Source organism: Lissotriton helveticus, chromosome 2_1, assembly GCF_964261635.1.
Source record: "Lissotriton helveticus chromosome 2_1, aLisHel1.1, whole genome shotgun sequence".
In the NCBI taxonomy this organism is placed as follows: domain Eukaryota; kingdom Metazoa; phylum Chordata; class Amphibia; order Caudata; family Salamandridae; genus Lissotriton; species Lissotriton helveticus.
This window is the reverse complement of record NC_136059.1, coordinates 587,383,813-587,672,170: the sequence shown is the minus strand read 5'-3', so window position 1 is coordinate 587,672,170 and position 288,358 is coordinate 587,383,813. Positions and strand designations below refer to the sequence as shown.

The 288,358-nt window shown below is 45.5% G+C and overlaps 1 protein-coding gene across 1 annotated transcript; it reads left to right on the top strand.

Annotated features, from left to right (window-relative positions):
* The first annotated feature begins 76,464 nt into the window (after positions 1 to 76,464).
* On the top strand, positions 76,465 to 287,136 carry TMEM171 (transmembrane protein 171). Its single transcript, XM_078675271.1, has 5 exons — positions 76,465 to 76,601; positions 106,983 to 107,057; positions 200,018 to 200,708; positions 245,138 to 245,273; positions 286,236 to 287,136. Exons 3-5 carry the CDS (start codon positions 200,069 to 200,071, stop codon positions 286,453 to 286,455), a joined length of 996 nt encoding a protein of 331 aa, XP_078531397.1. The 5' UTR covers positions 76,465 to 76,601; positions 106,983 to 107,057; positions 200,018 to 200,068; the 3' UTR covers positions 286,456 to 287,136.
* The last annotated feature ends 1,222 nt before the right edge of the window (positions 287,137 to 288,358 follow it).

Below are 288,358 nucleotides of genomic sequence, written 5' to 3'. Positions count from 1 at the left end.
TGTGGACTGTCTGTTGAAAAAGACACCAGTGGGGCGTCCAAGGCGTTGCGCAGGCTTAATTTTCAGGCTTCTTTTCAGACTCTGGCCATCTTCTTTTTGTTCCATCTGTAATTTCTTGGCTCTTCACGCGTGGTTCTTTTTAACCTCGTCACCATTTTTGTATCTGAAGAAGTACTGTCATGGATAGGTAGACCAGGAGCCAGAGATGTATATAAGTAGATTTATTAGTTCATGTAAGATGGTACAGGTTGCCCCACCGGGAGCAGCATCCTGCTGCTCAGCCCCACTCAATCTAACTGGTCACTCATTCAAAGCATGCACACACACCGCACATTCTATGACATCACATTCATGCAGGCTGAGCAGCCAGGACTAGGAAGCAAAGGATATAACACAAACCACTTGTCCAGGTAACAAATGACATCACACATCTCAATGAAATTCTCAATTTTCACCTCCAGCCACTGGGAGTAAATATCAATGCAACTCATGATATATTGATCCACAATAGATATCCGTGTGGGACCCACAATGTCCAATGCTATTTTCTCATAGGGGGCAGAAGGCAACTTGCATAAACTCATGGGTTGAGTTCTACATTCCAAAATCTTATATTTACTTAAACGCTCACCACAACCCCATATCATTCTCTCAACCATCAAATCCATACCCAGCTATCAATAGTTCCCAGGGAATCTTCTTTGATCTTGGAAGTGCCTAAGTTACTTTCATGTGCACTAATCATTATCCTCTCTCTCAAACATATTGGAGGCACTAACCTTACACCTCAACAAGAACCCATCCTTCCAAAATGTTCATCTCTCACATTCCAAAATGCCCTTAAAGATTAACCATACTTGTTTTTAGGACTCCACTGAGCATGTAACAAGTGCACCAGCTTTTGTAAAGTTTTATAATTTTATATTGTTCTCAACCATTATTCTACTTGAATGATACCACTTGTCATCTCACAAACTTTCCATTCTTCTCCATCAAATTCTTCATCCAAAATATCACCCCATCCTTCCTATCACTACCACCACAAAGCGTTACAAAACAATCGAATTCTTCACACCTGGAACATACATTCAAACTCCTGAAGAGCTACCACCCATTTACAAATTCTACTAGTAACAACATCAATGCCCTTGCTTGTAAAAAAAAGTCCTTCAAGGGCTTGTGATCAGTCTTGAGCTCAAAAGAACTTCCCCACAAAAATTATACCAACTTCCTTACAGCCCAATATATTGCCAAAGCGTCTTTCTCAATGACAGAGTAATTTAAATCCGTACCTTTCAAAGCCCTCGAATTAAACAATATAGATCTCTCTCGATCATCACTACTTGTAAAAGCACAGCACCAGGGACATTGGAGATAGCATCTCTCATTAAAATCGTCTTCTGATCAGGTTCAAAACTACTTACACATGGAGCTCCGTTAATCAAGATTTCAAATGCTTATATTCCTCTATGCATCCTTTATCCAAAAGTCCTTTTCTTTTCTTATCAATTCTCTCATGTTTTTACTCTTGTCTGCAAAATTTAAAATGTATTTGGTTTATTATTCTGCCATTCCAAGAAATTACATAAGATCTTCCTTATTAGAGGCACTAGGTATGTAGTTAATCGTATCCACCAGAGCTTTCTTTGGTTGAATTCCTTGGACAGAGATACAGTGGCCTAAATACTCAATACTGAAGACATTAAATTTCACTTCTCCAGTCTAAATGTGAGTCCATTAGACTTAATTCTTCATAGAAGCTCACACAATCTAATGTCATGCTCCACAACCATATTCCCATACATTGTCCTGATAGATTTAAACCCCCTGAACACCTTTCAATATACTATCCATTGCCGTCTAAAACACAGATGAAGCAGAAATTAATCCAAAAGGCATCCTCCCATACTTAAAAGTACCAAATGGAATAACATAAAATGTCAGTTCTTGGGGCAAGGGATGAAGTTTACCCTGATGGTACGCTGAGGTTAGATCAAGAGAGGAAAAATACTTTGCCTCACCTGGAGAAAATAACATCTCAGTTATATTTGGCAATAGGTAATGATCCACAACCACACATTTTTTAACTCTCGGGGGTCTACACACAGTTTTGCCTCTCCTGCTTGCCACAACCACAGGATTACCAATTTGTGAAAAGGATTGTATTATGGGCAGTAGATTGAGTCATGAGCAATTCATACAAGTACATGAAGGACAAGTAAGCATGAGGACTTGTCGTTTTGTGTAGGATTATAATAGGGACATGTAATTTGGAATTATTCTGAAAACATTTACTACGGGACACCATTTTTTTTCTTCATGCTTATAGTCTAAATCACACAGGGGTTGCTAGAAGAGGTAAAAATTGCCTTCCACAGTATTACTTCGAATGTGGGGCATACGTTCAGTTAATGGACTTCTCAAAGAGTTTTAAGAGCAATCCTGGAATTCTCTGACACTCACAGATTTGTAGACGTACGTGCATGTATGAACATTTGTAAAAATCGCTTGTGTAAATGTCTGCGCATAATGAAAGTTTGTAAACCTATATTCTCACATGCATAAATTCAAGGAATCACTTTATGTGCCATTTTCTTTGTTGTTTCTTTACCAGGAGAAACTACGTCCTGTGCCTCCCATTTTACACACTAAAAACGCAATTACTCCTGCCCCTAAAGAGTGTAAATTTCCAAATCTTTTGGATGACAAAGTACCTGCAAAAGGTCTGTGAAGTGTCCAGAGGAATTGAGGAGATTTGCAAACATGTACGATTCCACCGTACTGGTAGAATTTGTGCATTAATTTAATAGAGCAAAAACCGACATTGTTTCTCTACAAACGGGTCCACTACAGGACTCCATGAGAATATACACAAGCTGGCAAATATCACCTGGGAGTGGCGATATTGGTTAGACGAGTGGAAGATCCTGCGAAAATGATCTACCAATGAATTCGCCACTCCTGTATCAGACAAGCACTGAAATGTCGACTTTGCCATTGAGCAGACCTGGACACTCTACGATTTGATGATTGGGCTGACCTCCATTTAGATCAATTGCACTGTGAAGAGAGCTTCCCAAGGTGGCGTAAGACTTCTGTTGTCAGAATCACTGGAGCAAGATAAAACTAACGAATACCTCTGCAACAGTGTTGTAGTTCTAGTTACCATTTTGATTCTGGTGTGGGGTATTGTAGGATGGGTCTCGCTATAGGACTCAAGAAAGGTTTGAATCAAGGGACTGCAAACATTGCCTTTGCATGTTAAACATACAAACTCATCTGTAGATTTCAATATGGCATTGGCTGGGTTTCCCTCCCCTTCTTCCCTTCCCCCCCTCCCCTACCCCACTCCCGCCCCAAACCCCTCCCCTTTTGTCTTATTTTTATAGAATGAATATTTATTCTATTTACACAGTTTTTTATAGGACGGAGTTCATTCCATAGATATCAAAATGCTTTAAAAGCATTACAGAATATATACATGGTATCCACAGGTAAATAGAGGGACTCTGACTCTTTTAATAGTATATATGTGGGCCAAAGGACACATGCGGCATCATACCAAGAAAGAAACACATCAATGTACAGTGTCAGATTGGGTAATGATAACCACAAGTATGTTGGAGGAAGATTTAAAAGATGATTTTAATAGATGTGTTAGCTTGTATTTGAAAACTTTGAATGTTTTGGTTAGTTTAATTCCTGTGGACAGATCATTCAAGACCTTATGTGTAACGCTGGAGAATGTGCAATAGATCTGTGAAAGGGAAAACTGTGAACAACATAGAAATGATTTAACTAATGAGGGCAGCATGCATGGATGTGCCGGGCTAGAAAGAACTTACACATATGGAGAGGTAGGATGGAAGGGGAACAACCTTTACAACGCAACTTTTACAATGAAGTGCCTTTACGACGCAACCATTACAAAGCAACTTTTACAACGACTTGCGCTGGGGGGCGCTCTAGGATAGGGAATAGTTTCCAACACCTTCCCTACTATCCACGGGGACTGGAGTTGGAATAGTAAATTATACTATTCACTATCCAGCGCCCCCCAACGCAAGTCGTTGTAACGACTTGCGTTGTAAAACTTGCGTTGTAAAGGCATGCGTTGTAATAGCATGCGTTGTAACGTCATACATCCAGGATGGAAACCTCAGAAGTAGTAGAGATCCTGGTTCAGGAAAGACAATAGGAAAAGGCAAGAGAGAGAGACGTGCAATGGTGTACAAAGCAGTGGATTAACAGGACAAAATCAGTCCAGGAGTAAGAGCCAGGAGGTGGAGAAGATCAAGGAGTGGGGGCAGACCCAATGACAGCACAGTTAGGAGGTGGTGAAGATCCCGGGGCAGAAGAAGAGGCAAGCACGGTGAGGCCAGGAAATGAAGACCTATTCAAGAAGGCAATGTAGCAGCTTACCATCTAGATGACAGACAGGACAGGCAGGACCTGAAAGAAGGGGGAACTGATGAGGACAGTACAAAAGACAGAGTAGCCCTAACCACCACCAACAGATCCAGCTACTTTTGGGATGAGGTTGCTGAATCACTGCTCACCACTGTCTGGAGAGAGGATCCTGACCTCAGGCAAGCCTTTGGGAGACTGGTGACTTTAACTAAGGGCCTCATTTACAAGAAAGTGCCCCAGCACGGCACCGCAAGCCCTTTGGTTGCGCCACGCTGCGGCACTTTCAAAGCACCGAGATGCGTCATATCTGCAAGGATATAACGGATCCCTTTGCTCTCCCCTGCTCTGGTGCACAATTAGCTGGCATGCGCTGATGCAGGCACCCTTGCAACATGGTGCAAGCACGGGGATGATTGTTTATGTGCAGGAAGGTGTTCCTTCCTGCACATAAACAATCTGAGATGTTGTTTTTCAACTTCTATGTGTGCTGCATTAGCACACATCGAACTTGTAAAACGTAATTTTTTTAAATGATTGATCTGAAAGAAACAGTTTGTTATAGATTCCTTATCTTAGAATTACCCACAGGCGTCAGACTGGATCCGGACAATTTCTTTGTCAATAGTACCCCTGTGTGTCGAAGTGTGGCGTCGGTCAGCGCCGCATTCGTCATTGGCGTCGTGGTCGCCGGGATGATGTCGCGCGCTGACGTCAGTTCTTTCTTTTTCCGTGCCAGCCAGCGCAGATCCGGAGAGAGCGGTATCTTCAGTGACTTTTTGACTGACTTTTTCTCGACTTTTGTTGACACCTTTTTTGCTGATCCATCGACTTCTGGTGCACGAGGGATGACCGGTTTCAAGGCTTGCGGTTCCTGTAGCTGACTGATGTCGGTGACGGATCCGCACCGCATGTGCCTGTTTTCCCTGGAGCACAACTCTGATCCCAAGTCGTGCTCCAACTGCCGGACCATGAATCCGAAGTCTTTGCGGGAGCAGTCCCGAAAGCTTCTCGAAGGCCCAGCAGTCGGCTCCGCGCCGTTCGAGGATCTGGTCGCATGGGAGGTCGAGGGACTGGTCGTGGAGCCACCACCACCAGTGTTCTTCCAACTCTTCGCACTCCTCAGGTAAGTCGAAGCACAAGAAAAAGTTGAAGAATCATCGTCGCTCTTCAACTTCTCCCCGTCGGTCAGCCGACGCGACAAGGGATGCGGGTGGTGCCCCTCCCGCGGTAACGCATACGGAGCCCGAAGGGTCTACTCTTAGTTTCCCTCCCTTCCCGGGACCCAGAGCTATCCCTGCCCAGCTCCGCCAATTTTAGGAAGCGATGCATGCCATCTTTTGGAAGCCCGACTCTCCCAGTGTGCCTTCGGGCCCCGCGTACTCGGCTGGGGGCACTTGGACTTGGACGCCGGCTCCGGGACCGGTACCACATCTGCCGACCTCCACCTCAATGTAGACATGGAGCCGGACCAGCGTCGACCGACGCTGGATCAGACACCGATGGGTACTTTTGTGCCCTTGTTCTACCCAGGTCTTTTAGAACAGATTGGCAGACAGAGGAGGGTGAGGAGGACTGGGAGGGGTCTGGAGACCCTTTAACTGACCAGTTGGGCTACAAACCAGACGGGAGAGAGGAACAGGCAAAAGCCAATGGTTTGGATACCTCACCAGACCTTGGCATGTTGTCTCCTCCTAGCGTGGCTAGTGAGGAGGGAGCATCTTATGCTGTGGTGTTGCGTAGGACAGCCAAGGCTCTCCACCTCAAGCTACCTACGGTGGCAGTCAGGACTAACCTCCTGACAGAGGTGCTTCAACTGGCAGCAAGCTCTTTAGAGCCACTGCTACTCACTAGGCAGGACAATTTCCACATTGGAAGCCCTTTGACGTTACACCTGGTTGAGGTCGACTAGTTTTTCAGGGGATGTCCAATCCACTCTTATGGACATGCCCTTTGATGGCTGTGCCTATTCGGCAGAATACGAGTTGGAGCGCTTTAAGGACTCTAAGGCTACAGCCAGGTCCTTAAGCCCTCTACCATCTGCCCTGCGCAGTTTGCTTTTTGCTCTTTCGTGGCTACAGAAGGGGTGCCCCACCACGTCCCGCACAGAGCCACAGGTCACCCCAAGCTGTTCAGCCCCTGCACGGCCGGGGACGTAGGAACCACCGCTGTGGTTCTGGGGGCCAGCGGGAGGGCCAGTCCACCACAGCCCCCTCTGCAGCAGTCTCCAAACCCTCCTAGTCTGACCTTTCAGGGCCACCAAACGCCAGTGGGGGGGTCAGGATTCGCCATCACCTCCCCCACTGGTGCACCATCACTTCGGACAGGTGGGTTTTGCAAATAGTCCGAAGGGGCTACTCCCTCCCCTTCAAGACTACCCCTCCATTCATGCCACCTTAGTACCATCCCATGTCGGAGGATCATCTGGCCATTTTCCAACATGAAGTTTCAGCACTCTTGGCCAAGGAAGCCATCGAGCACGTTCTTGTCCCAGAAGTAGGTTGTAGTTGTATTCCCTCTACTTTCTGGTGCCCACGAAGGACAAAGGCATGCGTCCTATCTTGGATCTCAGGAACGTCAACTGCTTCCTCTTGAAGGAGAAGTTCAAAATGTTGACGCTGGCTCAGGTCCTGCCAGCCCTCGACCCTGGAGACTGGATGGTAGTGTTGCACTTGCAGGATGCTTATTTTCACATCCCTGTCCTGCCGGCCCACCGGCGTTATCTGTGGTTCACGGTAGGCCACAAGCACTTTCAGTTTACCATGCTCCCCATTGGCCGTACCAGCGCCCCTCAGGTGTTCACAAAAATGATGGCGGTGGTCGCAGCTAATCTGCACAAATCAGGGTTTCCAGTCTTCCCCTATCTCGATGACTGGCTGTTGAAGGCGGGATCGCCCCGGCTGTGTCTCCTACCTCCAGACTACGGCCGACCTCCTGCATTCGCTGGGGTTCTCCATCAAAGTGCCAAAGTCACACCTGACTCCCTCTCAGAAGCTCCTCTTCATCGGAGCTGTTCTGGCACAATGCAGTTTCGGTTCTAGCCAACTGAACAGCGAGTCCGGTATATTCGGGCTATGATTCCTATCTTTCAGCCTCTATCCCGGGTTTCGGTCAGGATGACCCTCAGGCTACTGGGGTTGATGGGCTCCTGCATCCTGCTGGTGGACCATGTCATGTGGCATATGCGGGCTCTGCAGTGGGACCTGAAGTTCCAGTGGGCACTACATCAGGGGAACCTGTCCGATTGCGTCCAGATCTCGGAGGGCACTGCACACCAATTGCAGTAGCGGCTAAAGAAGCAGTATTGGGTCGATGGCAGATCCCTCTCCCTTCCCCAACCAGAGTTCACAGTGGTGACCGATGCATCACTTCTGGGATGGGTCAGCCACGTGGGGGAGGTAGAGATCAGAGGCCTCTGGTCTCCGGCGGAGTCCGGGCTCCACGTCAACTTTCTGGAGCTTCAGGCGATTTGTCTTGCACTCAAAGCATTCCTCACTTCTGTCCAGGGAATAGTAGTGCAGGTGTTCACGGACAACACCATCTCCATGTGGTAGTGCAACAAACAAGGTGGGATAGGGTCATGGACCCTATGTCAAGAGGCGCTCCGCCTCTGGACATGGCTGGAACATCAGGGCATATCCTTGGCGGTTCAACACCTAGCAAGTTCCCTGAATGACCGGGCGGACAAACTCAACCACAGGTGCATGATGGCTCACGAATGGCGTCTTCACTTGGAGGTGGTGCAAGGTCTCTTTCAACAGTGGGGAGAGCCTTGTTTTAAATCTGTTCGCCACCAAAGAGAACGCACAATGTCAGCAATTCTGCACATTGGAATGTCCAAGGTTGCACTCGCTAGGCGACGCTTTTCGTCGCGAGTGGAATTGCGGTCTTCTATACGCCTTTCTGCCTATACCACTGGGCCCAAGTCATTCTTGTGGCTCAGGATTGGGCACGAAGAGTCTGTTATCCTGAGCTGCTACACATGGCCATCGATCCACTGATCAGACTGCCTCTTCGGAAGGCTCTTCTGTCACAGCATCAGGGGACGGTCCTCCACCCGAACCTGTCCAGCATCCACCTCCTTGCATGGCGATTGAGTGGCGGCAGTTGAAATCGTTTGACCTGCCTCCCAAAGTCTGCGATGTTATCTTGGCAGCCAGGCATCCTTCCACTAAGACGGTATATGCCTGTATATGGAACAAATTTGTGGCATGGTGCGCAGTAAAGACTGTGGACCCGCTTTATGTCCCTCTTTCTGATGTTCTGATGTTCCTTCTTTCTTTGGCCCAGCAGGGCTCTGCTTTGGGCACTCTTAAGGGCTTCCTCTCTGTCATTTCAGCCTTTCTTAGGCTTCTTGATCAGACTTCTCTTTTCAAGTCCCCTGTTGTAAATAGCTTTCTTAATGGAATTACTCATCTTTTTCCTCCTGTTCCATTCGTAATGCCTCAGTGGGACTTGAACGTGGTTCCTACTTACCTTATGTGTGCTCCCTTTGAGCAGCTTCATAACTGTCCTATCAGACGTCCTACCCTAAAGACTGCTTTTCTGGTTGCCATCACCTCTGCTCACAAGGTGAGTCAGCTACAAGCTCATTCTTCAAAGCCTCCTTTTCTGGCTGTTCATCCGGACAAGGTTGTCCTGAGAACCCGACCTTCCTATCTTCCCAAGGTGGTTACTTCTTTTCATGTTAGTCAAACTATCACTTTGCCCACCTTTTTTCCGCCTCCGCCTCCGCATCCTTCCAAGGAGAAAGAGAGACTCCACCGTCTGGACCCAAAAAGTGTGCTTTCATTTTATTTGGATCGCACCAAGCAATTCCGGGTGGATGACCAGCTCTTTGTTGGCTACGTGGGTGTCAATAAAGGTTGGGCTGTGCACAAACGGACCATCTCTAGGTGGGTCATTTGTGCATTAAGGCGTGCTATTCTTAGGCATAGAAGGAGCCTCCAGTGGGGCTGCAAACACATTCCATCAGGGGGACGGCAGCTACTACTGCTTTGGGATGAGGTGTCCCCCTTAATGACATCTCTCAGGCAGCTACATGGGCATCTCTGCACACGTTCACTAAACACTACTGCCTGGACAGTCAAGTCCGGAGAGACTGCTTTTTTGGCTGTTCTGTTCTCCAGGACTTTCTGGTGTGACTTGGTTCATAGACCCACCTCCATGTTGGTATTGCTGGGTAAGCAATCTATAACTAACTGTTTCTTTCAGATGAACAAGTTACTTACCTTCAGTAACGATATATCTGTAAGAAACATAGGTTAGTTATAGATTCCTTACCGCCCCACCCATCCTCCGCGTTCTTCAAACTGACCTCTAGGGTTAAGGATTTCCTTTCAGGGCCCTAGTTTTGTGCACCACTGGTCAGTGTCTTGCATGGCTCTGCGGTTCTGGCGTGGAAAGTTGTGTACAGAACTGACGTAAGCGCGCAAGAGCGGCGTCTAAGTAGCTGCCGTGATGTCATCTCGGCGACCACGACCAACGCGGAGCCGACTGATGCTACCTTTCGACTCGCAGGGGTACTGCTGAGAAAAAAATTCTCCGGATCCAGTCTGACACCTGGGGGTAATTCTAAGGTAAGGAATCTATAACTACCTGTGTTTCTTACAGATATATCGTTACCGAAGGTAAGTAACTTGTTCTTTTTGTGCAGGAAGGGACACCTTCCTGCACACAAACAATCATAAGTGGTGATTTCCTCAGCACACATAGAAAGAGGAAAAAATATGAGGCAAAATGAATACATTTCTCCTCGTTGCGCTTGGGGAGGCGTAGCATTCAGACACATTTCCAGGTTTACGATTTCTCGTAAATCTGGAAATGTGTCCGGTTCCATAAGTGTTGCGTGGGAGCACCCACAGCAACACCCATGGAACGCCCCTTTCACACAAAGTGCTGCGTGTAAAGGGGCCATATTTACAAGGACAGAAAAAGCCACCACGCAGGCTGGCTTTTTGTGTCCTTGTGAATAAGGGGCAGCAGAATGCACCGCCGATGCATCTAAAAAAGTAACACACTGGTGGCGCAAAGCGCTTGTAAATAAGCCCCTAAGAATCTTATAATCATTAATCACTAAGAATACCCCCTAACTCTATGGCACAGTGAAGGATACCTTGGATGTGGCTTTGATGTGTAAAAGAAAACAATTTAGCTGTCACAAAAAATGGAAAGAATGTGGAAGAAGGAAAAATAAAAACTTCAGACCTCTGCCTATGCATGCCTGGGAATGAAGGCGGCACCAAAAGAGGGTGATGGTCCTGTGATTTGTGATTATAGGATATAATATAGTTATCAGACAGTATGGCCAGATGTATGAAATTTCAATGGTCACAATCCCTCTGAATCACTAAATCAGACAATTTGCAATCAGTAAATGGGTTTAAAAATGGATTACGAATCACAATTTAGAAGTAGTGTATTCTGGGTGTCTCTTCAAAACTGCGATTTGTACACTGATGTATCAAACGTTTATGATCTTAATTACAGTTGCAAACTATTGAAAAGTTACTGTCTCCCAAGTTGGGATGGTGTAAGAAATTGATTATTAGTTGAAGGGATGAAAACCCATTAAAAAAAATAATAATCACATCCCTTGTCAGGATGAACCACCACTAAATAAAACTGTGCTTAATCCTGTGGTACCTTGGCACAAAGCAGTCAGGTTTAACTTAGAGGCAATGTGTAAAGTATTTATGCAGCACACAAACAGTAATAAAGTAAAAACACAATACAAAAAAAAATCCAAACCAATTAATGAAAATAGAGTAACTTTGAATAAATAAATCAACACCAATAAGACAAAAGTCCAATAAGTAGACTTAGAGAAATTCATTTTTAAAACTTGAATTAAAAATAGCGCCAAAAAGAACAAAGTGCTACCACTGTTATCTGGTCATGCTAACCATGTCAAAGACCAAAATTAAGGCTGATTGTGATGGAGAGTCGTTGGGATACACGGGATGGTTTCGTCCTGGTGGATCGTTTACCTTTCGACCTAAAAACGTTTTTGGAGAAAAAGTGGTTGTTGAGGAGTCATCAGCAGGGCAACTTGAAAGCTGGATCGAAAGCAGGGCTTGACAACAATGCTGTGCTGCAGCATGGGGTACCAGTACAGTCGTGGATGAATGCATAAAAGCTCAGAGCTGGCGAAGTCTGTGCTCAGGAAAGCCTCAAGGTCAATCGGCATCCGTCTCGTTGAAGCCTTCTATGCTCGGACTGAGAAACTTTTCTGGAACAAGCCAAGGAAAGCCTTACTGAGAGCAAGGGCAAACGCTGAGCACACTTTCTGCGCTGAGAGCTCGTAAGTAAGTAATCCAAAAGTAATCCAAAAGTAACGTTGGTTGAAAATATACTTTTATTCGTATATTGCACCTTCCTTAGATCAATTAGAGGATAGTTGCATTATCTGTCATATTTCTTCAGATGATAGTAATTAATCCGGGTGAAGTATACACTCTTAACAAAGTGTTAACGAAATTCTAATACTCCGTGACTTCAAAAGCGTGAAATATCCCCTATGCATTTCGTGCAACCGCACTTCATCAGGGGGAGTCTGTAAATGGAAATATAAAGAAAACATAGTGTATCGCTGATAGCATGGGGTCGGAAGCTATTTAGTAAAAAACTGAGTGTGCCGACGGCAAGATAAAGCCGCCACAAGACGCATGCTGGGTGGATAAATACGTGATATAAGTGGATGAAAAAATAATATAGGAAAATGAAGGTGCCAGAAGTTGTATAAAAATGTGTTGTGAAAAAATTAAAAAATACTAAACCACCGCTAATCCGGTAGAGAAAACCGAGAGATTACGAACCAAGTTGCTCACAAGTGATTAGAAAGGTAAAATGAAGATTGAAACAAATGACATGAAACGGAACATTTTAAGGTGAAACATTGTGAGTAAGCTAACGATATAGACAAGAAGTCCCGTGTGCAAGTGTGATTAAAGGTCCAAGCCTAACTTCCGTAATTAAATGTGCCAAAAAGACCTTACCCGTTGTGTCGGTTTTAATCACTCAAGTAATCAGATAGCTGTGTGTCCATTAGCGGGCGAACCCGGAAGACGCGAGAAGTCTAGCGCATGCGTGTTAGATAAAGGTGGCGTGAACAGTAAAAAAGGACCAACGCTACCGGAGTGTGTAGAGAATAGACCCAAAAATAGGACTGAATGTGATTTGCGTGAGTCAAGGAAACATATATAAGATGTATGACGGCGTATCAACGTTGTAAATGAAATGCAATAAACCTGAATAACAATAAAAACATAACCAATACAGAATGGAAATAATCCAAATCGGAAAGTAAATGGACGTCATCCTACAGGATAATATATACAGTAAAAAGGATCAACTTAAGAAATGAAACAATAAAAAAATAAAAAAGAAATAGAAAGCCAAGGAAGGAAGAAAAAGAAGAAAGAAAGGGAAGAAAGAAAATAAGGCAAGAAAGAATAGGGAAAGAAACAAAAGGGAAAGAACGCCAACAGATAGCTGACAGCTTTAAGAGAGATCATAATCATGTAATGTCACAACATGGGACTGATATTACAGATGACAACTAAATTCCAGTCTTTCATTGAGCCCTTCGGGCTGTAGAGCATTCAAACGATGTATACAATATAGTTCCCTCTGGAGCAAGTACTTGTTATTGTCCCTATGTGGCAGTTTTTCAATCGTTTCAAGAATCTGGTATCGGATTTGACTGGGATTGTGAGCATTTTGGATGGAATGTGCAGCTATACAAGATTTCAGATTTTTTGTCCGGATGTTACTGCGGTGTTCTGTTAATCTTGTTTTAATTTTACGTCAAGTTTTACCCACATATGTTATGTTATGTTATGTTACGTTAAATAAATTTCTTAAGCGCGGCTAACACCATTATGTTTCTTGGCGCTGTATGGGAGTCCACAAGGACACTTGAGAAGGTACACAACAAAACTGGTATCACATGTAGCATTGACTTGGAGTTGTATGGGAGTGCCTTGAGAAGGATGAAGTACAGTGTTTCCTTTTATTATGCTGTTACAGTGACTGCAATTATGGCATGGCAAGGTGCCCTTAAAATTGGTAGTGCTTGGCGTCGAAGTTTTTTTTACCAATGCTTGAATGGTTTTGGTATGCTGGTAAGCGAATGTTGGATAATTGTCAAATATATTGTTGAAATCCATTTCAAGTTGTAAGAGGGGCCAGTGTTTACGAATCGTCTCTTTGATTTTAGGACTGTGCGTTGAGTATTTAGACACAAAGACTAGACGAGAATCCTGATCTTTGGGTTGATCTTTGGGTTTCAGTAATTAATTCCTGGTTTTTTTGGCTACCCGAATTCCTGCCATTTGAGTTATATGTCTAGAGTAACTATGCTGGTGAAATTTGTCAATGATTTTCATGCTGTTTTCTTGGAAGAGTTCTTCCGTAGATGCAATCCTTTTTGCTCGTAAAAGTTGTGAGTACGGTAAGTGGCATTTAAGACTGGGTTGGTGAAAACTGTTGAAGTGCAAATAGTTGTTGCGGTCAGTAGCCTTAGTGAAAATGGATGTAACCAAGTGATTGTTGATTAAGTTGATTTTGACATCCAGAAATGAAATTTCGGATTTGCTGTGAGAATGGGTGAATTGAATTCGATCATTTACTTGGTTGAGTTTGTCAATTGCTGAAAGTAATTGAATTTCACTGCCTTTCCATATTACGAAGATGTCGTCGATGTAACGATAATATGCACACAAGAATGGCTGCCAATTGTGATTTTCCAAAATGTGTTGTTTCTCATAGTGATACATGAAAAGATTACCGTATGCCGGGGCGGCACAGTTTCCCATTGCCACACCGGACAGTTGTAGATAGTGATAAGTGTGCTCAGCGTTTGCCCTTGCTCTCAGTAAGGCTTTCCTTGGCTTAGACATTCAGCACCTCATGGACTAGGAGGTGAACGCTCAGCACCTATAAGAATTCTACTTTCTCTACAATTTTCTTTTTTCTTTGGATTTACCGAATAACCACGTGAATGCAGCGGCCATTTCAACCATTTCTAAACTTTTCTGGAAGTCAGATCTCCGTTAGTGGGGAAAATCTGGAGCCTTAGACTGATCAGCGATTTTATATTGATGGCTATAGCTTTGAAGGCCGTTCCGGTCTCCATCGATTCTCTAGGCAGATTGTTGGCAAAAAGTTTTGATGTCCTACTTCTTGCAGTTTGGAGGACAGAACATGTACTCTCTAACGGATAGCACTCGTTACAACGCATGCCATTACAAGGCAAGTCGTTACAACGACTTGCTGTAGGGGGGAGCTGTAGTTTGGAATAGTATACTTTACTATTCCAACTCCAGTGTGTGCAACAGTAGGGAAGGAGTTGGGTTGAAAATCCAACAAATTCAACACCTTCTGCCCCCTAGAGCAAGATGTAACGACTTGCTTTGTAAACGTTGCTTACCCTCTCTAACACCAGTCAAGGGTTCAAGACTTGGGTGGCACCACTTGGGGAATAGGACTCACTCCAACAGAGGCCAGAAGCAGGGTCCAGGGCTGACCCAATTGGTACTGGTCAGCTTGGCAACTGCAGGGAGAGAGGCCTCTAAAGCTTGTTGTGTCCCTGTAGCTCAAACAGGAAGACAGCCTACTGACTATTGGAGTCACTTCTGGGGTCCTGAGTTCAAGGCAAGCAGGTCCTTCTTCTATTCTTCACTGATCCATGAGTGTTCTGATAAGAGGTCCGAGGGTCCAGTGTTATGCCCAGTGCCAGTCTGTGAGTGGAGGACAAGCCTTTGTCCAACCCCCTAAACTAGTTCTGGTGAATTCCTCTACCCCACTGACAAGAGAGACAGAGGGGAGCTTCGTTTGCCAGTGGCAAGGTAGGCATTCTTTGAAGCTCAGGAAGGAGCGGGGCACAGATCCCAAGCCATCCTTTCAAGGTGGAAGCCCACTCCTCTCTCCCAGGGCCCTTTGTCTACTGTCTAGGAGCAATACACAACTCACCGCAGGGGAGCCATCAGGGATCATGTGATAGCTGGGCATTGGCAGGAAAGCCTTTTGATGTTAGGCAGGAACATGACAATTTTATCCATGCAAGCCACACCCTCCTGGACTCCCTCCGGTTTTTCGTTTTCAGAAATGTCTGGGTTTGGTAGGTTTTCCTAGCTGGCCGCCGAGCCCGGGACCAAAAATGCAGGTGACTCCCTTGCAAAACCAGATTGTTTTGTGATAGATAATTTTGATGTGCCCACAATAGGTTTTGGGCCCTTCCCTGTCACAGACATTTGGCCTACCCACACAAGTGAGGTACCATTTTTATTGGGAGACCTGGGGGAACGCTGGGTGGTAGGAAATTTGTGTCAGCCCAGTGATCCCACATCTTTCCCACACAGTAATGTGAGGAAAATGTGTTTTTTTTTGCTAAATTTGAGGTTTGCAGGGGATGCTGGGTAAGAAAACATTGGGGAATCCATGCAAGCCACACACCCCTCTGTACTTGTCAACCCCTAGTAAAGTGGTACTACATGTTCCAAGGGCCTGTAAATGAAATGTTAATAGTGGGCCTGCATCACTGAGGGCCCCACCTACTTAAGTAGCACTTTAAACATATCTCAGGGTTGTCATTGCAGCCTGTGTGTTCAGTTTTTAAACTGCCGTTTCGACCTGGCAAAATAAACCTTTTGTCAGCTCCACACCTTACTTTTCAATACATATAAGTCACCCTAAGGGGAGTCCTTGACAGCCACAAGGGCAGGGTGCAGTGTATTTAAAGTTGGACATGTACTTTTGAGGTTTACATGTCCTAGTGGTGAAAAACTCTTACATTCGTATATCACCCCTGCAAGGTATACCTCTACCATAGGACAACATTGGAGTAAACCTATTACATTTTGTAAGTGTCATTTCCATATAGGGAACAGGTAACCAATTCATCTGTGGTGTCCCTGGAATGGTATTGAAAATTCCTAACTTATAGTGAAGTCAGATTTGAAATTACAAAGTTGAAAAGGCCACTTTTAGAAAGTTCAAACAACGAACAAGGGCTTTGACTCACCAACAGTAAGGCAGAGTCTAATAATATCATAAACAAACAAAATGCCAATACTGAGTCTGATTTTCAAAGACAAACCAGTAATATTCCCTGCTAATAAACACTTAATTATTAGCCAAGAATTGAAATTATTCCATCGTTATTTATTTCTTATTGCGTCAAATTTTTGAAAAAACACAACCAACAAACAAAACTTAATGTATATATATGTATCAACAACAATTCCGGGGAAAAAGAAGTTCAGGGGGGTAGGACAGATACTCTGTGCAATAGACAATTAGAACAAACTCACTCAAACATCAGACATACTTACATTACTCACTACTCACAATGTGCCACACATATACCACACTAGACAATAAGGGAACAGAAATTGGGGCAAGCAAAAAGAGGGGTAGGGGGTAGATTCAATCAATGAGCTATTTACAGTAGACATAAAAGAAACACTGTTTTAAGGTACTTAATACAAAACAGTATCTAGATTCAGAATATATACAATTTTAAACAACAAGCCAGACAGATAAGGTCGACGTGTTTCGAATCGGACCCTTTGTCCGATTCTCATCAGAACCAGACAGAAGATCTGCAAAAGCAAAACAATTGTCCTTTAGTATTAATGGAACTATTAAGGCAGTGAGGACAAACAACGACCCAACAACACGTGCAGCGCTCCCTACCTGAGTGGTGCAAAGCTTTAAGGTGTCGATGCTCAAGGCTAGGGGGAGTATCTGTGAATGCAATTAGACCCAACGTTAGTAAGCAGGATTTGGCGTTTATGTCATCTTGGAACCACACCCAGTCGCCGTGGGCGGTCCACCCAGGGTCCGTCCTAAGCGATTGTGTTGTTGCTTGTTTTCTTTCAGCCACATTGACTCTATCCCCACGGCGACTGGGTGTGGTTCCCAAAAACAACTAAAACCAAGGAGACACGTTCTCACGCAAACCGTGTACAGGTACATGGTCTTATTGTTTCCTTTTTGATAAATGTTCCAAGATGACATAAACGCCAAATCCTGCTTACTAACGTTGGGTCTAATTGCATTCACAGATACTCCCCCTAGCCTTGAGCATCGACACCTTAAAGCTTTGCACCACTCAGGTAGGGAGCGCTGCACGTGTTGTTGGGTCGTTGTTTGTCCTCACTGCCTTAATAGTTCCATTAATACTAAAGGACAATTGTTTTGCTTTTGCAGATCTTCTGTCTGGTCCTGATGAGAATCGGACAAAGGGTCCGATTCGAAACGCGTCGACCTTATCTGTCTGGCTTGTTGTTTAAAATTGTATATATTCTGAATCTAGATACTGTTTTGTATTAAGTACCTTAAAACAGTGTTTTTTTATGTCGACTGTAAATAGCTCATTGATTGAATCTACCCCCTACCCCTCTTTTTGCTTGTCCCAATTTCTGTTCCCTTATTGTCTAGTGTGGTATATGTGTGGCACATTGTGAGTAGTGAGTAATGTAAGTATGTCTGATGTTTGTGTGAGTTTGTTCTAATTGTCTATTGCACAGAGTATCTGTCCTACCCCCCTGAACTTCTTTTTCCCCGGAATTGTTGTTGATACATATATATACATTAAGTTTTGTTTGTTGGTTGTGTTTTTTCAAAAATTTGACGCAATAAGAAATAAATAACGATGGAATAATTTCAATTCTTGGCTAATAATTAAGTGTTTATTAGCAGGGAATATTACTGGTTTGTCTTTGAAAATCAGACTCAGTATTGGCATTTTGTTTGTTTATGATACTTTTAGAAAGTTGGCATTTTCTTGCTTTAGCCATTTGGTGCCTACAACCTGTCAATGGGTCACATGACTGGGTGTGGTTGACAGTTGGGCTTTGTGTATTCCTCCAGCCACATACAATGGAGAGCTGAAGTGTGACTGGATGGGCCATCACTGGGTCATCACTGGCAGTATGGGAGGGAGAAACTGGGCCAAGGCCCACTTGCACTTGAATAGGCTGTTTACTGTCTCCACAGGAAGGGCTGCCTACCCTCTGTAGTTAGTCTGGAGCCAGGGCCAGAAAGTCAGGGCACCTGTGCACTTCAAAGGCATGCCTCTAGAAGCTTCTCCCACTTCAAAGGCACAACTGGGTATAAATAATGGACCTCAGACAATAAATCTTGAGTGCTTTTCTGGACCTGTAGATACTCTGCCAGGAAGAAGGACTGCTGTGCTGCTAAAAGGACTGCCACTTTACTGGACTGCTGCTCTGAAGGAAATGCTGCCCTGCTATGCTGACCTGCTGACCTCTTGCCTGAATGAGGAAGACTGAACCTGCATTTCTTGTACTCAGAGTGACTCCAAGAGCTAGCTGGCTGGCTTCCAGATGTGAAGCCTCGGGGACATAACAGGCTTCCAACAACCTTACACCTGCACCTGGGCTCTGCCATCTTTGAGTCTATCCTGCCCCTAGTGCCACCACAATCCTGGACCTTTGGAAGAGGGCTTAAGGTGCACAGCCAGCATCTGTGGATACAGTGGAACAGATGCTTCTCTTCTGCTGAACGTTGCAACCCTGAGCAGAACCAAAGCATCTTGTCTGCTGAGTGGACTTGACCCATCGCAAAAACCTGCATCACTGCCAAACCCACAATACCTTCGGAACTTATATTGTGTGATGCATCCTCAGCGAGGGACCTTGCATTACTTATCAATGACATCTTTGATGAAGACGACGGTTTCTGCATCACAGCCTGGGAGCTTTGACGCATCGCCCCGACTGTGCGCCACATTCTCTATGCTGGACCTCGCATCACATGCCCTGTTGATGGGATCCTCAATGATGATGCAGGCCCTTGCATCATAGCCTCCTCTCTGAACTGGCGCATCGCTCTGGCTGCGTGACACATCTTTGACGCAGATCGTCGCAACGCTCCTCAAACTAGGATATAAGGTACTGTGTTCAGCTTGCCTAACTGGATCCCTGTAGCCAGCCCTTGCTCCAACACTGTCAGCCTGAACGTGTGACTTTATCCCGATCCAATGTAAGCAGATATCCACAGTTGGCGATTTGTGATTTTGGTCGCTATTGTTACAAAAATCTTTAAAATTGCATATCTCTGGGTCTACTGATTGGATTTTGTAGTTTTGGTCTTGTTTTATTTATTGAAGAATGTTCTATTGTTTCTAACTTGGTGTGGGATCTTGTGTGGTGTTTTCACGTTATTACTATTTTAAGAGTTGCACAAATTCTTTACACATTGCCTGCAAGTTGAGCTTGACTCCGGTGTGCCAAGCTACCAGAGGGTTGAGCACAGGTTAATTTTGGCAGGAAGGGGTGGGAGCACACTGCTTCACCTCCCATCACAGTTCGCCCCTTAGCATTCTGGTCAATGCAGTTCATGGTACATGCTCACTTCAAATTTCACTGGAGTATTCCACCAAAGTTGGTGCAGGTTAGTGCTGTAAATCTGTACACACGTGTTTCTAGATAACATCCGACATCAGTACAGATAAAAATTAATTTAATTTAGGGTTGTAGGAGGGGGGTGGGTGTACACTGCCTCACACTCCAGCACTCAGTTTGCCCCAATGCATCATAATAAATCCAGTGTGTGATAACACTTTCTTTGGTGTCAGGCTTTAGTTGTTCACCCTTGTTGGTGCAGCCAGTGCTGTGTATCTCTAGACAGGTGTTTCTGGATAGTTGTCCTTCAGTAGAGAGCAACACATTCTTTTTGTGGTACAGAGACCTGAGAAGACTTTGGGGAACATTTCCAGCACCCCCAAAAAGAATGTGTTGCTCTATACTGAAGAAGGACAATTATCCTGAAACATGTGTCTAGAGATATACAGCACTGGCTGCACCAACAAGGGTGAAAAACTAAAGCTTGACACCGAAGAAAGTGTTATCATGCACTGCATTTATTATGATGCATCGGGGCAAACCGAGTGCTGAAGTGTGAGGCAGTGTGCGCCAACCCCCCTCCTACAGGTTAATTTAGGGTTGACTTGTGCCTCCTTCTGACAAGGATTTCGGTTAGTGCTTGACCAGGACACACACCTTAGTCAACCAACGACCCAATTATGCACAGGTACCAACTGTCAACATGGTTACCAATGGTTGCAGGCTGTTATTCCATGCACCCGGAATCTTGAGCACAAGGTGCAGATATATATGCACTTTATAATTTGGAATTGTACTCTTGAATAATAGTGAACCAGAGATACTTATCCTGAACTTGATCTATAACTCTGTATATGATACAGTTGAGTTGATAGCAAGTAATACTATCCCTGTATAAGCTCTCTTTTTTGAAGAACTAAACTCGTTGGCTATAATGTATGTTCATTGATCAGTAATTGAATAAGCGAATAAAGTGCAGGTTAATGCGATCCACTGCAAAAGAGGTATTTCTGAACAAAATATTTGATTACTATATTTTTAAAATCATCTGTTGGTGCCTTCAAGTGGTGTACCTTTTGGAATTTCAGGGCTGTGGACAACGAGCCTTTGGAGATGGGCACAAACCGGATCAATAAGGAAACACTTTGGATAGTGCAGTTAGGAAGGCAATAGGTTTTCTGATCATAGTTTGGCACTTGGTTATTTCAAGTTAGGTTATCTCCTAGAAGTAGACAATCAATAGTGGAAAACAGCGTTTTGTGGCATATTCAATTAAAGCTTCACACAAAGAAGGGTATGGGGAATGAAATAATAAATCAATAGTTTTACTGCGAGGTATTTCCAGACATTCTAAGCATTAGAATTGAACTTCACAAGCCCCCCTCGGTGCAGCAATGGAGGAGGGGCTGCTCACACTAAAAATGCAAAATTACCATAACACTGGACAGCCCTCTGCTGCACCTATAGGGGCTTGGAAACTGTTGTGAAAGTGTGCAGGGGGAGGGAAGACAGAAAGGAAAGGCAAGGGGACTGATAACCGTGTTTATATGCAAAAAGTGTGGAGTGAAAAAGAATAAGAAACAAAACACGAGAGGGGGAGAAAGACCGAGGAAGCGATAGCGGAAGAAAGAGAGACTGAGAGAGCGCACAAGTGAAAGAGATAAAGAGAGAAGGAGGAAGGAGAATGAGGAAAGTGAAAAGAGAGGAAAAGGGGAGGCAGAAAGAAGCAAAGGAGAGAGTGAAAACGATAAAGAGAAACAGAAGCAAAGAAAGGAGGGGAAAGAGAGCGCAAGAGACAGAAATAAGATAGATAAGGAGATGGAGTGAAAATATAAGAAAGTGAGAGCGAGCACACCAATTATTTTGCTGATACAGTCAGATCGTTCTTCCTTTTTAGAGTCAAGCATGACCTCTGGCTTGTGTCTTCCTGCGGATTCTCTGGCTTACCCTCTGCTACTTGAAAACTAAGCATAGCATGCAGAATCAGTATTTAACACGCTGAATTGTGCATGGTTAGCCTTTTTTTCTGGGCTTCTTCGAATACATTTCACACTGGTTTGATGAATTCGATCTCTTTACAAATGCTTATTTGTACAGGGACTGTAATTTAGTACTGAACTTGACATCAGGGTCCAGGGCCCTGAATATGAGTGCCCTGGAGCCGGGAAGGTGCTATTTAGTGCATCGAATAAAACGTGACGGTCCCGGGTTCAGAATTTATGGGGTGTGATGGATTGTAAATGTTAACTGACAGTTGCCTCTATCAATTCTCCCTATTAAAAGATAATTACGACAAAAACATTCTTGATAAAGACATGTTAACTGGTTAAGTCGAAAAAATAAGTGAGATTTCATTCTGCATCGTAAAAGCATGCAGAGTGTTCTAAAATCATGATACGGAAATGTAAACAAACAGAGAAACAATGATATCTGCACATGAACGTATTTACGTGCTGTGAGTAAATAAAATACAGCCAACATAGAGAGTTTTGTGATAATATTCGAATGTGCATTGAACATGAGTTAAATACCTGCAGAATGAGATTCTAGAAATGCTTAAAATGCTTATTTAGAAAGAATTGATGTAGTGCAAAACTGAACTTACTGTAACATTTGTGGTAACACGTGTAAAAATAATTTGCTATTAAAATGATAATGTGCAAATAATGTCTAAGAAGAGGTTTTTGATAGTACCTAATATTGACATGTAGTCTCTTCTCTTAAGAGAATAATAATTGAATTCATTGAGAAAAGTCAAAATGTATTTGTGAATGTGTGATTTATAATAATATTAAACGGCAGTGATTTCGCTAATTTTCATGTAGGCCTCAGATGCTTTTTCTGTCCTGTGCGAATGTAAAATCATACGAAGCAGTCACTTTAGACCGTGTGAGAACTTTTCGTGAAGTTGCTTTTCCCAATTGGTTAACAATGGACTCACTTCTTGCTAAGAAACATATTTGATAGAAATGTAACAATGTTATTTCAAACCCAGGAAAGGCTCTTGGGAATGGATGGACTGTGAGCAAAGTAGAGTTCAGCCTACTTCCGTGGAAGTGATGGAAGAGAAATACAATTGAACTTAATGAAACTAATTAAATTTGCAAAAGGAATAACCTCATTCTTCTGGATTTTTCTGTGATTCACCAATCACACCATTAAACGGCCCACTGTGAGTGACCAATGAGAAACCGATGGACTGATGAAATTGATATGTTAAGGGGTGTAAACCAAGAACTATTTGAGGTATAAATACCCCCATCGGAGGAGTCGTCGGGCTGGCTATAATTTTTATTTTCCCTGCCTGGCATGCTGTTGGACTGACCTTTGACTCTCTTATGCCATTTCCTTGAACTGAACTATTCTTAACTGTGATCCTGCAACCTGTACTTTGCCGGCTGGTAAAGTTGAGCAGGAAATAACTTTTCGGTTTAAGGTTTACCAGACTTCTTCTGTAGTACGCAATGCTGCAGTTCAGACTTGGCCAGATCCGTATTGAAGACTGACAAAATCTCCCAGCCTTGCCTTGGTTTGTATGATTGATAAATGATACTCGAATTTCATTTTACTCTCTCTCTACAGATAAACTTCAACCTGTCTATTATTTTCTGTGCTGTATTGTGAGGCTACTTGTAATAATGATCTTGTCATTATATCTGATTTGAAATGAAATTTCATGATCTGTCCATTTAAAAGGAGGCTTTATATAAATGTATTTCATGAGTTATTTTGACTTCTTTTGTCACATTCTTTTAGTCATTTTTTGTCTCAAGGTGTTTGTATAGTTGTCTGAGAAAAGCCATGAAATAGGTTTGAGTTGATAATTTTTTATTCCAGGTCCTCATAAAGTAATTGTTTCACGTTCTCCAAGTATTCTAGTCCCTGTTAGCTCAACAAAAAATCCATTGGAGGGTCATGATTTATGGTAATCAGGTTGATGATCAGGGTATCCGATGTTTCAATGGGAATTCATTAAAATGGGCCTAATGAAGTATACATTTGTTTCTGGTAAAGAGAACATTTTGTAAGCTTTCCGCTGCATTATGTGGAATAAATTGTTGCTATTAGAAGTTTTTGGGGACTAAATTTAGATGTTTCCTCTACCAAAGTCCTCATGTCACTGTAAATACTAATGCAAAAAGAACAATGGATGGACAGACTACAGAACAATGACAAACATTCACCCCAGTACAGAGATCTGGGCCTAAATCCATTTTTTTGCTCCCCATGCCATTCCAGTTTGGACCCAGCCATATGCAAATCAGTCTTGACCCTGCGCCCAATGCCCAAACTGCCAGGCCAGGTCCTCCCTGGACTGTAAACAAGCATCCTAGGACCGGTTCCGGGGTTTCACCCCTCATCAGCCAGAATAGCTTGACTCCAGTGGCATGGAGAGCACGGGACCCACGCCTGGCATATCCGTCCCACCCGGGGTGACAAATGCAAAAAGAACAATTGATGGACAGAATGCAGAACAGTGTCATACATTCACCCCATTACAGAGATCGGGCCTAAATTCATCGTTTTTTTGCTCCCCATGCCATTCCAGTTTGGACCCAGCCATATTCAAATCAGTCTTGACCCTGCACCCAATGGGAACAGTCCAGCCCGAACTGCCAGGCCAGGTCCTCCCTGGACTGGAAACAAGCATCCTAGGACCGGTTTCGGGGTTTCACCCCTCATCAGCCAGGGTAGCTTGACTCCAGTGGCATGGAGAGCATGGAACTCATGTCTGGGCATACCAGTCCCACTCGGGGTGACAAATGCAAAAAGAACAATTGATGGACAGAATGCAGAACAGTGTCATACATTCACCCCAGTACAGATATCTGGGCCTTAATCCATTGTGAAACCCGGAAACCGGTCCTAGGATGCTTGTTACCGGTCCAGGGAGGACCTGGCTTGGTAGTTCGGGCTGGACTGTTCCCATGAGGCACAGGGTCAAGACTGATTTGCATATGGCCAGTCTAAACTGGAGTGGCATGGTGAGCAAAAGAATGATGGATTTAACCCAGATCTCTTGACTGGGGTGAATGTTTAGATTTGTTCTGCATTCCGTCCATCAATTGTGTGTCTTTTGCTGTAAATACTAAAGCCTTGTACCACGTAGGGTCCTGATTACAGATGTTAGATCCTGGCATAAAAACCTGTTTGCGTAGAGGTTGCAATTGCAAGTGGTACAGTATAATTGTACCTGGTAATTGCCAGGTGTGGTGAAGACTGCACCCTTCCATACCGGCAAGAATTTAACAAGTTGAAAAAACTGGTATTTACAGATCCATATGGAGTTTTGAGATAAGTGAGCACCAAAATCTACATGTTATTCCCCAAAACCTCAGAATATGCGATAATTATCACATCCAATAAATTCTGAATACCTTGATGTTAATTTTTTTTTCATTTCTGATAAATATTGCATCTGACAGGGCATGTTCTAAATCAGGCTCTTAAATTCAGGCAGAGGTGTTCTGCGGAATTTTTGTTTTGCATATACCACATTTTATTGATTTTTATTAAGAAAGCAAAGCAAACCAAAAACGAGACAGTGCAAATAAGCCACAACAGGTGTATGCTGACAATCACATGCGCAGTTAGCATATTATGTCTTGAAACCCATAATAGTCCCACCATTTTCCCCAGATATTTGTGTGTTTATGAGGGCACCCCCATATAGCATATATTAGCACCTCCAGTTTCATGCACCAGTCCATAGCTGCACTCCACGCCATCACTGTGGCTGGGTCATTGAATTCCACAGTTGAGCCATGTCCTTTTTGGCAACCAATATCCTTAGACCCACAAGTAGGCTATTACTTCTGTTTCCCCCAAGATCCTGCATCAAACCAAGGTGAGCAATGTAGGGAAATAAGTCAATAGGCCAATTGAGTATTCTGGACAATTCTTGAAAGATGACGGACCAATATCTCCCAAACGCCTAGCAAGACCAGATCACAAGCGCCAGGATACCCGTGGGGTGACAGTATGCGCTATATACGTTTAAAATCAATCAATCAATCAATCACATGGCAGAAGTTGGCTGCCTCCGCATTACACCTTGAGCATGTGAACGATTGCCATTGGCCCAACAGTGCTTAATTTGAGCCTGTGGTTTCCGGTGCTCGGCACCAGCACTTAATTTTCAACACCGGAGCTTTTGATAGTCTGCCACAAGGTGGCTCGGTCTGGCTAATTTAGAGATGACCACAAGAGGTAATTATTAATTCAATATACATTAAAAATATTATGTGACACCTAAGCCATTCTTTTAGCTTTGAGGGCCTGAAATAGTCCGAACGGTCACACTTGTAGGAGTGTGATGGTCAGTAGTTATGTTATTACTGTCATTAGCAACATGGCAGGGGCAATGTGTCGTGCAAGCTGTAGTGACCCCCTGACAATAGCCCTGAAACGTATTTTTTTATGAAATATCTATACACTGTGCCCCCCCTCCAAAGCTTCAACGGTGTCAAATATGTTGTATGTAAGAAATTCAACTGGATCAGGCGGAACCTAGCTGATATCACCAATTCTCTAGGTGCTATGGGTGCTTCCCTCCATTCACTATCCTCCAACGAACCAACCCATGACTCCCATTGGGCCCTCAGAAGGGTGAGTAAGTCAGGTTAGTTATTGACACTGGAGCAGTAAATACAAGAAATACCACCGTGTCCCAGGGAACCCATGAGCCATTTGGCTTCCAGGAGTCTGAACTCATTGGGCTTCCCCGATTGACTCTCGGTGGGTAGCCAGGGCATGACGTGAATGCAGGAACCTGTAAGAAAGGGACAGGTGTAGGTTGAAGTCTGCCTGCTGGTCCTGAAAGGACTGCATATATGCTCCCTGCCAAACACCTCCTAATCTGGAAATGCCTGTGAGGTCCCATGAGCCAAACCCAGCCACGTTAGCTATTTAGTTCGAACAATGGCCCCTCCAAAGGAGGGATCTGCAGCATAATCTAGCCAGCCCGCCCACCCAGTCCAGCAGAATGCCAATCTAAACGCCATGAACACTTCTCTAGTGAGGTCATGGAGGGCATGAGGTATGGCAGTTCCATGAAGCCTATTGACTAGAGTGTCCCAGCCCAAAGACAATCGTTCAACCTTGTTGGCCGGGTAATCCCCATTTCCATGAAGCTAGTCATTAAGGACCACCAGCTAAGAGGCCCACTAGTATAGATGCAAGTCTACTGCTGCTAACCCCTATCAAAGATAGACTGTGTACATTTCCCAAATGCGATGCGTGGAACCCAACTGGCCCAGAGAAAGGAGTGCACTCTGGAGTGTATCCCGTAAACCAGTGTTTCAGAAGGGGATGTGGAAAGTTTTGCAGGATATATAAAAAGTGTTTTTTTTTTTTTGTTTTTTTTAAGTCCTCATACGCCCCCAAAAAAAGATAATTTCAGTATTGATTATACCGAGAATCTTTATGGGTGCTCTTTTTGCAGACACCCAATATATATATCCCACGATACCGCCGTGTAAAGCATCAGCTCAGTTTTCCAATTTTCCAGACCCTTAAACTGATCTTAGGGTGATCCATTCTGCAAAAAGGCATAATCCTTGGACAAAGTTGATCAGAGCCCATCGAGCCAATTAATGCAAGGAATCCAGAAGTGCTTCCTACTCTTCCAGACCACTTTATCCAAACTAAGAGTATGCCTGATTGCCTTAATCCAATCTACATGTGACGGTGCGTTAGTGCTCACCCATAATTTACATATTTCCCTGTGAGCAAGAATAATTAAATAAAGAAATAACTTATTGACATCTTGAGGTACTTCTTCATAATTAGGGGGATTCCAAAAAAAATTAATTGTATACTAACCTGTATATCATACCCAAAGAGGGCTTTCATACCTTCTTGTACTTCGAACCAAAAATCTCTAAGCGCTGGACAGGTCATAAACATATGGATGTCATCTGCTTTTTCCAGATTGCATTTTGGACAGCATGGAGTAGGCCCCTTTGAAAATGTGGCCAGCCTAGCCGGCGACCAGTATACTCTATGGAGAGAAAACAGGTGATTCCGCTTTAAATTGGCTGGAGATACCGTAAGATGTAGTAAATCAAAGGATACTTGCCATAGATTCTGCAAATCTGCATCCGGAACTTGGTCCCTCCAAAATTGTTCTGGAAGTCCAAATTCTCCATCTTCTCCCTCCATAATTGCCCAATAAAGCACTGATGTTTTGAGTCTTGCATTCTTCAATAGTAGTTCCTCCAGAGCAACCTTGACGCCTTTATCCTCTGTCACAGCCTGGGCCCAGCTTTTGATTTGTAGGTACTTAAATTTAGATACGTTTTTATTCGTGAGAAGAGAAATATCCTCCCAGCACAAAAGGTTCCCTTCCGGCAATAACTGGCCCCAGAGTCTAATATTTGCGCTCTGAAGTGCAGTAGATAGTAAGTCTTTAGTCCATTCTGGAGAGCCTGGCGAATCCCAAATTGGAGCCATAGCAGAGTAATATGGAATATTCAACGACTTCCTGACTCTGGCCCACACAAATGCCAAGTCTCTGAGGACCTTTAATCGCACTTTTTTTTAAAAACGCATGTCGCCAAACTTAAACATAAATGCATGAGACCCTCCCTGAATCTCGGATAACATAATTTGAAACATATAATCGGTTTCTGTCCCCCCTAGGGTATCAAATAGCCTTATTCCTGCTTTCAATAGTAGGGTCCAAGCATATACTCTCAAATCTGGTGCACATAACCCACCCTTGCCTTTCTTTCTGCGAAGTTTTTTCCATGAAATTCTTATGCCTTTTGAGGCCCAAATAAATGAATTCCATTTCGCTTGAATCTTGATTAGCCTGGTTTCATTAAAAGCAAGAGGAATGTTCTGAAATATGAATATTAATTTGGGTAACAGCATCATTTTTACAATATTAATTCTTCCAATTAAGGTCAAGGGCAGAAATGACCAGCTTTTTAAAGATTCGGCCATTTCCTTCTCGATTTTAGCAAGATTTTTATCCGCAAGTAGGTTTATATCCTGCGTAACTTGGATTCCCAGATATCTTAATTGGTGTTTCAAAATTGGAATAGGAGTTGTCTGGGTTATATTCCAACACATACATTCTGATTTAGATTGGTTAATTAGATATCCAGAGACTTGGCCGAACTGCTCTGCAGCTTTATATATAAGAGGAATTGATTTAATAGGATCCGAGGTATACAACATCAAATCATCCGCATATAGAGAGATTTTTTTCACCCAGTTTTTATATTTAAATGGTGGAATATTTTGATCTTGTCTAATCTTTTCTGCGAATGATTCGATGTATAAATCAAAGAGCAAGGGTGAAAGCGGACACCCTTGTCTTGTCCCTCTTTGAATTTTTATAGGAGGGGATAGGCTTCCATTTATTAATAGTCTAGCCGTCGGAGCTTGGTAGAAAGCTGCTATTACCCTACTAAAGTTCCTACCCAAATTAACTTTTCTAATATTTTAACCAAAAATTCCCAATTGACGCGGTCAAAAGCCTTCGCGGCATCCAAAGTGATAACTGCTAATGGAATTTTATATAGAGAGGCAAGATCGATTGCTCCCACCAAGGCCTGTGTAAGATCTTGTATGGTACGCCCTCTGAAAAAACCCTTTGGGTCTAGATGTAATAAGTGAGCTGCTACCCCATTTAATCTCTCCGCTAAAATTTTTGCCATAAACTTATAATCTGAATTAAGGAGAGAGATTGGCCTGTATGAGTCACATTGAGATGCCCTCTTCGTTGGTTTTAAGATAAGAACCACTATAGCATCATTCCATGAAACAGGAATATTGCCTCCTTCTTCGTATATAGAAGTAAATAACAGCTGCAGAACTGGTATAACTACCGGAGCTAAAACTTTATATACCTCAGAAGGTAGCCCATCCGGGCCCGGGGCCTTACTTCTCTTAGCGGAGTCTATCCCCAGAGCTATTTCAGTCGAGCTGATATTTCTATTGAGATTATCCGAGGCCTGGTCGTCCAAGACTTGAACCTGATATTGGTTAAGCCACGACTGAATTAATTCCTGACGTGGGACTAAGCCCTCTTTATAGACTTCATCAAAGTGATGAAAAAAAACCTTTTCAATGTCTTCTCTATTCTCTGAGATCACATCCGTATTGGTTATCTGTACATTTTTAATTGTGCTCTTCTTAACTTCCTTTCTTGTTTTCCACGCTAAGAGCTTTCCACTGGCCTCTCCATATTCAAAGTGTGCCAATGAGCTGGCCTGCCATCTTTTCCTCAGCCTTACATCTAACACCTGCTCCAACTGTAATTTACAATTTATTAGATCTGTTTTACTGTTTTCTCCATTTGCTAGACTAGGGTCAAATACAGCTCGTTCAAGGACCTTAATTCTTGCTTCAATCTGTGAGATTTGCGCCTTATATGCTTTATGTTTTGCGACCTGAAATGCTAATAACCGGCCTCTTAGAAAAGCTTTATATGTATCCCAGACAACCGGAAGTGCAGCTGTGCCCAAATTTATTTTGAAGAACTCATTTGATTCCTCAAGCAATGTTTCTATTACTTCTTCCTCCAACAGGATACTCCTGTCAATAGTCCATCTCTTAACTAGCTGTGGACCTAACAATTTTAGGGTTAAAGTTACCGCTGAATGATCAGACATGTGAGCACCACAATGTTTAATCTTCCCCACTTGCTGACCTAAATATTCGGCAATTAAGAAGAAATCTAATCTCGATTTATGTCGTAATTTCTTGTTGTGGAATGTAAATTCATTTTTGGTAGGATTCTTTTGTCGCCAAATATCCTTCCAGCCAAACTGGTTGATCGCAGTAAGTAATACTGCTCTGGTTTTAGGGTTGTGAGAGAGCCTTGCAGAAGGTAACTTATCCATCTGTGAGTCAAGTACTAAATTAAAATCCCCCGCAAAAATCACCGGGTCCTCAAAGTCCAAAAGCTCAACTAAAAGTTCTTTAAGGGGAAGAGTGTCATCCAAATTTGGGCCGTAGTATCCTACAATCGTACATTTATAAGAATAATACTTTATTTTTGCTATAACCCATCTCCCCTTTTTGTCAGATTTTGACTGTAACACTGAAATCTCAGAATTAGATTTAATTAATATAGCCACTCCCTTAGTAGAAGTTTGTTGTGAGGTAGTTATCACTTGGTGGATCCATTTTTTCTTACTACAAATGTCTCTTAACTCTTGTTCAGTAGAGTGAGTCTCTTGTAAAATAAAAATGTTCTCAGGTGTATCCCTTAAATACTGAAATATTCTCTCTCTTCTATGCTTAACTCGTAAACCATTTACATTCCACGACAAGATCTTAAGATAAGATATGGGGGCTGCCCTAGTTTGCGCTATTTTTCCTTCCAGTGGTGAAAACAACTAAATTTGGAGTATGGCGATTTGGAAAAAAATTTTTTTTTCCCAATGCTCCCCACCCAGTGTCCCTACCTCCCCCCGCCCCTGTATATATAAAAAGTGTTGTAAGACGATAATCTGGAAAGGAGCTACCCTCCTGAATATATAATGTGGCAGGTGGTTCCGGGAAATAGCGTTTACAACGCTGAAACACAACACAGTAACCTTACAACGCGGTCGTTACAACGCGTGCTATTACATCGCAAGTTGTAATAACGACTAGCTGTAGGGGGCGTGCAACACCAGGAAATGTGTTGGATTTTAAATCTAACACCTTCCCTGCTGTTGCACAAACTGGAGTAGGAATAGGAATTAATACTATTCCTAAGTTCAGCGTGCCCCCTATCAAGTCCCAATCAAGGGAATGAAAAGCTTTTTCTAAATCAACATGTAAAAAGGAGTTTGGCCCCGTGAGCCACTATCAATACACTATGGATGCAGCCTCATGTACTGCGTTGCAGCATGGAGCCACATTAGTGTAAGTGAATCAGCTTATGAATGGCATTGAGGAGTCTATTGGCCCCGACCTTCATGTATATTTTGAGGTCACTATTGATGACGGAGATCGGGTGGTAGGATTCATAGTCCTTGGGAAGGGGGGGAATCCGACTTTGTGGAAAACTACTATAGTCCCTACGTTCAGCCCGTCAGAGTAGCAACCTTTTGCTATGGCTTCATTATATAGGCCCAGTAGCAGGGGAAGGAGGGATTAGCAGAGTTTCTGGTAGTATTCAACCTGGAATCTGTCAGGGCCTGGTGTTTTGTCAGGCTTTATGTGGGAGAGAGCCACAGTTATATGATCAAGGGTAATCAATTGTTCTAGTTCAGCTCTGTTAGCCACTGGTAGGGTAAACAGCTGTAAATCCTCTATTAATGGGGTGGCCTATCTCTTGGAGTCCTCACACGTTTCTTGTCTCAGGAGCAGGGGTATTTGCTTGGGTGTCTGCAACTCTCCCATGGGCCAGATGCATGAAGGAGTTTGCTTGATTTATCCCCCCCACCCCCGTAGACACTGCTTTGGGATGCGATCCAGCAACACCGCATTTTGTTGAGGCAGAGTTTCCTCAGTGATGCTCTGTCAATTCCTGCATGGAGGGATTACGTTTTGTCCTATCCTGTTCGCTCTTCCGAGCAAGCAAAGCGGACTTCCAAATCCCCCACCTGGTATTGTTTTGGTCTGGCTCTGAGGTGTGAGTGAGCAATTCCGAGCATATAGGCTTTGCCTCTGCCCACAGGGTCCCGGGTGCCTCCTAAGAGCCCTCATTCAGGGCGAGGTTCCTGTGGGAGGTGATCTGGTCTCTAATCTCAGTATTTGTCACATACCATGCATTAGGATGCTTTTGGAGGGGTGAGTTTTGTCACTCCGGATTAACACCTGGGAGTGGTCAGAAGTCCCCAAGGCGAGGATGCATGCACCTGTAGTGAAGTAAACATCACCATATTAAAGTCCCCTCCCCTCACTGTAATGCCCCATGGAAGTTCTAGTAGTTGGGCCTTTACGACATTGGGGGTGGTCCCAAGCATATGGGAGGAACGTGCACACACACACACACACCAGTTTATAAGCTTGACCGGAAATCGTGCCTTCCATTACCATGTACCTCCCTTGTGGATCGGACATGCTAAGGGAGACCACTATAGGCACACATGAAGGGATAAGGACGGCCTCACCTCTGGACCCATTAGAGTATCAAGCATGGAACACATTTTCGTGTGCTTATCGGGCCAGAAACGGGCACCGGGTGCCCAAAAGGTGTGTCTCCTGTAATAGTAGCAAAACCAAAGGGGATGGTGGACGGAGTGTTGAACATTGCAAGCACTCACCCCCAGTCAACTGATCTGGGTTTAATCCATCATCATTCTTTAGCTTACTCCGCTACCCCAGTTCAGACATGGCCATATGCAAATCAGTCTGACCCTGTGACTCATGGGAACAGTCCAGCCCGAACTGCCAAGCCATGTCTTCCCTGGACCGGAAACAAGCATCTGGGACTGGTTTCGGGTTCATAACCCTCATCAGCCAAGCTATCTTGAATCCGGTGGCAGAGTGAGCAAGGGACCCATGTCTGGGCATACCCTGCCAACTCAGGGCGAACAAAGCGATACCAAAGGGGATGATGGACAGAGCGTTTGAGCAAATCAAACACCCACCCCCAGTCAACTGATCTGGGTTTAATCCATCATCATTCTTTAGCTCTCTCCACCACCCCAGTTCAGACATGGGCATATGCAAATCAGTCTGACCCTGGGCCTCATGGGAACAGTCCAGCCCGAATTGCCGAGCCATGTCTTCCCTGGACCGGAAACAAGCATCCTGGGACCGGTTTCAGGTTCATAACCCTCATCAGCCGGGCTATCTTGAATCCAGTGGTAGAGTGAGCAAGGGACCCACGTCTGGGCATACCCTGCCAACTCAGGGCGAACAAAGCGATACCAAACGGGACGATGGACAGAGTGTTTGAGCAAATCAAACACTCACCCCCAATCAACTGATCTGGGTTTAATCCATCATCATTCTTTAGCTCACTCTGCCACCCTAGTTCAGGTATGGCCATATGCTAATCAGTTTGACCTTGTGCCTCATGGGAACAGTCCAGCCCGAACTGCCAAGCCATGTCTTCCCTGAGGAGTTTGGAGTACGTGTGCCATTATAGCGATTGTTTTTTTTTTTTGTGTTCCTTGATGATACGCGCCTGGTCCAGCGTCAATCCTTCGCGGATGCGAAGTGCAGTCTACGCGAGCTGAACTTGCAATACATGTTGCTCTATCCAGCCAGGATGCAGGTGATCTACAACTCCAAATCCTTTTTCTTCGATACTCCTGAGGCTGTTTTTGCATGCACTGATGAACGCCCACAACTAAGACCTAACTTTCCGCCTGTAGTGGACTCGGACTCTTCTCGCAGCTCAAGCACTCAATGCCCGAGGCGCAATAAATCCTAAAAAAGATGTGGTTCTGGGTCCAGCAGAAGGTCGGCAAGTTCGGAGCGGCCACCTTAATGATCAAGAAGTCGTGTGTACATCTTAATTGCAAGTTGACTTGGGGTTGGTCTATATAGTAACTCTTTCCTATTGGCCCCTCTGGGAGATTATCTGGAAGAGGGATTTTCTTCTCCTAACTGCAAGTTAACTTTGGGGCTGGGCTATATAGTTACTTTTTATTCTTATTCTCTGCTGGGCAGGCGTGGGACATGACCATGGGGTTGCAGGGCCACAGACTCAATGCCCCCCCTTGTTGGGTATGTTTATGGGTGTGAAGGGATTCATTGGGGTGGGCGCGGGGGCCCCCCAGTTGGGGCCTCCTGGGTCACACGCCACGGCAGATACTCCTATTTTTGGACAGTGTCAGGTGGGGGGGTTTTCAGAAAATTGGGTTTTATTGCGTTTGTAGTAATATGTTTTGTTTCATGGACAGGTCATGCTCTCCGTCCTCCTTTCGATGTGATTGTTATCCTAAGGGGTGTCAGTGTCAGGTGAGGCTACTTCAGTTGGGGATCTGATCGTGATATCTTGGATCGTCAGGGGCCTTCTCAACAAGGTGAAACGGGGTGCAATCTTACGTCAAGCCAAAAGGTATGGGGCCGATATCCTATTATTACAAGAAACTCATTTATTATGCACCTAGACGCCCTGTCTAGTCCTATTTGGCTTTTATCATGTGTATCACACCGGCTTTGTTCGGGGATCCAGAGGGGTGGCTATCCTCATCCATCGTAGTGTCCCCATTCAATACATTACACACCAGGCAGATTTGGGGGGCAGATTCCTTTTTGTCACATGCACATTATCAGGGGATCGGGTCACCATAGGCAGTAAACGCGCCCCCTCCACTAGGGACTACATTTATTGATAAACTAGTCGCAACATGGGGTGCGGTAGATACGAATTTTACATTGTTGGGGGGTGACTGGAATGTCACCATGGGTCCACTGGATCGTCAGCACAGCCTGGTCAGTGCACCCCTACAAGGCCAAAGTTGCGTACCCTGGTCAGTACCTTGGGGTGAGCTAACGTATGGCGCGAATATCATCCCTCCGAACTTAATTGTACCTATCTCTCCACGGTACATGGCTCACAATCGCGGCTAGACTATTTCTTTGCTCCGCAGATACACTTGCACAGATTCTCTCATATAACTCATATTCCCCGGGGGCTTTCTGATCACTTGCCGATTTGATTACATTTTCATACTCTCTCCCGTAAACCCCCCTTTCGGTGGCAGATGTCGCCATGGCACCTCCAAGACCCGGCCTACCAGGATATGCTGCACACCGCAATTCATACATATTTGGAGGAGAACGGCCCCACAGCTCCCTCTCAGACTACCCTATGGGAAGCCCTAAAACCGACGGTTCACGGCGTTGAGATCAGTTCCTGCATGAATGAAAAGCGGACGCGGCGGGAGCAGCTAGAGGCTGTAGAGGCGCGTCAGGTGTCACTGGCTCTGCAACTCAATACTGACCCTAGTCCAGTTATTCGCCGAAATCTGCTACAGGCGCAGCAGGAACTTCGGCGGCACCTCATGGATGAGGCGAAAGAGATATGGGAGGCTTACCAACATCTATCAATGGGGCGATAAGTCCAGTGACATGCTCCATAGACTATGCAGAGGGTATACGTCTTCAGCAGTGGTCCCCGCCATTTGTGGTACCGATTGGTCCCTCCACGCTACGGAATTCGCCAGACACTTTACTGCCCTCTATACAAAACATGAACAAATTTCACCGGAGCTGATCGCCAAATTTTTGGTGGATATCCCTCCCCGTCGGCTCTCCGATCGCCTCCGGGAACAACTGGACGCTCCCATTACTCACTGGGGGCCTCAATGCCCTCCATCCCGGCCGCGCTCCCAGGCCCAACGGGTTCCCCATGGAATTCCTCAGGTCCAATATACACACGCTGGGGCCCCATCTATTGGCAACAATCCAAGAAGCGGTGGAGTCTACCATCTTGCCTAGGGACTGGCGACATGCGGAAATAGTACTATTTCATAAGCCGGGCCGGCCTCCGGATTACCTTTCTCAAATCGCCCAATCTCCCTCATAAACTTTGAACCTAAATTGTTGGGGAAGGTGTTGGCCGATCGCCTGCGCAGCTGCATCAGTGAATTGATCCACCCAGATCAATCAGGCTTTATGCCACACAGGGCTACTTGACATAATATCAGATGGGTAGTAAAATGCCATGGCGGCGGCCAAGATGCTGGGTTGGCCAGCTGCCTTGCTTCCCGCCAACATAGATAAGGCGTTTGACTCCCTGAGTTGGGTGTATCTCTTTCAGCTACTTGAGGCAATAAACTTCGGGCCTCTTTTCTTGTCCTACGTGCGATTGTTATATACGGAGCTGACGGCATCGGTCCGAGTTGCGGGACACCATTCACAGCTAATTGTTATCCAGCGGGGCACCCGACAGGGCTGCCCCCTGTCCCCGCTGTTATTTGCCCTTGCGATAGAGCCCCTGGCGGCATGGGTTTGGAGTGATCTAGTCATTTGGGGGTTCGACTGGTCCCAGTCGGGTTCGGACCATATGGCTTTGTATGCAGACAATGTCCTCTTTTTCATGACCGATCCCTGGAATTCTGGTCCTCGTATACTCGAGATCCTTAGGGTTTTCGGGGGTACCTCAGGCCTCCATGCCAACCCCTACAAATCTATTTTATTTCCGGTGTGTGGACATCAAGGACGCAACACCTGGGCATCGCAGCTTTGCCGGGCAACGGAGGGCTTCAAGTATCTTGGCATATATTTTTCCCCTTGTCAAACAGTCTCCTGGGCTCGCAATATCTCCCCTTTAATGGCTAGTCTTCATAATGAAACCACTGTGTGGTCCTCTCTCCCTCTCTACGGGCGCTCAACCATTTTTAAAATGGTATCACTGCCCCGTATTTTATATCGTCTCTAGAATTACCCATACCCCATTCCGCGTACATGTTCGCACAAGTAGCAGCAATACAAAATGAATTCATGTGGAACGGTCAGAGTGGCGCTCCGCACATGTACACAATCCACATATTACGTCGGGATCGCTGCAGCGGATGTTTATGCCCATTATGTAGCGTCCCATGGGATGGTAGTAAATGAATGGTGGTACAGCTCCCCCACGGATCCAGCATATTCGGTGAAACATGCTGCTATGGATCAGGTCCTGCTCCTTCATTTATTATGCAGAATGGTTCGCCTGGATCACCTACCACTGGCCGACAGAGTGGTGATACAGCTCTGGCGGGCCAAGACCCGACAGATGGGCCGGAGGGGGACGCTTACTCAAATGACCCCTTTATGGCAGGGCACATATCTTAGCTCTGTATCAGCATTAACCGGGTTCAAAGGGTGGGATCGTGTCGGGATTTCGACTCTTGGTGATGTAATGCGCGGCACCACCATGAAATCTTTTCAGAAATTACAGACTGATTTCGATCTACATAAAACACAATTCTATAAGCTCCTTCAGCTCCGACACGCACTTCGACCCCAGATACATACATTAGAATCCCTCCCTGAGTTTCAATCATTGGAGGGGCGGCTGCTTACAGGGGATCTAGGGTCTCACAAGATCAAACAGGTCTATCAGACACTGACAACCCATTCACTAACCACACTGGACAAGACAAGGCTTGCTTGGCAGACAGACATACCTGAACTCCCTGACTATGATTGGACCGAAGCCTTTGCCAGCCCTAGGGGCGCAGTGGTGTCCATGTGCTTTCAGCGTATCCAATTTAAATATCTACACTGTGCATATTTTACTAGGGTTCGTCTGTGGCTGATGGGGGTTTTTCAGTCCCCTGCGTGCCTGAGGTGTGCGGGGGAGTAGCTGTCCTTCTTACACACGGTGTGGAGCTGCTCAGTGTTACAGCCGTTCTGGCGCCAAATTTGCTTGTGTCTCCACGAGGTGCTGTCCTGGGACCTCCCGCTCCACCCCCGCCTTTTCTTGTTACATTCCACGGAAGATATAGGGGGTAATAGTATAAGCAACACATCTTCTTTTTAGCTCTAGCAGTGGTCAAAAGAGATTTCGCCCAAATGTGGAAGGCAACATCACCCCCGACCCTGGGTAAATGGAAAACTGAATTAGACAAATGTATGGGGGCTGAGATTGCTGTTTTCGAGGCCCGTGGATGCCCCGCTAAACACCAAAAACTATGGACTAGATGGACGGATTATCGCGGTATCGACCTTACCCCCCTGCCTGAGTCGGACCTCTGAAAATTGTCTCACTGTGTTATTCTGTATCGGTATATCCCCAATAAGAGTTTTTTTTAAATATGTGTAAGTAGTATACTAATGTGGCACACTATGATGATTGCACCGTTGGTACAAATTGGGAGACCTGAACCTGTCTGTAAGTTTATCATTTATGATACCTACATGTTTGGTAGGTGGTGTTATAGGTCAGAATTATCGTTACCAATGCAAATTAAATCTACATCGCTATGGCTACTATGGGGCTGTGACCCCTATATATTGCGAAATAACCTAATAAAACATTTGTTATAAAAAAAAAAGAAAAAGTAAAAGGAAACTTTTCAGTTTTATTTTTTAAAGGCAGGCAGTGGTCCCTGGGACCACGCCTGCTCTTAAAAAATATTTTCAGACCCATTCACAAAGGGGAAGGGGACCCCTTCCCGTTTGCAAATGGTTTACCACCTACTTGAAGTTGGTGGTAAACTGCGAATGCGGTTGCAAAACAATGGTACATACTATTTGGACTTGCTATTAGGAAGGGACGACCTTGACATGCCCCTTCCTGATGGCGAGTCACAAACGCTATTTTGCGAATCTGTGACTTGCAAAATAGCGTTGTTACATACCACCACCGTTTTTTGCGGTTGCAAAAGGGTTGAATACCCTTTTGCAACCGCAAAAACCGGTCGTACATCTACCCTCTGGTGACTTGTGTTTCGCAAAACCCAAAACTGCGTTATGTTTAATACGATCATTGTGGCCATTAACACTCCATGTCACAATTTTAAGTACCGCCATGGTGCGATGTAGTCGAGATGTGGTGGATGATTCCCATGCACCGGATTCTCTCTGGGGATCTCCAGGGCAACCCACGGGTGTTGATTAACCCTCTGCAACTACATAGAGGGATAAGAGGGGGATTTGTTGTAACTTTTCTCTGCACTGCAAACTGAACTGTGGTCAACAGGGCCAAAAACTTCCCAAAATAGTCCCTTCCAACTCCCCCAACCCCACAGTTCCACCCAAGAAGCATATGTTACCCAAATATTAACAGAACACATAAGAAAGACACATTACTGGGGAAATCCAACCAGGTCGCCCCTCCATTGACTACTCTGCAAGTAGGATAACAGGCTGCTGGAGCGATATGTCACATCAACTCATGGGGCTTTCCCCTGGGACAGTCAGTCATTTGCTCCATAGTAATCCCTTACAAAGATAAGTCATCAAGCGTCAGCGGCTCTGCATCGGCATCTGTGTTCAGGCCGCAGCTCCATCACCCATTCCATTGCTGCTATAGGAGTGTCAAAGAAGAAGGATTAAGAGCCATAAATTACCCTAAGCAGGGATGAAAAAAAGCAGCGTATATGTAATGTTTATGGTCCTCTGTTTCTGTTTGACAGCCTCAAACAATTTCCATTGCTGTTGAACTAGTCAAGTGTACTCTAGAAAGATAAGGATCCTGATGGATTGGAATCATGTCACATCGTCCTACCTGAAAGTATGATGGATGCTGTCTCTGTCCCTATAATTTTGGAATTCAGAATCAGGGGATGAGGAGGAGCACCTGGAGATGGTTTCACTGTCAGTGATCTGTGGCCCCTCTCAACAAAGAAACGTAGAGCCAGGAGCCCTTCAAGGATCCAGGACAAAATCCATTGTTCCAAGAATTTATCTGGATATGCCCCATCAGGAAACCCTATAAATCTCAGATTGTTCCGCCTGGTCCATTTCTCAGCATCTTCTGTACAATCTTCCAGTATGCAGGATGTCATCATCAGGAAGGCCACCTCTGCTTTAAGGCATCACTTCCCAGGTGTGCGTCTCCATAGGGTCTTAAGGCGGGGAATTGCATCCCAGCAGTAGGGCAAGTGGTGAAACAATTCTCTCCCTGCACTGCCGGGTCATTCAGGGCCCGTGCTCTCCTCGGGACCAGAAGAATCTCTAGGGGTGTTGTCGGGGTTCATCGCAGCAGATCTCTCCTCAGGTCCCAAGGGTTCCGACGCCAGCTGCAGTCCCCAGTACGCCGTCACTATGGGGGCCTATCTGCCACCGAAGCAGGATCTCGATGTTTCGGCTGGTGCGCTCCCACTGCCGCTGATCAGAGCAGGGCAGTAGCGGCGCTGCCAGCGACGACGGGCCACGAAAAGAGGCCGACTCACAGATGTGACACCAGTGGCTGCCACAATGTCTGCAGCTGCTCAATGTAGACTGAGTCCAAATCATCGTACCAAGCGGCCTCCAATCAGCAATGCGAGCTCCACTGGCACACCGCAATGAGTACAATGCCCCCCTATTTCTCCAAAGGACCGGCGGCTTGGCATCAGCAAGGATTATGATGGAGTCTCTACCGAGGAGCCAGGAAATCTCCAAGGGATGACCGTATCTCGATGCCCCAGGCCACACACCCCCCATCTGCTGCAATTTAAGATAGGTAGCAGAATTTATCGCACTGTTGTAATTACGGAGTGTGGTAAATAACGTACAACTTGGAACTCCTACCACCATGCAAAAAGGGGTTTACACAGGGATCAAAAAACTATAGCTCAATTATTATCATGATCACCATGCGTTAGTTGCCAAGTGAGTGTTTACTGCCCCATTCCAATTGGTGCACCTTGAATGGGTGTTTTACCATGTATGCTGTGTTTTCCATTTTTGACTTTGGGTTGCTATTGCGTATGAACGTGTGGGCACTGTTGTCTCATGCATGTGTTCACCGGACAGACAAGGGTCAACTCAATAATAAACATGTCTGTTGGGTCATGTTATTCTTCGAGGTTGCATCCGCGAGCAACCTTGTTTTAATTTGAAATATTTTTTATGGACATATATATGGCAGCGGCTTCAGTTAGTCAGTTGCTGCCTGACCACTGAAGCCAAGATAAGCAGGCTGTGGGCTCCGTTTCCACTTGGAATAAAAGAAGCAGTGCGACTAAAGAAACTTCTTGGTCTTGGAATTTCTTACCTCACCATATTGTTCACCTCCTTGGTACATTTGGCGATGAGTGGATTTGAGAAATTTTCCCAAGGATTAGAGAATTCGCAGCCAACGGCACTGACAAGTTCATTAGTAATTATCTCTCATGAGGAAACCCTTGTCAAAAAGTATGCGTTTCTCAGAAGAGTGACTAATCTCTACAGCCTATAGCAGCATGGAGCTGTGCCTGGCGGCTGTTGGGGTTAACACTGCTGGAAGTGTACTCTGAGAGGTGGAGCTATTTGCTTTGGCCGATTGCAGTGCGGAGCTGTGTCTCTATTTATTTTCTTCGTTCGGCAACCTCTTTCAGATTATATTCCTATTGGTGCGCTCAGACACTTCCGAAAGTGCAATTATGAGGGGGGGCGGAGCTTGCGAGCCACGAAGATGACCGCTTGAGTGACCAGCTCTGAACCGCCAACACACTATCCTGAAATTATCCTTAATCTGAGCCTTTCTACGAACCTGCCATAGGCCTCTGCTGGGGTCGGAAGGGCTGGAGAACTGAATGAGCCGTACTTCCACACGCGACGGAGCGATTGGACATGGCCCGCTGCGGCCTTGTGAGGAGTGCTGAGCCGCGGCCTGAAGTCAGTGTGATGCGGCAAATCGCGCCACGTACCCACCAGCCACACGCGGCGGTGGTGCGGTAGCGGAGCACCATACCTGAATGTCGTTCCAGCGGAAGTGCCTGAGCCTGGACACCATCAAGGCCCCCCCCCGTAGCGCGCAAGCACGACAGACTTTACAGCCTGATAACTGCGACGCAGTGAGTACCCTACAACACGGGGCAGTTATGTGTAAGCGGCTGGTGTGCCGGATGATTCGCCCCCTGGTGTGCGCGGTGCTCCTCCTAAGACGTGCTGTGGCGCCTGAAGACCTGGGGATATCTGCGTCTTTGAAGCCTCTGAATGCCCAGGAGAGGATCAAATGCCTAAGTGTGCCTGCGGCCCGGCTGGTGGCTGACAGCAGCCAGACTGCTGGCCCATAACGTGTGACGCCATTTTGTGAGAGGAGTGGGGATATTGAGACTGCACTGAGCCGGGTCTGAAGCAACTGACCTCGGAAGACCCCTTCATAGATGTGCCTGGGAGCAGGGCGGGCTCGCTCCCCTGTGGTTGCCCCACAATACACGGCTCGCCACACGTAGCAGTGGGAACAACACTTGCCTTTTGAAAGGACATGGTACAAAGGCACATTAAACACATGCTGGCTGTGGTCACTCATTATAACCCCGAGTAAAACCCAGAAGTGACCACTCACATAGCCTAGACTGGTTGATTGTGATGACCGGGAGAGTAACTTGGCAGCACAGACTTGGGAACCCACCGCAGACCTCGGATGTACACGAAACTGCGCAGGGAAGACGCAATTGGTTTGTGCGGATCAGCGTATTGATCGGGGGTCGTGGCCGGAGATATAAGGAGGGCCTATCACTGGGGTATTTGATGGTTCCTAATTTCCTCAATGTGCAACGGCTGCTCGGTCAGGGCACTGCGCTGATCTGAGCACGATGGGCGGAGCAGACAAAACCCAGCCCAAAATCACATTTGACCACAAGAAGATGAAGGTGCGGGAACACGCTGCTAAAGATGGGGATAATGCGCAAGATCAGACACAGGAGGAGTCAAATGGCGCATCCACACCATGTTGGCAGCTATGGAAAAAGTCATGCAGAGTAGCCCCTCAGAGTTGGGTACAAAAATTGACTCACTGTCGTACCGGATGGACAGAATGTCTGAGAGACTGGACAAGCGCACGCCGAGTGGTTAGACATGATGGAACGCAGAGTTGCTGAAGTTGAAGAAGCGCAGATCACAATGGACACATAACACAAGCAGATGGGGAGAGTTCTAAAGGTGCTACAAGATAAATCAGAAGACTTGGAAGTGCGGTCCCGACGCAATAACTTGAGGATCACAGGCCTGCCGGAGTTGACACAGACTGGTAACATGGAGAAATTTGTAGAGAAACTTCTGATCACCCTCCTTGGCAGTGATACATTTTCCCCCATGTTTGTGCCCTCATCCCACCCTGTTCCTGGTGCTCCCCCCCCATGACCAATTATTGCGAGACTGCTGAACTATCGGGGCAGAGACTCAGCACTATCAGCGGCTAGAGATAAACAATCACTACAATACGAGGGGGCCAACATCTCTATATACCCGGACTTCACGCCTCGAGTCCAAGAGGCCCGAAGACAGTTTGCACCTTTGAAACGCCAGCTAAGAGACCAGCAAATAGACTATGCCATGCTCTACCCGGCCTGACTGAGAGTGAACCATGCAAAAACAACAATTGATGGACGGAATGTTGCACAAAGGCAGAACATTCAACCCAGTCACAGATCTGGGTTTAATCCATCGTTATTTTGCGCACCAGACCACCCCAGTTCAGACATGGCCATATGCAAATCAGTCTTGACCCTGTGCAACATGGGAACAGTCCAGCCCGAACTGCCAAGCCATGTCTTTCCTGGACCCGAACCAAGCATCCTAGGACCGGTTTCTGGCTATCAGCCATCATCAGCCAGGATAGCTTGATTCCAGTGGCCTGGAGAGCACGGGACTCACGTCTGAGCATACCCGTCCCACTCGGAGTGACAAATGCAAAAACAACAATTGATGGACGGAATGTTGCACAATGGCAGAACATTCACCCCAGTCACAGATCTGGGTTTAATCCATCGTTATTTTGCTCACCATGTTTTGCTGGCCATGTCTGAACTGGGGTTCCTTAGTGAGCTAAAGAATGGTGATGGATTAAACCCAGATCAGTTGACTGGGGGTGAGTGTTTGATTTGCTCAAGCGCTCCGTCCATCATCCCCTTTTGTATCGCTTTGTTCGCCCTAAGTTGGCAGGGTATGCTCAGACGTGAGTCCCTTGCTCACTTGGCCACTGGATTCAAGATAGCCTGGCTGATGAGGATTATGAATCTGAACCCGGTCCCAGGATGCTTGTTTCCGGTCCAGGGAAGACATGGCTTGGCAGTTCGGGCTGAACTGTTCCCATGAGGCACAGGGTCAGACTGATTTGGATATGGCCATGTCTGAACTGGGGATTGCTGAGTGAGCTAAAGAATGGTGATGGATTAAACCCAGATCAGTTGACTGGGGGTGAGTGTTTGATTTGCACAAGCGCTCCGTCCATCATCCCCTTTTGTATCGCTTTGAGAGTGAACCATGACAGCCACTCCCGTATTTTCACTGAGCCTAAAGCATTGCAGAATTCCCTTAAGGAACCCTGAGTATACCCTCTCACAGGTGCTGCGCGAAGTGGTGCATTTCGGTGCACTGTCTGGTCTGCCAGTTAACTGGCCGAAGTCCATTATATTCCCACTCACACCGGCCACGGCGCGGTACAAACCACATTACCCGTTGCAGTGGTCTACGGAAGAGGTGAGATACTTAGGCATAAGAGTACACACTGACTCTGAGGTTGTATTCAGAGAAAACTATGGAGTAGCTATCAGCAAATTGGAGGATGACGTGGACTGCTGGATTAAACTACCCCTAGCCTTGCTGGGCAAATTTTCCATTATGAAAATGGTGGTACTGCCACTTTTTTTATTTCTTTTCTCGAACATCCCCATAGTTCTCCTATGCTCGTTCTTCTGCAGTCTCACAACTCTGATGGTTAAGTTAGCTTGGGTGGGCAAGCAGGCAAGAGTCAAATGGCAGATTCTTACTATACTGTACCATATGGGAGGGCCTGGCGTGCCTGACTTTGATTTATATTACAGAGCAGCGCAGAGCGCACCTGCTTACTATTGGATACAGGGCTCCCCAGACACCGCATCTCCGCATAGAAACACTTGTGGCGGCTCCACTGCCACTGCCGGCGTTAATGTTCCAAGCGGCTGACCGAAGGACGGGGATTCTGGACTCCAGTAACGTGACAACACACGAGTGGCACTACCTATTACAACTACAGGCAGGCGCTATCCTCTATTCACCATCCGCATTGCTGGATTGGTGTATCTGGCTACCCGCATGCAGGGATAAAGGGTCTCAAGAGCGCTCAATTCGCTGGGAGTACAGTCCCTCAGAGGTTTATTCGACAATGGCATTGCTAGGAATTTGTGTGATCTGCAGGCCGGAGAAGCTATTCTTACACAATTCCAATTCCACAGAACATGACACGCACTATTACATATTCTGGGAGAGGACTTGCTAGAGCCCCCAGAGCTGCCAGCCTTGACCTATGTCATAAAGGCGAAGTCGCCTTCCAGAATAATATCCACAATCTACAAATTATCCATGTCCTAAAGGGAAAACCTCTGGCAACGAGACTTGAACAGGGACGTAGACGACACAATGTGGACTTACTGCTGTGCTAGCACCCAAAGCATCTCATTAAATGGTAGATATAGACTGATCCACTTTATTAAATATCTCAATAGGGTATATTACACCCCAGAGAGATTGCATAGATACGGCCTACGAGAAGATCCAGCCTGTGAGCGATGCACTGCACTGCCAGCGGATTTCCTACATTTGGCCTGGTCTTGCCAGGGGATATCCAACTTTTGGGATTTGGTTTTTAGGGAACTAGGACGGGCAACTGAAATGACACTCCCACCAGAACCTGCCCTTGCCCTACTGGGCTACTCTAAATAGATACCTAGGGGGGTACACCGGATGGTGGACATGGGACTGTTATTAGCCAGACGCAGGGTAGCGATATGTTGGTCACGTGGATCGGTTCCCACGATAATCAGTGGTCACGAGATATGATATACTGCAGCACACAAACAGAGCATTTTAGTGAACTCATACCGCCACAGAGCAGACCTAAAAACTTTTTGGCATTGTACAAAACTTACCTCGCAACCAAGACGGAGGGCACAGTGGCAGCTACTGACGCCACGCAGGAGCCGATCTGATCTACTCCACATAAAAGGACATTTTGCGACTGCCCTCTGCCGACATACTGAGATAGGTACATTTTAGCCACCTTCTACATGCTTATGTCACACCGTGACTGTTGTTGGAGGGATGCTCTGTGTATAGGTGAGAGGGTGCGGATTGTTAACATGATGTCGCTGGAAATTACCTATCTACTATCCTACTGGTACTCTGAGGTGACCTGCTTGCTTAACGTGTGTCATTGCTATTACCACTCTGTTATATTGAGTCTCATGTCTGTTTGTAAAAAAGAAAAAAGAAAAAAAAAGAAAGTGTAATTATGAATGGATTAATTCCGGTGGCAACTGTCGACATGGCGTAAGGAGGAGGGTTACACTTCGCACTGCTTCATTTCTGTTTTCACATTCAGTTGGCGGCAGAGTTGGTAGCGGCTTCCTGTATTTATGCAGAGTTAATGTCTCTGACAGGGATGCCTGTTTTAATACTTTGCCAGCTTGTTTGCGGTGACAGGCACACCTCTTTGTATTCTTTGCCAGCCTTTCTGCGGTGATAGGCACACCCTGAAATTGTGCAGATACGTTTTGTAATTGGTTGTATTCTCCTCATGTCTTCATCTTGTAATTCTACTTTTGCGCAGACTAAATCATTTATGGAACATCTGGCAAGCCACCTATCAAATGGTCTTTATGGGTTAATTATTTTGAGAATCATGCTGGTTCCTGGTCCAGATCCTCCTGTAAGGCTTTCCAACATACCTGTGGCACATGTTCAGGTTGTAAGTCAACCAGATTCGGCATTCTCCCATTCAGATTTTCCTTACATTTTTAGAAAAGAGATTGGATGTGTAAAGAATTATGTACACACTATTAAACTTTTTTTAAATGCTGTGCGTGTAGCACACAAGGTTAGCCATGGACCTTCAAGTGTGAGTGATGAGTTGAAAACTTGTTTGGAGCAAATGTTGAGTGAAGGTATTATTGTGAAAGCTGAGGCTTCAGAGTGGGTGAGTTGTGATAGTTTGAAAAAGGATGAAAATATCAGGCTGTGTGCGGATGTGCACAGTCTGAATAATAATATTGTGGTCTGGAGTAATCCACTTCCAAAGATGCAGGATTTGTTGGCAAACATTGGGAATGTGTCCTATTTTTCTTTAATGGACTTAAAATCAGCTTACCATCAAATCCCATTTGATGAACAGTCCCAAAGTCTCAATATGTTTGTCACGCCTTTTGGTGGATTCAAATTTACTAGGCTACCTTTGTGCCTGGCGTCAGCAGGCAACGTTATTCAGAGACTAATGGATACCATTCTGGATGGGGTTGAAGGTGTTCAGGCCTTCAGGATGATGTATTGGTTTTGCAAAAACGTTGGCTGAGCATGATAACATTTGAAGTCTGTGTGTTCCAAATTCAGGGAATATGGCATTTCCGTTAGAGGAGATAAATGCAGGTTCAGTGACAGAATTTTGAGTATGTGGGTCACACCATCAGTTCGGAAGGTATTTCCCCAAAGCATTCTCTCATTAAAGCCATACAAGATGCAGATGCAGTACCTCAAAGGGATGAAGACTCGCGTTGGTCTTTTCTGCGATTGAGCGAGTATTACCTGCGTTTTATAAATGGATATACTTATATAGTACAACCCTTTAGGGACCTGTTCAAGAAGGGTGAAAAATTAATTCTGACTGATAGTGTTCAGAAAGCTTTCCAAAATGCTAAGTATCTGATTGTATCTGCACCAGCCTTGTCAGCATTTGTAGCTGGAGACAAATGTATAATTACTGTTGATGCCAGTCAGGTGGTGTTGGGAGCAGGGTGAGGCTTTGGCATGTTTATCCGTGGTGAAGTGTTTTAACATTTTTGTATGGGGTACACATTTTGAAATGTTTACTGACCATAAGCCTTTGTTAAATCTTCTTAATGGCAATGGTTCAGGAAGAACCTCAGCTTGCATTGTCAGAATTCTTTAAAAATTTCAGGAATACGATTTCCCTTTGAAATATATTCCTGGGTGAAGAAATGTAAGAGCTAATTGCCTTTCAAGGTTGCCTGTGCAAGATTGTAAACTGGATGATTTACCTCCGAGCGAGTGTTATGTTTAGGCTCTGGTGGACGACATAGTTTGTAATTCAGGACAGATTTCACATAGCAAGTGGTTGTAAGGGGTTAATGCGGATGCTGTATTGGTCAAAGTTGCATCTTTTGTCAAGAATGGTTGGCTTAAGGAGAGAAATGTAGAGGTGGTGTTATGCCCATATATACAGGTTTTCCCAGAATTATCTGTTGTCACAGGTGTGATTGTGACGGCTGATCGTTGTGTGCCACCTTCTTCGTTACATGATGTTTTGATACGTGGGGCTTATAAGGGGCATTTGGGTGTGTCCAGCACCTGCAAGGCCCTTAAACAATTCTATTGGTGGCCTGGTCTATCTATGGAGATCGCATGATTCACCACTTATTCCAGCCAGTTGCTTTTCCTGAAGAGGCGTGGGCCAAGGTCGCTTTGGATTTTGCGGGCCCGTTTGATTTGCTACTCGCCTCGCAGTGGTATATGAGGGTTCTCATTGATTATTACTCTAAATGGGTATATTTTGAGTTCACAGCGCAACCTGACATTGATTCAGTTGTGACGTTTTTGCAATAGGTGTTTTTGCTTGAAAGTGCTCCTATGGAAATTGTTACGGATAATGGCACACATTTTGGGTCAGTAAAAATGAAAATGGTTTTGGAAAGTCATTAAATAGATCACATTACCTCCTCGTCCCTCCCTCGCTTCCATTCCTTACGTAGTTGAGGCATCCCTGCCTCACTAGACACCCATACCACGTGATTTATCACACAGGGGCTATAAGTAGCCCCCTCAAACCTCCTGGTTTTCTGTTGTCTCACCTGTTGAGACGCGCGTACCACGCGCTGGCCGTTTGCGGTGCTGCGGTCTTCTCTGGATTTCTTCGTTGGATTTCTTCATTTGGTTCCTTCGCGAGTGGTCCTCTCCCATGCCTGCGGGACCTGGCGGTGCCAGCCTGGGCAGCGCTGTGCCTTCCCTCGCCGCGTCTGGGGTTGGCGGTGCTCCCTTGGCGGTGGAGCGGGCAGGTCCGGTAGACGGAGTCACCGGCCCTGTGTGGCTAGGGCTGTCTTTCGGGGTTGGAGGCCAGGAAGGGAAGCGGCGGCAGTGGGGAATTTCATCTGGCATCCTCGGCTGGCTGTTTCTGCTCCTCTTTATCGTAAGGGCCTCGTGTGAGGCCGTTTTTATCATTTCATGGGTGTTTTTCGATTGGATCTCTGTATTTTGCAAGGAGGGTTCCTCTTTTATCTGTTTTCTGATTGGTTTTCTGGGGTTCCCTCCTGGTTTTTAGTGCCAGTTGGTTGGTCCCGGACACTTGACTGCTCCCTATTTAAACTTCTTCAGCTGTGCTTCTGGTTTTTGGGTCATATTGCGAAGCGTGCTTCCAAGCGCAGTCATGTTTTGTCCTCCTCCTCCTCTGACGATGATGAGCAGATTCCGGCTCGCCGGACTATGTCCAAGGGTCCGGGGGATTCTGCTGCCCTGCTGTCTGCTTCTGAGGTCCAGGACATGATTGAGGCAGCTGTGGCTGGCGCTCTGGAGTCCAGAGTTCCTGCCAAGCGCAAGTCTTCTCGTTCTGCGGTGGGTCAGGTGGACTCTCCCTCTGAGGACTCTTCTTCTTCAGGCGCTGTCAAGCCCTCTACCTCTTCCGGACAGTTTGTGCATAGGGAGGAGGTTTCTGCGATTCTCCAGCACATTACGGAGAACTTAGGGTTTTCGCCCTTTTCTGTGCCTGAAGGGTCGGATGACGTGTCCTCAGTATGTTAAACCCCCCGTTCTCGCAATGCCCTTTCATGGGCGCATCAAGGACTTGATTTCTGGAGAATGGCTCAATCTGGAGCGCTCATCGGTGCCTCGTTTCTTGCAGAAACTGTACTCCTTGGAGGAGGGGGCGGTTTCTCTTCCTCACTCTGTCAAAGTGGATGCCATGTTGGCCACCCTGATTGGTCGTACGGCAATTAATCCTGAGGATTGTTCTCCAGCTGATGCTACTGATAAAAAGGTGGATGGGGCGCTGAAGAAGGCCATCTCTGCTGGTAACTTGTCAATTTGTGCTGGCGTTTATTCTGCTTATGCGGCTCAGTCGTTGGTGTCTGACTTTGGGAAACTGGCCACGGATGAGTCGGACTGCTTCGGCTTGCTTGTCCACATGGAACAACAGGCAGAGCTCTTGGCTGACATCTCTTCGGATGTGCTTCATTCTTCTGCCATGGCTCCTGGTTCATTGGTCCTGGCTCGGAGGAACCTGTGGATGCGTGACTGGAAGGCGGATTCTTCGGAGAAGTCCTCTCTCCTTAAGATCCCCTTTGACAGCAAAATGCTTTTTGGTGAGCAGCTGGACAGTATGATCACAAAAGCTTTTAAGGACCGTAAGCATGCTCTGCCTTACAAGGGCAAGCCGGCTGCATCTCACTTGCGCCGCTTCTGGAATCCGGCTCCTTCCTCAGCCCCTACTTTCCAGTCTTCCTGGCAGTCCTCAGCGTAGGTTCCAGCCCAAAAAGGCGGCTCCTGTGGTTGGTCCCAAGGGTCTGTCGGATGCCTTCAAGCCGAAGTCCTGAAAACGACGTTGTGGCAGCCTCGAGACCTGTGGGCGGAAGGCTGTTGTTTTTTCTGGAGGCTTAGAGTCTGGATGTGAAGGATCACTGGGCGTTGAGTGTTGTCAGGAGAGGTTATCCTATCAACTTTGTCGCTATTCCTCCCTGCTGGGGCATCATCCGTACTCCTGTCCCCAAGTCCCCGGCGAAGCGGAAGGCTCTTCTGGAGGGGGTTCGGGATCTTCGGGCGAAGAAGGCGATCATCCGAGTCCCCCTGGGGCCAGGGTTGTTATTCCATTTTATTTCTGGTCCAGAAGGTGTCAGGGGGGTTCCGGCCGGTTCTGGACCTCAAGAGGGTGAATGGTTGGGTTCGGACCGTTCACGTCAAAATGGTGACCTTGCAGTCCATCATCCATTTGGGGGTGGGGGTCCGGTACTTTATGACTTCTATCGATCTGCTGGATGCCTATCTTCATGTCCTGGTGGCTCGGGGGCATCAGAAGTTTTTACGTTTTGAGATCGGCGACTCTCACTTCCAGTTTGCGGTTTTGCCATTCGGGCTGAAGTCCGCTCCGCAAGTCTTCACCAAGCTTCTGGCTCCTTTGGTCGCATTGGTCCATGACCAGGGGATATTTCTCCATCCGTACCTAGACGATTGGTTGGTCCAAGCTTCCTTGTTCCGGTTGGCTCTCAGTCACACGGAGGAGGTCCTGGCTGTTTGGAGGGGCACGGATTTCTTATCAATGTGGGGAAGTCCTTCCTTGTTCCGTCCCAGGATCGTCTCTTCATTGGGACTCGGGTTTGGATGGATTTGGGGGTGGTCACTCTGCCCGAGGCTCGGGTGGACAAGATTCAGTCACATGTCCTGTCTTTTCTGTCCGGTCCGGTGCAGGTGGCGGGTCGTTGGCTCTAGGTGCAGGGGGACATGGCGGCCACGGTCTTTCTGGTTCCATGGGCCCGGTTTCATTTGCATGCTCTGATGGCTCATGTTCTGGTGCATTGGTCTCCCCATTGCCTTCCCTTCTCTCCTCCGATTCCGATGTCCCCTCTGATCAGGTCAGCTCTGGGTTGGTGGTTGGTTCAGGATCATCTGCTGAAGGGGGTCTCTCTCCTCCAGCTCCCGTAGTGGTCACCACGGATGCCAGCCTCTCGGGGTGGGGGGCCTGGCTGGGGGTTTATCCGACCAGGGGCTTCTGGTCCCCCTTTCAGGGCAGGAGGCCTTTGAATTGAGGGAGTTGGAGGCAGTCCGTCTGGCTCTGTTGGCCTACTCCCGGTTTCTGCGGGGTTCAGTTGTTCTAGTACGGACAGACAACGTCACTGCCAAGGCTTACGTGAACAGACAGGGGGGACCAGGTCCTCGTCTCTGGCGGCGTCGCAGTTGTTCGGTTGGGTGGAGTCTCAACTTGTGGCTCTCTCGGCTATTCACATTTGGGGGGTGTCCAATTCCCTAGCAGATGCTCTCAGCAGAGCCATCCCGTCCTCTGTGGATTTCTGCCTCCGTCAGGAGTTGTTTGTGGATCTGACGGTGCGTTGGGGTGTTCCAGTGGTGGACCTCTTTGCATGTCTGGGCGATGCCCAGGTGGCCTGGTTTGTATCCTGCAGTCGGGAGAGTTCGGCCTGGGCGGTGGATGCTCTCTCTTGCCCCTGGCCTTGCGGGCTATTGTATGCCTTTTCTCCCTTCCCCCTTCTTCTCCGCTTCCTTATACGGGTCCGTTCCTTGGGGGCTCCGGTGATACTGGTGGCTGCGGCTTGGCATCGTGCCTCCTGGTTTCCTCTCCTGGTGGAGATGAGGTAAGAGATGGAATGGTTGCTGCCTGTGTCTCCGTCCCCTTTGGTGTTCCCGGTGTTGCAGCGGGATGTTCTGGTCAGGATGCGCTTGGCGGCCTGGAGGATGAACGCTTAGATCTACTGCGTAAAGGTGTTCCAGCGGGCTTAAACTCTACTTTGCAGGTGGCTAGGCACCTGTCGACCAACAAGTCTTACCTGAGACACTGGCGTTCTTTCAGTCGGTGGTGTCGTGACAGGGGTTTGGACCCTGCTTCCTCTTCCTTGTTTGAGGTGATGCTGTTTCTCCAGGGGGGTGCTGCTTTGGGCTTGAAGGTTTCTTCCCTTCGTTTACAGTGGGTTGCGATTAAGGCGTTTCGGAGCTCTTGGGGCAATCTCTCGGATCCTGATGGGTTGGTTGGTCGTCTTTTTAAGGGTTTGGATAATGTTCTTCCTACCCCTCTGTGGCATTTTCTCACCTGGCATCTGTCTCTGGTCTTGGACGCTTTGATGTCTTCTCCCTTTGAGCCCTTGCTTTCTGTGGATCTGCGCCATTTGTCCTTCAAGACCTTCTTTTTGGTGGCCATTTCCTCTGCTCGCCGCCTGGATGAGCTGGGCGCTCTCTCTTCCAAACATCCTTTTTGTTGGTTTTTTGAGGACAGGATTGTTTTGAGACCTATCCTCTCCTTTCATTCTAAGGTGGATTCTCAGTTCCACAGGGACCAGGAGTTGGTCCTTCCTTCCTTTTTTGATTCTCCGGCGTCTGAGGTGCAGCTGCACTCTTTGCATGTTCGTCGGGCTCTCATGGTCTATTTGGAAAGGGTCGCTAATTTTGGGCCTGTGAATTGGGGTTTGCGTCCTTCTATTCCTTCCTTGAGTCGTTGGGTTCGGTCTCTGATTTCTTTGGCGTACAAGGCGGCGGGGCACCTTTCTCCTTCGGGGTTCAGGGTTGTTCCACTCGGTCCATGGCAGCATCCTGTGCGGAAGTCTAAGGGGCTTACATTTCGGTGATTTGTCGGCTGCCACCTGGGCTTCGTCGTTGACCTTTGCCTCTCATTACCGGATTGGCCAGGAGGTTGACCGTGCTGATGTTTGTTGGTGCAGGGTTCTTTCCTCTATGGTTCCTGAATAGTGTTTTTTCCCTGTTGTCTGTGTTTTTTTAATAAACCACACACTAGGAGCTATAGGGGGGATAAAATGGCCAGGCTGCCCCCCACTCTAACGCGTTACAAACCAACAATGGGCCTGATCATCCAGAGTTACACCCAAATCTGTGTTTCCAACACTTGAGGGGTCACCTAAAATTCTTATAACTCCGTCATAGACTTATCTAAGTCACTGTGTTGTGGTGTATCTTAATTAAAATAATCTACCATCATAGACCCACCCATGTACAAAAGAAAAAGTGTGGATCAGAGAGAAAGCACCTCACGGTAGCAACACCAAGGGGACCGCTGGCTGTTACTCGTCTGTGGAACAACAAAGGTTTTGGATCCTACATCTACCCAGCCCGGATCTCAACAACGAAGTAAACAGAGCAAAATGGCTGGATAGGAAGGGTTTATGTAATGAATTCCAGTCACGCAGTCAATATGTACTACGTAACCAAGGTCTTCTGTACCAAAACAAATTTATTTAATTTTTGATCTGGTTTTTCAGATTTTTTCAAAACACATGGGCAAACCAAAGACTGTCACGACAGTGAATACATAAATACAATATTTACATTTATACACACATACCAATATACATTATTTACAAAGTGAAATAAACACCATTGAATAAAGGCAGTTATCAGTGACACACCAAAAAAGCAATAACGTGATTTAGTATTCAGACATTAGTTGCATTTATATACAGTGAGAAATTTCATACAAAAAGCAAGGGTACAACCAGTCCATAGGGATGTAAAACCAAGAGACAGGCGGGGACAGATGGAGTAGTACGCCTGCCTGCCTGACAAAACTGTGGTTCAATATTTATATTGGGTTGCACAGCTAGGGAACCAGGTGGTATAAAGTTTCTCTTCCTAGGTGCACCCTTTTGAATGACCACAGGGTGGAAATGTCGACGCGTTTCGAACCGGATTAGTGACGGTTCTCTTCAGGACGGGGACTGGGAACAGTGAGTCTGTAACAATATACAGAATGGGTGTCAGGGTTAGATACCATAGTATTTATAAAAAACCTTTTAGCTATGACTCCACACCATGAAATAGAATTTTACCTGCACGAGGCAAAGAATGTGCCGTGGTGTCGGTAAATAGCCGGGGAAGAGGTTATTTCTGTGAAAACATACAAAATTGGAACTAAGCACTCTTGTCAGTGGTGGAAAGTGCGAGATCTTTGCTGATACATATTACCTAGTGCCATCAAGGATAGGGACTCATACCTGTGATTTAGACGGTTATAGTTCCTTAGGGTTTATTGGCCGCCGCGCGGTACAAACACGAGAGTCGTGCCGCTTACATGTTGGCTATGTTGCGTTGTACGAGCTGGAAATGACACACAAAAATTGGTGCGCGAAATTAGACAACTACTCCTGTGTCCAACAACATATGTAAATTGCGGAGCCGGGTAGCGATTCCTACCTGAATAGGTGGCTTGTGCAACGTGTAGTTTCTGGTGTCTGAAATCAATTCAGGGCTGGTGTCTGATTGAGCCGGGACCTGCGTAGCAACAAAGCGAGTGTATTTAAACAAAGCGTTCCCCTGAGACGGGGGGTCATGGCGATGTGGCGTGTAAAATCTCACTGCGACCCTCACTTTAAAAGCGACCCTCAATCCTTATTGCAAAAAAATGGCCCGAACTACATGGACCATGATCCCCCATTTTTTATTCCGCCCCCTAGTCACTCCCACTAACCGACTGGCTTGGGAGTTTTCAAATAATCCAAAAACGCCGAGACACACTGACAGACTGTGCGTGTTCCCGTGCGAGAGATTCCGAGTGATTGAATTCTCCGGCCAGAGTAAGTGTACTGCAGGTGCTCTGCAAACCGCGCTAAGCGCCACATCGCCATGACCCCCCGTCTCAGGGGAACGCTTTGTTTAAATACACTCGCTTTGTTGCTACGCAGGTCCCGGCTCAATCAGACACCAGCCCTGAATTGATTTCAGACACCAGAAACTACACGTTGCACAAGCCACCTATTCAGGTAGGAATCGCTACCCGGCTCCGCAATTTACATATGTTGTTGGACACAGGAGTAGTTGTCTAATTTCGCGCACCAATTTTTGTGTGTCATTTCCAGCTCGTACAACGCAACATAGCCAACATGTAAGCGGCACGACTCTCGTGTTTGTACCGCGCGGCGGCCAATAAACCCTAAGGAACTATAACCGTCTAAATCACAGGTATGAGTCCCTATCCTTGATGGCACTAGGTAATATGTATCAGCAAAGATCTCGCACTTTCCACCACTGACAAGAGTGCTTAGTTCCAATTTTGTATGTTTTCACAGAAATAACCTCTTCCCCGGCTATTTACCGACACCACGGCACATTCTTTGCCTCGTGCAGGTAAAATTCTATTTCATGGTGTGGAGTCATAGCTAAAAGGTTTTTTATAAATACTATGGTATCTAACCCTGACACCCATTCTGTATATTGTTACAGACTCACTGTTCCCAGTCCCCGTCCTGAAGAGAACCGTCACTAATCCGGTTCGAAACGCGTCGACATTTCCACCCTGTGGTCATTCAAAAGGGTGCACCTAGGAAGAGAAACTTTATACCACCTGGTTCCCTAGCTGTGCAACCCAATATAAATATTGAACCACAGTTTTGTCAGGCAGGCAGGCGTACTACTCCATCTGTCCCCGCCTGTCTCTTGGTTTTACATCCCTATGGACTGGTTGTACCCTTGCTTTTTGTATGAAATTTCTCACTGTATATAAATGCAACTAATGTCTGAATACTAAATCACGTTATTGCTTTTTTGGTGTGTCACTGATAACTGCCTTTATTCAATGGTGTTTATTTCACTTTGTAAATAATGTATATTGGTATGTGTGTATAAATGTAAATATTGTATTTATGTATTCACTGTCGTGACAGTCTTTGGTTTGCCCATGTGTTTTGAAAAAATCTGAAAAACCAGATCAAAAATTAAATAAATTTGTTTTGGTACAGAAGACCTTGGTTACGTAGTACATATTGACTGCGTGACTGGAATTCATTACATAAACCCTTCCTATCCAGCCATTTTGCTCTGTTTACTTGGCTGTTACTCGTCAGCAGGTCCACTTATCATCATTGGTTACCTTCTCTCTGAGAAAGAAAGAAATGTGTGTGTGTATTATAAACAAAATCTCAAACCCATGAAATCAACAAAAAATATAGAGACCTAAATGTGAATGCACTATCTATGCATGCTATTGCAGTGCGTGCCCTTTGGACCCTGTGAGAATGTAGACAGATAATCCTCACCTTTAAAAGTTGGTAAAGCTAACTAGCCTAAGATAACTTTATTCAGTGCTGCAAGCTTTCCAAATTAAAAATGGTTCCCATCAAACCATGATCAATTCTTATGAGCCAACATGTTTTGTTGCCAAGAGACAATTCGGGCAACTTCGTTAGGGCTACTGGGGTTCCAAATCAATACTTCATGGGAGGTTCATATCAAAACCATTTGGTAGCGTGTGTTTTTTAATAAACCTGTTTTTGCATACCTGGTTGTCCTGTTTGGCTTTGTACTTCTCAACTATGTAAGGAATGGAAGCGAGGGAGGGACGTGGAGGTAATGTCTCAATTACTTACCGGTAATTGCATTACTCTGAGTCCTACTCCCTCGCTTCAATTACTTACATCCCTCCCTCCCTCCCTGGTAGTCCAGGCCAACCTTTTGGTATGGTTTCGGTCTCTGTGGTAATACAGGAGGTTTGAGGGGCGTGGGGGCTACTTATAGACCCCGTGTGATAAATCACGCGGTATGGGTGTCTGGTGAGGCAGGGATGCCTCAACTACGTAAGTAATGGAAGCGAGGGAGTAGGACTCAGAGTAATGCAATTACCGGTAAGTAATTGAGACATTAATGTTGCCCTGTACTTAATGTCACCCACGGTTTGGTAGAACGTGTGAACATGTTTTTAAAGGATAGAGTCCAGTCGGCTTTGGCTATAGGTGAAGATGTGAAAACATTTGGGTATAGGAAAGTTTAGTCATATTTCGTTACGCCACATAGTACTACAGGAGTGTGCCCTTTTGTGCTGTTGCATAAAAGGACGTGTGGCAGGTGAGTTAAATTCATGCCCTCTGCACAAATCGCTTTTACCTTTAATTTTAACTTTGTCACCTCTTGGGGGAACTAATTGATCATTGTGGGATTGAATTTGAAATGTTGCTTTTAATCACTAGATAATTCTGTTTTATTTTAAATAATTGCACGTTGCACTTTCATTGCACTCCTCCTTCGGGAGGCAGGATGTCTGCTCTGAGCGCCCATTTTGAATTTCGGTGCTCTAGTGGTCGGCAGGCACCAGTATTTAATGTGCCTGCCACTGTGGATGGGCAGCGGGCACGCCGCTGGTATGCCGAAGGTGCGCCGAAGGCAAACCCATTCACATCTGGAACGTGGCCAGCGCCAGCCATGCTGCACGAAGTTATACAGGCATTTCCATGAAACATACTTTCTGAAATCACTCAGTACTACCTCCCAAAACTGTGATACCTGCCTAGTGCCTAACTGTTAGAATTGGTGTCTCTAGTTGGCACAGGTAGGTACTTGTGATGAATAAGGACCCTCTCCTCTAGTCAGGGTAAGAGGGTACACTCTTAAAATAACCCCTGCTCACCCCCTTGGTAGCTTGGCACGAGCAGACAGGCTTATCTCAGAGGCAGTGTGTAAAGCATTTGTGAACACATACAGTAATCCAGTGACAACACTACAAATGGACACCACACAGGTTGTATTTTATAAAAATAAGTATCTTTTATATAGAGTTACCACAAGACCATAAACGACAAAAATAATCCACAATACTATTAGAAATCAAGAGTTCTTGTTAAAAAGGCTTAAATCAAATTTCTGTGCAAGTGGGTAGCCCTGTCCGGCTACAGTGTTGCTGAAATAACACAGAGTTCAACAAATCCAGCGGACCACGTCGGTCCGGGCCCACTCAAGTGTCGACAGACTCGGTCACAGTACCTTTACTTGATGCGGCAGGCATGGGCGTGCGAGCCGGTTCTGGCGCTCGTTGCGTTGCAGGAAAGAAAGTGTTGCAGGACGCGTTGTCCCTCGATGTGGTGCAGGCAACAGCCTGTTGACGGAGTTGGCGGGTCCGAGACGTATGTTGCAGGGCGAGACGGTGCTTCGTTGCGGTGCTTGCAGCTTGCGGTGCGGCGACAGAGCAGGAGTTCAGGAGCTGGCGTCGATCAGTCCGGACAGCGGTACGAGTCGGGTGGTGCATCGGGAAGCGTGCGAGCGGTGCCCAACTCCGATGCGTTCACAGGACTCGAAGTCAGCAGCAGTGACCGCGTCGGTCAGACCAGTTAGATTTGGTGTAGCGAGGCATTGCACGTCACGGTGTCCACAAGTCACTGTGCAGCCACTGAAACAGAGTTTGCAGCAGCAATCCACAAAGGCTGGTGAAGTCTACTGGTCCTGAGACTTCGGTCAGGGGGCAAGCTCTTTTCCAAGCCCTTGGAGATCCTTCACAAGTTGAAATAAAGCACACAAAGTTCCTTTCTCCTTCCTTTGGTAGTCAGGCAACCACTGCAGGCCAATCCCCCAAGCAGCACTTCAGCTTAGTGATAGTCTCTCCTTAGTTTCTTCAGGTTCCTCTCTTCAGCAAAGGTTTCTTCTTATAGTCCAAACGTGATCTAATTTCTTGTGATCAGGGTCCCAATATTTATACCCCAAAATCCTTTGTCCTCTGAGGGCAGAGGGGCCTTTGTCCAGTCCAAACCAGTTCTGGAGCACTCTGTTGACATGACTCCTTCTTTCCTTTCACAGTGCAGGGCAGAAACATCAGGCGCCCCCCTGGAGATGGAGCCAGCATTGTGGAGGGAAAGCACAGCCCTGGAGCACTTTGTTGACATGATTCCTTCTCTCCTTTCACAGTGCAGGGCAGATACATCAGACGCACCACATGGGGTGGAGCCAGCACTGTGGGGGGCAGGCACTGTCCTATTCAGGTCCCAGGTGCAACTCCTCCCTCCCATATAGATGCAGATCTCTCTATTCACCAATTGGCTGACTCATTCTGTCTCCTGGAATCCCCCAGCCCTGTCACTCAAACTCCAGACAAGGAAATCACAACCTAGCAGAGGCAGGCTTTGGATAGTTAGACAAGAAAATACCTACTTTCTAAAAGTGCTATTTTCAAACACTGAATGTTAAAACCAACTTCACTAAAAGATGCATTTTGTCATTCTGAGTTCAGGCATTATAAACTCGAATGTCTACCGTGTTCCCTGAGTCAGTTAGGATTATAAGATGTAATAATCTAACTGCCCATTCTGGCCTATGGAGAACAGGTAGCCTTGCAATAGTGAAAAACGAAAATGGCTGTAATTCACTATTAGGACATGCCACACACATCAGGGCATGTCCTACCTTATTCTTACAATGCACCCTGCCCTTGGGCCAACCATAGGGGTGTCTGATATGAAGAAAAGGGAAGGTTTAGGGACTGGCAAGTGGGTGCACTTGCCCAGTCAGCATGACAGTACCAGACTGCACACAGGCTCTGCAATGGCAGGCCTTAGACACATTTTACAAGGCTGCTTCTGTGGGTGGCAAACCCAGTGCTGCAAGCCCACCAGCAGCATTTGGTTTACAAGCCCTGGGCACTCCTGGTGCACTGTACTAGGGTCTGACAAGTAAACCAAATCAGCCAATCATGGAATCACTAATCCATACATCAATTTACAATAGGGAGAGCATATGCACTTTAGCACAGATCAGCAGTGGCAAAGAGCCCAGAGTCATAAAACCAACAAAAACAGGCCAGACAAAATACAGGTGGAAGGCAAAAAGTTCAGGGATGACCCTGCAAAAAGGGCCAAGTCCAACACTAACAAAATGAAGGGCCCTCTAACTTGCCGCAACTGTATGATAGAATTTAGGTCCTCTGTTAAATGACCAAACCCTCCTAACAATGGTCCATCAACTATTCTTGTAAGGGGGGGGGGCTCATAAATTCCAACTCCTTATATAAACATGCTCAAGATATTCATGATGTGATTATTGATTCCCAGTTCGATTTTCCCTGTGTTACAGAATCATGGCTTAAAGAGTAGTGTAACCCTGACATTGCCCAGGCCCTTCCCCCAAGATACAGCATCTGTAGATAAGATAGAAAATAGACACGAGGAGGGGGACTTGCCATCATTTTTCGAGAATCATTTCAATGTATAAACTTTGACCTTCCTTATTTGAAAAGGATGGAAAGCCTTGGTTTTTCTTTCAAGCTTAATGGATCTTTCTCTTTCACAGGAGGATTGATAGATCATCCCCCCCGGCCCTAATTTAGATTTTTTAGAAACCCTAGAGGACACATTAGGCCATCTAATCCTTCGGCTCCCTAATTGTACCCTTCTGGGAGTTTTCAACCTCCATTTAGAGTGTAAAAATTAACATGGAGTGGGTAACCTTTTTGATGCTTTAGAAACTCTCCAGGTCCAACAGTTGGTGCTCCTTCCTACACACCGAGCAAGACATATCCTGGACGGGGTATGCTCCAATCTCCCAACCCTGCCAGTCAAAACCCCCACTCCTCAAGCCTGATTAGACCATATAATAATCACATTTGGCATTAAATTACCCAGGGAGAGTTCTTCCCCTACTTCCGCAACATCCATTCCAATAATGATTCGTAAATGGACCAAGATGATAGCCAACCTTGATTTGACCAAAGGTGTATTAACTTCCAGACCTCTTTTATCAGGAAACACTACTGAAGATGCTCAGCTTTTTAAGTCCTGGATCACCAAGGCCTGTGACAAATTAGCCCCATAGTCCAATCAAAAAAGAAACACATTCCCAAGGCCTCAGCCCCTTGGTACATGAAGGCATTGGCAGATTACCATCTCTCCTGTAAACAGCTGGAGTGGAGGTGGAGAAGAGCCTACAAAACAGAAGAGCTAGACCAATTCAGAGCGGCCCTCAAAACTTGCCACTTGCAAATAAAATTAGCAAAAAAGGACTATTTTTCTAAGCAAATAACAGACACGCAACAGGACCAAAAATCTATTTTAAATCCTTCATACACCCAAAAGCCTTAGATAAAGATACCCCTCCTTTTCAGACCCTATGTAATCAAATCTATTCTTTCTTCGAAAGAAAAAATCCATAACATCCCAAAAAAATGTACTCAGACATCTCTTTCAGATCTAGAGTTGCAGCTCTCTCTTACATAGGACCATCTCTCCAGGCTTTTCATAGCATTAGCCTGGAACAGTCTTGTTAAGCAATTCTTTCATGTAAATCTGGCTTCCCTTTTGATGTCTGGCCACCTGTTATTTTTCATGCCATTGTGGATATCGTCTACCCAGTAATTAGTAATATAATAAACCTTTCACTCTTCTCAGTGGAAGTCCCTGTAGATTGGACTTGCTGCAGTTAAACCACTTCAGAAAATATAGGTCACAGAACCCTCTACACTCTCCAACCTCCGGCCCATCTTCCTACTCCCTACCCTTGGCAAAATTGTTGAAAAACCGGTCAATACGCAGCTAACAAACTTTCTGGGAGAGGCCAAGAATTTGCACCCCTGACAGTCGGGTTTCCGTCCAAAACACTTGACTGAATCAGCACTACTAAAAATTGCAGATACTTTAAAACTAACCCTAGACGTGGGGAAGAATGCAGTGCTGATCATGTTGGACCTATCAGCAGCATTCAACACCATCTCACATGACATAATATTACATTGAATGAAAAGCTGTGGCATATCCCATCTTGACCTAGCCTGGCTGAAGTCCTTCCTTGCCGACAGCAGGCAAACGGTTACTCTAGGACCCTATGTGTCAACTGAAAGACCGATTACCTCAGGGATATCACAGGGATTTTCTCTTAGCCCGGTGCTATTCAACATCTACATGGCCCCTCTCATCTCGTTGATATCATCTTTAAATAGCGAAACTGTCATTATTTCCCAGATACTCAGTGAACAGGTATCCTAATGCATAGGCAGGGTCATTAGGTATGTAAAAAGCCCTCCCCTATCCCGTGCAACCAGCACGACCGTATGTATATGTTATGTTTAGTGCTTAAAAGACTTTTGTTACTGCATTTGCATGGTATGTCACATTTTTGTATTTCATGCCGATTTTGTTTGATATGGGCAAAGCGTTCCTTGAGCAGGGATTTCTTTTTGAATGGACATCAATATTGCAGACACTGGAATTGTTAAACAAGAGTACGAACATTGGAATTAGTGAATAGAGCAACTGTACGCTAATCAAGAGAAGCTGTATCTCGGACCGATTGCAGCTTCTCGTCCGCTCTGCAGCTGTTGCCTTAGAGAAAAGACTTTTAGCAACCCCGAGTCACGCTGAGCGTGCGTTGGCATAGAGCGAGGCCATCTTGGGTGTGGCAATAGTACTTAAAGCCACACCCAGTTCTAGAAGGTGCTCAGCCTTCCGCGCATTGCCAGGACGAGAGGTGGTATCCAGATACGCTCACCTTGAAATCGATGCAGCGTTTCTTCAACTCCCGTTTCACTTCAGAAACCATCTCGAGTTCATTGTGGCTGCAATCCTGAGAGGCAGAAAAAAAAGTTACGTGAACTTGTTTACTTTACAGCGCCCATCGCAAGGCAAAATTACCTTACCATGCCTAAGCGCTTGTAACATTGAACAACAGACAATTTTTGGAATGTTTTTCTGCAATTAAGAAAGACAATTTGAGAGACAAAGACAACATTATTCTCATCACAAGAGATTGTATTGAAGAAAGTTTGATTGTTTTTTCCTTCTTTTGATTTTTTCATAGTGGTAGACAAGGTAGTGGGCGAAAATTCCATAGTAAGTAATTTTAAAAAGCGATAAGAAGAACATTGGAAATTATTGAACTTTTGTATTGGGTGTAAGAATAATTTTGTAAATGTTTGTTTCTTTAGTATTACAATAAGAAGAGTGGACAGGAGTAAACCACGCTCAAAAACATGTCCAGTAAAAACGCAGTAAGAATTACACCATCACTCAAGTCTACTAGGACGCTGCACTCAACTTTAGTTCGCAGGTAGGAGAGACAACTGATATAAGGGATTGTATAGCATTAAGGGAGGGACTAACTTTACGAAATAAAAGAAGACAATACTGACAGTCAGTTCTTGTTGCCTCGCAGGTCGACAACAAGAGCCTTCAAGCGTCCAGTATCCGGCCCTCCTTCCTGAACCCTATTGCATATTCCTAGTGAGATTCAGAATACACAGGTTATGGGAGGTTGGCCCATAATGTCTCTGCGAAACTCAACCGTGCGGATTAAAGGTAATATCGTATGGTTAGTCAGACAGAAGGCGAAGCCCACTATAAGAGTTTCGCCCAGACATTATGGATCAAGCTCAGCAAATAACCCTGCAGGATATAGCCACAGTTTTAGCAGACATTTCGTCAGAAAATGCTGCTTTACGCAGAGATCTCCCTGCTTTACAAAACACTATGCAAGATCGTTCCACTTGGAGTTTTCTCGCAACACAAAAACTGATCCTAAAGCCACCCAGTTTCACACATAACACATAGTTTTGATAGTACTACAACTACCCCACCTACACAAATTCAAGTAGTAACCCCACTCTGGTTCCATTAGCACCCCCTGAAAGATTTCCTGGGTGTAGTAATAAGTTTACTATTTTCCTGAACCAGTGTCACTCACATTTTATAGCAAAACCAACAGCTTTTCCTGATGATTCCTCCAAAGTAGCCTTTATTCTGTCCTATTTGGGAGTAGACGCACCCTTGTGGTCCGTTCCATTGATAGAACGGGACGATCCGAGTTTGTATTATTTCAGACGATCTAAGGATACCATGAAAAAAGTATTTGCAGAACATGTTTTTGTACAATCAGCAGACAATGAGTTGCTTAATTTATAACAAGGCTCCTCTGACTTACTCCATTACATTTCCATGTTTAACAGGATACTGATAGAAGCAGAATGGCAAGAACAACAAGCATTTACAATGCAATGGTTTTGCCTTTGTTAAAGTTAGAGCTATTGGCATTGCTCTTGACATTATTTTTATTTATGTTTTTTTTTAACATAAATAAATGGCATTGTCATTTACAATGCCACTAGCTTTATCTCTCGCAAATGACACACACAAACACCTACAGAGAGCCCCCCCAAAAACACACAGAGCCCCCCCCACACACACACCCACACAGAGCCCCCCCCACACACACCCACACAGAGCCCCCCACACACACAGCCACACAGAGCCCCCCACACACACAGCCACACAAAGCCCCCCACACACACAGCCACACAAAGCCCCCCACACACACCCACACAGAGCCCTCCACACACACCCACACAGAGCCCCCCCACACACCTTCTGGCCCATTATCTTTTCTCCTCATCAAAATAACTGCCACGCCTCTTTCTTTGTTCTGAAAATGGTAGGTAGCAAGCCATTTCAAATCTAGGGGCCTGTGGCCTAAAGAGAACTTTCTGAGGGCATGGAAAGAACAGCAGCCTCCTTTTTCATGGATGAGCATCCCCTAGCTCGGTTCTTATGCTCCACCTGTCTTTCTTTGATACTTCCTCCATTCTTTCCATAGTGTCAACAGTGGGTCAATATGCTTTGTCCTTTCTTTCCATAGCATCATGGCCGCTGTTGGATTCGATACCAAGTCCCCTCTTTCCATTGCTATCATAAACAGTCTGTCTGGATTCCTCCTCTTTTCGTTCAATAGCTTTCAAAGACTGTCTGGGAAAACGCGTGCTCTAAATGTAAGACTGGAGGCAAATAATATCTAGAGGCAAATAATATCTGGAGGCACTCGCATCATGCACACTCCCAGACTTGCTTGTGCATGTTTTTTTTTGTAAAACAGATAAACAAATGGCTTTGTCGTTGACTAGTAAATAGCTTTATAGTTACGAAATGTGAGACATATTGCATTTGCACTTATACACACATATAGGTATATGTACACAGAGCTATACACACACACACACAGAGCTCCTCCTCTACACACATTGACAGGCTTTGTATACACAGCTACATACACACACAGCTACAGACATGCACAGTTATACAGACACAGTTCCACACACACACAGTATTGTACATACATAGCATCACACACACATAGCATTACACACAGACAGCATCACTCAGCTCCTGGACACATATCTGCACACATACACAGCTACAGACACACACAGCCACACATTGCTACACACATACACATAGCATAATACACACATAGCATCACACACACATACACAGCATCACTTAGCTCTTGTACACATAGCTGCACACATAAAAAGCTGCACAGAGCGCAGCTTTCGCCAGGCAAAACCTAAAAAGGGCTGATCATTGAGGGACTTGGAGCAGAAGAAGAGGAGAGGGGACGAAGATGGGGAAGTGAAGGATAAGTTGTGAGGAATCACAAGAGAGGGGTGCAGGATGGGAAATGGCGGCGGGAGGAAGAGGAGTGAGGTATGAGAAGTGTGGCATGAGGAATGATGGATGCAGAATGAGGTTTGGACAGTGAGTGTTGAAAAAAGGAATGAATGATGAGGACAGACGCCTATGGGAAAAGTGTGAAAAATAAGTCGCGAGGTAGGAGAATTGATCAATGAGAGACGCTTGAAAATTGAGAGATGAGGAATAAGAAATTAAGATGGAGGGAATAGGAATGCCCGAAAATAAAGAATGTCCATGAAGGCTGTCCTACAATTGAACTGGTCACCTTAAAAGACAACAGCATGTAAAATGCCTTCAATAAAGAATTTAACAAAAGATCTTGAGGTTGAAAAAAATCTCAAATCATTGTGGGAGTCTCTTTTGCCGAGACCCTGCAAATGAGTTCACGCACTAATTATGTCTCTAAAACGATCACATGCTGTGCACATCTCATTCATCATAACGAGCGGTCGACAACTTCCAGGGGGTTTAAAGTCCAGTTTGGTCCGATGTATTTTCGATTGGAGACTCCCTGTACGGGTCACAACGTGGTGCCCTATCCGGAAATGGTGCACTAAAATGTATGCTATGGGAGGTGGGGGAGCTGGGTCGGTGTGTGGGGGAGGGCAAGAATGGTGCTATTTCTGACAGGCCAAGGATGTAGTGACTGCTGATATGCGGCTGAGACAGACTTGCAGGGAAAGTTAACTTTTCCTCTCAAGCAAATATTTAACTCGGACTAAGTAGTTCGTGTTCTGTTTGAGCTGCTCTGGGCCCAGACCGCAGCTCAGCTATTTGCGAGTGAGTGTGTTCGGGGTAGGGGAGGGGGTCTGGGGTAATGCCGAGAGGAAGTGTTTGTGGATTGCCCCCTCGCACACCTTGCCTTTCAACAGAACTTATGTTCCAAATGCCGCCCCAGGCTCTCGCCACTGAAGTCCTGTGTGTATTGAAGGCACCCAGACCTCTTCCGTTGTTAATTGGGGCAGTTTGACACGGTATACAATGACTGACGTCACATGCCCCTCCCATCAGTGTTTAACCCATAACGCCGAGCCCCCGTCGCCTTCACCATGTTCCCTGTTCTTGACTTCCGTGCTTAACCCCCTGTATTGCACAGCACCTTATCCTCTGCCCCCACCCCCTGAACTCCGCGTGCAGTCTGGTGGTCTAATGGCGACATGTAGCATTGGTGACTCTTGGGGGGGAAGGGTAGTAGCGGTCCCAGGGCGGTGCAGCCACGGGATGGTTGTGTGTGTCTGAAGTTGAGGCCATGTGACGTGGTTTCTGATGTGGGGCAGACGATGACTTCTCAGGAAAACGGAAGAGGGTGGGGGTGTGAGGTGAAGGGCGGGTATTTTCCAGGTCTACCTGCGCTGCATTCCTCAACGCAAGGCATGGGTTAACCGTGTCTGTGGGGTGGTTTGCACACTACACCGGGATTCCTGAGGACTGCAGCTTAATATTAACCCACCCCCACAATTCCCACCGGACAGAAAAACACAATGTCTCTCTTCAGCCACCTGTAAGTATATGGGGGTTTCTGGATGGGGTTTGACATTGGTTGTGTCTTCTGTCTGTGAGAGATATTCACATGGCGTTCGTGGCGCCCTCCACTTGGGCACTGGTGGCACGGGGGGGTTGTTAATGGTGGAGGCGGTCCCTGCGAACCCCGAGGGCCAGTCCTTCCTCGGAGTCCGCCTGTCTCGTTCAACTCAGTCACTGTAAAGTGCCTTCAGACTGGTAAACCTGTTTTTGTTGTGCACTTTTTTTTGTACACTCATCTATGAGCCGTTTCCATACTTTTTCGACCTATAAAACGTCCATTATTTAAGTTTTTGTGGAAGAAAATGTGTCTGCATTTCTGCCGTGTTCACTCGCTGTGCTCTCATCTGTGTCTTTAGGCGTCTCTGAGTCGTTGGGGTGTCTCAGAGTGGGTATTGGGAACAGTGTTGGGTGCCCCAGGCACAGCGGTCCTCTGCATGTCACGAATATATGATTATACCACGATTTCAATTACCACGCATGGCTTTACCACGCGAATTTTACATCGCAAGTGGCTTTACCACGCTGGTATTTACAACGTAGGATTTTACAACGCCTAGAAATGTCTTACCTGCACGTCTTTCTCTACGAGCCCTTACTTCCATCCTCCATTGAAACAAGCGTCAAAACACGTATACCAAAATAAAAAAAAGACTGCTTTTTTGACGTACACGGCACGTCTTTGGGGGAGGCTCTTTCCTTTTTCTTTTAAATTTATGTTCGTTTATTTTTTTAAAGTAACCTGCTTGTTGTTTTTGGGGGGGGAGACCCCCCCCAGCCCCCCTCCGAGCCCCCACCCCCCCCCCTCTGCCCCCCAAACCCACGCAGAACGACTTGAAGGAATACCACGTCTCCCCCCCAGCCCGTGGTAAAGACGTCGTGGAAGGCACCCTGCGTGGAAGGCACCCTGCGTGGTAAGTGTCACGTGGTAAACGTTAGTAGTGGTAATGCCTTCGTGGTAAATGATGTTTCCCCATGTCACATTCAGAGACGCTGTCCGCAGGGTGTCTCACTCTGAGGCGCTGTCCTCCTTGTGTCTCAGATGTAATCTCCGTGGAGACTTCGGCAGACTCTTCAGGGAGTCTGAATCCTGATTGTCGGACACAGTGACCCCCTGGGTACCCCACTTTCATGGTGATGTCGCAGGCACATGCCTGTCTCGTGTCGAATTATCGCGGTACACTTCTAAGACACAATCACTATGGGGGTCTCACAAACCGTTCCGAGTGTCTCAGATACTTATAAGGTGCATCGGAAACAGTCATGGGTGTCTCATAAATAGACATCGTCTGTGTGTCTTCACTCCCAGGCGCAGGCCTCAGGGTGACCCAGACACAGTCCTCTGGATGTCTCGGACACAGTCTCTCTGGGTGTGTCAGTCTCAGCTCTCTGTGTGTCTCAGGCACAGATAATGTGGTGTCTCAGGCAAAGCTGCCTCTCAACGCCGTACTCACAGAAGGAGTTTCTCCGGGTGTCTCAGGCAGAATCTTTTTGGGTCTTTCAGTCTGAATCTCCGCGTGCTTTAGGCACCGTTAAGAAGGTGTCTCAGGCACAGACTTACTCTGATGCACCTATTTGTGCTTTGTATAGCGCAGACTTCATCAATTCAACATCAGGGCGCTTTACACGAAACAATATCAATTAAATGGCCAGACCGGAATGCTTATTTCGAGCTGTAATTGCTCTTCATCAGGGAGCTATTACTGTGAACAGAATCATTACACACTGATTGTTAACATAAATATATGTGAATACAAGGTTATACATCTCTGTTATTTTGCATGCATCTGGCACACGTGATTTTTATATGTTGCAACGTTTATTACATGAGTCTGTTGTTACCCACTTTATGGCCCGGTGATGTGAAATTGTAAATATGATGCCATTGTGTGTAAAAACGTGACATTCGCCCGACTGGTACCGGTGAGTGAGCCTGTTAATACTTACGAGTTTGACGAACTCGTCGTTCTCAACCATGTTTGAAAGAACTGCAAGAACGATTAAAAGCGGTCGCGTTATACAGGCAATAATGCTTGTTTCAAAATGTTTGTTTTAAAATGCGAGCGTAAACTATTCTCTTTCCCACGTTATCCAGCGTAGTAGTGAACACTTACTTTCACTCTAAGACAAAAGTTCCTCGGTAGTGTGGCGATTGATAGGTTGCAAGTCATATTAAGTGCGACGAATAACGCCCGTGTCTTCCGTAAAGAATGCGGCAGACATGTTAAAAATATGGTCATGTAATTTTCAATGATGCCAAAGAAACGGTACGAAAAATCGTAAGTGATGGTAAAAAGGAGAGAAGGGGGGGGCGGCGGAGGTATCACACAGCAATCATTCCAGCGCTCCGAAGAGGGCATCTTGGCTCATCTAATCCCTCGGGCAGCTCTTCGCACGTCCCCATATCGCACGGCGAAAGGGGGAGGAGAGGCGAAGAGGAGACCACGGGTGCCATCAATGCCGGCCCAGATTCGGGGGCGTTCCCGAGAACAGGCTTTCGGCTGACGTAGCCAAAAGCCAAAAATTCTCGGGAACGCCCCCGAATCTGGTCCGGCATTGACGGACAGATGTGTCTTCCAATGGCTAGCCTCCATTTATGGAGCTAGCCAATGGAAGACAGGGGTGGATTCCCAGCCCCATACTATACTCATTAGGTTTTCGCCTAGCGAAACGATGCGTTCGCATCGTTTTCGCCAGGCAAAACCTAGAAACGAGTACCTTTATAGAGGTTTACAAGATGAGCTAAAAGATATGGTAACACAAATTTTAGATCCACCACATAATTGTAGTGAGTTTATCAATCTGGTGGTAAAATTAAACAACCGCTTATCTGAACGGGAAGGTGAACGAGTTAAAACAGAACACAAGGTCTTACTGTTCAAAGAAAAAAGTAGTAATAAAATCGATTCCAAACTTAAACCTGACATGGGGAACCAATGCAAATTGGAACAATTCGAGGACCTCTTACAAAAGAGTAAAAAGATAAACGTAGAAAATTAAATCGATGCCTATACTGTGGAAAGACTGGACATTTTGTAAAGCAATGTCCCATTCGTCCAAATAAAGGTAAAGCAAAGGTCACCGATGTGGTTGTTGTACAACTCTCGGAAAACAAATAAGCTCAACAGAAGATGAGGTCAGTTTGTTGAGTGAACTCTCTAGTTTGTCCTCTACCGCTCCTGAAACATCTTTTCGTCATCTTAGCATTCGAGAAACGTTACAGTCAGAAAAATCACAACGCACATTCATGGTCAATAGGCGATTTAATAGATTCAGGTGGCACCGGTAATTTTATTGACATGCAAGTTCTCCAGGAGATAAGATTAAACACATTACCAAAACCAAGACCAGAAATTGTAAAAGCGGTAGATGCAAAAGAACTAATGTCAGGGTTAATACAATATTCAATCAAGGGGTTTGGGATGCACACCATGCATTCAGTGTTTTACAAAGTTTGTCCAGGTATTCCAAGAATGCGTGCAGACTGGTAATGTGGCATGCCCAAATGCTACTGGAGAGAACAACAACTGCTTGAAATGGGGCAGCCTCTTGCCCCAACCAGACGCACAGCTGAATGCCGCCTTCTTTGGCGATCATGTATGCCTATTAAGTTCATCCATGTAATCATTTGACTTTATATTAATCATCTTTTGACTTTCATTTCGTTTTTGTAATTTGAATCCACCTTCGATAAATAGTGCCTGTTTTCAGGTTTCTAACATTCAAACTGTGCCCATCCAGGCCTCTTGAAAGAATACGAATGATGCAAAGTTCATCAACAGCAGTGTTTTATTAAAATCTCAATGCATTTCGGGCTGCGAAGCGCCCTTCCTCAGGGGCCACTATGAATAATAATGAAAATAATTACCAATTAATATTCTAAACACGGATACACATTTTACATCATCTAAGGACACAAGCCAACACTTTTTTGATCAAACACATTGACAAATTTGCATTGCAACTTGATATTTTCATCAATGTAATCTTTTGTCAGCACTCCTATCCCTGTCATGCTGTTTGCATAATGAGCCAATACCTCCACTAAACCATGTCACTAGCTTTTTAAGGGTTGATACAACGTCATACTGAAGATCTTGTTATGATGTGTTCCAGCAATAACAGTGAACATATCAAGTTTGATGTTATCGATGTGCCTCAGTTTCGCCTTATTTTAGGAGTCTCGTGGTTGGTTCAACATAACCTAAAGAAAGAAAACAGTGCTGTTTAATTCCAGTCATTGTTGTAAATGCTGTTTTCAACACCATGCAATTTAACATCTAGTGCAAGGTTATGATTTCCCAAAAGATTCCAGGAGCATTATGATCCTTGACGGTGTTCCCGAAGAATATTCTGACCTCTCAGATGTTTTTGGAAAAAAAAGGCAAACCCTTTACCACCTCATAGGGATTACAATTGTCCCATTGATCTAGTGCCTGGGGCTACCTTACCATGTAGGCGTATATATGCGCTCACAGAGAATGAAAATGAGTATTTACGAACATACTTAGATGAATATCTTGCCAATGGTTTCATTAGACATTCTAAATCGCCGGTTTCATCGCCCCTCTTTTTCATACCTAAAAAAAGGGGGTGAGTTGCGTGTGTGTATAGATTATTGCGCTTTAAATAATGCGACTATAAAAAAATCGTTACCCACTTCGCTTAATACCCACCTTGTTAGATCAAATAAAGGATGCCACCATTTATACTAAACTTGATTTGAAAGGAGGATACCATCTTGCGCGAGTCTGTGAGGGCAATGAGTGTAAAACAGCGTTTCGTACAAAATTCAGCCTATTTGAATACCAAGTCATGCCCTTCGGACTCTGCAATGCTTCCTGCCGCATTCCAGTTTTTTATTGATGATGTTTTAAGAGACGTTTTATATATGCAAAAAATTCCTAGGCAGACTGAATGTTAGACAAGAGGATATGGGACCCAATTATGACTAGGAACAAGCAAATAAAAAAATATATAAAAATAATCATATGTGCAAGACAAGCATGTTTTTTTAATATACACAATAAAAATCATACATAAAACTAACACAATTCAATTTATATGACATTATACAGTAAAATTATGAAATACAATAAATACATATAATTGCACAATGTATACAGTAACAACCAATGTTTAAAAAGAGACACCATATATGATTATTGCAGGGTGTCCAGTACGTTATGAAGAAGAAATAACTCTGAGTTATTTTTATATAATTTGTTATTTGCTTGTTCCTAGTCATAATTGGGTCCCATATCCTGTTGTCTAACATTCAGTCTGCCTAGGAATTTTTTGCATAGATTTGGTTTACCCTGCCCTAGGAGTCTTTCACAAACACTACCCAGGGGGTCCTTGTTTTTCACATATTAAGAGACGTTTTAGACATCTGTTGTGTAGTATATATTGATGATATACTCATATATTCTAAATCGTTAGCAGAACATGTACAACAAGTAAAAGCCATTCTTCATCCGCTATTACACATTTTTTGTATGTTAAATTAGAGAAAAGCATGTTTCATACATCTAAAGTTGATTTTTTAGGATATATATTTAGCCCCTTGTGAGGAGGATCCACAAGGGGCGGACCGGAAGTGGGGGAAGAGCGAGCCGACACTGCTACCATCAGAAGCCAGCTGTGGTCTAGCTGCTGATCGAGTCAACGAGAAGGGGCCAGTGACGAATGCGGAAGAACAGCCCAAAAGGAGAACGAAGCCGGAGCCAGCGTGCGACAGCATCGGAGGCGTACAGGAGCAGAGCGTGGAGGCAAAGGACAGCAGCGGCAGAGGTGTGCAGAAGCAAAGCGAAGATCAGAGCAAGGAGGCGAAGGACAACATCGGAGGCGTGGGGGGCGGAGATAGCCAGCAACGAAGATGGCCGCATAGTCTGCGAGCTCCCCCGTCTCGTCAAAAATCCGAACAGGTATCCTGGGCAAAAGCCGACTTCAACCATAGTTTCTGGCAGATCACAAGGGTGGAAACCAGCGGGACAAGACTCGCTAGCCGGTCATTTTAGTCCTGAAATTGCAACTGCGGCCTAAAGCGGAGGGGCGCGCGTGCGAGCCGCGGCCTCGAGTGAGGGAGAGCCGGGCCTGACAAGGGTTGCCCAGCGGCACGAGGTTGGGGCCTCGCGGAGGTCAGCGTTGGAGCCCGGCGGGACCCCGAGGAAACAGAACACAGCTGCGCCCCAGAGGTGAGAGGGGGCTGCGGAGGAGCGGGCCGGTGGCGGTGAGGGAGCACGGACGGGAGTGCCCCTCCCCCCCGACGGATTGCGCTACAGGTCCAGCTGGCGACCCTGCGGGGGTCTCGAGGTGCCCTGTGGAGGCGCTGGGCTTTGGGTATGAGCCCACAGAGTCCGGTGAAGAGTCGGAGCTGAAACTGGCACCGCTGGGGTGCGCGAAGCCCCCATACAGCCCCGGGGGCCTTGAGGATACAGTCCCCCGCGCGGGACACTGAGATCGGGGCGCTGCCCCTGTGGAACGGGCCTGGGAACACTCCGGCATCCCCCATGACCTGGGGGGGTCCAACAGATATGGAATGGTGCTTCCCTGGCTGCAGACGGAGTGGATAGCACCTTGACAGTGTCCAGGAGGACAGACGATGGCCGCCATCTTGCACTCCGGTGGGCAGCAAAATTTGCCTCACGTGGCTCCAGAGCGGGGAACTGTGCCGCACGAACCATTGGGAAACGGACCGGGCCGTTGTACTTTTGCCTGCGCTGGATGGTCAGTGCTTGAGTCGCAGGTGGACCTCGGTCCCCCCCCACTCGCTCCCCACACGCCTATGTGCCCATGAGTGAGGGACGGCACGCGGGAGGAGGGCCACCTGAATATAGGAAAGCATTAAGGAGGACGGTACTGCAGCCGCAGTGGCCTACGGAGTCCCGGTCGCTCAAACAGCGATTTTTAGAGAATCGCCATTTGAGAATAACAAAATGGGATGTAATAAAAAAATTGGAAATATTTTGCGATTCCTTGGCATTCCTTAATTGCTATTAGCAAATTGCGAATCACAATTAAGGAATACCTTCCCAGTCATTCCTTTGGGCTAGGAAGCCCATAGGAATGAATAGGAAGACATTCTCAATTTGTGATTCGTAATAAGAGAATCGCAAATTGAGAATGCAATTTCAAGGGTGCCAGGGTGTCAAAAGGACATCCTGCTGCACCCCTGAAATATGTATGTGTGCACATGTGGCGCACATACATGCCCTAAGGACATGTATGTGCGCCACATGACACTTTGAAAAATGCAAAAAAGTGAATTTTTCAAACAAATTGCAAATTACCACCAACTTGAAGTTGGTGGTAATTTGCGATTCCTTAAGGCCAAATCGCACTTTTTCTGTGCTTCATACATTGCATCAAAGGAATCGTAATTTGGGATTCTTTAAATGCAATTGCAATATAGAAAATCGCAAATTTTGCGATTCTCTAATTTACAATGCCCTTTTGGGATGCTACATCCCAAAAGGCCTTTTCCCGTTTGCAAACAGGCTGATTCTGAGAAACGGCCCATTTGCGAACGGGAAAGGGGCTTGATACATATGCCCCTAAATCTCTATTTCTGCAAAGCACCAGGATGATTCTTCCGGAGCAACAGTGGCGCTTTACAAATACAAAAACAAATCAAAAAGAAAAGACGTCCCAGGTGTGCTATTTGTCTGGTGTGGGTCAGAGTATTAAGTAAAAAGAGGTTTGAGACTATGGATGCCACTGTTTTGGAGAAAGTAGCAGAAAGACAAAGTAGAACCAAGGGATTTTATGACGGTAAGTTTAAAGTGAAATTGTCAGATGTGGCTGTTGGGGACTGGGTTTTACTTAGGATTCCCACAAGGGTAAGAAGAGGTCAGTCAAGATGGTCTGCACCAGCTGTGGTGGACAATTTCGAAAAGATCTGTGTTTTTGCATGGGAAGGGATGATGGAGTAAAAGAGTTTTAGTTAAAGTTACGTGTGAACAAGCACAGAAGATTAAGCAAATCAACGCCTTGGAGAATTACGAAACCTATAATTTCCGATGTGGACAAATGTTGGAAGGTGCCCTTGAGGGTTCGCATACTGAAGCCGAGGAACGTATTCTGTGGGCTCCGTTTCCACTTGGAATAAAAGAAGCAGTTTGTCTAAAGAAACTTCTTTGTCCTGGAATGTCTTACCTCACCCTATGATCATCCTTGGTACAATGGGGCATAATGCAACAATAAAATATTTCTTCGTCTTCCGTCCGGAGCTGCTAAACTCAGAACTTGTGGTGTTTGTAAATACAAATTATGCCACGTTTAACTAGGGGAAACATGTAACTGGGACTCTCGGAGCACTCAGAATTATGCCCTACACAACACGGCACAAATAAAATGCGTGCGTGGTCTCAGAGGTGATTCTGCATCCAATACATATCTCTGTTAATTTAGACTAACATGCTAAACGACTTTTAAGTCCTTTTTGCATGTGTGCTATTTCCCATTGTTTACCACTATTTACTTCCTAGTGGTTTGTGATTGACTTCTTCTAGGCGCTAGTTAAAAGAAGCAGAGGTTTAGATTTAGAACATCTAGTCCCATAGCTCAATTTAAACACAATGTAAGTCAGGATCCTGGAAATGTTTAATCAGCTGTAAGTGATTCCGAACAACGAGTTTGTTATTACCTGCCCGCTCTGCGTCTAGGCACACACAGGCATCTGTGTGCTTTCTCCACCACACGCCCCGCCCTAGTAGATTGTTGTCCTTTTACGCAAATACACTCGGTATCTGGCCTTTGTTTTCCCCAGGCTTCGCTGGCCGGTGGCCAGGTAGAAGGGAAGCAGGTGCTCGGCATTAGCAGCTCCCGATCAGTGCGCGTGCAGGGAGGGCGCGCGGCGGAAGCACCCATGGGAGCGCTGCTGCGGGGGTCTGTAGCGGAGCGCGCCTCAAGTCAGGTGAGTGGTCGGGAGCAAGTCAATATGAGGGGAAACATTGGCGAAATCGATTCCTTTTTCTTCTTGTACGCTAAACTGCTCTAGCAATGTTTTACTTCTGTACACTTCTGGTTGCAACACCGAACTGTCGGACGACTTTATGGAAGAGTTTAAGGACCTCGCCTTCCTATAGGCTAATGCCCACGCGTACTTCGTTCCGGGCTGTTTTGTAGCGGGGCTCAGCCCCACGTGGCCAGTGTGGGGCTGTTTCTTCATTAAGCACCGAAGCATAGTTTCGTTTTTCACATTTAAAAGTATGTGACTGAAACCAGAACTGATAAAAAGCTACGATGCTGGCAAGGATCACTTGGCAGTTATGTCTTCTTGGTGTTTTTTTCGTTTTGTTTGTCGATTGTATGTTCTAGGTTCAGAGGTATCTTTTCCGACTGAATCCTCCATGTTGTATTTCAAGGCATCTCCTTCACCTGGCGTGCAATCCGTGCCCAACGCGTAGCGCCTTCTTTCTCAGTCTTGTGCGGTTCCTAACGACTCAGCCCTGTCTACCGTCTTTCACTCCGGTTCTTTAAACGGCAGGCCCCTCACCTCGGGCCAGCAGCGCTTATCTCTTCAATGGCCCACGATTGCTGCTTGCAGGTTTTTACTGGTTCTCTTCTTGGTATTTATAATAACACATGTAGACTAGGAGATGCTATCTTTCAATATAGACCATGTTTAAAATCAATTGCGTCATACTGGTAGGCGTATGTGCTCGAACAGCACTTTGTCAGTTGTCTCTGAATTCCGCACCTGGAGTCGAGGGTCGGATTCACAAAGCCACACAAATCCCTCACTCTTTTTTAATCTCTTTTTTTTTTAAGTGTTTATTTCGCAATTCGTTGTGTAAACAAATGTACCACTTTCAAATATATGCCCTACCCAACCCCCAAAAAATACAACTACCGAGGCAGTCCATATCTTCTAAATACACTGAAATCACAATCCATAACGCATAAGAGTCCATCAACATTTTAACAGTGGTTTCAGGTCCACTAAATTGGATCCTTTAAGACATCCCATGAATTGCACACCTGCCCCATTGTTATACGTGAAGCCTTCATCAGTAACTAAAACAAATATTGGGCATCGTACAAAACCATAAGGATGGAGTCCTTGGCATGTGGCTAAATTAGAAGAGCTTGGAGGGACTTTTAAAAGAAATACATAATTAACTTTGGAAAATACTTCTCACCGCTTTTAAGTGAAACCAATACTTGTTGAAAAGCCCACGTGTTCTTGTATTAAATAAGATTCCGCGTTAACAAATTACACCTAAGTAGGTGGGCTCCACGAAAATGTTTGCGATTTGAGCCTAAGCCAGTCGTGTGCGTTGTGGTGTTAAAACGGTTTTTGGGTGTGCTAGTCAGTTGCTTCACCTGGCCAAAATGAGGGAGAGTCCTGAAACATCCCTGTTTTACTTAAAGAGCAAATGTGGTAAAGGAGTAAAGCATTTTATTCTAGGAAATAGGAAGCTGCATCTCTACCCAAGACTATTTTTAGGTCTGGCTATATGCATTCCTCATCAACGACAAACACAGACTTGTGGCATAACCTCGCTCCAAGTCAATACATGGTCTGTCTCCAGTCCTGAATTGTTCCCCATCAAAACCATCTTTTCAGGTGTTAGTCAAATTAGTTCAATTGAAGTAAAACAAATACAATACCCAGAAGGCTTTGGATTATAAGAAATTAAATCAGGGTCTAGAAACAGTGTATGTAATGACCAAAACCTAGGTAATCATTCTAGAGGGCTCTGAGTCAACCCCAGGGCTTTAAGTGGGCCGGGTCTGAGCACCAGCAGTTTTTTAAAGGTGGCCTTGGAAAGGGTCTCTATCGGGCTATGTTTTGTGCCCTGGCACAGGCGGTCCGTGTTTTATCGGGACTGCAGTAACAGAAGCCGATGTGCGCTGCTCACTTCTCACTAGTGGAGAAGTTATGGCATGACGTCATGCCAGGTGAGCTTTGTAAGGGAAGGGAAATCCTTTAAAGAGAGTGATTTTCTCTATGGATTTCCCTTCTCTTTTTGAAACTCAGGAGCAGCAACATTGCCGTGGTGTCACCAGGGCTTTAAGTGAATGCTTTTTCAATATTAAATACAAGCCAGCGTTGCTGCTTATATATCTTGTGCAACTAACAACCATTGACAAAGCCAATAGTCCTGACTTGTAGCAGGTATGATGTCACTTGTTGTATCATATATCTGGATGCAGTGACAGAAATAGCAAAATACAAGTTGGGCGGCACACTATGCTTAGCACAGATTTTAGGCTTGTGTTTTTCAGCCACGCCCTTAATTACATTGACCACGCCCCTTTGAGAGACCCCCATTTTTTTCACTTCAATTAAAGCCCTGGTTAATCCCCTTCAGCAATTAGTCGGTTTTGGTCAGCTGCCATCAGTAATTATTGAAGAAAGTGTCAGTCACATTTTAGTTAACAGTAGAGTAATATTTCGGACTGCCTGGAGCGCTTCCAATGGCCAGTGCATGTAGAAAGAAGCACATCATCCAATAAATGTCTTTGTGCACATAGAAGTATTCCACACTCCTTTTTTGCTGTTGCACCAACGTTGATTTGGCACATAAATAGGATTTTGCTTCTAAATGTAATATTGTTATGTTTACTTTACACCAATTGTGATTTTACTCCTAAATTTGATTTGTGCTGCTAAATGTTTTCCACGCTAATTCTTGTTGCATCGTGGGAGTTTTAGCACCTACATGTACTGTCAACCAGATGTGATGTCATATTGATGCACACCACTTACAACTAACGTGACCTCTTACTAATTTTTCTTTATCAGCACTCCATTTTTCCAAGAGTGATTTTACTTCCAACGGACTTTTTTATCCTGAATATAATCTGTGCTCCTAAAATTGTTTCCAGACCCTTGCTGAGTTTGCACATAAATGATTCCTTCTACTAAAGGATTTCCCCACTATTGATGAAGCCGCAACAAGGATAACTTTTGAGATGTCATTGTACATAATTTAAACCAAACATGCCGTATTACCATGCTTTTTCCTCTCTCGTAATTTTGCATGTACATGTGGTGCAAAACTCCAGTTGACTTTGGACCATGGGTTATTTTGTACAAAAATTATTTACTCAAAAGTGCTGCTGCTCCCACATTTGATGCCACTACACTGCTTACTTTCGATTAATGTATGTTTGAAAGATACATGTTGAGGGCTCTTAAAAATTGTCAACAATCATAGTGATTTGTGCACCTTGATGATTCCAATCAAATGGGGGGGGGGGGAAGAGGGGGGTGGATCCTACTGATGTAACCTTTTATACGTAATGAACAATAGGCCACTTCTCTCTGTCCTGGGTGATACTCCAGAATCTCGCACTGGGCTCCATGTTAGTTTAAAACGTTTTATTGAGGACATATGCTCCTCAACAGACACAGTTTTCTTCTTACACACAAAAGAAAACCACTATCCCAGTTTATCACAACCATAAATGTGAACTCCACTTCACCCTAGATGAAAATGGAGGTCCTGATTAAAATCCTCCATAACTTCACCAGATTATTTGATGCAGAGACAGTTGTAAATGTTTGTACAATGGATAGAACCGTTACAACTGATCGCATAACCACTATTCCTACTAACAACAAAATCGGCAGTAGGGGTGGGTGAAATATTCTGTTCTGCTGACGGAATTGTTGGAATTTTGTCGACTCCATTCTCCTCTTCCCACCCCCCACCCCATCTCTTTGTGCACACCTCTCACTCTCTCTCTTTCTCTTTTAGCAAACTTCTCCTCCTCTTCCCCTCCCCCTCCTCTCCCTCTCTCTTTGAGCACGCCTCTATTCTCCCCCCTCCACTCTTCCTCTGTTTGAGCACTCCTCTCCTCTTCTCCCTCCTCCTCTCTTTGGGCATCACTCTCTTCCCCCTCTCTTTGAACACCCCTCTCCTCTTCCCCCTCTCCTCTTCCCCCTCTCCTCTTCCCCCTCTCCTCTTCCCCCTCTCCTCTTCCCCCTCTCCTCTTCCCCCTCTCTCTGAGCACTCCTCTCACCTCTCCCACCTCACCATTTTCTCTTCGCACCCCTCTCCTCTTCCCCCTCCCACTCTTTGGGCACCCCTCCCCCCCCCTTCTCCTCTCCCCCCTTCTCCTCTCCCCCCTTCTCCTCTCCCCCCTTCTCCTCTCCCCCCTTCTCCTCTCCCCCCTTCTCCTCTCCCCCCTTCTCCTCTCCCCCTTTCCTTCCCTCCCTCTCTATTTGAGCACTCCTATCCTTTTTCATCCCCCACTCTTTAAACATGTTCCCCTTTCACCCCTCTCCCTCTCCCTTTGAGCACTCTTCGCCTCCTCCCTTTGAGCACTCTTCGCCTCCTCCCTTTGAGCACTCTTCGCCTCCTCCCTTTGAGCACTCTTCGCCTCCTCCCTTTGAGCACTCTTCGCCTCCTCCCTTTGAGCACCCCTCGCCTCCTCCCTTTGAGCACCCCTCGCCTCCTCCCTTTGAGCACCCCTCGCCTCCTCCCTTTGAGCACTCCTCGCCTCCTCCCTTTGAGCACTCCTCCTCGCCTCCTCCCTTTGAGCACTCCTCGCCTTTGAGCACTCCTCGCCTCCTCCCTTTGAGCACTAAATCCCTTCCTCGAGGACACTCCTCTCCCCGGGATTTCTCTCTTATTGGTTGCATCTCACTCTGCATACATAGTCCTGAAAAGTCAAGCAGAGGCACCAATCCCCACACTTCAGAGCATTCTTCTAATCTCATCACCTGCCAATGAACCCCAACCACTGGAATACTTCTTGATCACAGGTCATGTTACAATCTCCAAATCTAAATGTTATCAACACAAAGATCAGTCTGTTTAAGCAATCCCAGAAAAAACATATACTAACAATCCAGTAATCCATCTTCTAGACAGACATCTGGCTTATTGAGCTGTAGGTCTTCGGTCTCTAATGCAACTTTAATATCTGCCCACATGCAATCTGCTCACCCTCAGTAGCGTTATTGTATCTCTATCCTGCAGCATCCTACACCTCACTAGAACACTAGTGGAGGTGTTTTTTTCCCCACAAAAAAACGGTCTTTGTGTTAATAATATTTAGCTTTGGAGATTGTAACATGACTTTGATCAAGAAGTATTCCAGTGGTTGGGGCCTCTTAAGTGCAACCTGATTAACTCATAAACTACTCCTCATTTCAATGCTTCTCTGCGGAGATTACTAATACCAAAGGTAAACCACTGATGCTGGTCACCTTATACAGCCTACCTAGCAACAACATCTTTTTTTGTGGGCAATTTCTTGATTATAGAACTAATCAACTCATCTCTTCAGTGACAACCATGCATCTCTTAGAAAATTCTTCCTATTGAAAAACTACTTACCACAACATTGCACCTTGCCTACCCGCAGTAAGAGTTCTACTCTGTACCAAGTGTCATAAAACACTACATACAAGCCTCTAAACTTCTCAGATTGGATTGGTTATAGCCCTTCTTTAGTCTTACCAAATATTTTGACCATAAATCATATTCCCAGTGATAAACTGTAGATGGGTATCTTAAAATCTAGAGACCAAGAACACACTGCCAGCATGCATTACCAAAGCCTACAGATCAGCTTTAATGTCCCAACACAGGCATGCAACATGCACTCAGAACATTTGTATAGTATCTCTGTGCAGCCTATATATTTCTGTTGATTTTGTATCCAGCTTCTTTATTGCACAAGATATTTGAATCCTACAAGTTTGTCTGTATTTTTGGGCACATATTAGTACCAGTACTATAGTACCCTGCACTGGGTGTTAACTACGCTCACAACCCTGCCTGCTCACATTACAGTTGAGTCACCGTGAGTCCTGCCTGGTGATTGTCAATTTCCTAATAGTATATGATATGTCAATTTCCTAATATTATGATATCGGAATTTCACAGTATAACCTGTGAGCAATGAATGCTCACAGATCTGACTACTTCTCAGGACTGACTGTCTGAAATTAGTTTTATCATGGTATCCATCGTTTACTGCTGCCAGACTTCAGTTTCTTCTATGGATTGTGGTGGCACCTAATAAAATGTTAAAATGTCAAGCATGCAAATACATGTAATAGGTTAAAAATGACAAGTAAGTACATATCATATTGATTTACAATGACAAACAAGCAAGTTCAGTCCGACTGCAAAACATATTCAAACATACCCTTAGCCCACTGCAGCTTCCAACTAGCAAACTACAAGTATCTCTCACACACACAGTTACCCCTTGCCAAGCTATCATATATAAAGTGCCACAATGGTCCGCATCCTCAAAGTTCACCACATTAATTCTAAATCAGCCTCTTGGCATATCCTGTAGAGCCAAAGTACAAGATAATTCAGTAGTCTAGACGAGAAATATTCTGGGTCTGTATGATCATTTTTCACACTGGCAGACAAAAAAAGCCAACGATTTTCCTCAGACTTCTTAGAAGGCCAAAGCAGCCAGACATCAAACCTTTAATCTGGGCCTCAGAAGAAAGCTTGTCATCTATCAGCAGTCCTAAGTTTTTGACCACTAATTTGGGCTTGAGGGGCTGTCCCAGCAAATGAGGCCAACTAATGAGCACCCCAGTCTAAAGCATTTTTGCCCACCAAAAGAATGTCTGTTTTATTAGCATTGAGCTTCTGACAATTTGTGTGCATCCTCTTCCCTATGGCAGCTGTGAAGCTCATTAAATTTACAGGGCCTTTGCTTTTCCCAGCCGACAGGGATATAATGAGGCGAGTGTCAGTAGCGTAGGATATTAGGGACCGCCTTAAAGATTCAATAATTTTAGCTGGCAGGCTAACACAAATATTAACTAAAGTGGGACTTGGAATACTCTGAACTCAAGCTGATACTTTGTGGAAGAGAACGGTGGAGATATCACCTGGAAAGTACGGTCCTTTGAAAAGGAAGTAAACCAAGCAAGAGCCTGATCTCAAAAGCCAATCTCGTATCTATCCAGAATTAGCTCATGCTCCACGCTGTCGAAAGCTGCGCTTAAATCTAGCAAAATTAGCGCAGCTGAGCCATCCTCGTCCAAAGGAAAAAAAAAAAAAAGATATATATTTATATTTAAAAGAGGGCTTGCTCTGCAGCAACATACTGGTTCATTCTCGGTTCCTTGGCCGGTTGTCATACCCTGAGGCAGCTGAGCAGCTTTTGCATTACCAGGCTGTGGTCCATGGTGGCTCCAGGTCTGTGGAGCATCAGGAAAGCAAAACTAACTGCATTCTGAAGACCACCTGTCTGGGGTGTGACCTTCCACCACAGGGAATGGGTCAGCTGAGATGAAACTTAGCCTCTGAAGAAGTTTGGCACTTCATCCTCTTTCAAGAGTGTGGTTTGTTTCCCTACTTAATGTGCCTTCGTGGGCACAGGCTTTCACTTCACCAACAAGTCAGTGATGTAGCTAAATGTGCCATAGCCTGGAACGCAGTTTGAAGCCACTGGCAAGGTTTTTAACATCCATAGCATCCTGAAGAGGGCCCGTGGATCAGTTTAAAGGGCTATTTAATATGATTCATGGCTCTAATTGAATAGTATAAATATTGGCCCTACACAAAACACTATCTATAACGGACTTGATCGAGTATATTTTATATCTACATTGCTGTTCACTTTATTGGAAATCTTAATGCATAGTTGTAGTTGAACAGCATAAATTGCTTTAAAAAGTATATATGAACAATTTAATGTTTTAAAGTCCTACAATATGGTGAACCATAATGTTTTTATTTGTATTTATGTGGATAGCTCTGAGAATTGAGACATGAAATCAGTAAAAGGAAATGTAACTATTTTTTTCTTTTTGTGAAGACATTATATTTGGAAATATGGCTAACCCTAATGGGGGAGCAAGCAGTTTTTAACGTCGAGCCTACGCGACAGACCAGGCTGTCTGGTTGCAAAAGACCTATTGGTGGCTTACCAAAAGCTTGTAGGGGCTTACAGCTGGCCTATTGGTTGATTTTGTTATCACCCCAACTTTCTTGGTGCTAATTCGATTGCTTTCCCTATCCCAGCTTTTCCATCGTGTGTTTGTCTCCCCCCCCCCCTTTTTTTCTTTTTGTTAAACAGAAGAGTAAATGTTTTCCGGCTCTCTCATTCTTTCCCACTTGTGCTGCCTTCACATGCCCACCCCTTGAGCTCAATTTTCTCCCTTGTGTGCTTCTCCACTACTCCCCTTGTTGCTGTCACCTTTTTGTGCTTCTCGCTGCATCTTGGACTGCATCTTCTTCTCTCCCCACCCTGCTCTCTATGTTCCTCTGTGTGTGCTTCTACCCCTGTTTTGCTTTCTCCCTCCCACAATGCTTTTCAACCTCCCTGCCCCATTTGCTCCTCCGTTACCCCTCTCACACAGGAGGTACTTAAAAAAAAAAAAAAAGAATAATTAAAAATAAATCGTGCTTCAAAATTTAATTTACCGTTTCTCATCTGCCATTTTGAATTGGTATATACATTTTTTTTAACAAATGGTGCACGCTTCATTCTGCTGGCATGTGCACATACATCATCACGCATGCGTGCACCAGCGGAACAACGTGACTGCCAACAGCGAGCAAGTCTTTGCGCCTTTTTACATTTTGTTATTTTTCTTTGACAATAATGCCTAGCATCAGTAGGAAGCCAGACCCTGTCCAGCATTGCAAAAGCCAATCTGTTCCAAAGGCGAGACCTACAGGGCTTTATCAATGTCCGTTTTTAAACATCTGTGTACTTTAAGACGAAGAACACATCTTACCTATAAAAGAATCTATTATCACGTTACTCAGACACCCACATAGCCCCTCCCCATTGAACTCTAGCCCTTCCAGATGAACTGCAAGAGCTAGAATACTCTGTCCCTCAAACAAAAATGTCGATAATCCCTCACAGAAACTCTCGAGGTAAAATAGATCAGCATCCCGAATTGTTTCATTTATTCAGAAGAGTGAACCACATGTGTCACATGATTTCCCTCTTCTATGAATGGAGCTCAGTAAGGGAGTTAACAGTCCACATAAATTTGCACAATGTGACCTTCAGCTCGAGCGCCTACCTAGAAAAATGGACACTCTTGTAACAGTAGTGAGAGCGATACCTTGTAAAGTGAGATACCCCCTCCTGTTTTTGTCTCAAAAACACCAATGCTGCCTTTATACTTTTATAGGGCACATTTGAGATGAGCTTCACCTCTACCTCCTACATCAGCTTAAGACCTAGCAAGAATCTTAAACCGTGCACTAGAAGAGCGGTCTCTGTTCTTGACTCAATAGACTTAATGGACCTGCTTAGAAAACATAATTTAGAGAACACCCCCTTATGTTCGATTGGCTCACATATACCAGTCATCGAGGGTATTTGGAAAGAATCCCCTAAGCAGCAAGATACAAGTATCCACTCTGAAAAACAAAGACATCGAGATGACTAATCTATACACCCATAGGTCCTTAAAGTCTCCACTTTAGAATCTACTACGTAACTGCAGATCTGCTTTTAAATATTGCCTAGAATCGTAGTCCTGATTAAATCCGAGAAGAAAACTGGTGGTGAAGTAGCAGTGATAGAAAAAACATCCATTGTAGGAGTCTGAAAATGATAAATTCACCATGTTTCAGTGGAAGTTAAAACAATAGTGCCTAAATACTCCACTCCCCACAAATTTCATCAACTGCCCTTCAAGTGAAAACTTACATTTTGTTGAACAACTCATTGAGTTCTTTACTGAAAGAGCTATCTTTTCTGATTAAAAATAACTATGTAGGAGAAGTCAACCTACCCTGGGCTGATGTGGAAAATCTCAACAATCGCACAACTCTCAGTGTTTCTCCCTCTGGGATCTTCATCAACGGCACAACTCCAAACACGCATGAAAGTATCCACCTATAATTTTCTATTTAAACCACTTGGACTAATAAATATAGTCCCTGGTTCCTGAGGACTGGACCAACCATTTCCTCATCATCTTCACTCTCACATCATGCAAGTCAATAGGAAGGGGCTGCCAAGGAGACCTAAACAAGGGGTTTGAGGCAGCAAAAATACCAGCCTGGAGAACAAAATATCCTAATCCTTGTAATCCATTCTACCTAATCAAGAGGTCAAATGCTAAAAGCTGATTACTCTGAAGCCCTAATTAAGACCCTGAGTAATATTCCACATTAAAGCTAATAGGAATAAGGGCTAAAAGATTTGCCCAATTGTTCGCAAGAGAACTAAAAGGAATTCCCTGAGGAAACAGAATACGTATGGCATTAAAACCCATTGCCTAAATAGTTAGAAAAGCTTCAAGATAAAAGAATACAATAAGCACATTTCTGAGTCCAAATAATCATATGTTGGAATGGAGATTAATGAAGCCCAAAATCATCCTGAAAAGCTATTTGAATCATTCAAGCAATGCACAATCCCCTCCATGAAGATAATTAACAATCCTAACGCAGACTGCACAAAAGTTGCTAACTACTTTGAAGAAAATGTGAAAACTCTATTTCTCTCACATGTAGTTCATACAAACATCACACAAGTCAAGGAAATGAAAGCAACTTATACTTCAGAAATATCATCCCTATTGAAATACTGAATTCCATGGTTGAAACAAACCTTTGTCTCACTTCTCATGCTGCGAATTCTGTCTCCTCAAAAATATCAGCCCCTCTGCGACTACTTGTTGGATAATACTGAATAATGTCTTCTTTGCTGGGGTGAGGTATCGGACTGCCTCAAGGTGGACCAAGTCAAACTAAGGCTAAGAAAATTTGGGACTGGTACCAAGGACGTGAACTATTTTGACCAGTGTCTAACTAAACCTTTCAGGCGAAGGTTTTAGAGAGCTGCATAGAAAGGCAACAAACAATTGATCATGGAAAACCAATTGTTAGATGATTACCAATCTGGATTCAGGGCAGGTTGCAGCACTGAGTCATACATTCTACAAGTCATTGATGACGCACCACACGTACTAGACAAAGGAGATTCAGGTCTTCTACTTCTTTTAGACCCGTCAGACATGTTTCTCATGGCCAACCACTGCAACGTTCTCCAATATTTCAATGTAGGAATGGGAATAAATGCTGTTGTTTTAGAGTTGGTGTACTTCCTATTTGAGAAAACAAGAAGTACCATAAGACTCCAGCCTGCCTACCTGGACTCTATTTGATCTGTACATAGAACCTTCTTGCCATGCTACTAAGAACCTGACAATACCTCCTCTCTGAGTGGATGAAGAAAACCTCTACCATTTGCTCTCTGAATGACCCCAAATCAATACTTCGGACTCTAACAGACACTCAGTTGTGGGAGACTTGGCACAATTTAATTGAACTCCGGTAATTTGTTCTTTCTACTGATGACCCTTCATAAAAACTCCAGGTCCACACAAGAATGGCTCAACACCATGGCGGGGCTAGACTGTAAACCTGATAATTGTAGATTGTGCAAAATCAGTCGGTTTCTTCCTAAACAAAAACTTGAATCTCCAAATGCTCACCCATGTGATGACAAAAGGGACATAGTACCAGTTAGGGCTTCTCGGAGGAATAAAACTCCCTCACCCTAGTAGGAGTTTTAAAGATAGTAAATCAGTCTCGTGTTCCCAAGACTAGACCATGGAAACGCTCTAAGAGATGCCAGTTTGCCCCGCACAAAGCTGCTCTTCAGACCACTGATAGACTGACCACGTTTGGGAGGAAATATCGTCACATCTCATCTTCATTACCTCCCTTCGGCTGGCACCCTAAAAGGCAAGAGGCTTCCTCAAATTAGTCTGCGTTATAGAGAAGCAATACTGGCTCTCTGAAATACCTCCCTCTCAAACTGTCCATTTCCGATGGTAAATGGTCGCTTAGGAGTTTGGACATCATTTATCTGGAAACTCCTGCTTTCACAAAGGAAAAAAGCTAAGAAACCGTAATCCGGAAATATCACCAGTCAAAAGGACATTCCATTGCTATGAAAACTTTAAAAGAGAACTAAAACTAAAAAAATGGCTTCTCCAACAAAAGCATCTCCCATAATTTCATCTGCTTCAAGTCTGTGCTGTTTTTCTTAGTCACAGATGCCATATTGAGTGTTTTAAAAAAAATATATATTGCGTTGAAATACTTTTGTGCATTTTCACCTTTTAGGGCAGCCTCTCGATGTAATTAGTGATGTTTCTGTTTTTCCATTGTGATCAACGTGTACTTAGCAGCTTTACCTTTTGTAAAGAACTATTTAACCTCCTGAGGTCTAGTCCATGTTTTATAAAACTGCTAATAACTAAATAAGAATGAAAAAAAACTCTTCAGATGCCAATCAATCACCTGTTTTGCAGCTGACCTCCATCCAGGACTTCTGGTGGGACTGCCGCACCTCCGCAACCCCTAGTACTAGCGTTACTGTTTAGATCAGTATTTCCCAAACTATGGGTCGCTACCGACTGGTGGGTGGTGGGACGATTTTGGTGGGTTGGGAAAATCCTTTCCTTCCCCTATTTTTCCCGCCCCTCCTCCTTTTCCCTACCTCCCTTACCCCTTTTTTTCACCTTCTTCATTGCGTACTCCCTCGCCTTCATTACTACCCCCCCTCCTGTCTATTCTTCTTCTTTACCGCCATTCACGCCCCCAATCCCTCCACCCTAGTACCTCCTAGCCCTCCTCCATCTAAGGATGCTATATATTACCTGACCACTTGTACCCATTTATTTATATTTCTTATCCCTCTTGCAGCGTCATTTGTTAATTTGTATTTTGCTACTTGTTCTCCTCAATCGAACCTATGTGATCTCCATGATTTAAACAATTGCAGTATGCCTGTATTATCTTCACTCATGTAATGCGCTCTGAAACCCCTGGGTCTAGCCAGCGCTATATAAAACCTTTAAAATAAATAAAGTCTAAGTTAATAAAGATGCCTTTAAATTCAAAATGTATGTTGTCACATTTGCTGCGCTTCATAGACAGCGGCTATGTCTTCTGACAGATTGCTGCTTATGTTTTTTTTTTTTTTACAAAGGAACGTTGGCGTAACGCAAAATGATGGGGCCCTCTACTTTAATTTGACGAGGAGTCCGGACGACTCCCAAGTCACACAGATATTCACTGGTCTTGGGCTCAGTGGGGGCCTGCTGAAGGGTTGGGGGCCACTCTAAGCTGCAGAGGCCTGCTGTGAAAAGCTGAGTGGCTTTCCTGAGCGTTTAACTATTTCGTATTCCATGCCATTGCAAGCATTCTGCAAGGCATGGAATGGCGTAATTTAGAGGGTGAGGGGGCCCGCCCAAAACATGAAACCCTGGGGTCCCCGGCACGGTGGGGGCTGCTACGGGCCCTCGGTTGTGCCCCTGCATGGGAATTGATGTTTAGATTCTCTAACTTTGCAGTTGGAGAAAGTAAAGTGAATTATGTGACAAACGTCCTGGGGTACAGGGAATGTGAATGGAAATTATGTATTTTAGTTTAACACGCACAATATAATGTAAATACCTGTAAATGAACTGTACACATTCAGCAGCACATTTACAGTTAGGAAAGCAAAAATGAAGCCCTTTTTTGTAATTCTGAAGTGTAAGGGAAACAGATTTGCATAGGCTCAAAAGAATTTAAGACCCTTTACTTGCTGATGCTCAAATTTTAATATTTACTGAAACACGATTTCCATACGTTATCATTTGTATTCACTCTAGTTTTATCAGTTCAACTATACGTTTGTGCACATTTAGTGGTCATTTCAATGGAAAATCTAAATGACACTGTGCTACTGCCACATGATGCTTTAGGTACATTAAGCAATCGCCCGCCTCATACCCAATAATGCTGGGCGGTTCACGAAAGTTTGCCGTTCTAAAAATTGGGGTCACGGTTCTTAAAAAGTTTAGAAGGCGCTAGTTTAGATGCCTGTTATTTATATACATTTTCCTTTTGCTTTGCATGCATAGCTACTTCTCTTATGCTATCCTTAGTCGAAAGATTTCTTAGAGAACAACATCCTGACCTTTCTTCATAAAGTGAGAGCCTTGGGAATCTGCAGGGCGTTGCATGATTTTAAACTTTATATTTGCTGCTAGCTTAGGGTGACCAGATCGTGCGACGCAAACATAGAGGAAGGACTACACATTTACTTCAATAAAGTGGCAAAGAATGACAGCCCTCAACCTCATAGAAGCACAGAAGAGGCACTCAGAAAATAAATAAAATGTAATAAAATGTAATTTTTAAAACTAGCATCATACCTGTTTAATTAAATTGTTTACTGATAACAGCTGCTTACTAGCCCTGCTTTGGAACACCGAAAAAGGTGCATTTCACTGTTTTCAGTTGACCCTCTCAAAAAACCGGGACATGGGGCCGTTTTTACCGAAATCTGCCGGGACACTGTTGGAAAAGCAGGACTGTCCTGGCAAATCCGGGACGCCTTGTCACTCAATAGCTCTGCGTTGATCAGTGGAGTTATGAAAAAAACTCACGGGGACCCGGAACGCACCGGGGGTCCTGACACTCACAGATATTATTAGTATGCCTCGGCCCTCGGGTGAATGGCGGCCCTCTGCGCCGCAGTGGCTGCAGGGGCCTTCGGGACGCCCCCGCCACCTGGTCTCGGTGTACCAGTACGCCCCAAGGGGGGCTTGGGGGAGGGAGCTGACCGAAGGGAGGTCTCCTCCCCCTGGCATTTTGGGAGGGCTGCGAGGGGTTAAGCTAAATGTAGAAGTTTCCAGAATTGGGCTGGTCTAGTAGGTTTTAGCCAGCCCAATTATAAACTCCTGTGTTCCCTCCTCCTAGCCACCATTTTAGGTTTGGTGACCTGGTGGCTAGGAGTATAGTTAGCACGTTTTGTGGTGTCTAAATTAGAGTTGTAGGTAGCCCCCCCTTTAGTGTTAATTTTCCCCTTTTGTGTCATAGACTAAATGGAGGATTATTGAGTCTTAGAAGCGATGAGGCTTCTGTCAGAGGCAGGTCGCATGGATCTGTTGGTGGGAGGGGGGCCGGCGCGCCCTCAGCGCCAGGCCTCCGCTGGTGTTTCTGCCGCGGTTATGGCGTGCTCCTCTCCGAAGAAGAGACGCTCCGGGCAGGTAAGTGAGAGGGGCCGGTCTCGTACGAGGAAACCGGCCCCTCCTGTTCAGGCACGAGTGGCGGTTGGGGCGGGGGGAGCTCCGGCGGTGTCTGGCGCTCCTTTTGGGTGTGCGAATGAGGCGCGACCGGCCCCTTCTGCTTCAGCGCGAGTGGCGTTTGAGGTGGGGGGAGCTCCGGCGGTGTCTGGTGCTCCCGCTGGGCTTATGAGTGAGGCGGGAGGCGCTTTGACGAGCGCGTCTGTTATGCAGGCGGGCGGGGCTCCTCTAATGCAGGGCCTCGGCTCGGCAGCACCAGCTGCCGGGAAGGCGGCCGGCAAGAGGGGGGGGAGGGCGGAGAGCGAGTGCGAAGCGCTCCGCCTCTGACCCGGTTGGAGAGAGAAAATCGGAGCCTGTGAAGGGGCAGGCAGTGCGTGGTGCGAGGAGAGGCTCCCTTCAGTTTGTCGAATCTCGGGGGTCATGGCAGCCTATGAGGGAGCCGGTGGGGCAGATATTAACCCCTCCAGGCCATGTTGTAGCAGAGACACAAGGTTTAGTTGGCAGTGTGGATGGGGCATTATTAACCCCTTCAAGGCATTTTGTGCCAAGGATGCCTATTGTGGAAAGGAATACTACATGCAGGTTTTCCTCAGGTGGTCTAGAGGGCTTTGGGGGTTTGGAACATCAGGTGGGTCAGGTCTTATCTAGTGCTAATACAGGTATGGTTGTTAATGAGATGGAGGGTAATGTAGGGAGTCCTTTGCTGTTTTCTACGCCTGGTTCTTCTGTGGGTGCTGCATTGTCGGTGGGGGGGTTCCAGGGGAGAGGGGGAGTGGGCTCAAATGGGGGAAGGGGGTTCAGTTTCTGGCGGTGCTTTGGATTTGGAGGTTTCTCGGCCTGGGGCTGCTGGTTCTTTTGGTTTTTTGGATATGGATGACCGTTTTCAGAGGGGGGGGTAGGGGTGTGTCACAGGTGGGGCATGGAGCTTTTTCTTGTGATGTCAATGTTGCAGGTCATGTGGCTGTTGCAGGGAGTTTGGGGCTTGGAGGGGTAGTGGTGGGTGATTCTGCAAGGGTTTCGCAACCTGTTGTAAGGAGTGTAGGGGGTGTTGGTTTTCCTGGCACTACGTCCCAGCATGACAGGGGTTTCAGGCAAGTAAGTGGTTGGCCTGTACAGGGGCCTATGGATGCTGTTCCATATTGGTCGGGGGTGCAGGAGGCCCCTCTTTGATGCTTGGTTCTCCTGGGTGGGAGCATTTTGGTGGTGCAGGTTTGGCGCAGCGTGGATTACAGAAGGATGGTGAGGGTCAAGTTTGGGGTGCAGGGGCTCATCTTCGGGTTTCTTCTTCAGCGGTGGCGGTTGATAATTTGGATTGGAGTGAGGATGAGGAGGTGATGGGCGACTCTCCGGTCAGGGAGGTGCCTTTTGGGGGGTAGTATTAGAGGGCGTTCTTTGGATAGGTTTCAAGGGATGGTTGTTGGTTCTAATTTGCAGGGGATAGGGTCTGCGTCCGGTGTTGTATTTAGGGATCCTGGCACACCAGTCCAATCTTTTTCTTTTCAGGACAGGGATAGGTGCGGCGGTCCAGACTTGGCAGGGCGTGGTCCAGTCCAATTTCGCCGAGGTGAAGTGAGGAGAATGCCTAGCGCGGCCCTCTCTGTTCCATCGAGGGAACCCGCCGCGGTCAGCACACGAGGGTCCGGCGTGACCCCGCTAGCCCCAACGAATAGCAGGTCTAGGTGGTCCACCTTACCGTCAGCTATGGAGCCACAGAGTCAGCGCAAGGGGAGATACAGGCGTGTACAGTCTGCTCCCCCTCCTGGTGGTTCATCACAACAATTAAAATGTAATATTGCTGATGCCGGGTTAGATAAGACCCGTAGTGTGGTGTTTCCTGCTGAACTTGATTCAGTGGTCCTGGATTATGATGAAGATAGTCCCGAAGAAGGAGAGTTATGGGAAGTAGAGGGGCGGGGAGCCCTCTCATGTGTCTAGTAGTGTTTTTCAGGCTCAGGCGGTGCAAAGACAAGTAAAGGAGAGAAGAGAACACGGCCCGTCAGTCAGGGCGCCTCGAAGACAGGATACATTGGTATCGGCACCACGGGCAGAGCCTGCGAGAGTGGTCTCTTTGTTACCAGGTGAGCAGTTAGCTGCACAGGCCAAACCTACTATGGTGTCTGTGGGCACAGGTGGGGAAGGGGCTGTTGGGGTTGGTGAAGGGCGGTTGCTGAAGGGACGTTACGTTAAAGACACTGCTGTGGGCACTGACGATGTTTTAGAGATTACAGGTAAAGTGGAGAGTAGTACTAGCACTGAGGCTTCAAGTGGGGTAAAAGAGCCATTGGCTAGCAAGGAATTGAAAATTAAAAAATTGCCTTATATGGGGGTCACGAAGCCTTTGGGTGCCCATTTAATGTTGGTTACAAAAGAGAGAATTTGGAAGGGAGAATATGTTGAACTTCTTTGTTCAAAACTGTTTTATTGTGAACACAGCGATAAGCCTACAACCCCGTGTCGGGGCCGGCCGCGCAAAAAAGAGTGTGTAGACTCATGTAGCCAGGGGAGGATGAAGCATTAACACAGCGCCCTGCCTACAACCCCTGGAGGGGGCCGGCTGCATGGCTTAGGGGCAATGATGGCAAGAGGCGGCCATACGCTGGCGATGCATCATTGTGTGGGGGAGGCGCGTATAGGAGGGAGAGCAGTGCTGTCACATTTTCAAAAGGCCCAACGGGGCCCAAACTGCCCCATAGAGGGGCGGAAGCCAGAGGGGCAAGTAGGAAAGAAGAAAAAGTCGGAAGAGGATTGAGCAGTAGCGAGACGGAGAGGGGTCTAGGGGGAGAAGCCGCAGTCGCCGGTCGGGGACAGGAGACGCAAGCCCACACCGGGGGAAGCGACTAAGAGCCTAGTCTGCTCGGATCAGCAGGGATGAGGGCGTCCTCAAATAACTGCAGGGCGCGAAGTCTAGGAGGCATATGGCGGGCATAGCTGATGGAGCACAGATGGCGCACAAGAGGTTCCCACACCGCCTTGAAGCGTGTCCCCCTCGATTGTATCCGCGCCGTGAGCAGCTCCATAGTCAGGACCTGCCAGAGGCGCACAAACCAGGAAGCTATCGGCGGTGCTTCAGCCCGCTTCCAGTACAGAGCAATGAGTTGTTTGGCAGCGCCTAACATGTGAAGGGTGAGGATCCAGTCGCTGCGCGTGAGGGCCCTAAGTGTGGGGGGTCGAATGCCCAGCAGGAGTGTGCAAACCTCTTCAGGGAGGGGGAAACCCAACACCTTCTTGATGTGACTAAGGACCTCTTTCCAGAAGACAGCCAGGGTAGAGCACGACCACCAGATGTGTACGAAGTCGCCAGTCGCAGTGCCACACCTCCAGCACAGTGGGGAGGAAGTGGGGAACATTTTGCTGAGTCGCAGGGGGGTGTAGTACCATTGCGTGAGCATCTTGTATGCGTTTTCCCTCTGCGGGATGCTGTGATAGGTTTTGGGAATGTCAGTCCACAGCCTAGCCCATTGAGAAGGTGAGATATCGGCGCCAGTTGCCGACTGCCACTGCCTTTGGTAGGGGTGTGCGGGCGGAGTGGTGGGGTGTTGCAGGATGTTGTATATCTGGGAGATGAGCCGCTTCAGTCCCCCCAGGGAGCGTGCCAACTTCTCGAATGGAGTGTATGCCCTGGTAGCAGCCCGAAACATGTCGTCTCCCGAAGTCCAGTGGCGCAGCTGCGCGTACTGTAAGCTGGCGGTGAAAGGGAGGTTAAATTCTTCCCTGCAGTCTGGCCATGATTTAGGCGACCCTCCCAGAAAGAGGTCCCCTACAACCCTGCAGTCTCCTTGTGTCCAGCTCTCGAAAGCCCGGGTCTGGGCAGCAGGAGGGAAGTGCAGATTACCTGCAATGGGGGTGTGTGGAGAGGGGAACGTCGTTAGACCCTTGGGCACTGCCACTCTGTCCCACACGTCAAGAACCGTCTTCGTCGGGACCGCCATGTATGCACTTCTGGAGCGCGCCACACGCGGCAGCCAAGGGAGATCCCATATGGTGCGCCCCGTGACTACTCGGTCCATGTGGAACCAGTGCTTGTCGCTTTCGCGTGCACCCCATTCTATCACGAACCGAAGATGCGCCGCCCAGTAGTAGTGGAGGAGATTCGGGCAGGCGAGACCGCCCCTGTCTCTCGGTTCCATGAGAACCTTCTGCGAGAACCGGGGTCGCTTGCCACCCCATATGAAGGACGTGAGGTCACGTTGGAGATTCCTGATGCAGTGGAGCGGGATCGGGGTGGGTAGGCACTGGAAAACATATAGAATACGGGGGAGGACCGACATCTTGACCGCATTTAGTCGCCCCAGCCAAGAGATCATCAAGGGCTTCCATTTCCGCAGGTCCGCCAGAACCTCCTTGCGGCAAGAGGCCCAGTTCCTCGATGACCACGAGTCAAGGTGGGGCGTGAGGTCCAGACCCAGGTATTTAATGTGATCTTCTGCCCAACGGTAGGGCGCGACTCCCTTCAGGAAAGAGACCTCCTCCTCGGGGATGGTAAGGTTAAGAGCCCAAGATTTGGTGTGGTTAACCTTAAGGCCGGACGCTTGTTCAAACAGCGTGAGGGCTTTATGCACCGCTGGGAGAGAGTCCCGAGGGCGCGTAAGAGTAAGGATCAGAACGTCCGCGAACAGTGCTACCTTGTTGGAGCGCCCCCCGTGGGGGATCCCGTGAATGTCGGGAGTGCGCCTAAGCAGCTCCGCCAGGGGTTCCACCGCTAGGGCGAACAGGAGCGGTGAAAGCGGGCATCCTTGCCTCGTGCCCCTGTGGATCGAAAGCGGTGATGTCAGTTGGCCGTTGACCCGAATTCTGGCCTGCGGCCCGAGGTACGGGGCCATGCACCTAGAGATCATGGTAGGGCCTAGGCCTAGTTTCCGGAGGACCGCCCGCAGGAAGGACCAATCCACCCGGTCGAAGGCCTTTTCCGCGTCTAGTGAGAGGAGGCAGGCCGGGATATCCCAATGCTGCACCTTCCCCACCAAATGTGCCAGCCTGCGAACATTGTCGGCCCCCTGACGATCCCGTATAAAACCCACCTGATCCGGGTTTACCAAACCCGGCATGTACGGGTCCAGCCGTTTGGCCAGGATCTTAGTGTAGATCTTAAGATCAGTGTTCAGGAGGGCGATGGGGCGATAGGAGGCACATAAGGTGGGGTCCTTCCCAGGCTTGGGGATCAGGGCGATTTCCGCCAGGCCCATGTCAGGGGACGGGCCGGTGGTGTCCGAGAAGGAACCGTATAGCCGCAGCAGGTGCGGACGGAGCTGGGTTAGGAACAGGCGATAGAAGGCCAACGGCAGGCCATCCGGTCCCGGGGTTTTCCCAGTGGGAAGGTCTTTAACAGCTTCCGTTATTTCCTCCTCCTGCAGGGGGCCCTCTAGTGTAGCTGCACACGCCGGAGACAGTGGAGACCCCTCGAAATCCGCAAGAACGGCCTCCCGCGCCTCCGCGGAGGTAGGCTCCTCAGCATATAGAGAAGTGTAGTAAGCGACAAATGCGGCCTGCTTGGCTTTCTCAGTGGTGGCGCAGGTGCCGTCTAGCCGCTTGACGTTGGCGATGTGGGCCCTAGCGGCACGTGCCCGCAGCCTGCCGGCCAGCAGGCGGCCAATTTTGTCCCCGCCCTCATAGTAGCGTTGTTTGAGCGCCAGTAGGGAGTGTTCCGCCTTGTTGGTGCGCAGAGCGCGGAGTTGTCCCCTGAGGTTGGCGAGAGTTCTCTTTGACGCCCGTGAAGGGGAGTCCCGGTCCCGGGCCTCCGCTTGTTTGATCTCGCTAGCCAGGTCGGTTTCCATCTTGAACGCCTCCTTCCTCCGCGCCACTGCCAGGGAGGTGATATGACCCTGAATGGTGGCCTTGAAGGCATCCCAGATCGTATGAAAGGGCAAGTCAGGGGTGTCATTATCAGCGAAATACGAGTCTATGGCGTCACGGATGCTAGCGACGTCCTCCGGGTCCCGAAGGACTCTCGGCGGGAGCACCCATCGGCGTTCACGAGTGGCGTGGGCCAGGGGGTCCTGCAGCAAAAGTTCCACGTGGGCGTGGTCTGACAGGGAAATGTCGGATATAGCGGCAGCTAGGGAGTCTCGGGCCAATTCAAGGGATGTGAAGAGATAGTCGATACGGGAGTATGTCCGATGGGAGTGCGAATAAAAGGAGTAGTCCCGGGTCCCCGGGTTGTGGTAGCGCCACACATCCACGAGTCCCAGGTCTATAAGCTGCGTTCGAAGGGTAGCGGACATCGCTCCCGTGCCATTGAAGGAGGCCCCCGCACGATCCAGCTCAGGGTCCCAGACAAGATTGAAGTCTCCACCCAGGATCACGTTGGGGTCACCCGATGGGAACTGTTCCCGCAGGAGTGTCTGGAGGTATTTATCCTGCGACTGGTTGGGCGCATATACACATCCGAGGGTAAGCTGTACACTACCCACCTGCACCGTGGCTCGGAGGAAACGCCCGTCAGCACTCTTGAAGGGTTTCGTGGGCCCCCGCCTAATGCCAGCCCTGCAGAGGATTGCCACCCCCGCCGTCTTGGTGTCGGAGGATGCCCAGAACTGTGTGGGGTATCTAGGGTGTGCCATGCGTTTGGTGTCTCCCTTGAGAAGGTGCGTCTCCTGGAGGAGGATAATGTCAGGGGAGTGGTGTAGGAGGTAGCGCCATATCTGATTCCGCTTGTTAGGGGAGTTGAGCCCTTTGACATTGAGTGAGAGGACCTTCAAGGGTGTAGGGATGTTCGCTGTCATAGTGCCAAGGGGGAGTGGAGCAGCGCAAGACCCAGTGTAGCAAATCCCCCCGCAGCCGGGGCGGCGGCAGCCTCGCCTCGCCTCCAGCGTGTCAACCCCCGTAGGACCCACCATGCCACCCCTCCGCAGGCGCGGGGAGAGAACAGTAAGAGAAGGCAGAGCAAGAGAAAAGTAGGAAGAGAGGAGAGAGAAGGAATATAAAGGGCGCAAAGAAGAGGTATAACCGAAACAGGCCAACAGGGCCAGTGTTCATTGTCCCAGGTACCAGACATCCTCTACCCGAGGGTTCGGATGAACTCAGGAATGTCACTTCCTATGGGACAAAGGGAGGGAGCAGAGATCTGGGTAGATGAAATGAAATCCAGTCGTCTCGCAGCTCGTCCACCCCGCTGCCGCTAGGTAGTCCGGGGGTGAGTCATGGGTCCGCATGCGCAGACCTGTCGCCGAGAGGGCGTCGAAGCTCAGTGGAGTGGTGCAGGACCCAGGAGAGGTGTTGTCCAGTGTCAGATGTTCCCGACCCCCACAGGGGGGGGAAGCCACAGGGGCGGCCCGCTAGAGAGAAGGGGAGGTCCCCCTCCAAGAGCAGTCGGAACAGGCCGCCGTGGCGCGAAAAGATAAGTCCGTGTGCCCAAGGGGCGAGTGTAGGCGTAAGGCAGCTCGGGTCTCAGTGGTCACGATCAGTGGCCTTCTGGTGTCGTAGGACAGTCCCCGCCCTCAGCGCCAGAAGCGGGAAGCTGTGAGTCTTGCTCCCCGCGGTCGCCCTCGAGGGAGCGGATGTGAGCAATAATGTCCTGCTTGGTCTGCGAAGCAGAGAGGGCGTCCACAGGGGGGGACCGGCGACGTTTACGCACAGTGGACCAGTCGGGGCGCGGAGGAGCCTTCTCTAGGTGGTGAGAGCGGGCTGGGCTGTGATCCGGGGACTCCGGCATTTCAAGCAATTGCGCCGCTTCCTGGTAGGACCGGAGGGCTCTTCGTTTGCCCTCCCACTTGAAGATGAGAGCAAAGGGATGGCCCCATTGATAGGAAATGTTGAGGGCCCGGAGCTTCTCCGTGATCGGGCGGAAGACCTTCCTCCTGTGGAGCGTGGTGGGGGCCAGGTCCTGGAAGATCTGGATCCTGTGGCCTTCGTACCGCAGGTCCGGGGCGTCCCTGGCCGCCTTGAGTATGGCCTCCTTCTCCGTGAAGTAATGAAGTCTGGCGACAATGTCCGGAAGGAGGCCGGCTTTGCCCCCCGCTCCAAAGACTCGGTGTGCGCGGTCAAGACGCGGTGGGGGAGCGTCCTCTTCCCCCCGCACCTCTTGCAGGAGTAGCGCCACATAGGCCATGGTATTAGTCCCTTCTTCTCCGAGTGGCACACCCCGTATGCGGAGGTTGTTGCGGCGCCCCCTGTTTTCCAAATCCTCCTGCTTGATCTGGAGCTGGATGTGTTGCTCTTCGAGGGTCGCCACTCTCTGCCAGATCTGCTCGAGGTCGTCGGTGCGGGAGTCGACCGTCTTCTCTAGGCCATCAACCCGGTCGCCGAGGTCGGTGACCTCCTTGCGCAGTTCCTTGACGCATGTGTGGACCTCCGTCCTGAGGGACCCAATTTCGGACTTAAGATCTGCCATGAAGGAGGACATGAAGGCCTGGGTCACCGGAGGGGAGTCGGCCGGCGGCGGAGGCTTCTCCCCCGATGACGGGGGACCCCCAGAAGATGGCGACGAGCCCGCCTTACCCCACATGGAAGCCACAGATGTACCCCTGGTCGTCGCTGGAGGGGGGTCCGGCTTGGTCCCTCTGCCCCGAGTCATGATCCACTCGGAGTGACCAGGGATAGTGAGATGTAGGGCAGGCTGTTGCGTGGATCCTCCGGGTCGTGACGTAGAAGAGTTCAAGGGAGGTCGCACCAGCGCCCCGGTGGTCAAGCAGCCCAGGTCCTACGATCAGGGGTTCAAGGCCGGGGATCAGGAGGCGGCGAGGGACGACTTCCACAAGCCCGAGGCAGGGCAGGCCCGGCTCGTTGGTGGCAGGTTAGGCTCGCCTGAGCAGCAGGGGTCCAGGACGCTGGGGGGTCGCTTGTGCAGGCGAGGTGGCCCAGCCGGGGAGGCACGCTGGCAGGGGGGGCGGCGGAGGGCCGTCGCCGGCGGATGTCCCGCGACGAGCTGTGTCCAGGGCCCACAGGCAGAGAGCCGGAGAGTGTGGTCAAGAGGGTCCCCCAATGCGCCACCAACCCTACGATAGGCGGGGGCGTCAGGCTGCTAGGCAGAAGGTGGCTGAGGCAATGTTCCGGCAGGGCTGTGTGGGAGAAACGGCCAGGAGCAAAGGCTTGCAGCGCTGGGGCCCTTCAAGGTCCGGGCCTCACCCACACTCGATCTCCCATCAGCCCCCCAGCCCGCCGCCGATGTGTCCAGGGTAGCAAGGTGCGCAGGCAGGGATCGCGTGCACAGGGAAGCCAAGTCACATTCCCCAGACGCGTTGCAGCCAAGAGCTCCCCTGGGGGCGAAGATGGCGGGCAGATCCGCGGTCAGGTCCCCACCGCCGGGCCCCTCCAGGGAAAGACAGGGGGAGGGGGGGGCGGCGCTACAGCTCACCGGGAGATCCCTCGACGGGTGTGAAGGTCGCGGTCGGCGCTCGCAGGAGGGGGTCCTCCGGCGATCTCTCCGGGTCAGGCCTGGTGTTCCCGCCAAAGCCGGGGCCTCCCGTAGCGGTGGCGTCCAGGCAGTCGCTGCGTCCCTCGCTGAAGGCAGTCCGGCGCCCGCAGCCTCAGAGCAGCCGTGCAGGCAGCCGGTGGGGTCCGCTGTAAGGACGCAGCCGCTGGAGGGGTTTGGGGGCCTCCGGTGTCTCCCGCAGATCGTCACTCCAGCCCACTCCGCTGGGATCGGGACAGGCGTCCCGCCTGCAAACCCCGCGGCAAGATGGCGGCCAGAGGCCGATCTCGGAGGTCCCCGGGCTCTGATCGCCGATGGCGTGGACCTCAACGGCTGCAGTCCGCCACTGGAGGGGATCGCTAGCAGGGCGGCAGCGGTCAGGGGATCCCCAGGAGCAGGTACCCCCCGGAACGTCGCTTAAACAAGCTTAATAGAGCAGCGGGGCGACGGAGCTCACATGAGACGCGTCTGCTCACATCGCAGTCTCCATGTTGAACTTCTTAAGCTGCTACACCGGGAAGTCCGGTCCAAAGAAGGGTCCAAAGAAGGGTCCAAAGAAGAAGAGTCTGAGCTTGCAAAACGACCTAGAGTTCCGTTAACCATTCAGAATTGGACGGCTGCATTCCTTATTTATGCGAGTGTTTATTGTGAAAAATTTCCAGAGCGCAGCGTGTCTCTTTTTAAATACATGGATGTTATACCTAAGGCGCAGCTTACTGGGGGGAGGGGGGGGGTTGGTCCCAATATGATGAGGAGTTCAGGGCCAGGATGGCTTGGGATCCGGAGGCTAAGTGGGGGGAGCTGGACACTGATTTATGGCAGCATACTATGGGATCTGCATCGGGGGGTAAGACGATTTTTACAGCCAGTGGTCTTCCCTTAATTTACCGGCCCTTTCAGGGCAAGCCCACCCGGGGAGGGGTGGGGAGTAGCTCAAACACACAGTCTGGAGTTGGCACATGCTGGGAATTTAACAAAGGGTCCTGTAGTAGAGAGTATTGTAAGTTCAGACATGAATGCTCCGGTTGTGGTAAGCGGCACCCCTTGGCTAGATACTGGCATAACAAGCCGGCAGGAGATCAACAGGGGAAACAGTCAGGTGCAGGTGGTTCGGGGACGTCCCAGCAGTTTTCAGGGGGTAGGGGGATCTAGAGGTCATCAGGGTGTTAGGCCCAAGGGCTCATACGCCGGTTAAGTTGGAAAAGTTGCGCCTTGCACTTCAGGATTATGATGATGAAGCTGTGAAACAGAAATTGTTGGGAGGTTTTGAATTTGGATTTCATTTGGGTTACATGGGTTCCAGACAAAGGAGATGGTCTGCTAATTTGAAATCAGCGTCGGAGCATGGCGCAGTGGTGCAAGAAAAATTGAATAAAGAAGTGCATGAAGGAAGGATGGCTGGCCCTTTTCATGATTGGCCGATCCATAATTTGATAATATCACCTATTGGAGTGGTCCCTAAAGAAGATCCGGGACAATTCAGGCTTATTCAGCACTTGTCATGGCCGGAAGGGTCGTCTGTAAACGATTTTATTGATCCAGATTCTACTTCGGTCTCTTATTCCTCAGTTGACGTGGCCATGTCACTTGTTGTGACCCCGGGCGCAGCTGCTGAGATGGCTAAGTGTGATATTAAGTCTGCTTTCCGGCTGCTGCCTGTCCATCTAGATGACTGGAGTCTATTGGGCATACAATTTTCAGGAAAATGGTATGTGGACAAGGCATTGCCGATGGGTTGCTCCATTTCATGTGCTCTTTTTGAGTGTTTCAGCACTTTTTTACAATGGTACTTTACTCATCAGTCTGGTCACTCACTGGTAACGCACTACCTAGATGACTTTTTCTTTGTCGGGTCCCCGGGCTCCACGGAGTGCCAGTCTGCTCTGGACACTTTCCAAGGGCTTATGGAGGATCTGGGAGTTCCTTTAGCTCCCGAGAAAACTGTGGGTCCTGCCACTGTTTTGTCCTTTTTGGGAATTGAAATTGATTCTGTGGCAATGCGGGCTCGCTTGCCAGAGGATAAAAAAGTGAAGATGCTGGAGTTGCTGGAAACCATGTTGTCAAAACGGAAAGTGATGGTGAGAGATATTCAGGTGTTGCTAGGTCACCTCAATTTTGCGTGTAGGGTGGTGAGAACAGGGAGGACTTTTTGTCGCAGATTAGGCAGGGCCCTTGCAGGTCAGCATTTGCCTCACCACCGTGTTCGCTTGTCTGCTGGTGTCAAGGAAGATTTGAGAATGTGGAAATTTTTTCTGTCTTCTTTTAATGGTGTACCTTTGGTTCGGGATGTTGACTTCCAGTGGGATGTGCAAATGTTTTCTGATGCAGCAGGCAGTGAAGGATTTGGTTTGTATTGGAATGGGAGATGGTGTGCAGAACGATGGCCGGATGAGTGGTTGAATGGTGGTCGCAGCATAACCTTTTTGGAGCTTTTCCCTTTACTGGTGGCTTTGACTCTGTGGGGGGAGGTCTTGGCACACAAGAAGGTGCTTTTTCGTGTGGACAACATGGCTGTGGTGGAGATTGTTAATCGACAGTCCGCCAGGGATGAACAGGTCTTGAAGCTCATGAGAGTCTTCGTGCTGGGCTGTTTGAAACACGACATTCACTTTCGTGCTTTGCACATTCCTGGTGTGGACAATGACATTGCGGATGCTTTGTCTCGTTCACAGTGGGGGAGATTCCGTGGACTGGCCAGGGAGGCAGACAGATCACCAACCCCGATGCCGATTCATCTGTGGCACGTAGGCAACGTCGGGTCTTACAACTGGTGGTAGGTTCTTTATCTGTGTCTACGCGTTCCTCTTATTCTCTGGCTTGGAGGGAGTTTCTGGAGTCCGGCGCTTGCAGGCGTGAGGAAGTTTGGCGTCGTTCTGAGGATGTGGTGAAATTCATTTTAGATCTCATGGATAAAGGTCTGACTAGAGTAACTATTGCAGGAAAATTGGCAGGGATAGCTTTCATGGGTAAGTTGGTTTGGGGTTATTCCCCTTTGGCGGGTGAGATTGGCAGGAGAATGCTTGAGGGCTGGGCTAGAGAACAAGGTCATTCTAATAGATTAAGGGCCCCATTATCTTGGCAGACGCTGGCTCGGTTGATAGCTATTTTGCCTTCGGTTTGTACAGATGACTTTGAGTCTTGCTTGTTCTCCATGTTAATGGCATTTATGTTTTTTGGAGCTTTTAGGGTTTCGGAGTTGTTGGGCTCAAAATGTAAGTGTGGAATTTTTTGGCGTGATGTGTTTTGTTCTGATGAGGGGGTGCATGTTTGGTTAGCTAGTTCCAAAACTGATCAGAAGAAGTTGGGGAAAGGAGTGTGGTTGGAGGCGCGCTCTCCTAAGATTACTTGCCCTTTGCTGTTGGCCCGGCGCTGGCGTTCTTTATCAGGGGGTGGTGATGATTCTCTTGTTTTCCAGCATATTAATAACACTCCTGTTACAGCATACCAATTTCGCATGGTTTTGCGCAAGGCGTTACAACACTTGGGTCTGGATGGGAATTTATATGGTACACATTCTTTCCGGATTGGTGCTGCAACTGAAGCTTTTAATAGAGGATGGACGCAAAGGGATATCATGAGGTTGGGGCGTTGGTCTTCGAACTGCTTTCAGCGTTACGTGAGAGGTCAGGCGGAGGAGGCGCATGCGTCATCCTCCTTTCCATAAGCTTTAACTATGTTTTCTTTTACAGGATCAGTAGCTGGGCCCCGTTCTCCAGTGGTGACAGTCTGGATAGTTGGGCATTCCTTCGTGAAATGGGCCCGAGTCCAGGCGGCGCAGAGTTACTTCGGAGAGCTTTTGGGTTTTAATGCTCACATATTTAACATTGTTTGGAAGGGGAAAGGTGGTATGCTCTGGAGAGAGTTAATTCCATGTCTCAACAACAGTATGGTGGGCGGGCTATGTCCTGACATTCTGGTGATTCATTTGGGGGAGAACGATCTCTGTACCACTAAGGGTGTTGTATTGTTGCGAGCTATCAAGAAAGATTTGAATCTCATTAAAGAGTTTTCGGCTGGTTGCCATGTTTTCTGGACTGAACTAGTTCCGCTTAGGATTTGGAGAGGAGCGGTAAATCCCAGAGCTGTAGACAGAGCCAGGAAAAAGGTAAATTCTGAGGTTTCTAGATGTTGCCGTTTCCTTGGTTTCAGCAGGATTTCTCATAGAGAGATACGCTTTGAGACAGTGGAATTTTTCAGGGATGATGGTGTTCACCTTTCCAGAGTAGGGATGGACCTGTATTTGTTGGAGTTGCGTGAAGTTTTGGCACGATCCCTGACGATGCAGCGTTGAATTTTGTTAGTATCTGCTTCTTTTTTCCTAGTTGGGGGGGGGGGGGGGCAGAAAGGGGGGGTGTGTCGTTTTCCTTCCCCACCCCTACCTTTCTGGGTGGCGGGGCTTTTGTTGTTTCGGTGCTATTTATTGTAAAGTTTTTGGTGAGTATTGGTCTGATTCATTGATTGACAGGTAAAGGGGAAGTTGGTCATTGCTTGACCGTTCAGGTTTTGGGGGGTCTTGACAGGGGTGAAGGGTCAGGCAGGGTTTTGGTTATCGAGGGCCTGGTTTTCATTATGTGATTGGGGTTGTTGATGACGTAATGATGTAATTGATGATGTAATGCTTTATTGATGATGTTATGTTTATAATGTTATTGTAATGTTTTAATGCTATATTGTTGGGTGGGGGAGGGGCCAAAGAATTTTAGGGGAGGGGGTGGGGGCGGGGTTTGTAGTTAATTATTTATTTAGTGAGGTCTAGATTTGGAAGGCTTTGCCAGGGTTATATATATTGTAATGTGCACCTGTTTCCTAATAAAGCGGCCTTTTTCACACTCAAATATTTTGGTCTACTTTTCTCTCCCCCCCCCCCCTCGCCCTCCCTCCCAAGGGGGGCTTGGGGGAGGGAGCTGACCGAAGGGAGGTCTCCCCCCCGGGCATTTTGGGAGGGCTGCGAGGGGTTAAGCTAAATGTAGAAGTTTCCAGAATTGGGCTGGTCTAGTAGGTTTTAGCCAGCCCAATTATAAACTCCTGTGTTCCCTCCTCCTAGCCACCATTTTAGGTGACCTGGTGGCTAGGAGTATAGTTAGCGTTTTTTGTCCCTCCCTCCCTCCCGCTAATTTTTTCTTGACACTTGGTGATTTTTCCTTTCCTCCTTCCCTTTTGTAGAGATTTTATATTCCCTTTCTCTTTTTATAGTTTTCTTCTTTTGTGTCCAAAGGCTGTTTTCTTGTTAACAGGTGTACAAGGGGTTTTTGGTTAGTATTTGTCGCTAGGAACAGGTGCAGTGCGGGGCTTTTGTTGTTTCGGTGCTATTTATTGTAAAGTTTTTGGTGAGTATTGGTCTGATTCATTGATTGACAGGTAAAGGGGAAGTTGGTCATTGCTTGACCGTTCAGGTTTTGGGGGGTCTTGACAGGGGTGAAGGGTCAGGCAGGGTTTTGGTTATCGAGGGCCTGGTTTTCATTATGTGATTGGGGTTGTTGACGTAATGATGTAATTGATGATGTAATGCTTTATTGATGATGTTATGTTTATAATGTTATTGTAATGTTTTAATGCTGTATTGTTGGGTGGGGGAGGGGCCAAAGAATTTTAGGGGAGGGGGTGGGGGCGGGGTTTGTAATTATTTATTTAGTGAGGTCTAGATTTGGAAGGCTTTGCCAGGGTTATATATATTGTAATGTGCACCTGTTTCCTAATAAAGCGGCCTTTTTCACACTCAAATATTTTGGTCTACTTCCCCCCCCCCCCCCCCCCCCCCCCCCCCTCGCCCTCCCTCCCAAGAAGAAGTACGGGCTCCGAAACCGGTGTTTTTCGACTTCAGTCATTGCCCGGACACACCTTCATTCTTTCGGCGTCGATCATTGCATCCAGATCGTTACTCAATAAAATGTTTTTGTTTGCATCAAAAATCTCCACTCGTGTGCTTACGTTGTCCGTGCTTCTCTTCACAGATGACACTGGGTTGCCTGCATTTAACGACCGGTAGTGGGAGACTCGGAAGGAAACGTCTGGCGCTCTTCTGGGAGGTAGGAGCATTTTATTAGTAGGACGAGCAGCTTTTCCCGAAGGGAAGGATGCCGTTTTAAAAACGATTTAATTGTTCCCGTTTTGTGAAGTATTGAGCCGCGGTCATGTTTGCACAAAGCTCTTCTGCTCCAGTTAGTAATGTAAGCAAACCAGCACCTGCTCAAGGGCCCAGCATTTATCTTAGACCCACTGTGAAGCTGATGAAGGACAAGGTTGCCAAATGCCAACTCTGCCTGGTTCTGGTTTCACTTACTGCCTGTTTCTTCCACTACCATACACTTTTTCTCCCTATCATTATCCCAGTTTCTTTTTAATCCATGCTTTTTTCCCCTCTGTCACTGTTTTCCGGTCTTTCTTACTCCCTCGTTCCCGTTTACCTTTTCTTGCTGTAGTTCATAGTTTAATGATGAAAAATAAGTCCTGGTCCTTGAAAATGATTGCGGGTGTAGACCATCTGTGCAAATTAAAAAAACATTTCTGCAGAGCGTCGTCACTATTGCGAGTACGGTGTGTAATGCACCATCCTTCACGTAGATATAAAATCGGGGTGTCATTTAGTGTTGGCAGGATGATGGGGCCCCGAGGGTGTTTGGGGGGGGGGGGGCTGTCACATGAAAGTTCTCTTAGACTTTAGTCATGAATACCCAAATAATCTCTTAATGAAAGTACACCAAATTAGGTAATGCTTGCTTTCATTTCTTGTGGTGTATTTTTATTCTGTCCTGTTTGGATTATGTGCCCAAAAGTAAACTGCGTGTTTTGGGTGCTTCAGTTTGCTGTAGTTCCACCATGGGTCGTAAACCGTGGATAACATTGTGAAATGAAAAATAAGTGCCCGTTTTCGCTGAATGTTATCGATGTTTGAAAAAGTTTCACAGTTTGTGCACTGTGTTCTAGAGGCACACACGTACCAGTTAAGAAAGAGGCAGGGGAGGAAAACAATAAACCTGTGCTCCCCCTCGCCCCATGGCAAAAGTAAATCTTTTGGCCCTTGGCTAAGACTGTCTAAGACTGGGAGAGGTGGGCCATTTATGACTGCAGGGGATATGCAGCCCTTAGCACAATGTTTTATTTAACGCAGCCACTGTACGAATCAGCATTTTTGCATGGTTAAGTGCAACGTGGTACATCAACACGTTGTAAAGGTACAGTGTGTTGTAAAAACCACATAGTAACGAGGGCTCAAGGTTTTATGTTACACTTTTTTTTAACATTCATTTCCGTCTGTATTTATCGATATTTATTTTTATGGTCATTTTATTAGTATTCATCCATGTTTATTTTGTGTTTTGTGAACAGATGAGGTGATGACATATTTACACACCTAATGGATATTTGTGTACTCATACTTCGATGCCTGTCAGGTGTTAGCACATTACACAGCCAAAAATAATATAATAAACCCACATTTAAAAATGAGCATATTGGCACAAATACATGTATGCTGTAATTTAAGCAAATCTCATTGATCTTTGTAACTCCTCATGCTGCCAATATGTGCAGCGATTGGCCTAAAAGTCATTAACCTCAGCTTGAAGAGTCACTAAAAGAAGCCAAATTATCTGCATATTTCTTCTGTTAAAAATAAATACAGACAGAAAACACAATGTTTTATGTCTGTTTTTATCTGTAAAAACGGAAAAAGGGGAGCCCTAATTGTAACATACCACATTGTTAATGACTGAATGGTAACGTCTGATATTCAATACTGAGGAGTGCAATGCCCCAAAGAACTATACATTTAATTCCATGTGGCGGTTGGTGAGGTTTCTGAGTGGTGGGCTGCACTTGATGGGTGGGGTCATTGGGGGGAACGCCATTTTTTTGGGATGCTGAAAAACACAATCCCCAAAGAATTTACCATAACATGAATTTTGCAGTTTTCACAACAGAATAATTACTATCAGATATAAGGGCTAACGTAGACAGGTAAATCAGGAATTCAATAAAATGGCTCTTTTGGGACACAGTGAAGATCAGAATGTGTACCATGCAGATAAAGTGCATAAAATGGAAATAGGTCAGTGGTTTACTTCTTCTGTAAGAGAGCTGCTTTTGTTACTTGTTATTTACAAGTCAAAATCCAAATATAGAACATTGAGCTATTTATTTATTAACTGTCATCAAAGAGCTACATGCAAAATGCAAGGTATACGTTAGCGTTCTATATTTTCTTATCCAGTCTTTCATTATCCTAATCTTGCCAAAAGGGGTCATTTGGGTAGAAAATAATTCTTATTATTAAAGAGAACTCCTAACAATATGTTTCAAATTCTGAATTTGTGCTTTTCCAGAATAAGGACTCTTAAACTATATTGCCTACCAGTATCGGTGACATGTCGCTCATACACTACACCTTGTGGTCCTGTCTGATGTAACATTTACTATAAACTGATTTACACACATGTGATTGTCTCTGTGCAATGTGTGTGTGATGTAAAGTGCTCTGACACCTTACACTGGTGTGAGTGGTGCTTTAAAACTAAATGGATCTCGGAGACGGTGGTTATGGAGACTTGAGGGTCACTATTAAAGGGTGCTAGTGTTGGAATGGCAGAGGTGGTCATTGGAGGGATGCCATCCAACATTGTCGCACAGGGCGCCACCAGTGTTTATTTATTTATTTTCGGTACTTGTATAGCGCAGGAATTCGATCTCCAAGGAGATATATCCGCGCTTTGTTTTTCCGAAGGCAGGGCTAAAACCGACTATCTGTATGGTATTGCTAGGGTTACTGAGTAGAGAATAGATACGTCTTCAGACCTTTCCTAAATGCGGAGTGGTTGGAGTTTAGTCTAAGAGTGATGGGTAGTGAATTCCAGAGAGTGGGGCCCTTGTATGAAAGGGCTCGACCTCCCTGTCTTTCTCTTTTGATCCTAGGGATCTGGAGCAGAGCTTGATTTTCTGATCGTAGGGTTCTTCCAGGTTGATAAGGTTTGAAGATTTCAGTCCAATAACTAGGACCAGTTCCAAACAAGCATTTATGGATGGTACAACTTTATCTTGAACTGTACTCTCAGGCGAATGGGAAGCCAGTGTAGCTTGTTTAATAAGGGACGAGAAGAAGATCTGGCAGGGGCATTGAGAATCAGCCTAGCAGCTGTATTTTGAGCTACTTGAAGCCTCCCCATCTGTTCCTCGTTAGCAGATATCAGTAATCCATTGCAGTAATCTAATCTGCTAATTACTAGTGTCTGCACTAGTGTTTTCCGGTGATGATCTGCTAAATAGGGGAAAACCCTTCTAAGTAGGCCAATCACTCTCATACAAGTACCTGTGACCTGTATGGCGTGATCTTTAAGCACCAATGATTGGTCAAGCTTGACACCCAGATTTTTTACGCTTTCCTTTGGGCATGGAGCTGTACCTAGTTCCGGGGGCCACCACTCAGGTGACCAAAGGAGTGGGGCATTTCCAAAGAGCATGACCTCCGTCTTACCCACATTGCATTGTAGGCAATTGGAGGTCATCCATACAGCTATCGCTCTCATTCCAGCAGCGAAAGAATTTTTAACTGCAGGGGTCCTATTTTGGAATTGGAATAATAGCTGGGTGTCATCAGCGTAAGATATAGGTGTGAACCCATGTTCCCTAACAATATTCGCCAGGGGGGCCACATACACATTAAATAATGTGGGGCTTAGGCATGAGCCCTGTGGAACCCCCCTTAGTGAGCTCCCTAGAGGTGGAATAATGGGAGCCCAGGCGAACATTTTGGTAGCGGTTGGAAATAAAACTTTTTAGCCATGATAGGGCCATTCCATCCACTCCTATCCCCTCCAGACGACTGATCAGGGTGTCATGAGACACCGTGTCGAAAGCAGCGGACAAATCTAATAGCACCAGAATCATAGAGCCTCCCCTATCCTGTGCCATCCGGATGGTATTGGTCACGGAGAGGAGAGCTGACTCTGTGCTATGATTTGGCCTGAACCCAGATTGAGAAGGGTCCAGGCCGCCGCTGCCTCGATGAATTTAGAGAGATGAGAGTTGACGTGTCTCTCAGTCATCTTGCTCAGGTGGGGTAGGAGGGATATGGGGCGTAAGTTATTAAGGTGCGACCATGGTAACGCGGTGTTTTTGCGTATTGGGTTCACTACTGCCTTTTTCCAGTCTTTAGGAATCTTTCCTTCTTTAAGAGAAAGATTAATCAGTGTTTTAAGGCTCGGCGCTAATATGCCACCCAAGGGAGCTATCATTTTAGCAGGTAGTAGGTCTGTGGGTGAGCCTGATTTAATTAAGTTAAGTAGAGTATTTACTTCAGTAAGACTGATCTCTGGGATCGTAGTCAGAGTGAGTCTACTTATTCCACTTTTAATTGACTCAGGGCTAAAGATGTTGGTAGTATCCCTATTATTTGATGCCTTAGTGATTTTTTCATAAATAAATCAATTTTATTTTCAAAAAATACAGAGACCTCATCACATAGGTTTTGACTAAAATCATCTGGGCTTTCACAAGCTGTGGGCTTAACAAAGGATTGTAGAATTTTAAAAAGTTCCCTAGTAGAATTTCCTGCCTCTGTTATTTGTAAATCAAGTTTATGCCTCCGAGCTTTTTTTATATTTTTAAAATAGTTAGATTGAGCCTCCAGATAGCGTGTTTTGCTGATAGGAGTATGAGTTTTCCTCCACTTTTTCTCCAGACGCCTACATTTTTGTTTCTCAACTCTTAGTTCTTCTGTATACCCTGTTTCTGTTTTTATTTTAGTACATTGCTTATGCAATTCTAATGGTGCAAGTAAATCAATAGCTTCCAGGAGTGCTTTATGGAACTTGGCTAAGCCTTGTTCGATGTTATCCTCTTCAGAGAAAGTGGGTTCTTTCCATGTTTTCTGTAGTTCTTTTGGAGTTATTTTATGCCATTTTCGTTTCCATATAGCAGGGAGGGTTTTTTGGGGCAGTGGATGGGGGCCAAGTAATTTAAAAGTTAACATAGTGGTCTGACCAACTAATAATAATGGGAGGATAACATATTATTTTGGGGCAGTTGGTGAAAATTAAGTCCAATGTGTGACCGCCCAAGTGTGTTGGGCCGTTATTCTGAGTTTTAAGTCCCAAACTAGATAGATCACCAAGCAAAGATATGGTGTCAGGGTTGTTTGGTACATCTATATGAACATTAAAATCTCCAAGGAGAATGAAATCCTCATTGGCTCTAAGATACGGGGCTAATAGTTCCATGAGAGTTAGGGAAAAATCAGAATATGAGCCAGGGGGACGATATACTAATGCTCCTTTCCACTGTGATTTAAGGGAGAGAGAAAATCTAAAAATCATTATTTCCATCTGAGCATTACAACGTTGGTCAAATACTGAGACCTTTAGGTTCTCTTTATAAATAACAGCCACACCTCCTCCAATTTTATTCAGACGATCTAGGTGTAAAATCTTATATCCAGCTGGGATTCCTAGCATTATTGTGGGGATGGTGTGTGGTTTTAGCCATGTCTCTGTAAGAAAACAGATGTCTGGCATGTCTGTATTAATGAGATCCCATAGTTGTTGATAGTGTTTGGGTAAAGAACGTATGTTTAATAGAAAACACTTAAATCCTGGAGGTCCTTTTCCAACAACATGGTTAACATTGGGTGCGTTAACTACTCCAAGCAGGGAGGGTATCTGATCAGGATGTTTCGTCACGGCTGTAATGCCCGTGTCAGTGAGGAGATCCCTTATTGGGCATGTGTGCACAGCCTGGAAGCGGCAATTAGCACAGGAGAAAGGACCCTCAAAGTTAGGCCAGGGTTCTCGCATGCAAGTGGTAGTGGAGATCGGAGTCATACTAAGGAGTTGTTCCCTAGAGTAGAATATGTTAGAGCTAACCTGTGTCCCAGGGGTTCCAGTTCCAGGGGCCAACGCCATGTCCCTTTGTCCCGTCCTGTCGCGGACGGGCGCAGACGGGCTTTTCTTCGGCGCTTCTTAGGCGCGCTTGAAGGCGCCCCCTGCGTGCAACCGCTGCACGCTTGATAGGAAGGCGTGGCTAAATAGCCCTGAAGACGGTGACGACTAGAGCGCTGACCTCCGCTCTAGCGGAAGTGGAAGTTCGTATGCCTGGCTCTTACCTGTCCGCCCTCTGCTCTACGGCAATAATTGCCGAGTCGGACTGGGGCGGGCAGGCTCCAATATCGAGCCCAGACAATGCGGGGGAGAGTGTTTAGGAAATTACGGCAATTTATATTTGTAATTGTGGATTATTAAAATCAATCCTAAAACAATTTAAAAATCGGTCGCAAATGATAAAAAGATGCCAAAGTCTCGTTTTCCTTTCTAGCTCCTCGCAGCCCTCGCAGTCAGGACAGACAAACAGTCTAGGAACTCTACCTTCGTGTCAACAGCGGGTCGGGGAGACACTGCCACCGCCTCCCTTCTGCTGTGTTAAAGCCGGACCTGTGCACACTGGTGTGTAGCATGGTGGTGAAATCCCTTCTTTGGACTGCGCTGCCACCAGAGTTGCCTGTGGCGTGAGGGATTACTTACAAAAGGCCCGTTGTAATTAATTCAAACCCCTGGCTCATTACTGGTATTACCGGTGAGTGAATAGCTCGAAAATTTCCTGCAAACAGCAGCAAGCGCGGGGGTAGAGGCCTGCATGGACTACAGACCTCCATGCAGTGATAGAAGTGGGCGGGGACGGAAGGGCACGGCGTGCCCCTACTTCTAAAAAATTGTTCAGTCCGTTCCCCTACTTCTTGCTTCTAAAAAAGCATCCCGGGACGGCAAGAATAGTCCAACTTTAAAATGATAACTTTTTTCATTCCGCTTCCAGGGGCTGCTCGCACTTCTCTGTTCTACTCCAGAGGCTGCAGCAGCCCCCGCCCCCCCCCTCCCCCAGCTCGCACAGACCGAGGGCAGGCCATTGTCATTCCGATTGAGGCAGATTAGCTCCTTTAGAATGACAATGCGCCCGCCCTCTGCCTTTAACATATCAAGTGCCCCTGAGATCGGAGTTGGTGATTAGAGAGGAGCTTTCCCCAAGCGGAGTACTGTGGGGAACTTGACACCTTTGTCAATGTTGTACACGGAGTGAAGTGAACTGGGCAGGAGCAGTGACCGGACAGAAGAGGCGACAGGAAAGGAGAGGTACTAGGGCAGGAGAGGTATCGGGGCAGGAGAATTGACAGGGCAGGAGTGGTGACGGGGCAGGAGAGGTGACGGGGCAGGAGAGGTGACGGGGCAGGAGAGGTGACGGGGCAGGGGAGGTGACGGGGCAGGGGAGGTGACGGGGCAGGGGAGGTGACGGGGCAGGGGAGGTGACGGGGCAGGGGAGGTGACGGGGCAGGAGAGGTGACTGGGCAGGAGAGGTGACGGGGCAGGAGAGGTGACGGGGCAGGAGAGGTGACGGGGCAGGGGAGGTGACGGGGCAGGGGAGGTGACGGGGCAGGGGAGGTGACGGGGCAGGAGAATTGACGGGGCAGGAGTGGTGACGGGGCAGGAGAGGTGACGGGGCAGGGGAGGTGACGGGGCAGGGGAGGTGACGGGGCAGGGGAGGTGACGGGGCAGGGGAGGTGACGGGGCAGGGGAGGTGGCTGGGCAGGAGAGGTGGCTGGGCAGGGGAGGTGACTGGGCAGGGGAGGTGACTGGGCAGGGGAGGTGACGGGGCAGGGGAGGTGACGGGGCAGGGGAGGTGACGGGGCAGGAGAATTGACGGGGCAGGAGTGGTGACGGGGCAGGAGAGGTGACGGGGCAGGAGAGGTGACGGGGCAGGGGAGGTGACGGGGCAGGGGAGGTGACTGGGCAGGGGAGGTGACGGGGCAGGAGAGGTGACTGGGCAGGGGAGGTGACTGGGCAGGGGAGGTGACTGGGCAGGGGAGGTGACTGGGCAGGGGAGGTGACGGGGCAGGGGAGGTGACGGGGCAGGGGAGGTGACGGGGCAGGGGAGGTGACGGGGCAGGAGAGGTGACGGGGCAGGGGAGGTGACGGGGCAGGAGAATTGACGGGGCAGGAGAGGTGACGGGGCAGGAGAGGTGACGGGGCAGGGGAGGTGACGGGGCAGGGGAGGTGACTGGGCAGGGGAGGTGACTGGGCAGGGGAGGTGACGGGGCAGGAGAGGTGACTGGGCAGGGGAGGTGACTGGGCAGGGGAGGTGACTGGGCAGGGGAGGTGACGGGGCAGGGGAGGTGACGGGGCAGGGGAGGTGACGGGGCAGGGGAGGTGACTGGGCAGGGGAGGTGACTGGGCAGGGGAGGTGACTGGGCAGGGGAGGTGACTGGGCAGGGGAGGTGACTGGGCAGGGGAGGTGACGGGGCAGGGGAGGTGACGGGGCAGGGGAGGTGACGGGGCAGGGGAGGTGACGGGGCAGGGGAGGTGACGGGGCAGGGGAGGTGACGGGCAGGAGAGGTGACGGGCAGGAGAGGTGACGGGGCAGGAGAGGTGACGGGGCATGAGCTAGAGCATTAACGGGGCGTGAGCGGTGAAAGGACAGGAGCGGTGAAAGGACAGGAGCAGTGAAAGGACAGGAGCAGTGAAAGGGCAGGAGCAGTGAAGGGGCAGGAGCAGTGAACGGGGCAGGAGCAGTGAACGGGGCAGGAGCAGTGAACGGGGCAGGAGCAGTGAACGGGGCAGGAGCAGTGAACGGGGCAGGAGCAGTGAACGGGGCAGGAGCAGTGAACGGGGCAGGAGCAGTGAACGGGGCAGGAGCAGTGAACGGGGCAGGAGCAGTGAACGGGGCAGGAGCAGTGAACGGGGCAGGAGCAGTGAACGGGGCAGGAGCAGTGAACGGGGCAGGAGCAGTGAACGGGGCAGGAGCAGGGAACGGGGCAGGAGCAGGGAACGGGGCAGGAGCAGGGAACGGGGCAGGAGCAGTGAACGGGGCAGGAGCAGTGAACGGGGCAGGAGCAGTGAACGGGGCAGGAGAGGCGACAGGGCAGGAGAGGCAACAGGGCAGGAGAGGCGACCGGGCACAAGAAGTGACGGGCAGGTGACATGACGGGCAGGTGACATGACGGGCAGGTGACGTGACTGGGCAGGAGAGGTGACGGGGCAGGAGAGGTGACGGGGCAGGAGAGGTGACGGGGCAGAAGAGGTGACGGGGCAGAAGAGGTGACGGGGCATGAGCTAGAGCAGTAACCGGGCGTGAGCGGTGAAAGGACAGGAGCGGTGAAAGGACAGGAGCGGTGAACAGGACAGGAGCGGTGAACAGGGCAGGAGCGGTGAACAGGGCAGGAGCGGTGAACAGGGCAGGAGCGGTGAACAGGGCAGGAGCGGTGAACAGGGCAGGAGCGGTGAACAGGGCAGGAGCGGTGAACAGGGCAGGAGCGGTGAACAGGGCAGGAGCGGTGAACAGGGCAGGAGCGGTGAACAGGGCAGGAGCGGTGAACAGGGCAGGAGCGGTGAACAGGGCAGGAGCGGTGAACAGGGCAGGAGCGGTGAACAGGGCAGGAGCGGTGAACAGGACAGGAGCGGTGAACAGGACAGGAGCGGTGAACAGGACAGGAGCGGTGAACAGGACAGGAGCGGTGAACAGGACAGGAGCGGTGAACAGGACAGGAGCGGTGAACAGGACAGGAGCGGTGAACAGGACAGGAGCGGTGAACAGGACAGGAGCGGTGAACAGGAGAGGAGCGGTGAACAGGAGAGGAGCGGTGAACAGGAGAGGAGCGGTGAACAGGAGAGGAGCGGTGAACAGGAGAGGAGCGGTGAACAGGAGAGGAGCGGTGAACAGGAGAGGAGCGGTGAACAGGAGAGGAGCGGTGAACAGGAGAGGAGCGGTGAACAGGAGAGGAGCGGTGAACAGGAGAGGAGCGGTGAACAGGAGAGGAGCGGTGAACAGGAGAGGAGCGGTGAACAGGAGAGGAGCGGTGAACAGGAGAGGAGCGGTGAACAGGAGAGGAGCGGTGAACGAGGCAGGAGCAGTGACGGGGCAGGAGAGATGACTGGGCAGGAGAGGTGACTGGGCAGGAGAGGTGACTGGGCAGGAGAGGTGACTGGGCAGGAGAGGTGACTGGGCAGGAGAGGTGACTGGGCAGGAGAGGTGACTGGGCAGGAGAGGTGACTGGGCAGGAGAGGTGACTGGGCAGGAGAGGTGACTGGGCATGAGCTAAAGCAGTAACCGGGTGTGAGCGGTGAAAGGACAGGAGCGGTGAAAGGACAGGAGCGGTGAAAGGGGCAGGAGCAGGGAACAGGACAGGAGCGGTGAACAGGGCAGTAGCGGTGAACAGGGCAGTAGCGGTGAACAGGGCAGTAGCGGTGAACAGGGCAGTAGCGGTGAACAGGGCAGGAGCGGTGAACAGGGCAGGAGCGGTGACGAGCCAGGAGAAGTGACGAGCCAGGAGAAGTGATGGGCCAGGAGAAGTGACGAAGCAGGAGTGTTGATCGAGCATGAGCAGGAGTACTGACTGGAGCAGTGAAAGGGCAGGAGCAGGCGTTTCCCAGGGCGACTGGAAGGGTAGGGGGCCAGTTTAGTTTGGGGGGACGGGTTTTGTACAAGTGCAGGAGTTTTAAAAACACTGCAAAGTTCTTTGTATATTCAGCAGGTTTCGGTCAACAATACAAGTGCCAAGATAACTTTGGTGATCAATGTACCTGCTGGAGAGAGATGGGAGCATGTTTTGTCTAGTAGCTGTTTTACTCATCTAAGGTAGTGCAGAGTGGTAATATGCCTGCTGCAAAGAACATGTACCATGCATATCAAAGAGCAATATGTTATGGGCATAGTTCAGTGGGTACTGCTTTGTGTTCACTTCCCGAATGAAAGGACACTTGAATACATATTGCCTGGAAGTTCGGGCTGGACTGTTCACATTGGGCGCAGGATCAAGACTGATTTGCATATGGCTCGGTCCAAACTGGAATGGCATGGTGAGCAAAAAACGATGGATTTAAGCCCAGATCTCTGAACTGGGGTGAATGTATGACATTGCTCTGCCTTCTGTCCATCAATTGTTCTTTTTGCATTTGTCACCCCGAGTGGGACAGGTATGCTCAGACAATAGTCCTGTGCTCTCCATGCCACTGGATTCAAGCTATCCTGGTTGATGAGGGCTGAAAGCCCGAAACCGGTCCTAGGATGCTTGATTCCGGTCCAGGGAGGACCTGGCCTGGCAGTTCGGGCTGGACTGTTCTCATTGGGTGCAGGATCAAGACTGATTTGCATATGGCTGGGTCCAAACTGGAATGGCATGGTGAGCAAAGAAACAATGGATTTAGGCCCAGATCTCTGTACTGGGGTGAATGTATGACATTGTTCTGCATTCTGTCCACCAGTTGTTCTTTTTGCTATATTATGATTGAGCAGCTAGCTGGCTGACATGAATATGAAGGAGCCTTTGTGGGTTTCCTTGAGTCTAGATTCTCCTGAAGAGTCCCTTTCTCTTCTGAGCCTTGCTTAACACATGTGTACATAAGGAGCCCTGTATTCATGACCTCAATGTTTGAGACACAAAATAATCATGGATTTCTGAACAATGAGAGTAAAAGCATTAAGGTAACATGTTGTTCCTGCTTATATTTCATATGCTTTACATAAACCTGTATTCCCTATGCGTGTTTGCTTTTTCCTGAATTAAACCTCGAATAAACATATCCATTCTTTTAATTAAATAATGTTATAAGCTGTAACTGGCCAGTGAAATGCTAAACGTACTAAAAATTGGTATGTTTGCTATTTCTAGCCACACCCCTGACTCCGCCCACTGATTCAATCTTCGGTTATTCCCGCCCCTGATTCTCCACCCACAGTTCCCCTACTTTTGTTTTCCCACTTCGACCACTGCCTCCATGCCAGCATTCACATCTGCATGGTATTGTCAATGCGACCCCCAGCACCAGGTTTATTTTGTTCCCCCAAAACCTACCACAGGGTGATTGTATTTGCACTATACTACTAAACGATGAAGACGCCCCCTCCAGACTAACTCTCGTTCACCCCTGCTGCCTGTAAGGCAGGGGCTGAATTTTCCATTATCGCTTCACGAAACCTGTGTTTCCAGTGCCCGCCCTTCCTCCACTACTTACTCCTTTATTGAATCATACCGGGTTTAAAGTGCAGTATTCCCTTTCCCGCTCCTCTACATTCCAAGACAGCGCTAACACTCACCATTCGCACAGCTGTGATTTGCTAAAAGCACCTCCATCAGATCCTTTCGCACTTTACTCTGCTGGTTGTTTTCGTGTTTACTTAGGGGGGAGGGGTCCAGGGATAGTGTTTAATGGAACGGCTGTAGAAGCCCTTATCCTTGGTACGAGGTGAAAGGCGGCGCAGGTAACAGTGTCTGGTGCAGAGGGCGGGGGAGTGCGGAAGAAGTGTTATAACATCACTGGCCAATTAAAACAAACCTGATGCTGCTTTCATGTTTGTATGAGTGAACGACATGACAGCAGTACCCAGATTGGATCAGGCAGGCAGAGATAGCGCTCACATAGGGACAAACTGACATGCGCACTTAATTTCAACGGGTGGCTGTTAATTATCACTCTTGGAATAGCCCATGGTACGTCATCCGGTGTCACGACCGTGGTGAGAAGTCGCTGCCGGGCCTTGTCATTTAAATTCACTAATTCTACAAAAAAAAAGAAAATTGTGTGACTGCAGTCACGAATGGGGGGCAATGCCCTGGCGTAAATATGGACCACCCCTCACTCTGAACCTTGGGTAACGCGAAGACGTTCTGGGTCAGCTAAGCATGTGCACTAGTGTACACCTTACACATGGTCACTGCTTCCTCTTGGAACCTGTTTGAAGTTTAATGTGGCAGCCCAAAATATGCTAGATATTGCCATCATTAAGTCAGAGTATTATGCTAAGGTGGGTACCACCGTGCAATACATGTCCACAATATATCCTAAATTACCATTTTAATGTGGGAGTCTGCATTATAGCGTTTGTGGGTACATGGAATCTGCCAATAAGTCAATCATAACTGCCAGAACTATCATTCTACCATTGATCTGTGTCTTTGATGAAACTCACTATTTTTCCAGGATGAACATTATGACAAAGTTGGGCACCACTGGAAACCAGGGCCGGACTGGCGGTAGCGGGCATCAGGCGTTTACGCGGGAGGCTGAAAGAGGTGGGGGACGGATTTGCAGCAGTGCTGCAGTATCTGCCCCAGTAACAAAGACAGCAGTGCTTCACATCTGCAACCACCCCCCGTCAATGCAGGGCGGGGGGATGCTGTTATGACAAACTTCCCAGGGCTGCTTTGGATTCCCAGTCCCGCCCTACTGGAAACTCAAAATATGGGTGGGCACCACTGTGCCATGTATGCTCACAATATGTCAAGAATGACCACCATTCTGTCAGGGCCAGTCTTTTGCCAGTGAAATGTTACGGCATACTATGAATACGCACAATATGCCAGGAATTACTACCATTCTTCCAGAACCATCATTTTACCTGAGATGGGCATTTTGCCATTAATGCCTAGAAGTTACCAAGAATTACCATCACTGCGTGAGGGGCATCATTTTATCGGAGTGAACCACCAGGATCATCCCCTGAATGTCCACAAGTTGCCAGGCAGGCATTGTATTGTAATTGCATTTATATATCGCTTACTACCCCTGACGAGGCGTCATTTGGGCACAGCGCCTGTATACACTCCTCATGACTGACACACACACACACTCTCACTCTCGCACACCCTCTCACTCACTCACTCTCACTCTCTCACTCTTGATTTCTGCTCCAGGCTGGTTCTCTTCTCTCGAATAGGGCCCACTTTTTCCTCTCCCGCTCCTCTCCCTCTGCAAAGCATGCACAGTTTATTTTTATTTCTCCTTGTAATGCAGGTGTAAGCTTTATTTTCGTCTCGTGCATGGCAATGTTTACTTTGTTTTACTTTAGTAACGTGTCAAGAAGTCCTTGTTCAAAAACCGTGACATAATGTTCCGACTTGTATCCACAAGGCTGGTACGATCAAAACAAAAAGTCATTGTTCAGCATTACTTTAAAAACATATTTCTGCTAGTGTTTACTAAGGTTCAAACACATAGTAAGAATATGCTAGGTGTATTTTAAAGTTTTTACTGCTCGGTGGGGTGGTAAAGGCAGCCCGACATTGCTTTCCAATGTATATGCTTTTAAATAAAATGCTGGCCTTTCCGAGCCTTGCCCGGGGCCTCGAGATAGTTCTGCCCCCCCCCCCCCTCTCTAACTAGTGGTCTGCTAGTCTCGTGAACAAGTTCTCTGAAGTTACCGAAATGCGTAGAGATGTTTCTGGCACGCGGTAAGTAAACTGGAATTGCATAATTGCTGTTGGAGTTCTCTTTACTCGTGAGCGCGGTCGGAGTCTCCGTGGGGAGAAGTGGTGTAATTTGTTGATGGTTTGGCTCTGCCGTACCGAAGCCGCACCGCCACAGAGCCCCCAGGAGTCAGAAAGTGGGCTGTCTGGAAGTAAAATATATATTATGTGTGCCCGTCTGTCGCCCTTAAAGCAAAATAACAATCTTTCCTTTTAAAACCTAAGCATTACATTTCGCAGGTACTTTGATATTCCTTTTAGACTGGCTTTGTACCGTGCTTTTGTTTGGAACCTCTGTGGAAACATTCTTCTGTATCATTGTCAAACCCGTACATTGCAAGTTAGCAAAAGATGTTTCCTCATGTGACATAGCCAAACTACCACTAACATTTTCACTAGAAATCTCTGTAGAAATCTCTTCTCTGTCTGGGTCAATTCTGTTTTTTTCCGACTGGATTAGAGCATCAGCTTCATATATTTGCGACTGCCTTAAAGTTTCCTCATGCATATTTTCAGCAAGTTGTGTCACTGTTCTTCAGTTTTCCTGGTGAATCGACACTACTGCAGCCCCACCTGAAGGCTTTGTCATCGATTTAGGACTGAAATGCGATTCATCCCGTTTAGGTCGCTGAATAACTTTTCCTGACCTGGTTTAAGACCCACAATGGAAGTTTTATTCCACCAGCCCTTCTTGTGTAATGACACTTCACTTCCTGAAACTCTTCCAGCTTGTACAGGCTTAGTGAATTTCGATGAATCTATTGGACCCACACGTGGTTTTTTAACAAACCCAATCGCCTATTTTTTAAATTTTATTTTTTTACCATTTGGAGTTTAATCCAATGCACTTTTTATCATGATATTCTTATATTCTTTACCTGTCACAAGTTTTTTCATACAAATTATTTTTGACTTCTTTTACTACTTAACCAAACTCATCGCTCTTGGTAACCAATATGCAAAAGGTAGGTGCAATTAAGGTCCGACCTACCCTCCCCTCCCTCTCTTCAGGTAATATGAAGAACACCAGTAACCAAATGTTGAATAGTATGATAACTCCACAATTTTTCTTTGAGAAACTCTGTAACAATCCTGATTATTTTCCAAGGCAGCCTGTATTCCATCTTTCAAAAATCTGTTAGCCCTCTCAACTTGGCGGTTGGCCCTGGAATAATACCAAGGCCCCCATCTCAGCTAAAAAAACACGTTTTTCTAAGAAATGCAGCTTTCTTGAAGATGCAAATTGCACCCCATTGTATGACATCAATATTTTAGGAAATCCTTCAATTTGAAAAGTCTTATCCTGTAACTTACTGACCTCATCTGTTGTGGGATTACTCCCAAAACTGTGAAAGATTAATTTTAGAAAAGTTGTCAACAAGCACTATTTAAAACCTATTGCTCTGTCCCAAAACATTACATGGGCAGGAAAAATCAATGGAACCCTTTTCCCACAGTTTACTTGGCACTTCTTGCCGTTTTACTGGTGCACAAGATGCCTTCCTTTTTTTTTTTAACCAGGAAAAGCAAGAGACATTTTACAAAAACGAAGTACAAAAAACAGAGAATAACATAGCATAATAGGTCGTACAGGAGGTGATACAAGCTGGGCAGTTAATCAAACAGAAAAATAAACATTGATTATAACAGAGTAAGACCTGGATACGACATTAAGCATTTAAAACAGAAATAGCAGTAAATACGTTTTGGATCAACCAATACCACTAGGAATAATGCCCGCTTTCCAATTAGCAATCGGAGACCAGAGAGCCTCCCCGCTGGCCCTGGACCTAACTCCTCTTGTTTCAAATATAGCGGATTCAAATCTATAGACCGCTAGGAAGCGCGCTAGCCACATCTGAAAACTGGGTGGATCTGCTTCTTTCCAGCGGGCGGACAGGATTACCCTTAATACTGCTGTACCTATAAAGATTAATCTTTCTTCAGATTTGGTTAAATTTAAAGAATAATCATGACCTAATAAAAATAAAGTTTCTGATTCTGATATTTTATGACTAAATATTTCTTCCCAAAAAGATAATAACATATTTTTGACCAGCTTCAATTCAGGGCAACTATGAAACATATGAATAAGTTTTGCCGGTCCTTGGGTACATCTAGGGCATAAATCATTCTCATGTTTACCCCACGAAAATAATTTAGCGGGAGTAAAATAGAGATCAAATACAGTTTTATACAATTGAGCTTTAAGATTACTCGCCATAAGGAACTTCTGGCTCATCTCAAGCACTCTAACAATGTCTACATTAGGGTTATTTAATTTCATAGCCCATTTATTTTCGGTTTTATCTAGATCATCTTTTTGCTTACTCAAAAGAATATTATACAAAGTTCCAATCCTGGTGTTTATTCTAGGTATTGCATCCAAAATTTCAATTTTATGTACAGAAATTAGGGATTCTTTGCCTTTTAATGTAGCAAGTATCTGCGCAAATTTTAAGAAATCTCCATTTGGCAAATTAAATTTAGCTTTCAAATCAAAAAAGGTAGTATCAAAATCGTTTACTAAAAACTCACCAATTGTTCTAAATCCTAACTTGTCCCATTTCTTTGCAACGGAAGCAAAGTCCTGACCATGAAAAGGATTAGAGCGCCAAAGCGGCGTATATCGGTTGAGCTTCCCAATCTGCATATATTTGGCCACTTTATTCCAGATTCTCCATTCACTAGCCATTACTTCTCCCCTAAAATCCTTATAGTTTCTTGCCTTGGTCTTCCGTAGGAGTAAGCCCTTAGCTTGGAGACCTAAAAGGAGCTCATATATTGAAGGTATTTCTTCAAAGCCTTCTGGGTTCTGTAAGCTATAACCACTAATCATGGGAGTGAGCTGTTTTAGAAATGCTGCCCAGTGATATAGAATTATTTTGGGTATAGTAAGGCCGCCTCTATCAACCGGGAGTGATAAGAATGCAAGTGATCTCCGAGTCTTCCCATTTTGCCATATAAATTTAGATATAAGTGAATTAATCAGCACTAACGTTCCCTGATCAAAGGCTAGCGGGATCGCCCGGAATAGATAGAGGCATCTGGGTAGCGTGTTCATTTTAACATAGTTAGCTCTTCCTATGATAGAGAGATGAAGGCTATTAACCCTTTCAAAATCACTCTTAATCTTAGCCAATAGTGGATCAAAATTAACTTTTGGTAATACCTTAATATTTGTACAAAGAACAACACCCAAATACGTAGCCTTTTCAGCCCTTCGCTGATCCAGACAGATGGTATTATCAGTACATAAAATAATCGTTTTTCCTTTGTTGAGGGAATATCCCGAACAGCATCCAAATTCAGTAGTCACTTTCTCTATTTCACAAATAGCCTCCATCGGGTTAGGTGTAGTGACCGCGATATCATCGGCATAGGCCAATACTTTAGTTTCAAAGTGATGACTAATAATAGGTTTAATAATGTCGTTTTCTAATAATTTCAAAATAAGGGGGTTAATATATAGAGCAAAAAGCAGGGGTGAGCAAGGGCACCCTTGCCTAGTGCCCCTGGCAATGTTGATATAACCCGATAATGACCCTGCTACTAGAATTTTTGCTTTGGGGCGGAAAGACATAGATTTGATAGATTGGATAAATTTGGGGCCGAAATTATTACGTTTCATAACTTCCCAAAGAAAGTCCCATGAAACGCGGTCAAAGGCTTTCTCAGCGTCGAGCAGGATCATCGACATTTGTCCCCCCGTGGCAGTCATGGCATCAAATAAGGCGATTGCCCTACGGGTGTGTTCTGTGGTTCCTTTGCCCGGTATAAAGCCATGCTGCCACGGGGAGACAAGATGCTCAACGACCCTGCTGAGTCTGAGCACCAATACCTTTGCACACAATTTGGAGTCCGAATTAATCAAGGATATGGGACGATACGAAGTTAGCTGTTCGGGGGATTTTCCCTTTTTTGGAAAAACGATTATAGTAGCCTCATCCCAAGAGGCTGGTGGAACACCATTATATTGAATCCCAAGGAATAAGTCATATAAAATAGGACATAGTTGGTGGCTAAGGGCCTTAAATAAGTCAATCGGTAATTTGTCAGGGCCTGCTGCTTTACCGGATGATAATAATGATAAAGCAGCACCGACCTCTGCTAGTGTGATTTCTTTTTCGAGTTCTTCCTTGGTGGTATCATCTAATAACTTCATAGCCTCGGTGTTAGTAAGAAAGCTATCCAGATAATCTATTATATCCTTTTCAGTAGCTGGAGTTTCTTCTGAATAAAGATTTTGATAATACCTTTGAAATTGGTATTTGATATCTATCGCGTGGGTGAAAGTCTGCCCATTGTCTACTATTGAGGAGATATTATTCCTAGCATTTTTCTGACGTGTGGAAAGTGCCAATTGTCTACCCACTTTCTCCCCACTTTCATAAACATGTTTCCTATGTGTTTGATATATTTGGGCAGCTTTCTGACTAAGTTTAGTATTTAATTCGGATTTCAACACTGCTACCTGTATCATCAAGTGTCTGGCTTCTTGTTTTTGTATAATCTTGGCTGTGTGTTCTTCCTCGGCTTTAGCTAAGGCTGCAATTTTTAGTTCATATTCTTTTTTTAATGATTTTTCCATTTTTATTTTGAAAGCTGATAGTCTCGCCTCTTAGTGCGGATTTATAGGTATCCCATACAATATTTCTTGATGCGCTATAGCGATTTATACTAAAAAATTCATCAGTCCAAGTTTTAATGTAGTTGATGTATTCATTGTTAGATAGCAATTTCCTATCAAAAGACCAAGAGCTCTTTTGAACAGGATCAATATCGTAGGTAGTTAGCAGTACTAAAGGGTTGTGATCCGAGATTATTTTAGGTGGTTTGTTTATTTATGAGTCCGATGCGAAATCCCTGGAAGTAAAAATGTAATCTATCCGGACATGCTTTTGATGGGGGTGGGAAAAGTATGTATAGCCCTGGTCATTAGGATTGTTTTGTAGCCATATTTCAGTTAGGCCCAAGCTGTATACCAGACTTTTAACAGCGCGGTATACCCTTGGTTTCCTACCCACATATTTCTGTTTTGGCATTTGAGTAGAGAGAGAAGGCAAAAGTGAAATGTTGAAATTGCCACAAAGAATGTGCGGGCCTTGCCACTTAGCTAATTCTATTTCCAAAGTTTGGAATATTGCGGGGTCATCATGATTTGATCCGTAAACGGAACATATAGTAATTCCATTGGCCAATTTAACAATTGCCCACCTTCCATGTACATCGGATAAAAACGTATTCCCTGGCCGAAGCTGGGTTTTGCAAAAATTGCGACACCTCTGATAGTTGAGGATTGGGACGTTGTTATTAACAGGTTATAACCTTTGAGGTTTAATAGGGCTCTTTTACTCCAAGGAATGTGTCTCTCCTGAATACACAAAATATCCACAGGATTTAGCTTCATTAATTCCCCCAATCTGAGATGCTTGTCTCTGGGTAAAAACCCTCCTACATTCCAGGATTGAACAGTAAGTTTACCCATTGTTAATATAGAAAGATTGCCTAATAATTTTGCTCCAGTAATAATCCTTTTCTTGCTTTGCCTCCTTTCTCATTTTTTCAAAAATTAGACTTACTCTTGCTAATAAACCTGGTTTATTTTTCATTTTTATCCCCCTTCCCCACACTCCACCCTTCCCACGACCCCAAGATTCCCTCCCCAGAACCCTCCCCATGAGGCATTCAGACTCTACCAGAGTCTGTGTGATGAAGTTGCTGCACCTCTACTGAACTACCGTTTGCAACAAAAATCAAGATAATGATAAGCGAAAATAAGTAAAATAAGAAGAAAAAGGAAAAAAGAAAGGGAAAATTCATAGATCCTGTCCATGTCCATGTCCATTGGCTAAATGGCTACAATAAAATGTCAGACATCAATACCGTTCTCAACAAGCGAGCCAATTATTACGAAAATATCGACATATATGTTATAATATAGACCAATCATAATTAGCTATTATTCTCCTTGAGCATATACAGATTGTTACTACAAGTGTCTATGAATTCATCTATTTGTCTAGGATATTTCCTCAAGATAAGATTTTGCTTTTATTTCTGACTGAAAAAACTTTGTCTGACCACCATGAATGATTTTTAGTCTAGCAGGATTGTTCAGGAATGCCAAGGCCCCTTTGTCTTGAAATGGTTTGATCAGTAGGCGTAGCCGCCACCGTCTTTCCACGGATGCGTGACAAAAATCGGGCCTTGAAAAGAACGAAAAGTCACTGAAAGATAATTTACGATCAGGTCTCGCTTTCTCTGCCACAGCCTGTCGTAGCAGGAAATTTCCGAAGTAAACTAAGATAGCACGGGGGTATACTCCTGGCTTAGATGGTAAATTGAACGGGACTCGATGGGCTCGCTGAATTTCCATGTCCCAGTTCCAGTTTTGAATTTCAGGCATAGACTCACTAAGAAGTTTAATAATGAAAGCTCGCACGTTCTCCCCCTCCATTTTCTCCGGCACACCTAAGATGCGCAAATTATTGCGCCGCTGCCTATTTTCATAATCCTCAAGCTTCCATTTGATATCCATCAACTCTGCCTCTTGAAGCTTGATTTTCTCAGAGTTCTCAGAAGAGTCTTTTTCCGCCGACATCACCCTTACTTCCATATCTGTGACTCTTTCGCCTATATGGTTACAAGTCTTGGAGAGTTTCTTGACAACCCCTTGCATTTTGCGCAGAGCGGCGCGAGATCTTTTGCTGTCTAACGCGGCCTCTTCTCTATGAGCTGCTATCGCTTGTAAAATAGTCTCAACTGCCGTGGAAGGTAACTCCGAGATACCGGGGCTGGCATCGTGACGTATAACAGAATGTCCTGGATTGCTTTGCATGGCTCTAGACCCGGCTTTAGACTTAGCTTTAACAGTATTAACATTCTGTCTTCCTTCCCCATAGCTGTCTTCTGAAGAATAAGGGTGGGGCTCTGATTCCTCATCCTCTTCCTCCTCCTCTGTAGATTCATAACTCTCTGACCATTCTCCTACAGCATCAGCTCCAACCTCTCCAGTCTCATCAGAGAAGGAATAGAACTCGCTAAGATCTTTTTCGCCCTCCAGGATCTGAGCGTTTGGTAGCAGGGTTACATTCGGTATTAACTCGGTGATACCTTCATTTACTACAGTCTGCTCAGAATGGATGTGTGGGGATCTAGACAGTAGTTGTTCGGTGGAGGCTAAGTGCAAGGTCGGTGTTATAGATATGGACTGGTTTATGGCTAATGCTGTCTCCACAGTCAAATTTGCCAGTTCAGATTGTACTCCTAGAATATTACCACCTGGGCCTGTGAATGACATAGCGCGCCCCTCCTCTACTTGATTCACACTGGTTTCTAGCCCCTCTACCAACTCACTGTTTTGCAAGGGTTCAGTCCCAGAGATCTCACTAACAGGCAGGTTAGTAGGTGTAGCCTCGGTTATGAGCTGGAAAATGGCGGGGGCATTTTGGGGGTCAGGTACTCCATTATTTAAACTCGAAACATCGTTTGTCTGAGGCATGGGAAACACTTCAAGGCTCTCATCCAGTATAAGGTTCTGGTCATCGTTTGGAGATGTAGATATTTAGTAACTCGGTCTCAGTCTGTGAGTTAGCATGAGCCGGCCGTTTCTTTAACAATAACTCGAGTACTGACCTCCCCCCAGTGGTACTTAGCTTTCTCCTTGAGGCGAGGACTTCTTGTCTTGGGGTGTTTATCGCAGGCAGTGTTGCTTGTTGTTTCTTTGTTTTAGATCTCCACGCCTTAGCTGGTACACTGTCAGACTCTGCCCCGTCCAATGAGCCCTCGCGTTGTTGCCTCTCCGCTTCTTTACGAAGGACTTTGGCTGCCTTCGCAACCCGTGCTCTGGCTGCAGCGGCTGAGGCATTTTTCGGCAGCAGCATTGCTTTTCTCGATGTTTTCGGCGTCTTCTCCCGTAGACGTGGCTGCACCCAGCAGGCGAAGCCGCAGACCACAGCCACGAATCCCCGCTGCCGGCACGCCCACCGAAGCACGGTCAGTACAGCGGGTTGCAATCTGCAGGATACACTGTGTGGGAGAGCCGCCAAACTCCGTGTAGAACCAGGCAGGTTTGAATGCGTATCCCCGAGTCTGCTACAATGTAACAATCCTAGCCGCATAGCGTCCGTACAAAGTAGCGAAAAAACAGGAATATAGAAAGGTGTAGTTCAGACTCCCAGTTTCACTCGGTTTCTGCAATTTTCTTACGAGTGATAAGCCATTAGTCTTTGGTTAATATCGTCTGAATCGTCATGATGAAATGGAGCTCAGCGAGGTGCTGCAAACTGGTCTAGCACTAGACCGCCATCTTGCCTCTCCCACAAGCCCCCGCACAAGATGCCTTCCAGTGTTTGTCTGAATTCACACACAGGACATGCATCAACCAACCTATCAACAGCCACATCCATACCTGGCCACCAATAATGTTTGAGCACTTTTTTGTATTAGAAATCTGAGTTCCCACGGTGAGCCAGCTCAACCAATTTATGCCCGAGTCCTAGAGGTGGCACAAACAAATTGTGTCTCCATTGAATACCATTTTCCGCACTCAGTTTACTAGACACTTTGGAAAAAAACACAGTTAGTTCTAGATTTCGACTTGGTCGTTATCCATTCTCAAGATACTGTTGAACCTTCAACAACTGTCCTCCTTCTCACACATCTTCAACCACTCAGATTCATTTACAATACCACCACACTTGTCCAATGCATCCACAATTGCAACTACACACTCATAGTGATCTAGAATTTCTTCCCTTTTTATCACATTCCTGAGGCATCCTTGATAGATAATTGGCAGTCACGTTATTGCCTCCAGATATATGTTGGATTTTGAAGTTAGTCTTGCAATCTTGCTATGAGCCTCACCGATCACGAAGATGCTTTTCCAGATCTGAAGCCATCCATCTTGTAAACCAAAGGCTTATGATCAAGCAGCAATTCAAATGGTTTGGTCCATAAGACGTTCTTATGTATTTCTTTCACCCAAACACCTGTTAAAGCCTTTCTTTATAGAGCTGTTATGTGATTCTGCACCTCTTCAAACTCTCAATCTGAGCATTACTGCACCTTCCTTCCCACTGACAACTTGACTATAAACAACCCCCATGCCAACTGAACTAGCACCCACTGTCACAGAAGACTTTACCAGTAGGATCCAATGTTCTAAGAGCAGGTGCCTGTACTATTAAGGTTTTCCACCTTTTCAAAAGCATCATCATGTTGCACAGTCGAAACAAACAGCACACCCTTTCTCAAGAGTTTATGCAAAGGCTCCACAAAAGTTTCACTGCCATGTACAAATCTGATGTAGAAATCTTCCAAGTCCCAAAAAGGATCTCAACAGCTCTTTGTAATATGGTTTTCTAGCTTTGGTTATGGGCCAGATCCTTCTTGGAAGAATGCCCGCTCTGGTAATTCTATGACCCAAATCAATTTCTTTCACAAGAAACTTGCACTTACTTTTACTGACAATCATTACACTGCTTTCCAGGATCTGAAGAACCATATCAAAAACCTATCCTGCTCCTCAAATGTTTGAGCAAAAATCAGCATATCATCCTGGTAGGCCTGCAACCCGCTTAATCCTTGAAACAACATCTCTATCAATTTGTGAAAAACACTGTCCTCTGAGGCCAGCCCAGATGGTATCCTCTAAAACCTAAATACTCCAAGTGGAGTCACAAATGCTGTCAAGTCTATGCATTCTTCTCCAAAAACCACCTGGCGATAATTAGATTTGAGATCTATAATGAAAAAATATTTAGTCCAATTGAACGCTGCTAGTTACACTTGTATCTTTGGCAAGGGGTGACAGTCCGCCACAATATTTTTATTTAGTGATCTCAAATCAGCACAGACGCAAATACCCCTTTTTCTTTAAGTATATTACTACAGCAGAAATCCACTCTGAACCATTCATTGGTTCAATAATACCCTCCATACATAGTACATCAAATGCTGCTGGAGTTGTTGATGTACCCCTAAAGGCACCATACGTACTTTGTGTTGTACCGGGATTGTGCCGTTTTGAAGTTTAATCGGATCTGTAAACCCTTTCACTTGACCTACCTTATCGCAAACATAGCACTATACTTTTCTTTCACTTTTTCAACATTGGTTTGCTGAATCTCCACATGGTTCAACAAAATGTCTCACAACACAATTGTCCAGTCATTTCCTGGACATAGCATCACACCAAGCTTGCCCAAAGCATGCTATCCAATAACATCCTTGCCATTAACAGCAATATATATCTTGGTATATACAACACGTCCCTGAAACTCTAAATTGTCATAAAAGTACATTAGCATCTCAATGTAAAAATTTCCAAATGCTTTTGGGTTTGTCTGCTTTTTTCAAATGTACATGTTTCCACTTGTCTCTCAAACTAATCTCTGAGAGAATAGTCACCAGGGAACCCGAATCAGCCATCATATCTATGGCTGTATTACTAATGTGTACAACTTCCAATGGTGCTTTGAAGACCAAATTAATGGCATATATATATATCAAAATCATTGTCGGTGTAGTGTAATGTTAGAACTAAAACGATCTAAGTTATCACTAACGTCTTCAACTACATTGACATTTACATCACTATTGGGTTTCGAACTTCTACAAACACTTTGAAAGTACCAAATCTTTTTGCACAAACTATATTTTCTTTTAAGGGCGTGGCACCCTGGATTGTTACTTAAATGTGGTTTAGAACCACATTTAACATTGCTAAAATTTTGTCTATTTCCAACAGACTCTGGTGTATTTATCTTCATTTGAACTGCACACACTGGAAAACTAACACTAACATCCTCACACGTTAATGCTTTTGATGATTATATTGATTTGTCAGTGCCTTTGCTATACCAAGTACCTTTTTGAAAGTTTGGAATTACAGCATGCTAACAAACTTTCCTGAACTTTTTTTTTTTTTGGATCTACAATTAAAAACTAATTGGTCTCTTTTGTATGTTGTATGTGTCACAACCATTTGTCCAAACTCACAATTTGCAGCAAGCATCCTTAAAGCTGCAACAATCTCCACCACGGGCTCTTCCCCAAATTATTTTCTTTAATTAAAAAAACCCCAAAAAAACATGCTGTTCAATCATCACATTTAGCTCCTCCGTATATTGTAGTTTATATAGATACAGCTTCCAAAAACGTATCAAAGGAACCATCTTCACCAACTGATGCAGGAATTGGTTGCAGATTTTCAAAAATGTCAATAGCGTCAGTCCCCAGAAAACTAAATAATAATGCCAATTTCTTTTCTGTTGACTATTTTTTTCATCTAGAGCTACTAAATTGTTGTCAAAAGTTTAAAACAATTTTTTCAAAATTTGAGGTGGCTTACCCGGTGCTTGTAAAACATATAGAAGGTTGATTAAACATTTGGGTAATATCCATAAGTACACTGTACTGTTTGTATTAAACCTGTTATAACCGATTATGTTTCCCTAAACATATGTTATATGTCAAATATATTTAAATAAAGTCTAAGTCTTCACCCCTTAGTTTATTGTGCAATTAGTGTGCACATCACTGATTTGGCGATGTGGTATGCACTTTCCTTCAAATCGTCACTGACACAAAATATCCCCCAATTGCCTTACAGAAAACACACACCGCTTTCCTTAAAGTATGCTTATCACCCTTGTCACATGAGGTGCGCTGTTTAGTAGTGTGCGTACCACTGAGGTTACATACAGACCAACTGTAACCAGTGTGATTTATCACTGCCGAAGCAAAGCGCCAGAGTAATGCGCCGATGTCAACAATGAAAGTGTGTGCATCATAGAAGTAGCGTACTACAATCCGATCAGGAAACACATAATACTAATGTGCCAATGTGAGTAATGAAAGTGTGTGCATCAGTGAATAAGCACTGTGCCATCCGACTAATGTGGTTAAAAAAAAATTACATTCACAATGGCAGCCATGTATACGGCATACGTCCGGATGTCATCACACTGTGCATTAGCATTGTCTACAGTGTCCACAATCTTTCGCACCACAGTCTAGTTGTTCTTCCTTGACATCATTAAGCTAACGATCCTCCCCCACCTGACAATATGCCTCACAAGATGTGCGCTTGAGCTCCCTTGCTAACTATAGATGGTGCGTGCAGAGTAACAGCTATTGCAGAAACCTCAAAGGTAAATTTTTAAATCATAGCACCTTATAGAGCAATCAGCTATATCCGTACCACATATACCAAGGTTGGTATCGGTGTTCTTAAAAAAAAAAAAAAAAAACAAAAAAAAAAATATATATATATATATATTCACTGAAAAAACCATAGGTTATAGACCATATATAGTTAGGAATTAGCATTTACAAAACCTTATTTTACTCACACAAAACCATTGAAATTCCATATATAGTTAGTTGCACTAACTATATATCGCGCACCCGCAATCCACTGCTGATGATGTCACATATTACATCATTCATGACATGGTCAGTGACATCACTGATGACATCACTGATGACATCTCAAATGACATCACTGATGACATCACTGATGACATCTCATTTGACATTACTGATCACATCACTGATGACATCATTCATGTGATGATACGATGAACCTCTTCAGACTCTAATATAACCTTAGATACACTCAGTGTAAACAGACACTCACAGACTGTCACTCATCCATGGAGTTACTCACACACCTAGTCAGTCTTGCAAAGAATCAATCACACCTCCATTTCCTCAACTATATAGTTATACACACCTTACTTATTGAAACATGTAATAACACATATTTACTCTGTTATACAATCCCTGATACAAGTTCACAATAATCCATACAGCCACTCACACATTCACTGGCTCTTATGCACAGTTATTTATATATGTCAACTATCACATGTACTGTGTTTTACATATGTACTTACTTTGACATGTAGCACTGAGATATCCATTCACTCACCAATACTCATGCACACAGTCAACCGCCCATACAGCTGTTTCCACATGCACTTTTGAACCCATACATCTAGTGAATCAACTGCTCACACATCTATGCACAGAGTCATACACCTCCCAGACACCCACACACACACTCAGTCTCCCATACAAATACTTGGCCAACCAATCAATAACCCATATAGTTAGTCATATAGCTAATGATCAACACATGCATCAGATTACAGAACAACAGACACAATGATGCACAATTTAAAACAGTTTAGTCACTAACCCATGCACTCAGTGAGACACATTTAATCACTCACTTATACAGTCAGTCATGCACCTACTAAATCCTTCATCCAGACACTTATACATCCACTCATTCTTCAATATGTAAGACATATTTTAACTTTACAGAAACATACAGTCACTGGATGTTGTCATCAGTGATGTCATTTGAGATGTCATCAGTGATGTCATCAGTGATGTCACTGACCATGTCATGAATGATGTAATATGTGACATCATCAGCAGTGGATTGCGGGTGCGCGATATATAGTTAGTGCAACTAACTATATATGGATTTTCAATGGTTTTGTGTGAGTAAAATAAGGTTTTGTAAATGCTAATTCCTAACTATATATGGTCTATAACCTATGGTTTTTTCAGTGAATTTTCAAGGTTTTGTAAATGCTAATTCCTAACTATATATGGTCTATAACCTATGGTTTTTTCAGTGAATTTCATTGGTTTTTTAACAGCTAATATCTGTAGCTGTAAAATGTAGTTTTCTTTAAATCCAAAAATATATTTTATATGTTTATGAATAATTTTTTTTTTAAATATTTTTTTTTCTTCGTTCCCGCTTCGCGAATCGGGAAGCTTCCCGTTGGCTGACCTTGATGCCGCGAAATAGACCGCGAGCCGGTAAACGTTTCTTTACCGCAACTGCCGCGTTAGAAAACAACATCGTGACGCCTCCCGTCCGCATGACGTTTCGCGTTGTCGCGTGATACGTCATATGACGTGCTACGTTAGCGAACTGGTACGCGAAGCGAGTCGCAAAGCGCAGGTTTCTGGAAGCAAACCGGGAGGCCCTGCAAAGCGCTTAACGTAAACACAGCAGGTCATGTGACTTGGTAATAACACTTTTCATTGGTTCATTTCACTTTTGGTTTCCTAATGATGTAAGACTAGGTCATATAATCTAAAATGAACACTTTTCATTGGTTGAGAACTCTTGTTTTTCCCAAATGATGAAAATCCCTCCTTCTTTCCTCACTCTGACTTTCATCATTGTGAGAGAAAGACCCTTTGTGATCACTGAGCAATGGCTTCTTTAGTAGCTTCAGCTGGTGCTTCCCCACCACCTCCACCACATCCAAGGAAGAGTGGACCACCTGCTCAAGTTATAATTCAACAAGAAGAGGAAGAAGAGGAACAGGACGACGAGCACGAAGAGAGGCAGTTTTTGCCTGAGCAGCCCAGGACGTCTCACCGGAAAGAAAACTTCATTTGGCAATTTTTTAAAATTCCCAAAGGTCAGAAAAAAGTAAATGCAAGATACGTAACTTGCCTTATATGTCAAGATAGACTGTCCAGAGGAACCGAGAAAAAATACAGTTTCGGAAACTACACAATGCATCGCCATATGACTAGGTGGCATCCTAACAACTACAGTGCTGCACAGTTTCGGAACGACCTAGATAATCTCCCTATTATGGCCAGAAGATCTGTTGTACCGGAAGTAACGGGACCAGAGGGCAGGGAGATGGTGCCAAATATACAAATGAAATTTGGTGAAGTAAAACACATCTGCGTATTTTGCGATGGATTCATTTGCTACGGAGAAAGAAGCATCACTCTGATCAACAGAGCTATTGACTATCATATGCAAGTTTGTACGAAACGCCCAAAATAATAAATACTTTTTTTTTGTTTTGTTGCTCCTGTTGAGCCCTTTACAATGAATCGTTTTCATTGCCCCCTCCAAGAAAAACCCCAAAAAATATAAAACTGTTCAGAAAAATTCAAAAAAAGTAAAAAAATGTTCCGAAAAATAATAAAAAAATATAAAACAACAAAAACAATAAAAAAAAAGGTCTTTTCAGAACTACCTCCCCGTTATTAAAAAAATTGGTACAATATTTGGAACTGTGCCAACCTCTATTTCTCTTAGTTCGCTTCCCAGTTCGCTCGCCGGTACGCGAACCGGAAGCGAACCAAAAACAGTAAGTATAAGGGAAGGAAACAGACACTTATGTTAAAAGAAAGACAGCTATAGGGGAGTAAACTAGAGATACTATTACCCGTAATCCACTGCTGATGATGTCACATATTACATCATTCATGACATGCTCAGTGACATCATCAGCAGAGGATTGCGGGTTTTTTGGCAACGTGCCTTATCCACGGTTTAATAACGCTGCCTTTTGCTTTATATAAGTTTTCAAATTGTATGAAATATATACCAATAGGTCGTTATGAACCTTTAGGTAGTGCTTTTCTTCATGAGGTCTGGTCGCTTCCATACACATACAGATGTTTCAAAGATGATCAAGAAGTTTATCTGAATGGAGAGGAATGCACTGAGACGCCAGATCATTCACTAATGTGCAGGCACATACAGTTACACGGTTCATGCAACAAACACCGACCAAATATGGCTTGCGTGTTGCAAGGCACGCCAGTTCCTGCTATCATCCCCACGTTCAAGTTGTTGGAAAATGGTAGTTATTTGATGCTCAATAATGAAGATTGTTCTGGGTTAATTAAAAGTATTCCTTTTATCGTAACAGTAAGTGAACGGGTTATTTGCTGCAGAAATGTTCTATTTCCTCCCACACATGAACATAGGGAGTTTTCAATCTCGCCACAAATACCAACCTTGGGAGCAGATTTCAACGGCATGGCAAGAATAAGAGCTCTTTTGTCTCAGAGAGAGGTGGCCTTGAGTTCGGCCCGTGAAACTTTCGTGCTTCACATAGCGAACACCCGTACAGAGGTGCAGACCCTTTTCAATTCAGATTTGCCTTTCCATTTCAGCAAGATGGTTCGGACTATCTCTAACGCATCCTCCACAAAGGCCCTGGCGCACTTTTTTAAAGTTGTTACCAGTGGTCTCGTGACTTCATTTGAGAAAATCTTTGGAGTCATCCCTGCTTTCTTTCATTGTATTTTTTCCACTCTGCTTCGTGGATTGCCATTTTTACTTGCATTACCAGCGGACGCTCTTGTGCTTTTTTACATTTTTAAATATGGATGTCCCTCCTATGCAACCTCCCGCCCTGCAGCTGCTGACACTGTTCCGCAATCGCATGCTAGAATATTATGGCACAATGCCGTTGGCGATATTAAGCACGGCATATGGATTATCTTTTCGATTCTCCTACTTCACCTGTGTCCAGCCTGTATTTCACTGCCTGACCTGTGATTTCGATTGGGCCATTGATTTGTGTCTCTGCGGACCGGTTTCTCCTGACGTCGACTTTAATCAGCTGATGACTCCTATCATTACTCACGAGTTGGTTTGTCCTGGCGAAAGGATTATGGCTGTGGCATTGATGCATGGACTAATTGGTCCCTGGAATTTACTGGCGGCAACACAGTCTTTCTTGGAACAGAGCTTTCTTGAAAACCCACCGAGCTGTCCTCTGATGGTGATAGAGGATCCGGTGCTGGGAGAGCACGTATGTTCTTTTCCGCTTTTAAATTGGATGGCTGAACTGTTTTCGGATGAAGACGGTGACTTCCTATTGGAGGCTGTTGCAGCTTATTTTGCATACACAGTTATGTCATAGACCTTTTTCATGTTTGATATGCTGAGTACTAGCATTTCATTGACAATTCATTGACTTATTTGTCAAGTTTTTATTATTTACCTTGCCTATTGGCTTAAGACTCGATAAAGTACTTGGCTGTTTTATTTTTCTTTAGCATTAAATTTTCCTAGTTTTTAATGCTTTACCTTGCGGACCGTCCACATATAAACTTGCAATCTGCTCTCATGAGATGGCACTTCTATTATCTTATTCAGTTCGTTTCCGGATCATGGGGAGGTGTCATCTAGGTCCTGGATATCTTTACACCGTGTTAAGTTAGCATGGGCTCATTACCGGTTTAAACGCCATTTTTCCTTTTTTGCAACTTCTGCACACGACACTTAGTTGTTGCTTTAGCTTTCAACCTAGTAGTTCATCGTGGTTTACATGAGAATAATATGTTATTGCTCTACTATCTGCTTTGCTTGTTAAACTATATCTGTACAGCGAGTGCTAAAGTTTCAAGAACAACACGGGAGGTGTCATCTAGGTCCTGGATATCTTTACACCGTGTTAAGTTAGCATGGGCTCATTACCGGTTTAAACGCCATTTTTCCTTTTTTGCAACTTCTGCACACGACACTTAGTTGTTGCTTTAGCTTTCAACCTAGTAGTTCATCGTGGTTTACATGAGAATAATATGTTATTGCTCTACTATCTGCTTTGCTTGTTAAACTATATCTGTACAGCGAGTGCTAAAGTTTCAAGAACAACACGATACAGAATTGTTATGAGGTCTGATCTCCACGACTTCATACTCATAACATAAGTGCAACTTCTGCCAATTCTGGGCATGAGGCGGGTTTTATATTGCTTTGCCGAACACACATACACAACACTTGATGCGGTTCACATGAAGAGAGAGCTGGTGTATGCTGATGTGATTCCTTCAAATCTAAGACACTAAAGTATGGGCACGCCCTAAACCAACACAAAGAGACCTTCTTAGCAAATAATATAATATGTGTATTAGGGAGGGTGAGATATAAGCAGCCGCGGGCCGTGGAGGGAGTTACGGTGAGGCAGGGAGGCGGGGAGGGGGAGAAGCAGGGTGGAGCCCTCTCCACCCTGCCCCTCCCCCTCCCCGCCTCCCTGCCCCACCGTAACTCCCTCCACGGCCCGCGGCTGCTTATAAGTGTTGCTAACTCTTATTCATTTACAGCATGTTAACATACTGTCACCATTCGCTTTTTATGTACTAGTAACTATGCTGGTAATTTTGCTACTGATAATATGTGTACTTGTATTATCTAAGATACTACGCCTGAGAAGACGGCATTAGTAAATAAACATTTCAAATACACATGTGTTCTTCTTAACTCCATGTTCTGGTTTCTAAGAAATATATAACGACCGAGTGTTCATGAGTTCCACGTATCCTGAGGTACTATAAGTTCATATTCTGGATTGTCTAAACATTGAGAGTTTGTTATATCCAATGTGACACTGTACCTAGCTTGCTAAGGGGTTTTTGATTACTAAGGTGAGTTTTGGGACACCCTAATTCGCCGAGGTTCCAATCCTCTGTCCACAGTTCTGTGTGAGAACAGAAACCCTGCGACAGGGGCACCCCCGACCCTTGCTGGAGCTTCATCACACTTGCGATACAACTCCAGCAATGCGCCACCTTTACGGCACAGATACATCACGCATCTGTGCTGTTTTTGCCCCATGATGCGCCGCATTGTAAATGCAGCACACCATAGGTGACGGAACAGCGGCACAGAATGACTAACACATCCCTGGTGATGCGCCAGTCATCATAAATCTATCCCTATGCTTCTTATCTTGTTAGAGATGAACCGCCATATGTATCATCAAAGTTTTTTGCATTTCCTAAATAGCGAACTTTAAGGAATAAATAGCGATTCTTTACCATTCCTAGTTTGCGATGAGCTATTTGCTAATTACAAATTACCCATTCATTTCCTTCATTTCCATAGGGCGGTTGGACTCACTTTTAGCTCGAACGGCTGAATGGATTTCCACGAAACTTGGCAAAATTGTAGGGACTGGTAGCCCGATGTGCCTTTGCTATGTCTCAAGATATATGCTCCAGTGGTTTTTACGAAAATTAACTTTGAAAAATATATATTGGGCTACATTGGCCTATATATATGTTGGAGCCCAAATGTAGCCCAATGAAGCCCAATGAAGCCCAATGAAGCCCAATGTAGCCCAATGTAGCCCAAAGATGGCCGCCAGAGACGAAAAAAAACAAATGTAGCCCAAATATCAGCCAGATGTAGCCCAACTATAGCCCAGTGACAGAATGACCAATCAGCGTCGCAAACCTCCGTTACGCGAAGCGGAGCGCTGTTACAGATATATATCTTTTTTTGAACGTTAATTTCTCAAAATCCACTGGAGCACATATATTGAGACCTAGCAAAGGCACATCGGGCTACCAGTCCCTAATATTTTACCAAGTTTCGTGCAAATCCATTCAGCCGTTCGATTATTATTATTATTATTTTTTTTTGCCCCGCGGGGCCCTTTTAAAACCTCCACATCAAACCTAGGGGGTCAGCGAGGATCTACTATTCCCCCTTATGGTCATTTGCCCCTTCGCTTTCGCCTCCTCTTGTCTCTCGATCCTACCGAGAGACAAGATGGCGGCCGCTACGGACTGTTTGGAATGTTGACAGACGCCGGAGAACCAATCAGCTTCGCTTCACAAAGCTCCGTTGCGCGAAAAGTACGCGTCCTGGAGCGCTGCCCGGTCCGCTGTTACAGATATATATCTTTTTTTAAACGTTAATTTCTCAAAATCCACTGTAGCACATATATTGAGACCTACAAAAGGCACATCGGGCTACCAGTCCCTACAATTTTGCCAAGTTTCATGCAAATCCATTGAGCCGTTCGGGCTAAAAGTGAGGCCAACCGCCCTATGGAAAACTCAATGTTAAAAACACGTTTTGGGACCCCCCTTTTTTCTCGGCCCCCCCTTGACGAACCCCCCCCAAATTTTCAAGGGCTGCTCAGAAACAAAATGTGCCATTTTCCTGAAAATTTCAGCCAATTCCGTCCACAAACGCCAAAGTTATTAGACATAGAATTTTCAAAAATCCCATAGAGAAAAAATCCTAACTATATATACCTACTGGCGACCGCCAGTAGGTAATATATATATATATATCTATATATATATATATCTTGGCTCAAAGTCGTTTGTAATCCCATGGCGCTCCCATCACCGGTGCCGAACTCCCAAGCAGAGCCCTGCTTCGATTATATTCTCCAACTCCCTTAAACAAGGGAAAAAGTTCGCACTCACAGAAGGATTTAGTCCCAGTCTTTCGTTTTATTTGTCAATGTTTCAGCATTCCAAACACAAAACCAACGCGTTTCGCAACCCACCGGTCGCTTGATCACGGTAAGTCACTTACCGTGATCAAGCGACCGGTGGGTTGCGAAACGCGTTGGTTTTGTGTTTGGAATGCTGAAACATTGACAAATAAAACGAAAGACTGGAACTAAATCCTTCTGTGAGTGCGAACTTTTTCCCTTGTTTAAGGGAGTTGGAGAATATATATATATCTATCTATATCTGAGTCGCTGTTAGGAGTCTGCTAATTCTCCTAGAATCGCCAATAGTAGTCCACCTAACTCTCCACAGTGGGCAGATACTTCAAAACCGCTCATTGTCCATTGAAGAGTTGATGAATGGCAGGAAACGACGATGAATGGCAGGAAACGAATTTGTTAGAAGTATCTGACAAGACCCACTGGTACAGAGGGGTGCAGTGCAGCCTCCCGCTGCCGGTACAGGTCCGTTCTCTCTCAATTACCATTCACTCTGAAGTACATTCCAAATTCTACATGACAACCCTTAAGAATGCATTGCAGAATGATATGACTATATTGTGGAATGGCATGACGTTCCCTACTACACAACACTATTTTACCAAGATTTACACCCGAAGCAGGTGCATTGTGCATTTATGTACATTGGTTATGGAGTCACAAAGGAGTGGTACAAGATAACCGAGCTTTTCACCTCCAAGTTAACATGGCTTCAGACATGCACTGTTTTTCAGAAGTTGTCACCTTTGGGGAGGATGGCTCGGAGGAGATCAGTACTTACAAGATAGCAGATTAACATACAAAGGCTGTCAGTTCTTCACATGGCTGGAGAGAAGTGCTGGTATCCCTGTCCCGGAGTACCTACCTTCAACTTGGTAATGCTCGTACTCTCTCTTTGATGCTAATGTGCTCTTGCAGAGAAGTGCTGGTTCTTCCGCTATAAAATAAATGTAGGTACTCCGAACCTAATCATACCAGCTTGTTTAAAACTGAATATCTGATTGCCAAATAAATGTATCTTGCCCAGTTGTTGACTTATGAATTACCTGCACTCACATAGACACTCTTACTTTTGAACTGATATTGGCAAAACCAATAGGTCCGGCCTTGGCAAACCTGTATAATTTTTTTTTTACGAATAGATAACCAGCATCAAAAGTGACAAAGTCTAAAGGTGGCATCCATGTTTGTGTAAATAAAAAAGGGGTATAAAAATAACCCAATAATTGCAAAAATAAATAAATTGAAGCCAAGATTAACCCAGTACTGAAGTGAACTATTTTTTTTTTTTTGTTGGATGTGCACAAGCAAAAATTACATCATTGATAGTACTGAGAGCTAGTAGCTGAAATGGGTTGACGCATTGCACCATGCTGCATGCTTGTGATGGTTATTATTAGAGAAACAGTGGTTCATTAAAGGCTCATTTTGAAAAGTATTGTTAACTGTAGTGTGTTGAACATTACAACACTGTGCTAATCTCTGGTCACAAATAAGGGACTATAAAGTCACCTCATTGTTGGTGTCAATGATAATGTGAAGTTTCACTGCTTTACTGGCGAAGGCTGTGGGTTACTCCCGAACTCAGTCTTTTTCGTATGGCCCTAGAAGATTTTATGAGCCAAACTGGGACGTTTAAGATTCCTTGGCTGCAGCCTATGGAAGTCTGTTTGGGTCAGATTGGGAACTCTAATTTGTGATCTTGACCTGGGGATGCCTGGTCAATCTCCAAATCTGAGCTAAAATGTGTATGCAGGTGATTTATAGATGGCCAGGTATTGTCCTTTGCAAGAGAAGGATCGCTTACTGACACTTTTCCAGAATTTAAAGCAGATTATTGAATGAAAACATATTTGGATGAGATTGATCCTCCACTGGCGAAGCCCTTTTATATTAAATTCAATTTAGGGATTTTTCCCATACATGCCTTTACTGCCAAATGAAACCAGTCAACCCCGTATTGGAGATAGCTCCAGTTGTTTTTGCCCCATGATAGACTAGACGGTTGAGCATGTCCTTTTCTTTTGCCCTGGTTATCAAGCAATTAGAAGAAGTCCATTTTAACTGTCTGCCGCAACCTGGGAATAAGAAATTATAGGACTGCATCTACAATTTCAAGTAGTATCACCATTGAATGTATTGTGTTCTCTGTTGCTCAACTGTTGATGGACAGAAAAATTCACTAAGTTGATAGGTGTAGTTTTTATGTTGACCAATTCCTGTTCTTTTTATGAGTAATGTGTTTTTACGGGGTTAAAGTGATTTTAATTTGTAATTAGTGTTTTCTGTATATGTGAATGTTAGATTTTACGGAATGATGCATGTAAGGTGCGTGGTCAAAGGTTGGCTGGACTAATCGGAGTTGGAATTTTCTGCAACCTATTTTACTATTTTTTTTGATTGCATGTTGTCTGTTTATTATTTTATGGCCTTGTGCCGAAAGAAAGATTTATTAAGTAAGATAATGTGAAGTGTAATCTCACCTAAGGGTATGTCACCCGTAATTGCATCTGTTGTATCAAGCTTGACATCATGAGCATTGCATTTGGTGTGCAAGTTATGATTTGCATGGCTGTGTTATGACTTCTGGCTTGTTAAGCTACCCATAACATCCAAATGTCTGTGGGTTTTTTCTGTTTATAATTCGTTACCTTATTTTTATGATTGTTTTTGTTTAAGTGAATTTAAAGTTTTTTACAACCTATTTTAGGGTGCTATAACTAACAGCATTTCTTTCAGTGGAGACGTGTGTATGTATACCTGTGTCTCCCCTGAAAATATTACAAACGATAGCAGTGTGAAATTATGGTTAGTTCAAAGTGTCCATTTGAAAAGCAGTTTTTATTTTCATTATATCTTGAGTGTTTGATGAATTTGCACAACACTTTCCAAAAAAACCCTTCCTCCAAATTTTAGGTCCACATGGCAAGTTTTGGGCAGATCTGTTGATGAGGGTTGGAAATAAAGGGGAGCGGGGCGTCAAAAAGTGACATTTCTAATTTTTACTCCTAATGAATTCTTTGCTGTGATTTGCAGAAACCTTGCTTAACTTAATTGCGCCAAACTTGGCTTGAAAGTAGAGCATTACTCAAAGAAATACCTTTGTTTTGTTTGGTGTAAAATTGTTCAAGAAATTAGCATTTCAAAGGTGTATTGGGTTTAGCATGAAGAGGTTAAATTTTACAGATATATATTTTGTCTCCATATTTGCAAATCCATGGAGGATTCACATAATCAATTTGAAGCAAACAATTAGAGACGTTGGAATAGATCGCTTTTTTCTACTGTTCTTTCGGATTCACGAATCTGCGACATTAAAAAAATTCAGTTGCATCCTGCCTTTACCTATTATGGTGCACGTAGCGCTGTGTTGGGGAAAATAAAACCAAAAATGGCATTAGGGTCCGGGTAAGTTTACCATGAACTTGATGCTCATGTTGGGGGTCGGTGGAAATTCTGTTTTGATTTGGAACTCTTACTCAAAAGAAAGACATTTTGCGAATACAGTTGGTGACTTCCAACCCTCCGCCATCTCATATAGTCATCTTGTGAATTACCTATTAGGTTTCTTTTCAGCCAAAACGGGCATGAAGCAGATGTCTTTCAACTATCATTGAGCTCTAATCGGAGCTTCTTCAAGCTTAACAATACTTTATTTAGGCAATTAAGTTCATCAAAGTAAAATGCAGCTTAAAAATATAACATTGTAATAAATGTGTGCTGTACATTAAAAGAAACACTTCCTGGGTAAGGGAAACAGTTCATGAAAGGGCTGAGCCATAGATAGGGCATGGCAAAATAGTGCAAACAGGTGAATAACAAGTTCTCGACTGGACTATGAACGTTATGGCAATTCAGAGCTTCTTGTTTCTTATACACATAACTGCATATCTGCAGTCATTGAACAGTCTCTTGCAATATGGCATACTATTGTCTGCAAAAATATTGCCCTATTAGTTGATAATCGAAAATCTGCACCCAGTGGGACAATCTTTTTGTCAAACATTTTTGAGGCACATCATTTATGTTGGACAGTGTTTCTGTATACAATATTCTCTGAGACCCAGCCTTCACATACACCCAGGCACCCCCATGATTTGGCTCGGGGACAAAACAAGACCGGAACACTTTCTATGCAAAGGAAAGAAAAATCATACCCAAATCACAACACTCCTCTCTGCTGCAATGCACTCGAGAACACTAAAAAAACAACAAATCACTGCTGAAACATTTCACCTAACATGACCATTTCAAACCTAAAATCCTATCATAAACTCACCATTTTAGCCACAAACATGGACATCTAATTGTAGTGTAGTTCCTATATTCCCAATAGGATCTGCGCATTGGAATATTATATCCTATAGATTAGACGTAGGACTGAGGTCAACTAAGTCTCTATCGAATATATTAAACTTAATAGTGAATGCCAGCTAGCTCAGAGGTCACTAGAAACTTTCTCGAATTCACAAGAAGGGATTAGTTTCTGACAACCGCATAAACATGACAACTTTGGTTCCCAAGAATAAGAAACGTATCTCTAGAGTCGTGGAAACAATAGATAAGTATTTAACTCAGTCACTCGTGCATGCTTCGTTTCTACAGAGGTGCAGAGAAATAGAGACCGGCGTTTTTCAATAAAAGGTTTTATTGAACAGTCTTCTATCTCATACAAGTAACGTGAACTGCTGCAATCGTAATGCAGACTGCAAAGTATAATGCGTACAGCGAGAACAATATTATAAAATAATACTGTAAGAGCATGTATGGTTTCTAAACCATATATATATAAATACATACATAAATAACAAGGGCTAAAAGTACTCAACTGGTGCTTCTAAAACACGCCTACCCCAATGTTACTAACCTAAGCCTAGTACGCGGGAAGGAGTAAGTGTAGTGTAGCATAGGTTTAGTTTTTCTTTGCCAAGAATCTATCCAAGGTTTCTCTAGGTTCTAATCAGCTCCATACCTTTAGTGTTGAATGAAGGAGGTCTGGTATCTCAGTCTCGGGACTCGATTTCCCAACACCCCGCAAGGGAAACTTGGAAACACTGAAGCTGGATTCTCGCTGAGGCAAAGGCAGCCTCTCGATCAGTGCCTCAGCTGGAGGGTCGGCTTCCTTCGGCACTTGCTGTAGCGAGCTTCGTCGGGCAAGTTAATAGTCGAACTGCTCCGAACCACTGTGTCTTGCTAGAGCAAGTGAAGGCATATTTAAACCTTGAAGGTGTCTAGTTTGACGTAAGTCGGGCATAATAACGTCCGGAAAGAACCGCAAGGGAATAGTAGTTCTTTGTAAAGTATATGAGTTCTTGGACAAATAAATAGTCAAGCAAGGGAAGGTCCCTGACTGCTTAAGCCGATTTTCCAAGAAATCGTTGTGACGTCTTGATACGGGTGGAAGTAGCCATGCCTGTATTTGGTCTGCATGGGCTATGTCTAAATAAGGGAATGATTTCTATGCCTATATTAGGGCAGTGTGATTTGTACCTAATATAAGGGCATCAATCGGGAAAATTCACTCGGATCCTATAACGCCATACAACATAATTTCATCTTGCAATGGGTTTTTCATCCTCTGTTTTGTGAGCACTGACTCTTTCTAGATGATACTGTTTATTTAGAGAACATAAATAGTACAGACGGAGTCATGGGGAAGGAATGTGCATTATAATTAAGTTAAGTGATAACTGTCCTATTTTAACCTTTGTTGTTGTAAGGTTATTGACAGAAAGTAGGGTCTCGCACTCAGCACTTTGGGTGAGGCAAACCAACCTGAGTCTTTTGAAAACCGCATGGAGCTATACCTGTGCTGTGTGGCTAATAAATGAAGACATTTATAACCGGCATATGCTTTATACTCCATAAATGTGGGCAACCTACTGCCCTATGCTGCAAAGGGAACTTTACCAGCTGCTTCAAAATTCCCCCTCACCAATCGTCTGTATCAAAGCCAACCACAGATAGAAAAACAATTCACTTCCACCACATTATATATTAAATTCTACCAGTATCCTATACTTTTATAGAGATGCTCTTTCAACCTCCTCAACGTCCTCAATTTCACCCATAGCATAGGAATCTTCTTCGATGAACTCGAGGCAAGTGAAATCTTTCGCCTGCTGAAGAGACTGATCCTAGACTAGCTGGCCAACTTCTGAGACATCCCCACAACAACGTTTGTAGGATTAGTCCGCAAAAATGCTGTCTCCATCCAGATATAGGCATAGATCAACAAAAACAATCTCCTACAAGAGTAGTTCTATGGCCTCAAAGCCCACTTCAGCCTGGAGACTGCCACTCCTCAAGGAGTAGATGACCACCTCCTGACTAACCGTAGAAATTAACACTGCCTCCATCCTGTTTAATCAATCCTCTGCCTTCATCACAGTTAACCCCCAGTCACTCATTCACACTCTGAAAATTCACTGGGTTTTTCCAATGCAGTTAAAAAGTTGGTTACCTTCTTTGTCACCAAAAAGTAATAGTTGTATAGACCGAAACCAAACAAACCCAGAAATACCTAGTTTCCTAAAGAGTACCCCTGTGATATATCTTATCTCGTCATCTGTCTCTACATTAAACCTCTGGGATTCTTACTGACCACATCAAGGTACACAAATATGCTGACTATACTCTTTTCTACCTAAAAGTCTTACAAATAAGTGACTTTGATAGTCTTAAAACCTGCCTTGACCTAATTTAACACTGAATGTAAAGTACCTTACTAAATCTAACCCTGATTTACGCTTGTCATTCTTGTATGACTAAACCAACAGCTCCTTGGTTCATGAGGCCCTTAGATCAAGTAAAAAACAATGTAAACATCTTGAAAGGAAATGGACACTACAGCTTAGATGATCAAAAGCTTTCTAAGCTAGCAATGAAGGACTATCACTCAGAGGAACATCTAGCTAAAAAAGTCTTCTTTGAGTAGATTGTTGAAGCAGCCAATAAATCTAAGTAGATTTCTAAAATTGTGAAATCTTTCTCTGGTCTGAGGCAGTCTCCAGAGATCACCAATGTTTGGCAAAATGGTGCAATGAAGTGGAATCATTTTTTCATGCTAAAATTTCCACCATCCAGGCAAATCTTCTCGTAGAGGGGCAATCAGCAGTGCTCCATTGTGAGATAACACAGGTTCCTACTCCCACCAAGGGGAGTCCAGCCTTTGCTAAATTCTGTATTTTGCCCTTGATGACTCTTTGGCTGCTATTAAAAGTCTGAAGTCACGTTCCCCTTCCGATCCATACCCTCTGGCACTGCTGACCAAAGTAGCCCAGGTCATTAACCAGATTGTAAACCGAATAATAAACATCTCTTTACAATCTGGCAAGGACCCAGCCCATTGGAAAAGCACAAAAGTCATACCATTACTTAAAAAACCCACAGTGTACCCGAAAACGCTGGCTAACTATAGATCCATCTCTCCTCTCCCTGCTTTTTCCAAAACATTGGAAAAATCGGTCAATGCACGATTGTCGCAATTTCTGGAGGAGAACAATTTCCTACATCCTAGCCAGTCAGGTTTTAGGCCTCACTTTAGTACGGAAACTGCGCTTTTAGAAGTTATTGAATATGTAAGAGGCGCCTTCACGCCTTAAATTAAACCAGGCTAACCCATCCCTTCCTTTCCCCCAGGGAAAGCTGTGTGCACTCTTAATTCACTGAGTTGCCCCGTCCGGCAACACTCATTACCGGACCTCTCTTCAATCCCCGTGGCTCCGCTTCTGAACATCTCTGCCTTGAGCCCCCTCCTCGGTAAGCCCTTACCCGATCACTGCACTCGCGTTCACCGCCATCACTCATGTTTATCATGCTGTAAGATCCGCTGACACTTTTTTGGCATGAATTGTTCCTTCAAACATATCCAGTTTAACATGATGACCAAATGTTTGATATACACAATTATTGCTACTATTTTGCACAACTGCTTTCGCTTTTGCCAAATGTAAATAATTAACTGCTGATATTACTCATGTGCTCCATTTCTCTCCTACTTGCATGCCACTACGGTTAACGTGGCCATGCCAATGTATGCTATTCTAATTGCCGACATTTTTCGTGACTCTTAACTACTTGCATGCCATTACGGTTCCTTCTATCACACTGACTGTCCACCTTGTTCATCCAGATGTTACCGCTCCAATTTGCTGCAATTAGCTATAGTGACACGGCATGTATTATTACTAATGTTCGCCTGTGCCTTCTGCATCCTAACTACAAGGCGCACATTTTTTAACCCTGGCCGGTTGAACTTTTGTCCCCTCTTGCTGGTATACGCTTCCATTACCAACATTAGACCCTTGGAACTAATATCAACAGCTTGAACTCTCGTGTACTTCGTGTCACATCCTTCCTTACACAACCGCACCCCCGCCCTGTCAATTTTCACAAATGAGCCACACATGTCCTGATCTGGATGTGCATGCTGCATTGTCACTCAATTTCCACTCTTGAATCCAATGTTACGCGTCCTAATTTCTGTATTTTCCTTCCCGCTTTTCTTCCATAGGCAATTGAGGCTTCTTATTAGGCATAATATCTATGTCCTGATGATGATCCACGTAATGACTTGCTGGATCGAAATGCCGTCGACACTTTGAAACACCTTATACACTCAAACCTTGTGTGTACTGATTTTGTAAAGGCGTCTAATGTGATTTGCTGTACTTTGACACTGTTTATTCATCAAGTACAACAAACCGTTAAGCTTTTGCCTAAAAGCCCCTTGTTTTCCCCTGCTTGTAAATGTTTTCCATGTGTTAAGTAGGGCACAGGTTTGTGTCCCACTGTCTGTATTGTTGTGTAAAACCTTCTCTATTTGTCAAGAAAGTAAATATTAGCCTCTGTCCGGCTGGACATGTTGATTCAATATAGCAACGACTGAGTCCATATTCATTGCCCTATATTTCCTCCCTCTCCAGGGGACACTGTTGTTTAAAAGAATTAACTCCCAAGGTCCTTGGTCAACTTGTTTGGGTTCCTTTGTTGCTTTAAAATTTGACTTAAAATGGGCGGCAGCTCCTTTTCCAATTGGGGCCGGTTACATGTAACAAACTTCCTGTGGAACTATGCACAACATGTGATCTCAGACCCTTTCAGAAAAAAAAACAAAGACCAGCATCTTTCTACAAGCTGCATAGGTTGTCGCTGTAGGTGCCATTATGTATGCCTAGCGCCAGGTGACTCTTTGGAGTAGCTGCGTGCTGTATAAATTACAATAACAACTTAACAAAGGTGGAGCTCTTTCTGCTCATTAGCAGTTCCAAACGTCACATCCAAGCTGGCAAACCTGAGGTTCAAAGTACACATCACCAGAAAAACCAAGACTGCGAGGCATCATTTGAAATCATAAGGTGCTCTGAAAACTGCATAAATAATTGTCCAGGCCATATTTGGGTGTACAATATGTTTCTGAAAACGCGGAAAGGTTCCTCAAACACACAGGTCACAAACTCTGCCTGACCGAGCTTTTTTTTACATAGTTCTATTTCTTTCTGCTATGTGAACCTTGTTAAATATTGCACTTGACAATATATGGAATTCACATGAATGGCTACTGACTTGTGGTGTGTTTGCCTTCATATAATAATCATTCCTTCATCAGATCTTTGCCATTTGAATAGCTTCCCTTCGACCAACATAATCCTTATGATGGGTAATCCTAAGAATAAACGTACAATAAGAGGTCTCGCTTGAGTCCTTCTCTCCTTTCCTTTTCACTCATTATGCACTAATCTTCCAGTAACACCTGATAGCTCCTCATTTACCTGGAAACTATCGTAAACGGTCAGGTGTTACTGGAAGAATAGTGCATGGTGACTGCTTAATGGATGAAATCCGAGGAGTTTGCTTACAATACTAGTTATCGCAGAGTCTTGCTCTGATGGAGCGAGATAGAAAACAAAATTTTGTTTAAACTCGCAAAGTCACATTTCCATAACATGAATAAAATTATTAATGATTTGTGATATGTCATGCTAATACAACTTAGATTAAACTTTACACGTGGGGGGACTAACATGTGTGCTCATAAACGTGCATATTTGTTGCATCTTTCTGTTTGTGCAAATTAATAAAATAATTTATTGTTTTCGTTTTTGTCATTACTAACTGCTGCAAACTTAAAAGAAGCATGTGCTTGTTTCGCTTTTCCTTGTCTGTGTGATGTCATTTCTACTATTCTAGGTGCATATGGGTCTCATAGAAAAACGGAGACTGGTAAATATAAACGCTGCTTTATTTGTTTGCATTAGCTAGGTAACATTTTGATTAATCGGGTGGGTTAATTAATTAGTAAACCATGGGGTGGATACAGAAAATACTTTATTTCTTACATTAATACTTTTCTTGTGTTTGTTTTATACTAGAAAACATAAGTTGCCTGCTTTTGGGCCTAGTTATTTGAGCCGCAGAAAAAGAGCTGATCTATAATTCTGCAGAAAGTCACGAGACGCCCATTCTGAATTAAAACGTTTATTGAAGCTGCATTCACAAAGCAAAAAACTGATGAGCTGACATCATTCTGTCGGACATGGCCAAGGTCGAAAGTGAACTTTTTGTCAGTCCTTAACTTGGCATCCGCGGAAGTTGTACTGAAAGACTATGGAAGCTGCGAGGATGACTTAATACAAAGTTGCAATCGCAGGAAGCTTCTGGCTTCACGTGGAAGAGACAATGGTCTTTGTAAGACATAATTTTGTGGAACTTTTTAAGAATCGGGTGACATGTCACTTGTCACTCTCAGCCAATGGGACGTCGTAGATTTCTGAAAACTTTCCTTTGCTAGTTTAGTTAGCGTAGAAAGGTATAAAAAGTCATGCCCTTAGGGTTGGGCTGGCTGCTGCTTTCTGACTTTCCGATGAGGGTGATGTGCTGCTGGACTTTGCGTGGAGCACGTAAGAATCCTCAAAGATCTTTACTTTAATTTCTGTCTATTGAGCTCAGTTAGGGAAATAGGTTTTAGAAATGCTAAACTTTATATAATTTCTTTAAAATTGATTCAATTGCTTAAATTGTATTTTTCTCATATTTCCTACCATCATGCTTGCTATATTGCAAATAAATTTCATTTATAAAACTTTCAACATATATACCATAATTTAGAAAATAAAATCTTACTTTTGACAAACAAGCTGGTCTTGATTATTTAGAAGTATAGGTTACCATTAGCTAGATCATGTCACCTATGGTGGTCGTTTAAATGGTTGGGTTTTATTCTAATGACAATATTCTTTTTGCAAATGTATAAATATGTATATAGTGTGTAGATAATGTGTATATAGATTTATTCTGACCACCTGATTCAGTAGGCCCAAAATATATCAGGTTCATAAATGGGTCCATATTTAGTATAGAATTTTGTTTATAGGTTATGAAGTTGGGTAGCGTAGTTTATGATATATTTTCTATAGCCCGCTGGATCAATTCTCTGGTAGCAGAAATTGATGGTTGCTAAGAGGTAACCAAGGTAATATGTTGGTTGCTAAGGGTTACGTCATGGTATGGAAATAGGATCGATGTTTTAACACATGTTAAGTTCGTTTTTCGTGCCTATCTGTAAGCTATACCGGTATAGATTGTGTGGCGAGAAATTAGTCACGCAAGCCATCTGTTCAGTTTGTAGTGATATCGCCGAGTATCACAAGAGGTATCGCCGTGTACCATAGTGTTGTCGCCGAGCAGCACAGTTTTAGGGCTAGGTCTGAATCTTGTATAGTGAGGATTTTCTAAGAAATCAAAGCAGCATGAGAATAGGGACAAAGCGCCTTCCATAAAACTCACTGTGATGAGAGTATTAGTTATATCCGAGCTTGAGTGATGGGTAAATTAGCGTCGGTACATGATTATCTATAAACAGGTTAGAGTCCTGTACGGGTACATGTTTCATATCTATAAACAGGTGAGAGCCCTGTACGGATAACGTCGTTATTTTGCTAACGGTGCATGAATTCTATAAACAGGTGAGAGTCCTGTACGGATTTCATGTGTGTTTGAATTTAGGGAATTTTCCGTGTAAAAGTGCGAGTTTGAATTGTATTTTATGTTCAAGTGGAACTCTTAGAACTTTCACTTCGCGGTGGGTTCAGAGCAAAGCGAGTTCATAATTATACGTGTTAGAAGGGTGGGGTAAGGTTACTCTACTGACAATTGAATATTATCCTTAGTGTGAATAGCGCCGTCTATTCCGAAGTGTGGATACTTGAATGTATGTAAACTATCCTAAATAGTGAAACGAACAGATGTTGTCTTTATAGTCATTGTCAAGAATTAATTTACACTGAAAAGTGTCCTTAAAATGGCGCTGTGAAAAGATTTTGTGAAGGAGGGGTAAGCGCCAGGAGTGAGAAGCGAGAAACCGCAGCTGCTGTGTACGTCACAGAGCCGCGCTGGGATTGGGTGACCTACGTCACAAGCTGTATTCTGATTGGCTCCTGAGTCTCTGACGGCCTGTGAGCTGATTGGTCCTTCGGAAAATCTCCAAAATTATTGGTCGAGCTGAAAAGTGACGCAGCTCAACTGCCATTGGCCTGTTGGTGTGTTTCGCGCACGGATTGGTTGTTTTGCGGAACATCCCGGAAATATTTTACGAACGATTTTGTGAATTAAATTTAACTCTTAAAAATGAGTTATCATTTTAAACATGTTGAGAAAAAGACAACATTATTTCAGAAATTTAAGAATTTATTTTCACCTGACAAGAAAATCGAAACGCGAGGTGGTAAACTACTTCATAAGTATAAAACACCTGCAGCGTACATGGAAGGTGAATACGGATATCATACTGTCTTATGGTTCGACAGTTGGAAACGTTATACTAAAAACGACGGTGTTTTGGCTTGGCCTGATAATGGTTCATTTAATGTAAGAGTTTTAAGAAATTTACGAGAGAAAATGAATGCTCTTGTTCCAAAACCGAGACCAACTCAATTTGAAGCTTTAGTTGAGTGGGAAGACGAGATGTATCAGTTACAAAGAGAAGCTAGTGGAATTAAAAGACCTTCTAAAAATCCATCATGGAAAAGAGAAACTCATGAAGATAGATTGCGAATGTGGAGACAGGGAAACATGAGTGAAGGATTATATTTAATTCATGAAATGGTAATGGGTTCTCCTACAGGGAAATCTATGGAAAGTGAATCTGAGAATGCAGTTATGGAAGAAATATATACAACTGCTAGAAAGAAACAGCCTAATCAGCCTTTGAGACCTCCTAGATCATGGTCTACTCCGGTGGTTTCTACTGAAACTTCACCGAGTGCACCTCCAATTAGTGAAGCTCCTAAACTTTATCCAAATAATTGTGAAATCACTGAAACTCCTAGAAGATCAGAATTCGAGAATGCTCGAAATGAAGGTAGACATTTTTCAATGACTCCAAGAGCAAGGGAACCTCCAAAAGATTATGCAAGAGAGACAAGAAATGTTGAGGATGTTGATTATAATGAATATTTAAGGTCTAAAGAAGAATTAATTAAAAGAATGACAAAAGGCATGGAAGCTGTCACAGTTCCAGTAACAATAGGTCCTGTTCAGCCTGTATTTGATCAAAGAGATACAAACAAAAATGGATTAACTATTCCTTTAAATACAGAAACTCAAAAGGTTACTGAAAAATTTTATTCAGACTTAACTGAATTAAACACTTCTAGATCGAGAATGCCTGATTTAACCTTTAATGAGGATTTATCTCCAAAAACACCAATGGGTGCTATGTCAGATGTAGGAAGTCCTGAAGTTAGGGTAACCACACCAAAACTTGATGTGGCCAAATTAAAAGCTAATATTGAAGAATTAATAATTGGAACAATTGGCCCAGATAGTTTAAATTACTATCGGGATGATGAACTACTATTCATTTGCAAAAGTATTCAGTGGAAAACGAAAAATAAATATGATCAATTAGAGGATCTAGCTGCAGAACTTGAAATCGATGTAAGTAAACAAAAGAATTTTGCAAAGCATTACAGATTAGACTTTTCAGAAAGTGATATTGAGAGTTTGAACTCAATGGGAAGAATAGTTCACATTAAAGATTTGATTGTCTATATCAAAAAGCTAGGAGAACTGAACAAATGGAGAGTGAAATGGACCAAAAGGAAGGAAGATGAAAGATTGGAAAAATTGTCAAAACAATTTCCAATGAGAGAAGTTGCAGGTGGAGGATATGTTCATGTCCCATGGTCGAGACAAGACATTCTGTTATTCACAAATGACTTTCCAAAATTGAGGGAGAAACCAGTTGAGTGGTACAGGCAAGTCGATAGATTTATCAAAGTGTCAAAAGTTCTGTGGATTGATTTAGATGGATTTTTTGACATTGTAGTCCCATCTGATCTTTGGACAGAATGTAAAATAACTATTAGTTGGCCAAAAGCAGAACCTGAACGAATCAAAGAAACAGGTGCCCCAAATCCACTTGTAATGGATTTCTATGAGAAAGTAATTGTTTGGATGAAAAACAAAATTCCACCCAAAGAAGTTGATTGGGTTAAAATAGAAAGAACAGAACAGGAAACAAAAGAATCAGTTCATTCTTTTTATGAAAGATTATTGTTAATCTTTAAACAATACAGTGGTTATGAAAAATTAGATGAAAAAGACATGAGTCATTTTATCTATAGATTTGTTTATGGACTAAAACCTGAAATTGGAGAAATGATCAGAACTAGTATTGTCGGATGGCAAGCACTATCTGTAGATGATATTCTAAGAAAAGCAAAATATTGTAGCGATGAATTAGAAGTAAAACAGAAGAAGCTGAAGGAGAAAGCCATGTGGGCTCAGGTAAAGGTGGCTGAGCAACAGATTGCCAGCATGGGAAATAAGAACACTAATTTTGTTCAAACTGGAAATACAAACCAGATACAAGGAAAGTTTAAAGGTAATAATTTCCCAAAGAAATTAAGCCCAAAGATAGAAGAGCTGAAACAAAGATTACCTTGTTTTAATTGTGGCGAAATTGGACATTGGAGGGACGAGTGTCCTCATCCTCCTAGAAACTCAAAGAATCCCTTATTGAATCCACAGATGCAGAATGGTGTTAACCTGCAGCAACAGCTACAGATGCAACAGGGGTTAAATGAATTTAATATTCAGCGACAGTTACAACAACAGCAACAACAACAGGTGAATAATCGTCAAGACCAATTGCCACAACCACCTTTTCCGAATTGTGGGGGAGTTCAAAAATATAATCCAAACGTGGGATTTCAGGGATGTGAACAGGTAATAAAACCACAAAAACAGCAAAGGCAGCAAAAGGTTCAAATGCAAAATGTTTCACAACAATTTTTATTAACAGAAAGTCAAGACAGTGATTCTGATGATTATTGCTGACGGTGCCCGAGAGAGGAGGAAGAGTGTGTTGTTGGAGCCACTCTTGAGGTTGACCAGTCTGGTCCTTATGTAAACGGGAAAGTTAATGATGTAGACATCACTTTTCTAGTGGACACTGGTGCTACCCGTTCTACTGTTAGATCAGTGGAAATTGAAAACCTACCTCTCTCTGGGGATACCATCCAAGTTGTGGGAGTAAGTAATCAGCAAATTAAAACAGACTTAACTGATCCAGTACCAGTTGAAATTGGAAATTACAGAGACAAACACAGATTTGTGGTTTGTAACAGTAGTCCAGTAAATCTATTAGGCAGAGACATCCTATGTAAAATGAATTGCAGAATATATTGTTCTCCTGAAGGAGTTGAGTTACAAACAATGGAGGAAGATGGTTTGTACAGAATGACAATGATGATGATGGAAGCAGAAGAAACAAAATTGTTTCCTGCATTTGAAGAAAAGGATTTACCTGAAGAGCTAAAAGAAACAGTGAAATCGGAAATATGGGATTTTACTGGGAATGAGATGGGTCTGATGAAAAATGTAGATCCTGTAAAAATAGCATTGAAACAGGGAATAGAATTTCCAAACACTCCACAGTATAAAATGAAAACAGAGACAATTGAAGGTATTACACCTATAATTGAAAAGTTAATCAAGCAAGGTGTATTAAAGGAAATGAAGAGTAGCTCTTGTAATTCACCAATTATGGGAGTTAAAAAGTCTAACGGAACATTTAGGATCGTACAAGATTTGAGAAAGGTTAATCAAATTGTCATTCCATGTTGTCCTGTGGTTCCAAATCCAGCAGTAATTCTATTTCAGATTCCACATGATGCTGAATGGTACACAGTCATTGACCTTTGCAATGCATTCTTTACTGTTCCCTTACACCCAGACAGTTATGAAATCTTTGCTTTCAGATTCCAAGGTAAGACCCTTGGATGGACAAGAATCCCTCAGGGCTATACAGAAAGTCCTTCAATCTTTAATGAATTGTTAAAAAGATCACTAGAGGATTTAGACTTACCAGGTAGGTCTACGCTGGTGCAGTATATCGATGATTTGTTAATAGCTGCAAAGACAAGAGAAAATTGTGTAACAGACACAATAATTGTGTTAAATCGCCTTGCAGAAGAAGGACATAAAGTGTCCCCAGCAAAACTACAGTTTTGCAAACAAGAAGTAAAATATCTTGGTCACAGAATTGCAAAAGGAAAAAGACAAGTAACAATAGAGAGAATAAAAATGATTCAAGCAATGTTACCGCCAAGAACACAAAGACAGGTCAGAATGTTCCTGGGAATGGTAGGTTACTGTCGACAATGGATAAGTGGATTTTCAGTAATTGCAAAACCACTACAAAGATTGACCAAATCAGATGTAAAAGATCCAATTATTCTCAATGATGCTGAGATGGAATCTTTTGAGAACCTGAAAAAGAGCTTATGCCAAGCTCCTGCTTTGGGTATGCCAAATTATGAGAAAGATTTTGAACTGTATTGCAGTGAGAGAGAAGGATGTGCATTATCTGTATTAATACAGAGACATGGAAATCTAAAGAAACCTATTGCATACTTCTCCGCAGTTCTTGATCCAATTGCAAAAGCATTACCAGGTTGTTTGAAAGCAGTTGCAGCTACAAGTATCAGCCTCGAACAAAGTGAAGGAATCATTATGGGATTTCCTGTGAAAGTTTTTGTGCCTCATTCAGTTGAAATATTACTGACAAGAGGTAAGACTCAACATTTAACAAGTAGCAGATTGACAAAGTATGAGAAAATCATACTGGGAGCAGATAATGTTTCGATTTCAAGATGTTTGAATCTGAATCCTTCTACATTACTGCCTGATTCTGAAATTGTTGATGATATTGAAACTGAACATGAATGTTTAGATGTCATGGAATTCTGCACAAAACCAAGAAAAGACATCAAAGACAGACCTTTGTCTGAATCGGATTTTGTCTACTTTGTAGATGGCTCATGCTTAAGATCCGAAGGAGGTGTCTTAAAAGCTTCATACTCAGTTTGTACAGTTGTAGATGTTGAAGAAGCATCATGTCTTGAAGGAGTTCGTTCAGCACAAGTGGCTGAATTGATTGCTTTAATTCGTGCATGTGAAATATCAAAAGATGTAAGAGTTACCATCATTACTGATAGTCAGTATGGGTACGGAGTTGTGCATGATTATGGACAACTCTGGTCACAGAGAGGATACATGACATCAACAGGATCACCAATTAAAAATGCAGTTTTCATTAGAAGATTAATTGAAGCAATACAATTGCCAAAAGAAATTGCCATAGTCAAGTGTGCAGCGCACACTAAAGGAACTGATTATATTTCCAAGGGAAATGCCTTCGCAGACGAAACAGCAAAGTACTGCGCAAGGAAAAATTATTCATACAATCGGGAGAGGAGTAAAGAAACTGATTCAAATTCATTAATGCTAACAACTGTTGTAGAAACATGGCATGAGATTAGAGATTTACAAAACGAAGCAGATGATGAAGAAAAAGACCTATGGTTAAGATCAGATTGTAGACCACGTGAAGAAGATGGAGTGTGGGTTTACAAAGATGGCAGAATAGTCTTACCAAATTGCTTGATTGCTGACATGGCCAGATTATATCATGGTCCTGCACATCTAGGAAGAGATTCTATGGTCAGACTTTTTAGAGAAACATGGTTCAATACCAAATTTAGAACCATTGCAGAATCTTTTTGTCAAAGGTGTTTATCATGCCAACAAATGAATCCAAACAGAAAATCAGTGGTGGGGACAGGAATAATTGGTCGAGAAGGTGGTCCCTTTACCAGGTTACAAATAGATTTCATTGAAATGCCCTTACACAACTGTTTGAAATATGTACTTGTAATTGTATGCTTATTCTCAAGATGGGTAGAGGCTTTCCCTACACGACATTGTGATTCAATTACAGTAGCAAAACTAATGCTCAGAGAGATCATCCCAAGGTACGGTTTTCCAGTCACTATTGAGAGTGATGGAGGAAGCCATTTTGATAACAAACTGTTGAAGTTAATTTGTGAAGCTTTGAGCATTGAGCAGAAAATACACTGTGCATACAGACCAGAGGCATCAGGTGTAGTTGAACAAATAAATGGAACTATCAAAAACAGAATTGGAAAAATGTGTCTAGAGACAGGAGTTAAGTGGACTGATGCTCTTCCACTTGTTTTGATGTCATTAAGAAGTACACCAGATAAAAAGACAGGTCTGAGTCCTCATGAAATTTTAATGGGAAGAGTTATGAGGCAAGCTTTTGTACCTGTAGGTAAACTGTTGAGCATAAATGACAGTGCAATTTTGGATTACTGTAAAAGGTTATCTGATATGGTAACTTCTGTGTCTAATCAGGTGGGAACTGAAGCTCAATCAAATGAAAAAGTTTTGACTCATGATCTGAGACCTGGCGATTGGGTCAGAACGAAAGTACATCGGAGAAGGAATTGTCTATCTCCTAGATGGCAGAAACCTAGGCAGGTAATCTTGATCACTACTAATGCTGTAAAGTGCAGAGGATTGAAGCGCTGGATTCATCCAAGTCATACTATTCCAGTACCAACTCCTGAGAGTTCTGATGTTGAAAGTGATACCACAGATGATTCTGATTCTGAAGCAGAAGACAGAACAGAAGGTGAAGTAATTCCAGATTCTGAAGATCGACAAGAAAGTCGACATCTGGAAACTGTGCCAGTGAATGGAAATCTGACAAGAAAAGACTTAGAAATAATTGAAATAGATTCTGAAGGTGAAGAGAATCTGTTAAAAGGAAAGATAACTGAGGATTCAGTTGTCTCTATTGAAGACAAAGAAGCTGAACCAAAAGAAGTTTCAGACCAGGAGAGTACCGAAAGGCAGAGAACAAGCTCTGAAGTAAGGAACAGAAATCCGAAATCTGGGAAGCTAGAGGTAATTGAAGAAGAAGAGGAGAACGAATTACCGAGTACCAGTGATGGAAGACAAAGTGAAGTTCCTGAAGGAGTGAAATTGCCGAATAGAGAAGTTCCTGAGTCAATTGAAATTTCAGACTACGAAACTGAAGAAAGTGACGTGGAAGGTGGAAGTGAAAACGGAAAGAAAAGGACTTGGAAATCAGAATCAAATAATTCTGAACCAAAGAAGAAGTACGTGAGAAAAGCAGACTACTGGCCTGGTGGAAGATTGAGAGTCAGATTGATCAAAAAGCCAATAGAACAAGTTGAAGAAATAAGTAGTCAAAAGAGTCCAGGAAAAGAAATTGGAGTTGGAAGAAAAATTGAAGTGATATCGAGAAAAGGGAAGAGAATAATTAGACCAAACCAGAAATACAAGTCTCCTGAGTGGACTTACTTAGTAATTCCACCTGTTATTGACATATATGATAGTAGTGAAGAAGAAAACGAAATCCAAGAAATTAGTGACAATGATTGAAGTACAAAATTATTAATTTGGCAAAAGGCTGAAGAAATCCTGTTAGTTGACACAAGGTCGAAGAAAAACTGTTTAGTACAAGAAAACTTATGTATGACATAAGGTCGAAGAAATCTTGTTTAGGGTTATAAAAGAAAAATATATTTTAAAAGGGGGGTGTATATAAATTTTAAAATTTATTTTTATTTTTGAGGCTAAAACTAACCTAAAAATGCCTTATGTTAAGGAGAACACTTCAAAATGTTCTGTTTTTAAAAGATGCTGTAAGATGACTCTGGTGTGTCTGCTCATTTTAGTTCTGCTCTGGTTGGTACTAGCTGTGATTATACCTTTAGAAATGAATAGAGAATTACACAAAGTTAACATAACAAGCAAAGCTCTGGTTAGCCAAACTAAACATAGTGCATCTGCAAAAGTAATTGATCATCAGCCTAACATTCATCAAGATAAATCAATAGGTGATTTTTCAAGCAATACATTCACAAAGCTATTGAGTGAATATGTAAAGGTAATGGATGCAAAGGACTGTTATGTCTGTGTTAAGTTACCTGCTTCTGTTTCTGAGGGAGTAACATATAATATGCTTCCTCTCACTTATGCTGTAACATGTAGTGTATTAACTAGTTTATTTTATCAAACTGGTCGTTTAGAATATTACTATTCAAATTATGATGAGATTTTTGCTAATGTTAAGATTGATAATGCTTTAAATAAGCATAAGAAAGCTAAACAATTGAGAGAATATTTCCTTGTTACTAACAAACTCACTTATGAGTATGCTTACAAGAATAATCTAACATGTAAATTAAGTGCTGAAGGAAAGAAATTTTTGAATATGGTTGAGGAGAGAAGAGCAATTTATAAGAGAAATGAATTAGTCAAACAGACTAAGTCATCCTTCTGGCAAAAAGAGGATGAGAAATTAAATGGCAAAATGCTTGAAAATATTGCAATTCACATAGACAAACCTGTTAGTGGAAAGCTTTGCATTAGAAGAGATAATACACTTTTTGATAATTATTTTGTAGGTGCAAGCAACTGTGAAGATACTTATCAGATTATGGGAGGTTGGGGATTTAAAGGTGGAAAAGATCCTATCTTCCCTGGAATTTATTTTGTTTGTGGTGACAAAGCTTACTATAACCTTCCAGACCATTGGTATGGAACTTGTTATGTGGGAATTGTTTTTCCTAAAGTGTTTCATGTTGACAGAGATTCAGAAGGATTGTTTAAAATTCATAATTATGTAAATAGAGTTAAAAGAGAAACTTTTACTGAAGTTCTGGGAGATATTTTCCAAGCTGTAATACCTTTTGTTGGTATAACCCTAAATGCAGGGAGAATCAGAAAATTGTCCACTATAGTTGATAGATTATCAACAGACACTGCTGATGGGTTTCAATTAGTGAATGTTGAAGTTATTGCAATTAGATCCATGGTAATTCAAGATCGTCTTGCTTTAGACATACTCCTAGCAAAAGAGGGAGGAGTCTGTGGCATTTTACACGTCCAACATTGCTGTACATATATTCCTGATGAAAGTAAGAATATTGAAATGTATATTAAGAATATTACACAAATGCATTCAGAAATAATTCCTTTAGAAGAAGAAGATTTTACAGGGAAACTTTCAAAAAGGTTTCAAGCAATTAAAAACTGGTTTCATAATATCGGAAGTTCAATTCTTGGCAAGATTCTGGCACCTTTGATTATAATAGTATTCATTTTTATTTTGACTAAAGTAGGTTGTTTGTTACATAAAAGAAAGAAACAGTTGAAGGAAAAGAAGAGAATCTATAAACTCAGAAAAGAAGAGGAAAGGGAGATCGAGTTACAGGAGTTACATAGAGAGCGTCATGTTAATTGCAAAGATTATGCTGAAACAGATTTTTAGGTTTACTAATACAAATGAATTTGAATCGATTTCTTAAAATTTAATTTACCAAAATTTTGAGTGCTGGTGTGGTGATTTGTTAATCACCAGATGAGGGAGTTGATGGAGCGAGATAGAAAACAAAATTTTGTTTAAACTCGCAAAGTCACATTTCCATAACATGAATAAAATTATTAATGATTTGTGATATGTCATGCTAATACAACTTAGATTAAACTTTACACGTGGGGGGACTAACATGTGTGCTCATAAACGTGCATATTTGTTGCATCTTTCTGTTTGTGCAAATTAATAAAATAATTTATTGTTTTCGTTTTTGTCATTACTAACTGCTGCAAACTTAAAAGAAGCATGTGCTTGTTTCGCTTTTCCTTGTCTGTGTGATGTCATTTCTACTATTCTAGGTGCATATGGGTCTCATAGAAAAACGGAGACTGGTAAATATAAACGCTGCTTTATTTGTTTGCATTAGCTAGGTAACATTTTGATTAATCGGGTGGGTTAATTAATTAGTAAACCATGGGGTGGATACAGAAAATACTTTATTTCTTACATTAATACTTTTCTTGTGTTTGTTTTATACTAGAAAACATAAGTTGCCTGCTTTTGGGCCTAGTTATTTGAGCTGCAGAAAAAGAGCTGATCTATAATTCTGCAGAAAGTCACGAGACGCCCATTCTGAATTAAAACGTTTATTGAAGCTGCATTCACAAAGCAAAAAACTGATGAGCTGACATCATTCTGTCGGACATGGCCAAGGTCGAAAGTGAACTTTTTGTCAGTCCTTAACTTGGCATCCGCGGAAGTTGTACTGAAAGACTATGGAAGCTGCGAGGATGACTTAATACAAAGTTGCAATCGCAGGAAGCTTCTGGCTTCACGTGGAAGAGACAATGGTCTTTGTAAGACATAATTTTGTGGAACTTTTTAAGAATCGGGTGACATGTCACTTGTCACTCTCAGCCAATGGGACGTCGTAGATTTCTGAAAACTTTCCTTTGCTAGTTTAGTTAGCGTAGAAAGGTATAAAAAGTCATGCCCTTAGGGTTGGGCTGGCTGCTGCTTTCTGACTTTCCGATGAGGGTGATGTGCTGCTGGACTTTGCGTGGAGCACGTAAGAATCCTCAAAGATCTTTACTTTAATTTCTGTCTATTGAGCTCAGTTAGGGAAATAGGTTTTAGAAATGCTAAACTTTATATAATTTCTTTAAAATTGATTCAATTGCTTAAATTGTATTTTTCTCATATTTCCTACCATCATGCTTGCTATATTGCAAATAAATTTCATTTATAAAACTTTCAACATATATACCATAATTTAGAAAATAAAATCTTACTTTTGACAAACAAGCTGGTCTTGATTATTTAGAAGTATAGGTTACCATTAGCTAGATCATGTCACCTATGGTGGTCGTTTAAATGGTTGGGTTTTATTCTAATGACAATATTCTTTTTGCAAATGTATAAATATGTATATAGTGTGTAGATAATGTGTATATAGATTTATTCTGACCACCTGATTCAGTAGGCCCAAAATATATCAGGTTCATAAATGGGTCCATATTTAGTATAGAATTTTGTTTATAGGTTATGAAGTTGGGTAGCGTAGTTTATGATATATTTTCTATAGCCCGCTGGATCAGCTCTCATCAGCAGCACTCCTTCTGAGGACAGGAGGTTGGTTCACTGAAACACATCGGGATTTAACCCTTTCGATGCTGATGACGGAACCGCTCCGTCATCAGCTGCGGTGGCGCTGTGCTGATGACAGAGCGGTTCCGCCATGGCCCGCCTGCGCGGCGCGGATTCCGTGCCTGCGCTGGGCGTTCTATTGAGCGGGCGGGGCCATGACGGAACCGCTCCGTCATGAGCACAGCCCAACCGTGGCTGATGACGGAGCGGTTCTGGCACCAGCATGCGGCCGCCGTGCGGCCGCCCCGCCCCCCTTAGCGCTGCGGCAGAATAGCCGCCGCAGCGGTGTGGTTAAGGAACCTGGGACCTCTCTCAGGACCAGCATGAGGGAGGCCCCAAGTAATTCTTCAAAATATAAGTTACCCGAGTGGCTATCTCTATTTAAGCTTCTTTCAGGGTTGCCGGCATAATCTCTGGTGCCTGGCCTCCACCACTTCTCTGCTTCTACTTCCAATTTCTCATCATTCTTATTCTCCTGGTGGCCTCCATTGTCTTCACCACAGCACCAGTGGTCCAGTGATGACATCAGATGCCCTTCTGCGCTGGCTGACTCTAGAATGTTCTGTACCACAGCAATCACAAGGACACCTGTTGGAACAAATACACGGACACCATAAATCCTGTGACGTGCATCCCTTGTTGGAAAAACCATTTCATGTTGCAGTAAAGACTAGTCAGACTGGCCACTGACACGTGAGAAATCCAGCAGTATTATTTGTTCAGTAAACTATTCGTTTGCAAGCACTGGCGTAACTACCCTAGCAAAGGCTGCACTGTGACATTTTGTCATATACTTAACACGTTTCCCCACACAAACAAGATATATTTAAACTCTACATCAAAGGAAAGCTGCTAAATGCACAGTTCTCACAGCCACCTGTGCCTTAAATCTTACAATGCCATCAGGTTTGAAATTATTTAAATAGGAGGGAAATTAATCAATAGTCAGAATGTTTCAGACAGCTGCGTATACACTTCGAATAAATCAATTTGGTCATTTCTTTCTGGGTGGGTAGGGACAAGAAACTCCTACTCCGTAACAATATATATATGTACTAATTGCACAAAATATACACGTTATATCGCTTATGCGGATCGAAACACCGTCGACACTCTGAAAACTCCTTATATAAATCAAACTTTGTGTGTACTGAAATTGTATAGGTGTTGGTTGTGTTTTGTTGTACTTTGACATTGTCTATATTCAGTGCAACTAACCTTAAGCTTGTGCCTAAAAGCCCCTTGTTCCCTGTTCTGTTCTTGATTGTATGTAATTATGTGGTAAGTAGGGTACAGGCTTGTGCCTCTCTTTGTGTATTTCTGTAAAATACCTCAATATTGTTTATAAGTAAATTTTAGACCTGTCTGGTTGGACATGTCAAACAAATATAGTAATGACTGAGTCTATATTCATTGTTCCTAATCCCCTTCCTTCCAAGGGACCACTGTTGTTTAAAAGAAAAAAAAATGAAGGCTGCTTCCCAGTCCGCATCCTCTGTGGAGCCAATGTTCTTTTCCCAAGTTGCCCTGAGTTTTAAAAGTGTCGGGTTTTTTGTTTATAATGGTATGTTTGGGAGACTACCTTAATGAGCACCTCTTCACCAAGTGTGCTATGTTCCAGGGGGCTGCCATCCAGCACGGCCTTCCCGTCAATGTTCTCTGCTCGCAGAGCATGATGTAACTGTAGGAACCTATATCTGCGAGCAACTCTGATCCTATTCTTGCTGTAGAACTTCAAGAGATTTCACCCTACCCGCCTCAATTACATCTCCTTTTTTGGAGGTGCCTATAGCAACTGGCAAAATCCAGTCAGCTTTCCGACCTCCTTCAACATGTGTACTTTTCACAGTGGTTTTTGCTTTTTCACTTTTCCCCCACATATCCAGGTGTCCGTTGGCCATATCCCAAATGCCTAATGTTGCCTGTGTGGTTGTAGGAAGGTAAGATCCTTCTGCATGGTTACCCCCACTTTTGGCCTGTTGCTAGGTTTTTTTTTGACTCGTTTGACTGGGATCCTGCTAATCAAGACCCCTGTCTCTCTGCTTTCTCCCTTAAATTGTTGTGAAAAGGTACATCCCAGATTGGATACTGGGGTACCCTTCTAAGTCCCTAGTATATGGTACTAAGGCACCCAGGGCATAGATTCCCCAGAGGTATCACATGGGCTGAAGCAGGTATTAGGACACCCATTGGAGAACATTCGAAATGGCCATTGCAGCCTGTGTAAGTTGGTGCCAGCACCTCTTACTAAAGATATAGGTTTCCTACATCTAGGGTCACTGCACTTAAAACCTATGTCATCCCTATAGCAAGCCTTTGCTATCCTGAAGACGGGGTGCTTGGTTCTAAATGAGGGTGCCCCTGCATGAGCAGGACACCCCTACAGAGTCCATCCTCCTGTGTTGTCACTGAAACAGCCATATGCTATATAGAGGTGCATCGCGTAATTACGCGATTAAGATCTCGAAACTGGCTGCAACAAATCCTATCCTATTTGGTATCAAACATGTTGGAATCATACCCCCACACTGTAAACGGTGTGGGAGGGATAATTGGAGAGCTTAACGGAGGGCTCTTCCAGTGCTTCTATGTCCCCTGTATCAGTCTTCCAGACCCGGGCAGCACAAAATGGTTGCTGCCGACCAGAGACTCTATTCTGCCCTCCTGCTGCTGAGCCAAGCTCGAGCAGGGGAAGGCAGAACAATAGGAATTCTGTCACAGGGAGGTGTGACCACCTCCCAGACAGGATTTAGTGTATTGGGGCGGGGGGTGCGCTTGCCAGCGCCACTCAATCTGCATGTGGGGCACATTTGGTATCCCCATGCATAGTCCAGTTCAAACCAGTCCGGGGAGCTGATGGCTCCCGGTCTGGTGCGAAACTGGACAAAGGACATGGGAGTAACCTCCCCTCTGTCCAAGTTCTATCCTGGGAGGGTCCCCTGGATCATCCCAACGCTTTTCCCTAGGATACTTAAGGGCTTACCTGGGTGTAGGTCCCTAGATTTATTGTGGGATAAGATTCAGATCAGACGCCACTTCTACCGTCTGGGCACTCTGGACATCGTTTGGGCATGACTTCATCTCCCTTCTAGTTTGCTGCATTGTCTGTGCCTGTGCACCTTACAGGAACCTGCCAAGGCCCGTGGGCATCAAAGGCACCAGAAGGAATCTGCCTTGGAGTGAAAGAGTCACTCCCTTGCATTCGCAGGCCACGCAACTAAGTCGGCCGGTCTGTGGACCCTGAGCTCCTCCAGACTCTGAATGGCTCTGCAGCACAGGTGGTAGTTTTCCACAGCTCCTAAAGCCTGTTCTACCCTTGCACCAAGTTTGAGGCCAGCATCCCTCATGGGGGTTGTAATAATCGGACCACTGTGCACAGCATCACCTTGCAGTTGTAAAGGCTTGTTGACTTCCCTCCAAGAAGAACTTCGGGCTCCAAGTAGCCCCAACCTCGAGCATCTCCTGTGACCAGAATCTTCAGCCACACTGCATCGGTGATTGCCTCTTTTTGTGAGCTACTTGAGGTCCTCTCGCGACTCAAGGGCCTCCGGCCTGTGGGTCACCTTTGTTTCTCTTGGGCTCCCCTGTTTGATCAGGGCCTGCCCTGACTCCCCTGCTTGTGGTGAGTCCCCTGAACCTTGCTGGTCCCGATGTTGCTCCTTATTCGGCTCTTGCATTGGTTGCATTTGCCAAGGCTTGTTGGTCCTCCCACCGGACACCGACCCCCCTCAGCACTCGACATCCTTTGTGGGACAGCTCGTGCATGGCTCCTGGTCTTCCTCAGCATTGCCTGGTCCTCACAGCTGCAGAGTCCAGGTCCTCGTCAACTCTCCGGCAACACCTAACATCAGAGGGCATTCGTCTTCCAAGTCTCCTGCTCACTCTTGAGTGACCTAGATTCTGTCCCCTCTGCTTGCCGGTGCTTCTCATCTAGAATCCACCTTTGGATTCCACCGGACACTTTCTCCTCTTCCAGCAGCGGCACTTTCTTGAAGTCCTCCATTGGAAACGATGGTGGTTTCCGACATCACTTCACATGTATGCACCCGACTTCCCTGGTGTAGGTAACATGGGTACTAGGGTACTAGGGTATCTACAGGTGGGGTGGCTCTCCAACCTTCTGTCTTACACTTAGTTTCTTGAGGGTCCACTGGGAAGGGTAATTAATCTTTAAAATTTCAACTGCGACTTACATGTAGACTTGTACGGAGCACGCAGATGTGTACTCCCACTGCACGCTCCCTCCGTGGGGCTTTTACTTACTCACCTTAGGTGGCTTCTTGGGTCCCCAGCACTTCTACATCCTCTCGACATTGTCTTGACCCAAGTCATGGTTCTTATACCACTTTCTTAGTATATGGTTTGGTCCCCCCTCCCATCCACCCCCCCCGGGCCCACTGTGTATTTCGTGATATTTACTATGATTTCTTTGCAAAGTATTGTGTGCATTGTGCAGATTTCGGGTAGGGGATATTTGTATGTGTAAGAGAGTATTCTATAATACATATTTTTAGAAAATACCGTGTGTGGTTATTTTTCACTTAATCTATACTATAAGATTGCATTCTGGTAAAATAAGATGGTTTACACTCCATCTGAACAACGCCCGAAGGCTGCTCTCCACAGCTACTACTTAGAGAGCTTTCAAAGGTTGTCTATAACCTCTTAAATCACCATAAGGGCTGTCTGGACTGGTGCCAGTTATCCACTTACGTTAGTGTACATCATATACCAGGTTATCTTCTTTCAGTGGCGCACAACAGTCACCACCTGTTCTTTTTTTTAATTTTTATTTTTGCTACAAAAATAATGTATGTATGCGTGCTCTTCAATCCCAGCCACTCCAGTCTTGCGGCAGGGTCATGCCTCGGAGCAAATCCCAATTCATTAATGTTCTGTTGCTGCGTTTCCCACCAGTATACCCTAACGTCTGGTTGTGCAATGCCTCCAATAATAGACAGACCAGTGCAAGGCTTGGAGGGCTATTCATGGTATGCCCCATTTTCAGTGGAGGCTGCTCATAATTCTATCTAGTCTATCGAGATAAGACTCCAGGAAGGGGAACAACCTGTTTTGTAGGACATAGAGCAGCTTGAGGAGTATTATCATTTTCAAAAATGCTGCTCACCCCATCGGGGACAGTGGCAGTCATTGCTCCGCGTCTGCCTAGTATTTCTTTAGATCTTGATCAAGGTTTCTTTCTAGGATTAGTCTAGCATTATCACAATCCCCGGATAACAAAACCCTTCTCTTGTGACCCAGAGGCCACAGTAGGAGTCTCCTAAATTGCCCCATGTGCCGAGGGCATACAGAATTGATTTTCCCCAGTTTATCCTATAGCCCGAATATTTTTGAAGGACCGGAAAACGAACAATACTGCTTTTATTAAAAAAATAATTGATGGACAGAATGCAGAACAATGTCCTACATTCACCCCACTACAGAGATCTGGGCCTAAATCCATCGTTATTTGCTCACAATGCCATTCCAGTTTAGACCCAGCAATATGCAAATCAGCCTTGACCCTGCCCCCAATGTGAACAGTCCAGCCTGAACTGCCAGGCCATGTCCTCCCTGGATTGGAAACAAGCATCCTAGGACCGGTTTTGGGCTTTTAGCCCTCATCAGCCAGGATAGCTTGACCAGTGGCATGGAGAGCACAGGACCCACGTTTGGGCATACCTGTCCCACTCAGGTGATGAATGCAAAAAGAACAATGAGGCACAGGATCAAGACTGATTTGCATATAGCTGTGTTTGAACTGCGTGGCAAAGTGAGCTAAAGAATGATTGATTCAACCCAGATCTGTGACTGGGCGTGAGTGTCTGAAAAGTTTCTGCGCTCCGTCCATCATCTCCTTGTGTTTGCTTTGTTCGCCCTTAGTTGGTAGGGTATGCCCAGACATGGGTCCCTTGCTCACTTTGTCACTGGATTCAAGCTAGCCTGGCTGATGAGGACTGTTAGCCCGAAACCGGTCCCAGGATGCTTGTTTCCGGTCCAGTTCAGGCTGGACTGTTCCTATGAGGCACAGGGTCAAGACTGATTTGCATATAGCTGTGTCTGAACTGGGGTGGCGAAGTGAGCTAAGGAATGATGATGGATTCAACCCAGATCTGTGACTCAGGGTGAGTGTCTGAAAAGTTTCAGCGCTCAGTCCAGCATCTCCTTGTGTTTGCTTAGTACTGCTTTTATAGCCATCTCTGGATTGAATAGCTACAGCAGGATATTGTCTGTATAGAGCAAGATGTTTCCTTGTTTCCCCATTACATCAGGTAAGCCTGCTGTATCTGCCCGTACTTGTACCCAACATGCTAAAGCTTGAATGCAGAGGCCAAAGAGGAGGGGGTCCTGCCTAGTACCCCCTCTCTAGGGTAACATATTACACACCATTCCATTAACCTTCACTGCTGCCATGGGTGCTTCATAGAGCAGTGCCACCCATTTAAAGAACTGTGTGCCTAATTCAAAGGCGAAGAGCATCTGAAGGTATGTCCAAACAATTGATGTCATACCATTTTTCAGCGTCTAAAAATATGGCCAGTGGTTCATATGTGTGACCCACTACACCTAACTAGTTGCACATTCTATGCAAGTTCTTTTGAGCCTGTTTGGTCTGAATGCACCAGGGAGGTGAATATTTTAACAAGACAGTTGGCCAGCATTTTGGTCAATAGCTTCACTCCTATATAAAGAATGAGGTCTGCAGGCAGTGCCACCTGTCTGCTTGCACCTTTGAACATACTGAGCATATGTGTACCAATAATCGGGGAAAGCCTCTTGTACATTTCAAAGGGAAAGCCATTCGGCCCAGGTGCTTTCCCATTTGGCATGCCCTCTAAAACATGGAGGAGCTCCATAAGGGAGAACTCGTCTTCCATGGCCAACCTGTCCTCTGTAGAACCGGTCAGTGTAACTCACATAGAAAATCAGCCATAGCCAGAGGGGTCTGTCTGCCCCCTCCTATATAATGCCTAATACTTCCTTGCAGTTCAGTTGGTCTCGCATCCCACCCATGTAGGCGGTCATATTTTAGACCCCTTTTTTTACAAATTTGGCAGAGGCTAGTGCCTCCATTCCATCTCCCTTGGCCTGGACGGACCATTATTTGGTGCGTATCCAGTGCCCAATGCATGAGCCCCTCCTTAAACCCACGGTTCGGACTATTCCCAGACGGCGCTGGAACAAACTTAAACTTGACGATTTCTACCATCTTTTGTCCGCCGACCCCTTGGGTCCATTTGAATCCGTGGATGTGGGTTATGACCGCTTCTGTGAGTGGGTTACTAGGGCCTTAGACTCCCTCATTCCGGTAGTCCTGTGTAAATGTGGGTCAAGGGACCCTAGCCCCTGGTACGATGAATCGCTGCGGGCGCTCAAAAGCACCTGTAGGCGTGCTGAGCGGGAATGGCGTAAAACTTATGACAGCAACAAAAAAGTTTTGTATCTGGCCGCTGTGAAACTTTATCATCGTGCTGTCTGCAGAACTCGTGCGGCTTTTTACGCCCTTCAATTTCCCACTAGTACCAATCCCTCTAAAACCATTTTTAAGGCCTTGAAAGATCTAATGGCTAAAAAGGTTTTAGCGAATAAACTTGGTTCCACTTCACATTGTGAAACCTTGGCGGCCTTTTTTCCGGAAAAGGTCCATGCCATCTATAGAGCCTTTCCTACGGTCGTACCTTATGTTGACAGACTTTCCAAGCTTCCAGTCCAGGACGTCTTACATTCTTTTCCTAGTTTATCACTGGAAAGCTTTGAGAAATTGGCCCAGCAGGTCAAGACTGGGTCCCCGGCTGACCCTTTACGGCCAGCTCTGTTCAGAGACCTTGCATCTCATGGTCTTTCGCCGGTATGCTCTTTGATTAATACCTCATTAGCATCCGGTCTGGTCCCCACTAAGTGGAAACAGGCGGTAGTTACGCCCATTCTAAAGAAACCAACTTTGGACGCCAGTAAACCTGAGAACTACCGCCCAATTTCACTTCTTCCGTGGCCAGCCAAAGTAGCGGAGGCGCATGTTAACACTGCCCTCTTGGACTATCTTTCACGGGCTAACATCTTAGATAGCACGCAGAATGGTTTTCGAGCTGGACATAGCACGGAGACAGCCCTCCTCTTTATGGTGGAACACCTGCGCTCCGTGCTTGACGCGGGTCAAACCGCGGCGCTGGTGCTATTAGATCTGAGCGCCGCCTTTGACACAGTCTCCCACAAGATCCTTCTGCAACGCCTGGCGGAAGCTGGCGTCATCGGCCCCGCTCTCCAGTGGTTCCGTTCCTTCCTTGCCAACCGATCTTTTTGCGTGGCCGTTCCGCCCTATCAGTCCAAATTCTATCTTCTGGATCTTGGGGTTCCTCAGGGCTCCTCGCTGAGCCCCACGTTATTCAACCTTTACGTGAGACCGCTGGCTGAGGTCGTCAAGCACTGGGGTATGACCGTGGTGTCATATGCTGACGACACTCAGCTTGCGGTCACGCTCAGCGGGGATGCTGAAATGGATGCTCCTAGATTCCAGAATGGACTCCGGGCGGTCGCCAGCTGGATGACCTCCAACTGTCTCCAGTTGAACGCAAAAAAGACGGAAATTATGATCTTTGGCAAGCAAACGGAACTGTGGGGTGATAGGTGGTGGCCTTCGGAATTGGGTCCTACGCCAATCCCGGTCCCTGAGCTAAAAATCCTTGGGGTGTGGCTTGACCCAACCCTCACCTTTGTCTGCCATACAAAGCGCACGGCGGCCTGCTGCTTTGGCATCCTGCGCGGACTACGTCCCGTATTAAAATTCTTCGATGCAACGACCAGGCAACTTGTGGTGCAGGCTACTGTGATTTCTCGACTCGATTATGCCAGTTCCCTTCTGGTGGGGCTAAATCGGGCCGAAATCACCCGCCTTCAGCGCGTACAGAATGCAGCGGCTAGAGCAGTTGTGGGCTTACCTAGATTCTGTCCCACAACTAACACTCTGCGTGCCCTGCATTGGCTGCCGATTGCGCAAAGGATCCAGTTCAAGGTTCTTTGTGTAGCCTATAAGATTCTTAAGGGCTCCCCTGCCTTGATTCTTTCAAATCTTCTGTCCCTCTATGCCCCGGTCCGCTCTTTAAGATCTTCGGACCTTGAACTTGCTGTCGTCCCCCGCTTCAAGCGTAGCCGTGCTGGCGGCCGCTCATTCTGAGTACGTGCCGCAGCTCTGTGGAACTCTCTTCCCCTGGAGATACGTGCCTTATGTGACTTGTTCACTTTTCGTCGAGCTGTTAAAACTTTTCTGTTTCCTTAGATCTTCCACTACATTCTTTTCTGTTGTGTTGTGTTGCTACCTTGTCGGGCGCCAGGACGCTCCTTTGCTGGAGCATCTGTGCGCGTAATAAATGAGTCTAACATAACATAACATAACATAACAAACTATTGCATTAGTGCGAAATCCATTCTGATTGTCTGCCCATTCATAAGATGGATTTCTCCCACCCATCGTCATTAGTCCTCCCTCCTACTCAGCCAAGACCATAGGTGACCAGATTTGTTCCCGGTCTTGTACAGTCTTCTCTGCTGTGTTAGGTGTAGGTTTTTGGCAGCTTGGGTAGTAATATATTTATATTCCTCCCCCGACCTCTAAGCATCTCAGGTCTTCCTCCCCACCTGTAGTAAAATATAGAGCTTTCCGCTCTACAAGTTCATGCTCCAATGCTTCCTTTCCTGCATGGTACCCTGAACCACCAGGTTTTGCTCACCATTTCTAAGAACTGTTTTTATGCTTTCTTTAGGGTGACTGGGGAAGTTGCTGTGGCTAAATCTTCAGCTAAATAGATTTTAGAAGCTGTCCTCTGGCCCATTACCACCACTTTGTCCCTTAAGTCCCAGATACTTAGGCGCTACAAAAGGGTACCCCAATTACTCGTCTGGTCCCAGGATTATTTTGAGAGTGGACTGATTGGAGATTACCTTGGCTAGATAGTCTGCCTCTTGTATGGCTGCCTCCTGGTCAATGGGGACAAACATATAGTCTAGTCTTGACGTTCTCATGGACTCCAGAGAGGGAGGAGTAGTGTCTGTCAGCTGTTTTAATCTCCATAGGGCTGCCAGGGCATGTATGAACTGTGGCATTCCATGGATTCCATGGCTGGATGTTTGATGTCGACAGGTGGTGTATATCTGTCCATTCCTTATTATAACAATTGTTATAGACACCCATAATATGTGTCTCGTGGCTGTGGCGTCTATTAAGAGGTGGCCTATAACTTCAAGGACCTGTAATGAAAGCCTGGTGGGGCATATACATTAAGGCTCAGAGTTGATTGCCTGCCCCTCGTGCCTTGGAATCTCATATAGCACCCAGCCCAGTCCTCCCACATTCTGGTGATCTCGAATGGAGGATTCTTCTGCATTAGGATTTCAACAACCCTTGATCCCCTTGTAAATCCAGTGTGAGTCAAAGACACACAAGGGCCTGCTGGAGACCTCTACAGTGGGAACCCAGTAGGTGAGCTTCTTGCTGCAGGACCAAGTGAGGTACCGGTCTGTGGATATATTGGCTCCACTCCCCCCTCTTTATTTGATTGGCCAAGTTGTTGAAGTTCCAAGAGAGGATCTTTGGGATTGAGGGTTCTACCTCTTCAATCGCCATTGTGGGCTGGACTCTGTCGGTGATACCAGAGGGTTTTCCTAGCCCATTTTGTGTTTCTATGTGTATGTGGTAGTCGCCCTCCTGAACCAAAAATATAAAAACAACATCCTCACAACTACCCTCCTACACACATTTCCTCTTCGTGGGTTTAAAATTACCCACTTCCCCAACTTTGTAAGAGCATGATGCCCACCAATATCACTCACCCTTACAACTTTGTTAGACACACAACCTATATAACACTGTGCATTGAGATCTAAATAAACAAACTCAAACAACAATCCAGAAAGAAGAAAGCCAGAGGAGTAGTGTTCCCCCAGCATCCTCTGGTATTAGGATATTAACTTTAACATAAGATTCACATTTTCATGCTACGTTATATCAATGGGGCAGGGGAGGCTCAGCCCTTCCGAGAGCTGCCCAGCACCTCAACATCTCTTTGGAGTTCCAGCATCTTTGCCTCATGGGGGATTCTCCGCTCTAGAAGTATCAGACTGCTCCACCTCCCCAGCCATTGTATCCAACTGTGGTCTCTGTGTACTCCCGGTCCGTGCATGGGTGCCCATGATCCGTTACAGACAATTTTAGGGAGTGTCAGGCTCCGGTGCATGCCCTAGTTACTCCTATTCCTGCTGGGTGGGGGGTCCTAACTGCCTGAGAGGGGTGCTGCATTGTCCCAAGAGGACAGTGTTGGGGATTTGTAATGTCATAGTTCCTTTTATTCAGCTGCCCTTTTCCACGCTGCCTCTGGGATATCAAAAAAGTAAGACTTGGATCGATGAATCAATGAGTTTGGCAGGAAAGAGGAACATGTATGTCAGGCTCATGTCTGAGTTTTCGTTTCACTGCCTCAAATAACTTCTGTTGAGTCTGAACCCGCCTGGTGTAGTCAGGGACAATCATTACACATATGGAGTGGTGGAGCAGCTCACCTTTCTTATGTGCGCCCTTCATGATCACATCTATCTCGAAAATTAAAATGCAGGCAATCTGGGTGTCGCGGGCCCCAGGCCGGCGTTTCTGTGTCAATGCTCGGTGTGCCCTCTTGATCCTGAACCAGGGTGACAGTACTCCAGTGGGTAACCAGGACACAATCCAGTCTTCCAGGAATTTTTCTTGAGACCAAGAGCCCTCCGCCTCAGGGAAAGCAATGAATCGGAGGTTGTTCCGCCTTGATTTATTCTCTGCATCCTCTGTTCGGGCCTTTAATGTTTTGGTGGTTCAAGTAGCGTATTCACATCCGTTCAGAGGGTAGCCATTTTGTCTTCAAACATGGAGACCCGGCCCTCTGCCACTGAGATCTGTTGCCCATATTTCAGTGAACTCATCGTAGAAGCGACACGTCTGCCCCCCACTTCTCCAATCTTTGTGTCGTCAGCCACTCTGGAGGCCTGTATTTGTGGCAGGATCATATCTGTGTCGGGGGCATCTGATAACGGCTGGGCAAGAGCACCGCCCCCATGGGGGCGGGGAGGAATTGTGTATCTGTTGATCTTGACCTGCATTGGCTTTGGGAGCCATTTAGCTAAGCTAACACAGGTCAAACCCTGGTGGTACTTCCCACTGGTCATAGCCTGAGAAGATTAGCGACCCTGCTTTCACCATACCTGGGCCGGGGGTGGGATGGGAGGGGAACACTGCATGTTTTGCCCATCCACTGCATTGCCTAGTTCTCCGAGCAGTGTCTGCCGCAAGTGCACAACACAGCTCACTCGCACCATACACATATGGCTGGATGGGCAGCACAAGCAGCAAGAAGTGGTTCATGTTCAGTGGTCCATGGAGTATCTACTCTAAAGGACCCACTCAGCCCTCACAATCCCACTGATCCCATCCCCACTGGCCTCTGGGTCTACACATGTCTACGTGAGGGCCCGGCTCCAGCAGGTACAAGATGCTCAGGGGAATCCCAGACCTGTCTGACCTGCCTGCAGTGTGGGGGGTGGGGGGGGGGCACCTGTGGTCTATCTGGAAGCACCCGGGAGGATCCCTCGCCCAAGCAGTGAAAATGCAATAGGCCTTGCCTTCGTTTAAGTTAAAGCAATTCTGTTTGTAATTAGGTGTTTTTTTAGCATTGCTATTATTAGTGTTTTTCAAACTTTCATGTACATAACATACATATGTATGCATATATGTATGCATGTATTTATATAGATATGCAGATGTGTGTGTGTATATATATATATATATATATATATATATATATATATATATATATATATATATGTGTGTCAAAGGAGTGCCTGCTGTAGAAAAAGCCCGCACCAGGTTGGTCTATTGCCGATAATTTTATTGGAGGGTGTAACGAGGGCAGAACACTGCATCACAAGAGTAAGTTTCAGCAAACTGCCTGACGCGTTTCATGTTTCCATTTCTTCAAAGGCAGGACTGGAGCGGAAAAGTCACAGCACTTTTTGGCAATTATGAAGTCACACCCCGGTGGGCGTTGCCTCTCCCAGGGCCTGCTGGTTACTGTAGTGCTCAATGAAGCTGCGGTGAGCTGGCATGTATTCTCCCTCAATAATGTTCGTAATGGCCCAAGTGGGGTGTGGGGCAGGGCTCCGGCCCCCGTAAACACCATACGTCCCCCAATACTGGCACCTGGTCCTTAGCGCGGCGGCGTTGTTTAGCGTCGTCGCAGGGGTGCTCAACGGAACACCGGGGCTCTCTCTGAGGCTCAGACGGGGCCGCTAAACATCAAGTCAAAGGAGTGCCTGCTGTAGAAAAAGCCCGCACCAGGTTGATTTATTGCCAACAATTTTATTGGAGGGTGTAACGAGGACAGAACACTGCATCACAAGAGTAAGTTTCAGCAAACTGCCTGATGCGTTTCATGTTTCCATTTCATCAGAGGCAGGACTGGAGAGGAAAAGTCACAGCACTTTTTGGCACCTTTTTCAATTATGAAGTCACACCCCGGTGGGCGTTGTCACTCCCAGGGACTGCTGGTTACTGTAGTGCTCAATGAAGCTGCAGTGAGCTGGCGTGTCTTCTCCCTCAATGATGTTCGTAATGGCCCAAGTGGGGTGTGCGGCAGGGCTCCGGCCCCCGTAAACACCATAAGTCCCCCAATACTGGCACCTGGTCCTTAGTGCGGCGGCGTTGTTTAGCGTCGTCGCAGGCGTGCTCAACGGAACACCGGGGCTCTCTCTGCGGCTCAGGTGGGGCCGCTAAACATCAAGTCAAAGGAGTGCCTGCTGTAGAAAAAGCCCGCACCAGGTTGGTCTATTGCCGACAATTTTATTGGAGGGGGTAACGAGGACAGAACACTGCATCACAAGAGTAAGTTTCAGCAAACTGCCTGACGCATTTCATGTTTCCATCTCATCAGAGGCAGGACTGGAGAGGAAAAGTCACAGCACTTTTTGGCACCTTTTTCAATTATGAAGTCACACCCCGGTGGGCGTTGCCACTCCCAGGGCCTGCTGGTTACTGTAGTGCTCAATGAAGCTGCAGTGAGCTGGCGTGTCTTCTCCTATGTATATGTGGTGAGATGGCACGCAATCCACTGGGAATGACGAGGACACTACAAAGACCATGAAGCCACTTGTGGCCACGCCCATTGAGGCGGGAACTTTATTACTTAAGTGCCTCAAAAAACGTGATGCCGTTTCATTGGACATTTTCCTGCAGCCCATGATTAAGTGCAGTGGCACGAAACGCGTCGTGGAGCAGAACTTTGATTTAATAGTTGCCACGTCTTTCGCTACACGAACAGCAACCTCCAATAAAGATTTGTCAGCTAACCCTACCTGTTGTGGGCTCTTCCTCAGCAGGCACTCTTTTGATTTGGATATATATATATTACCTACTGGCGGTCGCCAGTAGGTAGTTATAGTTAGGATTGGCTACCATAGGAAATCCGCAACATTCTATTGGGAATAACCCTGGCGCCGGTTGAGGAATTTGTGTGTAATTTTCCAAAATGTTGGCCAGCTCTGCTGCGCTCCTTCCCTGAAAGTTTCGGGGGGATTCGTGAAGTGGGGGCTGAGAAAAAAGGGGGGTCCCAAAACGTGTTTTCCCCATGTTAATTTCCATAGGACGGTCTGACAAGTCTACAGCCCGAACCACTGAACGGAATTACGCCAAACTTGGCAACATTGTAGGGACTGGTACGCAGATGTGCCTTTGCTATATTTGCTGAAAATTGCTCCAGTGTTTTTTTTGAAAATTAACTTCAAAAACACATATATATCTATAGGCGCGCTCCGTCCGCTCTCCGGTACGCGTACGGGGGAGCGCACCCGGCGCGTTACGGGAGTGCACGAGCAGAAAGCTGATTGTCTGTCGGGAGTCTGTCAACATTCTAAACAGTCGGGAGAGTCCGCCATCTTGTGTCTCGGTAGAATCGAGACACAAGAGGTGAAAAAAGAAAGGGGGAAATAATTAAAAGGGGGCAGAGTAGACACCCCCTCCCCCCTAGGTTTTCTGAGGGGGGCCTAGGAGGACCCTGAAGGGCAAAAAACTTTTTTTATTTTCGCGGGGTAAGCGCTGGGTGCGCTCCCGGGTGCGCTCTCCGGTACGCGCACCCTGAGCGAACCACGGGGAAAAACAGTGTAAAATAATAGAGTAAAAAAATTAAGTAGAGTGTTTAGAGGAAAGTGATGCATTGCTGGAGTTTGTCAGAAAAATGATGCAACTCCAGCAATGCATCCTTTCACATGGGGCCAGTCCCATGTGAAAGGGCCTGCGTCAGTCGTACGCCTGCTGTGAGGCAGGCGCAAGATTTGGACGCAACAGCGTCGTAAAAGTGACTCAGTGAAATCTCATAGATTTCACTGCGTCACTTTTACGACCCTTCCTTATGTCAATACGCCCCCTTTGCATACATTACAGCTGGCGCAGGTATAATGTGGCGTAGGGGTTTACAAAGTGACGCATCTACCTAGATGCGTCACTTTGTAAATATGACAACAAGGTGTATTTTTTACAGCACTGGTGCGTCACAAAAAGTGACGCACCGGTGGCGTAAAAGTGACGCATGGCCTCATAAATGAGACCTTCAGTCTTCTACTCGTGCGTCATATTTAATGTATGACACATTATGTCGCAAGGAGTTACAGATACGTCAGTATTTCTGACGTATCTGTAAGCGCAAAAGTAATGCATTGCTGGAGTGTGTCACAAAAGTGACGCAACTCCAGCAATGCATCCTTTCACATGGGGCCAGCCCCATGTGAAAGGGCCTGCGTCAGTCTTACGCCTGCTGTGAGGCAGGCGCAAGATTTTGACGCAATGGTATCCTAAAAGTGACGCAGTGAAATCTCATAGATTTCACTGTGTCACCTCTACGACCCTTTCTTGCGTCAATACGCCCCCTTTGCATACATTACACCTGGCGCAGGTATAATGTGGCGCAGGGGTTTACAAAGTGACGCATCTACCTAGATGCGTCACTTTGTAAATATGACTCAACAAGGTGCATTTTTTACAGCACTGGTGCATCACAAAAAGTGACACACCGGTGGCGTAAAAGTGACGCATGGCAAATGAGGCCTTCAGTCTTCTACTCATGCGTCCTATTTAATGTATGACGCATTATGTCGCAAGGAGTTACAGATACGTCAGATGACGCATTGCTGGAGTGTGTCACAAAAGAGACGTAACTCCAGCAATGCATCTTTTCACATGGGGCCAGGCCCATGTTTAAGGGCCTGCGTCAGTCTTACGCCTGCTGTGAGGCAGGTGCATAAATGAGACCTTCAGTCTTCTACTCTTACTTTTTCTTTCACTTTCTGTTTCTTCACTGCCTTACTTACCTGGTCTCACACTCACTTGTCTTTATCCAGTCTGTATCTCCACTCTTTCCTAAACATCACTGCTCTTTTCTTACCCTTCCACACCCCCGTTCCTTTACTACATTTTCTTCACTTATCCACATTCCCCATGTTCACTCTCCTTCTCCTCACTCTCCTTCCCCACACTCACCTTCTTTCAGTCCCCCTACTTCACTTCCCTTCCCCTCTCGTCCCTTTCTTTGCTTTCTCACTCATTTTCCTCTCCTCTCTCACTGCACTCCACTTCACTTTCTTTTTCATTTTTTAAAGAATACAGCCCTTTGATGAGAATTGGAGGTAGTTCTGAAAAGAACTTTTTTTTTCTTCTTGTTTCCTTTTTTTTTAACAAAAACAGGGAATGGGAAACTGCTCAACAGGAGCAAAAAAAAATAAAAAAAAATTAGGGCTGGGGACGGCAGCGGTGGTTGTCTAATGCTCGAACCATGAGCAGAACACTTTGTTCCCCACAGCAAAGTAGCTGATCACAATCTCTGCATTTAATTACGCCTCTATTAAAAGCAGTCTGAATGTTAGGGATCAGCTCTTCTGATCGCCCCCTCACTGATGTAGTTGCTCCTCCGGTTGAAGTAGAGGCACCATCCCTGGGAGCCTCTCGTGCCAGAGCCCTGACACTCTCCCGGGCATAGTCCTGGGGGTGCCTCCTCTCGATGTGGCGAATCATGGTGGTTTCCGAATGAATATTTTTTAGTGGGGTCACCCCGTGATAGGACAGTGTGACAAATCGTGCACTCCACCTTTGGAGCATTTACTTTTTTTTGATCATCAGGAATGGAAAAAAACTTCTAGATGAAGTGTTCTTTAACCCTCGGCTGAGGAACCTCTTCATCAATAAATCCCTCTGTGTCATCATCGCTGCTGGATGGTCTGGCAGCCATGGTAATCCAACAAAGATCCAAGAGCAAAAAGACAGGTCTTGCAGTCACAAAAGTGAAAGAAGAAGTGAAGGAAATGGGTGGGGATTTCATTCTTTGTAAAAAAAAAACTGTTGGCAACCAATGAAAAGAGTTATTTTGAGGTCACATGACTTGACACGCTTATGCTGCGCGCACCGGAGCTCTTCCGGGGGCGCTTACGAGGCGCGAACGTAGGCGCTTCCGGGGGTGCTTACGCGGCGTGCCTGAGTGACGTTTTGGTAGCTTTACGGAAATGCAAAATCGTTTTCATTTCGTAAATCAAAAATACTGCTTTTATAAGTATGGTACTAAATGTCTTGCATTATTATTTACATTTCATACATATTTTTTTTTACGAACGTAGAAATAGCGCTCTCGGTGCGCTCTCGGGAGAGCTTACCGGTGCGCGCACCAGGAAAAAATGTAAAAAAAATATATATATATTGAACAAATCATTTAAAAAAAAAACATATATATATAATTAATTGTTGTAAAAACAGCTAATAAAAAAAAATTGTAGGTTACAAAGTCGATATACAAAGGAATTAGCTTTTAAAAAAACAATGAAATTCACTAAAAAAACATAGGTTTCACAATCGTTATAGTTAGGAATTAGCATTTAAAAAACCTTTGAAATTCACTGAAAAAACCATAGGTTTCACACTCGTTATAGTTAGGAATTAGCATTTAAAAAACCTTTCAAATTCACTGAAAAAACCATAGGTTTCACACCAGTTATAGTTAGCTGAACATTTTACTCATACAAAACCATTGAAATTCCCACGTTAGAGTTAGTTGGACTCACTACAACTCGCGCGCCCGCAATCCACTGCTGATGATGTCACATATTACATCATTCATGACATCACTGATGACATCACTGATGACATCACTGATGACATCACTGATGACATCATCCAGTGAATGTGTGTTTCTGAGAAGTAAAAATATGTTTTATATATTAAAGAATGAGTGGATGTTTGAGTGTCTGGATGAAGGATTTAGTAGGTGCGTGACTGACTGTATGAGTGAGTGATTAAATGTCTTACTGAATGCATTGGTTAGTGACTAAACGGTATAAATGTGTGCATCAGTATGTCTGTTGTTGTGTAAACTGCTGCATGTGTTCATCAGTAGCTATATGAGTGGCTATATGGGTTATTGATTGGTTGTCCAAGTATTTGTATGTGAGGGTGAGTGCGTGTGTGGGTGGCTGGGAGGTGTGTGACTCTGTGCATATATGTGTGAGCAGTTGATTCACTTGGTATATGGGTTCAACAGTGCATGTGGATAGAGCTGTATGGGTGGTTGACTGTCTGCATGGGTGTGTTGGTGAGTGAATGGCTATCTCAGTGCTTCATGTCCAAGTAAGTACATATGTAAAACACAGTGCATGTGAGAGTTGGCATATATAAATGACTATACATGAGAGCCTGTGATTGCGTAAGTGACTGTATGGATCAATGTGTACTTGTATCAGTGATTGTAAAAGAGAGTAAGTATGTGTTAGTATATGTTTGAATAAGAAAGGTTTAGTGTGTATAACTGTGTAGTTGAGGAAATGGGAGTGTGATTGATTCTTTGCATAACTGACTAGGTGTGTGAGTAACTCTGTGGATGAGTGTCAGCGTGTAAGTGTCTGTATAGGTGTATGAGTGGATATGATGGTGTTCTATTGATGAGTGACTGTATGTATGAGTGATTGTATGGGTGAATGAGTAGATGTGTGTGTAGACCTAGAAATCAGTGAGTGCGTATGTAGTTACTGGTATCGGTGTGTCAATAATTTCAGGAATGGTAGTTTGTATTTGACACTGGGTGTATCAAAGGTTAGATTAGAGTGTGAGGAGGTGCATCGTATTATCACATGGATGATGTCATCAGTGATGTCATTTGAGATGTCATCAGTGATGTCATTTGAGATGTCATTAGTGATGTCACTGACCATGTCATGAATGATCTAATATGTGACATCATCAGCAGTGGATTGCGGGCGCGCGAGTTATAGTGAGTCCAACTAACTATAACGTGGGAATTTCAATGGTTTTGTATGAGTAAAATGTTCAGCTAACTATAACTGGTGTGAAACCTATGGTATTTTCAGTGAATATCTATCTATCTATCTATCCTTCCGAATCCCGCCAACGGCGGTATGGCGAAGGAGGCACAGACCCCACAGTTTTAAGGCAAAGATCTTCTTTTTATTTCAGACCCAACACAACGCGTTTCAAGCCCTAAAGCCCTTGTTCACGTGCAATATGTGTATACGCCATCATACTTTTATATATATATATATGTATGTGCAAGTGTGTGTGTGTAGAGAGAGGTAGATAGCGAGGTGAAGAGAGAAGTTGAGAATAGAGAGTGAGTAGTAGAGAGTAGATACACTTTTAGTTCTGTGTTAGACCTGCTCCTGAACTACGTGTTGTGCAGTAAATCAGTGCCCAGCATAACTAAGTGTAGCTGTGCTCCGTGGTGTACAGTGAACCAGTATTAGTGATACAGCGTGTGAGAAGTTGGCCTGATATATGATGCTCACTAGTTCTAGTGATCACCTTATATCAGTCCAAACAACCCTTATGGTGATTGGTTGTAAGTCAACCTTACAGACCAGCTATCCTAATGGTAGCATGGACAAAGCAGTCTTAGGCTAAACTCTTTTGGCATGTGAAGCCAGCTGTTTTACCACAATATAACCCCTTGAATACCAGATGAAAGGACACCACACAGATTGTTATGAAAATAAACAATATATTTATTAATAACAAAACCCCTCTGAACTCTTTATGAGATCAGAGGGCTAAGCACATGACAATCTCTTAGGAAAAATACGATAAGTTGCACAAAATTACAATGGTGCCCTAGGGGCACGGCAAACCATATACTAAGTAAATGGGTTAAGGAAATCGATAGAAGGAATGGAGCTGTCCAGAGGCTGTAGGACCGCTGGGACTACACTATCCTAACTTTAGGTAAGAAATAGGAGGCCCACGGGACGCGGGTGCAGAGTGTGAACTCACACGCTGGATGCGTAACAACGTCTATGGACAGTACAGTTCAAGAAAAAGGTGAGTACGGACAATCCTGACTAGTTAGGACTAAAACAACTGTGAATCTGGACACTAGGAGAGTCAAGCTACCCTTGAGCACCGAAATGCTCTCATTACCTCACCCACGGGCTGCGGGTGCATAGGTGCGAAGTCGTGTCGGGTTTCTGCGTTGAAGTCAATGGAGCCTGAAAGAAAAGATGCTGCAGGCGACCAGGAGGAAGATGTCCGGTGTGATCCAAGGGTGGATCAGGAAAGCTGAAGACCTGAAAGCAGAGGGGACAATGTTCAAAGTCACTAGCCAGTGACTGAAGTGGAACCAGGAAGGAACCAGATGTCGTCGTCGCGATCAGGTGAAGAGTGGACGCTTGACTCTGCAGCCACGTGGACCAGGAGGTGTCTTCGATGACCAGGATAGAGGCACGAGCTGTCCCACGCAGGCTCTCATTGTCGGCGGTGTCTGTTCCGGATTCGGCATCAACAGACCTTGGCAAAGGCAACCCACGCGGTGAGTGGAAAAGGCGTCAGGTGCGGACTAGGAGAGTCCGGGGTGCTCCGCTTTTGGAAGGGAGCAAGGGCCAGTCTGGAGCAACCAGACCAGCAGTGTAGTTTTCAAAGTTCGTCGTCTAGGAGGTCACTAGCCAGCCGGCAAGTGACCAGACAACGCGTCGAGCAGTAAACAAGCAGAAGGGCCCCACGCAGATCTCGTGGAAGCTGGAGGGCTGATCTTCGGTGCAGGGGCTGCTCGGGGCTGGGCCTTCTCAATTCCCAAAGCACTTGGTCGAATTTACCTCGGGAGTCGTGCTGGAAGCGATATGCAGTTTCTCCAAGATGGCCGGTCCCACGTGTCTCGTCGCACCCACGGATCTCAGCTGTGCTGCAGATGTGAGTTGAGGTCGGAGAGGTCTGGGAATCCGGGTCTCGTCGGGCTCTGAAGTCTGGATCCTTGAGGGAAGACGACAAAGTGAAGCCGCTGGACGCTTGATGGTGCCTGCAGTTGCAGGGTGGACACTCCTTGCCCACAAGGGAGATTTCTTCAGTCTTCTGTTGTAGAAAGTCGAAGTCCAGAGTTTCTTCTTGTAGAGTTTCAGTTCAGGATTAATCTAATTTGGAATGGGACCAGCTTCTACCTTTATTCTCCTAAAGGGGGCTGCACTAGTGACTAGGTCCCTCCCATGGGTGGGACCAGGGAGGGGGGTGGTTACACCCCCTATCCTTTGTCCGGATTTCGTGCCAGAGCTGGGGCAGGCATGCCCCAGCAACTGGTTTGAACCGGTGTATGCACAGGGCACCTTGTGTGCCCCAGGCATGTCTCATTCCTTTCAGGCTTGTCCTACCCAATACACAAAATCCTGTCTGGGGTGGTGCTAGCACCTCCCAAGGCAGGAAACCCTTTGTCCAAGCCTCCCTCGCTGGAAGAACTCCCAGCAGCAGGACGTCAGACTTGTGTCTGTGGTGACAGCATCCATTTTGTGATGCCAAGGATTAATTAACTTTAACCGGGGTTCACAGTTCCATACATGTCGTGTCCCTCTAGAAGGGTGGAATGCTACCCCCTTCACCAGAATTGGCGAGGGGGTAGTATTCCAATTCGTTTGACACCTAACTCAACATGTTTTGATAATGCTATACCAAAGTTAACATTCAACCGCAAGGATGATAATGCACTTAAGAGTATATGGTATAGCGTTATCATGGAACAGCTATTAGGACTTGGTTCCGCAAGCTGCAGACGGGCTCGGCTCATGCCAGAGCACCATCTCACATAATTCCAAGCACTCTGCCTTCAGGATCGATAAGGCCTGCCATAGGAGTGACTGATAGGAGTATATGTGTCCATTTTAGGGTTGGATATAGGTATACTATATCTACAGCAAAGGGTGATTACACCACCTTGCCCCAGCTGTCTTAGCAGCCAGTTGTGTCTATTTAGATGGCCAGCTCGGGGTAGCCCCTGGTAGGCCCTGGGTACACCTATGCCCTGGGTACCTAAGGTACACTGTACAGGGACTGATAAGGTGGCCCAGTACCAATTATTAAATGCACCTAAAGTACATGGTTGTCAATTTAGAGAGAGAACAGCTAGGCTGTGGGTCTGATTAGCAGGCCTACAGCCAGGGAAAGTCGTAAACCAGTGAAGCAATAAGCAAAAATCTGGGGTGACCATAGGATAGCAGACCCTACTCTCCTACATAACCCCCCCCAAACTTAGGGACATTAAACTAACCTTGACCAGGTGAGTCTTCCTGTTCTAAGTGGAAATACCTGGAGAGACCATCTGCATTGCCATGGTCCGTCCCTGGTCTGTAAAGTCCATCCCCTGTAGGGAAATGGACCACCTAAGAAGTTTGGGGTTTTCACCCTTCATTTGATTTAGCCCTAAGAGGGGCTTATGGTCGGTCTGAATCTTGAAGTGAGTTCCAAACAAGTAGGGCCTCAACTTCTTCAGGGCCCAAACCACAGCAAAGGCCTCCCTCTCTATAGCTGACCAACGTTTCTCTCTAGGGGTCAGCCTTCTGCTTATAAAAGCAATGAGCTGGTCATGACCATCAATATTCAGTTGAGATAGAACAGCTCCTACACCCAACTCAGATGCATCTGTTTGGACAATGAAGGTTTTGGAGTAGTCCGGACTCTTGAATAGGTGCAGTCCACATGGCCTGCTTTAGGTCATCGAATGCCTTCTGACAGCTAACTGTCCACTGAACTTTCTTTGGCATTTTCTTGCTTGTCAAGTCAATAATTGGTGTCCCAATGGACCCATAATTTTTGACAAACTTCCTATAGTAACCAGACAGGCCCAAGAAAGCTCTGACCTGTAACTGGGTGGTTGGAGGAGCCCAGTCCTTTATGGCCTGTATCTTGCTCTCCAAGGGTTGAACCTGGCCTCCACCTACAAGGTGGCCCAGGTACACAACCTGACTCTGCCCTATCTGGCACTTGGTGGCCTTGATAGTGAGGCCTGCCTTTTGCAGTTCCTTCAAAACTTTCCTCAGGTGGATCAGGTGATCCTCCCAGGTGGAGCTAAAGACAGCAATATCATCTAGGTATGCTGCACAAAAGTCATCCAACCCAGTGAGAACTTGGTTCACCAACCTTTGAAAAGCGGCAGGTGCATTTTTCAAACCAAAGGGCATCACCACAAATTGGTAATGACCTCCTGGGGTAGAAAAAGCTGTTTTGGCCTTGGCATCCTCAGCTAACCTGATCTGCCCATAACCAGCTGGGTCAAATGTACTCAAGAAAGTTGCAGAAGCCAACTTGTCTATGAGTTCATCTGCCCGAGGTATTGGGTGGGCATCTGTCTTATTGACAGCATTGAGACCCCTGTAGTCTACACAAAACCTCATCTCTCTCTTACCATCCTGGGTGTGAGGTTTTGGCACTAGAACTACAGGACTAGCCCAAGGGCTATCTGAGGGTTCAATGACTCCCAACTCCAACATATTTTGAACTTCTTTCTTAATGGAGTCCCTGACGTGGTCAGGTTGCCTGTAGATTTTACTCTCGACAGGCAGACTGTCACCAGTGTCCACCTCATGGGTGCACTAGTTTGTCTGACTGGGGGGTCAGTGAGAACATTTGTCTAAAGGATTGAAGAACCTGTTTACAATCCTTTTGTTGATGCTCGGAGAGGCTGTCAGAAAAGACTACACCATCTACTGACCCATCATCAGGGTTCTGAGTGAGCAGGTCTGGGAGAGGGTCACTCTCTTCCTCCTGCCCCTCATCTGTGGCCATGAGCAAGCCCATGTCCTCCCTGTCGACAAATGCCTTGAGCCTGTTTACATGAAGCACCCTGTGGGGGCTCCTGGGAGTTCCCATGTCCACCAAGTAGGTGACCTCTCCCTTTTGCTCAATGATGGTATGGGGTCCAGACCACTTGTATTGGAGAGCTGCTGGGGCCACTGGCTCCAACACCCACACCTTCTGTCCTGCATGATACACAGTTAGGACAGCCTTTTGGTCATGCCAAGCTTTTTGAAGTTCTTGGCTGGCCTCAAGGTTTTTGGATGCCTTCTCCATGTACTCTGCCATCCTGGAGCGGAGACCAAGTACATAGTCCACTATGTCAAGCTTAGGCTTTTTGAGAAAACTCCCATCCTTCCTTTACAAGACATAGGGGTCCTCTTACAGGATGCCCAAACAGAAGCTCAAAAGGGCTGTAGCCAACCCCCTTCTGTGGGACCTCTCTGTAAGCAAACAGGAGGCAGGGTAAAAGGATGTCCCATCTTCGCCTAAGCTTTTCAGGTAACCCTTTTATCATCCCTTTGAGGGTCTTGTTGAATCTCTCAACCAGCCCATTGCACTGTGGGTGATAGGGTGTGGTAAATTTGTAATTTACACCACACTCCTTCCACATTGCAGTCAAGTATACTGACATGAAGTTTGCACCTCTGTCAGAGACAACCTCCTTAGGAAACCCTACTCTGGAGAAAACTCCAAGTAGGTCCCTGGCCACAACAGGAGCTGTAGTGGTCCTAAGGGGAATAGCTTCTGGGTACCTGGTGGCATGATCCACTACCACCAGTATAAATCTGTGCCCAGATGCTGTTGGGGGGGGTCCATTGGTCCAACAATGTCTATCCCCACTCTCTCAAAGGGTACCCCCAGCACAGGTAGTGGTATAAGGGGGGCCTTTGTTGTGCCACCTGATTTGCCACTGGCTTGACAGGTGACACATGAGTGACAAAACTCTTTAGTGTCTTCAGACATATGAGGCCAGTGAAAGTGTGGGGCAAGCCTGTCCCAAGTCTTGTTCTGGCCTAAGTGACCTGCAAGGGGAATCTCATGGGCTAAGGTGAGAAGGAAACCTCTAAGAGACAAGGGGATGACCAGCCTCCTGGTAGCACCAGGTTTGGGGTCACTTGCCTCAGAGTATAGGAGTCCATCATCCCAATATACCTTATGGGCACCTGTAGCATTCCCTGCAGCCTCAGCAGCAGCCTGCTGTCTGAGGGTTTCAAGGGAGGAACAGTCTAACTGTGCCTGCCTCAAGTCTGCCCTGGAAGGTCCCCCTGTCCCAAGAAACTCAACCTGTTCAGGTTCAAGCTCTTCTAGGACAGTTCCTTCTGGGGTCAGCCTCCTGAGAGGGCTGATCCTCAACCTGAGGCAGCGGGGAAGGCTCAGCCTTACCCCTACTGCTCTTCATCTTGGTTAGTGTCTGGTCCATTCTTCCAGGATCCAGCACTTGTTCAGCTGGGCATTTCTTGGCTTGTGACCTAGTCACGGCAAGGACATGTGAGGAGAGACCTAGCATTTCTACATGAGTCCTGTACTCCACATCTGACCACAGTGAGGATTCCAAATCATTGCCCAAGAGACAATCTACTGGGAGGTCTGAACTAACTACAACCCCTTTGAGGCCAGTTACTCCTCCCCAGGAGAAATTAACAACTGCCATACTGTGATTGGTAGTGACGTTGCTAGCATTGGTCACTAGGTAGTCTGAACCTAGCATGATTTGGTCAGGGTCCACAAATGTTGGTGTCACCGTAGTGACACTGGCACATGTGTCCCTGTAGGCCTGAGCCATCTTTCCATTGATTAAAGGCGTTTGCCTGTATTTGCCCAGAGTACTAGGACTTACAGTAGGGGTCATATCCATGTCCCCAGTACAAACAAGAACTGCCTGAGTAGGTATTCTGACTAAGTCAGAACCCACCTCAGTTCCCAGGGTTAACCCAACTATAGCCTTGGGAGGTACACTACCACTACTAACTGTACTAGGAGGTGCAGGTGTCTTAGGGACAGTAGTGGTAGGAGTTTGGCCTTTCTTGGTGCACTCACTAAACTAGTAAGTTTTACTTTTACAGTATTGGCACCATGGTTTCTTAGGACCATCATTCTTCTTCTTTTGGGACCCACCCTCCTTAGGTTGTTGGGGCCCTGTTGAAGACTTCTGGTCATTTTGCTTATTCTCATTATTACCCTTCTGGTCTGCTTTCTTCTGGCCACCACCCTGGTTTTGGTTCTGCTGCTTGACCCTGGTTCTGACCCATCTGTTTGCCTTCTTTCCCAATTCTTGGGGAGAGGTCAGATCTGAGTCAATCAGGTGCTGATGCAACAACTGGTTCTGACAATTATTTAAGATTTACTCTCTCATAATTAGATTATACAATCCTGTGTAATCAGTAACTTTACTTCCCATTAACCAGCCTTCCAAAGCCTTAGTGGCACAATCAACAAAGTCAGTCCAATCCTGAGCCTGAGTTTTCTGGGTGTCTCTGAACATTAACCTGTACTGTTCAGTTGTTAAGCCAAACCCATCAATCAGTGCAGTTTTCAGGACTTGGTAATCATTAGCATCCTCATCTCTAACAGTGAGGAGCGTATCTCTACCTTTGCCTTCAAAGGAGAGCCACAATATAGCTGCCCACTGACTCTGGGGTACCTGCTGTACTTTGAAGGCTCTCTCCAGAGCAGTTATCCACTTGTGGATATCATCTCCTGTCTTATAGGAGGGCACTATTTTACTCAGGTTTCTAGTATCAAACCCCCTTTCTTTATCCCTAGGGATATTGCTGCCACCAGTGGGGACTACCCCACTCAACTGTTGCTCTCTAGCAAAGGCAAGCTTTTCTTTGGCAAGGGCAAGTTCTTCCCTTTGAATCCTCAGATTAGCCGCCCTCATCTTTGCCTCATGTTCTCTCCTCTGAGGGGAAGTCATCCTCCTTTGAGCAGATACATGAGAGGCACGAGAGTGCACAGATCTATTGGAGTCCCTAGAATGAGATCTATCTCTTCTAACCCCAAAGTTAGGCCTGCTTAGGGTTAGCACTGGGGGTCCCCCAGTTCCTTCCCTATGTAGGTCTAGGTTGGCCCTTGTAAGTCTGCTGACTAAAGGTTGCCCATTGTCTGCCTCACCCTCAGATAAATCTTCCTGTTCCTCCTCAGCAACATTCTCTGTTTCAGGGAGGTTAGAGTCTGGATCACCAGGAGTACCTTCTAAGGGGGGCATGCTCCCATCTGGATTAGAGGGGCCTGGGTTAGAGGCCTTTCTAGCATCATATGTCTCTAAGAGACCTAACAGAAAAGGAGTGGAACCCTGTTTCAATTTCCTGGAGGTACACAATTGTCTCATCTCCTGGAAACTGAGAGCTGCATATCTGGAAAGGACCTGTGGAGGGTCACTAACCACTAGGGGAGTCTCTGAAGTCTCTCCATGGGTAGACATGCTTTCTAGTGAGGTATAAGTGATGCACCTACCTACACTATGGGTTTTCCTACTGATCCCTTGCTAAGAGTTGTAGTTAGGGTGTGCTAGCCCCTTTCTATTACAACAGCTGGTTCAGTAGAACTCAGAGTATTTCTAAGCTTGTTATATGTACCTATGGTAACTTATGTGATCTTTCAAATGATATTTCAAGATTATACGTGGTCAAAACAACAGCAAGCTCAAATCCCAACCGCTGCACACCAATGTGAGAAGTTGGCCTGATATATGATGCTCACTAGTTCTAGTGATCACCTTGTATCGGTCCAAACAACCCTTATGGTGATTGGTTGTAAGTCAACCTTATAGACCAGCTATCCTAATGGTAGCATGGACAAAGCAGTCTTAGGCTAAACTCTTTTGGCATGTGAAGCCAGCTGTTTTACCACAATGTAACCCCTTGAATACCAGATGAAAGGACACCACACAGGTTGTTATGAAAATAAACAATATATTTATTAATAACAAAACCCCTCTGAACTCTTTATGAGATCAGAGGGCTAAGCACATGACAATCTCTTAGGATAAATACGATAAGTTGCACAAAATTACAATGGTGCCCTAGGGGCACGGCAAACCATATACTAAGTAAATGGGTTAAGGAAATCGATAGAAGGAATGGAGCTGTCCAGAGGCTGTAGGACCGCTGGGACTACGCTATCCTAACTTTAGGTAAGAAATAGGAGGCCCACGGGACGCGGGTGCAGAGTGTGATGCGTAACAACGTCTATGGACAGTACAGTTCAAGAAAAAGGTGAATACGGACAATCCTGACTAGTTAGGACTAAAACGACTGTGAATCTGGACACTAGGAGAGTCAAGCTACCCTTGCGCACCGGAATGCTCTCGTTACCTCACCCACGGGCTGCGGGTGCATAGGTGCGAAGTCGTGTCGGGTTTCTGCGTTGAAGTCAATGGAGCCTGAAAGAAAAGATGCTGCAGGCGACCAGGAGGAAGATGTCCGGTGTGATCCAAGGGTGGATCAGGAAAGCTGAAGACCTGAAAGCAGAGGGGACAATGTTCAAAGTCACTAGCCAGTGACTGAAGTGGAACCAGAACCAGGAAGGAACCAGATGTTGTCGTCGCGATCAGGTGAAGAGTGGATGCTTGACTCTGCAGCCACGTGGACCAGGAGGTGTCTTCGACGACCAGGATGGAGACACGAGCTGTCCCACGCAGGCTCTCGCTGTCGGCGGTGTCTGTTCCGGATTCGGCGTCAACCGGCCTTGGCAACGGCAACCCACGCGGTGAGTAGAAAAGGCGTCTGGTGCGGACTAGGAGAGTCCGGGGTGCTCCTCTTTTGGAAGGGAGCAAGGGCCAGTCTGGAGCAACAAGACCAGTGTAGTTTTCAAAGTTCGTCGTCTAGGAGGTCACTAGCCAGCCGGCAAGTGACCAGACAACGCGTCGAGCAGCAAACAAGCAGAAGGGCCCCACGCAGATCTCGTGGAAGCTGGAGGGAGCTGGAGGGCTGATCTTCAGTGCAGGGGCTGCTCGGGGCTGGGGCTTCTCAATCCCCAAAGCACTTGGTCGAGTTTACCTCGGGAGTCGTGCTGGAAGCGAAGTGCAGTTTCTCCAAGATGGCCGGTCCCACGTGTCTCCTCGCACCCACGGATCTCAGCTGTACTGCAGATGTGAGTTGAGGTCGGAGAGGTCTGGGAATCCGGGTCTCGTCGGGCTCTGAAGTCTGGATCCTCGAGGGAAGACGTCAAAGTGAAGCCGCTGGACGCTTGATGGTGCCTGCAGTTGCAGGTTGGACACTCCTTGCCCACAAGGGAGATTTCTTCAGTCTTCTGTTGTAGAAAGTCGAAATCCAGAGTTTCTTCTTGTAGAGTTTCAGTTCAGGATTAATCTAATTTGAAATGGGACCAGCACCTTTATTCTCCTAAAGGGGGCTGCACTAGTGACTAGGTCCCTCCCATGGGTGGGACCAGGTAGGGGGGTGGTTACACCCCCTATCCTTTGTCCGGATTTCGCGCCAGAGCTGGGGCAGGGATGCCCCAGCAACTGGTTTGAACCGGTGTATGCACAGGGCACCTTGTGTGCCCCAGGCATGTCTCATTCCTTTCAGGCCTGTCCTACCCAATACACAAAATCCTGTCTGGGGTGGTGCTAGCACCTCCCAAGGCAGGAAACCCTTTGTTCAAGCCTCCCTCGCTGGAAGGATTCTCAGCAGCAGGAGGTCAGACTTGTGTCTGTGGTGGCAGCATCCATTTTGTGATGCCAAGGCTCGAGTTAACTTTAACCGGGGTTCACAGTTACACACATGTTGTGTCCCTCTAGAAGGGTGGAATGCTACCCCCGTCGCCAGAATTGGCGAGGGGGTAGTATTCCAATTCGTATGACACCTTACTCGACATGTTTTGATAATGCTATACCAAAGTTAGCATTTAACCGCGAGGATTATAATGCACTTAAGAGTATATGGTATAGCGTTATCATGGAACAGCTATTAGGACTTGGTTCCGCGAGCTGCAGACGGGCTCAGCTCATGCCAGAGCACCATCTCACATAATTCCAAGCACTCTGCCTTCAAGATCGATAAGGCCTGCCATAGGAGTGACTGATAGGAGTATATGTGTCCATTTTAGGGTTAGATATAGGTATACTATATCTACAGCAAAGGGTGATTACACCGCCTTGCCCCAGCTGTCTTAGCAGCCAGTTGTGTCTATTTAGATGGCCAGCCAGGGGTGGCATAATACATGCTTCAGCCCCTGGTAGGCCCTGGGTACACCTATGCCCTGGGTACCTAAGGTACACTGTACAGGGACTGATAAGGTGGCCCAGTACCAATTGGTAAATGCACCTAAAGTACATGGTTGCCAATTTAGAGAGAGAACAGCTAGGCTGTGGGTCTGATTAGCAGGCCCACAGCCAGGGAAAGTCGTAAACCAGTGAAGCAAAAAGCAAAAATCTGGGGTGACCATAGGATTGCAGACCCTACTCTCCTACACAGCGGTGCACTTGATCGCAGAGGCTTGCAGTTAAATAAGTGGCATTTATTTAGAGTTGTAAAGTGGAGCAGTATCAGGTTAAGCGCTGCCCATGTATTCCGTATAGATCGCTACGGCGATGTAGTTGCGCTTGTGTAAGCGGGAATCGAAGAAACAGAGGAGGCATTTATGTTGCGATACTGTTTATTTATTGATATTAGGTGCTGCTTTCGCCTGGGACTAGGGCGGTAATAGGGAAGGGATGCCTCTTGATCCTTCTCTTGTGGCCGCTCCCTCGTATTGCTTGTCGATGCTTCTCCAGTGTGCCCCAGGCTAGTTTGGCAGCTGCAAAGAAGAGAAAAGAAAGAAATGGAACTTAGAATCTGGCCGCTTCGATAATGCACGCAGGGAAAGAGTGTGAGGACGCACTCCGTGTATCACAACTCTAGGGGATATGGGTGCCGACAGTGCTCAGGGAAGGTAGTGTTCAGGGACCGCCGGTGATTGTTGGGATGGTTTACACCTTTCTTCCCGCCCAGCCCGCGATACGAGCACGTACCTGTGCTAGCCACACTTCTCCAGACGGGTGGCAGGGCGGAGCGTGTTGTCGTTGGCCTCCTATGCTTAGAGCTGGTGGTTCCAGGCATCCTCTCGTGCTCCTCGGGCTCGCAGGCTGTTCTCCTTCCGCTACTTCGCTCGTCTTCTTCACCACGCTGTTTTCCTCTTTGTCTCCGCACTCTACTCCTCCGGGTGAATAACACACCTGCAGATTGGAAGTCCCGGGCATTTCTTCCTCCGCCTCCGTGACGTCAGAGAAAGGGGCGGGGACTCCAGCAAACTCGGCCCAGTTAAAGTAACACGGCCCGTGTCGGTGTCAGGCAGTCTAAACGGAGAAATTCCGGGTTGCTGTGGGGAGAGAGACGGGAGGAGCCATGGGTGGGTCTTATAGGTATCACATCCTCTAACAGGCTCTCGTTCCGACCCTCCTCGTCACAGCTTGATACTAAACACTGAAACAATGTTAATTTTAAAAAGTGATCTCTATGTTCTCTCTGTTGTATAGCGTAAAACTAGCAGTGTATACAGTGCTGTAAAGTAGCAGTATAATATATTTTGTTCATCACTAGTACCGTACTTGGCCCAGTACACTGGGCAGCATGGGCTACAGATGGCTGGTTATCGTTGTGCTGGATAGAGAAGCATCATTGGCTACAAAGTGCAGTACAAGTAGTACACCAGAGTATAGGCAGCAGAGTGCAGTAAAGCCTTGTTCATTATAAAGTGATTCCCGGGTACTCTACATTAAACTAATGTTCTCGCGTCCTTGCCACTGCATAGTTCAATGCGGTCCATACAAGTAGTACTGTGTAACTAAGCAGCTCTGTGCAAATATTCAGCTCTGCTGATTTATACAAGGCACAGTCTAAGTACTCACTCATGGCTGCTTCCATTCATTCCAGCTCCTGGCCCATCTGCTTAAGTCCCAGGTTTCAGGGCTCCTCCTAGGTCCCTGGCACCGCCCCTGACCAGAGGACCCACCAGGACATCACCACGGCAGCCATCCTCGGTGTTCCGGGCCCAGGACTTAACTACCCCGCACACTTCCGCGTCAAGAGCCACGCCCGCCTCTAGAATGCAGCGGATACAACCACACCTACCTGCCTCTGAAGTCACACCTACTGGTTGAGTAATCACGCCCACCCCTTCTAAGACCCAACCATTCTTACTTTGGAGACACGCCCATTTCTTAGGAGCCACGCCTATCACATTTAGAACTATACCTTTACGGATAAAACAACGTCCACATCTTTATATTTGGTATACCTCCCCTTTTCATTGCCCACTTGAGCCCCCTTCTATGAAAACCCGCACATCCCAGTCCGAACTCCTAAGCAACCCCTACCCCTCAAATGTTGTTTGAGTCATGTCAACCTTTTCGCACGACTCCACGATCAACCACCAATCGAAACCTGCAAAGGCCACACCCATATTTAAATTTCCAAGGTTGCAACAGTCTCTCTCTGCCTGTCCCAGAGCCTGATTCATGAAGATGGTATTTAGGTATTTTATGTCGCAGTGGCACATTCTGAGCAGCAGCCGCTGGGATTGCACCGAGGCACTACATCGCAACCTTTTGAAGACATTTTTACAATATTTGGGGAATTTGTTAATGTTCACCAGAATATTCCAGGACGTTATCAAATTGGCTAATATGCCACATAGACCATTTCTAGGTTTGGGGTTCGCTATTCAAGCTTCCGAAAAACCGTGTTTCTCAATTGGCGCAAAAGAAGACGAAACTTGAGGCTAGCTGGGGAGGGACGGAGTGGAGGGGGGGCGAGCAGGGTTGTTGATCGTATCCGAGACCTGGGCGCATTGCGAAGCTGTCTTATAATCCACAAATGCAGCGGCCCCAAAAACTCGAGGCTAGCTGGGGAGGGACGGAGTGGAGGGGGAGCGAGAAGGGTTGATGATCGTATCAGAGACCTGGGCGCATCGCGAAGCTGTCTAATAATCCGCAAATGCAGTGGCGATCTTTTCAAGGACATGTTTTTCAACAGATACCCGGGGAAACTCTAACCATGTTCATTTTCCATGTCACTTCACTAGCGTGCAAACAAATGCGTTGAATTACAACCAGTTTTGATCATATTATAAAAGTTTCAACTATTGGAAGTTTTTACTTTATTTTTCACAGTTGTTACTTGTATGATTTAGAGCTCTCTAATTCCGCAGTGCCATACGTGAGCAGCTCACCAAGTGTAGATATTTGCTCTGTGTTCTGGAATGACGTAAACTTTTCTTTTTCTGCCTTCCCACTTGGACGGGCTCGGCCAGACTTCCTGCTGGCGTAAAAGGTTTATTATCTTCTTTATGGGCCATCTGTTTGGACCCATAAAGAAGATAACAAACCTTTTACTCCAGCAGGAAGTCAGGGCAGTCCGTCCAAGTAGGACGGACAAAAAAGAGAAAAGTGTACGTCAATGGAAGCTCTTTTCCATTGGCTGGCCACCGTTTGTGACGCCAGCCAATGGAAAAGAGGGGCAGGGCGTAAACCTTGTTAGCGCAAGCTACCCAAAAACATAAAATCTCGCCAGCGAGACTGCGCATGTGCGCAGCCTACGCTAGCCGAGACCTAAAAAGGGAAAAGCAGGCAGTAAATACTTTATAACAATTTATTCAGTAATTGCATTCTTTTTGTCATTATGCATTTTTAGTTTTTTTGTAACGAGATCCAGTGCTCGCACATAGTTAAAGAAAAGTGCAGTGATAAGTGATATAAGAAGAAAACTGCATTACACATAGACATATGACTCCTTTTACATCTATTGTTGACAGCGTTTTGACCTCTGGCAATGTGAGGTCATCATCAGACTGGGCGTGTGCACCCAGATTCTGGAAATAGAATATACAACTAGGGCTCTGATTGGAGCAAGATGGGGCCTGTCTAAGGTAGAAACAATTAAAAGGTGTTTGAGATGGGGGGGAGATGACTTGCCCGGGGCAACAGAAGGGCAGGAGTAAATCCCAAAACGAATGAGCCCGCAGCGCAAAATTAGGAACTGCGTACCCTTTGTATTGTCCCTGCAGCGCAGTGGCAGAGTAGATCCTAAGGCATCTACTGGTGCCCTAGAATCAGAGAGAATTACGTTCTTGGGGGGCACACGTGCAGCAGAAAAAAAGTACCTCCCTGGCTGTTATGGCACTAGAGAGGTTTCGTAATCTGTGCACCCTTTTCGTATACACTTCTTGGATTTCCGTCCATCAGTTGTGTATGTTTGGTTTGTGTATAGTTGGTAGATCTGTGTTTAGTTCAGTAGTTAGTGTTGGTTCATGTGAAAGTAAAATAAGTTTGATCCTCCTAAATCTTAATAGTGTTACTTGCATGATTGTATGGAACTATCTCGAGGTAATTAATAACTACATACAAAAATATTTAATTGCGTTGTAATGCAGTGATTTGGTCAATGTAGGGGAAGGAATATTTTTGTCATGCAATAGAATGCATTTGCTGTAGTGGGGGGATACTGTGATCTGAGGCTTTGGTGACCACTCCCTTGCTTGTGCAGATTATTTCTGGACTGCATCACTAGCTAGGCCAGTGGCAGTGATTAGACTTTTTTGGCTATGATGGTGTATGTTTGAGCTTGGTTTATTTGAATGCTTCTAAGGTGCGTGGTGTGGTGGAAGGGGAGTTCCGCTGAGTTGGCAGCTCTTTTCCAGAAATGTTTGGCTTTGTTGCCCTGTTGCGAACATGAGGGTGTCAGGAGTTCTATCTGGCATCTTGTTTGAAAGAGGCGAATTTGACGTGTGGTTGGTAAGGTACTGTGTAGTGAGTATTGTTAGGTGCAAGTGGTGAATGTTCTCCGTTTCCAAAATAGTTGATTATATTGCATATAGGGTTATCTAAAAAAATGTTGTAGGTCTGTCCAGTGTGTTGATTTGGATGTTATACAGCATCGAAAATCATGGTGGCATTGGCTTCGGTGAGAGCATTGATAGTCAGCTATACGCCAAGTATGCACATGTAAATGGAACCAACAATTCTCGCACAGATCTTTGCATTGAAATATAACCGCTAGAGCTAAGAATTGTATCTAGCTTCCCATGAACAGAGTCTGACTTGCAATACAAGGTCTCTTGCACTGTCAAGGATGTGTTTCCTTCTCTATAACCCGTGCTCCATTTGCCAGTTTTTACAAGTACTTATTTTGCTGTATGAGCAGAAGTCTTTGTGTGGTACACAGACTCAGCCATTCATTCACATACACTTAACAAAAACTTGATGATAAAACCATTGCTTTCAAGCATGTAAATTAATGTGTTCTTGTTCCTTTTTTTTGTTGTAGGTCTTGCTGACCGTCTTTGCGTCTGACCAGTCGAACTGAAGCTTGTCCACAATGTATCCATTCTCCATCCCCATATGTTTTGGGGATGGGAATGCTGGACGTGTCACCAAGTTTGTTTTTGTTCTTTTTGTTTTGGGGGTATTTATCTTTTGTGCTGGAATTTTGCTTTCAATCTTTGGCTTCCAGGCATGCCAGGTGGAGGGGTTCCATGAGTGTAGCATGACCCTGAAGGTTTTGGGGCCTTCTCTTGCGGCACTTGGTCTGGGCTCCATCTTAATAGCCAAGTCTAGAGCAAGGCTTTACCTCAGGCAGAGACAATTGCAAGGCGACCAAGAGGAAAATGACAGCTTCTTTCTTTGCGGGGAAAACAACCAGTTTGCCCAGTTTCTGATTTTTGGCTTTCTGTTTCTAGCCAGTGGACTTCTGATCAGTGTACTAGGTATGTGGGTTCCTGGGTGCAGTACGGGATCACAGCACCAGCAAGGGAACAATTCTACTGCGCCAAACATTGAGCTCCGAAGCTGTGGGTTGCTTTCACTGCAGATCATGGGACCTTTGATTGTGCTTGTTGGGTTATGCTTTTTTGTGGTGGCCCATATCAAGAAGAAACACGTTCCAACTCCCAGCGAAGAGGCGTCTCTTGAGGAAGAACCGCCAGCGCCTGCCTCAGTGCCGTTCCAGATAACAGTAGGTAAGTGAATAATTGGAGTTTATTGGGGAACTGGGTTCGAGTCTCGGTAATGACGTTAAACCTCCTGTGATTCTGGGCAAATCACTTAATCTCCCTGTGCCTAACAAAAATGAATGTGTCCTGATGTAACGTGACTGGTGCTATGTAGAGTGCTCTGATACCCGGTTCGGTTTCGGGTCAAGTTCGCGCTATATAAAACTCTGGAAAAAAAGAAAAGTTACTGTCCCATGCACACTGTCACCCATCTCCCTTACTCGGCTACTCCTTTCGTGTTCTGTTGCTATTTTGTTTTCCTTACTATCTCTATGCCTCTACTATCAGACTGCTGTAGAATCATCATGCATCCCAGCTTTATCATGGGACTGCATTTAGGTTCTAACCCCCCCCCTTTTTTATATATATATATATATATATATATATATATATATATATATACACACACACATATTTTGAAACATAAGGTCCTGGAATTTGGATGTTGTTGGTCAGGGCTCCCATTTTTAGGTCTCGCCCTGGAATTAGCATCCAAAGGATGCTTCCAGGGACGGAGACGTATAGTCAGCTGTCTCGAGGGAAGGACGGACGAGAAGGTGCACGAGCGCAGTCCAGGCTGGATTGCTGTGCGCGAACGCGCACGATCCGTCCTGCGCCGCCCTCCCAGCCTACCATGCATGCATGCAAGCATGCACACAGACAGACACAGACACACACACACACACGTCGCAGACAGACACTCGCTCTCACACACACACCCCCTCCCCCACAGTCACACACACGCACGCACTCCAAGACACATACATACACGCACGCACGCACACACACACACACACACATACACAGGCCGCGCGCACGTACATGCTCCCCCCCCCTCCCCCCACCCGCCGCTCAGCAACGCACTCACCGGCTTCCTCTCCTCAGCTGCAAGGCCCGGCAGCAGGACTCTTCTTCCCTCCTTCGGCACCGGGGCGCAGGGTAGGCTCCTGCCTGCTCCGGTGCTTCCTGCTCCCAACACGGCTCCAATTGCGGCTCTTCCGTGGGAGGCGGGGTAGGCTCCCGCCCTCCTACTTCCTGTTTCCGGGTGTCGCGCCGGCCTGCCTGACTTCCTGGTCGCAGGCCGGCAGAGTAACGAGGATGTTTTGCGGTATGTATTTATTTAGTTAATTATGCATTTTTATATAGCGCAGACTTTACCCGAAGGCGGTATTTATTTATTTATGTATTTATGCATTTTTATATAGCGCGGACTTTACCCGAAGGCGGTATTTATTTATTCATGTATTTATGCATTTTTATATAGCGCGGACTTTACCCGAAGGCGGTATTTATTTCTTCATGTATTTATGCATTTTTTAGCTTGTACTCCAACATCCACTCTCGCACCAGACAATTTATACTACCCTGTCTTGTAGTTGGGCTTGGGAATTCATATTCCGGACAAATCGGACATGTCTGCAGTGGCAAACTTGGGATCGAGTGGATGTTCGCTGGCAGCTCCATGAGGCTGTTTTAATTGTGGACTGTTCACTATGCCAGTAACATTAATGCTTGCTGAATCCTTCTGCTGTGCCGCTTAGTGTGTGTTAAAAGGATCAAATATGAGGAGCTTTATTGTGAAACACCTGATCAGTAAACTGGGGTCTGCTAGATTAGTTAAGCATGTGGCTGTCACACATAAAACATGGTCCCTTGAGGCATCCTCTGTGCTCCCTTTCTTGAATCTGAAACTGCATTTTCAATGTAATACATAAACTGCCGTTGCATGCCCATTCAGCAGCAGATGTCAGCCAGCTGGAAAGTGTGGATTAACGTTCAAATGGCAAAACCTTAGTTTTGGCTGTTGGCTGTTTTCCAAAGGCCCTTTGGATAATTCAGAACAAAGGGGGTGGGGGAACTGCAGGCCGCAGTCATTTCCCTTCGCAAAAAAACCTCATGAGGACAGGAAAGCGGACAGGATGGACACACACCATCTGTGTGAACTCTGGCAGACTGTCAACATGATGATGACAACAGCAGCAGGGCCAGGTGAGCAGCCCCGCCCCCGCTGCCAGAAGGGGGAACAGTAGGTGATGGCGATGGTTGAGCCAGAGATGTGTCTGCAACGATGCTCCCCGAGGAGAATTGGCCACACCCTTCTTTTAAGGAGAAAACGTGTAAAGTGTGCAAGGCTTGAACCAAAGGCGACACGAGTCATCGGGAGAGAGGCTGCATAGTTGACAAGGCCCCGTAGATGACCCATGAAACTAAGGGCACATTGTCAGCATATCTTCTCTCAGCCCCTGTGCGGGCTCTTTACACATGGTGAACACATCTGTACAAAACGTCCCGTAATAACTGTACAGAATATAAACACGTCTCAAGATAGCGCCTTGAAGGTCTCTGTACACACTGAACTCATCTGTACACAGGCTATTATACGGGTCTGTACATATGGTGAAGACATCTGTATTAAACGCCATGTACTCTTTTTTTACGCACTGTAAACGCGTCTGTACACAGCGCCATGAAGGTCTCTGTACACCCTGCCAGCACATCTGTACACAGCCTCGGCTTTGTAAACGTGAATACATCTGTACAACGTACCATATCGTTTTCTCTGTACTTTGTGGATCCATATGTACACGGCCTGCACGTAACTTTCTACACGTTGTGAATTCACCATCATGTGGGTCTCAGTACTCCTTATAAACACATTTGAGTCTGTTAGTTGGATGAATGGAATAAAGGATGAACAGAGGAGGGAAGAGTTTAAAAATGATTTTTCGTGAGTTCATAGTAGTAAAATAGGTTTGGGATGAGTCAGACATTGGAGGTGGGGAATATTTTGGAAGAAGAATGCAATGAGTCATGGAGTGGTGGTTTGGGGGGGTGTTAGGTATTTTTCTTTCTCTGCAGTGGGTGGAAAACAATATATAGATACACAAGAGGTATACATATACATTGCATCATATAGCTCGCCCTTCTCATTTCAAACGTATCAGATTTCTGCCGTGACAAAGCAGTATCTTGTTCATATTAAACAGCTTGGTTGGGTTGTTCCTAGTCCTCTCTTATAAGTGATGGTTGCCAATGCGTTTTTACTGTCCAGAGTGAACTGTGGCGAATCAGCTTACTTTGGCTACCTGAAAAATTAATTATTGAGCTGGCTACAAAAACTTCAAAATATGGTTGTCAGGCTGCTGCTCAATCGACCGTGTGACTAAAACATCACCATCAGCTATGTATCAACAAACTTATTTGTTTTAAAGTTCTTTGCCTCGGGATTCGAGTCTTGCACAACCACTCTACGGCATTCTTTTCTCATTAAGTCAGAAAACGCATCCCACGTCGCCAGCTGAGATATCTCAGCAGTCCACTGTTCTGTGTCCCAAAGTATAGACTTCAGAGATGACGAGAACGATCCGTTCCGGTAGCCTACCTGTGGAATCCACTTCCATCTTCGAATAGAGCTGAAACAATTCTTGACAAATTAAGGAATCTGCCTAAAACCTGGGTTCCTGCCCCCTCATCATGTGCCTTGTATTGGCCACTGCACTGTGGTTGAGGTACCATTAGAACCAAGAGACTCCACCCACGAGTGTAAGTTTGCGCTAAAAGCAACATGAACATATATAAATAAAAACATTCTGAACATATATAAATAAATGCATTCTGCCCAGCCAGACACAGGTCTCTGTACATTCTGTGGACGTTCTTCGATACCAATGTTTATCATACAGGGCACTGTACACACTGTTATCTCATTTATAGGCATCATGTAGGTCTATGTACACACAGTGAACAAGTCTGTATATAAAAACATTCCACCTCACTTACTGCCTTCATCAAACTCTCTGGGAGACCCAAGCTGGGGCCTTCAGAGGCAAAGTAATTAAGTCGAGAGGTCCCACCTTTTTACTAGATGATAGATAGACACGTTTTAGCCAATTTGCAGCTTCCTTGAAAGTTCAAGACCCTTTTATTTGCTGAAAAGAGATTAATTAAATATTGCCGCGCTTTCTGAACATTCCCATGAGATGGCAGTCCAACGATCCCTTTCCAGGCAGTAGCTTCAGGTGTCACGGAAGCAGACAAGGAAGTGAGCCCCTTAATTGGCATTCCTCGTGGTTTTGACACAAACCTTAGTTGCCTCAGTGGAATTACTGGAGTGCGCATGTGTTTACACCAATAGCCCGCGCAGACCTACCAAGGACCTTTACAGTAAAGCCAGCATATTGGTACGTCCCTGGTAGCACCGTGGGCCCGTCTAGCCCCAATTAACCTCTTCTTTATTGGTTTCCAATAGGTTTACTCGATGTGATTAGCACCTTCAGGGGCAGAGCTACACAATCTTAGTGTCTCTAACAGGAAGGCAGCCAGGTTCACAACACATATTGCATTGCAAATGCTATAGGTGTCACATTTGTGAAAGTTAAAACTATTGGCATTGTAAATGACAAAGCTATTACTTTAGCTATTACTATAGCTAAATAAAAAAAATGTAATTCGCAATACCAATGGCTCAAACTTTCCTAATGCGAGACCTATTGCATTGCAAATGCTTGTTACTGTATGTACCATTGCATTGTATGCATTACACATCTTTTTAGACATGATGGCCCTCATTATAAATGACCCCATCCAGAGTTATGAGATTCCAAAAACACAGCAGTCAGTTCACTTTTACAAGGACATTTCAGCTGCTGGAAACAGGCCAACTCTCAGTGTGAAAGTGCAAGGGAAAATGAAGAATTACCAGAGGGATCAGACCTGGAATTACTAGATTCCTCCCTCCCTAGCTCCTTATATTTTACTAGACCTGCAGGGTCCAACTTGTAATGGGCGATACTTTCCCCAGTCCTGTCATTGCTGGGCTCACCTGGTATCAGTTACTCCGAGGGTGGGAAAATTCTGGCCCATTTGCCAGACCACTTTCGATAAGGGCCCATATTTTTTCATGCAGTGTTCTGTCTTGTGTACTTGTTAGCCTTTTATGTGCAGGTGCTCTATAGGGCAATATTAAGAAAATGTAGGAGGACTGCCTGCAGGACAGGAAACTAAATTCTCCACATACCCCTGCATGGAGACACTAGTGATGTCTGCTGTTCATGTTTCTGGCTGGCTTTTGATTGCAGAGCACCGATCACTTAACTCGAACATTAGCTAAAAAATGCAACCTTGCATCAAGGAAGATTTTTTTTTTTAAAAAGCGTTACAATGAACAGCCGTGGCTTATTTTATGAGAAACTAAGCCTTCTTTCCTTCATTTGTCATATGAATGCACCTGAGCCCTCCTGGAGGCGTTTTTCAACAGCTTGGCAGCCTAGCTCTTGTGCTGGACAGTTTCATCCACTGTAGCTTCAAGGAAAGATTAACTTGCAGCACATTAGTTTTGTGATTTGAGAGGCCCTATTTCACTCTTGGTAGCAATACCTGAACGCCCCTTACCAGGGCCACAAGGGAAAATCTGTTCTTTGCTCGCTCCTAACAGAACAGGTAAGAACTATCTCAACTTTGATAAAGGCATTTCAAGATAAGGCTATCTAAACCTAAATAGAATCTTTTTTTATGACGGCAAGAGCTGTTCTTAGGAGCTGGAAGCTAGGAGGTCTCTGTAGACTTAATTGCAAAATAACTACATTGATGCTCCCAACACGTCTGGTCTCGAGGATGCTGAAACAATAGCTATAATGTTGGTCTTTGCGGAGTCGAGGTTGTAGGACATGACATTGTTTGAAGCTCGGGTGCACTTTAAATTTAGGATTAACATTTACGATTACAACAATAGCCGTACGAAGTTTAACGTACATTTTTTGTTGTAAGGCTTAACTTATTGGTAGTTTTTGTGGGACAGCATTTCAGATAGTACTTCTATATAAGCTACAAGCATGGCTTGGCAGGTGCCAGTTTCTCTGAAAAGAAGTGTGGCTAGAGGGCACCATGTTTCTTATTGCTGCTAAAACTAGCCAGAGCAGGTTACTAAGGCACAAGTCCTAAACAAAAAAGAAGTGGGGGGACTAACCTAGTTAGGCAGTATGCTAGGGACATCATGGCGCGTGACATCATGGTGGTGATATCCTGGTGCATGACCTCACACATGCCATCACAAGAATTGACCTCATAGAAAGTGTCATCACAAGCCACGACTTTACAGAAAGTGGCATCACAAGAAGTGACATCCTGTCTAAAGCCCTCACACATGTTTAGCAGGTTTATCATCTGCACGTTTGAGTGCATTGCGAGGCTAATAGCACAGTGAGCTATGGAAGATATGTGACTTCTCCAACTTGCAGTCCGCCAGTTTTATGTGACACATCCTGTACATTCATTTACAAACGTATATAATTTATTGTGCGTGTATAATATGCACGTTTTGATGTAAAGCGCTCTGACACCCTATATTGGGATGGGTAGGGCTATACAAGAAAAAATAGTGGTACTTAAAGTATTTCAACGCCTCCTCAGGTATAGTAAGCTCTATATAAATGCAATTTGCTTTGTGTAAATACTGGGAAAGACCAACACATCTGACATTATTCCAGTGTATTCATATCTCCTAAACAGGGACTGAACAAAGTAAAAACGTGAAAAGCTGCCTTTCTTAAGTATATGTGAAGTGCTAACAAGGTGTGAGCCTTTGTTTCCCCTCAGCTTCATTTGCATCAGGTGTGAGGCTCCTGACTGCTCCTTGCCAAGAGACTAAAACAAAAGGAGGCCTGATGACTCCTCAAATTCGGCCTTTGTTATGGGTCCAGCAGGAGTCTTAAATAAGAAAACCCCGTCCCTGCGCCTGCACGCTGTTGCAGATGGAAAGCAGACAATGTGCAGGCGCTTCTGAAAGTGTCCCGGTGTTTGGAAATTACACCAGGACGAGTTCAGCACATTATTCAGTGAGGCCCAAATTCTTGGCGGGGTGGACGGCGTACAGCCTGTTAAAATAGTGGGTGGACGCTGTCCACCTGCATGTTTCCCGACTTGTACCTTGTTTGCATGTTACCTTGTTTCTTCCATGCCCCTCGAATATGGTGAGACTTTGCACAGGCTTTTACGTGTCTTTTTAAAAAAATTTATTTTGTATTAAGCAATAAAATATGTGTATCCTCATGTTTTAAATGAGTGCAACCTCTAACAAACTACATGATTGCAGGATATGTTGCGCCAAAAACCGAAATCGTTCTGCTGATTCTGAAATTATTTGTGTCAGTGGAAAATGTAACCTTATGTAAAGGTAGACGATTCGGAAGAGTTTAGTGGGGGAAATACTGTTAATTTTCTCATCAATCAACTATATGCAAAATGGAGAGGGGAAAAAAACTACGATCATCGAATGTGTTTTATTCTCCATATTTTTCACCACGTTGCATTTTATTTTGCACTTCTTCATACTTCCTCGGTTGTTTGGTGACCCGTAGGCTCTGAAGGCAGAAGTAGCATTCAGTGGTCATGCTAGTGGCTGGATTTCGTCTTTGTTAATTTGAATGCTTTTCTGTTTGCCATTTTTACTTTCAACAGTCTTTCTCCTATTCTGCGAAATGTTAATTAGTGTTTCGGAGTACACTGGAGCACGTACATGGAAACATTAACTCCTTCCCAAATTCTGTGCAACGTTGATTACTTTGTCTGGAAATCAGACCCTTTAAACTCTGTGAGCAGTTTCCTGATTAACATCATGTCGGCTTACGTTTGGTTGCTGCTAGTTTTAGTTCTGTTCCTTTTGTGCCTAGCTGGTTTTACACCTGCCTGTTCAGGTTGGTTTTTGCATCTGCTTTTCCTGGTAGTAAATTTCTCCCCCACACGCGCGCATTCCCCGTTGTCCTCTTTCCCACCCACGTTTTATTTGTATTTCAAACATAGTCAGCCGTGGCAGGTGCTGCGAGTTCTGCTTCTGCCTCCCTAAAGTATTGTTTTAGCATAGTTTTATCATTAAGAGTTCGTGCTTAGTTAAAATAACAATAGTTTATAAGAGTATGAGTTTAGGAGCCCACACCCACCCCCACTGCTACAAAGTGCAGCGTTTGCCACAAGGGAGTAGCTAGAAAATCGAAATACACCCACTTTAAACCAAAGCTCCGATGGCAGGAAGTAAGTGAGCCAAACCTCCCTACAAGAGCTTCTTTGTCTATTCCATCCAAGCATCTATCCATTCATCCTTTCACCACCCACTGATATCGACCATTCTGTCATCCATTGATTCTTTCATCCATCAGTCTGTCACCATTGCATCCATCATCTTTGTAGGCATCCATCAATACATCCATTCACCCATACAGCCACCATTTGACTTCACATCCATCAATAAAGTCTTGAATCCATCAATTGACAGTTTGTCCATCCACCCATTCAATCAATCAGGAGTGTATGAAGTGAGGATCTCAAGGCGCTGGGAGGGTTGGGGGGGGGGGGAGGGGTTGCAGCTCCGGATCAGTCAAAGAGCCAATTATTAATCTATCCATCCGCTCAGATTTCCATTTGCTTTGCCATCCATCCTTTCAGGTTTCTATTTATTATGCCATCGGTCCATACACTCAGATTTCCATCTACTCTGCCATCCTTTCATCCACCCATCCATCATTTCAGATTTTGATTTACTCTGCCATGCATTCATCCACCCATCCACCTCAGATTTCCATTTACTGTCTCCCTTTCACCCATCCATCCTCTCATCACTCGTCTCTCCTTTACCCACCAATTCCTTTCATTCACCCATTCCTTTCATCCACTCCTCTTTTTACCCATCCTTCACTCACTCATCCATCCCCTTACCCAGCCATCTTTTCACCCACTAATGCATCCACTCCTCCATCCTTCTTTCCTGTTTCTATCAACCAATCTTTCTTTCTTCTTTTAGCAATAATGAATTATGAGCTTTTATCTGCCAACTTGCAAATGAAGGACCCCCATAAAGAAATCCCACCCCCACTGTAGCTTCTAAAGCAGGGGGTTCACGACGACCCGAAGTTGCTGATACAACGCCTGCCTCGTCTTTCTTCCACCACCTACACTTATGTCTATTTAACTCACTCTTGCAGGTTCTTTTCCATCTCTACTTTCACCTATTGCAGTTTTCCTATCTTTCTGTTCTTCTACTTTCTCTTTTCTGCCTTTCTTTCATTTTTCTGCCTTTCTTTCCTTTGTTATAGTTCAAAGTCTGATGATAAAAACATAAGCACTGTTACCCAAAAATGTGTGTCACTGTCCACCTCCTGTACTTACCTACCCAAATTAACCACTGTGATATATCATTATTGCAGCAGGTGCAGAGGCATTAGAAATCAGGAGACTGACAGGCCCTCTCTATTCGAGTTAAAGCTACTTTTGCAATGAAGAAGCAAAGGCACTGTTTTCCTACCTTGATTTATTGCCCCTGGCAGCCTTGCTATGCTACTGTTAGTTAATAGGTCAGGCAGACTTCCACAATTGTTTCAGGTTATTTCCGCAGAACATCAAAGGGCAGAATACAAAATATTTTCAATGGCTCTCCTTTCTCTATTTTCCTGTATAGTGCTAACCGTGCACTTTTGTGGAGTTGCACCACTGACGGAAGGCGGTTGTCATGACCCGGCTCCTCTTGAAACTCTGAGCAGGGCTTCATGTTTGAAGCAGTGGCTGCCTTCTCGTTCAATTGCTTTCCAAGAGCAAATGTAGGCTTTTTTTCATATTCCTTATGTATTGTAATTTTCACAGGCGAGTGAATTTTCAAAAATAAGAAACTTTATTTATAGTTGAGAATTAACCATCTTTCAGTAAAACCCAAATCAGGGCATGCCTCTGTATCGGTGCAAGACTCTGATTTAGCAGAGAAATCACTCCATGGACATATTATAGGGAACAATGTAAAGGCGAGTCTTCAAAGGCCTTTTAACTATCTAGACACTCTTCACAATTACAGGGACTGATGTTAAAAAAACAGATAATAGCAACTGGAAACCTGGCTACACTCTGTCGCTCCACACTCAAGGAAAACCCACGGGGACTGCTTAGGAATTATTGACCTGCCTCTTGGGAAAGCAGGATGGGATGCTAGGCCAGTCCGAAACTTGGTCTTTAGAGCCCTGGTGTCCAGGTAGAGGATAGAACATCCCCCATGGCAGATCTTGTGCGAATCCATTATTTCTCCAAATAGCCATTGAACAGTGACGTCGCAATGCTAAATTTCAGTTATCAGGTTTGGGTTGCTTCAGTGTGATCTGGTTAACAGCATTCAATGACGTCTAATCCTACAGTTTTGGAATATCTTGTTTGTACTGCAGTGGTTTCACTCTGGAGCCTTTTTGTTGAAGGTCAAGTCTCTCACGTTCTAAGTGCAGGAATTGTTTTCTTAACTTCAAAATGGTAATTTTAGAGAACAGCTATCTTGCTTTGACCATGGCCATTATATGGCAAGACAAATTATGTCCAGCTAGTGAAATGATTTTTGCTGCCATATGCAGAGTGCCATATTATCCTTCTCCAACTCTCATGCCTCTTTGGTATAGGGGCATCCTTTCCTGCTGGTGGGGGATATCTAGGTTCCACAATTGGTAGAGCTGAGGCTAGTTTCCAAATCCTGCTTTACCTGAGACTGATTAGGATTGTTGAATGCTTCATTTTTTGATAACCTCATAGAATATGCACATCAAGCCAACCGAAAGAATAACTTATAAAATGGTGATTGGTACACTCCAGCATTGTAAGTTGAAGATGATACTTAACTGAGCAATGACATGATAAATCCTTAAATATACTAATAGTAGAACTTTTAGGGCAAGAGCATTAGGTAAATATGGCAATGCTGTTAAAATGGCAGTACTTGCTTGAGAGTTTAAGGATATATGGGCTAAAGTCCAACGTGGACATTGTGGAGAGAGCTATTACAAGTAAGTAATTCATAACCTTTTTCAAAAAACATATAAACTGTTTGTGGATTAATATCTGCAAGAATTTGCAAGTGGTTATGATGCACCAAGAGCCTACTCTCATTATTGAGATTAGTACAATATGTGATAAACAATCGCTTTCCTGGACAGAGGATGACCCTGCAAGTATCACGGTATAAATATGTTGATTAAGGATTTTTGGAATTTGTTGAAAATAGGGCTGTGCAGATTAGGAACCTAGGCTTTGTTGTCAAATTACTAACCTCCAATGAAACCATTCTCGTCAAATTTAGCAAAGCCCATAGCTCTGGGATAATGCTGCATATGGTCTTTCTGAGGATGGCTACTAACAAGCACTAATGACCACTGGTGCAGTGATGGCTCTTCTGCACAGGTACGGTGTACGGATGCAGTGTAAAAAGTCACAATAAGACTAAGGTGATCAGGTGTGTGCTTTGAAAGCTAATTGGCTTGGAAGGCTGAAGAGGAAGTAGGATATTGCACCCATTATTACATTTATAAAGGGCTTGATACTCCTTTGAAAAAGTAATTGGTATTGAGGTGTGAATCTCCATACGTCAGATAGGCTGCAAATGTGTTACGTCCCTGTTTCCACGCGGGAGAGGGAAAGAAATGGATGTTGAGGGAGAGGAAGAACTCTCTACCAGAATGATCCTTAAGAGAAGAGTATTAACATGCTTGATGCCGTGGAAGAGTGAGCGAAGGCTGGTGAAAGCACGAGTGGCCAGTGAGAGATTGCCGAAGATGTAATCCATCCTGCACATGGGAGAGTGGCGGGAGGGATATGGGAAAAAGTGGAGCTCCAACATATGTGATTTCGCTCCGGGCCAGTTCTACTGATTTGAGATACATAGTTAATTTCTTTACCAGTTGTGCGAACCTAGCTTATGGCTGTGTGCACGTAGGAAGATTCCTAAACTAGTCAAGAGGACAATTTCTTTGAAGTATTTTTTTTCGTATTACTAATTCTCTTTGATTTTCTAAACCTGCAGCACTCTACAACAGTAAGGCTTGATTGCTCGACCTTGCTACCCAGAGAGACCAATCTACAACGAAAGTTCTTGGCATTCAATTTATCAGCACAGTAAAAGTTTCTGAGGCTTGCAGATGATGGGCAGTTTTTTGTGCAAAGATTGCTTAGTTTCCTTAGACCGGTCTGGACAGAAACCGAACTTTAGATTTGGGAAACTTGATATACTGTTCAATCAAATATTTCATCAGCTGCCACCAGGTAGGAAGTCTTTAATTTAGGCCAAAACTACAATTTTAGGAGATACTGTGCTGCAGACACCTAATTGTTAGCGTTTTGCATGACACACTAAAGCCAAATGTTGGCTCTGTATAAATACTTTTAGTATAGAGCTACATAGCTCAGCATCTGAGTACCGGAACAGCTAAACTAATGTTGGCAGATAATGTAGCGTGGGAGTCCAGTTAGTTGGTCTCATAATGCAGCACGCGTCCAAGCCTAAGGTGTGTGAAATAAACAGTCCAGCAAATTATCATGGGACAATGGAAAGTATATGCCCAGTATCTAGCACAGTGGGGTCCAGTGCATGTAAACTACATTCAGATTGTGGCTGATTGTTGTGCCCCGCAGGCTCGGATGTTAAGGGTGCATGTACAAAATAAGGCTTATAAAAATAAAATGAATCAAAAACTTCCTTCAGAAGGACGTCATATTAAGAGCAAAGAAACACACTACAATAGGCCAGGTATGAAGAGCATACTATGTGCATATTTTGAAGGTCATCTGTTGCTCCAAATAACAAAGTGATGAATGCATTGCTTGAATGAATCTCTGCTGCAGGCGGTCTCTGGGGCGTTATATCTTGAGTGGCATGGTGTGTGCAAAAAGCCACATGGACCAGTATGGTGCCCGACTATTTCCCATAGGCGGAGTCTCGTTCAACCATCTCACCCATCACTCTTGTTTTCCTCGTGAAGGTCAGGTGTGTATCCTGCTCTGCTGAACTTTCGTCGAGCACCACTGAAGGAGATGTCCGCTGGATTAGATTTAGACTTGCTGTGCTGATATGTAGCTCTGCCTATTGGATAAACCATGTCCACGCATGTCGCTGAAGCTGCGCAGTATTTTTCTTAAGAGGAAAGTTATGATGGAATGTGGCAATCTGAAACAAGGTTTGCATCACACTGGAGGGAAGGACTTGCGTAAAAGGTGATGTGTGAGGTATGGTTTTCCATCATATAAGTGAATAAGTAACTTTTAAAGAGCTTGCGGTGACGTGTAATAGCTTCAAGGCTGAACACGAGCACTGGAGGCTGTGATTGTGGCCTCATTCCCCCTGTAATGGGTTACTGCTTGGAAAGAACCGTTCCAGACTGCGGAGCGAGAATGCATGCGGTGAAGCAGAACAATCTGCTTTACTTTTGGGACGGGAATTCTGGTCCATTTGAGACCAGCAGGAAAGGAAAAGTCATTTATATTAAAGGGGAAAATATGAGAGCCTCTGACACGTCACAGCTGGATGTGGTACTAGGAGGTGTGGAAATCTGACTTCCTCGCACCTAAAGTTGGAAGGTTGATTCCTAGCACCTAAAGTTGTACGGTTGTTTCACCTTTTCTGAAATTCTGGCCTCAAGAGCATCAACCATAGCCTTAGGTCAGCGTGTGCCTGCCTGCACATCTGTACTGCGTTCCACTGGTTCATATGAAAGTCTGAGTGACTGGCAGGAGTGTTTTGTGTCCTGGTTCAGGCTGCTCAGGAATGAGTCCTGCACTTTTCTGCTCCTGTGCTTAGCGCCGTTTCTCAGCCGAGAGTTTATTAACTCAAGCCATGTGTTCATTAACAAGAAGCTGCTCTTATTTTGCGTTGTTTTTCTTTAACTAAGCAGTTTTATTAAAGCTTTACCCAACAGATATGTAAAACCAGAAACAAGGATGCTTCAGTTTTGACGTTTCCCACTGCAGAAGAGCTGACGGGATCCACACAGTCAACTTTGTAAGCCATTTTAACTAGGCATTTAATATTTCCAACCGAACGTCTGGAAAGAATAATGAACGTGAATGCATCTCTAATCCGATCATTTTAGCTAAAAAGGCTTCCACTACACCCAGAGTTTTTGTGTTTAAAACAACTTCAAAGATGCTACTCTTATTTTTTTTGTCCTCATCTCACCTTTAAGCAAATTGCAAAATATTACAGCCGTTTTATGGACCTGGGCTCCCTCCGCCGACTGCACTTGCTTCGGTCTCCCGACCAACTCCTTACACTGGAGTTTTAAAGATGTAATCCTAGGACCAGGAGCCTTCACGTTTAATTCTCTACACAGTTTCAAGTCTCCGCCCATGATGATAAGAGGTTGCCAGAGGCTATTTAAGATGTTACCCACACTGGCGACATCAAGACGGGCCATTGCAAATGCAGAATTCAACCAATCTTCTATTCTTGGGGGGTTGGGGTCTTTCCATTTCTGGCAGATTTCCCTGCGCGCTAGTAAAATAAGACGCAGTAAAAGTCCTCTGTCCTTCGCTGACAGATTGTTTGTTGAAGAGCAGTCATTGGCAAAAAAGACAAGAGTCCCATTAACTGTGCTATTTATACCAAAAATCTTGCGCATGTAGCCCCCAATCCCTTCCGAAATGTTGCAAGCTTTGCACATTCAAAAAAAAAACATGGATGTAATTTGCTTTAGGGGCCAAGCACCTATAACATTTCGGCTCGGGGGTTTGTAATGAAGTTAACAGTCTAGTAGTTGGGGGGGCGGAGCTAGTGGGGCTGAGGGGAACAGGAGGGGTCAGGACAGGAGGAGGGTTAGTTAGAGTAGGGACAGGGAAGATGCTGGATGTGTATAATAAAGCTCCAGTAAGATACCAAGCAGTGTCTGTACGATGCTACAACTGGCGACGAGGGTGGGATTCTAAACTCGCTGCTTGCAGCACTCTGAGAGAAACCCCTGTCCCAGGCAGCGTCGAGGAAACGCTGCCGAGTGGAGTCAAGCTGCCGCCTGAAAAGACGAGGCCAGCAGCCGGTGACCCTGCCCCTCCAGAGACTGAGAGGGAGCCGAGAGGGGCCGCAGGAACGAGCGCTGAACCGCTCGAAAGAAACTAAGCTGATCGCGCTGAAGCGCGTCTCACGCTGGAAGCGTGTGCCCTGGGTGAGTGGTCCGAGTACAGAGATCGGGAGCCCACTCCAACCCTGTGTTGCGCCCAAGAACGCAGAAGAAGTGCCCCCAGCGCAGTGGACATCGTCCGTGAAGTACTGCCAGCGAGCGCCGCTGAGAGCGCTGAAGTTGGGGCTCGAGCGCTCACCGACGGTAAAAAACCTCACGCCTGATGCGTGAGTCGTGGCATGCTGTCGGCGAAGAAGCGCGGGAACCTGCAGAGTAAGGCGGGAGCCCACCCCAGCCTCACCTGGTGGCCGTAGTGGCTGAAGAGAAGTGTACCCTGACGTGTGCTGCCGCCTGAAGTCGTCTGCCGGTGAGTCCAGAGGAGATTGGGACTGAATGAGCCGAGAGAGAAAGCCTCGTGTGCATGCAGTGACGGCGGCCATCTTGGAGTCAGGCACCTTTTGAGACAGACCCCTTAGTGGTTGCAGGGCGGCCATTTTGAAGTCAGGCATCCAGCAATTTCAACAAGCACTGACAAGAACAAATAAACAAGCATTGGCAGAAGGATGCAAACAAGCATTGACAAAAGCAAACGAACAAGCATTGATAAAAGCAAATAAACAAGCATTGGCGAAAAAGAGCAAACAAGCAGTGATAAAAGCAAATAAACAAGCATTGGCGAAAGGAGCAAACAAGCATTGACAGAAGCAAATAAACAAGCATCGACAGCGGCGAACGTGAGTGAACTACAGGAACAAACGTTGATAAACGACAGCTGCGTAGTGAAGAAACAAGCAGAGGCAAAGAAAAGAGCGCAAAAGAAACAGCAACACGATGGTGACCCTCAACGTTTCACCGCAGCGGAATGAAGTTAAGCCCCTCGTTGCGGGAGGATCACACTTGCGAGCTCCAGAACCCCTGACTGTGACCACGGGTGGGAGCATGGGCCCCAAGTGGCAAGAATGGCTAGAAGACTTTGAGGACTATGTCGAGGGATCCAAAGTGACAGTAGACAAAGAAAAGCTAATTGCCCTCCGCAACCTAGCAGGCCGGGAGATAAGCAAGATTATTAAGGACCTTCCGCCTGCTGATGCGGGAACATATGACAAAGTACGTGAGGCCTTAAACAAAAAGTTCCTCCTTAAAAGGAATGTGGACTATGAACGCCATGCATTTCACCAGGCACGTCAAGGGAAAGAGGAAGCGATGAGTGCATTCATTACCCGGTTACGACGGCTGTCGAGACACTGCGAATTTGAAACCTTCTCGCCTGATGCTGCCATCAAATCGCAAATCATAACCGGCTGCCATTCAGAAACGCTCAGAAGGCGACTGCTGAGGAAGCCTCACGGATTGGAAGAAATAGAGGAGATGACTCGTGTCTACGACCAAGCGGAGGAACATGCCGCCACCATTGAAACAGGACACAGTGTCAGTCATGAGCAGGCGCACCGTGTTCAAGAGCGACCCAGTAGTAGACACAAGTACTCGCAAGAGAAACACTGGAAGCCAAGACAGTCCTCTCGCCAACGGCGCCCGGAATATAGGAGGAGAGATCCATGGCGAAGGGACCAAAAGCCAGAAAGAACTAGACGATGTTATCGATGTGGGTATGACTATCCTCATATAGACACTTGTCCAGCAATGGGTCAAGGATGCAGGAAATGTGGGCGATCGAATCACTTCGAAGCAATGTGCGGAGACTATCACAAAGAAAGGGGAAGTGAAACAACGAGACCGTCTCGCTCTGATACAAGGAAGCATCACATACGGGCCGTTCAGGGAGAGCCCATGCGATCCCCAGACTCATCGCATTCCAGCTGGGAATCACGCAGGTCGCGTTGGGAACGCAGATCCCCGTCGCGTGATTCGAGATCCTCTTCGTCCAGAGACTCTGCCTACACTGTAGAATACTTAAACATGATAGCCGACTCCGATCAACTCAAAAGGTACCCCCGCCTAGACATTAAAGTGGGAAATCACGACACTAAATTCGTAATGGACAGCGGGGCTTCGCTGAACTACATCCCAGTCACGGAGCACGAGAAAATGATCCCGAAGCCCCCATTGACTTTTGCACCGGTCCGTGTTTTCACGTGGATGTCCAAAAAACCACTCCCTTGTCTGGGAAAATTTCACACGACACTCACTCACGACAACATCACCATACCTGCGGTAATACATGTCATCATGGGGCCTGAAGCCGATTGCCTACTCAGCCTCCCCACCGCAGAGCGTCTTCGTCTGGTGGAAATTTTGTTCAAGGTCTCCGACAACCAGAACTGCGTCAGCAAATTTCCCAAGCTATTCCGGGGCCTGGGCAAATTGAAAGGCCGTCAGATCCATCTGCACATTGACGAACAGGTCAGACCCGTTGCACAGCACCCGCGACGGGTTCCATTCCATCTCCAAAGTGCCGTCGAGGACGAACTTCAAGAACTCCTAGCAGTGGACATCATAGAGCGCACTGATGGCCCGACCCCATGGGTGTCACCGGTGGTCATCGTACCGAAGAAAGGGACTCCCAACAAAGTGAGACTGTGCGTTGACATGCGCCTTCCCAACACTGCGATTGAAAGGGAGAGGCACCCTCGACCGCACCTGAGTGACATGATCGCTGCACTGAATGGTGCCAAGGTGTTTTCGAAGCTGGACTTAAACAAGGGCTATCACCAGCTAGAATTGGACTCCAAATCCCGATACATCACCACGTTTGCAACACACCTAGGACTTTTTAGGTATAAACGGTTGAGTTTCGGTGTCTCGTCCGCCGCTGAAATCTTCCAGGAGGTGATCCGGCAGATAATCCAGCACATCCCCAACACCCTGAACTACAGCGACGACATCTTAGTCTATGGGTCGGATGTTCGTGAGCACGACATCGCTCTTGATCGCGTCTGTCATGCCCTGCTGGACGCCAATCTGACATTGAACAAGGAGAAATGTGAGTTTCACCAGGCCACTCTGAAATTCTTTGGCCACATCTTCTCTGATGAGGGTATGAAGCCGGATCCGGACAAGATTGCAACATTGAACAATACCAAGAGTCCACAGGACGTCAACGACTTGAGATCCTTCTTGGGGATGGCCAGCTACTGTGCTCGCTACATCCGTGACTATGCGACCATCAGCCACCCCCTTCGGATCCTCACCAAACTTGGCCAACCGTTCGACTGGACCCCTCAGTACGAGCGAGCATTCAAACACATCAAGCGCGCCGTGGAGTCGGCCGACAGCATCTCCTACTTCAATCCTCACAGGAAGACCGAGATCATGGTGGATGCCAGCCCCGTTGGTTTGGGGGCCATCTTAGCTCAATACGATAATGAATCTGACCAGAGGAGGATTGTTGCTTATGCCAGTCGCAGCCTGTCCGATCCTGAAAAGAAGTACTCTCAACCTGAAATGGAAAGTCTTGCTGTGGTCTGGGCGTGCGAACACTTTCACGTCTTTGTGTATGGCAAGCACTTTACCTTGATCACCGATCATCAGGCGCTGGTCACCATCTATGGCAATCCGAGATCCAAGATGCCCGCAAGGATTGAGAGGTGGGGTCTCAGGCTCCAGGAGTACACTTTCACCATAGTTCACAAACCGGGGAAGGCGGAGAACCCGGCTGACTACATGTCTCGCCACCCTCAGCCGTCATCTGAATCCAAACCATCGATCGCTAAGGAATATATCCACTTCGTGGCTGACCAAGCGCTACCACCTGCCATTCCCATGAACGACATCCGGGAGGTCACAGCCCAAGACACTATTCTGCAAATGGTACGCCGCCGGATTCAAACCAATCGGTGGAGGCACAATCCTCAAGAAGAAGACACGGACCCCACAGTCCGGAAAGAGATACAGGCATTTCGGCACGTCTGTGACAAACTGTCAGTCACTGATGATGGAGCTATCCTGAGAGGTCAACGACTTGTGATCCCTAGCCAACTCCGGCAGGGAGTTGTCTATTTAGCTCACGAAGGCCACAGAGGAGTCGTATCCACGAAACGGGCCTTACGGGAACGCGTTTGGTTTCAGTTTCTTGACCAGATGGTAGAGTCAACCCTAAAAGACTGTCATCTCTGCCAATTGACTAACAAGAGCAATCCACCGGCACCACTACAGATGACCAATCTGCCCAGCGGAGTGTGGCAAGAAATTGCCATGGACTTCTACGGACCGCTGCAGTCTGGGAAATGTGTACTTGCCATAATCGACGAATACTCCAGATTTCCCATTGCACAAATAGTATCGTCCACAAGTGCTTCTTGCACTCTCAAGGTACTAGATGAAGTATTTGCAACATGGGGTGTCCCCAAAGAGGTTAAGACAGACAATGGTCCCCCATTCAATGGGCATGAATTCAGTGCGTTTGCGAAGCACATGGACTTCAAGCACAGGAAAGTCACACCACTCTGGCCACAAGCAAACGGCACCATTGAAAGGTTTATGGCGACAATTAAAAAGACATTTCAGCACGCCACAGCTGAGAAGAGAGAACTGCAGGCCGCCTTGAATGAAGTCCTCAGGGCGTACAGGACAACTCCACACTCTACCACAGGACAATGTCCAGCAACCCTCATGCTAGGGCGACCGATGATTAATCGCATCCCAACATGGGAAGGGGCCCTGCAAGCTGTGTCGCCGATTCACAGCCACCACGAAATGGCCGCAACTGACAAACATAATAAGGACAGAATGAAGTCATATGCCGATGACAAAAGGAGAGCAAGATCTCCATCCGTACGTGAAGGAGACTATGTCCTCGTCAAGCAGGAGCAGCAGAGAAAGACTGATTGTCGATTCCGTGATGAGCCACTGCTGGTCACTCAACAAAAAGGCACCATGCTGACTGCCGAATCTGACCAACGACGGATCACCAGGAACGTCTCTCACTTAAAGAGGTGTCCTCGCGACATGAATGGGCCACTGATGAGCTCCAGTGGTCCACCTACAGTTGAGGACCTTGGCTCTGGCGATACAGACAGCAGAAGTCAGCAGACTGGACTTTTGCAGACGACGTCCACAGCACCTATGTCTCTACGACCACGTCGTGATATCCAGCCACCAAAGAGACTCATCGAAGAGATGGATTGAAACCATGTTTTGTTTGTTTATTAAGAAAGGGGGAGATGTAATGAAGTTAACAGTCTAGTAGTTGGGGGGACGGAGCTAGTGGGGCTGAGGGGAAGAGGAGGGGTCAGGACAGGATGAGGGTTAGTTAGAGTAGGGACAGGGAAGATGCTGGATGTGTATAATAAAGCTCCAGTAAGATACCAAGCAGTGTCTGTATTTATTTGTAGCACGATGCTACAGGGTTGAGGCAAATTTAGCTATTTTAGCTGGAGTATAATAGATACGATTGATAACAAAAAAGTTTTTTGTTTAGGCTGGCTGATTTGGTATACTTGTAGAGAAGATTTAAGGAGGGCTCTAATAACTCCTCTATAACGGATTCAAAGGGTGATTGTCTCCACACCAAAGCCTGAGATGGAATATCTTTGTCATCTGCTTCAACCAGTTTCTTGTACCAAATTGATACCTCTCTCTCTATCTGGTTGTCTGACATAAAGAGGAGCTCAGTTTTCCAGTCTCCTATTAAACCTCCGCTCTCTGCCTCAAACCAGGATTTCAATTGTAAAAACTTGAATTTGGAGAATCCAGGGCCTATCTTAGCTTTCAAAATTTCCCACGAGTATACCCCATCAGTATCCCCCAGATCTGACCAAATGGAAACTCCAGCCTCCCTAATAGGAGCAGCCAACCTATCTTTAAGGCAAGGAGGGGTCCCCGGAGAATCCCAAATGGGGGCGTGGTCCGAATAGTACCATATCTCGCACCTAGTCCTTACTTTGCACCAAATTTCTAGTGCATTTTTCAGGAGCCTCAGGCGCACCTTCTTAAAAAATGTTGGTGCTCCAAATTTATAAAGGAACCCTTCTGTTCTGCCCCTTCAACATTACTTCTCAATTCACTAATCAGGAATCCCCAAGCTGAAAGTATTGGTTTTGTTAAAAGCATCCGGATAGATTTAAATTGAAATGCTACCAGATACCAAGTGATATCCGGAAGAGCTAACCCACCTTTGAGCAACCTCCACCTCAATTTCTTCCAGGACAACCTCACTTCTTTGTCCCCCAATATAAAAATCCCGATCTTTCCCTGTATTTTCGAGATATTATGCGGAGGGAACCTCTGGGGAACAGCATTAAAGATGTATGTCAGCTTAGGGAGACAAGTCATTTTAACTAAATTTACCTTGCCGTAAATGGTCAAAGGAAGATTCTTCCACCTTGCGAACAAGCGGTCTAATTCATTAATGACTCTTTTCAGATTCAAGGGAGCGATTTTATCTAACTCACTGACTATCGTAATGCCTAGGTATTTAAACGCAGTACTGCTCTGCCCCATCCAGTGTGTTATATTCCAGCACATTACCTCCGTGTTGGAAGAGTTGTCTAGATACCCAGAAATTGAGCCAAACTCCCCCAAAAGGGTCTCAACCCTTGGCATTGTTACTTCTGGGTCGCTGGTATAGAGAATAATGTTGTCTGCTTTTAGTGCTATTCTTGATGTATACTGCTGAGATTTAAAAGGCAGAATCCGATCATCAAGCTTTATTGCCTGGGCCAACAGCTCTATATATAGATGTTGAACAGCACGGGGGAGATGGGGCAGCCCTGCCTGGTTCCCCTCTGAATCTCGAAACTGGAAGTGAGAGTCCCATTTACCAAGATTTTTGCAGAGGCTCCCTGATAGCACTGTCTGAGTGTGTGAATAAACACAGGTCCTATACCCATAGCTTCCAAAACCTCCCAAAGGTAGGACCAACAGACCCTGTCGAACGCCTTGGCGGCATCTAAAGCGATTACCGCCAAGGGTTCGGATCTTGCTATGGCCAGATCAATATTGCCAATGAGGAGCTGTCTGTTCCTGAATGAAATGCCCGCTAATGAACCCCTTTTGTTCAGAGCTGACCAACCCGGGGGCCAATTTGGCCAATCTCCCTGCCAAAATGCCCATAAAGATTTTATAATCGGATTAAGCAGGGCGATTGGTCGATAGGAATCTGCCCTCAAAGGATCCTTCCCAGGCTTAGGTATCAATACAATGGTCGCCTCTCTCCATGAACTTGGTATTTGCCCTGATGGGCTATAGATTGATTGAAATAAAGTTCCCAATGTTGGCACTATCTCATCCTCCAGAAGTTTGTATACCTCATTCGGGAGGGCATCCAGACCTGCTGCTTTCTTATTTTTAGATAATTTTATTTGAGTTTTAATTTCCTCCAACGAGATTGGGGAGTCCAAAAGATCTCTACCCTCCTGCGTTAGGGATGAAAGTGTCTGGATTTTTTTTTTTTTTTAGGGTTTCAAATCCTCCTTATAGAGATCTGTAGAGAGGGAGAGAAGGCAGTTCCTTATATCGTCTGTCTGTGGATTTATCCCCACTACTGTTGATAATTAACTCGCTTATATTGTTTTTAATGCAGTCAGTTCTGGCCTTCCATGCCAGCAAGGCGCCAGCCTTCTCGCCATATTCAAAGTTCTCCATGTTTTTATTTGACCATTGGCCCCTACATTTCTCCTCTAACTTACCTCTATAGTCCAACCTAGCTATCTCAAGGTCCTCCTGTACTTTATCAACCCTTTTGGGTGGAGCCCCCCCTAATAAAAGAAGATCAGATTCTAGCATCTTAATTCTATCTTCTCTCTGTTTTAGCTCACAATCTTCAATTTTGTTTTTGGAAGATATAAGACCATGTAGCCTGCCTCCAAGGTTGGCCTTAAAGGCGTCCCATACAACTCCTATGGACGTTGCAGCAATGTTAATCTCGAAAAACTCTAAAGAGGAGGCCTTAATGGCCAAGATGATTTCAGGGTCGGTTAACATTCTCCTATTTAGAGTCCATCTCATCTAAGTTACCCTCGTTATTCTATTGCATAAAAATAAAACAGGGGCATGATCCGAGAGGTGGCTAGGGAGGATAGTAATAGCTGAGGTTTTAGACAAGAGATCCCTACTCATAAGTATGTAGTCAATCCTTGAAAAATGATGGTGTCTTTTACTATAAAACGTAAACCCAGCCGCATCTCCCATCACGTCCCTTCAGACATCTACCAACCCCATATCGTGCATTAGATTTTTCATTGCACACCGAATTTAAGGGTCCCTCTATACTTGCACTGATTTGACCTATCCTTATGGGGGTCCAAGAGGACATTAAAGTCCCCCCCTACAATTATTGGAGGATTCTCCAAAATTAACTTTGAATAAAGTTTGGAGATACATGTAGGGTCATCCACATTGAGGCCATAAAAAGACACAGACCAAATCCATACCTTCTAGATCCAAATGTGCAATAACCCACCTCCCGGTTTGGTCTGTCTGAAAAGATTTTATAGGACACACTAACCCTCGTTTTATGAAGATTGCAACTCCGCGAGTATTTGTTGTTTGACCAAAGGAGCAAAAGCTCTCAAACCAAGAAGTATTTGTAAACAGTTTCCGAGATTCTTCAGCAGTCAGATGCGTCTCTTGCAGAATACATATCTGCACCTCAGAGAGTTCAAGATACTTCATTACTAATCTCTGTCTCATAGGACATCTCACTCCATTGACATTCCAAGAGACAAAGCTTATCTTACTACGCTGAGTCGCTACTCCTGCCATGTCTTCAGAATTCTTTGATCCAGAACCAATGGCCCAAAAACTGAAATCCTAAAGTGAGATGAGTATTTTTATTCATTTTTTCCCATGCCCCCATCCCAGTGCCCCCCCCCCCCTCTCGCCCTTCCACCTGTGCCCATTCATTCCCTTGAGTAACCCTTCCTTCCAGATAGGCTAAGCTAGCCTATTTAGTCACACCAACCTCAACAAAAGAAAACTTACTAAGAAGAAAAAAAAAAGAATGAATAGACGTTCTTAACTGCCATGATAAAGAGCAAATCCTGCTATCTTCGTACCCTCACATGATAGCACACTCCCTCAGTTAATTCCCAAGCAACCCACCTCTGATCTTTGCTATGAATTCATCAACCTCTTCAGTAGTACGAAACTGATACATTTTATTATTGAACATAGCTCGTAACTGGGCTGGGAACTTCAATTGGGCCTTGACTCCTAATCCCTTTAACTCTTCTAACCTACTCCCCAGTTCCCATTGCCTGGTAGCTGTAGTATGGGATATATCTGATCATAGCCCTCCTTGAGACCTGCAGACAATATTTGTTCTTTGACAGCGTATGAGAGAAAGTTAACCAAAATCTTCCGGGGCTTGAGTTGGCCTTGCTTCTTCCTAAAAGGGTCCCAATGGACCCTTTGAATCTCTTGGACTAAGTTTATATCCGGATAGCTTTTAAGTACTGTCCTCTGTAACAGCGAAATGATAAATCCCTTCAGATCGGCCCCTTCGATGGTCTCCGGGACATTCAAGAGTCTCAAATTGTTCTTCCGGGAATGGTTCTCCAATCTTTCTAGATCTTCCCTCAGTGTTTTATTCTGAGCTCCCAGCTTTGCCATTCCTGATGTAGCAGAGCTTATTGCCTGTTTGATGACTGGGATCTCTGCCTCAATTTTATCTGATCTTGCTGCTACCTCCTCCAATTTCTGGGCCAGCACCTCACAAGAGGTTTTAATTGCCGCTTGATTAGCTTCGGAAACGGAGAATCTGCTTGCTAGTTCGGCTTGATTCATCTCTGAAATCTTGAAGCCCGTTATCATTTCCCCTTTCATTGCCATTAAGATATCGGACAAAGAGTGCACCGCAGATCTATAATCTCCAACAGCTCCAGATTTCTCTGGTTCAGTACCCCCAAGCTCGAGTTCTGGCTCAGAAATAGTAACAGTCGTGTCCTGGGAGGAAACCCCTCCCAAATTTAATGCCGCATTCACTTCTCCTTGCGCACCATGGGAATCCGAAAGGGAGATATGCTGATCATGAACTTCCAAAGTCTTAAATCTATTAGACAGCAAAACTTCTGGGTGAGGCTGGGATTCAGACAGAGTTGGAGATGGACTTACATGGTTCGTTACATTAGGCTGTTTAACCTCCCTCTGCTTACACTGCTGAAACGGAGTCAGCAGAGATGTAGAGTCTTTATCGGCATCTGGTATTTTAGTTTTAACCTTGGTTTTAGATTTAGAGATCCCACTTTCCTGCTCTCCTTGACTACCTGTTTCAGCCACCTTACTCAGACTAATAGTGAAGGACATTATTTTCTGATAGGTTTTCAGGGAGGGTGTTATTAAAGCAGCCCCCTTCTTTCCCTTGCTCTTCCCTCTACTTTTTGGGACCTCCCTTGACCTTATTTCCCCCTCTTTCGTGGCGTTCTGTCTCCTCTGCTGCCCCCTGATACTAGTCTCAATAATAGGAGGAGATTTCCTTGGGGTCACTATGGGTTATATCTGCATTTGGTACTAGATGCGCTGCTCGTGTTCTTAGGGTATAACGTCCTGTTTTTGGAGGGAAAATAAGTCCTTTACCCTCCTGAATCAATGTTGGTTCCTCGTGGCCCCCTCTCCTTTCCTCCATATACTACGCGAAACTGCCGGAAAAAAAACAGCCTCGCAATGCCCATATAACGGGACAATTGTATCACCAAGCCTCCCCCTACTGAGAAAACCAAGAGTTACTGCTGACCGGCTCCCCCACCCCAGGTTTAGCAAACTGTTGGTTATTAAGCTTGAAGAAACAACCCCCAGCTTCAATTTCAGCGTTAATGATGTTCTCACAGGAGTCGACACAGCGCACCTAGCTCCGCTGTTTCCTGACCCAAACCAAAAGCAGAGGCAGGCAGCATCCCGACGCTTCGGCAGCCACGCCACCTCCTCCCACCTCCAGTCACTCACCGCGTCTGCCGAGCCCGCAGAGCCAGCCACACTCGTCGGTCCGACCAGCATCGAGTAAACCCCCACGTACTGTCAGAAGGACTTCCCAAAGGGCACTCAATCAAAAAAACATCAGGGAAATACTCCGGGAGCAATCTACAATCGATATTTGATCGTCATTCAAAGCGATACTGCAAGTCGAGGTGAGTGCGACCGCGGCCGTTTAGCTGGCGGCCGCCATTTTCCTCCTCGCCAAAAGATGCTACTCTTATTATTATTATTATTATTATTATTATTATTATTATTATTATTATTATTATTACGAAGAGATGAAAGATGATGGAGAAAGGCGTTGTACAACAGATTCTTTGAGGAATTCGTCCCACTCTGAATGCCTGATCGTTTGGGAAAGCAAGCCAGAGCAAGAATTCCTTTCTGGAGTTGGAACATTGCAAGCAGGCCGCAGGACTGGTATAGACTATCAGCTATCCTGTGCTTGAAGTCAGTACAGATCGGTGGTCTGATTTCCATGGAAGTAACACCGATCCCATCAAGTTCTCTTGCCCTCTCAAACCATGAGATTAGCCATCACTCTAGAACAATGAAGCCTAGATTGTAGTCTGGTAGATCGAGTGTGTGGAGGAGGAAGAGAATTTGTTGGTTGTTAATCTGGCAGCTTTGTGAGTTTTGTCATGTCTCTCGCGTCTTGTCTTTAGGGATGTGATTTATTCGGTTTTCGAGAATAATAAACACTGTAAATACCATCTTGTTCCGCTTTTAGATGTGTACTATATTACTTGTGTTATGTACTTTACCAAGTAATTTTCACTTTATTCTTTTGGTTGACCATATCTTGGAAGGCTATTTGCTTCACTCCTTATAGCGTCTTTTTCTATATGTGCAGGTAAATCCCAACATGTTATAAAGTATCTAGACATTGGCGATTCTTTGAAACAGGCTCCTTTGACACAGCACTTGCAGGATTTGTGACCCGAGTGTCAAGCTCCATTTTCAACCAATGTTCGCTTTTACAACTTTCTTATATATTGATGATCTACCTTCAATATTGAATGCTGTCTGCAAGTTCTCTTCGGCTCCAGACGTAGAAGGTTCTTCTCGCCAAGATCAGCACTTACATGAAGACCTGGTTTACTTCCTGGACCACATCTTGGGAGCTTTTCACTTGATGACCAGTTGGGAAAGTGGGCATTGTCTCCACGTTACTTAAAATATTAAAGCTTAAATGGCTGCCATGATTTTTCACATCAGAGTTTACTGCAAATGGGACAGCAAGCTTTAATGAATATGAAACCCTCAAAGGTCAAGCTTGCATTACTCCGATGTTTACTATCGCCTTGCTCTAATCTAGAAAGCTATTCAGATGTAGTTCCCTCTGATACACACTTTAACTTCCTAACATCAGTTGGAGCCTAAACGTATAGTTCAGCCCACTGCGTCGGTGGTGCTGTAAGCATCCATTTCACAAAGAAGAAAGATATCTGTGTAAACATTGCTAGTCCTATAAATCTCAATGAATTGGGAAGTATTCTTCTAAAAAAAAAAAAAGACCCCTTCTATTTCATGGACGGCCTTTATCCTTGTAATGGCTGATACATTAAAGAAAGCTCTTGCTAATACCAAACCCTCGAATTGTGGACCCCATCCATTTATCACTAGCCAAATACAAGGCAGAGGCCCTTTCTCTCCTCCCTCTGGCTCCGCCTTATCAACTCTTTCTTAACCAGACCCCCCAGGATATTGCGGCATAGATTTGCAAATTTAGGGGCACAAAAATGGAAATTTAGTGGCACAAAAATGAACATTTTGCAGCATTATTGCGGCACTTTATTTTACTCATAATCATTAATTTTCAGCCCTAAGTCAATGGAACCTGTTTTAGCAGAGTATTCCACTTTCAAATAGGCATGTTTAAAGTTTCTGCAGCTCTACCGAAGCACAGCTCCAATCTACTAACCTCGTGGGAGGGGACCATATTTCTCCCTGGGATGTACTAGCACCCCTGTATGCACCCCTGTCAAATCACCACTTTCACCACTCCCTGGTTTCAATCGCACAGCTCCCTTCACTGTGTGGTTTGTCATGCAGCCCCTTTCTCTCTATGGTTTCAGTCATGCAGCTCCCTTCATTTTCTGGTTTCAGTCACACAGCCCCCCTTTTGCTCCCTGGTTTCAGACACACAGCCCCCCTTCGCTCCCTTTGTGCAGAGGTACAGCCTCCTCTTGTGTTGGGTGCACTGACTCCCTTTTCTAGGTAGTGCTGGCAGGACAGACCTCTTGCAGTAATCATCCTTCACAACCAGACTACCCTGTTCCAAATCCAGCAGCTCTGACCATGGTGTCACATCCTCTTCCCCCCCCCCCCCCGTGGACACCATACTGCCTCACTGAGAGAAACTTGCACTGCTTTCAACTACAACCCAATTGTGCCACGTTATAAAATTCTGGATGCGACTCAATTTAAAATACACACTAGATGAGCAATATGCTGCCTACAAAAAAAAGTGCAAAGTGTGTTATCTAATCTGTAGCATGTTCTTGCATATGCAGTGCCTTGGTCTGTGCTACTGGTCTGCAGCCTGTCAGCACTGTTCATGGCGATGCACATATGAGGTTGGTCTGCAGCCTGTCCGCAATTGTGCTGTGCCACTGGCTGTACTATTGGTCTGCAGCCTGTCCTCATGCATGCAGTGCCATGGTGTGAGCTATTTGCCTGCTGCCTGTCCAATTCATTCAGTACCTGGGGCTGTGCTGTTGGTCTGCAGCCTGCCTTGGTATGTGCAGTGTCATGGAGTGGGCGTTCTGTTTCCAGCGTGCCCTCGTACGAGCAGTGCCATTTTCTTTGCTACTGGTCTGCAGCCTATATGTGCAGTGCCAAAGTGTGCGGTTTGCCTGCTGCCTGTCCTCTTCCATGCAGTTCCTGAGGCTGTGCTGTTGGTCTGCTGCCTGCAATCGTGCATACGTGCAGTGCCTGAGGCTGTGCTGTTGGTCTGCTGCCTGCACTCGTACGTGCGTGCAGTGTCATGGAGTGCGCACTGTTGTTAGCCATGTCATATCCGCATCTTATAGCACATCAAGGTTCCTTGATTTTCCAACTATGTCTGAGCACAGCCACGTTCTCCTTTCGTGCCTTCAAACACTCCTAAGTAATGAGCAGGGACTCATAATTGGTCCTGACAAAGAACAATCCCAACTTTCATCAGTATGTTCATATTTCAGCCTCCTGTCCTTTAGACCCTTTGTGCTCACAGCCTCTGAACAATCTGATGAGCAAAAACACCTCTGCCTTCATTTTCTGAGGGTACCAAAGCTGAACAGCTTCATCTTGTTTTCTAAGGTGATATTGCTTTTGAAACTCTGAATGATTCGTACATCAAAGGGAAACCTCAACCATACTTCAACTATTCTCTTCATTCACAGACTCGCAATAAAATACTGTACATGAGGCTGTTAGCTCTACCAATTTTTGATTTTAATCCGCTGTGGGCCCGGCGGAAGGGGCAGCTTACTTGCAGGCTCTGCAACTATCCACACGAGTCCTGGCTTCACCTACTATGCTGCTGTCCGCATTTTGCCATAGATCGTCGCCGCCTATTGGCTCCAGTCTTTCGGGAAAAGACATTGAGACACTGCAGGGAAGCATCGGATCTGTGTTTTAGCAATAACTCAGCCCAGGCTCTAGCAAGAGCTGGGAAGTTTGTTAACATTATCTTAACTGCACTGCACAATGCTTAGCACTAAGAAACTGACTAGGACTTTCCCTTTTTAACTTTGACATTTAAAATTTTATATTTCATTATGTATTGACACGTTTGTATATTATGGTTTTAATTAACTGTATAATAAAGAGAACTCATAACAGTTTTACTTGAATAACACAATATACAGATTGTCAGCTCAGAGCTCAGACCGCTTGGTTTATTTGGGTTAATAGGCAAACTATGATGACTCTATAGTTAAGTTCATCTTTTTCCAAAGTGAGGACGCTCTGACCTCCTCAGGAAGTTGCAGCTCAGTTGCATGTTAGAAAGGGTCACAATAACACCTGTGCGGTCATAATCATGAATGTGCCTAGATGCTGTGTGGCTGTGGAAGGAGCGCTGCAGAAATTGTGAGCACATCGATCAGTCATAAGCGTACCCTCCCTCACACCTGGTTCCAGTTGCTCCTGAATTACTCTATGAAGACAAACTCCGCAGTAGAGTGTTCACGGTGAGAGTCTGGATACAAAGGAGAAGTGTAAAGCTGAATGGCGTGATTGGTTGAGGCACATCTCAGGGCAGATGGAGTCCAGGCCTCGTGGATCCCTGTGGCACAATCCATGGGACAATGTAGCGAGGCTGTCTGGGGCAACAGCTGTCTCAGCCGCAGGCTGGTGAGGTTTGCTCAGAGACGTGATTTCCATCTTGGTACAGCAGTGCGCCTTGGATCAGGCTGGGAAGCAGAGGTCGAAGTTCAGTCTTGTGTGGTGTTCCCCGACTGCATGTCCTCATGCAGGACGAACAGTAGCCGAGCCCAGTTGTTTTTAAGATTAATTTGAATTTCAAAGTAGTTTGCGAAGTTGAGCAAAACTATTAGAATCAGAAAAATCACAAAAAAAATAAAACAAGGTGACGAAATGCATGATGGATACATTTAGATACCTTTTGGCCCCCTATAAACAGTCCCTTCTTTTTAAATTCAGATATAGGCGTTTTCCTGTTTCCAGCTATTATGGCTGTACAGCGCAGTCACGTCCTGACATATGCACGTACAGCCAATTAAATGGCATTATTTTTTTATGCCTGCTGGGAGAATTGTTTTTGCGGCCAAAATAGTAAATATCGCGCTTTTCAGACGATTTTGTGATTATTTCGTGAATTGTGAAATCGCGAAATGCTGGAGGGTCTGCTTAATGAATGGCTCACTTCCTGACTTTCAAAACTGAAAATTTTCGACCTCCTCCTCAAGAAGTTCACTGTTGTAATAGAAGTGTAGACAAATTATGAACCAATCAGGTGCCTCAGGTTTATCATAAAGTTCCTCGGTTGTATTGTCAACCATTTAGCTCCACTTGTAGCAATTGTTTTCGGTTACACTGTTGCTTCTTTGGCGATTGCCATTCATCTCTCTTTTTCTTCTTGCCATTTTTTAACATTGTTGACCACAACATACACCTCAAAACTCAGCCACACAATTAATGTTGTCGGAACAGTGTTCAAATGAAGCAAGTCATACCACTTAAACAGAATTCAATGCATAAAAATTGTAAATTTTCTCTTCATAAATCACACTGTCCCTTTTGTCTCCCAAGGCTCCATCCTTTCTTGCCCGTTTTTCTCTTTATTATCTATGTAGAACTACTTGGGTAACCTATTGATAAAACGGGTAATATCCTGTCGCGAGTATGGTGTTGACACAGTGTTCTATATGAAACGACTGCACTTTTCACAATTGGCCTTAAGACCTTTACTGCCGTCTTGAAGGAGGTACAATCCAGGCCTACTGCCAATAAGCTAAAAATAAAAAACCCCAGGAGAGAACTCTTCTCTTCTAGCAAACACTAGAGATGAACATATCCCCAACAGTTCATGCCTGGCTCCTCCCAAAGCAACCCTTGAGGCTTCAGCTCATATGCTGAACACCTGTATCCGTGCACTTTCTTGTCGAATACTAGGTCCATTCCTTTACTCTCATATCGGTGTGATTTTGAGGTGTCCCCTTCTGATCTTGGAGGCATGTACAGATGTCAAGTAGTGAACCATCCCGTAGCCATGCAGTATTTCCCCACTAGCACCTCTATTTCTCCTTTTCTCTTCACTTCTATGCAGTTAATACTACATTTATCATGTATATGTAATTGCTCAAATCAATTAACTTTTTATTTATTTCCGTCCTTGTTTATTTTCCAATGTTTTAGTTCATAAAGATACGATGATTCCATCCTTAAAATCCTCTGTGCCAATTCCCAATGCATTTCGGACCTTTACATGGTCCTTCGCTGTGGGTGTGCATGATGCATCAGATCATTATGCATGTTCATACGTGCCCCTGGTATGTTGGGATCCACTATGCTCACACATACCAAACGATTTGAGCACGTCCCACCTGTACATCCAATGGCACTTCTTGAAACTCAGATTGGTCTGCAAACATGCACGTCATAGAACACAAAACACTCCATCCCAGCATGGATATCTCTCGCAGACACTGCATGCATCTTTGAGTATAGAAGGTCGTGAAGCCGTACCATGCTGAAGATCCCACATTGACATGCTCTTCCTCGGCCAGTGTTCCTCGGATTTAAATGTCCTCCCACGCCACGTCAAAAAGGCTTTCTTAATCGCTATCTTCAAGAGGCTATTGAAGCAGGACTTCCCGAATAACCATGCACGCCCCAGCTACTCTCTGCTTATGTCTGGCCAGTCTCCAGCTTCACACTTATGCTACACTCTGTCATCCGAATTTGATTTTATCTGCATAATTACTCTGATTGAATCTCCATCTAATGTATACTTAGTTTTCCCAATGTTTAAACACTCACTGGTCCTAACATTTGCTACCTTGTGTATGTCTTGTCTGTACAACTTCAAGGTACCTGTTAGACCAAATTTACACTCCGTGCACTGAGCTCAGCCACCCTAAAGTAGGATTTGAAGCTCTTTCAAAATCCTCAAAAAATAAAGATGCAAAGCATCATCTTTGGGTCAGGACGTGGTTACGCAGATTGAATATCTAGCAAGAGCGTGATTGAAGTCTGAAATAGCGTGCTGAACTTGGAGTGCCCCCGGATGCCTTCTGTCTTAGTTAGGAACTGTTGGACTTGTCCCTTTTTGCAGGGTCATCCCTGAACTTTTTCCTTCCTCCTCTATTTTGTCTGACCTTTTTTTATTGTTTTTATGACTCTGGACACTTTACCACTGCTGATCAGTGCTAAAGTGCATTTGTTCTCCATATTGTAAGTTGATGTATGGATTAGTGATTCCATGATTGGCTGATTTGGTTTACTCATCAGACCCTAGTAAAATGCACTGAATGTGCCCAGGGCTTGTAAACCAAATGCTGCTAGTGGGCTTGCTGCACTGGTTGTGTCACCCACAGAAGCAGCCTGTAAAAGTGTCTCTCAGGTCTGCCATCGCAGAGCCTGTGTGCAGTCTGGTACTTCCATGTGGACTGGGGAGTCCCTAAACCTTCCCTTTTCTTCATATCAGACACCCCTATGGTAGGCCCAAGGGCAGGGTGCATTGTAAGTATAAGGTAGGACATGCCCTGGGGTGTGTGGCGTGTCCTAATAGTGAATTACAGCCATTTTCGTTTTTCACTATTGCAAGGCTACCTGTTCTCCATAGGCCAGAATGGGCAGTTAGAGTATTACATCTTATAATCCTAACTGACTCGGAGAACATGGTAGAAATTCCAGTTTAGTATGCCTCAACTCAAAATGATAAAATGCATCCTTTAGTGAAGTTGGTTTTAACATTCTGTGTTTGAAAATACCACTTTTAGAAAGTATGTATTTTCTTGTCTGACCATCCAAACCTGCCTCTGCTAGGTTGTGTTTTCCTTGTCTGGAGTTTGAGTGACAGGGCTGGGGATTCCAGGAGACAGAGTGAGTTCGCCCAGTGGTGAACAGAAAGATCTGAATCTAGATGGGAGGGAGGAGTTGCACCTGGGACCTGAATAGGGCAGTGCCTGCCCCCCACAGTGCTGGCTCCACCCCCTGTGGTGCGCCTGATGTCTATGCCCTGCACTGTGAAAGGAGAGAAGGAATCATGTCAACGAAGTGCTCCAGGGCTGTGCATTCCCTCCACAATGCTATCTCCACCTCCTGTGGGGCATCTGATGTTTCTGCCCTGCACTGTGAAAGGAAAGAAGGAGTCATAAACAGAGTGTTCCAGAACTGGTTTGGACTAGGCAAAGGCCCCTCTGCCCTCAGAGGACAAAGGATTTTGGGGTATAAATATTGAGGCCCTGATCCCAAGAAATTAGATCACTTTTGGACTACTAGAAGAAACCTTTGCTGAGGAGAGGAACCTGAAGTAACTGAGGAGAGACTATCCCTAAGCTGAAGTGCTGCTTGGGGGATTGGCCTGCAGTGGTTGCTTAACATCCAAAGAAAGGAGAAAGAACTTTGTGGGCTTTATTTTCAACTTGTGAAGGATCTCCAAGGGCTTGGAACAGAGCTTGCCTCCTGCTGAATTCTCCGGGACAACAGACTTCAAACCCCAGCTCCCCAGAGTTCTTTGGAAGTGCCTGCTGCTGTTTTGGGGCCTTCTGAGCGTCTGCATGCCAGAAGGAGCTGGAAGCGCGACTCAAGAGGAAAAAGCGTGTCGCCATCGCAGCCACTGCAGTCGCAACTCCGAAGGATAGTGTTGCCGCTGTAGCTAACGTATTGCACCACATCGAGAGAAGCGTCTCGCAATGAAGAGGAAGCGTGTCACCGTCGCTGTCATTGCAACTCCGAAGGAGGGTGTCTCCACTGTAGCTGACGCATTGAACAGCATCAAGAGAAGTGTCTCTCAATGAGGAAGAAGCGTGTCGCCATCGCTGCTGCTGCCGTCGCATCGTGGATGTCGCCACTGAAGCTGTTGTGTTGCACCGCATCAAGAAAAGTGCCTCACATCCACAGAGAAGCGCGCCACCGTTGGAGCTGCTGCCGTCGCATCTTGGATGTCGCCGCTGTGGTTGTCGCATTGTGCGGAAGCCTCTCGCAATGCTGGAGAAGAGTGCCGCAGCCAAGGCTGTTGCCGTTGCATCACTGAACAAGGGTGTCGCCACTGCAGTTGACGCATCGAATCGAGACATCTCGAATCATCGGAGAAGCGTGCCCCATCTGGAAGATCTTTACGTCTTTATTTCTTTGCACCGGAACTTTGCTGCATTTCCATCACTGCAACAATTTTGTTTTGGAAGCGTCACGCATCGCAAGGTACATTGACTTAAAGTGTTGCATTTTAAGAACTGAACAGAACTAAGCTAAAACTACCATGGTAAATATAGTAATGTGGATTGTTGTTGTTTGTGGTCTCGTGTTAAGTCTTTATAAAGAACTTATTTTTAATAAACATTGTATGGTGTCCATTTGTAGTATTGTCACTAGGTTACTGTATGTGGTCACAAATGCATTACACACTGCCTCTGCGATAAGCTTGTCTGCTTGTGCCAAGCTACCAAGGGGGTGAGGTGAGCAGGGGTTATTTTAGGAGTGTACCCCATTACCTTGACTATAGGCAAGGGTCCCTATTTGTCACAAGTACCTACCTGTGCCAACTAGGGACCCCCAAATCTAACAGGAACACATTCTCCTGAAGCTTTATCTGCTTCATTCTTTTTATGGAAGTAAGGTATCTCCCATTAAACATCCTGTATTGTATCTGGGAACGGACATACAAAAACCACCAGAGACGCAGTCTCTTAATTCAGGCTCTGAACTGCTGTGTATTGCATGCGTTGTAAACTATATTTCCTGTACTTACTCTTAGATTAAGTACCAAATTTGTACCATTATTTTCTTGGCTAGGTATGGGTACTATCTACATTTTTATATAGCCCTGACCTAACCAAAAGGTAGCGGAGCACTGTACGTGCTCAAAGACCAATGTAACTTCAATGAGCAAGAGAAGAGGAAGCTGGGATGTGGGTGGTTAATGTATTGTGATGGAGTGTTTTTTAAATAAGTGATTGTTCAACTTGTTCCTAAATACCAGTAGTGGTGTGAAGGTCTCATTGGATGAAATGATCGTGTACCATATACTGGGTGCATATATGGAAAAGGTCCACTCTTTTATTTTTTTCCTCACTTGTTAGCCTGCAGTCTGAGTGCCCTTGCTGCAGGTGTGCTGAGAACCATCAGAGATGGTGAGCTGACCTGTAAGATAAATGGGGTGGGGTGGGGTGCTGTTTGTTGCAGCTTTGTAGGTGATGCAGCTGGTTTTCAAGACTGTGTGAGCCAGAAAGGGGAGACAATAGAGTTCCATCAGGATGGGGGTGATGTGATATTTCTTCAGGCCCTGAATGACGTGCTGCGAAATGTAGGATTTCCTTAAGGGGTGCCATTATAGCAGTCTGGAAGGCCATGGAGTAGGGCATTACCACAATCCAGATGCAAGATTACGAGGGCTTGAACAACAGTTATGAAGTCACTTTCTGGAAAAAATGTTTAGATTTTCATTAGAAGAGAGAACTTGCACCCGGCAGTCTTTGTTTAAATTTTTTGGCAATATGTATCTTGAGGGCGAGGTTAGTGTACTGGATGAATCAACTAACTTTGCATTCGGAGAAAGTTGGAGTTCAAAGCCGTCCAGGTTCATGTCATTGAGCCAGGTCTGTACTGTATCTTGTTTATCGTTCTTGGTGAATAACAGAAATTCCTTCTTGGTTGGTTTGAACTTTGGGTAGGTGCTTGATGTCCAGGTCTGGATGATATGCAAGCAGTGTTTTAGGCTTTGGGTATCATAAGCAGAAGAGACTTTCAAATAGAGTTGTGTATCTTTGGCATATGGCTGAGCCATGATGCTATCTTGTTTGAGTAGTCTCTAAACAACAATCAAGTGCCAATACTGATACTCATTCAATCTAATATTCAAACTTGATGACTGCATACCCCAGTTGTTATGATCATATCATGATTTATTTCAGATGTTTTAAAAAAAATCTTATATTTTCCTAAAAGTTTCTTAAACTATTTTTTATAGATCCAAATTTGTACCAGTTCAAAAAATACACCAATGTTTACACCACAGGGACACAACACTTAGATTATGTACAACATTGAAAAAAACACACACACAGACTCTACACATTACATGTAAGACATCATAGTACAAAACCCATCATTGCTCTGGTTCTGTGCAATCAAAAAACTTTGAAATGTGACAATTTATTTATTTTTAGAGTTTCATATAGCGCTGGCTAGACCCGGAGGTATCGGAGCACTTTACATGAGGTTACGCATTGTTACAAAGTTACATCCGTTACAAGTTACACCTGTTACTAGAACATTAAATAGCATAGTAAACAAGACCAATGGAGCATAGAGGGTAAGGGGGATGAAGTAAAAGGGGTATCAAATGTAGATCAGGTCACAGCAGACCGGCCACCAAAAAGTCAGAATCCAACAAGCAGGTAGGGTGCCCGTCCTCAACCACATTCAGAGCCGGACTCCTTCACAGCGTCCGGTCACAATTGGGGAATGAATGGGTCTGAGGGAGAGGGCAAAACGGGTGCCTCACCATGATCTTGCAATGAAAGAGTGGTGAAGGTGACTCAAGAGGGGTCGTCTCAGGGCGATGGTCAATAAGGTGGGACAAGGCGCTGATCAGCGGCATTAATCAGTCTGGGAGTATGTCGAGACCGTAAGATGGAGTATTCCAGTCATGGATCCCAAGTACCTTGCAACAAAATGGAGGGATTGCCGGCAAACACAAATCTGGTAAAAATGCCATCAAGGAAACCTACCCCAGGAGCAGGGCTGAATGGGGAGGGCAGTTACCGGATCTGGAATGGAGGAAGGCTGGAGGTCTTCGATCCCTCATGAGTCGTAAGAAATCCAGGGAAAGTCACAGGCACCCAGGCAGCAGCCCCGGAAGAGAAAGGCAGCTACCGGGTCAGGGCATGTCAACGCGGAAAAGGGAAACTTTTCTGTGATAATGGCAGCAGCGTCGCAGCACTCTAGAGGCAGCTCTGTTGGGGGACACCAGACCCTTGCGTCTCTTCCGTAGCCTCGGTGAGGTGCAAGCAGGAAGCCAGGCATCTATGGCACAGGTCCGGACTGCAGGGGATGGCAGGCGTGACAATCCCCAGCCATATCCCAAAATGGCTGCCCAGCCGGGCATCGGCAGCAAAGTACAGGATCAGCAACCGGCAGACCCTCGGAGTCCACCAGACGGTGCAAGAGGAAAGGGGAACCAGCAGGGAGACCAGAGGCAGTGCCCAGGTTCAAAGGGTAGCTGACTGCTGAGGGAGAGATCCAAAGGCAGTCTCCTTTATAGCTACATAGGCAGCTCTTCCGGGCATCAGCCATGTTGCCGGGGCTCTGCTGTCGGTAGATAATGAAGTTCTTCAGAGGAGGTTGAGGTCAGCAAAAAATTCAGTAGAGGGAAATTGCAAGATTCAGAGGTTAACATTCCATGGAACCCCTGGGTTGAAAAAAGTCAGCGGTGGATGAAATCCAGGGGAAAACGTCGAAAAGGCAGTCCCTAGCTCCCGGCTAGAGCTCCTCACCTGTCCGCCATCTTGAAGTTTACTCTGATTTTATTTATTATTTTTTTTGATTGCACAGAACCAGAGCTATGATGTGTGGGTCTGGCCACCTTTCATCTTGAAGAATGTTCTACTTCTGTCGGATGCTTCTTTGATGGTATTGGTATAGTGCTCTGCTTTGGCTAATGTGATAAGTTGTCTGCATATTGAGCGAAGGGACTTCAGAATCAAGAAATCCTCAGGCGTTCTATTTTTCCTCCTTTTTCTTTCCTGTCTGCTGATGTGTTTGTCAGTGAGGTCTTTATAGTACCAGGGTGCTGAAGGCTTTTTGATTGCACTGGCCATCCTGTGGGTATTCACATAGCTTTCCAAACAATTGTTTGAAGTTGTTTAGAATAGTGGTGAGATGAGTTCAGGCATTTGGTTGTTTGTGGAGAATTCTTTAGGATCTGAAGGTTGGTCTTTTTTGTGTTGACCTTGATTGGCTGATAAGATGCTATGCATGGAGATAGGGATGTCAAACTGGTCAGCCCAGTTCAGGGCTTGGGTGGTTTGTACTGGATTTCTGGTGAGGTTGAGAAGACAAGGTCAAGAATGTGACCTTTGGGGTGTGTTTTGTTGTGTAACGTGCTGTACCACATTGAGTGTATCAATGAGGTTGAAGGGGGTGTCTCTTGTTTTTTTTAAAGCTTCTGTTGTTTGAAATCACCTAAAAGTGGTGTGGCCACATAGGATAGATGAGGTGGGCTGTCAATCACTACACTGGCAAGCGGGAACATGAGTAATTGTGGAGATGATTCACCTGACTGCATTCTACACAATGAAAAAACAACAGAGGAGTGACTTCGTGAAAGAACCTAGGAAAAATACAACCTCGGTTCCATTAATTGTGTGGTGATGGTTAAATAAACCAACACCCCTTTGTGTGTTGTGTCTTAATCTTAATTTACTTGATACTGCCTGTTCCACTAGGATACCGTCTGGTACATAGCTCACCCTCTAAAGATAGCAATCTGCAATGGAGGAGCTCTATTCTTTTGAAGGACCCTCACTCACCACTAGTTGGTGACATGCTTCATCATCGGGTCCCCGCTAGGGTGACCGAATATCACCCTAGCGTGCTACAACGCCTGACTACAGCGGAGCAGGATGTGGTGAGTGGAACAGTGCCCAAATTAGAAGTGACTAAACGTGTTGTGTTAGTGCAGTTTAAAAAATGCGTAGGTTGTAACCAGGTCAAATTTTTTTAATGATGGTCAACCCGCATTGGTTAAAAACATAGTGAGTGGACTAAACAAGGTTCTGAGTTAGGGAACCCGAGTCCTAAAAATTGGTCGACATGTTTCTGCTGTTTTATTAGTGCTTTTTGCTCAGCATTCTTCAGGACCTACGATCTAGTCCTCCGGTGGTGTGCGCGCGCTAAGGCGTACCCTCCCGAGAGGCTCTGAATGTGAAAAACAAATTATATGTAAAAATGTGTGAAAAAATCATCACACATCAGTAACCATGTTATCTCATGCCATTTGCAGAAACAATCATAGCAACCTATAAAGAAAAAGACAGACAATGACACATAATCGGATCTCAAATTTAGGTCCAATCAACTAGAAGAAACTGCATTAATGAAGCTGACTTATTATATATCACACAAGAGTCACGGACCATTCATAAATGACCATGCAGTGTATTTTCACTTATGTGGATAGGTGCAAATTGTTTCAAGATTGTGAGACAGATCGCAACATGTCCGGCCATCTCTGCCAGTGAATTGCGGGGCAAATTGCATGCACTTCCTGCTATTAACTTAAGCAAGACTTGCCTTGTACATATAGTTAACTCGTCTTATATTAGTAATTACAGTCGAGTGATGGAAAACTCCGTTTGTTATAGGTCATGTAAATAGTACATAACTCAAGGGCTCTCAACCTCTACCTCAAAGGAAGACAGGGAAAAATTGCTCTAATTCTTAAGGATTCTGAATTACTCACAAGAAACGGGACATAAACATGCCCCTTCGGTGAGGGTGGCGCGGGTATGCTTCACGCGGTGGCTTTCTACAATGAGAAAGGAGAGAGCGGAGGTGTGCGTCAGTACCCCCAGTACATCAGAAGAAATAGCGTGGAAGAACCGGAGTCCAGAGAAGTATTTAACGGTCGGATACAACTTACTTCTGCACTTGCGGCTCCCCGCCCGTAACCTGCTTTCTGGTCCAATCCCTCCCGGAAAATGGTTGTTCCGCGGGGAAGGCAGGCCCGTATACATAAATCGTCCTGAGTGGTTCGGAGTACACCACGTGGAAAGATTGGAGTCACGTGGTGTGGTCCGAAGCTAGATTCTTAAAGGGATATGTTACTTTAAAAGAAAAAGGTGATTACAAGAGCACTACAAGAGCACTTTGATGCGGGTTCGAGCCCCGGTGCCAACACCTATATCCGCAATGTGCTATAAATGTTAGTATTATCGTAGAGCCCCAGTTAATTCAATGTAATCACTTAAAAGAATTACCTCAAGTGGAAATGTGATAAAGACTACATTTTGGAATCAGTCATCCGGGTAATGCTCGCGCATAAGGCGTGCTCATGAAGCGAAGAGAATACCTAAGAAAGACTGAAATCCCCAATAGAACATTCATCAAACTCCCAGCCCAGGTGTCGTTTGAGAGATGACGAACGTGCCTCGTGTATCCCAGTATGGATGTTAACTATTACATGGGTTGGAGATAAAGTCATGGGCGACAAAGGACCTAGTATAATCCTCTATCTTCGCAGGACACTACCCCATGGGATATCATCATTGAGGCCGACCCTATTTGTTCCAAGGCGATACACCCAACGTTGCTCACGTTCAAAAAGTGACGCCTCGGACCCATATTCTTGATGTTCTAGAATGGTCCACTGTAAGTCATTAGGGGTATGACCAGCCTGTAGGAAGTGTACGGTGAGTTTTGTGGTCGTCTTTTTACACCGTATGTTACTTCTGTGTTCACATATTCTGATTCTTGTACGCCGTGTTGTCATTCCCACGTATTGGAGGCTGCATTCTACACAACCCTACAACTAACACTTCTAACACCCCACTCAAACACACATTGACAGAAACCCACAATACCCACAGGTATTCTCCTTAAAGCGGCCCATTCCAGAAGTACAAAACAAGGTGATTAGTTCTCCATTTGTATGTAATAACATACAGGAATGTTCGTGAGTCAACACAGATCCCCCCTCTCAATGCACTCAAACATATATTTTTTTAAAAAAGGCTATATATGCGCCTCTCTCTGTCGCTCGCAAACAAACAGATCATCCACACTCCTCAATCCATAAACCTAGCGTCACCTCTCCTCCTGACACATTACCATAATCAGAGATGCAGGTACAGACAGAAGCTTTAACATTGACTGGCTTGTAGAAGCTGCATCCTTTTTATTTTGTTTAATTTGGGCTGAGCGGATGTGAAATGTGTAGCACTTCTGCCAGTTTCCACTGGTTACGCATACCTCTTCGCCTTATTTTGAAAAAAAAGGCCTAAATCTCTGCTCATAAAAAAATCCTTGTTCCGTGCAATGAGACATGCATGGAACAAGGAGTTCTCATGTTGCCCAACATTTTAAAGGGCTGGTTAATGTAATTACCGTAATGGTGATTGCATTTAGTTAATTATTGTCTGTTCATGCCCCGGACAGATTATCAAACCCCATTCTCCGGAAGGGGAGCCGGTGTACAGTGCTTGCCTCTTACAGCACCAGCAGGTGCTACGCACAGGCTTCCATATTAAGGAAGTTGCCGGCGGAGGTCCGAGCAATGTATTTAACTTAATGCAAATATGATTATGATCATACATTGCTTGGCTCCTCACACTCCACCTCAAAGTAATTGTTTTCTGCTTTGTTTTTTCTGCCTCTGAAGCAACCATGATTCTGCTTTGTGAGCAAGAAAAGGATGATTTTCGCGAATTTGCAAATTTGCTTAATTATTTTGCTCACTTCTGTTTGATTAGCTACCAAAGATCCTGCCTGCCTGTGAGTGTATGTGCACACAAAATGTGCATGAGCATATTCACAAATATTTATATATTAATGGTGATTGTCACGAAAAACTTTACTCCTCTCTAGTTCCTTGGGCATATGACCTTTAATATATAGTTATTTAATCGAATTAAGTAGACGGTCTACTGTGTACTTCAGAATTGAAGCAGGGATATTTACTTCTGCTATGGAGTACGGATTGATGGGAATATTTATTACCTACTACGGGCAAAAGAGACTGGGATATTGACTCATGATTACACAACGGCGGACCATAACAGAACGAGCAATCTGACCCATGAGGACCCAAGAGTGGTTTACCCAGGCTATTGATGATTGGAACGTCTGAGATGAATTTATGTTGACCGACAAGATATTATAAGAGCCCTGAAGAAGTCAAATGTGCTAGATTTATGCACGACGAAACACGTGTTGGCTGCTTTTTCTATGGATTGAAATTCTGGAATAAAATATTGATTTGGAAGAATTATGGACTGATCTGTACCACTTGAACAATATTCTTGGGAAGAGGATCCTTATATGGACACTTACTAATGATTGTAAAAGTGCTTGGGGACACCTGTGTGTTTTTTGTTTATCTGCATTTGCGGATGATAGTGGGGTTGTATGGTAACCAACCTCTCATCCCCTTTTGAGCACTGTTGGAAACTTAATACATTGTACTATCCCCGATCTTGCTGCGCGCCCATTGAAGTCACTGGTTACCATTCGTTAAAGATAAGTTGTGTTTCTTGCAGGGGTGCAGCGAGTGACCTAAAGGTCAAGTTTGTTTTAAGGCTTCTCATGAATCATGTCTCCAAAGAGAAGGTGATAGGAAAGGTGTTATATTCCATTGAGATGCTGGTTGGAATGGCACACCTGTGATGCACTGTAGATTCCAGCTTGATGTCATCCCTGTGGCATCATTGACAGTTGGCCCAGCTGTGTCTGGCATGAACATCGTTTTGGGATCTTTCTCTAAAACCCGTTGTGGGAGGTTCCTCTAACGACAAGTTGATAGGAAGGAACAGACGTTTCATTGATGTGGGGGATTGGGTCAAAGTAAAACCTGGTGGCCATAGTAATTTCTTGAATAAATTCAAAGGACCCTACAAAGTTAAGGCTGTGGGAGGTAATTGGGTCAAATTGACAAATGGTCAAACATGGAATTTGAGGCGGGTGGCATTATATCAAAGGCGAGATGGTAAACATGTAGAAAAGTTAGAGCATAGCTCTGAATTTGAGGATTGTTCACCGTGGATGTTGATGACTGATGCTGAATTTTCAAGAGAACAACTTGCTGTTCCTTCGTCATTTGATGAGGTCATGGGGTCTGATGAACATTGTCTGGTTGCAAGGGAGGGAGATGGGTCTGCTGGTCCATCTCGTGTATTGAGGGGAGCTGGAGAAAGAAGAGTTCCAGCGTATTTGAGTGACTGTTTCTTTAGTATGCTTGTATTTCTCATCTAAGTTACTAATTATTTTTGTTTATTATTATTTTCATCTTTCCACATATTATAGTAGGTTTTTGTTTATTACTTTATTTTTTTTGTTTTTTGTTTTACTACAAGGGGGGAGATGTGTTTTATTCCATTGAGTTGCTGGCTGGAATGGCACATCTCTTGATGCACTGTAGATTCCAGCATGTCATCCCTGTGGCATCATTGACAGTTGGCCCAGCTGTGTCTGCCATGAACATCGTTTTGGAATCTTTCTCTAAATTAATAAATGTAACTTCAAGCTATTCATCACCTGTTTACCTGTATTTGATTACAACAAAAGGTATCTTTGTTAACCTCAATTATAGGAACTGAAAAGAAGAGTAAGAGCCTCTCTCAAGCAAACACTGGATTTGAAAATTCGAAATATCTCAAAAGGTAACCACAATGCGGCCTGAGATATGAGGGAATGGGGTATAAAGAAGGGGATAGGTTTGCCGCAGACCAGTTCCACCTTGGTGATGGCACAGCAATGGTGTTGTGGTGACTACCTTAAATCTTATTTAAGTACAAAAGTATGGTTGAGCTAATTTACGCCCTAGAGTAATATAACAGAAGGGCCAATAAAATCCTTTCAGTGTTTGCCTGAGTTTAGCTCTCCTCATTCTTTCTTTACAATATCAGTCTCCGGGCTAATACTTTACATTTGGGGAGAAGGCTTTTTGAAGTGTTTGCCTTATCATTGAGAACGTATCCAGCAGGGAGGGATATGTGTATGTCTAGGTATATTATGTGTATGTATCGTGACATTTTTGCTGCATAATGAATAGCATTGTACATTCTACTGAGTTAAAAATCTGAAATAAAAAAATATACATCAGTTTTGTATTCCATATAGCAAAGCAATTGGTCCAAAGTATAGATGTTAGAATTATCTATTCTCGAAATAACCAGAGGTTAAGCACCTGTTGCGTACAGCGCACCCAGCAAATATTGGCCATTGATACTTATAATTTTTCTCCAGGTGATGCTGTCTTGGTATTTCCGGCGCCACCTCCACCATATTTTGCTGATCCACACTCACCAGGGAGAAACAATCCGGGCTTCCGCTTGCAAAATGGTGAAAACCCTCCCTCTTACAGCAGTATTTTTGATGGCAGGTAAGACAAAGTTCGGCTGGTTAAGGTGTAAAGCGATGGAAACTCGTTGTGGAGCTTTTAGGGGTCTTGTTAAATGTTTTTATTTGAATTTTTTGCAGTTTTATATAGTGCAAACTTGGCCCAACAGCCTTAGAGCTCTTTATATGGGCATCAGTTTTCATTACTCCAGGTCAAATTCATTTTTTTTAAAGCATATGGAGATTAAGTGATTTGCCCAGGGTGGAGTCCAAGGTGGGGCATGATGTACAAAAATTCCCTTTACAAAAAATAGTCACAACTGTGCACCAGCTTTTTGTAAATTGTAAGGAATCTTGTAATAGGTCATTTCACACAATTCTGACTCGTAATGTTTTGTAATCGAGCTACCTCGTCAATTATCATGAGGTAAGTCATACATTTCTTCTCTCTATAGTTGGATGCCATCACAGAAATGAGGGATTTTAGCCTGCAGGGTTCAGCACACCATTATGCCTACGATTGCATTTTAAATAAAATAAAATTTTTTTTATGCTGACATTTTTACTGAAAGTAAACAGGAATGCATTGAAACATTTTTTGTTGTTTGAGCGTTGGCAGTGATAACTTGGACCATTGCCTTATCCCCCCCTAAAACATTTTTTTTAAACATTACGAAAGTAGCTTGGTCCCATGTGGACCCTTTCCTATTGCCCCATTCGGTTAACACCTCCTTTGAGGTATAAATGTAACATTCTGCAGCTGTATTTCAGCTGCAAAACATTGATATATACCTTTTATCAGTCGTTATTTGAAAAAACATCTCTTTCAAATAGCGATTTATTTTGTGTTTCTAAACTCATTTTGTGATTTGATAACGGTTTCCTAATCCAAAAAAGAGTTTCGTACATAACAAAAAGCCATTTTGCTATCTCAAACCCCGTGATTTTTGAGAATTGCAGGCTGTGCGGCCGTAAAATGGCTTTGGACATCAGGCCTCTGCTACTCTGTTCCAAAACCAGCACTCTGGCTGTTAGGTCACATCTCGACCCATTCATGGTTTATTCATATTTCAATGTTGTAAATCTTTATTCGGTAAAATTGCTCACCATAAAAGACAACAATATACATTTTAAAATACATTTCATCAAAATAGTACTAACAGCAACAAGGGATAACCATAATTAAAATATAACTGAGCACAATCACAATTAATAAGACCACGGGCAAAAGTACTCCGGACACTCAGAGTAGGTGGCTTCAGTTAACTCCGCTCTGAGTAGATAGTGGCCTGGCAATCATTCCCAGAGATCTTGATCTAATAAGCCAGGCACTACTTAAAAACTTTGCCACCCCGCATATCAATGAGGTAGATGATAGATCCGTTGAAATCACTCGTAGGGCCGAACGATGGCACCTCATCCCCAGTCCTTTACAAACTGGTTTCAGCCAGTTTTTCCGAGCCACTTTATACGCGGGGCAGGCAAAAAAGAGATGGGCCACAGACTCTTTGGGAGCCGCACAACCGGGACAAGATCGTGAGGGACCGTCCTGATTGGACCATCTTGAAGTAAATTCGTGTACCGGGAGGGTGCCGTACCTTAATTTTAAATAGAGGGCCCTGTCTAGCGGCTTGGTTATAAGGTCAAAGAAGGGTTCAAATTTCCTTGCCCACTTGAACTCAAGAAAACACTCAGTAAGTGAACCCCCTGTTATACTGCGTGATGCTTCGGCCTGAACCCAATCCCAATATAGTTTCTTGATCACCATTTTGGGCGGGGGAGCTTGGGACTCCCATACATCTCTCAACCCCAATTGGGAGACTAATAGCCTCACATTTTTCAACCAGCCAATTTTGTACCCAGTATCTAGTAAAATTAGGTCATCCAGACCTTCGGCATATTTGGCCAGCTCCTTAGTCCTTCTTAGGCGGACCCAAAAGAGCAGTGGGCGCAGCCTCACTATATCCCTTAAGGCACGCCTACCAAGGTCTAACCGCAGGGGGATCAGCGGGGTGGAGACAGGGAGGGCCACCACATCTCTCAAAAACTTATTTTCTGCTAAGATTAGCTCATTAACATTGTCGAACCCCCATAATTCGGAGCCGTATAGTGCAGCCGGGAGTATCTGGCCCTCATAGATGGCCATTACCGGAGACACTGGTTTACTAATTGATGCCCGGTACTCTCGCAAGGTTACCCCCGACACTCTTTTGTGGCCCAATAGCATTTTAGCCAGGTGATCCTTCCAGGTCATTCGGCTATTTATCCGGACCCCTAAATAGTCGAATGCCTCGACCAACTCCAGGGGGGTCCCGTTAAGCAGAAAATTATTTTTTAAATTTTTGGAGGGCGAAAAGGCCATCAATTTGGTTTTGGTGGTGTTGATGATTAGGCCTCTATCTGTACAAAATGAGGTGAATCGCTGCAAAAGTTTTTGCAGGCCTATCGGGGATTTGGCTATCAGTAAGGTATCATCAGCGAAGAGCAGAGTCTGAATCTTTTCCCCCGCCAGGGTTGGGGCATCCGTCTCTTCTCCTCTCAGATGGTCCACCACTCCATTCACAAACAAGGAGAAGAGAGTCGGGGCCATGACACACCCTTGACGGACTCCACTCCTCACTGGTACCCTGTCTGTCAGTTGGCCCTGTGTACCCCATCTGATCCTAGCATATGTCCCCTCATGGAGTCTTACAATTAGTCTCAAGAGTGAGCCAGGGAAGCCCATACTTTCCAGAGTCTCCCATAGTTTAGCACGAGGGACCAGGTCAAAGGCCGTCTTGAGATCTATGAAGGCCATATACAGGCTGCCCTTCTTGATGGTAACTGCCTTCCAATAGATCCCAAACAGACGAAAGACCTGGTCCATCGTGCCCACCCTCTGGCGAAATCCGGCCTGCAGATGAGAGAGAATACATTCCTCCTCCATCCAGTCGCCTACCCTGGAGATAATGACCCTGCCAACCACTTTCTGGATTATGTCTATCAGACTAATCGGTCTGTAGTTGGCAGGGTCATCTTTTGCCCCCTTCTTATACACTGTGACCACCTCGGCACCCTTCCATGAATCTGGCACGGGGTGTCCCTTTACTAACAAATTCATTATGGTAGCTATAAGATTAGCCCAGGCCAGGGGTTCAGCGATCAGAAGGTCCCCAGGGATCCCATCCGGCCCAGCTGCCTTCTTAGGGGTCAAGTGTTTAATTGCTGCCACTACTTCAGAGGCCGTGAATAAGCACTCAGTCTCCCCGCCAGGTACCATTCCCTCCCCACAAGCAACCAAGGGGCCAGTTGTATCTTCACTGCCGCCATATAGAGCTGAGAAGTGATTAAACCATTGCAGGCTAGTTATATGGGTTGCTAAAGGCTGGGTTTTACCCTGCCTAGCTCTATTGATTAAATCCCAAAATAACGTCGAATCCCTCCTGCTCACAGCGTCTGTTATATCCCTCCAGTGCTCCTCCTCCCAATCGCGCTTTGCCAGTGCTATTGCTCTCAAGTACTCCCTCCTGGCCGCTCTAACCAGAATAGGATTCCTTGAGAGCAAGGCAACTGACAAACTTTTCCTCTTCCCCTTGCAGTCCGCCGAATACCATGGATTGCTGGAGATGGGGGGGGGGGTCCTGTTTGGTCTAGAGGTTTTCCTTTTAGAGGTAAAATAGTGACTCACTTGGTCTATCATGCCTTTATAAGCAGAATCGAGGCTTGAGGAAAGGTTCGGAAAACTAGCAACCACCCGTTCCATTGCCTCCAAATCCCTGTGCAGGTCTTCGATGGTAGATTTAATGGTCCCTAGTTGGTCTACATTTAACTGAGCCTTATCCCATTTCAATCTGCGATTGTTTTCGTAAGGGATGATCTCTTTGGTTAATTTCAACGGCGCACTCACCCCTTTCTCTTTACTTTTGCCCCATTTAAACTTGCTGCAAAGCGGGTTATGGTCGCTATCCAGGGTGGGTACCACCTCCATATCAATAAGGTCGAACCACATACTAACGCTCATTAAAATGTAGTCAATTCTGGACGGGGCCGATAGCCTATTAAAAGTCATTGCGCCTGATATATCAGACCGGGTCCTACCATTGAGGGCTCTTAATTTGTGCTCCCTGGTAAGGGCATTCAATTGGATTGCCCTAGCAGACCATTTCCGAATGGGGGGTACCGTCAAGGGGGGGATAGACCACCTGGAGTCGTCCTCCTCAGTGCCTAGGGGATCATCACCAAGAAGGGGTTCGAACGTACAATTAAAATCACCACCCGCCATAATTCTGGCTGAAGGAGGACAATTAGCTAGAGCAGAATCTAGGCTCATTATGGTTGCTGAAGTATTATCCCCCGCAGCCCCTCTAGCATACACATTAAAAAGTTCAAGCCTAATCCCCTCGATGTGACCCCTAGAAGAAAGGTGCATTAAGTCATTACACTGAGTGTCATTGGAAACCATGTCCCAATCTAGATCAATTCTTAACCAGACTAAAAGACCTCCTGCTGGTCTACCCTTCCCTCTGCTTATCGCTGGGGAAAAGAAAGTAGTATAGCCAGATTTATCAATTGGTAACAGACACCAAGTTTCCTGAAACAGGCAGACATCGAACTTCTCAATGAATGCATGCCATTCAGGGATGTCTAACTTCCTTTTTAGCCCAGCTACATTCCAGGAAATCAGATTTATTACCCGAGGACCCTTGTGCACTGAAGAGGGCCCACCCATGGTCACCCCCCCCAAAACCATACTTTTCGTGCAAATTTTTCCCACACAACTAGATTGGTGACTATTACTCACACGACTAGATTGCCTGAGAGGTACAGAACAGTCAACAGTAATAGACATACCCGGGGCAGCAAGAAGAGCCATATTCGAGTGAATGATATTAGAGTCGTCTGTGGTTACCTCCTGGAAATTGTCACAAATACTTCCTCCTTGCTGGGGAACCACTCCTTGTCGACCACCTCCCTCCACCTTAGGCTGTAAACATCAATCGCAGTCCTCCATGCCAGTAAGCTGCGAGAACCTATTGAAAGTATCTAAGGGGGTGAAGGGTCTAAGATGCTCCATTGCACTATTGTGACTTAGGTGATGTCTCTGTGGAATCGTAGACCAACCAAACTGACCATTAGGCTGAAACTGATGCTGGCCATTTACATGATAATTACTGTTGTAACCAAACTGAGGATTGGGCCACGGGGCATAGGACTCTTCCCAATGGTTGGGGGGGTAAGAAACCGGCCTCGGGTAAAAATAGGTTAAAGGCCTAGGTGTAATAGAGTTTCCCCCTCCTGCGTATGGCCAGTTTAAAATGTAGTCTACTGCCCGAGGATCTCTAAAATTGACCACCACTAAATCCCCTTCAATGTCTTTCCTTATGTTGCCCAACCAAGGGATCCGTCTGACATGTACAATATCACCATCCACATTTGGGGCTATGGGCCTGAATGTCCTCAACCAATGAATTATTTTATTTTTCAGTTGGGCGTAACCTTCCTTCTTATTTTCTGCTAGTGGGGGAACCCCGGTCATAACTACTACATAGGGCACCGCCTGAGGTGGAATCTCCACATGTGGTACCCTAGTTAAGGGGCCTCTAGTGCCACCCCCTTCCCCCTGTCTCTCACTTCTGTTAACTGTAGGAGCTTTTGTCGCTGGCCTTTGAGGGCCACCTTCTGTCCCAGATACAGAGATATTCGGGTTCTTTGTGGGGTTTTGTTTATGAATAACAGGCACGACCTTACCCTGATGCTGAGACGACTGTTTAGACGACTGGAGTGGAGCAGAGGGGGTAGCAACTGGGGATTTTACAATCTGGTTAGACAAAACCCCAGTGCAAGATTTAGGTTGTATCCCCCCGCTCCCCTGGGCCTTGGTCAACGTAGCCATACTATTTATGGCAGCCTCTATTAGGGTCAATCTATTTTCGACTTTCTTAAGACTCTCAGTCACGGGTAGCAGCAGAGACCTCAGTAAAAGTTCGAATTCCCCTACAGATGGAGAAGAGGTCGGTATGTTTGTGGATAAAGGCCCCTGACTGATATCTAAGGCCACTATATTAGGGACCTCAACAAACGGAGTAACCACCGGTGATGATGCCTCAGGTGTTACTGTAGTTGCAACCACCATAGTAGCCCTTACATGTGTTGAGGGTAATTTAGGGCCTTTGCCAAAGTCTAAATGGGAAATTTTAACTTTGCCTTGTCCCACCCTTGATTTCCTTCTTTTTTTGTTTGGTGGTGGACCGTGTATCTGGGCTACCACTAGTTGTTTAGATTTCATTGTCTTAGGCTTCGGGGGGACAGCAGTGTGGCATGGAATCTGGGAGGGAGGGTCAATCACAATAGGGTCGAGGGACATACCAGGGGAAGAGGTGCAGTCACGCAGTAGAAGTGGGAAGCCTTCTTGGCTAACGGTTTCCCTCCCAAGATCAATTAAGTCCCCCTCGGTGGACAAAGAAACAGGCACAGAGTCAATAAAGGATCTGTTTTTCAAACTTTCGATTGAACGACGCCGCTCAGCCCTGCGTTCGGCCATGGTCAGTTCCTTCTCACCCTCGGACAGTACCTTGGGGAAATAATTGTCTAATGACCCATTGCGAAGTTTACCCTTCTTCCCAGGTGTCCCCTCATCAGATAGGGTAGCCATTAACTAACCTGTAACAGGAACTCACGGAGTAAATTTTAGAGAATGGGCCCAGCCCGGCCTACTCTGGCCTACGAGGGCCTCAGAGGGCCCGCCCTTTGCCCGGGCTTCGCCCCGGGCGCTCCCGCGCGCTCCCGCGCAGCGTAAATCGCTGGATTATATGGGCGTAAGACTGGAATGAGCTGGGCGGGGCGGTCAGGGAGAGTGGGCCAGGTGACAGGCCGGAGTATTGCCGGGACTCCTGGGAAAGCGAGTCCCGGTTCCTTCGCTCGCAGCCCTGTCTGTCGCTCACTCGCCCAGCTGGTTCCTATGACTCCTGGGCTCCGGTGGCAGCAACGGCGCAGCGGGACCCGCGAAGCGGGTACCGCAAGTTGTAACTTGTCCTCCCAAACGGCAACAGGAAACAAAGTGCAGCAAACGACCCCAATGGCAATGGAGAGCGGGGATTTTTAAATAGGTGAGCTGGGCGGGGCGGTCAGGGAGAGCGGGCCAGGTGACAGGCCGGAGGATTGCCGGGACTCCTGGGAAAGCGAGTCCCGGTTCCTTCGCTCGCAGCCCTGTCTCTCGCTCACTCGCCCAGCTGGTTCCTATGACTCCTGGGCTCCGGTGGCAGCAACGGCGCAGCGGGACCCGCGAAGCGGGTACCGCAAGTTGTAACTTGACCTCCCAAACGGCAACAGGAAACAAAGTGCAGCAAACGACCCCCTCATATTTCTATTATAAGTAGTGTTGGAAAATGGCCTTCTCTGAAGGTTCACCAGAAACTTTTTGCCCTCTTCCTCCTCTTTGTCTGACCTTGTTTTTGAAGGCTTTATGACTCTGAGCACTTTAGCACTGCTAACCAATGCTAAAGTGCATGTGCTTTCTCCTCTAAACATGGTAACATTGGCACAACACCTAATTGGCATATTTAATTTATCTGTAAGTCCCTAGTAGAGTGCAATACCTGTGCCCAGAGCCTGTAATTTGAATACTACTAGTGGGCCTGCAGCACTGACTGTGTCACCCACTCTAGTAGGTCTTTAAACCTGTCTCGGGCCTGCCACTGCCGTTTTACTGCCATATCTACTTGGCATCTAAAATCCCTTGCTAAGCCTTAAACTGCTTTTATTACCTGAGTCACCCCTAAGAAATGCATTAGATAGCACATAGGGCAGGGTGCTGTGTAAGTTAAAGGAGGACATGCACTGTTAGGTTTTGCATGCCCTGGTAGTGAAAAGCACCCCAATTCATGTTTTACTCGTCTGAGGTTTTCTCCTCTCATAGGTTAACATTGACAATTCCTTCTTACACTTTTAAGCCGTAATTTCTGATTGAGCTGGCGTAGCTCTTTCATGTTTTATATCATTGGAATGATAATGATAAATTCCCTTTGCTAGTAAAGTTGAATTTAATATCACTATTATATTTTAGAAATTTTAGAAAGCTGGTATCTCTCTAATTTTGCCATGTTCTGTGTCCCTACGTGTTCCCCATCTTATGTTGCATATCCATGATTAATATGCATATGTATCCCCCATGTTTGATTAAAGACGCAATTACAGTTGTGTCCATCTCTAGTATGCCAGTTTCCAGTTCTCGTGAAAGCTACGAGTATCAGGCCTATGTAAGGTTACGTTGCCACGTTTCTCAGTGTGCACGTTATTTCATTGAAAAATCTCCGTTTCTAGGCCTCAAAAGGGCCCGGACACCAGATTCAGCTCCTGTCTCCTGAGCCCTCGCTGAGGAGCGATACAGCCCCCACCTGTATTCCTGACCCTTCACTTACTTCCTGCCTCACAGTGCCCGGCTCAGCCTGGCTCTGCCTGCTAGTCTGCCAAGAGTATGTTATGATTCTAGTTATCAGTCCAGCCCTCTTTCTCTGCATTCCTTAGCTACTGAATCGCATCAATAGTTTCCGTCATCGTCTAGCCTTTACGTCTCCATGTAAGAGAAATACTGTATTAATGGTCGTTCAATATTCTTCAACACACACTACATGTAGAATAATGCATGCACCAGTCTTAGAGTCTGTTAGCCTTTACCCCGATAACTTTTAGTTTATATCAACATGTTCTCTAAACATCAGATACTAGATAATGTTTAGGTACATGTCGCCCTGACTCTCCAGACTTCAGTCTCTGCTCCTAGCGCAGAAGTCATAGCCCCCAGCTTCTCCTAGTAACACGTCATTGTCAGTTTACGCGCACCACTAGGTTAGAGGTCCCGGCTCCTTAGGTAGCCCCCTCCATGTTTTCGCCCCATTTATGACATATTCTGCTACGTTTACATCACATGTCTATGTACACGCCTCCTGTTACACCTACTTTCACCCTTATCTTTCGCGACTGTTACTGACCACACCCACTGCTCCGCCTATTGTATGTATTGTAATGCAATTGTTTTAGTATATATACTTGTGCACTGTTATTAAAAGTTACGCCAACGCCGACTCCGATCCTGCCCCCGGCAGCGCTGCCATCCTATTCCTGTGCAGGTTGTCCTGTTCCTGTCCTTATGCTGTATTAAACCTGCAAACTCCTACTACCTCGAATCTTGACTCTTATTTATTGAGCTATCTGTTATTACTATGTCCAGTCAAAAATAGATCCGGTATTATTTATTTATATACCACATAATGGCGCCCGAATAGGGACTTGCCCTTTCCCCACGCGCCGGTGAAGCCACGTATGCCCCCTGACCCTCTGCAGCCGTGACGGAACCATACCGTGCACGTGCAGATATTTCTGCTTCAAGTATCCCTCAGGCCCACGGAGGAGACGGAGGTTGCGGTCCAGCATCCAGACGAGGCGGTGGAGGAACGCGGCGAGTCCCGACCAGAGCTCAAGCCGAGAGTCCAAGGTCCGAGGTATCCGGAGGCCCACCCGTAACAGAAGTCCGAAGTTCGTCCGTCCGGCGTCGAAGCAGTCCAGTCCAGTCCGAGGCCTTCCGTTCTTGCTGCCCGGTGAGTACCGTTGCTGGGGTAGTATCTAGACAGGGTCAATCTAATTGACTCTGGTCCGTGGGTTTGGTGGTACACAGACCCAACACGAAGTGTCCACTTCGGTGGATGCGGGTCCTGACGTGTCTCTTTATGAGACCGGTAAGTTTCGTACTGTTTTAGCAGTGCATCTAGTTTCTGTTCTAGTCAGTTCTGTTCTCGAGAAAATTCATGTATCTCTGTTCTCAGTATTCCAGGTAATATTTTGTCAAAACTGTTATTCTAAATGTCATTCATGTATTTCAATGTCGTGGTATGAAAGTGGTGTAATTATCGTGTTCATTGTGTATTGTATTGTGTCTAGATTACAGTCCAGTCATGCCTTTGTTTTCCAAACTACGTCAGTTAAGAACTAGAAAAGGTCTGTTAGAAGAAGCAGTTCCTGTCCCGCCTAGGGACAGTCCAGGTCATTTTATGTATCAGAAGCATGGCATAAGTGCCATATTGTATCTAGATTTATGGGTGGAGTACACCAAAGAGTTAGAAGAAAAGTATAGATGGCCCGTATCAGGTACGTGGGATGCCGAGTGCATCATGCGAGTAGAAGAAGCATTATGGAAAAGGAAAGCCAGACAGTCACAGAAAGATGCCATCGAGTTATGGAGTTAAAACCGAACAGTCAGACAGACGGAGGAATGCCCTCATTAAGGGTATGTATCCTCTTCTTGCCGAGGGCTTGCCAAAAGCGACCCCGGAGACATCCAGTAATTTTCCGCCACCATTAGTTCCGACCAAGCTACGTCACAAACCGACCGCAGCTGATATTTTTATTTCGTCCTATTTGGACGACACAGTCCCAGAATATGCAAATCCTGTTCCGCCAGTTCCTGTAAATAATGTAAATCCTGCTCCTCCAGTCACCGGGGCACCCTTTGCAGTACCTGCTACGGTACCCCCGGTCCAGCCCATAGTACAACTTCCCGCCACATCAGCCACTCTGCCAGCACGAAGAGTATCAGTCGACGATTCTAGTTTAGGGGCCGCAGGAGGAGGTCCTCCTGGTACCCCGCCACCACACCAACGTGTAACGTTAGTCGAGTTACATGAACGTGCGTTACAGCGTACGCCCAAATATAAGTCCGTTGCAGACATCCGACGAGCTCTTACTGAATGCCGCTATGATCCAGTCACAGGCGATGATAGTACGGTTATATATTCCATACGTGTAAGACGGGTGACCGGGTATTTGGACACCCTACCAGATATGAAAGAAGATCTAGACAGAATATATCGTTTCATCCGTACAGGGGATGATCCAGAAAGTATTGGCGAAGCCATGTCTCAAAGGAAAGCTGAGATCCAGCTCATGATATTAAAGTTTCTGATTAATTGTTTAATAAGGGAACAAGATTATCCGACCAAAGATCCGGCTGAAATGAGAACCCTGACAAGGTGGAGTGATAATATAGCCGAGGGTAAGCACAGAACCATCAGTAGTATAGAGAGTATGTACAAGAAAATTCGTAAGGAAATAATAAGGTTACACGAACAACGTAAAACAGCACAAGTAAGCGAGAAAGAGAATGACTCTCCTACGGAAGAGGTAGAGGACGAGAATCCCGCCAGAATAGCGTATGTAGGTAAATCTAGATTTCCAGGCCGACATTTACGCCTAGAACACAAGAAAATCTTTCATCATCCAGCACCAGAACAAGGTTCTCTAGAACAAGTATTTCAAGCTACCGATCATATTTTGAAATCACGAATCGGTTATAGTGAGTTAAGTACTATGCATGAACAAGAACTAGTCCGATCAGCAGTCCGATGGACTACTGATTCTACCACTTTTCCAGACGAAATAGTGGCACAAATGTTTCTGAAATTGCCCCCAGCCGAGCAACGACTGGTGGGTATGTATATGATTCAGCACCTCATCACATTGTATGAGGGTCAACATTCTGATCCAGGTCCGTTACATGATGTCCTGAACGAGTTACTCCAGTATAGATGGAAAGGTTTAGGTACCGATTTAATTAGTGTCATTCTAGAACAGCGCCACAAATATAGTATGTTTTTGAACCCGCATTTTGTTCATGTCTCACCTCCAGAAAGTAAACCGTTTTACATAGATAGACAGAATCCGTTACGAGAAGTACACCCAGTCAGGACAGCAGATGGTGAAATGCAACGAGTATTTGTTTACACCCCTATCACAAAGATGGAACTCTTAGAGATGAAGAAATTAATTCCCTGTCACGACAAAGATCCAGCAGGGTTCCACCGAGAATTAAAAGACATACTCCGTATGGGAGAATATACGTATCCAGATATTATTAAAATGTTAAAAGTCCTGTTGCCTGCGGGCATATATGAAAAACTCAAAGAAAAAGAATGGGAGGTGGGAGAGAAAAAGATCGATTGGGCAGTTCTAGAAGCTGAAGATAAGATACGAGTACCAGGTACCGGTGTTGGAGATAAATGTAAAGAATTACCAGAACTGTTAATACAAGTTTTGCCTAGATTATTAGCCACTAAAAAGGAAGACTGGGATGCAATCTCAGCCTGTAAACAGAAACAAGATGAAGATACTAGTGATTTTTATTCTAGATTTGAAAAATGTTTTATTATAAACAGTGGATTGAAGACGAGTAGCGAGTCATACCCTCATCTTTTTGTTACTAAATTAGTCGAGAATTCAAGTCCACAAGTTAAGAATCGAGTTTTGAAAGTCGAAAGTACATGGCAAGCTAGTACCCCGTCCCAGATGTTACAGATGCTCCAGTATCACCAGAATAGAATCAGAGAAGAGCAAGAACACGAGAGAAAACGTATGAAAGACACGAAAATGAAAGTACTAGTTGCACAATCTATTCCTCAAGACAGTCAGAAGAGGGGTCCGAATCAAGTCAGTCATCCTGCAGCTCCCGTTAAAGGGACATGCAATTATTGTAAACAGCCAGGTCATTTCATAAACGAGTGTGCAGTTCTGAAACATAATATAGCTACTGGTAAAACTAAAGAAAGACCACGTCCGCCTAGACAAGAACAAGTTTCACAGACTTCTCAGCCACAGAATGCACAACAGACAGTTCCAGCACCGCAGCCTATTGCTGCAGCTCAGCATGTTACACAGCAGATGTACCAGTACGCACAGTCCGAGTATCCAGAGTACCAACAGTACTCATGAAACAGCCTAGAGAGGGAGCTAGGCTTGCCTCTCATCGAGATTCCTGTAGATCAAGAAGGTCCCTATGTTCATAGTCAAGTACTAGGGAAAGACAGAAAGTTTCTGATTGATACAGGGGCAAGTAGGACCACTATAAGTCACGCCGAAGTTCCAGGGGCTCCGCTCTCAGGCTCTAGAAATGTTTCCCTTGGATTTTCAGGAAAGCCTATTGTAAACGAGATATCTAAGCCAGTTACTTTAGAAGTGGGTCCATTGTCCCGCACTACTGATCTATTACTTACAAAATCATGTCCAGAAAATTTGTTAGGCATTAAGACACTGAAAGAATTAGGTGCAGTTATTTGCTGTTCCCCCGAGGGAATACGTTTGTTTTTACGTGACTTCAAGGGTCACTATGTATTACGAGATTTTGATCCGAGATTGTCTAATGTCCCGCAGCATCTATGGGCGCAAGGTCCAACTGATGTTGGTTTCATGCAGATCACACCTCATCGTGTGACTCTCAAGCAAGGTATAGTCCTGCCACGAATCAGACAGTACAGATTACCACCTGAGGCTGTAGCAGCCTTATCCAAAATTATTGACGAGCTCATGGCTCAAGGAGTAGTTGTAGAAACTGACTCCAATGTATGTAATTCTCCGATCATTCCAGTCATGAAACGTACTGATCCAAATGCACCCCCAGTATATCGATTAGTGATTGACCTTCGAGAACTCAATAAATGTATTATTCCCCAGTATCCAGTTGTTCCAGATATTTCTTCCTTATTGACAACCATTGATTCTGAAGCCACATTTTTCACAGTCATAGACCTCAAGAACGCGTTTTTCAGTGTCCCCATTCATCCAGACAGCCAGTACCTTTTCGGTTTTTGTTTAAATGGAAGGAGCTATAAATTTACACGAGCTCCTCAAGGTTTCACAGAAAGTCCTAGTATTTATAGTCAAGCACTTAAGAGACAACTGGACAACATTCACATGCCAGCTGACACTGCCCTGCTCCAGTATGTTGATGATCTACTGATCACAGCCCGTTCTGAACGTGCTTGCGAGCGAGCGTCACTTACAGTCTTGTATTTCCTAGCCGAAATGGGGCACAAGGTGTCCCCTTCAAAACTTCAATTCTGTGTCCAGCAAGTGATCTACTTAGGCCACTTACTGTCCAAGTGGGGTAGGCAGTTGACACCAGACCGTATCCAGTTAATAGCGAGTCTTCCTCAGCCCAAGACCCAGAAGGAGGTACGTGCTTTTATCGGCCTTACTTCTTATTGCAGACAATGGATTCCTCAGTATGCATTTCTAGCCAAGCCACTGATACAGTTAACGACACAGGAGGCAGCCGTATCGACTGTCCTCCCTTGGACATCTGAACATACACTTAGTTTCAATGAGTTAAAGAAAGCTTTATGCCAAGCTCCTGTTCTGGCTACACCGAACTACAGTAAGCCTTTTACACTTTTTGTTACAGAACGTGATGGTACAGCATTATCTGTTCTCACGCAAGATCAAGCAGGACAATACAAGCCCTGTGCTTATTTTTCGAGCACACTAGATCCAGTAGCCCAGGCTCTGCCTGCGTGCCTCAAGTCAGTTGCAGCCACAGCACTAGCTATCAGACAAAGTGATTCCATAGTATTAGGACATTCCTTGACAGTACAAGTTCCACATTCCGTGGAAGTTCTTTTAAACCGAACACAGACCCAGCACTTGACAATTGCACGTTTGACAGGTTATGAACTGACACTATTCCAGCCACACATAGAAATCAGACGCTGCAACGTTCTAAATCCTGCTACATTGTTACCGTCAGTTAATTCGAATCCTGCCACACACGACTGTGTGGAAGTAGTTAATACTATGACTAAGCCAAGACAAGATCTGACAGACATTCCATTACCAGATCCTGACCTGACACTTTATGTGGATGGTTCATGTATGAGAACAAGTACAGGAGACCTAGTAGCCGCGTATGCAGTGACTACTGACACTGAAGTTATAGAAACACACCGTATTGACACCCTGTCTGCTCAAGCAGCAGAGCTAGTTGCTCTGACCCAAGCCTGCATACACGCCAAGAACCTGAAAGTTAATATTTACACAGATTCACGCTACGCATTCGGAGTTGTACACGACTTCGGAGTGCTCTGGCAGGAGAGAGGTTTCATGACTTCTCATGGAACCAAGATTCAGCATGGTCTCCTTATTCAAGCTCTGTTAGATGCCATACATTTACCGACATCTATTGCTATCATGAAATGCAAAGCACATACGAAAGTTACTGACATTATTTCCCAAGGTAATGATCTAGTAGATCGAACAGCCAAGCTTACAGCACAGACACCAGACATACCAGTTAACAAGACACCGACATCCACTCTAGAACAGACTACCTGTATGACAGTTAAGGACCCTACTCAAGATGTCATAGATATCCAGTTACATGCTACTCCCGATGAAATCAAGAAATGGTCCGAACAAGGAGGGGTCCAGACAGATCAGGGATGGGTGACGAAGGGTAAAGCCACATGGTTTCTCCCCGACTCTATGGTTCAAGTCATTATCAATACCGCACATAGTCCAGCACATTTAGGAGAAAAAGCTATGTTAGACAGTATCCAGGACATTTGGTTCAACAAGCATTTACGAGCTGCAGCCAAGCAGAAAGTCCGTACCTGTATGATATGTTGCCAGTTCAATCCAGGTAAAAGTGTCCCGGTGGAACAAGGTGGATTTCAGCCCCCTGACCACCCTTTTGAGGTCCTCCAGATGGATTATATTCAGATGGAGCGATGTCGAGGTTTCAAGTATGTCCTTGTAGTTGTGTGCGCTTTGTCCAGGTGGACAGAAGCATATCCAGTCCCAGATTACACAGCCGCGACCACTGCCAAGCAGTTGGTTCGTGAATTCTTCCCCCGTTACGGACTCCCTAGGGTCGTATATTCTGATAACGGCCAGCCATTCTCATCTGAACTGATGAAACACGTTTCCCTGTTGTTAGGGTACCAGTGGAAGTTCCATTGTGTACGCCATCCTGAAGCAGCCGGTCTAGTAGAGAGACATAACCAGACCCTGAAAATACGCATTGCTAAAGTCTGTCAGGAAAAAGGTGTAGTTGGTTAGTTGCTCTGCCAGTCGCTCTGTTTTATATGCGCATGGTCGCACATTCCAGATCAGGTCTGTCCCCGTACGAGGTCGTTTTTGGCCGCCCCCCGAATATGTGGGGTACACCTAGACCTCGAAGTATTACAGATGTTTCAAGTAATATGCTGACAGATTACCTAGCTTCCTTGATGTCTGCCCTACACTCTTGTCGTTCACAGGTTGCCGCCGCATTTCCAGACAATACCGAGGTGGCACCGCATGAAATCGTTCCCGGAAATCTGGTTCTTGTAAGGAACTTTGATCGTTCAAGTCCGCTGGAGCCCCGCTGGAAGGAGCCCAAGCAAGTCCTCCTGGCCACCCGTACTGCCGTCAAGCTGGAAGGCAGGAAGGGCTGGGTGCATTTGTCGCATGTAAAGAAGTTTTATGGACTAAAGACTGTTTCCAAGAACATATCCAAGGATTTTAAAGACTGCCAAAGTACTATTCTCAAGGACTGCCCCGCAAAAGACATTGATACAAATCCCTCCCTGTTAGAGAAAACTCCGCAGCAGGAGTATAAGTTAAAATTAAGGTCTAGTAAAATAAGTCAGCCAGTTTGATTGTCTAAGTCCTCCCCTAGGTGAAACGGTTAGACCGGTTTCTGACATGTATAAAATAGACCCCCATAGAGAGAGAGTTAGTGAGAACTCTAAAAGTTGCATTATTATTTTATGTTTTCTGCTATATCTCAGCCTTATGATTACCTGCATAAGTTATGCATTGTATTTATATTTTCCAGTTTCTCATGTAAATAAGTCTTCTAATACTACAGTAGAGCATACGTTTAGTGATCTGCCTCCTCATGAACTATCTTATCGTCTTGCTATGCGAAATAATTCCTTTATCCGCATGTTACATTATTCACACCAGACCAGCAATGCCACTAATTGTTGGGTGTGTGGTCGACTCCCCCCTTTCCAGACACCGAAGGGAGTTCTGCCACTTTTTCCTTATCCATTTTCACATAACGGTTCATGTGGAGCATGGTCCACGTTAACGTCATCCTCAAATGATATGTCTTTCCTGAACTGTACATGTTTTCCAGACAAGCAAGGTCTTCCCCACAGAACAGGGTTAGATCTAGAAAATGAAGTTTATAATTTGGGTAATTATTCTTCGAATTTCATGGTCCTGAATGTTCAGTCTGATTCTACTCCAGACTTACCTGCTATGTCAGTATTACCAGTCAAAGGTGAATTATGTGTCAGAAATAATGGTTCCGTACATGTAGGACATAGTGATTGTACTACTATTGTCAAGTATAGTGACAGTGGGAACGCTATTTTCAAAGCTTCACGTCATTCTTATTTTGTTTGTGGTCAGACCGCATATGTTCGTCTGCCCCTCGATTGGGAGGGAACTTGTTACATTGCCTTCCTACTGCCACCAGTTTTTCTAGCCCCACCTGACTATCATAGGAACTCCCACCTAGTACATACTAGACACAAGAGAGACCTCCCGATTGTCGATTATACTGAAACTGCTCTAGAGCAATACATAGATATCAATAAAGGTGTCTTCCCCTACTTAGGTACTGTCGTGAATAGTAAATTGATACGTAGATTGACCAGAACACTTGAAGCAGTAGTGATTGAGACTACTTCCGCTCTAGGTAACTTAACCGAAGAGCAATCCTTTATGAGAATTGTTGTGCTCCAGAATCGTCTCGTCCTTGACGTCATACTGGCCGATAGGGGCGGGGCATGTAGAGTCATCGGATCTAGTTGCTGCATTTTCATTCCTAATAACGCGCCGTCTGTTTATTCAGCTATAACCAGACTCCATAAAATTGCCCATCTGTTACACCAAAATCCAGGCACCTGGACATGGTCCGGTTGGTTCTGGAATATAATTTCCGCCTGGGGATGGAAAGTATTGTCCTTTCTAGGTATTGCAGTAGCGATCATATTTAGTTGCTGCCTCTGTATACAATGTGGCCCTGCGATTTGCGGCATTTGTGCTACCTCTTGTATTCCCAGTCCCAAGTCCCGTCCTAAATCCCGTTCCAAGACAATTCGAGACGAGCAAATGATACTTTATGAGATGATAGATGGTATCATGAATATTGATGTTTCCTGATGGAAACGTAGTGACAAGGAGGGAATGTGGAAAAGTAAATTTTGCCATGTTCTGTGTCCCTACGTGTTCCCCATCTTATGTTGCATATCCATGATTAATATGCATATGTATCCCCCATGTTTGATTAAAGACGCAATTACAGTTGTGTCCATCTCTAGTATGCCAGTTTCCAGTTCTCGTGAAAGCTACGAGTATCAGGCCTATGTAAGGTTACGTTGCCACGTTTCTCAGTGTGCACGTTATTTCATTGAAAAATCTCCGTTTCTAGGCCTCAAAAGGGCCCGGACACCAGATTCAGCTCCTGTCTCCTGAGCCCTCGCTGAGGAGCGATACAGCCCCCACCTGTATTCCTGACCCTTCACTTACTTCCTGCCTCACAGTGCCCGGCTCAGCCTGGCTCTGCCTGCTAGTCTGCCAAGAGTATGTTATGATTCTAGTTATCAGTCCAGCCCTCTTTCTCTGCATTCCTTAGCTACTGAATCGCATCAATAGTTTCCGTCATCGTCTAGCCTTTACGTCTCCATGTAAGAGAAATACTGTATTAATGGTCGTTCAATATTCTTCAACACACACTACATGTAGAATAATGCATGCACCAGTCTTAGAGTCTGTTAGCCTTTACCCCGATAACTTTTAGTTTATATCAACATGTTCTCTAAACATCAGATACTAGATAATGTTTAGGTACATGTCGCCCTGACTCTCCAGACTTCAGTCTCTGCTCCTAGCGCAGAAGTCATAGCCCCCAGCTTCTCCTAGTAACACGTCATTGTCAGTTTACGCGCACCACTAGGTTAGAGGTCCCGGCTCCTTAGGTAGCCCCCTCCATGTTTTCGCCCCATTTATGACCTATTCTGCTACGTTTACATCACATGTCTATGTACACGCCTCCTGTTACACCTACTTTCACCCTTATCTTTCGCGACTGTTACTGACCACACCCACTGCTCCGCCTATTGTATGTATTGTAATGCAATTGTTTTAGTATATATACTTGTGCACTGTTATTAAAAGTTACGCCAACGCCGACTCCGATCCTGCCCCCGGCAGCGCTGCCATCCTATTCCTGTGCAGGTTGTCCTGTTCCTGTCCTTATGCTGTATTAAACCTGCAAACTCCTACTACCTCGAATCTTGACTCTTATTTATTGAGCTATCTGTTATTACTATGTCCAGTCAAAAATAGATCCGGTATTATTTATTTATATACCACAGTGGGTGACAGCTTCACTTCGTTCATTTCGTCTAGACAGCCACACACAAAGGAAGGCTAGGTTTGAGTGCCCATCTGCATCCTGATGACTCATCCTGGGCAGGATGGGAGAGAGGAGCTGACGCAACTCAACAGGGAGTGTCCTGTCCCAACACAAAGGGTTGATTACCCCCTTGTAGTGAGTCTGGAGCCAGGGCTAGGAAGAAAGGACATATATGCACTTCAAAGACCCTTCTTTGAAGTCACCCCCACTTCAAAGGCACAACTGGATACAAGTACTAGGTCTCTGATCCCACCAAATCTGACACTTCTGGACCTGTAAAGAAACTGTCAGGAAGGACTGCTGTGTTGCTACAGGGCTCTGTCTCTGATGGACTGCTGCTCTGGAAGAACTGCTTTTCTGTTGTGCTGCCCTGTTGCTTGCTTTCCTCTGACCCTGCTGAGGAAGAACTGGAATCTACTTGAACCCATGATCTCTAAGGGCTTGTTGGCTTGCCTCTTGTTTTTGAGACTCTGGGATACCAAACTCTCACCACCAGCTCCTGTGCCTGGTCCATTCGAATTGGACTACAACAAGACAAAATATCCACAGGTCTATCTCGTCTACAAATGGATTACAAGCATGCCATGCAAATGAAGACCTCTAGTTTGACCTGAAAAAGTCATTTTTAAAAGGAGGGAATCCCATCACTCACTGAAGTGACATGCTTCATCATCTGGGATCTCCTCTTGGTTGCAAAACCTAGTACAACCAAGGGCTACACCCCTCTCACTGTGAGGGAGGAGCTCAAGGATGTTTTGAAAGGAAAAGTTTAATTACATTTGTAAAGGTGATGGGCGCAGTGCAAAATGAGTGCACAGTGATGTGAAAGTTAAAATGAACTATCGGAAGAAAATGTTTTTATTCAATATCTACTGATGATCAAATTAAAAACAGTGCAGATGCAGTTTTGAATATGTCCAAAAGCATGATCAAAACCATTTGAATTGGACCCAGGAGCTTGCTCCAGTCGAACTGACTCATCTCCTGTCTTCATGTAGCAGAACCGACTCATTTTCGCTGTTACAGGATCAGAATTGGTGCATCACACTTAGAACTAGCACATAGCCTTAAAGACCGACACATCAGAACACTGCATTGCCGCTGCCGCAGTGTGGTAAGATTGAAGAATCCTCTAGATTACATGGAGGAAACTGGGCGCATCATCTACGACTCCAACGCCTCTCGTTGTCTTCGGAACCAGCGCATTGCCACTCTTGTGTGGAAAACTGACGCATCACCTCTGCTTCAGGATCGACACTCTCCTCTCTCAGCTGCGTCCCGCATCTTGCTGTTGTGACACGGATCAAGGTACCTTGTTCAGTGGGCCTTGCGTGGCTCCTGTATCCAGTCTGCACTCCATGGATCTCGGCCTGAACTTTTAACTTTGACCCAGACTACCGTGACCAGATAACCCCCATAGGTACTTACTGCTTCTAAGATGCTATTTTTACATTTAATGTTGGATTGTCATTGAGTTTTTTTAAATTTATTAAAATCTTTTTCTAAACTAGTGTGGAGTCTTTTTGTGGTGTTTTCACTGTGTTATTGTTTGAAATGTTATACAAATACTTTACACATGCCTCTTAAATTAGGCCTGCTTGCTCTTTATCTGTGAATGAGAATCCAATTCTAGAATAAACATAACCCTGTACAGTGTGATTAGGCACTGTAGCAATGCATACGGGCAACGGAAATAGATAAGAGAATAATTAGGTAAGAGACCCTACTCACCAATTTGAGAGCGTGGTGCGATGTAATTAAATTACTCGAGGCCGACCGGATTGTATAAAGCAGAAGTGAGATAGTCAGTCCTTTTAATTCCTAATCCGTCAAAACCTTGCAGAATGATGCCCCGTAGCGTTCTTATCTAGCGATAATCTTCACAGGGCGGCTCACCTTATTGTTGTCTGAGGACGAAGTCAACCTATCTCTCCTTCGGGACGCGATCCGAAGGCCGATAAGTATACCTGCAGGCTGCAGCCTACACGCGTGCGTGTACAGGCACAGCCGGACAGCGCATGCGCAATGTGTGTGCTGGCATGGAGCGATAGAGAAGGCTGTCCAGTGGCAGCCGTTAGAGTGGTGCCCCATTCATGTACAGAATCAGTCTCAGGTCATTACTGATAAGTCTGAATCATGAGACAGTTGTGTTTATGTGAAGGTTCGGTGTATTCATTTGTAGTATTTACGGGAAAGAGGAAGCTTTCTCAGCCTTAGTCACTAGAGCGCCGTCATGCCTAGCCAGTAAACGCTACGCATTAATGGGCCTTTGACACTCGTTTGACACAAAAGTGGAAAATCAGCGTTTGTTCATTTCTGATCATAAAACAATCTGTTATGTTTTGTGAATGTTTAGTGAATTCACGGGAAAGATAATTATGATAATTATTTTGAACACAGTAGTCACTGGAGCGCCGTAAATGACTAGCCAGCCAGTGACCACTTCCGCATTGATAGCCATTTGACACTCGTTCCGCATACGGCTCCATGGTACAGTAATTAGCAACATTTTAACATGGATAATATAATGTGGTTCATCACGAAAAACGTGAACAATACAGTAGACTGTGTCATTTCACAAGGTTGCATAGTTAATGTGGCTTATAGCGTAAGTGTCAGCAAGTATGGCAGAATTAAAAAGGGTAAGCGTACTAGATAACGCAACATGCAGCCGAAGCAGCATTGTTCAGGGCTTACACATGAAAGCTAATTACAATAAGACACTGCTTGTAGGAACATGTTTTCAGGCAAAGATTATACGCATCGATTCATCTAGTCAACGTACAAAAAACAACTAGGGTGACATAATGGTTGTGAGAGTCCTGTTCTTAAGTAAGGATAGGGTATCAATTTAGATCCAAGGTCTGCTACCTGATCGGTTGGACTAGGGGAGGCTAAGTATTTTTTATTTTTTTTTTAATTTAAAAAAACCTTTATTGTGCCTTACGTTAATACACAGCCAGTGGCCTACAACCCTTCGGGCCGGCCGCAATCATGTACTGATAAATAATCTGCCCCCGAGAGGGCCTCTTACGGAGTACAGCAGTGATCAGCCAAAATGGTAAGTCAAAGGTAAATTGAAAGGCACATTACGAAAGAGAAAAAGCGGATCAGTAAAGGTTCTTGTTTTCTGTTTTTTAGAAAAATAACAAAAACGACAAACAACAAGGAAATCACATTGCGGTCATCCTGAAGCAAGTAGCATGACGTTTAGCTGAGTATTTGGACTGCCCCCTGTGTCCATAGTTGTCAATATCTGCTGAGTAAAGTAAGCATAATTGGTTTCGGAATAGCCCGGACTTTCTTACACGTGGCTGTCCACAGGTCCCCCCCTTATCCTCCCTCACACCCGGTTCCCTGATCCTGGCCCTCTTCCCCACGTCATTCCTGGACATTCCTCATCTCGTTCCCCAGGCTTATCAGTCCTCTTCCCCTTCTTCATCAGACCCTATGGGGTCCTCCTCTGGCAGTGGTTCACCGATTTCTCCCCGGTATGCATTCCAGGGGGTCCATATTTTGTTCCATTTCCTTGGGCACGCGCGGCCTGAGTATACTGCCCTCTCTGTCACCATCGCCCTGTCCATATTCTTGCACCACTGTGTTTTTGTCGGCAGGTCCGCCACTCCCCAGCGCTGCGCTACATCACGTTTGGCCACCATCATGCCCAACGTGACCCAAAGTTGGCCATATCTGGACAAATCGTTTGGTCCCCATATGTTTAGCAGACATGTTTGCGGCTCAGGGAGAAGTGAGGTCCCTAGGGTCTGTGACACTGTGCGCATTATTTGCCTCCAATACTCCTGGATGCGTGGGCAATCCCATATCGTGTGGTAAAACGAACCCTCTTCCCCACAGCCTCGAAGACAATAAGGGTGCTGTGCTCTGTGAATGCGGTGTAACGTTGTTTTTGTGTAGTATACTCTATGTAAAATTTTGAGTTCAAGTTCAAGAATTTATATAGCGCACTACTCGCCCATAGGGTCTCAAGGCGCTTGGGGAGGGGGGTCATTATTTATCAAATATCCAGGTTTCAAGTTCTTTTCTGAAGGAGATGTGGTTCTGTGTAAGGCGGAGGTGAGTGGGGAGAGAGTTCCAGGTCTTGGCTGCCAGGTAGGAGAAGGATCTACCTCCCATGGTGGATCTTTGAATACGCGGAACTGCTGCGAGGCCTTGACTGGAGGATCTTAGTTGGCGGGTGGGTGTGTAGAAGGTTAGACGAGTGTTGAGGCATTCGGGCCCTAGTTTGTAGAGGGCCTTGTGTGCGTGGGTGAGGAGACGGAATGTAATTCTTTTGTTGACGGGAAGCCAGTGGAGGTCTTTCAGGTGTCCGGTAATGTGATCTTGGCGAGGGATGTTCAAAATGAGTCTCGCTGATGCGTTTTGGATGCGTTGGAGTTTTTTCTGTAATTTGGCTGTCAATCCTGCGTAGAGGGTGTTTCCGTAGTCTAGTCGACTCGTAACCAGTGCGTGGGTGACGGTCTTTCTTGTCTCGGTGGGGATCCAGTGGAAGATTTTTTTTGAGCATACGGAGTACGTTGAAGCAGGAGGATGATACGGCGTTGACTTGTCTGGTCATCGAGAGTGAGGAGTCGAGGATAAAGCCAAGGTTGCGTGCGTGGTCTGTGGGTATGGGTGCTGAGCCGAGATCCGAGGGCCACCATGAGTCGACCCAGGCAGAGGGGGATGATCCTAGGATGAGCACTTCCGTTTTGTCTGAGTTAAGTTTTAGGCGGCTGGGTTTCATCCATACGGCTACCTCTTTCATGCCTTCGTGAAGATTGGTTTTGGCGGTCTTGGGGTCTTTGGTGAGGGAGAGGATCAACTGTGTGTCGTCAGCGTAGGAGATGATGTTAAGGTTGTGTTGACGCGCGATGGAGGCGAGTGGACTCATGTAAACATTGAAGAGGGTGGGACTGAGTGATGAACCTTGTGGTACACCGCAGATGACTTCGGTGGCCTCTGATTTGAAAGGGGGAAGTCGGACTCTCAGAGTTCTTCCAGCTAGGAACGAGATGATCCTGTCCAAGGCTTTTCCTTTTATGCCTATGTTGCTGAGTCGTTGTATGAGGGTGTTGTGGCAGACAGTGTCAAAGGCGGCGGAGAGGTCGAGTAGAATGAGGGCCACTGTTTCTCCGTTGTCCAGTAGTGTACGGATGTCGTCTGTTGCTGCGATGAGGGCGGTCTCGGTGCTGTTTTTGGCTCGAAATCCAGACTGTGAGGGATCGAGGGAATTGTTGGATTCGAGGAAGGCGGCGAGTTGGCTATTAACGGCTTTCTCGATGACTTTGGCCGGGAATGGGAGGAGGGATATGGGGCGGTAGTTTTTAAGTTCAGATGGGTCTGCTGTGGGTTTCTTCAGGAGGGCGCTGACTTCGGCATGCTTCCAGCTTTCTGGGGAGGTAGCAGAGTCGAAGGAGCAGTTGATGACATCACGGAGATGGGGTGCGATGATGGAGTCTGCTTTGTTGAAGATGTGGTGGGGACATGGGTCGGTTGGCGAGCCAGAGTGGATGGAATTCATGAGTCGGATGGTGTCTTCAGTGGTGATTGGGTTCCAGGTGCTGAGGTTGTTAGAGGGCGGTTTAGGGTCAGAAGGGGGTGGAGAGGATTGTTCGTTGGAACTGTTTTCGAAGCTGTTATGTATGTCGGTGATTTTGTTGTAGAAGAAGGAGGATAACGAGTCGCAGAGGTCTTGGGAGGGAGTGATGTCGTTTGAGGCTGCGGTGGGGTTGGTGAATTCTTTGACGATGTTGAGTAGTTCCTTGCTGTTATGTGCGTTGTTGTCGAGTCGATTCTTGAAAGCTGATTTCTTGGTGGATCGAAGTTGTGGATTGAAGTTCCACAAGCCTCAGTCGAGCAGAGATGGCCACCTCCCGTGGGGACGCAAGTGCCTCATCCCATTCATGTTCGTCCATCTCGCCTATCTCTCCCTCCCATTTATCCTTCAACTGAGTCATTGGGTCAGGCAAGTTATTAATGAGTTTGCGGTACATCAACGACGTCGCTCGCTCAACCATGAAGTCGGTTAGGAGACGATCTTCAATCGGGGATGCCTCCGGTATGTCTTCCCTGGGGGGTACGGCAGCGAGCAATGCGTGCCGTATCTGTACGTATCGGTACAATTCCTGCGGTCCCATCTCGTGCAGTTCCCTCAAGCGGTCGAACGCTATAACCTCTCCTCCTTCCCATAGGTCCCCCACCGTTGATATCCCTATGGCGTCCCATTGGGAGAAACCCTTACTGTTTCTCAAGTTTCCCAAGGCTCGAGAGTCCCAAAGCGGGGAGAGCTTTGTTATTTTCCCTTTCCAGCCCAGCGTCGCCAGTGCCGTATGCCACAACGCTGCGGTGAGTCTCGTGGGTCCTACTAATTTTCGCACGCGGCGTTGATCGTAAAGCGGGGCTAACACACGATCAGTGCCCAGTTGTGCCCAATCAGCCTGGAAGGCCGGGTCGGTCCGTGGGACGTGGGTCCACTGATTAATGGGCTTGAGGTGGGCCGCCCAGTAATAGAGCCTGAGATTCGGCAGCGCTATCCCACCGTCATACCATCCCCTGTGCATTTTGGCCTGCGCAATTCGCGCCGGGCGGTTACTCCACAGCAACCCGGATACCAAGGCTGCCACCTTCTTAAAGTATCCCGGAGGTACTGGGTACGGCGTATTCTCCAGTATATATAAAAAACGGGGAAGGGACATCATCTTATAAAGCGCCGCTTTACCTAGCATCGTCAAAGGCAATCCCGCCCAGAATTTGACGTCCTGTTTCAATCGTTCCAAAGGTGGTGCCAGATTCACGCGTGCGAACTCCGCAGGGTCCATTGTAACGTGGATCCCCAAATATTTAAAGGAGGAGCCAGCCACCCTCAGTGAGCAGTCTATGCCCAACTCTGGGAGCGGGCCTTTCAAAACATATATTTCTGATTTATTCCAGTTTATCGTGTACCCCGATACCGTACCATGATCGTTACAGAGGTCTAGAAGAGCCGACACCCCGTGTTCAGGGTCAGTTAAATACACCAGCATATCGTCAGCATAGAGGGAGAGTCGGTCTTCCCATCCATCCTTCCACCTTATTCCTGTAAGTAACGGAGTCTGCCGTATCAGGATCGCCAGAGGCTCCAGGGCGAGCGCAAAGAGCAAGGGTGAGAGGGGGCAACCCTGACGGGTGCTCCTCCCCAAGGGGAACGTCCGCGAGATATGTCAGTTCGCGACCACGTGAGCGACCGGCTTCGTGTACAGTAGTTTGATCCAAGAGATGAAGATTGGGCCAAAGCCCATGCGATCTAGGACCTCAAAGAGATAATTCCATTCAACTAGGTCAAAGGCCATTTTGGCATCCAGGGCCAATATGACCGCCCGATCTGGGATCTTGTCTGCCCTTGCAAGCACACCGTGCACCCTGCGGAGGTTCATCGACGTGTTCCTGTGAGGCATAAATCCGGACTGATCCGGATGTATAAGGTCCGGCAGATGTGACAGCAACCGGGAAGCCAGGAGCTTGGCCAGGATTTTAACCTCCGCATTCAGCAATGAGATAGGGCGGTAAGAGGAGCAGTCCTCCTGCGGCTTCCCAGGCTTGGGAATCGCCACTATAGTAGCTATCCTCTGGTCAAGCGGAAGTTCGCCCTGCCCCAGACAGTCTTTATACATGGCCAACAAATGGCCACTTAGGTTCTCGGACTCGGCCTGATACCATTCTATCGGGATGCCATTTGGACAGAGCGCCTTGCCAGGCTTCAGCGCTCGTATAGCCATTTCTATTTCGTCCCTGGTAATGTCCGCGTCCATTTCAGCTTTCGCCTCCGGGTTCAATGTCGGGGTTACTATCTGGTCCAAAGATGCTCCCGCCAGATCGGTGGAAATAATCCGGTCAGGGGTGTAGACCCCTTCAAAGTGTTTCGCCGGTATCTCCACTATCTGTTCAGGGCTCGACTGAGTTACATCTCGGCTGTCCTTCACCTGCTGGATACCTCTTGCGCTACCACCTCTCTTGTCTAGCCAGGCCAGCATCCTACCCGCCTTATCTCCGACGTCATAAATCCTGTTCTGTGTGTCTGCTATTTGTTCCTTCACTCGGTGCCGGAGGTGATCTGTATATAACTGCTGTTGCAGGGAAAGGGTGTGTGCCGTGTCCAGTGTTGGGTGTGCCTCGTATAGTGTCGTTGCGTCGCTAAGAGCCAATTCGAGTCTGGTCAGCTCAGCAGCCCCTTCTCGTTGTGGCCCGTGATTGAGTTTATGGCCTGCCCACGCAGAACAGCCTTGTACGCCTCCCACAGAACCCCGGAAGATCCCACAGAGTCGACATTTTCTTCAAAGTACTGTGTGGTTGCTTTTCGGAGGGCCTTCCTGACCTTCGGGACCCTGAGATATGCAGCTTGTATGGGATAGATACGTCTGCGTGACTTTTCTTGCGTAGTGAATGTTAGGGTTATCGGAGAGTGATCTGATAGGCCTCTAGGGTGTATGTCAATGTTATCAATGTGCTGTAGTCCGTCACCTAGTGACAGAAAGTAATCTATCCGTGATAGGCCGTTGGGACTGTGGAGTGGTATGTGTACTGCTGATCCCGAGGGTGGACGTGTCGCCAGACATCTACTAGACCCATTGCCGTTAGGAATCTGTGAAACTGGGAAGGACCCCCAGACTGGGTAGTCGCCGGGAATTTATCGAGTCGTGTGTCTATTGTAGCGTTAAAGTCACCCCCAAGAATGACATCTCCCTCGGGAAGGGTCAGCAAGAAGTCACCCAGCACCCGAAGTTTAGGTAAGTGAAGTGACGGTGGGATGTAGACCGACACCACATTAAGAAGCCGCCCCTCCCACTGTCCCTGTACCGCTGCAAAGCAGCCCTGTCCGTCAGTCATTATGCCTAGGGGAATAAATTGCGAGGATTTCTTAATCAGGATGCCAGTGCCCCGGGATCCCGAAGAGAACTCAGAGTGAACCAACATTCTATAGCCTCTCCTGTCTAAGGCCTTAGTCGCCCCTCCAGTTAAATGTGTCTCTTGTAGCAGTGCTAGGCTAGGCTTTTGCCTCTTTAATGCCGTCAATACCAGGCCACGTTTCACCTTGTCCCCCAAACCATTTACATTCCATGTCAGTATTTGTAGGGGGGAGCCACGTGAGCATGACCCGGCCTCCTCCGAGCTACGTATCGGACCAGCCGCCATTGCAAGACTTATGGGCGTAATGAAGTGTATCTAGGTTACGGACCCGAACCCCTGGGACTATCCTATCCGCTAGAGTAATCATCCATAACATTCCATTCCTTGACCGTCTTTGTGAATTCCTAACAAACAACCAACAACCCCCCCCCCTCCCCTCCCCCTCCCTGCTTAACGGACCTTCAACTGCCCGCCTCCCCAACTGAGCAGAGCGCTTTACCTATCCCAAAACTTGAATACTTGCACGTTGGGGGAGAGTGTCTCCCCGGGCAGGCGGCATCCCTGCTCTCTTCAGGGTCACCCCGGCCAGCGTCCAACCATGACTCTCATGTAATGACAGTTAAGAAAAGGAGTCAGCGTCTATTGTTCAGGCGGATTTTCCGAACTAGTCCCCTCATTCAGCCTCTGGCAGGTCATGTGACGGTGATCTGTTTGCGTCGCCTCTGCCAGATGATTGTGACCCAGCCCGGCAATCCTCGCGATGTCCGTGGTTCGTTCTGTTGGACCTACGTGGAGGTCCCGCGGTGTGCCATCCTTTGAGCCAGTCTCTGGCCGCCTCCGGGGAGTCGAAGAACCAGACTTTTTTGTGGGCGACCACTCGAAGCCGGGCTGGAAACAACGTGGAGTAGGGAAGTTCCTTCTCTCGCAGTGTCCTCTTTACTTCCAGAAATGTCCTCCTCCGACGCGAAACCTCGGCCGTGTAATCCGGAAAGAAAGATATTCTTGAGTTCTGGATTTGGATGGCCGGAGCCACCCTCGCCGCTTGTAAAATGGTGTCCCGAACGCGAAAATTGAAAAGTCTCGCCAAGATCGGTCTCGGCGGGGCCCCTGGTTTCGGCTGGCCTCCTGGTACCCTGTGGGCCCTTTCCACCGAAAAAAAGTTCGAGAGGCTCTTGGGATTAAGCTGGGTCTTGATCAAGTCTTCCACATACAAATCCATGGCGCCGTGTCCGATTCCGGAACTCCTAGGATGCGAACGTTGTTCCTCCTGGAGCGTCCTTCATGGTCATCCAGCTTCTCCTTAAGTACCTTGTTGTCCGCTTGCAGTTTCTCCATGTCCCTCTGTAGGTCCGACACATCCTCCACCAGGGATTTGGCGACCACCTCCACTTGCTTCACCCTTTCACTCATTTTCTGGAGGTCAGCCCGAATGAGCGTTACTTCCGTTGCCGTCGCCCCCACCGTCGCTTGCACCTGGGCCAGGGCGCTGAGTATGTCATCCAGCGTGGCTTTCATTGCGCCATCACCCTCCGACCCTTTGGTCAATGACTTGCGTTGCTCCGGCACAGGGAGAGAGTGTTTTTCGTAAGCAAATTTGTCAAGCTTAGCCTGGGTGGAATTATGCTTAGGCCCCCTGCCCGCCATTGTCGTGTGCCGATGAGGTGTCCACTATCAGGCGCACCTAGTGGGGTTTCGCCAGGTGGAGATCGACGGGCCTCGTAAGTCCCAAACGTATCCCGATTATGGGTCACGCGCGACGATCGTGTTGAGTAGGGCTCAATTTCACGGGTGGGCCAACACCTCTACTCCGGTCACAGCGCTGGTGGAAGCTATCGTTGTCAGGCCCGATGAGGCCGTGGCGTGTGCCAGCTGGACCTGCGCCGATGGGAGGCTCGCTTCCTAAGTGGCGTGGGCTATGGAAAATGGCGGCGGTGTCGCATCTATTCCGGGCTCCGTTCCCAGTCCGTACTGCCGTTGTCTGTGGCACCGTGGGTGCTTTGGGCGATGTACTGCACCTCCGGAGGGACTGTGTGAATGCCGGGTTCTTTACCGCCTGTGTCGCTCAAGTCGTATCGCACTGCGAGCACTTCCGGTCGGCGCACTCCGCCTAGGCTGTACTTCCGCCCGGGCGCCCCTTCAACCAGCGTCCGCTGCTTTCCGAGCGCCACTAGGCCGCCTTCGGGAGTCGTGCTGTCCGCCGATTCCTGGCGCTTTGCTGCCCCGAAACTTCTCTGCTGTAGGCCGTGTGGTCACCGCACCCGGGCCACCCCGTCCGAGATTGTTGATGAGCGGATAGGCATGCGGATTGATGCGGGATGCCGCCTTACTCCGGGAGCCTCTCTAGTTTGCTACCGCCATCGCCGGCTGCTAGCCACCCCCTCGCCTAAAAGTATCATGGTTGTAATTGGGGCCAGGCAGAAATTTATCCCAGGGTGCTCTGTGTTGGTGGCCCTGCCCATTTTCTTGGCAGTGCTGTTAACCGAATTTAAATGCTCACGGAACACTGCCTCAGAGGCACAAGGATCTTACCCCAGACTCCGAGTATGGTTCCTAACCACTAAGAAACCAGGTGCCATTAAGAGTTCCAGTTTGCAAGTTACAGACACAGTAACTAGCAAGCATTTTCCACTGTGAGCGTTCATCCATCATATACCTTTTTAGATTACTGTTGCCTAGCCTGTAGCACCTCATTAGGACCCTACATTCCCTGGCATAATCCATTTATGTAGTCCTATATGCACGGTGTATTACAGCACTTTTTCATAAAGCTAATGCAGTGGCCTGGACAGATGTTGAGTTCTATAGTGTTATGCGGAGTTCTGAGTTTATACCCCATAATACCTTCCTGGAAAGAGCTTGGACTGCTTTCCTAGCTACTTGGAGAGTCAAATCCTGAAAGGGTGTTTTTTTGGCGCTCAGTTCTGAGAATCCGAGTAGGTGGGACAAAGGGACACCAGTGGTAAAAGGCTTCAACCACCTGAGTTGTGGCCTGTGACCTCTGTGTGCCCCAGGACTCCCAAACGTTTGTGGCATGAAGTAACAAGACCACCATTACTTTTGGTAGTTGTCTGCCAAAATCTATTAAATGTGTTTCTATGTATAAAATATTAACTACACAAGTCCATCTCTTATTATGGCCATTTAACTCTCACATTTAAAGGTAAGATTTTTCAAAGTATGGCCCAAGATCTTCTGAAACAATTCTACTGAGCGCCTGGCAGACCGTTTGTGTTCGGCTACTGGATAGGCCGGACACGGAAGAGTGGATGCATACCCAACAGAGGCAGAGAGGTTACCCTGATAGCCAGAGTTACAAGAAGATACAAAGATACTTAACATACCTAAAGATTTATCCATTCATCCATCTTACCAAATTCATTGATGAATGTAAAGTCTCATCTTAAAGTCAACTTTATGCCGTTCTGCTAGGGTGGAAATGGAAACCCTGGTGACACAAAAGCTCTAACAAAGCCTCTTAACAGGGTTTAAAGGCAAATCCATGTTATTAGTTAAAATCATGTTATGAATAGCCTCCTTTGGGTGAAATGTTTATAAACTTAAATGGTTTTAAATTCTACATGTTCATAGTAAATGTAATTTTTAAAAAAATATAAACAGCACTAGCCCCTCTAACCACCCTCGCACTACCTCCTGACCTGCCTCTTCTCCACATTTCAAACTTGCTACCAATCCTTTGCCGACTATAAAAATAGGGCGAATGCTCCCCTGCACATCTAACACTTGAACTTACCGTTTTTGCATCCAAATCGCATTACTCCCTTAAACCACCTCTTCTAGGTTAACTTCTTCTCAATTTTCCCATTATTTTGCATTTTAAAATTGTTTAAATTAAATATTTTTAGTATTCATTTGAAGTTGAATCATTTACTTCTGTTTCATTGTCATTTGAACCAAAGATTGACCTACTCACAGGTATCATTAAAGAACACATTGCATGTAAATGCTCAATGAGTAGGCGAAAGGGAGGCCGTGGGCTTGTTTCCAGTTAAATATTAACAGTCCTCTTCAAGTCTGCTAAACAGCGCGTACCAAAACCTTTTGTTAAAGCGATAAAAGAAGACTGGAATCTCAATCGATAGGTCGGGCTCTATCGGATGACCAGGATCCTAATGGTATTCATGAGAAGAACTGATGGTATTTTTCTAAAGAATATCCTTCTAAGCTAGTCATTCCGGACAATGCATCCAAAATAGAACCCTGCTCTTCAAAGATTCTACATAGGGGGACAGTTCTGAAAAGCGCCTTAACTGACCTATTTGGAAATTAGCGAGGAATGGCCTATTTTAGTATATAATTGCCAGAGGTGCAGTTTAACTAATCAGATTAATCTCCCTAAATCCTAATTGTTCTAACCCCACTCTTGCTCCGATCCCAGAATGCTACAGAGAGTCTCAGAAATCGGTGATTCCAAGTCCACATTTTTCGACTGTGCCTAGAAGCCCCAGAGACTTTTAATTATACAAAGAGACAAGAGCGACCTATATTTTCTTACAAACTGGATATTGCTAATAAGCAGAAAAAAAGCGAAAAAGCAATTGATAGTGGTGGTCCCTGAAAGGGAGTAACCGGACATCAAAGTATATGTAAATATAAGAGAACTTACTAATCGGGGCACAATAATATCAAAATTGCTGTGATTACAGCAGGGGTGCTAGAGAGACCACTGTCACTCACTACCAAGAGTGACTAGAGCAAATCAATATGACCTGCCGACACAGAAATTGAGAAGGTCAGTACAGCACTACCCAAATTGCAATGTTTAAAAGAACTTGTAGGTCGCAAGATTATTTTAACAGTACAATTGTAATATGAAAGTAATAAATCAGTACATTATTTCAAGACAAGATGGCCAAATCGAAGTCTTTATGCATGTGATTTTCTTTTATTCATGTATTCAAGTTCAAGCGTCAGAAGCAGCCAACACGTGTTTCGTCAGTACAAAGTTCGTACCCAGACTTTCTTAAGGCTAAGGCGGTCAAAAGTATCTTAAATAAATTAGGTCGCTTGAGGTTGTGGGATTAGTAACCACAAAGATTTGCCGGTCACTGCAGGAAGTGGATGTGGTGACCAACAGGCGATATCTAAGCCAGAAAGGCCCCAGCATGCAATACAGCGCAGGGAAAAGGTTCCTACGTTCCGTGTGGATTGGCTTGCTAAAGAGACCCTCTTGCGTCCTCAGAGTGTCGAGAGTGTGTCCGGTATGGGGTACAGGTCGGAAATAAGATTCCACTTTTCTGTAAATAATAATAGATTGAAGTGTCTCCTCCTGCGTCCACAAGTAGTGTCCAAAGTCTATCTTAGCTAGTCCAAAGAGTGATCAAAACGATCATGGTCCTAGTCCCAAATAACGAGAAGAAGAGAAAAAATAGGGGGCACGACCCACTAATTGTAGAAATATGAATGTGGTTGGAGCAAGAACACCATAATTCGTAATCTTGAGCGACCGCGTCCTCCACGCTTCATAACGCGACTAAAGAAGTCTTGAAATAATGTACTGATGTATTACTTGCATACTACAATTGTACTTTAGAAATAATCTTGCGACCTATAAGTTCTTCTAAACATTGCAATTTGGGTAGTGCTGTACTGACCTTCTTAATTTTAAGCAGAAAAAAGCGTTCACAAGGAACTCATTTCATTAGTGAATCCAAATATAAGCAAGTAATAGTATATCTTGCGCGATTTAAGCAGAAACAAAGAATAATGCCTGTTAACCAGCAGATGCCACAGGCATTCAGTGCAGGTGGTTGGAAACTCTGGTGGTGCAATTCAGCCCAAACACAAAACCCTAGCTATCGGCTTTGTGGAGGCGCACCTGTGGGAGAGACAAAGGGCACCAACAAATGAGTGAGGCCCCAGTCTCTACCTCTCCATACCGTTCAAGTATTCTAATGGGTGTGCTCAAGAGGGAACAATTGGCAGGCCACTGCTAAAAGGACATTTCTATAGGATGCACCCATTTCCATTCTCCCACACTTTAATATCTGGTGCTGCACAGAATTTTTTGGACTGTCAGAAATTCACCTTGCTTGCTTGGAGGAGAGGGGCGTGGGGGGAGGTTAGCCAGCTTCTATTCTGTGATATGCTTACCAGAGGAAGTCCACAATGGATCCCACTGGTCTCATAGCCACAGTCGCATGTTGCACAGTTCCATAATACCGGTGACAGTCACTGAATACCCACTGTTTGCATAGCAAGCACTTTGCAATCCAAAGATCAGCTAAAGTGCCATGATCATGTCATTTGCTGACACTCACAATAACATGCAGGAGAATCTCCCTGTCGCAACTTTAGAATTAATTGCAATGTTATTTAATTAGTGAGTAATGTGTCAAACTAGACCCAGACTACACACGTTTGAAAGAACTTCATATGTATTTAGAGACGGGCCCGTCTTATCTTTCCCAAATAAAAAGTGTTGTTCTCAAAGTTCTAATACTCAATAGTAAGGTTTATATCACGAGGTGTGCTCTTTGGGCCAAGACCCATAGCTGGAAAGTAGCTGGATTAGAGCATAGTTGCAACATTGATGTGAACCTAGCAGCTGGTTGTAACACAAAGCTCCCCTGCAGTGTTTACGATTTGTAGATGAAAGGTCTATAATCTGCAGCATGGACATGATATCATTGCAGCGCTTACAAGGCAAATCGAGACAACCTGGCGCCTGGCCAGGGTTTGGCCTTTTATGTTTAATCTTGACACCTGCAACCATTAATGTGGTACATCTTTTCTGTACTTTTTTTTTTTGTGAAAAAGTATACGCCCAGGCAGACTTCGAGCACAAGGAACTGGCTATTCAAAAGAACATATTATATAAACATTGGACAAGAAAATATTGCCAAGGACTGTAATGATATCAAAAAATATTTTTTAATTTCGATATTTAAAAAGAGATCAATAAATATAGGTCTATACATTAGATATACACAATAAAAAATTGTACATTATTTATGTGTGACTTTTCCTTAGTACATTATAAAAAACCAAAACAATTTGATAATAAAAGATTTTTTTAAGTATCTCCGATTCTGCAGGGTTGGGCTGTGTGTGTCAACGCGTTTCGACAAAGTCTTTTGTCTTCATCAGGACAAATGAATGTTCAGCCACTTTTTCTACGAGCAAAATCTGATAAAGGCCATTCTCAGTTAATAATCAGAAACCGTGCAGGCTCGATGAAGGGAGTGAGGCACCTTTCCTTTACTATTTGAGGTAGGTATGTGATATCTGTTTACACAGTCTTCACTGCTTCCTTCTCACTTCTACCTTCATCTAGTTTTCACCGGTTTTCAGGAAAAAAGGGGGGGCAGCGAAAGTTCTCCGTCATTTCCTGCCGCTCTAATATGTTGTAATGCTACGTTGTTGTTCTTAAAATTGAGTACCTCTTTATAAGAGATCCTCCATTTCCACACGAACCGCTGAAGGAAGCAGACGCGCCTCGCACTACTGAATAATAGAACGGTTTAGCGGGCATTGTATCTTTTATCGGACATCACTTCCTTTTGGGAATACCTTACTGATCAAGCGAACGAAGAAAAAAGAGCGCGAAAAAAAGTCATTAGCGACCTCCATGCTCGAAAGAGTGTTTTTGAGGACCGATTCTAAATCGTATTTACAAACTTACATACTACCAGCTAAACCCGCCTACCCTCAACTTTGTTAGAACGAACCAACTCATAAGACTGCTTCTTTGCCATCTTTTTCCTTGTGAAATCCGACTCTTATCCTGCACCCCTAGTTCCAGCGCATCTAAATCTTCAAGAATTGGTATTTCTGAAAGGGGGATTTTTTTTATACATCGCAAATTTTACAAATCCCACCAGGGTTTCCGGACGTAAAGAGTAGGGCAGTTCTCAATTATTTCAACGTTTTTCTTCCCACATTCGGCACAGGCTTTGGTCCATCCATATTGTGATGCTAACTGCAGATGGGGGCTCATGCTGGAGTTCCTCAAGGCAAAGTGTCACACGCACATACAGCATGTTTCATGCACTAGGAACTTCCAGGTCACCCAGCAAGAGGGCTCTTGTCAAGAACATCTTCAGGAAGTGGACCTCTAGCCGTCCTCCTCTCAGTTTTTCACATCTTCCATCCCTGAGTTTGTTTGACTTCTACACTTTGTTTTGCATCTGCTAGTTCCTCTCTGGCCACTCCTACATTGTCTTGCACCCTTCCTAGCAGTGGTGTAGCATGGGCACTGCTGCAAACAATTAAAATGGCTTCTGCCTCACAACTGGGTGTACACTAAGACGGAACTAATTTTAGTGCAGCGTGTCCCTCGTACTCCAGTGCCGTTATACCTGTTCAAAGGCGTGATGGTCTTGGCGTTGAATAGGTGTTCCAAAGGTGGTGGATATATTCTGGTGTTCACGTCTGACTATAGCGCCAATGAGACATAACTCAGTCTCTAACAGCCAGATTCATCAAACGAAAATCCGCTCGCAAAGGGCCAGATTCTGAGAATCTGCCCTTTGCGAGCGGTATTTTTGCATTTGGGATGCATCATCCCAAATTAAAAAATCACTAATTAAGAATTCGCTAAATTGCGATTCTTTGCATTTAAGGAATCTCAAATTGAGATTCCTTAAATGCAATGCATGAAAGTGAAAAAAATAGCGAATTCGCTATTAGGGCACGCAAATTACCATGAAGTAAAACTTCATGGTAATTTGCAAAAACTTTGAAAAATGCACTAAAGTGCATTTCTCAGAGTTTCATGTTGCGCACACACATGCCCTAAGGGCATGTGTGTGCGCAACATATGTGCCCACATCATTTCAGGGGTGCAACAGTGTGTCTTTTGGACACCCCTGTACCCTTGAAATCGCAATCTCAATTTGCGAATCGCTATTTGCGATTAGCAAATTGAGATTGTCTTCCCATTCATTCCTATGGGCCTCAAGGCCCATAGGAATGAACGGAGAATTATTAGAAATCGCAATTTAATTAGTGATTTCTTGATGCATAGCATTTTGCTATTCCTTAATAGCGATTCGGTATTTTTCGCTATTAAGGATTAGCAAAATGTGTTCTTGATGAATCTGGGGGTAAGTCCACTGTGCTATCATGATGATGAAGAGAAGTTGAGAAAAATAAATGTTATTGTAAATTGAATTTTTTTGGATAGATTTGTGTTTAAACATTACAGATTTGAGTTTAAAGATTCAGTGTCATATTGGGCCAGAAGCACATGTTTTTGCACAAGTTATATTCTAACAAACCTTGTTTGGTAAAATTTGGTACATTATATTTCCAAATATTTCAACTTGTTGAAATCTTGTTTGATAAGTGTACGTGTGGATGATAGGTTTCAGCGATCAGAAGTGATTAACAGTACACACAGGCGAGTATTAGTGTTTAAAGGATATTCATTGCATAGCATGACCTGGACATGTGTACACAGATGGCCTCCGTCTTAATATCATTATCAGCGCCGTAGATATACTGGCCCCGGTCAAGCAGCATTACTCCGCCAGAAAGCGACCCTCGGCGCCCTGGTACTCAGACTCTCTCAGGCTTCTAAGGCAGGGCTGCAGGAAGCAAGAGAGACTTTGGAGATTACACCTTGACCCGAATGAAAAAGACAAGCATAAAGTCCTGCTTAAGTAATATAAAACTGCGGTACTGGCGGAAAAGAAAGCACACTTTACCAAGCTGACCATCTCTCTCAGCTCCCCTAGGGAACTGTTTAAACTCGTTGATTCATTGTCTCTCCTTCAGTCTCCTGATCCCATAGTGGCAACCCAAGAACTATGTGATCGGATCTCTACTTTCTTTCATGCAAAGATAATGGATATTCATTCAGGCTTAGAAGCCCTTAACTCACACTTAGAGGCCTCTCCTCCACCGGCGGCTTCCTCTTTGGAAAGTTTGGTAGCGGTACCGGACAGCAATCTTTCTAACTTCCCCCCTCTTACATTGACACAATTGAACATGCTTCTTGATAAGCTTAAGTCCGGATCTCCTCTGGATCCCTGCCCTTTGAAGATTCTCAAAGAATGCAGAGAGGTATTGCTCCCCCCATTTCTAGAGGTGATAAATCTGGCAATCTCCGAAGGTGTCTTTCCGACTTCATGGAAGATGGCGATAGTCAAGCCCCTTTTAAAGAAGGCTACTTTAGACCCCGGGACTTTGAAGAACTTTCGCCCCATTTCTTTACTTCCTGCCCCCTCGAAGCTGCTCAAGACTCATCTCAACTGCCACCTAAGTGCCTTCCTTGACAACTCTAGCCTGTTGGATTTTTCCCAGCATGGTTTCCGGAGGGCACACAGCACGGAGTCCGCCCTCACTATGGTTACCAATAACATCCGCGCTAAGGTCGACAGTGGCCAGACTACCCTTCTGGTCCTGCTCGACCTCACAGCAGCATTTGACACCCTGTCCCCCTCTATTTTGGCTATTTGCCTTAGGGAGATAGGAGTGGATGGACCAGCACTGAGCCTCCTGACTTCCTTTCTCGATCAGCGTAAACAAAGGGTCAAGCTGGGTGACTTTCTTTCCCCTGTCAAGCCTGTGCAGTGCGGGGTTCCTCAGGGCTCGTCTCTGAGCCCCACGCTTTTTAATATCTATGTAGCCCCGCTTGCCAGGCTTGTAAGATCCTTTGGGTTTGAAGTTTTATCCTATGCTGACGACACCCAGATTATGGTCTCCCTATCTCAAACAGTAAACATCACGGCCCGAAATTTCAGGAACTGCATGGAAGCAGTCATGGGCTGGATGATAAGGAACTTCTTGAAACTTAACGGGGAGAAGACAGAAGTCCTTATCTTTGGAGGCAAGGAGGAGATCTGGTCAATGGAGTGGTGGCCTCCTGCTCTTGGAGCCTGCCCTACGCCCTCCAAGTCTGCCCGTAACCTGGGTGTAATCTTTGATACCACGCTTTCCTTTGACAAACAAGTCAGCAGGACGGTATCAACTTGCTGTGGGGTCCTAAGAATCTTGAGAAAGATTGTACACTACCTTTCTATTGAGGCTCGAAAACAGGTTACAGTGGCGAAGTGTGGCTCAATGGTTAGAGCGGCAGACCCTGATGCAGAGGTCTAGCCCGGGACCAGGGTTCAATTCCCCGCCTTGGCGGGTCTTGGGCTCAAAAATTCCACGGACCTGATCATTCTCGCCTCGGTGCCTATTCCAATCATGGAGTCCCACTCTGCAACTCTGGGCAATAGCTTGATTAATCTCCACAACGGCCCCCACAATGCTAAGGATGCCTGGCCTCCACCTTGGGGGTGTCCAGGAGTGGACACCTCACAGGGAAAGCCAGGATGGGTTCCACAGCGGTATTCGTACAAGCGCCTTGAGACCCTTGCGGGTGAGTAGTGCGCTATACAAGTATGCATTTACATTACATTTACATTTACCTTATATCCTCAAGGCTGGATTACTGAAATTCATTATACCTAGGTATAAATAAAAGGCTGGTCCAATGCCTTGAGATAATGCAGAATGCAGCAGCCAGGTTTGTTGTTGATGCCCCTAGGCGCTCGTCAGGCACCTCTATTAGGAAAGAGCTGCATTGGCTCCCCATAAAGGCTAGGATAAACTTCAAGGTCCTATGTCTCACTCACAGTGCTTTGCATGAGTCCGGTGCAGTAGGCATCAGATCCCTTGTGTCCCTCTATGCCCCTAGTATGGCTCACCGCTAGGCCAATAAATGCCTTCTCTCTGTGCCTCGAGTCATCAAGGCCAGATGGGGCGGGAAGGCCGTTTTCTCCCTCGCCCCGAGATTGTGGAACATGCTTCCGTCTGAGCTCAAAGGTCAAACCTCCCATCTTCTTTTTCGAAAGGCATTGAAGACCTGGCTTTTCACAGAAGCCTACCTATAGCCGGCATACTTTCTCCCCTTCTAAACAGCTGTACCACCTTTATGCGCCTTGATGTCTATGGGCTAAGTTGCGCTATATAAATCTTTACTCACTCAAAAGACGACATTTTCTTTTTTTTAACATTTTTTTAATTTATTTTCCACACTTGCAGAGCACGATAGACATTTTGACAACATGTAATATCGATATGTATGTAATTTATACATAGCTTTCATACATTGTTTTATCAAGCTGAGCTTTTTCAATAAAAATCATCAAGCAAATATGCATCACAAAACATAAACACAATTAAACTACTACAAAAAAATTGAATTTGCCTTATCACTAGAATATCCCCATTTATGTTTTAACTTAACTAATGTAGTTATCATGTTGCATTTTCAGCAACTATTAGTCTTTATACCGTACGTGAATCTTTGGGATTTACAAATTAGTTCAGTCAATTGTCCATTTGAGCCAAGAATTGTTCCCAAATCAATAAGCCAAATTTCCGTTTCTTTGCCCCTTTTAACGAATAAAGACTGAATTCCAGGCTTGAAATTCTGTATACCTTAGCCCTCCACATCTCAAATCTTGGAGGCTCCGGGCATAGCCAGTCCCCCGCTATACATAATCGGGCTATAGTCATTGCTACAAATAGAAAATATCTGTGCTTATATAGGCTTCCCCCCCTTTGAAACATCCTGCCCCATCCCTAACAGCATCAAGGCAGGGGTTATACAGACAGGTGTCTCTAATATGACAGATAAGAATCGTTCCATGGCTTGTATGAAAGGAGACAATTTAACACAAGAATAAAAAATATGATCTATATCCGCATCAGGTGAAGCGCATCGAAAACATTTGCCGTCATATGTACTAGCCCATTTTTTCATCCGCGCAGGTGTATAATATAGCCTAAATAAAGTTTTAAAAAATTGCAATTGTAAGTTTGCTTAGACTACATTTTCTACTGGTTAGAAACTGGGTTTCTGGTTGGCAGAGATAATTATGCGGCTCAGTTGTGGGTATTAGAAGTGAAGTGAATCTAAATCCCCCGTTAACATGTTTTTTTTTTTTTTCTTTACAGATTGAGCGTTAATAGCCCGGACAGAACAGAGGCTACGAGTCCTGAATCTGTATATACAATTTCAATGACGAACCCCTCCGAGGTTGTTCCTAGTCCCTACTACGCGTCTGATCCTCCTCCGAAATATGAAGAAAAAGTGGAATCTGCCAACCTGCCAACGCCACCTTCACCAAATCCTCCATCTTCTGCACCACCACCCCCTCTCAGGACTGAGATCTAACCAGAGGGTCTCTTCTTTAAATTTCGGCTCTATTTCTACCACCGACAAAGACTGCTTTTTAGGTTTTTTTTTAACTTTTTAAAATAAGGAACCAAATCTAAGGCAATGGCATCTATATTTCACTGCTGGTGTGTAAGGAATGAATGCATTGTACCTACTAAGGTTTGGAAAACAAAGGGTTAAAGTATGAATAGCACACGCCCATGCTTAATATTTAACTCGATCTTTTGAAGCTAGTTAGGGGTTGATTTAGCTTTTGCTGTAAAATTAACAAGACCAAAGTGGAATCAGCTGTCTCTTTGCCTCCCTCCCACATCGTTACTTACACCGGACAATAAAGTGTGCCAAACAAAAATTGTGTCCACGTAAAATGGCAATTGCAACAGGTTCACAATGAAATGCAATACATATCTCTGAACATTACCCAAGTGTCTCTGCGACGAGTGAGCAAGAGTAACTCAAGTCAACTGTTCGTGCTAAAGCTGGTGATTTTATGTGTATTATTGCGAATCCATTCATTTAATACATTTTTATTGAAGTAAGTGTATTTTAAAGTTGCCCTTTGGTTCGGTTTGTTTTCAGTTCATATATATGACAATGGACAGAGTTACAGATGTAAATGGACAAGCCTCTGCTGAGTAACTTGTCATATTTGAAATTAAATTGACTGTTTTTAATGCTCACGTTTTTTAAGTATGATTTTTTTATAGAATGGCACAGTTATCTCTCAGAAGGTCTGTTTGATTAGACCTTTCTGGGGGAGTTTCAATGGGTAGGAACTATGCATGGTGGGAAAGTACCAACTTGTCTGGAATACTGGATGCAGACATTAGATGTTAGAGGAGACTTTTGGCCTGGAAGGTGGCATGGGGACGCGCCTGGCTATCCCATAATGGTTCCAAGGTGATTAAAGTTCGACCCTTCATGAACTATTCTGTCCACCAAGCCACAATGGTTTCTCCAGCGCTGGTGTTGCACAGGTCCACAGTGACCAGGATTAACACCTGCAATCCCATGGACAGCGTAAACTTTATGGATCTGATTCCCAAAGCAGTTTACCACTGTAATCCAGCCTTTATGGATTTAAATGGCTCCACTAATGGCTGACCGACGTTCACAAAAACAATACCTGGCAGGTGTAACTGGATTTACTCCTGCAGATGTTTGTGCAACAACTGCATATCATTATGCACTATTAGAACATTGGAATGTTGGAGCTCCATTGAAAACAATGGAGTGCTCTGGGCTTATAATGGCTGGTATAAGCCTGGAGCTCCAACATTCCAATGTTTCTTTGTTCACAGCTCTGGATGTGAACAAAGGCTCCAGGGAGCCTGAGGGGATTCTAATCCCCTCACTCTCCCAAAAGGCTTTGTTCTTTTTTGTTCGAACATTCTACCCTCTAGTGGCAGAATGTTCTAATAGCCTTATAGCCCTTTGTAGCTGGGCTATACCTCTATTAAAGTCCCTCTCCCTTGTGAAAAGGGCCTCGCCTTCGACTCGGGCCTTTAATGCTGGAGAGGGCCTTTAATAGCCGGTATAGCCCTCTACGGCGGGCTATAAGGCTATAGTAAATCTTCTACAAGGGATGAGTAGTGGGAGGATCAGGAATGCCTTGAAAGTTTGTGAATACCCAAAAGCACGCAAGTTTGTTGTAAATCACAATCTCATCTTCGAACCTTTCCCATCCAAAAATGAGCATACATTTAGTGCAGGAAAATAACTTTCCTCCCAGGGTGGGAAGGGTTACAGTACTCCTTAAACGATGTGAGGGTTTTAGACAAGGGTTTTCCCACCTGGAAAAATGTTTCCCCTGTTTCTCCAAGAAGAAAAAATGTGCATTTGCACATTTGGCTGCCTCTTCACACTACAGCTGGGCTGCCTCTTCACACTACAGCATTGT

Coding starts and splice junctions, on each gene's coding strand:
- TMEM171 (XM_078675271.1), top strand. CDS start 200,069: ATGTATCCATTCTCCATCCCCATATGTTTTGGGGATGGGAATGCTGGA. Junction 200,709..245,137: donor GCCGTTCCAGATAACAGTAG/GTAAGTGAATAA, acceptor ATTTTTCTCCAG/GTGATGCTGTCTTGGTATTT. Junction 245,274..286,235: donor AGCAGTATTTTTGATGGCAG/GTAAGACAAAGT, acceptor TTTTCTTTACAG/ATTGAGCGTTAATAGCCCGG.